We start from the raw sequence: 288358 nt of genomic DNA, 5'->3' as shown, positions 1-288358 counted from the left end.
AGCATTGACAGAGAAGCAGGGGAAAGGTTACACTGTCAGTTAGACTGTGGGGCCACCTGCAACCTTATGACATACAAAGACTATTGCAAAATTGTTAAAGAAGGAAAGCCAACATTACAGAAGAGTAATGTCAAATTAAAATGGTACAATGATACCTATATGATACCTATGGGCCAATGTAATCTAAATTGTACATATTAAGATAAAACATATACACTGCAATTCCAAGTTGTCCAAGGTAAACACAAACCACTTCTCTCAGCAGAAACATGTCAGAAAATGGGCCTCCTTATTCTGAATGTAGAACATAATGTATTATTACATGATGACCAGCAAACAACTACAACTTCACCCTTTTCTTATGAAATGATCACAACTGAATATAGAGACATTTTCAAAGGACTAGGGTGTCTACCTGGAGAGTATCACCGAGAAATAGATGAAGCAATACCTCCTGTTCAACACCAACCACGTAGTGTGCCGGCTCCACTTAAAGCAGACTTAAAGGCGAAAATAGAGAGATTAGAGACACTGGCAGTGATAAAAAAGGTCATAGAACCTACGACATGGATAAGTAGTATGGTTGCTGTTAAGAAACCAGGCAAGCTGCGAATATGCATTGATCCCAAAGACTTAAATAAAGCACTAAAACGCTCACATTATTCAATGCCCACTATAGAGGAAATCCTACCAAGTTTAACAAATGCAAAAGTATTTTCTGTCTTAGATGCTAAGGATGGCTTCTGGCAAGTAGTTATCTCACTACATTATCTCACTACATTCTGGACTCCCTTTGGGCGTTACCGATGGCTACGCATGCCTTTTGGGATTGCTACTGCACCAGAAGAATATCAACGTAGACAACATGAAGCAGTAGAAGACCTGCCCGGAGTGGAAGTTATTGCAGATGATATATTGGTGTATGGCTGTGGTGACACTACAGAGGAGGCCACAAAGGATCATGACAAGAATTTGATTGGACTCTTAGAGAGAGCACGAAAGCTGAACCTAAAATTCAATAAAAAGAAGCTGAGATTGAGGCTATCTTCGGTACCATACATGGGACATTTACTTACAGCAGAAGGCCTGCGTCCTGATCCAGAAAAAGTCAGAGCAATTTTAGAGGTACCAAAGCCTGACAATGTACAAGCAGTTCAGAGACTGCTAGGGTTTGTAAACTACCTTTCAAAATTCTTACCACATCTTTCGGATGTATGTGAACCACTACGCAGACTGACAGACAAAGACAGCTTGTGGGCCTGGCAATCCAGCCATAATGAAGCCCTCAAGCAAATTAAAGATATTGTTACTAAACATCCAGTTTTGAGATACTACAATGTCAATGAAGAAGTAACAGTCCAATGTGATGCCAGTGAAAAAGGTCTTGGAGCAACACTTTTGCAAGGAGGTCAGCCAGTGACATTTGCATCACGTACACTGTCTTCAACAGAACAAAGACATGCCCAGATTGAAAAGGAATGTCTTGCCATTGTATATGCATGCCAGAAGTTTAATCAGTACTTACATGGAAAAAATATTATTAACATTGAGACTGATCATAAGCCTCTAGAGAGCATTTTTAAAAAACCTCTCCTAGTAGCACCAAAACGTCTACAGCGCATGATGCTACAGTTGCAAAAATACAACCTTAATGTGGTTTACAAAAAAGGATCAGACATGTATATTGCAGACTTCTTATCAAGAGCAGCATTACCTCACAAAACAATGGACAAGGACACCCCAGATTATGAGATTTTCTTGATGCAATCAGAGGATGCCTTTTCTAAGGAACTGGAAGAGATAAACTTTGCAGAATATCTAAGTGTCTGATTTGCGCCTACAACAAATTCAGAAGTTCACAGAACAAGATGAAGTCTTGCAAGCATTAAAAACTACTGTTCTTACAGAATGGCCAGACCAGAAAGAAAAAATACAGATTTGTATCAGGGACTACTGGGGATTTAGAGATTAGATAAGCATACAAAATGGAATTCTGTATAAAGGACACAGAGTCATCATACCAAAAAACATGCGCCCAGAAATGATTGCGAGGACTCATTCTAGCCACTTAGGAATAGAAGCATGCCTTCGCAAGGCCAAGGATGTCATCTTTTGGCCACACATGGGCCCAGAGATTATAGAGGCAATAAAGAACTGTAACACTTGCAATGAGTATATGCGTAAACAAACAAAAGAACCTCTGATGACTCACAAATTGCCCACTCTACCCTGGAGCAAACTAGGCATGGACTTATTTTCCTTAACAGGACAAGATTACTTAATAATTGTTGATTATTATTCAGATTTCTGGGAAATTGATTTAGTTTCTGATACCACCTCTAAAACAATTATAGATTGTTGCAAAGCACATTTTAGCAGACATGGAATCCCTGATTCTGAAATTACAGATAACGGACCACAGTTTGTCAGCTCAGAGTTTGCACGATTTTGTAGAGAGTGGGAATTTGAACATCTTACATCATCCCCATATCACAGTCAGTCCAACGGTAAAGCTGAAGCTACTGTAAAAATAGCAAAAACACTCATAAAGAAAGCTAAACGAGATGACAAGGATATCTGGAAAGCGGTTCTTGACTGGAGAAATACCCCATCAGAAGGCACCAGCAGTAGTCCTGTACAACGGCTAATGTCAAGAAGGACCAGGACTTTACTTCCGACTGCTCAGAAACTGCTGTTTCCAAAGGTTACAAAAGGAGTGGTCGAGAACCTAACTGAAAGATGCAAAAAAGCAAAGGCATATTATGATAAAGGAGCCAAGGAACTTCCTGAACTAAGCATTGGTCAGCCAGTGCGAATACAACCATCACCGTCGTCAACAGATGAAATTTGGCGACAAGGTATTTGTTTGGAGAAAGTTGCTCCACGATCTTATAAAGTGGAAGCAAATGGACAGTTGTACAGAAGGAATAGGAAGTTTCTGAGGACTGCAGATGACAAATCTGACATTGAAATAAGTGAAGTGATTACACCAGGTACATCTCCAGATGAGACAACTCCCGGAGAAACAGGGATGGATGATCATATGCAACAATGTGAAGCTCCTGCCACACTAAGACGTACTAGAACTAGGGTTATTAGAACACCAACAAGATATAAGGATTTTGTATGCTAGATACATTATAAAAAACATTGTCACCTTTGCAGAGGCGGCTCTAGACTTTGTGAGGCCTTAGGCGAAACTCGAACATGAGGCCCCCACAAAGATTGTTGGGATGCTCGTGATCTCCTGTACGGCGCCCCGCCTCAATCCTCAAGAAATAAGCTGTGTCAACCACCGCACGGAGCGGTGGTGTGGTCAACACTCCCCCCTCCATGTATCTCTATGGAGGACTCGGAGATACACAAGTGTTGTTTCTGCGGCTCTCCCATAGATACATGGAGAGGGAGTGTTGACCACCGCTTTGGGCACAAGGAGATCCGGAGTACCATACAGGAGATCGTGGGGGATCCCAACGGCCAGACCCCCCTGATCAGACACTTGTCTTCTATCCTTTGGATAGGGGATTTATTTTCCTATCCCGGAGTACCCCTTTAATATGCAGTGACATCACAGTAAAGGGTTAATATGCACAGTGACAACACAGTACAGGGCTTATATTCACAGTGCATATTAACACTTTGCATTAACCCTGGCCCAGTTCTCTAAATCGACCCTCCCCCCACACACCGCATTGTGCTGTACTTGCTATACAGCAGCACATACCGGTCACATCCAGGGCCTCCAGGTGACGTCTCCTCCGGTGTAGATCTTCTCTGTCATCATCTTCTCCATTCGGTCCCGGACACTTCTCTCAGCCGCCTCGTCTCTGCAGAGTGTGACACACGGACATCTTAGCTTCCTCACATTTCTATCATCATCCCCCAACCTGGAGCCCCCACAGTGTTATCCTGCTGCTCGCTGTGCCCCCAAATACTATCCTGAAGAAATATTAGTGCCCCCCATAGTAATAGTACTCCTCATAGTCCCACCAATAGTAATTCCCTTCTAGAATGCTCTCATTAGTAATACTGTCCCCCACATTGCCCCATTAAGTAAATTGCCCCCCACACTGCCCACATTAAGTGATTTGCCCCCCACACAGCCCCCATTAAGTGATTTGCCCCCCACACAGCCCCCATTAAGTAATTTGTCACCCCACACTGCCCCCATTAAGTAATTTGTCCCCCCACACAGCCCCCATTAAGTAATTTGCCCCCCACACAGCCCCCATTAAGTAATTTGTCCCCCCACACAGCCCACATTAAGTAATTTGCCCCCCACACTGCCCCCATTAAGTTATTTGTCCCCCCACACTGCTCCCATTAAGTAATTTGTCCCCCCACACTGCCCCCATTAACCTCTTAAGGACACATGACGTACCGGTACGTCATGATGTCCTGGTACTTAAGGACACATGACGTACCGGTACGTCATGTGTTGTTCCGATCACTGCCGCCCAGCCGGCAGTGATCGGAACCCGGTGCCTGCTCAAATCATTGAGCAGGCACCTAGGCTAAATGCGCGGGGGGGTCCCGTGACCCCTCCATGTCGGCGTTCGCGGCAAACCGCAGGTCAATTCAGACCTGCGGTTTGCTGCGATTTCTGCAGTTCCTGGTCCGCGGGGATCAGAAACTTTATATGCCTAAAAAAAGTTTTATTCACCCCCCCCCTGCACCCCCGAATGATTTTTATGGTGGCGGGAGGTGCAGGGGGAAGGTTGCGGGCGGTGTGGGCGGTGCGGGAGGCGGGCGGTGCGGCAGGCGGGATCGCGATCCCCCGCCCGCCTCCCCTTGAAAATTCATTGGTGTTCAGTGGGTATACCAGGGTGCCAGCACATTGCTGGCACCCTGGTATAAACGGCTGACATCTGCGATGCGATGTCAGCCGTTTAACCCTTTCCATACAGCGGTCCGTACGGACCGCTGTATGGAAAAGGTTAACAGCGCAGGGAGCTCCCTCCCTCTCCCATCGGGGGGCTGCTGTGCCTTTGCAGCCCCCCGATGGAGAGGGAGAGAGCCCCCAGACAGCCCCCCGAGAGATCCCCTCCTTACCCTTCCCCGTCTGCGAAGTTCTGAGCAGACGGGGAAGGTTCCCATGGCAACAGGACGCCTCTCAGGCGTCCTGCTGTCCATGGTGCTGAACAGATCTGTGCTGAAAGGCATAGATCTGTTCAGTGTAAGTAAAATACAGTGCAGTACAATATATATTGTTCTGTACTGTATTATACAGACATCAGACCCACTGGATCTTCAAGAACCAAGTGGGTCTGGGTCAAAAAAAAGTGAATAAAAGTGAAAAAAAAGTAAAAATCAAAAAACACATTTATCACTGATAAAAAATGAAAAAAATAAAATTCCCTACACATGTTTGGTATCGCCGCGTCCGTAACGACCTGATCTATAAAACGGCCATGTTACTTTACCCGAACGGTGAACACCATAAAAATAAAAAATAGAAAACTATGATGAAATTGAAATTTTGCCCACCTTACTTCCCAAAAAAGGTAATAAAAGTGATCAAAAAAGTCACATGTACGCCAAAATTGTAACAATCAAACCGTCATCTCATCCCGCAAAAATCATACCCTACCCAAGATAATCGCCCAAAAACTGAAAATACTATGGCTCTTAGACTATGGAGACACTAAAACATAATTTTTTTTGTTTCAAAAATGAAATCATTGTGTAAAACTTACATAAATAAAAAAAAAGTATACATATTAGGTATCGCCGCGTCCGTATCGCCCGGCTCTATAAAAATATCACATGATCTAACCCCTCAGATGACCACCGTAAAAAAAATAAAAATAAAAACGGTGTAAAAAAAGCCATTTTTTGTCATCTTACATCACAAAAAGTGTAATAGCAAGCAATCAAAAAGTCATATGCACCCCAAAATAGATGCCAATCAAACCGTCATCTCATCCCGCAAAAAATGAGACCCTACTTAAGATAATCGCCCAAAAACTGAAAAAACTATGGCTCTTAGACTATGGAGACACTAAAACATTTTTTGGGTTTTAAAAATGAAATCATTGTGTAAAACTTACATAAATAAAAAAAATTGTATACATATTAGGTATCGCCGCGTCCGTGACAACCTGCTCTATAAAATTACCACATGATCTAACCTGTCAGATGAATGTTGTAAATAACAAAAAAAAAAACGGTGCCAAAAAAGCTATTTCTTGTTACCTTGCCGCACAAAAAGTGTAATATAGAGCAACCAAAAATCATATGTACCCTAAACTAGTACCAACAAAACTGCCACCCTATCCCGTAGTTTCTAAAATGGGGTCACTTTTTTGGAGTTTCTACTCTAGGGGTGCATCAGGGGGGCTTCAAATGGGACATGGTGTAAAAAAAAACAGTCCAGCAAAACCTGCCTTCCAAAAACCATATGGTGTTCCTTTCCTTCTGCGCCCTGCCGTGTGCCCGTACAGCGGTTTACGACCACATATGGGGTGTTTCTGTAAACTACAGAATTAGGGCCATAAATAATGAGTTTTGTTTGGCTGTTAACCCTTGCTTTGTAACTGGAAAAAAAATATTAAAATGGAAAATCTGCCAAAAAAGTGAAATTTTGAAATTGTATCTCTATTTTCCATTAAATCTTGTGCAACACCTAAAGGGTTAACAAAGTTTGTAAAATCAGTTTTGAATACCTTGAGGGGTGTAGTTTCTTAGATGGGGTCACTTTTATGGAGTTTATAATCTAGGGGTGCATCAGGGGGGCTTCAAATGGGACATGGTGCCAAAAAAACAGTCCAGCAAAATCAGCCCTCCAAAAACCAAACGGCGCACCTTTCACTCTACGCCCCGCTGTGTGCCCGTACAGTAGTTTACGGCCACATATTGGGTGTTTCTGTAAACAGCAGAGTCAGGGCAATAAAGATACAGTCTTGTTTGGCTGTTAACCCTTGCTTTGTTAGTGGAAAAAATGGGTTAAAATGGAAAATTAGGCAAAAAAATGAAATTCTCAAATTTCATCGCCATTTGCCAATAACTCTTGTGCAACACCTAAAGGGTTAACGACATATGTAAAATCAGTTTTGAATACCTTGAGGGGTGTAGTTTCTTAGATGGGGTCACTTTTAGGGAGTTTCTCCTCTAGGGGTGCATCAGGGGGCTTCAAATGGGACATGGTGTAAATAAACCAGTCCATAAAAATCAGCCTTCCAAAAACCATACGGCGCACCTTTCCCTCTACGCCACGCTGTGTGGCCGTACAGTAGTTTACGGCCACATATTGGGTGTTTCTGTAAACGGCAGAGTCAGGGCAATAAAGATACAGTCTTGTTTGGCTGTTAACCCTTGGTTTGTTAGTGGAAAAAATGGGTTAAAATGAAAAATTAGACAAAAAAATAAAATTCTCAAATTTCCTCCCCATTTGCCAATAACTCTTGTGCAACACCTAAAGGGTTAACAACGTATGCAAAATCAGTTTTGAATACCTTGAGGGGTGTAGTTTCTTAGATGGGGTCATTTTTGGGTGGTTTCTATAATGTAAGCCTCGCAAAGTGACTTGAGACCTGAACTGGTCCCTAAAAATTGAGTTTTTGTAAATTTCAGAAAAATTTCAAGATTTGCTTCTAAACTTCTAAGCCTTATAACATCCCCAAAAAATAAAATATCATTCCCAAAACAATTCAAACATGAAGTAGATATATGGGGAATGTAAAGTCATCACAATTTTTGGGGGTATTACTATGTATTACAGGAGTAGAGAAATTGAAACTTTGAAATTTGCAAATTTTTCCGAATTTTTGTTAAATTAGGTATTTTTTGGTGCAAAAAAAATTATTTTTTTGACTCCATTTTACCAGTGTCATGAAGTACAATATGTGACGAAAAAACAGTCTCAGAACGGCCTGGATAAGTCAAAGCGTTTTAAAGTTATCAGCACTTAAAGGGACTCTGGTCAGATTTTCAAAAAATGGCCTGGTCCTAAGGTGTAAAAAGGCTGTGTCCTTAAGGGGTTAAGTAATTTGTCCCCCCACACTGCCCCCATTAAGTAATTTGTCCCCCCACACTGCCCCCATTAAGTAATTTGTCCCCCCACACTGCCCCCATTAAGTAATTTGTCCCTCCACACTGCCTCACAAATTTGCCCACACACTGCTTCATATTATGAAATTTCCCCCCCCACCTTGTACTTGTCCGCTGATCTGCTAGGCTGCTGCGCGGGCATGAGTTCAACTTCAGTCACTTGACAGCGCAACCCCATCCTGTGGCGCGTAATCCTGCGAGACCTGTGACCTCCCGCCGGTCTCGCGAGATTACGCACGTAACACACCGCACGACTGGGTCGCCTTGTCAAGTGACTGAATTCATGACCGCGCAGCGCAGCAGCCTAGCATTAGCCATTAGTGGACAGACAAGTACAAGGGGCGTGGGGAATAGCATTCGGGGCCTGGAATGTTTTGACCTAAGGACGCTCCCACCCGACACTGCCGCAAGTACTTGTGGCGGTGTCGGGTGGGAGCCAGAGCGAGGCCCCCACCAGCGCGAGGCCTTAGGCGGTGGCCTAAGTGGCCTAATGGAAGAGCCGCCTCTGCACCTTTGGAATGTATTGTGGTATCCAATCATCTTATGTTATATATTACTTGATTTCACAAGAAAGGGAGGATGTTAGGAGTTATACATGTTAACATGTTTACTGCCACCTGTAGGCTATATAGATATGACAGTTGTTAACCTTTGTCATATTGTTTGTGTCTGAATAAAGTTAGTTGAATTACCTCACATCGCCTCAGGAAACAGTTTCCGCTCAGTCAAACCATAAGTTATATGACTATAGATCTTGAAACTGGCGCTGGTGTTAAGAATAACAAGAAGAGACTCCATCCTCCTGATCTATCTCTGATATAGGCCTCTTTCCCACGGGCGTGTGCGCCCCGTTGCCGTATTGCAGACCGCATTTGTGGATCCGCAATACACGGGTGCCCTTCCGTGGGCATTCCTCATCACGGATGCGGACCCATTCACTTCAATGGGTCCGCAAATCCGTAGATGCGGAATGGTGCGGAATGGAAGCACGGAACAGAACCCTATGAAAGCACTACGGAGTGCTTCCGTGGGGTTTCGTCCCGTACTTCCGTTCCGCAAAAAGATAGAACATGTCCTATCATTTTGCGGAACGGCCGGATCGCGGAACCATTCAAGTGAATGGGTCCGCGATCCGCTGCGGCTGCTTCACGGACTGTGCTTCTGCATTGCGGCCCGCATTATGCGGGCCGCAGCACGACCACGGGGCGCACACGCCCGTGGGAAAGAGGCCATAGTCTTTGTAGTTCTTATGTGACATATAGGCAGGTAAGGAATGGGAAATGAAATGCTGCAGTCAAGATTTTTTGTATATTTTTATTTTTTTTATTTTTAAGGGAAAAAGGGGAGGGAAGAAAAGGGGAAGGGAAGAGAATTTTTTATTTTTTGGGAAACATTTTTTTTTTTTTTTTTTTTTCATGGAAGGGGAGCAGGGAGAGAAAGTGAAGGCAGAAATGGGGAAGGGAAGTTTTTTTTTTAAAGTTTTTTTGTTTTTGGGGAAGGGTTAAAATTTTCATTTTTATTTTTTTTTCCCGGCAGGTGGCAGTACAGGATGGTGCTTGACGGTTCGCCTTCACACTGGCTCTTTTTCCAGAGGCTCTCTAGATTTCATTTTCCTCCAGAACATGCAGATGCTGAAAAAAGAAAATCTATCAGTTATTTGATATTTGCTACTTACATGTCAGCTCTGAGTGAAATGTGTGCACAGATCCTCCAATGTTTCTTCTTACATTAGCTGCTTATCAGTCCACTGACATTATAACATGTCTGGCCTTGTAATATGCGCCAAATTTATCATGTAGCGTTCAGTATTGTGATAAATCTGGAGCATCCAGTGACTGCCTGGACTAAGTGTAATGTGTAATATTTATCTAAAATACTACGCCTGTTCTACAGAGTATCTTATAGATGCTACCTACCATATGCCAGCGATCAGCATGATGGTGACGGAGCCGGCCACAGATATTGCTATGAGGGAAGCATTGTTGTTCTGTAGCTCCTCTAGAAGTGGCGGCTCAGGCGCTGTGATGTCAAGCACATCAGGAAGTGTAGGGCGAGGATGGTATTTTTTTGTCGCCTGTTCCGATTCGCTGATAACTAAATGAAGAAAACAATTACATTAATAGTTAATTCCATGAAGAGAACGATAAAGACATTGTAGTGTATCTTATACATGAAAGAACATGAAATATATGTCAGAATATCAGAATCGTCTGCATTATGGAGGCTCAGAAGCACTGTCAAAACCAAAAGTGGCTCCAAAATACAGAAATGGCTAAAATCTTTCCATTATAGGTTTTTTCCTTACAAATACTAATGTAAAATAGCCCCACATTATAGGTGACAATTCAGATTTTCAGAACTAGATCCTTTCTCACTAATTATCACCCACAAGTAGATATGAATCCCGCGTATCTAAGAAATACCGCTCAGCATAGTGCCAGTAATAATATGTCCTTACCTGCCACGTTATAGGTGATCTTACTCACTGGCACCTCAGAGTCCAGGATGGTGGTACACGTGTACCGTCCGGAGTCCCCCATCTGTACGCCCTTGATCACAAGATAGGGCTCCCGGGTGATTTTGGGATTGTGTTCACGAGGCTATAGAAAAAATATGGAGAATTATCAGAGCCTCAGATATCACAACTATTTATAATATAATATATGTAATTTACATAGTCATATCATTAGGACAAAAATTTAGAAAATTGCTGATGATAATTTGCTGACATGACAGAAAGTCTGATTTTAGACCATATTGAGCAGCCTGGTGATGATATTGGGTGAAAGGACTTTCTGCTAAGTGGTTTTTGAGTAATGAAAGGAATACGTTTGGGAAGCGCTGCCTTAACATTATAATCGTATAACTCAAACTGAACAATCTCCCAATTTTACCCTGCATTGTACTTACCAGGGTGAACACGTTGTTATAGGTGTCCTCCAGCCTTGCGTACCATTCAAAAGTACAGTCCAGAATTAGTTCTTCATATTCTGGGATTTTTATATTTATCTCTAGAAAAACAGGAAAATAAAAGAAGATATTATAGAAGTAATTGTGTAGATATTCTGTCCTACATTTAGGGGTTGTCTCAATAACACGTCTCCTTCTATAAGAACTAATAGGAAATACGGCCATCATAGAGGAGACTGATAGTAACTGGTTATATTCTGCTATCTCCTCACCTCCACAGTTTACAGTCTCTGCCAGGTGAGACTTGTGATCTTTACATGGAGAGCAGGACCGTCCAGTTTTCAGATCTGAGAAAAGAAGAAAGAAATGAAATGTGAGCCGAGCATTAAAGACACTTATAATATTAGAATAAATATGATAATCATGTGCTGGTATCTATCACCCCTCTGTCACCTGCACATGGACAGGATACTGTACAGGCTGCCACAAATCACCCTTCTAGCCTGCTTATGGACTGAATCATATTAATGTAAATATCCTCCTGCTTTGGGAAGTCTGGTGTATACCAGTGAATGGTATATTTAGTGTACGGTGAGGATTTGGGGTCCTATATATTTACTAATGTACTATATGAATGTAGATATAAGAATAGAAACTTCTACTTTACCGAAACATCTGTTGGAGGTGCACAGGCAGCTGCATCTCTCCAAGTAGTCTGTGAAAAGAGGAGACATCATATAATAGTCAGCGAGTCCTGTGTAAAGTGCCTATGTAGTGCTGCTCACCTCTGTATAATAGGCACAGTACCCACAGTTTACACACACTAGTGGGAAAGGTCCATTGGCATGCATTATATAGTGTAATTCTGGTTACTCTGGCCTATGATAAAAATCTTATACTGTACCTTGATTTTTTGGAGGGCCCCCGGCGCAGACAACCTTCTCCTCGGCGCAGGTCTGACAGTTGATGTAGGTTTGCACCATTAATCCTGGGGAAATGCACTTGTGTTATAACCGTCCAATCTTATAGATGATAAAAATAATAATGACAAGAAGCTGAATCTGGTATAAAATGTACTTACCACAGCTGTCTGCACCTGAGGAATGGAGAAGAAAGAAGACATTACTGACCGTTCTCATTGTCAGACTCAGAAACCTCTAATCTCTGGGTCTCCTTATTATTACATGATGTCAGTGCCTCTGTGTTCGTCACTTTGTTTTCTAGATTTCCATTGACAGAAATCTCTGAGCCGCCCCAGAACGGTCCCGGCCTCTATAGAACGCAGCAGCTCCTAGTGCAAACATTCCTGGCAGCCAATCAGGTGCTGGCTTTCATATGTCCAGTACAGGGTAGGAGATAACAGCAGTGATCTGATTGGTGGCTGTGGGGATCTCTAGTTTGGGTCTACATTACTATTACTACAAGAGGCCTGTGTGTGTAATACATTTATATGTCATATTATAGCAGGTGTTATATCTAGAAGAACTCACCTTGTTTATTTGGACACCTCCCTAAAAGTGAGAAATGAAGAAAAGCAGAATTACTAATAGAGAACAATAGAGAACAGAAATCCCCTGTATATGAGGGCTCTATCTATAACCCTGCAATAATACAAAAGAAAACTGCACGCATAGCAATTCCCAGTATAGAACATTTTATTACAATCGCTCCCTCCTGTCACTAGGCTGTAGGGAAAGGAAAACAAGTTGAAAATATCCTCTCTGACAACCTACCAGACACGTAGAAGATAAGTACAATGGTAGACAGAAGAAGATTCCACTTACGTTGGTTTGAGTCCTGGACGATAACCTTGAGCTTTTCTTTGAGTCGCTGGAAATGGAGTCCAATGATGTGAAGAAGCTGGATCTCTAAGAAATATAAAGAGGAGAAGAATGAGAGTCCGATCCCCTCATCTATCAGTCTGAGCCCCCAACACACTAATTCCTATTAATAAGAGAAGTAGAATTTCCACCTACGTATAAAATATTGTACTTACCCTTAAAATCTATATCCTGGATGACGTCCACAGATTTTTTATATTCAGACGCAATTTCGGATATAGCATATTTATCTGGAAGGAAAATAATGGTACAATAATTATCTATCTATCTATAGATTATATGAAATGGAGATAATAGTAATAATATAAGTACCCAGTATGCCGACTTCATCCTCAAGGTAGTTCAGGACTTTTTTCTCGGTGACTTTGGCAAACCGCTTGATGTTGACATAGGCTTCTATTGAGTCAATGTCATCGACTTGGCTTTTGATAAAGGTGTTGAATTCTTCCATAGCCATTTTCCCTCTGGAGTCGCATGGTATGCAACAGAGAGACTGTCCGATGAAGACAGATGTTACGAGCAGTAGAAGCCACATGGTCTGGATAGAACCAGACATCTTTAGTAAAATCGCTTCCTGTAGCAAATAATCACTAAGGACGCAAGAGAGCAGAACTTTGTCCCACTGAGAAGACAACAGCACTGCACAGGGTATAGCATCAGGCGCCGGTTAAGAGACAATGTCTTTATGACATCATCAGAATATGCAAATGAGGCTCTGAAACAAGCAATTGGATTGGTGGAAAATGGGATTATGACATCATATGCAAATAATTCTCTGGAACGTGAGATGTTTGAGGGAGTAAATAAGTATGTTCACTTAAAAAACATTTTTTTTAAGCCACAACTAATACATATCATGACATTCTTTACAGAATATACATATCAGGCATGGGTAACAGAACATGTACCACCCGTATATTCCACTGTATGATGTTATCGGAATTTGAAAATGAGGCTCTGAAACACAAAAGTTATTGGATTGGTGGAAAATGTAATTGTGTCATCATTATATGAAATATGCAAGTTATGTTCTGCTAGTGTTGGGCAATATACCGGTATCCCCAATATAATGCAGTATTAAAAAACGGCAATATGACGATATCATCGTTTCTTAAGTATCGTGGTATTTAATGACATCATAGGGGTGGCCGCTTCCATTATAGGTAGGTATGGAAGACCTATAATGAAAGCTGGTGGTTAAGGACTGACTCACGTGGTCTTCTCTTAATCTTGAGGCTGGCAAACGTCAGAACATAGCTGTCTGTGTCACATCGACATCACCTAGCATATGGGCGCCGCGGCTGACTTCACAGCAACTGCCAGTGCGGAGCTAGGCTGATGCTCTGCCTCACTCCTGTGTCCTGCTGCCAGGCTGCTGAGTGGGGCCATCATCTGTCAGTCAATGCCAGGGGCCTTCTAGCTGCTGCCCTCAGCTTCAGCCTGCCTCACTTGTCCACCCAGGCTCTCAGCTGCCCTGGACTGATGGTGGTACATGCTGCCCAAGTAATATACTGTATATTCAGGGGCGTAGCTAGAAATGACTGGGCCCCATAGCAAAAAAAAAATTATAGGCCCCATCCTGGATCTCCCACCCCCACATACCTCTCAGACCTCGCCGCCACATCCGCAGGTCCTCATGCACTTACGACGGTTACGTGTAGGACTGAGCACAGACAGTTGGTCACTGGCAACGCATTTGTGCCAGTGTAGGAAATGTATGACTCTAAATGTCTGTGTATTTAAGTAGGACTAGTCAGAACTGCCACCCAGACTGCGGGACCACTCCAGGGGTCAAGTTCTGAGAAAAAAGTGTGGGAACTCCCTCAAGATCCACTGCCACCACTCCCCCCTCAGAAAATTCAGTGCAACATAAAACATAAACAAAAACTGGAATTTGCACTATACTGTATGCCTGTTCAGACATAATTCGTCTCTTTCATATTATAAGCTCCCCTTATATATAATTTACTTACAGTTCTGAAGACTCAGGGGTGCTGACAGGCTTGGCCTCAGGGGTGCTGGCAGGCTTGGCCTCAGGGGTGCTGGCAGGCTTGGCCTCAGGGGTGCTGGCAGGCTTGGCCTCAGGGGTGCTGGCTGGTTTGGCCTGAGGGGTGCTGGCTGGCTTGGCCTGAGGGGTGCTGGCTGGCTTGGCCGGGCAGAAGGAGTGTGGGAGACTGTGAGGCCTTTTTTCTCCAAGCTGCTCCGGAAAAAAAATATTTTTCATTATACCTCAGGTCAGACCACCAATCAGACCCCCAATGTTAATCAGACCTCAGCTAACAGCCCCAATAAGATCCCCAATGCTAATAAGACTCCAATAAGACCTCAGATAACACCTCAGCTCAGACCCCAATATGAATGACCCCCAATCAGACCTCAGATAAGAGCCCCATGCCTTATAGCAGCCCCCAGTAGCCTTATAGCAGCCCCCAGTAGCCTCATAGCAGCCCCCAGTAGCCTCTCCATCAGCCCCCAGTGTCTGTCGCCACCCCCCAGTGCCTCTCGCCAGCCCCTAGTGCCTCTCCATTAGCCCCCAGTGCCTCTCACCAGCCCCCAGTGCCTCTCACCAGCCCCCAGTGCCTCTCAATCAGTCCCCAGTGCCTCTCAATCAGTCCCCAGTGCCTCTCAATCAGCTCCCAGTGCCTCTCAATCAGCTCCCAGTGCCTCTCACTAGCAGCCCCCAGTCAATGCCTCTCCATCAGCCTCCAGTGCCTCTAAATCAGCCCCTAGTGCACCCTCCCCGGTATTAAAATCATTGGTGGGCAGTGCACCCTCCCCGGTTTTAAAATCATTGGTTGGCAGTGCGCCCTCCCCCCCCCTCCCCTGTATTAAAATAATTGGTGGGCAGTGCGCCCCCTCCAGTATTATAATCACTGGTGGGCAGTGCCCACCAATGAATATAATACTGGGGGGGGCGCACTGCCCACCAATGATTTTATTACTGGGGGGAGGGCTTGCACTGCCCACCAATGATTATAATACTGGGGGGGGCGCACTGCCCACCAATGATTTTATTACCGGGGGGAGGCCGCACTGCCCACTAATGATTTTAATGCTGGGGGGGAGGGCTTCCACTGCCCACCAGTGCAAGCCCTCCCCCCCAGCATTAAAATCATTAGTGGGCAGTGCGGCCTCCCCCCGGTAATAAAATCATTGGTGGGCAGTGCGCCCCCCCCTAGTATTATAATCATTGGTGGGCAGTGCAAGCCCTCCCCCCAGTAATAAAATCATTGGTGGGCAGTGCGCCCCCCCAGTATTATATTCATTGGTGGGCAGTGCAAGCTCTCCCCTCCCAGTATTATAATCATTGTGGGCAGTGCGCCCTCCCCCAACCCCCCCCCCAACATTGGTGGCAGCAGCAGTTCCAATCGGAGTCCCAGCAGTGTAATGCTGGGGCTCCGATCGGTTACCATGGCAGCCAGGACGCTACTGAAGTCCTGGCTGCCATGGTCAGTTATTCAGCAGAATACTTACATGCGCGGTGGCCGCCGGGCGCTCCTTCTTCTTGTAACTTACAGGTCTGTGCGGCGCATTGCTTATGCTTATAGCAATGCGCCGCACAGACCTGTGATGAGTTACAAGAAGGAGGAGCGCCCGGCGGCGCCAGCGCATGTAAGTATGCTGCAGAGTAACTGGCCATGGCAGCCAGGATTTCAGTAGCGTCCTGGCTGCCATTACACTGCTGGGACTCCGATCGGAACTGCCGCTGCAACCAATGATGGGGGGGGGATCGGGGAGGGGGTAAGGCCGCATCCTCAGCAGGCAAACCGGGCCCAGTGGCGCTGCTATAGCGATGCTGCCCGCTGCCAAATCTATCTCTCCTGGAGGGGGCCCCATGGGCCCTTCTGACTTAGGGGCCCGGTCGCAATTGCGACCCCTATAGCTACGCCACTGTGTATATTATGTATATGTACTGCAATGTGATGTTCCAATATCTGCACTGTATACTCGTGCATCACATTACTAGTACATCACATAACATGTTACATGTTATATATTACACATATAAGGCCACTGCATTTGCAGATATTGATGAGCTATATTCATGATGGGTCATCAATATCAGATCGGTGGGGGTCTGAATCTGATTAGCTGATTCATGCAGCCACTGCTCCAGAAATTATACTGTGTACGGAGCACAGCACAGCTCTGTGTATGGTATAGCGGCCATGCATTTGCACTGAAGCTCAACTCCTATTTCAGGGAATGACAGCTGAATGTCATGGATGAGATTTGCAGATAGCTGGAACTTATAAATAAACCAGCGACTGGCTTGATCCCACACTAAGGAGCTATTAGGTGAGCCCTATAAAACCCTAACAGCTCTCCCTGACTGTTATGCACATACAAGGGTCTCGATGGTAGACGATTGCATGCCCACGTACCTAAGCCTGTGTGACACCTGAAAACCCTATAATAGTGAGGGAGTCAGGGTCATCTAGAATCAAGCCAGCAAGCAAAGACAATAAAGTAAAGGACTTATCTGAGCAAACAGCAGACGAAGCCTCCAGCAGTGAACACCTAATCCAGGAAGTAGTATAAACCGCAAAGTGAGGCAGTATGGGAGGGAATATAAAGGAAGACGATTATGTCTAAATAAGTGACACCTGGCAGAAGGAAAGGAGATGAGAAAGTGAAACCAAAACAAAGAACATCATACAAGAGGTAGAGAAGAACGTCTGCCAGACCTTCTCACAGAAGTGGCGGTGACAGTAACCCTTCCTCTACGGGTGGACTCCGGACACTCAGAGCACACCTTCTCAGGATGAGACCTATGGAAAGCCCTAATGAGACGAGTGGCCACTGTCCGCCACTGGGACCCACATCCTCTCCTCAGGACCATAACCCTCCCAATGAACGAGGTACTGGAGAGAACCGCGGATAATGCGAGAATCCACAATCCTAGAGACCTGAAATTCAAGATTAGCATCAACAATAATCGGAGGAGGAGGCAAAGAGGAGGGTACAGTGGGTTGGACATAAGGTTTTAATAGGGACTTGTGAAAAACATTATTCCCATTATTTTTATTCCCCTAAAGTAAGGAAAATAGGCTTCTACCTCACAGGGTTTTTTTGCCTTCCTCTGGATCAACTTGCAGGATGACAGGCCGAACTGGATGGACAAATGTCTTTTTTCGGTCTTTTGTACAGTCGTGGCCAAAAGTTTTGAGAATGACAAAAATATTAGTTTTCACAAAGTTTGCTGCTAAACTGCTTTTAGATCTTTGTTTCAGTTGTTTCGGTGATGTAGTGAAATATAATTACATGATTTTCCTAGTTTATGACGTAAAGTCATGATTTTATGAACGACACGGAGGCGAGTATTGCATTCTCAATCTTTACTGTAACCATAGCAGCAAAGAGAAAAAACACACAGAAATCATCCCACAAGGGTAACCCCTCCCATAGTCCAGTCCATAAATAGAACCTCCCACAGGCACTCTTCCTCTTTCTTTGTAGCGAAGAATCTTTAACTGTATCACCGGACCGGAAATAAAAACTCGCATCAACACGATCCAACAGGAAAACTCAACCAATCAGGATGGAACAGAAACTGGATCCGTCTGGAAAGTCATCCGAAACGAATACCACTGGAGGGCCTCGACCAGACCAGCCACCAGAAGGCCACATGGAAAAACACGGCCGAGTAAGGTCTCAACCTACAGGAAGATATATAAAGGCACATGGTAATCTGCTAGAATATCAATTCTTTTTTGAGTAAATAAATAAATAATGAATACTGAGAGAAAAATACAAGATAGTTCAATCTAAACATATAAATATATTGTAATGACAATAACTATAATTATAAATATAATAATGATATAACCATCAATGGAAGAACCACAGAAAACAAAAAGGGAGGGAACATTAAATTTTTATTAACAAGTAGTAAAAAATGGTAGCAAAGGGAGGGGCAATACTCGCCTCCGTGTCGTTCATAAAATCATGACTTTACGTCATAAACTAGGAAAATCATGTAATTTTATATCACGACCGGAGGCTCCTATTGCAAGTTCAAAGTGTGGAAATAACAGACTCGAAAGCATGTGGAGCCGGCCTAAAATAAAACTCCCGGAAGGTAGAGGATCTAGACCAGTCCGCCAATCTCATGATGTCCTCCAAGCGAGCGCCCGCTAATACCATAGAAGTAGCCGAAACTCCTCTGACCGAATGGGCGGAAAAAACGGACGTGTTCACTCCGGACAAGGAAAGGATCCATTTCACCCAGCGGGAAAGGGTGACACTCGTAACCGGAGGGAATGGTTTCCGAAAAGAAATGAACAGGTTAGGAGAAGAACTCCGACGGAGGAGAGAAGTACGAGATAAGTATTCCCTAAGACAACCTACCGGACAAAGGGCCGGAGAATTAGGAAATTCCGGATACCAAACCGACTTGATGTTCGTTTTCGTACGGCGGGAGATGTTGAAGGAAACGCCATCCGGGGAAAAAGAGAGAGCATTAAAGTCTAGAGCTCTAACATCCGAAACTCTCTTGCATGAAACAAGGCATAGCAGAGACACTAGTTTCGCCGAAAGCTGCCGTAGAGAGAGATCAGAATTGGAAGGCCACTGAGAAAAGAAATCTAGAACCAATCTGACGTCCCAAGAAGAAGAGAAACGAGGTTGTGGGGGACGAGAGAGACGAGAACCCTTGAGGAGACGACAAACTAGAGGGTGTTGTCCAACTGGAACACCCGCAAACCCTTGGTGTCGTGAGGAGATTGCCGACCGGAAAACATTCATAGTCCTGTAAGCCTTACCTTCATCAAATAGAGATGATAAAAACTGAAGAATCTCGGTCACAGGGGCCGAAACGGGATCCACACCCCGTCCAACGCACCAACGAGACCAGATGCCCCAAGCTGATCCATATGCCCGTCTAGTACCGGGAGCCCAGGCGTTATCCAGGAGAAACCTAGCCGTTCCCGATATTCCAGCGATTTCGTACTGCATCCCGAAACTCTGCAACCTAGGAGTCGGAGGGATCCGTCTAGCAGGAGAGGATGTTGTTGGTCTAGAGGGCCCAGGAGAAGAGTCCGGGAAAACGGGAGGAGACGAGGGTCCTCTATCAGGAGATCCAGGAGTTGGGGAAACCAGACCTGAGTCCGCCAAAATGGGACTATTAGGACCAATTCCGCTGACTGGCGGCGAATTTGAGATAGCACTCGAGGAATCAGCATGAAAGGAGGAAAGGCATATGAAAGGTGTTCTGACCAGTTCTGAAGGAGAGCGTCCACGGCTTCTGACAGAGGGTCCGGCCTCCAGCTGTAGAATCTGGGAAGGTGGGAATTCCAACGTGAAGCAAAGAGGTCCAGGGCAAAAGGACCCCAAAGGGAATCGATAGAGGCAAACACCGCCGGATCCAATCTCCAATCGCTGAAGTCCGAGGTGTACCGAGAACTCCAATCCGCGAAGGTATTGTGAAGACCCGGGATATATTCCGCGATCACCTTGAATCCATTGTCCAGGCAGTAGTTCCAGAACTCTTTCGCTAAATGAGTCAACATAGCCGAGTGAGTCCCCCCCATGGAGTTGACGTATCGGACCGCCGACACGTTGTCCATCCTGAGCTTGATGCATGCCGAAACCCTGCTGTTGGCGAAACTGCGGATGGCAAACGAACCCGCCAGGAGTTCCAGTGCATTTATGTGGAGATGGGATTCGACTGCTGACCACGGACCCCCAGTGGAGACTCCCTCGCAGTGGGCACCCCAGCCCAGAAGACTGGCATCCGCCTCTATGATGAGATCCGGTTGAGGACCTACAATGGCTCTGCCATTCCATGCATCGAGGTTGGAAATCCACCATGTCAGTTCGTCCCTCGTCTCCTGGTCCAGGATCACCAAATCTGCGTACGCCGCTCCCGTCTGAAGGTGAGCGATCTTCAGTCGTTGAAGAGCTCGATAATGCAATGGGGCAGGAAAAATTGCCTGGATGGAAGAGGATAAGAGGCCTATCACCCGAGCTAAATGACGTAAGGAAACTAGGCGGAGTTTCAGAGTATGGCGCAATTCTTTGCGGATGGATTTCACTTTGGTGCTTGGAAGACAAAGACTCTGAGTGGACGAGTCCACCACGAATCCCAAAAACTCTATGGACCTGGTGGGTTGAAGAAAGGATTTCTCCGTGTTGATAATAAACCCTAGATCCGTGAGAAGAGTAATTGACATCTGTAAGTGAGACAAGAGGATCTTGGGAGACTGCGCCAGGATCAGGATATCGTCTAAGTAAATTATTAAACGAATCCCCTGAAGACGGAGCCAAGCGACCACTGGTTTCATCAGCTTGGTGAAGCACCAAGGAGCTGACGAAAGGCCGAAGGGGAGGCAGGTGAACCGCCAGACCTGACCGTTCCACAGGAATTGAAGAAGATCCCTGGAAGGTGGAGCAATGGGAACCGTAAGGTACGCGTCCTTCAAATCCAACTTCACCATCCAGTCGTATGGAATCAGAAGGTCTCTGAGTAAGTGGATACCCTCCATCTTGAAATGGCGGTATCGTACAAAATGGTTGAGGCGTTTGAGGTTTATGACGGGTCGAAATTGACCCCCCTTTTTCTGTACTAAGAAAATGTCGCTGATGATTCCTCCTTCTGGAATCGGGGCGAGCTCTATGGCTCCTTTCGTATGGAGTGAATGAAGCTCCGTGTTCAAACAAAGGCGGGATTGCCTTGAAAGCACTCTCGGGTGCGGATAGGGGAGGAATAAAGGAGAGACCGTCAGTTCTATATGGAAACCTTGGACCGTGGAAAGGATCCAAGGGTCGGATGAGATGCGGGACCAAGCATCCAAAAAATGTAGGAGTCTGCCTCCTATGCAAAGGTTTGAAGAAGACATTAGATTCTGGCAACTTACCAAAAGGGCGTCTGGAACCAGCGAATCCTCTGAAGGACCGGGATCTTCCGGATGAACCTCTGGATGGAAAGAAAGAGGATTGAGGCCTCTGGTCCTGGAACACCTGTCGTTGGTTGAAGGAGCCTCGACCGCTGCCGCGGGTCTGGAAATGGGCACGGCCGGACAGACGGCCCCTGGAACTGCCGGCCCTGGAAGAGACTCTCCCCTGAAAGACCTTACGCATGGAGCTTTGGGCCTTATCTAATGCTGTGAACGCTCCTACAAATTTGCCTAGGTCTTTGATAAAAGTATCTCCGAATAGGAGCCCCTGCGCCTCCTTGCCCGACTCAGTGAGAGCCATGTTGGCCAATTTAGGTTCTATCTTAATGAGGATTGCTTTCCTCCGTTCCATGGAAAGTGAAGCATTCACATTTCCCACCATACAGATGGCGCGCTGAGCCCAGCCACGCAATTCATCTGGGTCAATAGAAGTGCCCTCAGATTTGGCGGATTCTGCCAATTCAAAAATTCTGGTTAAAGGACCTAGGCTATCCAGCAATTTGTCCTGGCAAGCACGAAGTGCTGAATCGAGACCTCTACGGGGATTAAATCCGGACTTGGCCAAAAATTTGATCATTTTCGGATCCACATTGGGGGTATCACAGACTTTGTTTGGGACCAAGGGACGCGGACACTCAGCTTTCAGTTTGCTGCGCGTCTCCTTAGACAGGGGTTTTCTAACCCTATCTTCTAAATATCTGGCCACATGTGGGGATGGTACCCACTCAGCGTACCGTGGATGATGTAAATTATCCGGGTCGAATAATGGTTCACCAGCAGGGTCTAACAGGGTAGTAGATGCTCCGAGGGTCTCAGGGGCCGTACTAGTTGACGGACGAGACCGAGGGATTTCAGGGATAAAATCCTGATCTTCCTCTAGGACCTCTTCTAGGTCTAGGTCAGAGGCACTGTGGCCATCACTATAAGCCTCCTCCTCGGACTCCACATCTGAGTCTGAACTGGGGACGGGCTGAGCCCGAGCCGACTTCCATGGGCGCGCTTTTTCTGCCTGGCGCGTGCAGGCTCGCTTGCGTGAACTAAGCACGCGGTCTTGTGATAGAACTAAGCTATCTGACACATTAATTCTGGAGGCATTAGTAGGAGGAATAGGAGCAGGGTTCTGAACCTTCAGTGCTTGGGCAATTGACTGTGATATGACAGTCGACATGGATCCCATAGCACTGTTAATGGCCTCAGTGATAGACTGCTGTAAATTTGCCTGGGGCAAAGCAGATGAGGCTGGGATAGGCACTAGAGAGGGGGTAGCTAAATCGGACTGTGCAGGAAGGGACATGGTGAGGAGTTAGTCACTCCTGTGAGAACTGTAACCTGAAGAGATGAAAGATGCAGCGGCGCTGAAGCAGACAGGGAGCTGGAGAGCAAGCTGAGGTAAGACTCCGCCCACTAGAAGCGCGGGACGGAGATAAACACGCCCCCAATCCGGCTCTAGAGAAGCGGGCTGGATGGGGACAGAGCGCAGGGAACTGTGAGGCTCCGCCCACCAGAAGCGCCGGAACACGCCCCCAATCCGGCTCAAGAATCAGCGCAGAGACCTGTGAGGATGAAATCTCGTCTCGCGAGATTACGGAAGTATCGCCGGAATGGAGCCGGTGTCAGGGAGAAAAACAGAGGTAAAAGAGAGGGGAAACGGCGCTGTAGTAACCCGCCGAGGCGGGTAAAGAAAGGAGGGCAGTAGCGGTGGCTAAACCGGAGCTAGAGGGAGAAAATAACTCAAAAAGGAAGGAATCTATACATATATATATACGTTATCCAGAAGAAATCCAGTACATGGAGGAGATAACAATTCTAATACAACTAGTAATGACTAATACCATAAGTCAGCAAATACAAGAAAATATATCGCAATTCAGTAAAAAATAATATGTCAGTCAAAGGTACACTTATCTTGCCATGGAAGCAGCAAAGAAAGAGGAAGAGTGCCTGTGGGAGGTTCTATTTATGGACTGGACTATGGGAGGGGTTACCCTTGTGGGATGATTTCTGTGTGTTTTTTCTCTTTGCTGCTATGGTTACAGTAAAGATTGAGAATGCAATAGGAGCCTCCGGTCGTGATATAAAATTACATGCACTTCATACGTTTCAAAGGCTTTTATCGACAATTACATGACATTTATGCAAAGAGTCAGTATTTGCAGTGTTGGCCCTTCTTTTCAGGACCTCTGAATTCAACTGGGCATGCTCTCAATCAACTTCTGGGCCAATTCCTGACTGATAGCAACCCATTCTTTCATAATCACTTCTTGGAGTTTGTCAGAATTAGTGGGTTTTTGTTTGTCCACCCGCCTCTTGAGGATTGACCACAAGTTCTCAATGGGATTAAGATCTGGGGAGTTTCCAGGCCATGGACCCAAATTGTCAACCTTTTGGTCCCCGAGCCACTTAGTTATCACTTTTGCATTATGGCACGGTGCTCCATCGTGCTGGAAAATGCATTGTTCTTCACCAAACTGTTGTTGGATTGTTGGAAGAAGTTGCTGTTGGAGGGTGTTTTGGTACCATTCTTTATTCATGGCTGTGTTTTTGGGCAAAATTGTGAGTGAGCCCACTCCCTTGGATGAAAAGCAACCCCACACATGAATGGTCTCAGGATGCTTTACTGTTGGCATGACACAGGACTGATGGTAGAGCTCACCTTTTCTTCTCCGGACAAGCCTTTTTCCAGATGCCCCAAACAATCGGAAAGAGGCTTCATCGGAGAATATGACTTTGCCCCAGTCCTCAGTAGTCCATTCACCATACTTTCTGCAGAAGATCAATCTGTCCCTGATGTTTTTTTTGGAGAGAAGTGGCTTCTTTGCTGTCTTTCTTGACACCAGGCCATCTTCCAAAAGTCTTCGCCTCACTGTGCGTGCAGATGCGCTCACACCTGCCTGCTGCCATTCCTGAGCAAGCTCTGCACTGGTGGCACTCCGATCCCGCAGCTGAATCCTCTTTAGGAGACGATCCTGGCGCTTGCTGGACTTTCTTGGACGCCCTGAAGCCTTCTTAACAAGAATTGAACCTTTTTCCTTGAAGTTCTTGATGATCCTATAAATTGTTGATTGAGGTGCAATCTTAGTAGCCACAATATCCTTGCCTGTGAAGCCATTTTTATGCAACGCAATGATGGCTGCACGCGTTTCTTTGCAGGTCACCATGGTTAACAATGGAAGAACAATGATTTCAAGCATCACCCTCCTTTTAACATGTCAAGTCTGCCAATTTTTAACCCAATCAGCCAGACCTAATGATCTCCAGCCTTATGCTCGTCAACATTCTGACCTGAGTTAACAAGACGATTACTGAAATGATCTCAGCAGGTCCTTTAATGACAGCAATGAAATGCAGTGGAAAGGTTTTTTTGGGATTAAGTTAATTTTCATGGCAAAGAAGGACTATGCAATTCATCTGATCACTCTTCATAACATTCTGGAGTATATGCAAATTGCTATTATAAAAACGTAAGCAGCAACTTTTCCAATTTCCAATATTTATGTAATTCTCAAAACTTTTGGCCACAACTGTACTATGTTACTATGTTACTAGAAAAGGCTTTAAGCGCATCTACCGACCACAAAGAAAAATCCACCCCCTTTTAAGGCTACTTTCACACTAGCGTTCGGGGCTCCGCTTGTGAGTTCCGTTTGAAGGCTCTCACAAGCGGCCCCGAACGGATCCGTCCAGCCCTAATGCATTCTGAGTGGATGCGGATCCGCTCAGAATGCATCAGTTTGGCACCGTTTGTCCTCCGCTCCGCTCAGCAGGCGGACCCCTGAACGCAGCTTGCAGCGTTCGGGTGTCCGCCTGGCCGTGCGGAGGCAAACGGATCCGTCCAGACTTACAATGTAAGTCAATGGGGACGGATCCGTTTGAAGTTGACACAATATGGCTCAATTTTCAAACGGATCCGTCCCCCATTGACTTTCAATGTAAAGTCAAAACGGATCCGTTTGCATTATCATGAACAAAAAAAATTTATTTTTTTTTTGTTCATGGTAATGCAAACGGATCCGTTCTGAACGGATCTAAGTGTTTGCATTATAGGTGCGGATCCGTCTGTGCAGATACCAGACGGATCCGCACTTAACGCAGGTGTGAAAGTAGTCATATCAGGGAGTGGCTTAACAACAGAGGAATAATTCAAAATGAACTTTCTGTAATAATTGGCAAAACCCAAAAACCGCATCAGCGCCTTCTGATTCTCAGGAAGCTCACAATCAAGCACAGCCCGGACCTTCTCAGGGTCCATCCGAAAACCAGAAGCGGAGAGAAGAAAACCAAGAAATTGAATCTCCGGAACTGCAAACACACATTTTTCCAGTTTAGCACACAATTTATTCTCCCGCAGAATCAGCAAGACCTGACATAGGTGGTCCCGATGAGTCTTGAAATCAGGAGAAAAAATCAAAATGTCATCTAGATACACCAGTACAAATTTCCCCATTAAATGATAAAAAATGCTGTTCACAAAATGTTGGAAGACGGCCGAAGCATTCATCAAACCAAAGGGCATAACCAAATTTTCGAAATGACCCTCAGGGGTATTGAAGGTTGTCTTCCATTCGTCCCCTTCCCTGACCCTGACTAGGTTGTATGCCCCTCTTAAATCCAACTTAGAAAAAACTTTAGCCCCAACAATCTGGTTAAACAGGTCCGGGATCAGAGGAAGCGGATATGGGTCATGAATTGTGATACGGTTCAGCTCCCTGAAATCCAGACAAGGTCTTAAAGAAGCATCTTTTTTCTTTAAAAAAACCAAAAACTGCTGTAACAGGTGACTTCGAGGGTCGGATGTGTCCCTTTCTCAGTCTTTCAGAGATATAAGTACGAATAGCAACTCTTTCAGGTTGGGAGAGATTGTATAAATGTGATTTTGGCAGCTTGGCGCCTGGGATGAGATTAATAGGGCAGTCGTACTCCCGGTGAGGGGGCAACTCCTGGATGCCACTCTCAGAAAACACATCCGAAAATTCAGAGAGAAAAATGTCACAGTAGAAACCTCTGAAAGAGATGCCGTGAGGCAATTCTCTCTGCAAAACTCACTCCAACCATTTATTTGCCTTTCTTGCCAATCAATGGTGGGATTATGTTTAGTGAGCCAGGGTAGCCCCAACACTAGAGGAGTAGGTAATCCGTTTAAGACGAAACATGACATATCCTCAACATGAGCGTCACCCACAGTCAAACGGATATTGTGAACTATGCCCTTTAACGATCTTTGGGAAAGTGGAGCGGTAGCAAAAACAGGTATATCCTTTTCCAAAGTGCATACCTGGAAACCATGCGTTGTTGCAAATTGATTATCAATGAGATTGACAGCTGCTCCACTATCTACAAAAATCTCACAAACAATGTTCTTGCTGTCTAGCGCCACCCTGGCAGGTAGGAGAAAACGGGAACTATAAGCAAACGGCAAACCTTCAATTTCCGCATCAACCTTGCCAATAGTAGCAAATGGTTTTTAGAGTTTTTTGTTTTGTTTTGTTTTTATTACCCTCAGAAAACTTCATGAATCTCCTAGAGGGGCAAACATTAGCTAAATGATTTATACCCCCACAACAGAAACAAACCCTCCTCTAAAAGCTGAATCCTCTACTATCAGAGGCAAGCAAACCCAGCTGCATGGCCTCCTCCTCAGAGGGGATTGAGACAGACTGAGACCCCTGCGCACTGAATGAGACAGCCCCACTGTCCTTGGGCTGAATATGACAGGAAAGAGTAGTCTCCTCTCTCTCTCTAAGACGCCTGTCAATACGAACAGCTAGAGACATGGCTGACTCTAAGGCCTCTTTTACACGGGCGTTGCGGGAAAATGTGCGGGTGCATTACGGGAACACCCGCGATTTTTCCGCATGAGTGCAAAATATTGTAATGCGTTTTGCACTCGCGTGAGAAAAATCGCGCATGTTTGGTACCCAAACCCGAACTTCTTCACAGAAGTTCTGGCTTGGGTTAGGTGTTCTGTAGATTGTATTATTTCCCCTTATAACACGGTTATAAGGGAAAATAATAGCATTCTGAATACAGAATGCATAGTAAAATAGCGCTGGAGGGGTTAAAAAAAATTTAAAAATAATTTAACTCACCTTAGTCCACTTGATCGCGATGCCCGGCATCTCCTTCTGTCTCCTTTGCTGAACAGGACTTGCGGTGACGTCACTCCGGTCATCACATGATCTATCACATGATCCATCACCATGGTAAAAGATCATGTGATGGATGGATCATGTGATGACCGGAGTGACGTCACCACAGGTCCTTGACCTGTAATGAATGCTCACCACAGGTCCTGTTCGGTAAAGGAGACAGAAGGAGATGTCGGGCATCGCGATCAAGTGGACTAAGGTGAGTTAAATTATTATTTATTTATTTTTAACCCCTCCAGCGCTATTTTTCTATGCATTCTGTATTCAGAATGCTATTATTTTCCCTTATAACCATGTTATAAGGGAAAATAATAATGATCGGGTCTCCATCCCGATCGTCTCCTAGCAATCGTGCGTGAAAATCGTACCGCATCCGCACTTGCTTGCGGATGCTTGCGATTTTCACGCAACCCCATTCACTTCTATGGGGCCCTGCGTTGCGTGAAAAACGCAGAATATAGAGCATGCTGCGATTTTCACGCAACGCACAAGTGATGCGTGAAAATCACTGCTCATGTGAACAGCCCCATAGAAATGAATGGGTCGGTATTCAGTGCGGGTGCAATGCGTTCAACTCATGAATCGCATCCGTGCGGAATACTCGCCCGTGTGAAAGGGGCCTAAGGATGCTGGTCTCTCATGAAAAGTGAATGCATATTTCAATCTTTCCGAAAGACCATGGCAAAATTGACTTCGGAGTGCAGCATCATTCCAACCAGTATTAGCTGCCCATCTCTCGAAATTCAGAACAATATATCTCTGCGGACTGTTTACCTTGGCATTAAAAACGCAGTTTAGATTCAGCCAGAGCAATACAATCCGGGTCATCATATATCTGCCACAGGGCTACAAAAAATTCATCTACCGATCGGAGGGGCCGTGCCCCCACCGGCAGCGAAATGGCCCAAGACTGAGCATTATCCCTGAGCAGTGAGATGATGATCCCCACCCTCTGCTCCTCATCACCAGAGGAATGGGGAAGTAGGCGAAAAATGGAGTTTGCAAGCCTCTCTATTGCAAACAAAATTCTCACTACCCCCGGAGAACGTATCCGGAAGCGAGATCTTAAGCTCGGAACAAACTCCATGAACGCCAGCAGAATCGGTCACCTGAAACTGAGACACAGTTTTACGGAGATCTGCTACCTCAGCCGAAAGACCTTGCATGCGGTCAATCAAGGCTGAAACCGGATCCATGCTTAAGACGGTTATGGCGGTTTATAATGTCATGGATGAGATGATTTGCAGATAGCTGGAACTTATAAATAAACGAGCGACTGGCTTGATCCCAAACTAAGGTAGACGATTGCATGCCCACGTACCTAAGCCTGTGTGACACCTGAAAACCCTATAATAGTGAGGGGACACGACCACCGACTCCCTGCACTTAATACGGAGGGAGTAAGGGTCACCTAGAATCAAGCCAACAAGCAAACACAATAAAGTAAAGGACTTATCTGAGCAAACAGCAGACGCAGCCTCCAGCAGTGAACACTTCATCCAGGAAGTAGTATAAACCGCAAAGTGAGGCAATATGGGAGGGAATATAAAGGAAGACGATTATGTCTAAATAAGTGACACCTGGCAGAAGGAAAGGAGATGAGAAAGTGAAACCAAAACAAAGAACATCATACAAGAGGTAGAGAAGAACGTCTGCCAGACCTTTTCACAGAAGTGGCGGTGACACTGGGCTGCAGTGCACTGGTGAGTGAAACTATATAGAGTACAGGACCTTCTGCGTCCAGCTCCACACCTTGTATAAATTCTGTTGTCATGGCTGGTCAAAACAGCTGATTGGTGAGGGTTTCAGGTGTCATACCCCTACTGATCTGATCCTAAAGATAGGTCATCAATATCTGTAACCCAGGCAACCACTTTAAATGTGTGTAAAATTGTATATTGTTCTGCACTGTGGTATTTGGTTCTGCTGGGGCAGTATATTGTGCTGAATTGTGGTATTGGGTTCTGCTGGGGCAGTATTCTGTGCTGCACTGTGGTATTTATTTCTGCTGGGGCAGTATATTGTGCTGCACTGTGGTATTTGGTTCTGCTGGGGCAGTATATTGTGCTGCACTGTGGTATTGGGTACTGCTGGGGCAGTATATTGTGCTGCACTGTGGTATTGGGTTCTGCTGAGGCAGTATATTGTGCTGCACTGTGGTATTGGGTTCTGCTGAGGCAGTATATTGTGCTGCACTGTGGTATTGGGTTCTGCTGAGGCAGTATATTGTGCATGTGAACATATGGTAACGGAATGCATGCGGAGTAACTTAGGGTTTATTTAGCGGACCCATTGAAATGAATGGTTCTGCATACGGTCTGCAAAAAACAAGGAACGGAAATGGAAAGACAATATGTTCATGTAGATCGTATATTAAATAACAGCATACAATGTCAATCAGCTGTTTCTAAGGCCACCAGGATATTGTCATGCATTAAACGAGGCATGGACTCGCGGGGCAGGGATGTAATATTACAACTGGAGAAAAGCAGCTGGCGGAAATCAGCAGCCACCCCAGCCTTCCGCTCACTGTCTTGAGCAGGAGGAATTTTGGGGTATACTACATGAGGCGGATCCAGTACAAGCAGCCAGGTCTGCCATCAGAAATTTTGGGGCCCCTTACACAGCTCAAGGCCTGGGCCCCCCTCCTACCCCGCCCCTTTAGAATCTTTCCTGACTCCGCCTCCCGGCCCCCCTTCACCCCCAATTTCATTATTTTTTTGCATTAGGATGCATTAGGGCCGTACGGATCCGTTCGGGGCCGCTTGTGAGAGCCTTCAAACGGAACTCACAAGCGGAGCCCCAAACGCGAATGTGAAAGTAGCCTTACTTACAAAAGAAGCTATTCAGTCGTCTGCTGTGCCGTCCTCCGCTTGCTTTTGAGGATTCTTTCCCCTCCTTTCTCTCTCTTCCTCAGTGCGCAGGCGCACTGTTATGGGGGATCTGTGGATGACAAACTGTTATGGGGGAATCTGTGGATGACGCACTGTTATGGGGGGAATCTGTGGATGACGCCCTGTTATGGGGGGAATCTGTGGATGACGCACTGTTATGGGGGGAATCTGTGGATGACGCACTGTTATGGGGGGAATCTGTGGATGACGCACTGTTATGGGGGGAATCTGTGGATGACGCACTGTCATGGGGGGATCTGTGGATGACGCACTGTCATGGGGGGATCTGTGGATGACGCACTGTCATGGGGGGATCTGTGGATGACGCACTGTCATGGGGGGGATCTGTGGATGACGCACTGTCATGGGGGGATCTGTGGATGACGCACTGTCATGGGGGGATCTGTGGATGACGCACTGTCATGGGGGGGATCTGTGGATGACGCACTGTCATGGGGGGGATCTGTGGATGACACACTGTTATGGGAGATCTGTGGATGACAAACTGTTATGGGAGAATCTGTGGATGACGCACTGTTATGGGGGGAATCTGTGAATGACGCCCTGTTATGGGGGGAATCTGTGGATGACGCACTGTTATGGGGGGAATCTGTGGATGACGCACTGTTATGGGGGGAATCTGTGGATGACGCACTGTTATGGGGGGAATCTGTGGATGACGCACTGTTATGGGGGGAATCTGTGGATGACGCACTGTCATGGGGGGATCTGTGGATGACGCACTGTCATGGGGGGGATCTGTGGATGACGCACTGTCATGGGGGGATCTGTGGATGACGCACTGTCATGGGGGGGATCTGTGGATGACGCACTGTCATGGGGGGGATCTGTGGATGACACACTGTTATGGGAGATCTGTGGATGACAAACTGTTATGGGGGGATCTGTGGATGACGCACTGTTATGGGGGGGATCTGTGGATGACGCACTGTTATGGGGGGGATCTGTGGATGACGCACTGTTATGGGGGGATCTGTGGATGACGCACTGTTATGGGGGGGATCTGTGGATGACGCACTGTTATGGGGGGATCTGTGGATGACGCACTGTTATGGGGGGATCTGTGGATGACGCACTGTTATGGGGGGGATCTGTGGATGACGCACTGTTATGGGGGGATCTGTGGATGACGCACTGTTATGGGGGGGATCTGTGGATGATGCACTGTTATGGGGGGGATCTGTGGATGACGCACTGTTATGGGGGGGATCTGTGGATGACGCACTGTTATGGGGGGGATCTGTGGATGACACACTTATGGGGGGATCTGTGGATGACACTCAACCACTCTCAAACTTGTTAAAAGGATCCCAAACACAATATGCACAATAATAACACCCCCTCCAACACTTAATTAACCCCTTCATGGCCTAAACTTTTTTTGTTTTTTCTAAGCAGCACACAGCTAAATGGGGCTGGGTGGGCTGGCAAGGGAGGGGTTAATAATAAGTGATGGATCATGGTCTGGAGGATCATCATGGCCCTGGATAATGTTGTCTTTGCTCGGGGGTAAAATGCAAGGCTGTTTTCTGGATTATCCCACAGGGCCATGATCCTTCATCACTTATTGCTATTAACCCCTCCCTTGCCAGCACCATTTAGCTGTGTGTTCTGACTGCAGCCGAACACACAGCTAAATGGGGCTGGCAAGGGAGGGGTTAATAACAATAAGTGATGGAGGATCGTGGCCCTGTGGGATAATCCAGAAAACAGCTTTGCATTTTACCCCAGAGCAAAGACAACATTATCCAGGGCCATGATGATCCTCCAGACCATGATCCATCACTTATTGTATTGTTATTAACACCTCCCTTGCCAGAAACAAGTCAAGTAATAACCTACCTAATTTAACCTAATGGACGTTATGGACCTAATGAATTATTAGGGGGGGGGGGGGGGAGTCCATCCAAGTCCAAGAAGATCATGTGTGTGATGGAGGAGAGGGTGAGGGCACTAGAACAGGCTTCCAGACCACCACAGTCTCAGGCCACAAATTACCTCCAGACAGTACTGCGTCTGCTGCCACTCTCTCTGCCACTGCCAGGCCAGCCCAGAACAGAAGTTCAAGTTCCCCGCGCTAATTTGAATGACGCCGGCGGCGTGAGGCAGCGACGACAGACAGGTACAGCCAGCCGCACGCACAGCATCTGAGGTCACGTGCCGCTGCGCAGCGGCTCCTTTTAAAGGGGAATGCAGCCGGGCCCGGAATACCGTCCCCACTCCCCAGGTTAGGCTAAGGTGTGTTGTACACTACTTACTGCGGCCGAATCAGCGGAGCGGCGGGGGGAAGGTCGGTCAACGCGGCCAGGAACAATCAATTGCCCCGGCCCCCTGCAGACAAAAAAATAAATAATTAAATTGGAACTGGCCGGGCCCCCTCGGGGTCCGGGCCCCTTACTGGGGTATCGGCTGTACCCCCCTGATGGCGGCCCTGCAAGCAGCCCAGCAGGATAACCGGCAGCAGCACAGGCAGACCGTTAGACTAAATGGCAAAGTGGTCACTGGTCTGAGAGACACCGGAGCCACTATGACCCTGCTCCAAAAGAACCTTGTTTCGGAACACCAACACACTGGAAATACTGTGGCAGTGAGGGTAGCAGGAGGCGCCGTGTTTCGTCTACCTGTTGCCCGGGTTCATTTGGATTGGGGAGTGGGCTCTGGACATGTGAATGTGGGGGTTATGAAAGACTTGCCTGCTGATGTCTTGCTCGGGAATGACCTGGCCCCTTTGGTTTCTGCTTATGCTCCAATGGGACCTGCTGATGTCAACCCAGTGACTACCCGGGCCCAGACCAGTGTTGCTGGAACCAGCCCACCTGCCGCTGAGACCCAGGTAAGACCCGATTCCCCAACTGATACCCTAGGACAGACCTTTGCTAGCTGGGATTCCCCAGAGGAGTTTGGGAGGGAAACTCAGGCAGATCCGACTCTCCAGAAGTATAGAGACAGAGCAGATACTGGAGAGGAAGGAGTTGATGGGGAGCGGTATGAATGGGTGGGGGACAGGTTATATAGGATCCCTATACCGTCCCAGAAAAGTGTTGCCCATCCGCCGAATCGACAGTTGGTGGTGCCCACAAAATACCGGCAGGAGATTCTGCAGATAGGGCATGATGTTCCATTAGCCGGACATCTAGGGTCCCGCCGCACAGCCTATAGGATCATGCAGAACTTATTTTGGCCAAATTTTAATCAGGCTGTGCGGATATATTGTAGTACGTGTGACACTTGTCAACGGGTAGGAAAGCGGGGGGACCACCCAAGAGCTAGGCTTATGTCTATGCCTATCATTGGGGAGCCCTTTGCCCGCATAGCCGTTGACATTGTGGGTCCACTGGCCAGGGCTAGTCCATCCGGTAAGAAGTATATTCTCACCGTGGTGGACTATGCCACTCGCCACTCGCTATCCAGAGGCAGTAGCGCTGTCTAATATAGAGGCAGAGACAGTTGCTGATGCCCTGGTTAGGATTTTTACTAGGGTCGGGTTCCCTAAGGAGATTCTCTCTGACCAGGTAACCCAATTTACCGCTGTGCTCACCCAGCAACTGTGGAGGGTGTGCAGCATTAAACCGATACTTATTTCCCCGTACCATCCACAGACTAACGGCCTCTGCGAGCGATTTAACGGCACCCTCAAACAGATGTTGAGGAGCGATTCCTGCCTCATCTGTTGTTTTCTTACAGAGAGGTGCCCCAGGAATCTACTGGGTTCTCCCCCTTTGAGTTGCTCTATGGGAGGAGGGTCCGCGGACCCCTAGATCTCATTAGAGGCCACTGGGAGGGGGAGACAGAGCAGGAAGGGACCCCCATAGTACCATATGTCCTGGAACTCCGGGACCGCATGGAGAAACTGTCCCTGATGGTAAGAGAGAACCTCCAGGTGGCCCAGGGGAGACAGAAGAGATGGTACGATTGGGGTGCCCGGCAGCGAGTCTTCCAGGTTGGGCAGAAAGTGCTAGTGCTCAAACCTGTGAAAGCGAACAAGATGCAAGCATCTTGGCAGGGCCCGTATAAGGTGTTAGCTCAGGTGTGTGATACTACCTACCTTATAGACAGCTGTTCAGATGAAAGGATCCAGCGATCCTTTCATGTGAACATGCTAAAGGAGTATCAGGAGAGACCGGAGGATGTCGCTGCAGTATGTGCCCCTGCTGCAGACGATACAGAGAGTTTACCCTTACCCGATTTGTTAGAGAGGGACTCCCAGACTGACCTTACTAGTCTTGTACAGCTAGGGGATAGATTAAGCCCCACAGAGAAGGGACAGGCAAGACAGCTTCTGTGGGAGAAGCAGGCGACGTTCTCCCAAGAGCCTGGCTACACTACCCTAGCTGTACATAAGGTAGAGACCCCTGGACAGAACCCCCTGCGACAGCCCTCTTACCGTATCCCTGAAGCAGTCCGAGAAGGAATGCGGAAGGAGATACAGGAGATGACCCAGCTTGGGGTCATCGAACACTCCGATAGCCCTTGGGCTTCGCCTGTAGTCCTGGTGCCTAAGAAAGATGGGACCACCCGGTTCTGTGTAGACCAGGGCTTGACAAATTTCCTTGGAATCTAGGAGCCAGCTAAAAAAGTTAGGAGCCAGGCGGAGCCGCGTCATAAAGCCCCCAGTAGGTGCCCCCATAGTGCTCCCCCCCCACTTTTCCATAGAGCCCCCCCAATAATGCTGTATACCATGTTACATATACCGCCGCTCCGTCCCCGGACCCTATTGACTATAATGGGGACAGGGGGTGGAGCTCCGGCGCAGCATGGCAGTTCGCGGTGAGAGGCCGCCGGACTAAAAAGTTGGACATGCAGTACTTTTACCATGCACTGCCGTGCTGCGCCAGAGCTCTGCCCCCATTATAGTCAATGGGGACAGAGCTGCGGTCCGGCGAAACAGCGGAAGGACGGATCTGACAGGGTGAACAGCCTGCCGGATCCATCCTGCCGCAAGTGTGAAAGTAGCCTTAGTTCTATAGCTACTGAATGAGACAGAAGAAGGGATGCCTTTAACATATAGATCTCCTTGAGAAGCCAATTTGATCCTAAAGGGTTAATTCACACTGTAATCTAAACTGTGTCCTGTCACTGTCTTATCACTGCTGCAAAAGCATTAGCACAGCCTCAGTGTAACCTGTTCTTTTAACTCAAAGAATCGAATGAGTCACTAACTAAGTCGGATCTTTAGATTCTTTTAACCTGTGACTCATTCGATTCTTTAGACTCCCTGTACTTGTGTCAGTGACTCAGAGCTGCTAGTGCTTGCCTTGCCTCAGCTCTGATTGGTTGGTGGGCGGGGAGGGGAGGGGCTGGCAGAAGCAGCTTCCACTCTAGGATCAGATTACACTCCTCCCGAGCCCCTCCCCTCCCTGCTGCCAGCGTCTCAGCTATTGTGTGCTGTGACGGAGCTGCTTCAAACTGTGCTGCCTCATGACAGAACGGCAGCTCCGCACCCATCGCCCGGGCACCTTTGAAAACGGGCTGACAAATACCCAAGCGCCAGGACTACATTCCTGGTCGCCATGGCGACCTGGTGCCTGGGATTTGTCGAGCCCTGGTGTAGACTATAGGCGGCTCAACGAGCGGACCACCACTGACGCCTACCCGATGCCCCGGGTAGACTAATTATTAGATCGTATTGCCAGGGGACGCTATCTGACCACCATAGACCTGTGTAAAGGCTATTGGCAGATTCCCCTGGCCGAGGATGCTATCCCCAAGTCGGCCTTCGTCACCCCATTTGGCTTGTACCAATTTAAGGTCATGCCATTTGGAATGAAGAATGCCCCGGCTACCTTTCAGCGTATGGTGGATAGACTTCTCGATGGATTCCAGGAATTTGCTTGTGCATACCTGGATGACATTGCGATCTACAGTGGGTCCTGGGAAGAACAACTTGTACATGTAGGGGTAGTTTTGGACAAAATTCGGGCTGCTGGCCTGACATTGAAGCCAGAGAAGTGCCATCTAGGCATGGCTGAAGTGCAATACCTGGGTCACAGAGTGGGGTGTGGGAGCCAGAGACCAGAGCCGGCTAAGATAGAGGCAGTAGCTAACTGGCCCACACCTATCACTAAGACCCAGGTGTTAGCCTTCCTAGGGACAGCAGGGTATTACAGACACTTTGTCCCAGACTACAGCACTATTGCTAAGCCGCTGACTGACCTGACCAAGAAAAATCTCCCTAAGCAGGCTTGTGAAGCTGCGTTTCAAGCACTCAAACAGGCTCTTGTAAATGCCCCTGTCCTGGCTGCCCCAGTCCCTAACAAACGTTTTCTCGTCCATACAGATGCTTCCATGTATGGACTGGGGGCTGTGCTGAGCCAGGTCGGGGAAGATGGAGGAGAGCACCCTGTCGCATATCTCAGTAGAAAGCTGTTACCCCGAGAAGTGAGTTATGCGGCAGTGGAGAAGGAATGCTTGGCCCTGGTCTGGGCATTGAAAAAGTTAAGCCCTTATTTGTTAAGCCCTTGTGACGGACCACAATCCCCTTGTCTGGCTTAACCGGGTCTCAGGAGACAATGGTAGACTGCTGCGGTGGAGTTTAGCTTTACAACCGTATAACTTCACCATCAGCTACCAACCCGGTAAGCAGAATGGGAATGCAGATAGATTGTCCCGGCAAACCGACGTTCTTGCTACCTCCTAGTCCGGTCATCCCCAAGTTGACCCGCTAAAGGGTCAAGCCGGGTCTGCAGGAGTGTCCCACAAGGGGGGAGACGTGTGACGGATCCATCTGTATAGACCTATATTGCTGGTTCGTCTGTTTGCGTTCATTTCGCTGGATTTCCTGTCCGTATGCGCCTGTTCGTGTGTTTCCCCAAATACCGATTGAAACTACCGAACGGACGGCCACCCAGGAGAGGAGTGTGCTGCTAATTAACCTAAATGGCCTCATTGTTCACAAAGGACTTGAACTAACTTGAACTCCTGGTCTAATTCGTGCCATTTTGGGATGTTAAATGTCTGTATTGAAAAGGGTTGTGACATTGTATGTTTAAATGGTGATTTCTGTTCTGTTGTCCCCACATGTGTATTGGTGATTTCCCTCAGTCTTGAGAGATAATTGGATTACTCCTCGGGTGTCTCCAGGGCAGAGAGGAGGAAACCATGATGCATTGTGGGGATGTATTGTCTCTGTAGTGCTGCATGTCTGTCTTGTGTCACAGTCTCCATTCTGGTCCCCTAGGGGCGTGTCCACCAGATGGGGACCTGCATAAATACGGGCGGGTAGCCCTCAATAAAATATATTCCTGTTTGACCTTCAAGACGGAGCTTGGTCTCGTTTGTGGAGGGATTTATTATTGGGACAGCGCTTTCGTTTATTGCTAGCTGTGGAAGGAGTTCGACTGAATTGCTGATCGGGAGTTGCCGCGTTCGTATGCTCCAATCGGGGAGTTTGACGATCGGCTGGATTAAAAACTGCATTTCTGGAGAAAGGGGATTATTCACTAAACGGCGGCTTCATCTACCTGGCGGTGAGTGTCATAACAGTAATGTAGTAGGGTGGAGTGTTAAGCGCGAATATTCAAATTACGAATTTTAATCACAAATATCATCACTTTGAGAATTTGCTAATATTTAGAAAATAGTGCTATACAGACATGTCCATAAATATTGGGAAATGGACACAATTCTAACATTTTTGACTCTATACACCACCACAATGGATTTGAAATGAAACGAACAAGATGTGCTTTAACTGCAGACTGTCAGCTTTAATTTGAGGTTATTTACATCCAAATCTTTCCAAAATTGGGTCACTTGTGGGGTATTTATACTGCCCTGGCATTTTAGGGGACCTAAAGCGTGAGAAGAAGTTTGAAATCCAAATGCGTAAAAAATGTCCTGTGAAATCCTAAATATGCTCTTTAGAATTTGGGCCCCTTTGCGCACCTAGGCTGCAAAAAAGTGTCACACATGTGGTATCGCCGTGAGAGAAATATCTCTGTAAAAGTCAACATTTCCCATTTTTTTATACAAAGTTGTCATTTTAGAGAGATATTTCTCTCACCCAGCATGGGTATATGTAAAAAGACACCCCAAAACACATTGCCCAACTTCTCCTGAGTACGGCGATACCACATGTGTGACACTTTTTTGCAGCCTAGGTGCGCAAAGGGGCCCAAATTCTAAAGAGCACCTTTTAGGAGGGCATTTTTAGACATTTGGATTCCAGACTTCTTCTCACGCTTTAGGGCCCCTAAAATGCCAGGGCAGTATAAATACCCCACATGTGACCCCATTTTGGAAAGAAGACACCCCAAGGTATTCCGTGAGGGGCATGGCGAGTTCATATAAGATTTTTTTTTTTGCCACAAGTTAGCGGAAATTTTTTTTTGTTTGTTTTTTCTCACAAAGTCTCCCTTTCCGCTAACTTGGGACAAAAAGTTCAATCTTTCATGGACTCAATATGCCCCTCGGCGAATACCTTGGGGTGTCTTCTTTCCAAAATGAGGTCATTTGTGGGGTGTTTGTACTGCCCTGGCATTTGGGGGTCTCCGCAATCATTACATGTATGGCCAGCATTAGGAGTTTCTGCTATTCTCCTTATATTGAGCATATGGGTAATGAGATTTTTTTTTTTTCGTTCAGCCTCTGGGCTGAAAGAAAAAATGAACGGCACAGATTTCTTCATTCGCATCGATCAATGTGTATGAAAAAATCTCTGCCAAAAAATGTGCAAAAAAAAAAAAAGGAGGGGAAAGGCGTCTGCCAGGACATAGGAGCTCCGCCCAACATCCAAACCCACTCAGCCCGTATGCCCTTGAAAACCCGATTTCTCCATTCACATCAATCGATGTGGATGAATAAATCATTGCCGGAATTTTTATTTTTTTTATAAAAAATGTTTGCCAAAGCATATGAACCCCGCCCCTCAGCTCATATGCCTCGGCAAACGTATCTTTTTTACTGCAGAGGAGAAATCTCGTCTTGCAGCGCCGCATACACCAACTTTTGTGTAATCTGACAGCAGCACAATGCTTCTGTCAGAATGCACATCAGTGCTGCAGCTGGTTCATCGGTTGGTCCACCTAGAAGGTAAAAAAACAAAACAAAAAAAAAGAAAACAGGCCGCAACGCAATAAATTTATTAACATTAACTTTATATAACATTTGAACAGAACATTAACTTTTATAAACTTTATTGAACTTTTGGAACAGAACATTAACTTTTTTGCTTACCGGTGATTTTTTTTTTTTTTTTTTTTTACCTTTATAGGACAAACCTCTCCTTCCCCATTGAACAATGTGCAAAGCGCCCAGAGATGTGGCGAAGTACATTATGCACTTTGTCCCAGGTGAAAGGAGAGGTTTGCAGCAGCTCTGTGTGAAAGGGCCCTAAGACTCCTGTGTGCCTGTCCTGTGTCACGCAATCCCTATGCTAATAGTGTACCTGTGTGTGGTACTTCCGGAAACACTCCCCTAAGCATAGGGCAGGGTGGTCAGGGCAGTCAGGACAGAAATAGCGGGTGTCACGCCTTATTCCACTCCTGCTACAGACACAACATTTTTTTCGGGGTGGCGGTTGGTTTGAGGTACCAGCAACGACATTGGGGAAATGTCGCTAGTGTAGACGGCTCACTACACTGGTGGTTGGGGCCACGGAACCTCCTGGATACAGGGGGTTCTCGATGATCTCTTCCTGAAATGTGAGGAAGGATCTTGTTCTCCTAGCCTTACTGTAGAGAACAAAACTATTGTATATAACCAATTGAATTAGGTATACAGACAACTTCTTATACCAGCGTCTGGTCCTGCGGGAAAGTAGATAAGGAGCCAATATCTGGTCATTGAAGTCCACCCCTCCCATGAGCGAATTATAGTCGTGGACACAGAGGTTGCTCGTTCAATTTGGATTGTCATGTCTGCGTGAATGGAGGAGAGCATGTAAACGTCACGCTTGTCTCTCCATTTCACCGCGAGCAGTTCTTCGTTACACGAGGCAGCCCTCTCCCCCTTGCAAGACGGGTGGTAACGAGCCGTTGCGGGAAGCCCCGGCGACTAGGTCGCGCGGTGCCACAGCAGCCAATCTGTTCTAAAAACAAATGCCTGAAGAGGGGCACACTTGTGTAGAAATTGTCCACATAAAGATGGTACCCCTTGCCAAATAAGGGTGACACCAAGTCCCAGACTGTCTTCCCACTGCTCCCCAGGTAGTCAGGGCAACCGACCGGCTCCAGGGTTTGATCTTTACCCTCATAGACTCGAAATTTGTGCGTATAGCCTGTGGCCCTTTCACAGAGCTTATACAATTTGACCCCATACCGGGCACACTTGCTTGGGATGTATTGTTTGAAGCCAAGGCGCCCGGTAAAATGCATCAGGGACTCGTCTATGCAGATATTTTGCTCAGGGGTATACAAATCTGCAAATTTGGTGTTAAAGTGGTCTATGAGAGGCCGAATTTTGTGGAGCCGGTCAAAAGCTGGGTGGCCTCTGGGACGAGAGGTGCTGTTGTCACTAAAGTGCAGGAAACGCAGGATGGTCTCAAATCGTGTCCTGGACATGGCAGCAGAGAACATGGGCATGTGATGAATTGGGTTCGTGGACCAATATGACCGCAATTCATGCTTTTTTGTCAGGCCCATGTTGAGGAGAAGGCCCAGAAAAGTTTTAAATTCGGAAACTTGGACGGGTTTCCACCGGAAAGATTGTGCATAAAAGTTTCCCGGGTTGGCGGCTATAAATTGAGTGGCATACCGATTTGTTTCTGCCACGACTAAGTCCAAGAGCTCTGCAGTCAAGAACAGCTCAAAAAACCCCAGTGCCGTTCCGATCTGAGCGGTCTCAACCTGAACTCCAGACTGGGCGGTGAAAGGGGGAACTACAGGTGCGGCTGAAGTTGGTGACTGCCAATCAGGGTTTGCCAGCACCTCAGGGACTCTACGGGCCTGTCTGTGCGGTGGAAGCGACGGGGGAACTAATGCACGTGCCACCGTACCAGCTTCAACTGCCCTTTTGGTGCTCGCCACTTCACCATGTTCTACGGCAGTGCTGGTACTAGGTCCAGGATGGGCTGCGCTGCTGGTGTATGCCTCACCACGTAATCCGACAGCGCCAGCCCCATTCTGCTGCCCTTGAAGCGGATCCTGCGCAACCTGTGGTCTAGCAACACTGGGCCGGGTACGCCTGGTGGTATCAGGGACCTCAACCTCATCGTCCGAACCTTGGGTCAGACTGCCACTGCTTTCTACAGGTTCGTATTCTGACCCGCTGGATTCGTCAGATGAGGGTTCCCATTCCTCATCCGACTGGGTCAGAATCCTGTAGGCCTCTTCAGAAGAATACCCCCTGTTTGACATTTGGTCAACTAAATTTAGGGGGTATTCCCTGAGACTACCCAAGAAAAAAAGCAAGCCTGTCTTACAAATGGGAGGCTAGCGTACAGTACAGTACAGGAAGTACAGAAAGCCGCTGCGATTGATAAAAAATATCAAAACAGATTTTTTTATCGCCGCAGCGCTTGTGAAGTGATTGTGCAGTGATAAAAAAATAAAATAAAAATTTTGTCACTGCAGCGGGGCGGGTGTGGGTGAACGCACGTGTGGACGACCGATCAGGCCTTATCGGGCAAACACTGCGTTTTGGGTGGAGGGCGAGCTAAGGTGACACTAATACTATTATAGATCTGACTGTGATCAGTTCTGATCACTTGCAGATACTATAAAAGTACCAATGCTGATTAGCGATACGCTAATCAGCGAATCAGTGACTGCGGTGCGGTGGGCTGGGCGCTAACCAACGCTAACTACCTACCAAAGGGGCCTAAACTAACCTAAAACCTAACAGTCAATACTGGTGAAAAAAAAAGTGACAGTTTACACTGATCACTTTTTTCCCTTTCACTAGTGATTGACAGGGGTGATTAAGGGGTTAATTGGGGTGATGGGGGGTGATCTGGGGCTAAATGTATAGTGTTTTGTGTACTTACAGTGATGTGTGCTCTCTGCTGGAACCAACCGCCGAAAAGGAACCAGCAGAGAGCACAGAAGCCATTTAACACATTATATTTATAAATATAATATGTTAACCACCTCAGCCCCCTTAGCTTAAACACCCTTAACCTCTTAAGGACATAAGGCGTACAGGTACGCCCTTGTGCCCTGGTACTTAAGGACACAGGGCGTACATGTACGCCCTGTGTATTTTCGATCACTGCCGTGCGGCTGGCAGTGATCGGAACCCGGTGCCTGCTCAAATCATTGAGCAGGCACCTAGGCTAAATGCGCGGGGGGGGGTCCCGTGACCCCCCCATGTCGGCGATCGCGGCAAACCGCAGGTCAATTCAGACCTGCGGTTTGCTGCGATTTTTGCATTTTCTGATCCCCGCGGTCCCTGACCGCGGGGATCAGAAACTTTATATGCCTAAAATAACGTTTTATTCACCCCCCCCCTGCACCCCCGAATGATTTTATGGTGGCGGGAGGTGCAGGGGGAGGGTTGCGGGTGGTGCGGGCGGTGCGGGAGGCGGGCGGTGCGGCAGGCGGGATCGCGATCCCCCGCCCGCCTCCCCTTGTATAATCGTTGGCTTCTAGTGGGTATACCAGGGTGCCAGCACATTGCTGGCACCCTGGTATAAACGGCTGACATCTGCGATGCGATGTCAGTCGTTTAACCCTTTCCATACAGCGGTCCGTACGGACCGCTGTATGGAAAAGGTTAACAGCGCAGGGAGCTCCCTCCCTCTCCCATCGGGGGGCTGCTGTGCCTTTGCAGCCCCCCGATGGGGAGGGAGAGAGCCCCCAGACAGCCCCCCGACAGATCCCCTCCTTACCCTTCCCCGTCTGCGCAGTTCTGACCAGTACTGAGCAGACGGGGAAGGTTCCCATGGCAACAGGACGCTGTCTCAGGCATCCTGCTGTCCATGGTGCTGAACAGATCTGTGCTAAAAGGCATAGATCTGTTCAGACAAAGTGTAAAATACAGTACAGTACAATATATATTGTACTGTACTGTATTATACAGACATCAGACCCACTGGATCTTCAAGAACCAAGTGGGTCTGGGTCAAAAAAAAGTGAATAAAAGTGAAAAAAAAGTAAAAATCAAAAAACACATTTATCACTGATTAAAAATGAAAAAAATAAAATTCCCTACACATGTTTGTTATCGCCGTGTCCGTAACGACCTGATCTTTAAAACGGTCATGTTACTTTACCCGAACGGTGAACGCAATAAAAATAAAAAACTATGATGAAATTGAAATTTTGCCCACCTTACTTCCCAAAAAAGGTAATAAAAGTGATCAAAAAAGTCGCATGTACGCCAAAATTGTAACAATCAAACCGTCATCTCATCCCGCAAAAATCATACCCTACCCAAGATAATCGCCCAAAAACTGAAAAAACTATGGCTCTTAGACTATGGAAACACTAAAACATGATTTTTTTTGTTTCAAAAATGAAAGCATTGTGTAAAATTTACATAAATAAAAAGAAAGTATACATATTAGGTATCGCCGCGTCCGTATCGACCGGCTCTATAAAAATATCACATGATCTAACCCCTCAGATGACCACCGTAAAAAAATAAAAATAAAAACGGTGTAAAAAAAGCCATTTTTTGTCATCTTACATCACAAAAAGTGTAATAGCAAGCAATCAAAAAGTCATATGCACCCCAAAATAGATGCCAATCAAACCGTCATCTCATCCCGCAAAAAATAAGACCCTGCTTAAGATAATCACCCGAAAACTGAAAAAACTATGGCTCTTAGACTATGGAGACACTAAAACTTTTTTTTGTTTTAAAAATGAAATCATTGTGTAAAACTTACATAAATAAAAAAAATTGTATACATATTAGAAATCGCCGCGTCCGTGACAACCTGCTCTATAAAATTACCACATGATCTAACCTGTCAGATGAATGTTGTAAATAACAAAAAAAAAACGGTGCCAAAAAAGCTATTTCTTGTTACCTTGCCGCACAAAAAGTGTAATATAGAGCAACCAAAAATCATATGTACCCTAAACTAGTACCAACAAAACTGCCAACCTATCCTGTAGTTACTAAAATGGGGTAACTTTTTTGGAGTTTCTACTCTAGGGGTGCATCAGGGAGGCTTCAAATGGGACATGGTGTAAAAAAAAAACAGTCCAGCAAAACCTGCCTTCTAAAAACCGTATGGCATTCCTTTCCTTCTGCGCCCTGCCGTGTGCCCGTACAGCTGTTTACGACCACATACGGGATGTTTCTGTAAACTACAGAATTAGGGCCATAAATAATGAGTTTTGTTTGGCTGTTAACCCTTGCTTTGTAACTGGAAAAAAAATATTAAAATTGAAAATCTGCCAAAAAAAGTGAAATTTTGAAATTGTATCTCTATTTTCCATTAAATCTTGTGCAACACCTAAAGGGTTAACGACGTATGTAAAATCAGTTTTGAATACCTTGAGGGGTGTAGTTTCTTAGGGAGTTTCTCCTCTAGGGGTGCATCAGGGGGGCTTCAAATGGGACATGGTGTAAATAAACCAGTCCATAAAAATCACCCTTCCAAAAACCAAACGGCGCACCTTTCACTCTACGCCCCGCTGTGTGGCCGTACAGTAGTTTACGGCCACATATTGGGTGTTTCTGTAAACGGCAGAGTCAGGGCAATAAAGATACAGTCTTGTTTGGCTGTTAACCCTTGCTTTGTTAGTGGAAAAAATGGGTTAAAATGAAAAATTTGACAAAAAAATTAAATTCTCAAATTTCCTCCCCATTTGCCAATAACTCTTGTGCAACACCTAAAGGGTAAACAACGTATGCAAAATCAGTTTTGAATACCTTGAGGGGTGTAGTTTCTTAGATGGGGTCATTTTTGGGTGGTTTCTATTATGTAAGCCTCGCAAAGTGACTTGAGACCTGAACTAGTCCCTAAAAATTGAGTTTTTGTAAATTTCTGAAAAATTTCAAGATTTGCTTATAAACTTCTAAGCCTTATAACATCCCCAAAAAATAAAATATCATTCCCAAAACAATTCAAACATGAAGTAGACATATGGGGAATGTAAAGTCATCACAATTTTTGGGGGTATTACTATGTATTACAAAAGTAGAGAAACTGAAACTTTGAAATTTGCAAATTTTTCAAAATTTTTGTTAAATTAGGTATTTTTTGGTGCAAAAAAAATAATTTTTTTGACTTCATTTTACCAGTGTCATGAAGTACAATATGTGACGAAAAAACTATCTCAGAACGGCCTGGATAAGTCAAAGCGTTTTAAAGTTATCAGCACTTAAAGGGACTCTGGTCAGATTTGCAAAAAATGGCCTGGTCCTAAGGTGTAAAAAGGCTGTGTCCTTAAGGGGTTAATGACCAGGCCACTTTTTACACTTCTGCACTACACTACTTTGACCGTTTATTGCTCGGTCATGCAACTTACCACCCAAATGAATTTTACCTCCTTTTCTTCTCACTAATAGAGCTTTCATTTGGTGGTATTTCATTGCTGCTGACATTTTTACTTTTTTTGTTATTATTCGAAATTTAACGATTTTTTTGCAAGAAAATGACATTTTTCACTTTCAGTTGTAAAATTTTGCAAAAAAAACGACATCCATATATAAATTTTTCTCTAAATTTATTGCTCTACATGTCTTTGATAAAAAAAAAATGTTTGGGTAAAAAAAAAAAATGGTTTGGGTAAAAGTTATAGCGTTTACAAACTATGGTACAAAAATGTGAATTTCCGCTTTTTGAAGCAGCTCTGACTTTCTGAGCACCTGTCATGTTTCCTGAGGTTCTACAATGGCCAGACAGTACAAACACCCCACAAATGACCCCATTTCGGAAAGTAGACACCCTAAGGTATTCGCTGATGGGCATAGTGAGTTCATAGAACTTTTTATTTTTTCTCACAAGTTAGCGGAAAATGATGGGTTTTTTTTGTTTGTTTTTTCTTACAAAGTCTCATATTCCACTAACTTGTGACAAAAAATAAAAACTTCCATGAACTCACTATGCCCATCACAAAATACCTTGGGGTGTTTTCTTTCCAAAATGGGGTCACTTGTGGGGTAGTTATACTGCCCTGGCATTTTAGGGGCCCAAATGTGTGCGAAGTAGTTTGAAATCAAATGGTGAAATCCGAAAGGTGCTCTTTGGAATGTGGGCCCCTTTGCCCACCTAGGCTGCAAAAAAGTGTCACACATCTGGTATTGCCGTACTCAGGAGTCTATATGGGGTGATCACCCCCCTGTCATTGATCACCCCCCTATAAGGCTCCATTCAGATGTCCGTATGTGTTTTGCGGATCCGATCCATGTATCCGTGGATCCGTAAAAAACATACGGACATCTGAATGCAGCCTTACAGGGGGGGGTGATCAATGACAGGGGGGTGATCAATGACAGGGGGGTGACCAGGGAGTCTATATGGGGTGATCACCCCCCTGTCATTGATCACCCCACTATAAGGCTCCATTCAGATGTCCGTATGTGTTTTGCGTATCCGATCCATGTATCCGTGGATCCGTAAAAAACATACGGACATCTGAATGCAGCCTTACAGGGGGGTGATCAATGACAGGGGGGTGATCAATGACAGGGGGGTGATCAGGGAGTCTATATGGGGTGATCACCCCCCTGTAAGGCTCCATTCAGACGTCCGTATGTGTTTTGCGGATCCGATCCATGTATCCGTGGATCCGTAAAAAACATACGGACGTCTGAATGGAGCCTGACAGGGGGGTGATCAATGACAAGGGGGTGATCAGGGAGTCTATATGGGGTGATCACCCCCGTCATTGATCACCCCCCTGTAAGGCTCCATTCAGACGTCCGTATGTGTTTTGCAGATCCGATCCATGTATCAGTTGATCCGTAAAAATCATACGGACGTCTGAATGGAGCCTTACAAGGGGGTGATCAATGACAGGGGGGTGATCAATGACAGGGGGGTGATCAGGGAGTCTATATGGGGTGATCAGGGGTGAATAAGGGGTGAATAAGGGGTTAATAAGTGACAGGGGGGGTGTATTGTAGTGGTGTTTGGTGCTACATATTACAGAGCTGCCTGTGTCCTCTGGTGGTTGATCCAAACAAAAGGGGACCACCAGAGGACCAGGTAGCAGGTATATTAAACGCTGTTATCAAAACAGCGTCTAATATAACTGTTAGGGGTTAAAAAAATCACATCTCCAGCCTGCCAGCGAACGATCGCCACTTGCAGGCTGGAGATCCACTCGCTTACCTTCCGATCCTGTGAACGCGCGCGCCTGTGTGCTCGTGTTCACAGGAAATCTCGCGTCTCGCGAGAGGACGCGTATATGCGTCCAGAAGGAATCAATCAACCACCTCCAGGACGCGTCGCTGCGTTCGGCGGTCCGGAGGTGGTTAAATGGCTTGTGATTCGATTTTTTGAAAATCACCAACCTGCCAGCGATGATCATTGGCTGGCAGGCTGGTGACAAACTCCTCCTTTAACTTTTGCCGGCCCGCACTGCGCATGCGCGGGCCGGCTATGCGCGTAATCTCGCGTCTCGCAAGATAAAGCATCGGCGCGTCCAGGAGGAATAACCCTGCAGCCGCCAGGACGTAATCCTGCGTACGGCGGTCCTGAGGAGGTTAAAAAGAAGGAACGCACCGGTGAGCTCAGCAACACCAAAAGACCCGGAAGACCACGGAAAACAACTGTGGTGGATGACCGAAGAATTCTTTCCCTGGTGAAGAAAACACCCTTCACAACAGTTGGCCAGATCAATAACACTCTCCAGGAGGCAGGTGTATGTGTGTCAAAGTCAACAATCTAGAGAAGACATCACTAGAGTGAATACAGAGGGTTCACCACAAGATGTAAACCATTGGTGAGCCTCAAAAACAGGAAGGCCAGATTAGAGTTTGCCAAACGACATCTAAAAAAGCCTTCACAGTTCTGGAACAACATCCTATGGACAGATGAGACCAAGATCAACTTGTACCAGAGTGATGGGAAGAGAAGAGTATGGAGAAGGAAAGGAACTGCTCATGATCCTAATCATACCACCTCATCAGTGAAGCATGGTGGTTGTAGTGTCATGGCGTGTGCATGTATGGCTGCCAATGGAACTGGTTCTCTTGTATTTATTGATGATGTGACTGCTGACAAAAGCAGCAGGATGAATTCTGAAGTGTTTCGGGCAATATTATCTGCTCATATTCAGCCAAATGCTTCAGAACTCTTTGGACGGCGCTTCACAGTGCAGATGGACAATGACCCAAAGCATACTGCAAAAGCAACCAAAGAGTTTTTTAAGGGAAAGAAGTGGAATGTTATGCAATGGCCAAGTCAATCACCTGACCTGAATCCGATTGAGCATGCATTTCACTTGCTAAAGACAAAACTGAAGGGAAAATGCCCCAAGAACAAGCAGGAACTGTCAAGACCGCTATCCCAGCAGCAGTCGTGTCGCACCAGATGGAGGGGAAGGGGGACCCTTATCTACGGATGGGAAGTAGAATGGCCACCCCTGACTAACCCTAAGCTGGCACCTGTCTGCCCTGATACCCTAGACGGGGTGTGAACCCGTGCGGCGAGCAGGATGCCTAAACCCTCAGTCACCCTAACAAGACTAGACTGGGGAAAGGCCGATGGGAGCACTAGTCACCATCACTCACGTCTAGGAGAACAACAGGGGAAGACAGCAACAAACAAACAATCTATACCAGAGATAGACTTATCCAGTCACGAGCAGAGAAGGCGATCCCAAACACGACAGTCCACGCCGGACAAGAGCTCCACAGCAATACCGTCAAACGATCTCCTTCAAAGGTCAGAATAGCACTGGAAGTAAGGACTATATCTGGCAATGACTGCAAGTGAAACTGAAACTAATATAGTAGCTGGGAGTGGCAGACAGGACTCACCTGAAAAGGATGCCTACAAACTCCCAGTCAGGACAAAAAGGTTCACAAGGCAAAACCCGGATGACATACCCTGAACCACGGAGCAAACTCTCAAGCTATCGCGAGTAGCAAGTCGCTGCGACCTTCTCCTCCCAGACCTGTCTGGATCAGTCACAGTCGTGACAGTACCCCCCTTTCTACGAGGGGCCCCCGGACCCTCAAGACCAGGCCTCTCCGGATGGGAGCTATGAAAAGCCTGAATGAGTCTGTCCGCTTTTATCTCTGATGCTGGAACCCACATTGTCTCTTCGGAACCATAACCTCTCCAGTGCACCAGGTACTGAAGAGAGCGGCGAACATATCGTGAATCAACAATCTTTTCTACCTGAAACTCAAGACTGCCATCAACAACCACCGGTGGAGGCGGTAGTGGCAATGGTTCAGGAGGTTCTACATATCTTTTAAGCAGAGATCTGTGGAAGACATTATGGATCCTTAGAGTCTGAGGTAGCTCCAGACGAAAAGCCACCGGGTTAATGATCTTAATTACCCTATAAGGACCAATAAATCTCGGACCTAATTTCCACGAGGGAACCTTCAACTTGATATTTCTGGTAGACAACCATACCAAGTCATTCACCCCAAGGTCCGGACCTTCAGAGCGCTTCCTATCAGCCACACGTTTGTATCTACCACCAATTCTCTTCAAACTTTCTTGCACACTCTGCCACACTGAAGAAAGTGAAGACGCAAATCGTTCCTCCTCGGGAATCCCAGACGGCCCCCCCTCACTAAACATACAAAACTGAGGATGGAAACCATACGCACCAAGAAATGGTGACTTATCGGTGGATTCTTGACGACGATTATTAATGGCAAACTCGGCTAACGGTAACTAAGATGACCATTCCTCCTGATTTTCGGAAAACAAAGCATCTCAAATATGTCTCTAGGTTTTGATTGGTACGTTCAGTCTGACCGTTGGACTGTGGATGTAAAGATGAAGAAAACGACAGATGAACCCCTAAACGAGAACAAAAAGCTTTCCAAAATTTAGAAACAAATTGGGTACCACGATCCGAAACAATATCGGAAGGGACCCCGTGAAGCTTCACGATGTGGTCAATAAAAACCTGAGCCAGTGTGTTAGCATTAGGCAATGCGGCAAGAGCAATAAAGTGCACCATTTTACTGAATCTGTCAACAACTACAAGAATAACAGTCTTCCCCGCTGATACTGGTAGATCCGTAATGAAATCCATTTATAGGTGCGTCCAAGGCCTGTTGGGGATGGCCAGAGGTAAAAGACGCCCTGCCGGACGAGTATGATCTACCTTAGAACGAGCACAGGTAGCACGTGCAGACACAAAATTCAACACCTCCTGGCGCCACTTAGGCCACCAGAACCGACGAGACACTAACTCAGAGGTTGCCCTACTACCTGGATGTCCTGCCAGTATGGAGTTATGGTGTTCTTTTAGTATCTCCAGGCGTAAATTTTCTGTCACAAACAGTTTACCCGAGGGGCAGGAGGCCGGGGCGTCCCCCTGAGCTTCCAACACCCTCCCCTCCAAACCTGAGTGTAATGCAGAGACCACCACCCCCTTTTGCAAAATGGGCTCTGGTACATCAACCTCACCCCCTCCAGGAAAACTTCGGGACAATGCATCCGCCTTAGTATTTTTTGCCCCCGGGCGATAGGTTATTACAAAATTAAACCTAGTAAAAAATAACGACCACCGAGCCTGTCTAGGGGTGAGACGTTTAGCAGACTCCAGATATAATAAGCTTTTGTGATCAGTAATCACCGTGACGGGATGAACCGCCCCCTCCTAAAAATGACGCCACTCCTCAAAGACCAACTTAATAGCCAAAAGTTCCCTGTTGCCAATATTATAGTTCCTTTCTGCAGTAGACAATTTCTTCGAAAAGAAAGCACACGGACGCCATTCACCAGGGTACGGGCCCTGAGATAGTACTGCTCCCACCCCCACCTCTGATGCGTCAACCTCTACAATAAAAGGAAGCAAGACATCTGGCTGTACGGGAATAGGGGCCGAGATGAATCTCTCCTTCAGAGATGTAAAGGCAGTTTTGGCTGCATGTGACCATTTGGAAAAATCGGATCCCTTTCGGGTCATGTCCGTCAGTGGTTTGACCACCAAGGAATAGTTCTTTATAAACTTTCTATAAAAATTGGCAAACCCCAAGAAGCGTTGCAATGCCTTCAGGTTCTCAGGCAGATCCCAGTCCATAATCGCCCGGACTTTCTCTGGATCCATGCGGAAACCTGAATCTGACAACACATACCCCAGAAATGGCAGTTCTTTTACGGCGAACACACATTTCTCTAATTTAGCAAACAATTTGTTGGCCCTTAATATCTGCAGCACTTGTCTCACATGGATCTTATGTGTATCCAGATCCGGGGAATAGACCAGGATGTCATCAAGATATATCACAACAAATCTCCCGATAAGGTGACTAAAAATATCGTTGACAAAATGTTGGAACACCGCAGGCGCATTAGTAAGACCAAATGGCATGACCAGATTTTCATAATGCCCTTCCGGAGTATTAAAAGCCGTTTTCCACTCATCCCCCTCTTTGATGCGAACCAGGTTATAGGCTCCTCTGAGATTGCTTTTGGAGAACCATTTAGCACCAGCAACCTGATTAAAGAGGTCGGGAATGAGAGGAAGAGGATAGGGATCTCGGATAGTTATCCGGTTTAATTCCTGGAAATCCAGGCAAGGACGCAGGCCCCCATCTTTCTTTTTAACGAAAAAGAACCCTGCAGCCACGGGTGAAGAAGAGGGTCTGATGTGTCCCTTAGCCAAACTCTCCGAAATATAATCTTGCATAGCCTTCCTCTCCGGGACGGAAAGATTGTATAACCGGGTTTTAGGTAGTTTTGCCCCAGGTAATAGATTAATCGGGCAATCATATGGACGATGAGGTGGTAACCCCTGACAACCCTTCTCAGAGAACACATCCATAAAATCTGACAGAAAGGCAGGTAAAGATGTTACAGAGAGTGTAGAGCACCTACTACTCAAGCAGTTGTCCTTACAATGTTCACTCCACTCCACAATCTCCCCGGCCTGCCAATCCACCACAGGATTGTGAGTCACCAGCCAGGGAAGCCCCAATACCATAGGAGCCGGAAGACCGTCCAGGACATAACAAGAGATATGCTCTTTATGGAGGTCCCCTACCTGCAGATGGATATTATGGATGATCTGAGTTAACTCTCTCTGAGTAAGAGGGGAGGAGTCGATGGCAAAAACAGGAATAGTTCTGCGTACCGGTTCCGGAGTAAAACCCAGAGCCTGAGCAAACCGTGAATCCACCAAGTTGACCCCCGCCCCACTGTCCAAAAAGACGGAACAGATCTCAGTCTTATTGCCCGCCTCAACGGTAGCGGACAACAAAAACTGAGACATGCGCCATGCGACATGGAGGAAACAAATACGCCCAGACTGTTATCCTCCGCACAATCTGGGGACTCTAGTTTTCCGGCGGCTCCTTTGTTTGTGGTCTCTTGGGTTCTGAGGGACAAACCTTTACAAAATGACCCCTCCCCCCACAACGAAAACAAACCTCTGACCTACGGCGGAACTTAGGAGGATTCCCCCGTCTAGTGGCGCCCCCTATTTGCATTGGTTCGACTGGATCATAGCAAACCGATCCCTGCCCTATAGAGGCCTCCGTAAAATTTACTAGTCTCTCCCTGAGTCGTCTGTCGATTCTTATGGACAGAGACATAGCAGCCTCAAGAGACCCAGGGACCTCGTATACCGCCAGCGCATCTTTTAATTTTTCAGATAACCCCTGGCAGAACTGACTCCTAAGGGCCGAGTCGTTCCATAATGTATCAGTAGCCCACCTACGGAATTCGGAACAATATAGTTCAGCAGACCGGTTCTCTTGCCGAAGTCTACGTAGCTTAGACTCAGCCAGTGAGACCCTGTCCGGGTCATCATATACGAGACCCAGGGCTTCAAAAAACTCCTCCACTGATCGTAAGGCCGGAGAGTCTGATGGTAGGGAGAAAGCCCAAGCCTGCGGATCTCCTTGAAGGAGAGAAATTACAATGCCCACCTGTTGTTCCTCACCGCCGGAGGATCTAGGGCGTAACCTGAAGAACAATTTGCAAGCTTCTCTGAAGGTTACAAATTGGTCTCTCCCTCCTGAGAACCTATCAGGTAAAGCCACTTTTGGCTCAGGAGTACCTTGGTTTCCCGTAGCAACGGTGGAACCCAAGGATTGCTGCTGCTGCAGCACTGTTGCTTTTAATCCTGCCACTTCAAGGGATAACCCCTGTAATTGTTTCGCCAAAACCGTAACAGGATCCATAGTGGAACAGAAAAATACCAAGCAAAACAGCAAGCAAAAAAAAAGAAATGTCACTTTTTTTTTTTTTTAAAGGCCAGATATACTTTCACGACCGCTATTCCAGCAGCAGTCATGTCGCACCAGACGGAGGGGAAGGGGGACCCTTATCTACGGATGGGAAGTAGAATGGCCACCCCTGACTAACCCTAACCTGGCACCTGTCTGCCCTGATACCCTAGACGGGGTGTGAACCCGTGCGGCGAGCAGGATGCCTAAACCCTCAGTCACCCTAACAAGACTAGACTGGGGAAAGGCCGATGGGAGCACTAGTCACCATCACTCACGTCTAGGAGAACAACAGGGGAAGACAGCAACAAACAAACAATCTATAGCAGAGATAGACTTATCCAGTCACGAGCAGAGAAGGCGATCCCAAACACGACAGTCCACGCCGGACAAGAGCTCCACAGCAATACCGTCAAACGATCTCCTTCAAAGGTCAGAATAGCACTGGAAGTAAGGACTATATCTGGCAATGACTGCAAGTGAAACTGAAACTAATATAGTAGCTGGGAGTGGCAGACAGGACTCACCTGAGAAGGATGCCTACAAACTCCCAGTCAGGACAAAAAGGTTCACAAGGCAAAACCCGGATGACATACCCTGAACCACGGAGCAAACTCACAAGCTATCGCGAGTAGCAAGTCGCTGCGACCTTCTCCTCCCAGACCTGTCTGGATCAGTCACAGTCGTGACAGGAACTGAAGACAGTTGCAGTAGAGGCCTGGCAGAGCATCACCAGAGATGAAACCCAGCGTCTGGTGATGTCTATGCGTTCCAGACTTCAGGCTGTAATTGACTGCAAATGATTTGCAACCAAGTATTAAAAAGTGAAAGTTTAATTTATGATTATTCTGTCCCATTACTTTTGGTCCCTTAACAAGTGGGAGGCACATATGCAAACTGTTGTAATTCCTGCACCGTTCACCTGATTTGGATGTAAATATCCTCAAATTAAAGCAGACAGTCTGCAGTTAAAGAGGACCTTTCACCTGTATAAACTATGTGAACTGAGTATGCTGCCATATAGAGCGGCGCCCGGGGATCTCACTGCACTTACTATTATCCCCGGGCGCCGCTCCGTTCTCCCGTTATGCCCTCCGGTACCTTTGCTCCTTAAGTTATAGTAGGCGGTGTCTTCCCTTGTCCTGTGGGCGTCTCCTTCTCCTAGGCTGCAGCGGTGGCCAAGCGCAGCGCACAGCTCACAGCCTGGGAGAAAAAAAACTCCCAGGCTGTGAGCTGTGCGCTGCGATTGGCCAGCGCTGTAGCCTAGGAGAAGGAGACGCCCACAGGACAAGGGAAGACCCGCCTACTATAACTTAAGAAGCAAAGGTACCGGAGCCTATAACGGGAGAACGGAGCGGCGCCCGGGGATAATAGTAAGTGCAGTGAGATCCCCGGGCGCCGCTCTATATGGCAGCATACTCAGTTCCCATAGTTTATACAGGTGAAAGGTCCTCTTTAAAGCACATCTTGTTCGTTTCATTTCAAATCCATTGTGGTGGTGTATAGAGCCAAAAATGATATAAATGTGTTGATGTCCCAATATTTATGGACCTGACTGTATATTAGTTTTTGAAATATTCATAATTTATTCCATCTGAACACATGATTCCTCCCTGCTTCTTGCTTATGAGCCAATGAGTCATTGGCCCCCAAGCAACTTAAGCAGGGAGGAATCATGACTTCAGATGGAAAAAAATGACGAATATTCAAAAAAACAAATATATAGCACTATTGCTATAAATTTGTTTTTTAGAATATTCGTCATTGAAGAATATTCTAAAAAAAACAATATAGCACTATAGAATATATATATATTAGTTTTTTTAGAATATTCGTCATTTTTTCCATCTGAAGTTATGATTCCTCCCTGCTTACGTTGCTTCTCAAGCAACTTAAGCAGGGAGGAATCATGACTGCAGATAAAAAAAATTACGAATATTCTAAAAAACGAATATACACTGCTCAAAAAAATAAAGGGAACACAAAAATAACACATCCTAGATCTGAATTAATTAAATATTCTTCTGAAATACTTTGTTCTTTACATAGTTGAATGTGCTGACAACAAAATCACACAAAAATAAAAAAATGGAAATCAAATTTTTCAACCCATGGAGGTCTGGATTTGGAGTCACCCTCAAAATTAAAGTGGAAAAACACACTACAGGCTGATCCAACTTTGATGTAATATCCTTAAAACAAGTCAAAATGAGGCTCAGTAGTGTGTGTGGCCTCCACGTGCCTGTATGACCTCCCTACAACGCCTGTGCATGCGCCTGATGAGGTGGGGGACGGTCTCCTGAGGGATCTCCTCCCAGACCTGGACTAAAGCATCTGCCAACTCCTGGACAGTCTGTGGTGCAACGTGACGTTGGTGGATAGAGCGAGACATGATGTCCCAGATGTGCTCAATTGGATTCAGGTCTCGGGAACGGGCGGGCCAGTCCATAGCATCAATACCTTCGTCTTGCAGGAACTGCTGACACACTCCAGCCACATGAGGTCTAGCATTCGCTTGCATTAGGAGGAACCCAGGGCCAACCGCACCAGCATATGGTCTCACAAGGGGTCTGAGGATCTCATCTCGGTACCTAATGGCAGTCAGGCTACCTCTGGCGAGCACATGGAGGGCTGTGCGGCCCTCAAAAGAAATGCCACCCCACACCATTACTGACCCAATGCCAAACCGGTCATGCTGGAGGATGTTGCAGGCAGCAGAACGTTCTCCACGGCGTCTCAAGACTCTGTCACGTCTGTCACATGTGCTCAGTGTGAACCTGCTTTCATCTGTGAAGAGCACAGGGCGCCAGTGGCGAATTTGCCAATATTGGTGTTCTCTGGAAAATGGCAAACGTCCTGCACGGTGTTGGGCTGTAAGCACAACCCCCACCTGTGGACGTCGGGCCCTCATATCACCCTCATGGAGTCTGTTTCTGACCGTTTGAGCAGACACATGCACATTTGTGGCCTGCTGGAGGTCATTTTGCAGGGCTCTGGCAGTGCTCCTCCTGTTCCTCCTTGTACAAAGGCGGAGGTAGCGGTCCTGCTGCTGGGTTGTTGCCCTCCTACGGCCTCCTCCACGTCTCCTGATGTACTGGCCTGTCTCCTGGTAGCGCTCCATGCTCTGGACACTATGCTGACAGACACAGCAAACCTTCTTGCCACAGCTCGCATTGATGTGCCATCCTGGATAAGCTGCACTACCTGAGCCACTTGTGTGGGTTGTAGACTCCGTCTCATGCTACCACTAGAGTAAAAGCACTGCCAGCATTCAAAAGTGACCAAAACATCAGCCAGGAAGCATAGGAACTGAGAAGTGATCTGAGGTCACCACCTGCAGAACCACTCCTTTATTGGGGGTGTCTTGCTAATTGCCTATAGTTTCCACCTGTTGTCTATCCCATTTGCACAACAGCATGTGAAATTGATTGTCACTCAGTGTTGCTTCCTAAGTGGACAGTTTGATTTCACAGAAGTGTGATTGACTTGGAGTTACATTGTGTTGTTTAAGTGTTCCCTTTATTTTTTTGAGCAGTGTATATATATATTCTATAGTGCTATATACTCGTTTTTGACCCACGCCTGTATTGATAGCGTAATATTCGCATATTCCGCGATCATTACCTTGCCGATTTTCGAGTAAAAATAAGAATGTAGAATATAACGAATATTCGAATTTGCGAATATTCGATGAATATTCTACAAAATATTCCACAAATATCACAAATTCGAATATGACCCCTGCCGCTCATCACTAGTAAGGTTTTCCAGCGGAGGAGCAGATTACCGGAGTTACTGTATTTGTCATAGTCGGATACCACTGCACACCGGCGAAATCCCGGCTTCAGAAATACTGGCTTTTGGTTGGACAAGTACCGCTGCACATTTCTCCAGCTGAAAGCTGGTATTTATGTTGGAAAGCCATCCCCGCTGGATCCCATTATAGTCAATGAGGATCCGGCGGTGTGCAGCAGTATGGTAACTCCAATAGTCTGCTCCTATGCTGGAACAGACTACCGGATTACCTTCAGTGCAGGTATGAACCTACCCTAATAGGTATGGACACCTTTAGCCAACAACTCCAATACTTCTGCAGAGCTTGGGAGGATGAGATACGTAACACTTTCTCCTCAGAAGATAGAGGCGTGTATGCTCTCACGCAAACACAATATGCTTCAAGAGAAAAAAATATTTTGCCAGAGGACCAATATCTGGTAAACTAGTAGGGCATTAATCTGTCTGGTGTAAGATGCTTGAAATATCCAGCAAACATTGCAAGTATTCCATGATCGTTCTAGCCCAAAATTACGGTACTCCCTTACACTTTTACATAGCTTCATAGCCCCTACCATAAACTGAAATACACAGCCATAATGGTTAGTTACTAGGCTAGTTGGTTCCTAAGGATAGGCAACCAGTAGTAAACTCCTGGAAAATCTACCTATCTTTCAAGTCACCTATGCCCTAACCCTTGTGATCAGCTTTTGTTGCTGGAAGAATTGCTCAGGGCAGGGACGTAGCTATAGGGGGTGCAGAGGTAGCAGTCGCTACCGGGCCCAGGAGCCTGAGGGGGTCCAAAGACCCTTGTGTCACATAAGAAGACACCAGTATTATAGAAAGTCCTCCTTGATCGTCACATCTCTGGCTGGAGGGAAGGGGTTAGGTTGAGAATTTAGCTAGGGGGTGTGCCGTTTCAATTTTTGCCTCAGGCAGCATGAAGGCTATGTGCTCCCCTGCCCCTGGCCACAGAGCACTGAGGGAAGGGGGGCCCAAGCTGAACTCTTGCACCAGGGCCCATGAGCCTTTAGCTACGCCTCTGGCTCAGGGTGTGCTTATTGAAGTTGAGCCAGGTCCTCTGGAAGTAGAGTTTAGAGGGGTTGTAAGAGATTTTAAAAAATTGGGTCTACATTTCCCTAATATTATCCATGGGCTGTGTCTGGAACGCCCAAATCATGGAATTACAAATTGCAGGATGACATCAGCTTGAATCACTGTGACAGTGTCCTTTACACACTTCTGCCATCTAGTGACTAAATATCAAACTACATGACGTTGCAGTTAAATGGGTTATCATCCCACAAGAAGAATTGCTATGCAATGAATGGGGCAATTCAAATGAAGTATTATTGCAATATTCCTAAAATACTAATATTGTTAGTTTTTGTAGGTACACCACATTTTCCTCTCTGGTAGCGCCCCCTTCTACTGCATTCAGTGGTGGACCAGACATGCTCAGTCACTCGTCCCTGCTCTCTTCCTCTGGTGATCCGATAGTGAATGGGTTCAGACACCTGGGCACAGACCAAGCAGCAAGAGCGCTTATGTGATGGATTTCACACTGAATGGCACTGGGCAGCTGCAATGATTGGGAATACCTGCAGGCTGAAGGAGACAGAGCAAATATTTTAACAGATAACCTTTAAAGCAGGTACAAGCAGCCATGGGGAAGGAAAAGGGAACTTCTTTTTAAATATTCTTGCATCGAGTGCAATTCCTATCATTTGCTGTGTCTATTGAACTACTACTCCCCCTGTGCTTAGCCAAAAAGTTTCAGATCAGTGAGTTATAGAGGATATCATTATGTGTTTTTGAATATGGTACATGGACACAAACTGAATGGATGTACATATGGATAACTCGCAAAAACAAAAGGTCACGATTTATCAAAACTGGTGTAAAGGAAAACTAGCCTAGTTGCCCACAGCAACCAATCAGATTCCACCTTTCATTTTTTATAGCTCCTTTGGAAAAATGAAAGGTGGAATCTAATTGGTTGCTATGAGCAACTAAGCCAGTTTCCTTTACACCAGTTTTGACAAATCTCCCCCTTTACTCAGAACAGGGTAGATGGAGTTTCCTACCGGGCTAAAGGACCTTCCTGATGTCATACGCCCATGTGACAAGTGGGGGAGGACAAGAAAAATGGAGTAGGACAGCACCACTTACTTCAAAGCAATTCACTACTGGCGGCGGTGCTCGTGGCGTCAGGTCCCGGCCTCAGGGACCCCCCAAAAACGTAGACAGGCTTTAGAAAAGTCACAGCACTCTCGAACTTCAATCCAAAAATTAGTGTTTAATTACACCGAAAAATCCAGCAACGTTTCGACATCCAAGTCTTTCTCAAGCTATACATCAATACAAATGAATCAGGGGGTTGTACTCCAGAAAGGTCAAGATCTCCCCCTAGGAGGATTATGGATTATGCTAAGGGTAATGTCTATAAACGAACACAGTTTGATGGCAGGAAACCCAAACCACAGAAAAATCGCAGAATACAGAGACCGAGGGGACGACCTTTGGATCTTACAGATACAGATTCCTCCACAGAACGGGGGGATGAGATTGATTTTTTAGGATTAGGAATATCAAGAGAACCAGGAGAACAAGGAGGGGAGGACGCAAACACCATAACAACAGAAAAATAATCCATGAATGCCCGTTTGACACGGTCAACCAAGCCACCTGTGGGAATCAAAACTCCTGGATTACAACAGGGGAAGAAAGGTGTACAGAAAAAGACACTATGAATGGGACTACACTTGTGGTAAATATTTCCTCTTATGATCTTTCTGATGTAGAACTAATGGTACTGAATAAGGGACTTTCTTTTTGTCCAACGTCAGCGGTTGATTGGTTTCAAAATGAGGTTGATCTGTTACATTTTTTCAGACGCATTAAGTTAAGGGTCTTTTTTGATAGTCAGAAACCTAGGGATGGATTACCTCCAGAGGTTTCTGAAGACATTGAGCACAGCATCTTGACTCTGACTGACCTGGGTTTGTATCTCAGGAGTGATTTGCAACCTCCTGTGTACAACAAGGCAATTGACACATTTGTGTCTTTGGTTAGGTCGGATATCACCAAAATGAGACAGCATGCATATCATGGGGTGAGTTCCAACCTAACCAATGAAGAAAGAACTGCATTGACCTCCCTTTGCCGACGCAAAGAACTCAAGATCAAAGCGGCCGACAAGGAAGGGGCAATAGTAGTGATGAATACTACCAAATATGTCGACCGAGAAAGGAAAACAGCTACAAGATGCACAAGTCTATAGACAGGTTGATGGCGATCCAAAATTTGATGTGATGAGAAAAATCAAAATTTTGGTTGACAATGCTTATGCTAACAATATCATTGATGCGAAGCTCCATACTTACCTTATACAAAAACATCCAGTCACGCCTATTTTATATATTCTGCCAAAGATCCACAAAGACCTGTATAACCCACCCGGACGTCCCATAGTGTCAGGAATAGACTCTGTTTTCGCCCCTGCGGCAGTTTTCATTGACAAACTGTTGAGGACTTCTGCCACAGAGGCTAAATCGTATGTAAGGGACACACGACTGATTTTCTTAAAAAACTCCAACAGATTACATTTAATGCAAATGATAGGTTGGTGTCTTTTAGTACATTCCTTCTTGCAGAGGCCTGACAAGTCACGCATCTCCAAGAAGGGCTGTTATCCCTGCTTAAATTGTTGCAATTGCAACAACCTGCTGAAGGGCGAAACTTTTTTTCATCCCCATACTGGAAAGAAGTATGAGATTGGGGGCTTCTACACATGTTCCTCCGACTACATAATTTACACACTGCAGTGCCCGTGTGGTCTCATCTATGTGGGTGAGACCATGCAGGCCTGCAAGCTGAGGATCAACCAGCACAGGTATTCCATTTGGAAACTGTTTACAAAGATGCAGAGTCAGTCGGGGGGACGTGGAGGGTGAACTCCCAGTTCCAGAGCACTTTTATAGGTGCAGACATAATGTTGCGCAGTTGAGGTTCAGGGTCATTGACGGCATTCCCCCACTACAGAGAGGGGGGGGACCAGGAACGACTACTGAAACGATTAGAACTCAGATGGATCTTCAAACTGGACACTATTGAACCAAAGGGTCTTAATCGGGAGTGCAAGGTGGGCTCCCTTTTCTAAATCGCCACATGGGGTGGGGTATTGGGGTGTTTTTATATAGATTAAGTTGTAGTACCCGATGAAATATCGTGATAGTTACTTATTTTCTTCTTTTTTATCACTCATAGATTTGGCTACCATTTGACATTCTAGTGGAGAATCAAATACAGCCCTCAACATCTGCGACTCGGGAGCCGGCGAGGGGGATCATTTTTCCATACTAATTGTATGTTGGGTTTTGATTCCCTGTGCTGGATATATGTTCTAGGCTTGGGTTATATTAAAAGTGGGCATTTTTGGCCAATTTTTTACCCTCTCTCCCTGAGGAGCTGCACAACCCATACGGATCTAGATTGAGGGGTGTTGACACGGGGGGTTATTCACATAGAGTGTGACTGATCCTTTATCCTAGTCACTCATAGGACAAAATGGGGATAAGCAGGGTAGGGGTCCTCTACTACTGTAGTTGGGCTCAGACCAGGCAAGGGCTGGCATCTGTCACCTCCTTTTGACCGGGGTTGGTGGTGGCTGTGGCCCCAGTATTCCCAGTCTCATTATATTGTAAGGGTCGTTCCCTCGGCACATCCCGTTGAAACCATTGGGGATTGTGCGGCAGGATGCCCACTGACTTTGGATATAGGATTCAGTCCACCCCAAATGCCATTTTTCAGTTTATAACTGTTGAAAATCCCTCTGAAATTCTTCCATCTGTGTATTTGGTGCAGCTCCTGCAGTGTAGAAAAGGGTCTTGTAATCATCGGCGGTGTGTTACACCTTTTAGCCAGGCCATAAACCAGCTGGGGACATAACCATTGTTTTAAGCAGTATTATATTCTATATGGATTTCTGCAATGGACAGGTTCCTGCGTCGCTGGTCATAGGTAAACATTTGTTATATGGCTGTATGTACATATATTCTATACCTACATTGTGCGTGTAGGGAGTGGCCTCTAGATATTTGGTTTAGTTTCCAGCTTGGAGCTCATCGCTAGCTCAATAGGTCTGTGCATAGCATAGTATTGTGGATGCAGGACCTGTGGTTGCCAGGATACTAGCTGGACGCCCAATCACATGACGTGTCATGTGGTGGAGGGCGCCATGCTAGTTCCTGAACTCCCGATCATGTGACCGCAAGGCCGGACGCGTGACCTACGGGATTCTCGTCCGATCAACTCGCGCATGCGCAGGGACATGCGGAAGACGCCGCTCAACACACGTTCAATGCTGGATGAGATCTCTACTTCAACACATGCAATGCTTTGTGTTAATGGAAACACACAGTTGTTTTATTGCTGTATTAATTGAATATAGTCATTGTATTTAACGATTGGGTGATTTTATAGGGGGGACTTGACCTTTCTGGAGTACAACCCCCTGATTCATTTGTATTGATGTATACCTTTATATATGTGTTGGGATTCACTTGTAAACCTTATGTAGCTTGAGAAAGACTTGTATGTCGAAACGTTGCTGGATTTTTTGGGTGTAATTAAACACTAATTTTTGGATTGAAGTTCGAGAGTGCTGTGACTTTTCTAAAGTAGGGGAGGAGCCGTAGGAGCAGAGAGCTGTGCACCTGTACAGAGAAGAGCAAGGCTGGAATGTGGGGAGGCTTAGCAATTTGCCATTTTTTCATTGCTTCTCTTACCCTCAAAAAATTTTATAAAATGTGATCAAAAAGTCATGCATACTCCAAATTGGTATCAATTAAAAGTACAGATTGTTCCGCGAAAAATTAGCCCCTAAACAGCTCAGTAGACATAAGTATAAAAAAGTTATGGGGGTCAGAATATGATATATATAAAAAAAAAAATCTCAAAGTTAACTTTTTTTTTTTACACTATTTAGACATAAAAAATCGATACATATGGGGTATCGTAATCGTACTGACCCAGAGAATGAAGGGTATGGGTCACTTTTGCCGTAAAAAACTCGTAAAACGGTGGAGGGATTGTGTTTTTTTTTTCCAATTTCACCCCATTTGGAATTTGTTTACCGCTTCCCACAACATTTTATGCATAGTTAATGGTGGCATTAGAAAGTACAACTTTTACCGCAAAAAATAAGCCCTCATACAGCTATGTGACCGGAAAAAATAAAAAAGTTATGGCTCACGGAAAATAGGGAAGAAAAATGAAAACGCAAAAACGAAAAAAACCTCCGTTATCCAAAGGTTAAACCCCAGTCCATGTCCCCTCAGTACTGGGAATCAGTGGGAGTCATATTAGAAGGTAACAAAAGGTTGGATAACTAAAGGTGGAATTCCCTTTTGATGTCCCCTAAAGGTGGCCACACATTAGATAGAAGTTGGTTGACGATCTCACCATCGCATAAGTGTCTGTCCATATGTATGTGTCTGTTCCTGTGTGTCCCTATGTGTGTGTCTGTCCCTGTGTGTGTGTGTGTGTGTGTCCCTGTGTGTGTCCCCCTATGTGTCTATCTTTCCTTGTGTGTGTGTCCCTGTATGTGTATCTGTCTCTGTGTGTATTTGACCGTCCCTTTGTGTGTGTGTGTGTGTGTCTGTCACTGTGAGTGTCTGTCTCTGTGTGTCCCTGTGTGTGTGTGTCCCTTTGTGTATGTGTGTCCCTGTGCATATGTGTGTGCCTGTGTGTATTTGACCGTCCCTGTGTGTGTGTCTGTCCATGTGTGTGTGTCTGTCCCTGTGTGTGTGTCTGTCCCTGTGTGTATTTGACCATCCCAGGGTGTGTATCCCTATATGTGTGTGTGTGTGTCCCTGTATACAGTCAGGTCCATAAATATTGGGACACTGACACAATTCTAACATTTTTGGCTCTATACACCACCACAATGGTTTTGAAATAAAACAAACAAGATGTGCTTTAACTGCAGACTGTCAGCTTTAATTTGAGGGTATTTACATCCAAATCAGGTGAACGGTGTAGGAATTAGAACAGTTTGCATATGAGAGTGACAAGGGAGGGGGGGAATGAGAGTGACAAGGGAGGGGGGGAATGAGGGTGACAAGGGAGGGGGGGGGATGAAAGTGACAAGGGAGGGGGGAATGAAAGTGACAAGGGAGGGGGGAATGAAAGTGACAAGGGAGGGGGGGGGGGTGAGAGTGACAAGGGAGGGGGGGAGAAGAGAGTGACAAGGGAGGGGGGAGAAGAGAGTGACAAGGGAGGGGGGGAGAAGAGAGTGACAAGGGAGGGGGGGAGAAGAGAGTGACAAGGGAGGGGGGGAGAAGAGAGTGACAAGGGAGCGAGGGGGGGGGGGGAGAAGAGAGTGACGAGGGGGGGGGAAGAGAGTGATGAGGGAGGGGGGAAGAAGAGAGGGACAAGGGAGGGAGGGGGGGATTGACCTCCATCACAATGCACCCTTGCACACATACACAGACACACACACTGCATCCCTTACAGACACAGAAACACACAATGCAGCCCTTACACATACAAACACAGATTCACACAACGCATTCCGTACACACAATACATACCTTATACACAAACACAAACTTCTTTCTATCCCTTACAAGAAAACACACTGCAATCCACTACACACACACACACTGCATCATCTACACACACTGCTATCCCTATACACTACATTCCATAAGCGCACACATTAGATTCTCTACAGCAGCACATAACACATCCCCTACCCACTTCACCCACTGTGAACAAACTCATGGGTGGAACATGTAGGTGGACTTATGGGTGGGGCTTATGGGCATACTCACCGTCAGACTCTGGGGCCCAGACCTTTAGCTGTGTAAAGGGCCCCAAAAAATGGAGCTGCTTTCCCTTCTCCCAGAACATTGATTTTTGTGACCACAGTTTTGTTCTACACAAGAGCAGTGGAGCCAGACTGCAGCTAGGGCCCATCCTCATCCTCATCTGGGTGTAAGGAGGCAATCTAGTATATTATTCGTGGCACTAATCTCTAATTTACCTCACATTAAAGAGACACTATAGTCCCCAGAACCACTGCAGCTTAATGTTCTGGATCCAGTGGACCATCACGCCAACGACACCCTGGATGGGGTAGGACCAGATTTTATTAGGACTGGGTGAGTGTAGTCATGCATTGGGCTTAGGGCTCTTTAACACGAGCGGATGCCATGCGGGTAAACAAGAAAAGGGCGTTGTGCTGGACTGCTGGTATAATTACACAATGCTATGGGGCTGGTATGTAATTTTTTTCCGGGGCTGGTTTTCATACCCAGTCCGGCCCTGGTGGAGGCGGAGCTCTGACAACTTGGATGGAAGGCTGGGTAGCTCAAGATCTCTACGTTTACCCCCCCCCTGACCCCTCCTTCGAGCACGCAGAGCAGGGGGTGGAGCGAAGAAGGAAGGGAAGGCCACTGAGCAGCCAGCCACCAGCAATTTCCTGCCTCCCAGTGCCTTCTGGGACAGAAGTGGGCTCCTGGATTGGAGTGCAGCTGCTTTCTTCTTCCCCAGGGCGACATTGGTGTTTGTCTCCAGTCCCCAGAGTCCCCAGAGCCAGACTGCAGCCAGAGACCAGATCATCTTATTGTCCTTGTGGTAAGTAGACAATACAATATGTTTATTATTTGTTTAGTTATTAATACTACATTGGAAACTAATTTACCTCACATTAAAAGGTATAGTCCACAGTTTAATGTAGTGGTACTGGTGTCTATAGCCTGTTCCTGCAGAGAAAAGACACTGTGCAGTACTGGTGGTAAAGGAGCACTATAGTGCCAGGAAAAGAAACTCATTTCCCTGGCACTATATAGTTGTTAGGAGTGGGGCACCCTTGTGTCCCCCTCCCACTGGGCTAAAGGGGTTAAAACCCCTTCAGCCACTTACCTTTCTCCAGCGCCGGCACTGGGAACTCTTCTCCCCGATCCTCCTCTCAGCTGCGAATGCGCAAGCACACGCATTCAAAACTATGTTCCGCGTCTTCCCACTGGAATTTTCACAGTGAGAATCGGGGAAGCACCTCTAGCGGCTGTCAGGGAGACAGCTACAAGAAGCTTGATTAACCCTAAGGGAAACATAGCTGTTCTTTTAATTTAAATGCTGAAAAAAGGGGTGGAACATATGTGATGTCATGATATGGGCAGTTCATCTGATGGGGATGGGGGGGGAAGCAGCAATTTTTATCTTGCCTAGGGCGGCAAAAATCCTTGCACAGGCCCTGCAAAGAGCTGTCACTATCAGTGAAGCAAGCCATCATTAGGCTGAAAAAACACAACAAACCCATCATAGAGATAGCAAAAACATTAGGCCTGGCCAAAACAACTGTTTGGAACATTCTTATAAAGAAGGAACGCACCAGTGAGCTCAGCAACACTAAAAGACCCGGAAGACCACGGAAAAAAACTGTGGTGGATGACCGAAGAATTCTTTCCCTGGTGAAGAAAACACCCTTCACAACAGTTGGCCAGATCAAGAACACTCTCCAGGAGGTAGGTGCATGTGTGTCAAAGTCAACAATCAAGAGAAGACTTCACCAGAGTGAATACAGAGGGTTCACCACAAGATGTAAACCATTGGTGAGCCTCAAAAACAGGAAGGCCAGATTAGAGTTTGCCAAACGACATCTAAAAAAGCCTTCACAGTTCTGGAACAACATCCTATGGACAGATGAGACCAAGATCCACTTGTATCAGAGTGATGGGAAGAGAAGAGTATGGAGAAGGAAAGGAACTGCTCATGATCCTAAGAATACCCCCTCATCAGTGAAGCATGGTGGTGGTAGTGTCATGGTGTGGGCATGTATGGCTGCCAATGGAACTGGTTCTCTTGTATTTATTGATGATGTGACTGCTGACAAAAGCAGCAGGATGAATTCTGAAGTGTTTCGGGCAATATTATCTGCTCATATTCAGCCAAATGCTTCAGAACTCATTGGACGGCGCTTCACAGTGCAGATGGACAATGACCCAAAGCATACTGCAAAAGCAACCAAAGAGTTTTTTAAGGGAAAGAAGTGGAACGTTATCCAATGGCCAAGTCAATCACCGGACCTGAATCCGATTGAGCATGCATTTCACTTGCTGAAGACAAAACTGAAGGGAAAATGCCCCAAGAACAAGCAGGAACTGAAGACAGTTGCAGTAGAGGCCTGGCAGAGCATCACCAGGGATGAAACCCAGCGTCTGGTGATGTCTATGCGTTCCAGACTCCAGGCTGTAATTGACTGCAAACGATTTGCAACCAAGTATTAAAAAGTGAAAGTTTGATTTATGATTATTATTCTGTCCCATTACTTTTGGTCCCTTAACAAGTGAGAGGCACATTTGCAAACTGTTGTAATTCCTGCACCGTTCACCTGATTTGGATGTAAATACCCTCAAATTAAAGCTGACAGTCTGCAGTTAAAGCACGTCTTGTTCATTTCATTTCAAATCCATTGGTGTATAGAGCCAAAAATGTTAGAATTGTGTCGATGTCCCAATATTTATGGACTTGACTGTATGCGTCTCTCCATGTGTGTGTGTCACCATCACCATGCCCACAGTGTTTCTATGCCTTGACGCAGCTGCATCAGGACATTCTGGGCGGGGCAAGATGAAGATGGAAGAGGAGGCAGCGCCGCCAGCATGGAGTCCGTGGGAGAGGCACACTAAGGAGGCAGCTACCAAGAAAAAATGTGGGGGATTCAGTCAGCACAACCCTGTATGCAGGTGCACATCGCAAACGCAAAAACACAAATGCAATAGCACTCTGCAACCAGCACTCTGCCCTGCCTCTATGCTGGATGAGGCATTGGTGTACATTTTGGCCAAAGCGTAATAAGCCACTCACCACGTCAAGGTCGCCTCTATGAGTGGTCCCTAACACTAGTTCCTACCTGTTTATGGGCCATGACAGCCACACAAAGTCCAGGGAGCGCAGGTACAGCATGCACGCCAAGCACACTCTGCTTTTAACCCCGTCCGGTGCCGTGACAACTTTCATCGGATCCAGGGATGCAAGTACCAACATGCATGCTGAGCCCACTATATACCTCTCCTGGAGCCAAATGGCTACTGGTAGGCTCAGTTTTATACTGACTTTAAAACCACATTATCAGCACTAGTATCATCTGTGGTTTTACATAGGACTGCAGGTAACACTACCACATTATCAGCACTAGTGTTATCTGTGTTTTTTTACATAGGACTTCAGGTAACACTACCACATTATTAGCACTAGTGTTATCTGTGGTTTTACATAGGACTGCAGGTAAGGCTCCATTCACACGTCCGCCATTCTGTTCCGCATTTTGCGGAACGGAATTGCGGACCCATTCATTTCTATGGGGCCGCACTATGTGCTGCCCTTATCCGGAATTGCAGACCTGCACTTCCGGGTCCGCAATTCCGTTTCCGAAAAAAATAGGACAAAATGCAGAACGCACATTGCCGGTGTCCGTGTTTTGCGGATCCGCAAAACACTTACGGACGTGTGAATTAACCCTAACATTACTACATTTTCTGTACTCAGATAGCCATCACTGTGTTATCGGTGTTGTTACATAGGACTGCAGGTGAAATCTACTATATTATCTGTACTCAGAGAGTTATCATTGTGTAAGGGGGCCCACGGAGACTTTATCGCCCAAGGGCCCACATGAACCTGGAGCCGGCCCTGAATTTAGAGATAAGGCTACTTTCACACTAGTGTTTTTTGCGGATCCATCATGGATCTGCAAAAACGCTTCCGTTACAATAATACAACCGCATGCATCGGTCATGAATGGATCCGGCTGTATTATGTCTTATATAGCCATGACGGATTCGTCATGAACACCATTGAAAGTCAATGGGGGACGGATCCGTTTTCTATTGTATCAGAGAAAATGGATCCGTCCCCATTGACTTACATTGGGTGTCAGGACGGATCCGTCTTGCTCCGCACCACATAGCAAACAGAAAAACGTTGCTTGCAGTGTTATTCTGTCTGAGATGGGGATGCAACCATACGGAACGGAATACATTTTGGAGCACTCCTTTTCGTTCAGTTAAGTTTTGTCCTCATTGACAATGAATTGGGACAAAACGGAAGCATTTTACGCCCACCAATAGCGGAATGACTAGATGACTAGCACAAAGTGAAAGTACCAGTCACACAGTTAGAAAAAACAATTAACTCTTTGTGACAGAATGGCTCAATTTTTTTAATAAAGGCCAATTGAAAATATGATTTTAGCCAAAAATGAGTAAAATGCAATCCTAAACAAAAATTGCCTCAGAAGGTGTACATAGCCTTTACGAGGCATAAATGTCCCATCTGGAAATTTATGGAATATCAATAGGATATGCCATATATATGTCCAATAGGTGCGGGTCACACCTCTGAGGTCCACTCAACAAGACCCCATTGTGCACCTGGAATGGGGAGGTGTCCACACATGTGCAGCTCTCACCATTCAATAGGACTTACAAAGGTAGCTAAGCATGGCCACTTCTCCATTCCTGGGGAATATGCTATAAGTGTCCAAATGGGACAACCGCTTTAAGGGGGTTTCAGAAGGTTTACAGTCAATTTTTCAAACTTTCATGTGAAGATGGATTGTCACCATCATTCTATTTACTGTATCCATCTGTATAGGTAAGGCTACTTTCACACTATTGTATTTTGCGGATCCGTCACGGATCTGCAAAAACGCTTCAGTTACAATAATACAACCGCATGCTTCCGTCATGAACGGATCCGGTTGTATTATGTCTTCTATAGCCACAACGGATCCGTCTTGAACACCATTGAAAGTCAATGGGGGACGGATCAGTTTTCTATTGTGCCAGATTGTGTCAGAGCAAACAAATCTGTCCTGGCACACAATAGAACATAGAATGTGTCGGCAGATAAGAACCATTTGGCCCATCTAGTCTGCCCAATATACCGTATATGCCGGCGTATAAGACGACTTTCTAACACTAGAAATTATTTTCAAAAGTCGGGGGTAGTCTTATACGCCGGGTATACTCAGATCCGATGGTATATTCTAACCCCCAGGCGTTCCCATGGTGACGGGGACGCTTGCCTAGGGGTTAGAATATACAGGGCCCCGCCACTCAGAGGAGTATACATTTATTAACTGTAATCCGTAACTTTAACTTTAAATGAGCGCTCATCTCTTTACTAGGGTACCTTACTCTCAGCTCCGGTAACAGGCAGTGCGGGCGGAGCTCACTCTCTGACGTCACGCGCGTGCGCCGCCTAGTGGAATGAGCAGGCACGTGACGTCAGAGAGTGAGCGCCGCCCTCACTGCTCGTTACCGAAGCTGAGAGTAAGGTACCCTAGAAAAGAGATGAGCGCTGATTAAGGTTAAAGTTACAGATTACAGTTAATAAATGTATACTCCTCTGAGTGTCGGGGAGGGGGATCTGTGGATAGCACTGTTATGGCGAGGGGGATCTGTGGATGGCACTGTCATGGGGAGGGGGATCTGTGGATGGCACTGTCATGGGGAGGAGGATCTGTGGATGGCACTGTCATGGGGAGGGGGATCTGTGGATGGCACTGTTATAGGGGGGGAGATCTGTGGATGGCACTGTTATAGGGGGGGAGATCTGTGGATGGCACTGTTATAGGGGGGGAGATCTGTGGATGGCACTGTTATGGGGAGGGGGAATCTGTGGATGACACTGTTATAGGGAGGGGGATCTGTGGATGACACTGTCATGGGGTGGATCTGTGGATGACACATATAGCATAAGATGCTATATAGTGTCATCCATATATCCCCCCATAGCAGTGTCATCCACAGATCCCCCTCCCTATAACAGTGTCATCCACAGATCCCCCTCCTCATAACAGTGTCATCCACAGATTCCCCTCCTCATAACAGTGCCATCCACCGATCCCAGTCAGTTCCCTGGACTAAAGAAGATAGTCTTGAAGACAGGGATGGCTGGGCATTGAGGGGTAGTCTTATACGGCGAGTATAGCCCAAACCCTATATTTTAAATGGAAAAGTTGGGGGTCGTCTTATACGCCCGGTCGTCTTATACGCCCAGTCGTCTTATACGCCGGCATATACGGTACTGAATACTATGAATAGCCCCTGGCCCTATCTTATATGAAGGATGGCCTTATGCCTATCCCATGCATGCTTAAACTCCTTCACTGTATTTGCAGCTACCACTTCTGCAGGAAGGCTATTCCATGCATCCACTACTCTCTCAGTAAAGTAATACTTCCTGATATTACTTTTAAACCTTTGCCCCTCTAATTTAAAACTATGTCCTCTTGTAGCAGTTTTTCTTCTTTTAAATATTCTCTCCTCTTTTACCTTGTTGATTCCCTTTATGTATTTAAAAGTTTCTATCATATCCCCTCTGTCTAGTCTTTCTTCCAAGCCATTGTCTCATCTTTCTTCCAATGTAAGTCTATGGGGACGGATCCGTTTTCTCTGACACAATCTGGCTCCGCTTCGTCAGGCGGATAGCAAAACGCTGCAGGCAGCATTTGGTGTCCGCCTCCAGAGCGGAATGGAGACTGAACTGATGCATTCTGAGCGGATCCTTTTACATTCAGAAAGCATTAGGGCAAAACTGATCCGTATTGGACCGCTTGTGAGAGCCCTCAACGGATCTCAGAAACGGAAAGCCAAAACGCTAATGTGAAAGTAGCCTAAGTGCCGCGGACCACACTTTACAGTAAGAAATGTATGCCAACATACACTGTCCCCCAGATCTTACCAAAGCTACACTCTTTTGGTGTATGCTGTGTGGATGGGGCCCTGTGGATACATTTGGCATCTGCACCAGGAGCTTACACAGTCCTATGTACACTAAATGATATGCAGGTTCCAGCAGGCTTTAGCATTAAAACTGGCAGGCAAACTCCACTCTGCTATATCTGTTTCTCTCTCTGACTCTGCTGTACGGACAGGCTGGCTGTATAACTCAGCTTCTTCTGTATGATGCACTTCTCTTTGTAGTCTGACTCTAGGTTATGCCAGGGAACTTTCCTCCTAGCTCCTGAGGCTTCAAGCTTTGGCCTCCATGGCCAGCAGAGCTTAAGGTGCTCTGGCTGGCGTGGGCACGTCCAGCAGAGAAGTGCCCCTGCACACCCTTCCCCTAGCTGGGGGTAAGCTAGATTGGAACTAACTGGTCCCCACCGTTCCTGCAGGAAGTAGGTCTCGCCCACTTCTCTCGAGAGGGGGGTTAGAATGGAATGGAGAGTTCCATTCTACCTAAGTACAGCTCTGCCATGTTTGCTGCCACCTGCTGGTGAACCAGGCGCATTACATGAACAGTTACATAACATTAGAAATGCACAGTGTGGAGGACCTGGAATAAATGCATAAGATGACATGAGGTTAGACCAATAAAGACAGTGGCAGGGTGCAGGAGTCGTAACTCCATTCTGTGATCATTGGGGGGGGGGGGGGGGGCTGACCACAGGGAAAGGTCTAGGGTGGCCACTGGCTTCACCCCAGAAAGCCGGACCTCACCGGCCACGCCCACCTCTGTGAAGCCACGACCCACCTCCATGAAGCCACGCCCACAATGCCGGCCGGGAAAAGAAACGGGGGGAGGAGAGGAAAGAACTTTCTGAATGGAAGGTGAGCTGGGGGCAGCCGGGTGCTTCTCTTTCTCTCAGTCAGCCGCAGGGAGCCATGTCTGTGGCTCTAGTGACCGACTGGCAGTGAGAGAAGCCTCAGTCAGTGGCTGCAGCTCACGCTCAGACAGCGCAGTGCTGCAAGGGTGGACATCCCTGTGTCCGCTCAGGCCCTGCGCCAGACAGAGGACAGGGAGCCAGAAAACCGGACGTCTGGCCACCTTAGGTCCAACCTGTGGACAGGGGATAACTTCTTGTAATACCCCTTTAAAAGGTACATAAAACATGACACCAGGACAAAGAGCTCCTGAGAATAAATAAAAATGGAGCAACAAAGTTAACCATAGCAACCAATCAGATTGCAACTTGCATTGTTCCCACTGAAGCTTATAGACGGTAAGCCGTGATCTGATTGGCTGGCTCCTGTAGACACCCTCCTCCACTAAATCTCAGTACTAACTCGACCGACCTGTAAGCTTTTATATATGCAAAGCTCGCTAGGGCCAGCGTCGCGCATCACGTGACCAGGCCGACGCGCCGCAGCCTATGAGGTCCCAGCTCTGCCCCACGTGACGTCCCTTGGAGCCCTGTCAGGAAGTTCTTCCTGCAACCGCTAGCGCTGCACTGCGCATGCCCCGGCCACCATTTTGCCGTGTAGTGTTGTGTCGGGGGCTCGTTCTCCGGGGCGGGGGAGGCTGTGGAATCAGGGCCCGGAGGTTACTGCGGGAAGGCAGGAGCACTCGAGTAATTCATTCCGGCATCACATCCATTGAACCGGCAGATCAGCGCGAGGACAGCGTGTGAGCAGACATGGCCAATATCGCCGCGCAGAGGATCAAGAGGGAGTTCAAAGAAGTGCTAAAAAGCGAGGAGGTGAGAGGGCTGCCGGCTGTCCTGTCATCCTGGCCGGCCACATCCGGTCATGTGTGCGGGGCCTGAGCCCCCAGAGCCGGGGCAATGAGGCACCAGCTGCATGGTTATCATAGCCCCATCCCTATGCCCAGCCTGTGTGGAGCCTGCCTCACACCCCATTAGGAAAAACATTGGCACCTGCCCTTCAGTGTCCCCATGTTAGAAAAATGTCAAAGTGTCGCGCCATCCGACGGGTGCCGTCAAAGTGTCGCGCCATCCGACGGGTGCCGTCAAAGTGTCGCGCCATCCGACGGGTGCCGTCAAAGTGTCGCGCCATCCGACGGGTGCCGTCAAAGTGTCGCGCCATCCGACGGGTGCCGTCAAAGTGTCGCGCCATCCGACGGGTGCCGTCAAAGTGTCGCGCCATCCGACGGGTGCCGTCAAAGTGTCGCGCCATCCGACGGGTGCCGTCAAAGTGTCGCGCCATCCGACGGGTGCCGTCAAAGTGTCGCGCCATCCGACGGGTGCCGTCAAAGTGTCGCGCCATCCGACGGGTGCCGTCAAAGTGTCGCGCCATCCGACGGGTGCCGTCAAAGTGTCGCGCCATCCGACGGGTGCCGTCAAAGTGTCGCGCCATCCGACGGGTGCCGTCAAAGTGTCGCGCCATCCGACGGGTGCCGTCAAAGTGTCGCGCCATCCGACGGGTGCCGTCAAAGTGTCGCGCCATCCGACGGGTGCCGTCAGCGTGTCGCACCTCCATTCACTTCCACTGGGGACGACAGGTGAACTAGCGCATGCACAGGCTGTACCCAGTGGAAGCTAATGGAGTCCTCTGACGGACAGGATCCTCTATCATAAATTATTCATATCCGCCTACTGGATATTGGGGACAGTGGTTTAAATGGCTTCTGTCACCCCACTAAACTCATATATTTTTTTGGGGTACTTATAATCCTTATCCTGCGATATAGCTATACATTATTTTATTAATCATTTTCGTTCTGTAGATATGCCAAAAAATGTACTTTTATAATATGCTAATTACCTGTCTACCAGCAAGTAGGGCGTCTACTTGCTGGTAGCAGCCGCAGAAAACCGCCCCCTCCTCCTGTTGATTGACAGGGCCAGCTGCGATCTCCTCCTCCGGCCAGCTCTGTCAGCACTCCTCAGCACTCCCTCAGTGCGCCTGCACCGATGACGTCTTCTCTTTCGGTGACGTCATTGTATAGAGGTGAGGACATGGGTTGCTAGATGCCACTAGCACATCCGCAATACCCAGTCCCCATAGCTCTGTGTGCTTTTATTGTGTAAATAAAAAAAAGATTTGATACATATGCAAATTAACCTGAGATGAGTCCTGTCTCTGACTCATCTCAGGTTAATTTGCATATGTATCAAATCGGGTTTTTTTACACAATAAAAGCACACAGAGCTATGGGGACTGGGTATTGCAGATGTGCTAGAGGCCATCTAGCAACCCGTGTGGGTGTACAGTGCTGCCGCAGATGGGTGTGGGCGTACAGTGCCCTTACAGTTGTAGCTAGTGATTACAGAATGTGGATTGAGCAGATCCTGGAGTGATCAGACGTGGTCGCGGTGACGTCTTCTCACATTGTAATTTCCCTGTCTCTTCTGTCCGCCCCAGACTGGCATGACGGCTCCTTCCAGCTGTGACATGTTGCTGCTGACTCTGCTGACCAGGCGTTTTTACCAACTTGCTATTACACCACATTTCTCCCGTGGCAGGCACAGATTACCCACAATGCCCCTTCTTCCACAAGCCCTCCCATGGTTACCCCCTGGGGGGGGGGGGTTCTTTTTTTATTTCTGATGCGTAGCTTTTGCATACACATACATTAATGTGTATTTCTGCCGCGGAGTACCCAATTCTGGCCCCATTCACTTGTGTGGCGTGGTACTGCAGATCTACGGAGTGCTGCTGTCCTTGGTGATACAAGTTAGCTCTACAGCCCCTTCTTTCCCGGGCTTGGTCCCAGAGGTTGGAGTCGGACCCCCACCAATCATAAAGTGAGGGCATATCCCTAGGCCATCACTTTGTAAGATGGGAATACCCATTGTGCCTCCTCAGTGACAGATCTGCCTGTTCATCCAGTACACTTCAGTCCTCTGCATAGCCGAGCAGTGTTTGTCATTCAGCTTTCCCACACTACTGAATAACATGATTGTGGCTGTGCCCGGGATCATTCACCTAGAAGTAAGACGCTGCTGAAAGAACTGTATAACATGGAGGAGGCTTTAAAGAGGACCTGTCACCGCTCCTGACAGGCCTGTTTTAATAGCTCCATGCATTCCCCATGTAATAACAATTCTGGAGCATCTATTCTTATGTCTGCATGTTGTGCCATTCCTTTATTATTTCTACTAGACGTTCAGAATGAATTGCTAGCAGTCTGCAGTAAGGGTACAGAGGGGTGAAAACAAGTTGGGGGGGTGTCCCTGCACAGACTGAAAACGACAGCACTGATTGGATAGAGTCAGACTGTGCAGGTACACCCCCCCAATTGGTTTCCTCCCCTCTGTACCCTTACTGCAGACTGCTATCAATTCATTCATAACTTCTAGCTGGAATAATAGAGGAATGGCACAACATAGAGCCATAAGAATAGATGATCCAGGATTGTTATTGCATGGAGCTATGAAACAGACATGTCAGGAGCGGTGACAGGTCCTCTTTAAGGGGTGTGTGCGACTCTGAAATAATTAATGGTTTTATGTATTTACTGTAAATGCAGTAAAATTCCTTCAGTCCCATTATCAGATGATCTGTTATCAGAGGTAGACACGGGCAGGGACTTTCCAGAAGACACAGCGCAGTGTCTGCTCCCATTACTTCTCTCCGCTCACACATTATATTGCAGTTCTGTGCTGGATCATAAAGGATACCCAGAACCCAAGCCCACCACAGCCCCCTCCCTAAAATGATTCCTAATATACTCAAAACCATCCCTTGAATAAAATTCCACAGACCACCCCCCCCCCCCCCCCAAAACTCAGCACTTTCCGAAATTCCCGTTTTCATCACCACCTACCTCACTGTAACAGGATGCGATAGTGAAGTGACAGATTGCAGTCCTTGTCATCCCTTCTGTAGTGAGTCCGCAGAGTCCGTGCTCTATACAGCAGCGTATCCCCGGACTCCGAGCATGGGGCCTTTCCCTGGGGGTACAAAAAGTCACAATTCGGCCAAAGGGCATTTTGCGCCAAAATTCTCTGACCTTTTAGTTTTTCTACTGCTCTTGACACCTTTTAAGAAAGTGGGCATGGGTGGCTCGATACATTTACTAGAGGGTGGCCCACCAAAAAAGTAGCCTGTCTCCAAATTAAACTGCCTAATAGTAAATCTGACTTAGATGCCCATAGCAACCAATCAGAGCTCAGCTTTCATTTTTTCAGAGCCCTGTAGGAACTGAAAGGTGAGCTCTGATTGGTTGCTGTGGGCATCTAAGACAGATTTACTATTAGCCAGTTTGATTTGGGGATATTGGAGGTGGGCTACTTTTTTTGTAGAATTTATGCCAGGAAACTGGTGTAAATTATAACTGGCATCTACTCTGGTCTTAGCCGGGGTAGATATCCGTTTCTGGCACACAGACAGCAGAAGACGTACCAGTGCCTCCTAATAAATGGGTAGGATCTTCTTCCAGCAGGGTGTGAAACGCCAGTCTTTAGTAAATGACCCCCGATTGTCTCCAGCTATCCATGCATTATATTAGTTTGGGGGGTTGCTCATGATAGCGTACCCTTAGAGTAAGCCAGAAAGATTTCATTGGTGGTGATCTAACCCCAGGGGGTCCTGAGGTCAGCAGAATAAGGCCCCATGCACACTACCGTATGTATTTTGCGGTGCTCAAATTGCAGATCCACAAAATACGGAAAGCGGCATGTTTGCTGACCCATTGACGTCAATGTGTCCATGGTCTGCACCTTGCAGCCAAGTATAGGACTTATTCTATCCTTTTACGGAACGGACACACGGATCATCTGTGTGCTTTTCCCATCTGTATCCGTTCTGCAAAAAGATAGAATATATTCGCAAAATTCGGACCAGTGACCCATTGAAGTCAATGGGTCTGCAAAAAAATAAAATGACGGCACACAGATCGCAGTCATATTTTGCGGATCCACAATTTGCATGCCACAAGAAACGGATACGGTCGTGTGCATGAGGCCTAAAGCAGCATGTCAAGATCTGTGTCCAGTGACATAAGGCGCAGCCACACCTACAGGATATACATTGAAGGGGCTATGGCCCTCCATTCTGATGAGCCCCGCCCATTTAAAGGGGTTTTCTCATCTCAGACAATGGGGGCATATCGCTAGGATATGCCCCCATTGTCTTATAGGTGCGGGTCCCACCGCTGGGACCCGCACCTATATCGAGAACGGACCCCCAAAAGTGAAGGAGAGCTCACTGTGCATGCGCAGCCGCCCTCCATTCATTTCTATGGGGCCGTCGAAAATAATTGCTGTCTGCCCCATAAAAAATGAATGGACACATGGGCCACGCATGCGCGGCACGCTCCCATTCATTTCTATGGGATAGGCGGGGATTAGCGCTTGGTGGTGGACGGACCCTGGGAAATCTGGGGTCCTCCAGCCACAGCGCTCCCCGCTCCGTTCTCGATATAAGGTGCGGGTCCCACCGCTGGGACCCGCACTATCAGACAATGGGGGCATATCCTAGCGATATGCCCCCATTGTCTAAGATGGGAATGTCCCTTTAAAGGGATTTCACTGTACGTTGTGTGTCTTGTACTGGTGCTGAGTTATAGGCTATATACTATAGGGTTATTATTAGAAACAGTCAGCAAGCTTGTCCAGGCACCACTTCTAGGTTGAGCTCCTTTAATGCAAACAGACATTTAACTTTTCCTACATCAGCTCGGCAGGGAATGCTGGGAGATGATGGCTCTGATGGCACGTGCTGTGGAAGAGGCGTGTTGGCGGTAACAGAATGACGGCGCACACGCTGGTGTCACATTCTTCACCATTGTCTTACGTTACTAACTGCGCCCATTTCTGTCGGCAGCAGAAAGTTGTCAGAAAGCGACGACGTTCACATTCTATTTCCGGATTGGCGCCCTCGCCTGCTCTTTCCAGTGTTGCTTCTGTGTGTAGCAGGTGATAATCAGTAAAAAAGAGCATTGTTAGGGCTCATGTACACGACCGTATGTATTTTGCGGTCCGCAAAAAATAAACAAGTGACATCCGTGTTAGGCTACTTTCACACTTGCGGCAGAGGATTCAGGCAGCCAGTTCCGTCGCCGGAACTGCCTGCCAGATCTGGCAATCCGGATGGCATTTTTCAGACGGATCTGTCTGACAAATGTATTGAAATACAGGATCCATCTCTCCGGTGTCATTTGGGAAAAACTGATCCGGTATTTTTTTTTTTTTCACAGACTTAAAAGTCTGCGCATGCGCAGACTGGAAGAACGGATCCATCAATGCAGCAATTTTAATGCCGGATCCGGCACTAATACATTTTAAGGGGAATTAATGCCGGATCCAGCATTCCGGCAAGTGTTCAGGATTTTTGGCCGGAGAGAAAACTGCAGCATGCTGCGGTATTTTCTACGGCCGAAAAACGTAAAAGGAACTGATGCATCCTGAACAGATTGCTCTCCATTCAGAATACATCAGGATAAAACTGATTAGCTTTTTTTTTACGGTATAGAGCCCCTGTGACGGAACTCTATACCGGAGAAGAAAAAACGCTAGTGTGAAAGTACCCTTACATTTTTTTTTTTTCTTTTTTTAAAAGATCCATTGTAACAATGCTTGTCCCCAAAACGGACAAGAATAGGACATGCTTTTATTTTTTTGCGGAACTGACTTGTGGACATACAGATACGGAATGCACCGTCATTTCCGTTTTTTTTTTGTTGCAAATCCATTGAAATGAATGGTTTAGCCAGGTAAATGTAAAGGGACCGTTCATGCATTCTACAGTGTGGCCTGACACGCAGTGATAATCATACCTACCTGAGCCCCGCTGCTGGGTTCCGGATCTATCACTACCCCACCGGTTCTGCAGGTCCATGGTCTCACTGCGTCGGGTCTTCTGGCTGCAGCAGTGATGTGTCACCCATGCGTCAGGTCACATCATGGATGCGTGGGTGACACATGACCACTGCGGCCAGTCATTGGCTGTAACGGTCACGTAACCTTTGTCACAGGGAGACCCGGGACCTGCAGAGCCGGCCAGACAGTGATGGATTACACGCTGTGGGGCCCCAGGGGGTGAACAACCTCTTTTACACGGCGCCATGTGGCACACAGACAGGAAGTCTCCGAAAACTTGTGTGGCCAGGAACATAAGAGCTGTGGTTTTACTACACGCGGCTTGCGTTGCGGACTATGATGGCAAAGTCGCCTGTTACCAGAAATCCAACACTGGTGGATTTTCTGCAATTGCGGCATGTCACATGTTGGCGTGTAGCCCCTGCCTTTCCAAATATTCATTTATTTGCCGATGCATTTTTTGGCATGGTTATGCCTTCTTTTCCATGTCAATATCACAAAATCCTTTTAATAACCGCAAATACAAAGAACTTGTGTATATGCAGAATTGCCAGCCTTCAGGTGACGTCACTGCTCTCCTCTGGTAGTTTTACAACAGCTGGAGAGCCGCGGTTTGCCCATCCCTGCTCGAAGGCACATTTGCCATAAGGAGTTCCATCCTCCTGCCACTTCCAAGCCAGACCTCTGCTCAGGAGAGAAGGAAAGCTTTCCAACAGCAAGTTTTTGAAACTTTTCTTTTAATATTTCATGCAGTTTCACTCTGCATAGTGCCCCTCCTGTCAACTGCCCCAAATGCAGAACCGGTTGAAGGCCGTGCTGCGGCTTGATGAAAACGCAAGGATTCCCGCGCCGCAGATTTGTTCCAAAAAAGATTTTTGTTCTGCAGCACCTACATGGATTTTTGCAGGTCCCATTCAGATGATAGGCACCATAGAACACCCAGATTGGGATTATCGTGACATCACAGTAGAAATCAGGCGAGCACCAGTGTAACATCATCACCGGAGAAAATAGGCCTGCACTGGAATTACCCCGCACCGTCCATTGTGTAGGGTGTTGCTGGTAACTACAGCACTGCTTCCTTTGAAGTTAATGAGAACAGCGCCATCCACTGCCCAGCGGACAGAGGGGTGTATTCCTGGCACCGGAGTTGGACCATATTGATGTCCTAGGGGACTGCAAAACACTTCTGGTCGCGTGAAGGTAACGCTAAGCTCATAGTTTAGCTTTTATATGACCGGAGGATGAAATAGGTGCAATATTTGGGGTGCAGCACTAGTTTGAGGTTTGACTTCCTGATTCTGTGTGTAGAAGGTTGAAGAACTGCAAGTGACGGCAAAATGGCATGAAGGCGTCTGGGTGTGACGTGATGGGCGCCATTTTCACAGTGATTGAAAATGTATGTGTATGTTGGTATAATAGGTTTATTTTGTATATTTTATCATTCATTTTGTGTATGCTAAAAGTGTGCAAATTGTCCTGGGAGCAAAAGGGTTAAATCACCTTTTTCTTTCGTCTGCTTTGTCTACGGAAGACCCCTGCATCGGGGGTGCCGTTACAAAGCAGTGGCTTCTTGTGAAAGGGCAGCAACTGAGTCAGCAGGAACCTTTCCAGAAACGCTGACCTATTCGCACTATGCCTTGTACCAGAGGTAGTGATCGCTGACCACGGCAGTGTTGTAGGATATTATAGTTAGAAACGTGTGGTAGTAGTAATATCATACATGGTATTGCTTGTCTGAAGAAGACCAAGAAGGTCCATGGTTCTCCTTTATCCAAGTCAGCCATAGCCATGTATCATCGTGCAACAGAATCAGCTTGTCCCCTATCTGATCAGTGGGGTCTGACCGCTCGACCATTCCCTCTACCCAGAAGGAATGGAGCAGCAGGTCCGGCACTGTACCGCCTGCAGCGGAGGCCCCAGCACTTGGACCCCCACTAATCAGATGCTTAGGCCGCATTCACATCTCCGTCAAGATGTTGCGGCTGCCTGACCTGGCACAAATGTCGCTGGACCAAAACCGCTATGTTATTTAATAAAAACTCAGGCACCCTCAGTCAGTGGTCTAAAATATGTGATGCCCCTTTTCTCTCCTGCTTCTTCCAGCGCTGAACTCTTGTCCTCCCAAACACTGATGTCATCTTCCTGGCTGCAGCGGTGACGCTCTGTGCACACAGGTAACTGTACAGCCAATCGCTGGCCTCCACAGTATATGGAACATCTCTTCTGTGGCCAGCGATTGGCTGCAGTGGTGACCTGTGCGCACAGGAATAACAGCCAGCAGCATGGAGGACCATAGCGCAGGGGAGAAAAGGGGTTAATGTCTTAGACCACTGAACGGGGCTGTCTGAGTTCTCTTTTTACTTGAACATCCCTTCTGTGAATGAATGTGTATGTAATCGCAGCAGTTACAAGGGGCGGTCATTTCTCCTGACATGTCTCTGTGAACAGTAAGGATGGCACACTAGTATCTGGTGTCGCAAGGATTAAAAATATCAATCATTTATTAGTACACCAAATTACATAAAAAGGAAAAATTCTTAAAAATTCGATCCCATAATAAATAATACTAGTATAGACTCCTACGTGGGTGATAGTATTGTGAAGAATAGCGTAACTAGAACCACAGTGTTGGTAAGGTAACTTTCACACTTGCGTTCAGAGCGGATCTGTCTGCTGTCTGCACAGACGGATCCGCTCATATAATGCAGACGTTTGGATCCGTTCAGATGGATCTGTCTGCATTATAGTTTAGAAAAAATTCTAAGTGTGAAAATAGCTTCAGACGGATCCGTCCAGACTTTACATTGAAAGTCAATGGGGGACGGATCCGTTTGAAGATTGAGCCATATTGTGTCAACTTCAAACGGATCCGTCCCCATTGACTTACATTGTAAGTCTGGACGGATCCGTTTGCCTCCGCACGGCCAGGCGGACACCCGAACGCTGCAAGCAGCGTTCGGGTGTCCGCTTGCTGAGCGGAGGCTGAACGCCGCCAGACTGATGCATTCTGAGCGGATCCGCGTCCACTCAAAATGCATTGGGGCTGGACGGATGCGTTCGGGGCCGCTTGTGAGACCCTTCAAACGGAGCTCACAAGCGGTGAAAGTAGCCTAATACTAATAGACGCTAATGGTACTGGTGTGAACAGCAATCTCTGCACCTCTTGTATGAATTTAGAAAGGTGTCCGTGAACATAGCGATAAACATAGCCGTCTCTGGATGGCGGCAGTTCACAATAGTAATAATGATTCGATGGGTGGAACACAAATCAATCAATTCTCTAAAATTGGTCCGGACCAAGAGAGCGTAAAGAAAGAAGTATATTTCTAATAAAAGTGCAGGTGCAAAAAATAGAGAAGTAGTCCCCCTACGATAGCCAGCCCGCCATATATGATGAACGGAGACTGAAAGTTATATGTATGCAGCATATGCACTATCAGCCGAACAGCGATCTGAGATATTCAAAAAGTACTACTCCCCCACCTATTGCTTAATCAACTAGAGGGAAAGCTGAACCCTGAACAATCCACCACGTGGGACACCGTGGGCAGCGGGACTCGCGATTAAGCCACACCGCCAACAGGACAGCGGGACTCACAATCAAGTCGGACCGCTAACAGGAGAAAGAACATCACGGAGGGGAGTAAGCATCTACAGATCAGCGAGTGGTAATGTATGAAACATAGTATTACTACATGTTTCAACACTGAATGTCATCACTTTGAGCAATGTGTGCCAATACTGGATGTCAGACTGTGATTATATAACACGGTTTATATACTAAAGGAGGATCGAACACAGGATAAAGCCGACAGCTCGCTGAGCAATATTAATTTCCAAGAACTCCTTCATAACTGACTAGGATATCTATCTACATATATGAACTTAAATATTTATTAATTAATTTAACTTGTATACAGCGACTGCGCTTTACATTTTTTCAACTTTTCTATTTTTTGCACCTGCACTTTTATTAGAAATATACTTCTTTCTTTACGCTCTCTTGGTCCGGACCAATTTTAGAGAATTGATTGATTTGTGTTCCACCCATCGAATCATTATTGCTATTGTGAACTGCCGCCATCCAGAGACGGCTATGTTTATCGCTATGTTCACTGACACCTTTCTGAATTCATACAAGAGGTGCAGAGATTGCTGTTCACACCAGTACCATTAGCGTCTATTAGTATTACCAACACTGTGGTTCTAGTTACGCTATTCTTCACAATACTATTATCCACGTAGGAGTCTATTCTAGTATTATTTATTGTGGGATAGAATTTACTTTACTAATAAATGATTGATATTTTTAATCCTTGCGACACCAGATACTAGTGTGCCATCCATCTTTTCTATTTTTACTGTTCATACATAATATATTGGCGACGGGTACGCCTAGGATTGAGCACCTATATCCTACGGTCTGATTTACTATGTCTCTATTTTTGTAAACCCTTGTAGTCTCTATAAAATAACAGTTCTGGAGCATCTTTTGTCCGTGTTGTGCTGTGTCTCTGTTGCTCCTCCTGGCAGCCTCCTGCCCCTCATACACATGAGCCCAGAGCATTATTTCCGCCTATCAGAATTGTGAAGGCTCCCAGAGGGATTTAAAAAAATAATTTAAAGGGTCACTGAGATTTCAGAAAACTTTTGATCGGTGGGGGTCCGTGTGCTGAGACCCCCTCTGATCACTAGAAGGAGGAGAGAGAAGCATTCGCATAGCATGTGGTCTCTCCTTTCTGCTGGAGACGGAAACGAGACGGACTCTAGCAATCAGTGAGGGTCTCGGCACTTACACCCCCACAGATCAAAACTTTTGATATGTCTCTAAAGCCCCATTGACACTTGGGACTCTTGCACACGACCGCTGAATGTTTTGCGGTCCGCAAATTGCAGATCTGCAGACCACGGTTACAGGCCGTATGCATTCCACATTTTGCGTATCGGAATATCTGGCCCCTAATAGAACGGCACTATCCTTGTCCATAATGTGGACAATAATAGGACATGTTCTATTTTTATGCGGAATGGCCATGCGAACATTTCATGAAGTAATTATTGTGGGGTTTTTTTGGCGGCCCTATTGAAATGAATGATTCCACATACCAGCTGCCAAAAAAAACCAGAACAGACACGTAAAAGAAAAAAAAAAGGTGGTGTTCATGAGCCCTTACAGTGGAATCCAGACGTTTTCTGGAGTTTACCCGGAGGAGATGTGTGTGTGAACGCAAGCATCCACAATATCTGTCCCGGACTTTACCCAGACTTTTTCTCGTCAGAGCTCTAGTACTAAATCCGGGTTTTGTCCAAGTGAGCGCATGTGTGAAAACAAAAGTGTTCCACAAAATCACAGTGGCCGTGCCTAAAGATTTTGCCCCTTGCCTAGAGACCTGGAACATTTAGTGAGAAGGCACCCGACATGGAACATCTCCGGGGCAATAGCTACATGTGTGAAAGGCCAACTCCGGATAATCTGGAAATATTCGGGCGTGTAGGTGTGAAAACGGCATGTCAAACGTTTTCTGAAAAATCAGCCACCCCTAAATAAAGTTAAATGAAACTAATATAATAAAAATGTAAAAAAAAAAAGCTGACAGCTACAGCGACAGAAAAATCAAAATGTCTCCTGGAATACAGCGATGCAAAAACAAAGAATTTTCTTTAAGAACAAATTGATAAATAGTCGTAGTAAACGTGAAAAATACATATTTGGTATTGTCATCATTGTGCAGCATAGAATAGAGGTCACATGGTATTTATGCTGTATGGTATAAAACTTTAAAAATGCAAAAAAAAATAATAACAAGTCTGTTAGATTTCCCTTTTTTTTTTTTTTTCACTCCCACCCAGTAATAGTAAGTTAATACAAGTTTATCCAGAAGAGGACTCTCCTCCTGGACTTCTATCCACAGAGAAGATACCCGTTAGTTACCTGTCAGGACATCTCCAAAGCTTCCAAGTGTGATTATTTATATTTTATGTGCGACTATCACTCTCATCATGCGTTCGGATGGTACACAGATTTAAAGTCCGGTTCACCTGTCTTGTCTCGTGCCCCCAGATCTATAGTGTGTAATATTTCTGAAGTATCAGAATTTCCAATCTGGCTGTGTACAGAGGCCTCCTACAATCCTCCAGAGCTGTCTTCTTACAGGAACAGCTATTTTAGGCTTGTAGCCCAAGAATCCCGTGAACTCTGGCTCATCGCCTTTGTTCTGTAATGATACATATCCCTTAGGCCTGTGCTGCGCTGCGCTGACCTGCACAGCCTCGTCCAGCGTCTGGATCAGTCATCTTCTTGAATCAGGTGTTTTACATGCCACAGTCTTCAGTAGATGAACCATTAGATTTCTATATCTGCCTCTTTCACGTGCGGGTATCGAGGTCCATCCGTATTGTGGCTCAGGCTACTTTCACACCTGCGTTAGGTGCGGATCCGTCTGGTATCTGCTGACGGATCTGCACCTATAATGCAAACTCTTTTATCCATTTAGAACGGATCCGTTTGCATTAGTCTTAAAGGGAACCTGTCACCGGGATTTTGTGTATAGAGCTGAGGACATGGGTTGCTAGATGGCCGCTAGCACATCCGCAATACCCAGTCCCCATAGCTCTGTGTGCTTTTATTGTGTATAAAAACCGATTTGATACATATGAAAATTAACCTGAGATGAGTCAGAGCTTGAAAATATGACTCTTCTCTGGTCACACAAGTAAGATAGGACTCTTTTATGTTAATTTGCATATGTATCAAATTGTTTTTTTTTTACACAATAAAAGCACACAGAGCTATGGGGACTGGATATTGCGGATGTGCTAGCGGCGATCTAGCAACCCATGTCCTCGGCTCTATACCTAAAATCCCGGTGACAGGTTCCCTTTAAAAAAAAAAAGTCTAAGTCAAAACGGATCCGTCCTGACTTACATTGAAAGTCAATGGGGGACGGATCCGTTTTCAACTGCACCATATTGTGTCAGTGAAAACGGATCCGTCCCCATTGACTTACATTGTAAGTCAGGACGGATCCGTTTGGCTCTGCAAGCTGCGTTTTGGTGTCCGCATCCAGAGCGGAATGGAGGCGGAACGGAGCCAAACTGATGCATTTTTAACGGATCTGTTTTGAACTCTTTGTGAGATCCCTGAAACGGATCTCACAAACTGAATTCAAAACGCCAGTGTGAAAGTCGCCTCAGGGATACACACACGGATTCCGGATGATATACCATCCAGATTCTCATCAGTATTGCTTCAGTAATTCATCCGGATTTACATGTCTGTTCCTTCCATTTCTGCATTTTTGATGAAGCCAAAACGCACAAAGCTAGGGGCATGCTGCGGATTTCAAATACTGATGGAAATGGTACGCCCATGTGAATAACTCTATTCATTAACCTCCAGCGGATTCCTGTACATAAAATACGCGCCATATACAGACTGCGAATACGCTTGTGTGAAGGAGGCCATTGGTGGAATTTATCAAGCAACTTTGTGATGATACTCTGCTTTTGCCACTTTTAAAAAGTGAGTGTGGTTGACTAGGTGAATGCCAGATTTATCAAATGAGACTATTTAAAGGGGTTGTGCCCCTAATAACCTTTCCCCCTTTCCACAGGATAAGGGATTTTTGGAGCACTATACTTGGCCATCCCCTAGAAGTGAGTGGAGCGGTGGGTACACGGACCCCTGTTCTTGTGGTTGACCCCCAGTGATCACTTATCCTGTGAATAGGGAATACGTGGTACAAGAGGACCTGTCTCCTCTCCTCACTTGCCTGTTTTAATAACTACTTGCATGCCCCATGTAATAAACCATTCTGGAGCACCTTTTCTTTCACACGTCAGTAAATCCAGACGTGTGCTGTCCGTGGCCTCAATGGTCCTCTCACGTACCCACCGACATTAATGTGTGTATTTACACATCAGTGGTTTTCAATGGAACATGGTTTGGTGGTGATACCACGGAAGCATGCCCTATTATATTCCGTGATTAAGGATCCTTTACACATATCATTGTCTATGAAAACCACTGCTCTGGAAATCCATTTTAAGCCTAGCAGTGTCCGTGGAATATGGATGACACGTGGACCCAATGCAGATCCTTTACCAGCAGCCTGGGAGTTCCCATTTGGAGGTGTATCAGTCTGACTCTGGCAGCAATGATTGGATTGTGTCAGACTGTGCAGGGACACACACCCCAACTGGTAATGATCCCAGACGGACCTTTGTTGCAGACTGCTACCAGTTCTTTCATCCATTTCTTCAGGAATAATACTGAAATGGCACAACATAGTCATAGGAATAGATGCTCCAGAATTATTATTACATGGGCAATGCAGGTGGTTGATATAATGGACATCATGAGGGTGGACGGGTCCTCTTTAAAGGGAATATCTTAACTTTAGTTTTATTGAAATCTTGCAAAAAATGTTGCCGTCTCGCTGCAGTAGGGGTTGAGACAAACCTGGAGTAACATCTTCATACAAAAGTGTTAAGCTCAAAGTTGCTTCCAACTTATCAAACAATGTGCGACGTTTCATACATTTGGCGAAAATTAGGGCAAAACGGACTTCAGAACTTCCCCTCACGATGATTTCATCCTATTATGTTTTAAGATGGATTAGTATTAAATTGATCCCCCAAATGAGCTCTGCGGTAGGTAAACCCTACAAGCTTTCCGCCGGCTAAAAAAAAATCTGCTCCTCTTTGGTCATTTTGCATCTGTAGAAAGTGGCCTGTACTCCCCAACATCCGTATTTAGGCCTCCTGCACACGAACGTGTGCGCCCCGTGGCCGTGCTGCGGGCCGCAATGCACGAACGCCCACCGTGGGGCAGCCGCAGCGGATCGCAGACCCATTCACTTTAATGGGTCCGCGATCTGGCTGTTCCGCAAAAAGATAGGACATGTTCTAGTGCTTCCGTTCCGCACCATTCCACATCTCCGGATTTGCGGACCCGTTGACGTGAATGGGTCCGCATCTGTGATGCGGAATGCACACTGAACGGTGCCTGTGTATTGCGGATCCGCAAATGCGGTCCGCAATACGGCCACGGAGCACACACGTGTGCAATAAGCCTTAGGGAGGGGAGTGAATTCCAGTGTTTGAGCAGTAGATGCTTTGTTTTAGCCATTTTATGTATACCGTCATAAAACTTTTTATTTTTTAATACTATTTTTGCCTTTTTACTGTGTGTTTTTATGTCGATTGAAGTGATTTTTGTCAAGAAATGTATTTCTACCAAGGATAGCTTTAAAGGGCTTTGTCCAACCCTTTACAAGTGATGCTTATCCTCAGTTTAGGTCAAGTGATAGCTAACCTCCGGCACTCCAGCTGTGGTAAAACTACAACTCCCAAGATGCTGGTAGTCGTAGTTTTACCACAGCTGGAGTGCCGGAGGTTAGCCATCACTATCTGACAACCCTCACCCGACCGATCAGCTGTTCTGCAGAGGACGGACCTGGTACTGCTCATCTGTATGAATAATAGTCCACAATGGGTGGAGTAGTGTAAGTCAGTACTGATCAGTAGGCATGTGGGATGTCCTCTGCTGATCAGATAGTGATGGCCTGTCTTGAGGTTGAATAACCCCTTTAAGAACCTTTTACACAGATGATTATTACAGTGTAATAAGTGTGCAGTGGCCAAGAATATCCATTTATATATTGACTTTGTCAGGATAAGTCCTTGTTTTTATACGTATTATTTTTCTCTTTTAAAGACTAGCAAAAACCAAATCAAAGTAGACCTAGTAGATGAGAACTTCTCGGAGCTGCGAGGCGAAATTGCTGGCCCCCCAGACACACCGTATGAAGGTAAGTCCATCTACCTAGTTGTACTCACTGATCTGTGTTCATGTAGTGCAGGCACGCTCAACCTACAGCCCTCCAGCTGTTGGAAAACTACAACTCCCAGCATGCGCCAATAGCTGTAGGCTGACCAGGCATGCTGGGAGTTGTAGTTTTGCAACAACTGGAGGGCCGCAGGTTGGGCATCCCTGATGTGTAGGGCATTGGTGAGAGGAGCCAGGGTTTCTAGCTGGAGGATAAACCCATTTGACGTACTGTGTGAGTATCATGATCTCTTGCCAAGGCCAGGTTCACGCAGTTGTCTTTTTCCTTATTTTGTTAAAAAAAAAAAATTAAAATAAACTCTCCTCATGTGAACTTGACCTTAAAGCGGTTTTCCAGCCCTGCCCAATACATTAATTGAAAACGAATAAATTCTTGGTATGGCCACACGTAGGGCATCTGCAGCAGATCTTTCTAAATAACCACCTGACATTCCATGATTTTAGCAGAACGTTTGCTGCCGACATGGCAGTTTTTTTCCGCTGCTTTCAGTTTTTGCATTGCAGTCCTGTTTTCTCCGCAGCGAGTGATTGAGATTTCTGAAATCGTATCCTCTTTACTTGCACTGTAAGTGCTTTGGATTTTCCACATGAAATGTCACTGCTGCGGATCCACAGCATTTATTCCACGTGTGGGTGTACTTAAACAACGTGGAAAAACTTGTCATGGCCTTACATGTATCCTCTCCCGATTGCCCATCTGTGTTTTTTATTTCATTGATGATACATCTTTTCGACATGGCATGTCAACTTAAAGAGGACCTTTCACCTGAAAATGCAAGTTAAACTAAAGATATACCCTTACTTGCCGCCCCCCGGTGGTGTCTATTCAGTTGTTCATTTTGCACTCAGTGCCCCCGTTTGTCAGCGGTGCCCCCCGCAATATTTCCCGCCTTCTATGCTAATGAGCCATTCGGCTCAACTGGGCGGGCCTGCAAAAGTTCCCCTGGGCGTCTTTCTTCTCCCTGGCATGGAGCGCATCCAATCAGCGCGCTCCGCTCTTAGCCAGGGAGAAGAAGCTCCCTGGAGCGATTTCATCCATCCTGAGCCGCGAGAATCTCGCGAGAACTGAAGCTTCTTCTCCCTGGCTAAGAGCGGAGCGCGCTGATTGGATGCGCTCCATACCAGGGAAGAAAGACACGCCCGGGAGAACTCTTGCAGGCCCGCCCAGTTGAGCCGAATTGCTCATTAGCATAGAAGGCGGGAAATATTGCGGGGGGCACCGCGGACAAACGGGGGCACTGAGTGCAAAATGAACAACTGAAAAAGCACCACCGGGGGCCGGCAAGTAAGGGTATATCTTTAGTTTAACTTGCATTTTCAGGTGAAAGGTCCTCTTTAAGTGGCTAGAGGTTAAATGAAACTTTTATTTTTTTTAAACTTTTTTCCTTTAACATTTTTTTTTGTCAACGTTGCACAAGATACTGTAGGCCATAAATGTATGGCCGCTGGTGGTCCAACCGCTGATACTCCTACTGATTGCTAAAATTGGGTTTCCTGTGTGTTGCGCATCTGTGAGCATCGGTCCATTCGCTTCTATGAGCCTGCCCTCTGCCCATTAGAGGTGACTAGAGCAGTGGTCAGATTTGTGCATCACTGCTTTCTCCATACACAGGGGACTCGGTGACCTCCATACTTATGATCAGTGGGAGTCCAAGCTATTTGGCCTCCAGCAGTTGTTCATGTTTCACCATAATCTATTGATTTCATTTTTCATGGGCCTGGAAAACCTCTTTTAAGGGGCTGTCATGAGCGGGGACTGTTTATGTGCTATATTAGAACATAGAAAAGGGTTGTCATGATGAGACAGCACCTCTAAGGTTACTTTCACACTCGCGTTTGTTGCGGATCCGTCTTGTATCTGCACAGACGGACCCGCACCAATAATGCATATGCTTGTATCGTTCAGAACGGATCCGTTTGCATTATTCATTCAAAAAAAGAGTCAAGTCAAAACGGATCCGTCTTGACTTACATTGAAAGTCAATGGGGGGACGGATCCGTTTTCAATTGCACCATATTGTGGCAGTGAAAAACGGATCCGTCCCCGTTGACTTACATTGGAAGACGAGACAGATCTGTTTGGCTAAGCATTGTCAGACGGTCACCAAAATGCTGCAAGCTGCATTTTAGGGACCGTCTAAAAAAAAAACGCAACGGAGACCAAACACAGCCAAACTGATGCATTCTGAACGGATCCTTATCCATTCAGAATGCATTGGGGCTGAACTGATCTGTTTTGGGCCGCTTGTGAGAGCCCTGAAACGGATCCCGCAAGCGGACCCAGAAACGCCAGTGTGAAAGTAGCCTAAGACAGTGGACTTTTATTTAATTTTTTGGCATTCACATATATAGGCCTTGCTCACATTAAGGCCTCTTTCTGATGAGCGTGTCCTTTGTGGAAATCACGCTGTGTGTGTGAGCGTGATTCACCGTTATGGATTCTGCTCGTTTCACAGGAGTGCACTGCGTTATAATGATTTATAATGCTGTGTGTCTGCATCTACTGAATTGCACTGGCAAAATGCTGTCAGTATAATTCTGTAGATACAGGTCATGCAGAGACACACAGCATTATAAATCATCATAACGCCGTGCGCTCCTGTGAAACGAGCAGTGTCCATAACTGAGAATCACGGCCACACACGGAGTGTGATTTCCGCACAGGACACGCACGTTTGAAACAGGCCTTGTGCACAAGACTGTTTGCATCTGATCTGCATTTTTTTGGTGGATCGCACACCGATCCATTCATTTTTAGGACAGCACATGGAAATCGTCCGCATCCATAGGGCCTTTCCTCAAATGATACAGTCCTGATCAAAGGTTTAAGACCACTTGAAAAATGGCAAAAAATCCTATTTAGCATGGCTGGATCTTAACAAGGTTCCAAGCAGAGCTTCAACATGCAACAAGAAGAAATGGGAGTGAGACAAAACATTTTTTGAGCATTCAATTTAATGAAAACAACAAATAAACTGAAACAGGCTGCTTTTCAGCTGATCAAAAGTTTAGGACCACACCTCCAAAAAAAAAAAACTAACCCCCCCCCCCCCAAAAAAAAAACAGAAATCCAACTTCCAAACATGAACTCAGTAATGAGTAGCTCCGCCGTTATTGTTTATCACTTCAAAAATTAGTTTCGGCATGCTTGATGCAAGCGTTTCCATGAGGTGAGTGGGAACATTTCTCCAAGTGGTGAAGACGGCCGCACGAAGGCCATCTACTGTCTGGAACTGTTGTCCATTTTTGTAAACTTCCCTTGCCATCCATCCCCAAAGGTTCTCAATTGGATTTAGATCAGGGGAACACACAGGATGGGCCAAAAGAGTGATGTTATTCTCCTGGAAAAAGTCCCTTGTCCTGCGGGCATTGTGTACTGTAGCGTTGTCCTGTTGAAAAACCCAGTGGTTACCACACAGACGAGGGCCCTCAGTCATGAAGAATGCTCTCTGCAACATCTGGACATAGCCAGCGGCCGTTTGACGCCCCTGCACTTCCTGAAGCTCCATTGTTCCACTGAAGGAAAAAGCACCCCAGACCATTATGGCGCCCCCTCCACTGTGGCGCGTAGAAAACATCTCAGGTGGGATCTGCTTGTCATGCCAGTAACGTTGGAAACCATCAGGACTATCAAGGTTAAATTTTTTCTCAGATGCCGTCTGATGGTTATGGGGCTGCAGTCAGCACCAGTAAGGGCCTTAATTTGGGTCGAGGATCGTCCAGTGTCTTGACGGACAGCCAATTGGATCCTCCGGCTCAGTGCTGATGAAATTATTTTGGGTCTTCCACTTGACTTTTTTGTTCCATAACCCTCAGGATCATTTAAGAAATTCCAAATGACTGTCTTACTGCGTCCCACCTCAGCAGCGATGGCGCGCTGTGAGAGACCCTGCTTATGCAGTTCAACAACCCGACAATGTTCAAAAAGGGAGAGTTTTCTTGCCTTTGCCATCACAACGTGTGACTACCTGACAGAAAATGACAATGAATCCACATCTTTGCACAGATTTGGCCTTTTAAAGGCATGTGGTCCTAAAATTTTGATCAGCTGAAAAACAGCCTGTTTCAGTTTAATCGTTATTTAAAATTAATTGAATGCTCAAAAAATGTTTTGTCTCACTCCCATTTCTTCTTGTTGCATGTTGAAGCTCTGCTTGGAACCTTGTTAAGATCCAGCCATGCTAAATATGATTTTTTGCCATTTTTCAAGTGGTCTTAAACTTTTGATCAGGACTGTAGAACATGACCTTAGTTTTGCAGACAATAATAGGCAGTTCTATTAGGAAAGTGTAGCATGCACATGGCCGGTATCCGTGTTTTGTGGATACATGGTTTGAAGACCACAGAATGCCTTCAGTGGTGTGCATGAGGCCTAAACTGAACGTTGACTTGCCTACAAACCTTGCATTTGGATTGCAAGAGCCTCCTCCATAGTGAAATCTGTGAGCCTGTCGTCCAGTGCTTCTGACTCGGCAGAGCTGGGGTTGTGATAGTCATGTATCCATATTCATTGAAATCAGAGCCGGTGTCATCACAGGAAGATTGAATGGCGCTTAATCTTGTATAAGGTGTGTGGCTCGTATGACCACTGGTGTAAGTAAAGCAGGGATAAGATGACGAGCGCTGGGGGCAGCCGTGTCTTGTGCGGGGTCGCCGTGTTATTTGTGATCATTCTGCTCCTGTACGGTCAGTGGACAAATGGCCGTTCTCTCCTCATTACCTTTATTAGAGTAAAGCTAGTTTTGGCTGCAGAAAGTAGTTGTCATTCCCGCATGTGTTCCCATTGAGAGGCAGATCTCCCTGGTTCGCCATTACAGGCCTGTGTTATTTCCAGGATAAGTGAATAAAGGCGCTATGAGAATATCCCTATGACAGTAACTATGGAAGTTTATTGGGAGTTTTCCTTCAGCTTGAAAGTGATTTTTAACACCAATCTCGTATTCCCTATCCTGAGTGAGAAATGTTTGACTGCTGGGGGCCACGTCAGTCACTAGAAAGGAGGTGTCTTTAAAAAAAAAAAAAAAAAAAAAATGCTTCACTGTGAAGTGTCCTCTGCATTGAGCTCCTTCACAGACCCCCCTCGGAGTCTCTGAATGACAGCTGTAGCATCCAATCATGAGACCCCTACAGCTGTTACTCAGAGCAGGAAGCACAGTGATCACCTGCCCTGCACACTTGGGGGAGCAGAATAAAAGTTCATATTCTCACTACTCTTGTTATTAAAAGCTCCACAAAAGATATGTTTGTAATGTTCTCAGCAGTTTAGCATGGCAAAAACTGCTGCCAGATTCCATGTTAAGAAATTGTCTTAAGAATTTAAAATGATTATTGTAACCAGACATCATATAGTACACTACAATCGCTTTCTAACATATCTAGAACCAGCCCTGTACCTCACATGGATCCAGAGATCTCCACATTCATTGCTCTGCTAGATTTACATCAAGCCGAGAGCTCAAGTTGAGTGTCCTTTCTGCTGTAGCTCAGCGGGGCGTGTCCTTTTTGCTGGAATTTTCTCCCTTTTTTCAAAGCTAAGACAATAACCTGCCAGAAGGTATGGTCCACAAAAATGGGGCCTAAGCAAACAAGTATTTACAGATTGCCACCATTAAAACATAGCCTTTATTCTAGTTAAATTAAAATAACCCCCAGATACGTAAAGAAAAAATAGTAACAAAAATATCAAAAAATATTAATAGATAGTGAAAATAAGGGGAGTAGTTTTGCGTAGGTGTAGACTGGTTATATTCTGGGACTCTGTCCTTAAGTCTCACCCTATACTCAATACCCTACCTACAAAACAGAATGTCCGTCCTGATAGGGGCGATCCCGTATCAGGAGCCTCCTATAGACCCCTAGGATAGTTCTGATAGAGGGATAGAGCCAACTAATATAAGTTGGCAAATAGGCTACCATAAATACCAAAAATAATAAACAAAAATCAAGTATTAAGCCTCCAAAAATACAACGTCCACCAAAGATAGCATATCAACTCCTTACGGGGTCCATTCACACGCAAAACACGGACACCGCCAACGTGCGTTCCGCATTTTGAGGACCGCACATCGCCGGCACTCTCGTAGAAAATGCCTTTTCTTGTCCGGAGCACATTCCGCCCCATTGAAAATGAATGGGTCTGCACCTGTTCCTCAAAATTGCGGAACGGATGCGGACCCATTTTGCGGACGTGTGAATGGACCCTTGGTTAAAATACATCACAAGTATTACCAAGTGGTGTCTTGCAAAGTCATCAAATAGTCTTTAGATTGTTTAGAATAATGATGACCCAGGCCTAATGCGTTTCGCCCATTCAATCGCAGGGATCATCAGGGGACATCTTTTTGTTATTTGATAGGAGAGTATAAACAAATTATCTCTCTAATTCAAATAGTAATCATTAGGGCTGAAAGACTACAGATAAGACTAACCGCTAAAAGGATTGTATTTAAAGGAGGCAAAAACCGGATAATGCCAACTCTCAGTATAAATAACTAAGATGTCCGATACATCCCCACCTTATGTATATCAGATATGAGATTCATGTATAGGCAGAAAGCTTTTATCCATATTTATCTTTCTATTCTTATGTGCCCAATATCGGGTTGGGTTAGTAAATACACAGATGACTCGGTCCTTTTATACTTGAATAACCCCACGATCAAGGTTTATTTGTTTTTATTATATATTTTTTCTACCATCAATGTTGCATTTCATAGGAATATTCCTCTTTTTGTAGGACCATTTTGGCATTGGCAATGCCTATTCATCTCCTTTTTTCCCTTTCCCCTCCCTCTACTGTTTATTAATTAATTTATCTGTATAGGCCAAATTGGCATATCCTATGGTTATCCCTCCCCTTTTTCCTTTACTATATGGGCAGGATCCCTCAGCCGACATAGTTCTCATATGATCGGGGCCCCAGCTCACGTGACCAGTATATCGGTCGGGTGATTAGCAGCTGTCACGTGACACGCCCTTCTTTGAGCGGGTGCTATAAATGGAGCGTCCCGCTCACTTACAGGCGCGAGATATCACCGTGGACGCCAGGTCTACCTGGAGGACCCCCTGCTTTTGAGGAGGCGGCCACTGCTAACTATCTTCAGGATTTTGAGCCTATCATTCCTAACCATTCTGATATTGGGCACGCAAGTATAAAAGGACAGAGTCATCTGTGTATTTACTAACCCAGCATGTGATATTGGGCACAAGAATATAAAGATAAATATGGATAAAAGCTTTCTGCCTATACATGAATCTCATATTTGATATACATAAGGAGGGGGATGTATCGGACATCTTAGTTATTTATACTGAGAGTTGGCATTATCCGGTTTTTGCCTCCTTTAAATACAATCCTTTTAGCGGTTAGTCTTATCTGTAGTCTTTCAGCCCTAATGATTACTATTTGAATTAGAGAGATAATTTGTTTATACTCTCCTATCAAATAACAAAAAGATGTCCCCTGATGATCCCTGCGATTGAATGGGCGAAACGCATTAGGCCTGGGTCATCATTATTCTAAACAATCTAAAGACTATTTGATGACTTTGCAAGACACCACTTGGTGATACTTGTGATGTACACCTACCCAAAAGTACTCCCCTTCTTTTCACTATCTATTATTATTATTATTTTTTTTTTTATATTTTTGTTACTATATTTATTTTTTCTTTATGTATCTGGGGGTTATTCTAATTTCAATTTAACTAGAATAAAGGCTATGTTTAAATGGTGGCAATCTGTGAATTAATTTTAATTTAACTAGAATAAATGCAATTTTCTCCCTGTCACAGCTCAGGAGGCAGCTGAAGAATGAAACTGAGCATGTGCGGCCTTCTCAGTAAACAGGACAAAGAAATAAGAAAAAAAAAACTAACGGCAGATGGCGCTTTACAGATACGTTTTCTTGAATAACTCAGTGGCTGTACAAAATTTTTAAATTACGTGCAACAAAAGTATTCAGGTGCTGGTTTGAAAACGGTACGATATATTTTCGTGGGACAACCCCTTTAATAAATGAACCTGGCAGCAGGAAATATTATAAAATGTCACACCTGACTCACCTGTTGAATTCCCCACACTCCAGTGGTGTCTGGTGGTCCTCGTTTTCCTGCAGTGATGACATGCCGTACATTCACATGCCCGCTGAGTGATGTGGCAGCATAAGGATGCTGAGACCAGCGCCATGCTTCTAGAAATGTACTGCTTGTGATTAACTGCTCCGGCTGTATCTTGTTAAAGGGGTATTCCCATCACAGACAATGGGGGCATATCGCTAGGTTATGCCCCCATTGTCTGATAGGTGCGAGTCCCACCTCTGGGACCCACACCTACAAGGAGAACGGAGTGGGGAGAGTTGTGGCTGGAGGACCCCCCCAAACGCTGCTCCCCTACAGGTGAATGGGAGCGCACCGCGCACATGCTGCCCCTGCTCCCATTAATATCTATGGAGCAGACGGAAATGGCTGAGCCAGTGCTCTGCTATTTTCGGCGGCCCCATAGAAATGAATAGAGGGCAGCTTCGCCCTCCGTTCATTTCCCCATTGTCTCATAGGTGCGGGTCCCACCTCTGGGACCCACACCTACAATGAGAACTGAGAGGGGAAATGAACAGAGGGTGCACTGCGCATGCGCAGCCGCCCTCCATTCATTTCTATGGGGCCGCCGAAAATAGCCTCCATTGTATGTGATGGGAAAACCCCTTTAATGTCTTATGAAGGATTTCATTCTCAAGCTACTAAAATTGCAACTAATTGGCAGCTAAAGTCCTCCCTGAAATGAGAGGTAATATCTAAAATACCTACCCAGAATCTTCAAAGGGTTCACTGTACTAATGACAGCATTTTCCACAGCTTTAGACTACTGCTACATGGTGACTTATGGGTATGTGATATAAGATTGCAATGTCACACAACGTGGCGGTCAGCAGATTTCCAAGCCTGCTGGATAAACGTGTGACCACATTCACATAGGAGGTGTGACTGGTAGTGTGACATTTGCAACCTTAAAGGGTTGTCTCACTTCAGCAAATGGCATTTATCATGTAGAGAAAGTTAATACAAGGCACTTACTAATTGTCCATATTGCATGGCTGGATTCATTTTTCCACCACATTATACACTGCTCGTTTCCATGGTTACGACCACCCTGCAATCCATCAGTGGTGGTCGTGCTTGCACACTATAGGAAAAAGCACCAGCTTATGTCAGCTCCTATGGTCCCAGCCACCAGAAAGGCTGGTGCTTTTTCCTAGAGTGTGCAAGCATGACCACCACTGATGGATTGCAGGGTGGTCGTAACCATGGAAACGAGCAGTGTATAATGTGATGGAAAAATGAATCCAGCCAGCAAAGGAGGCAATATGGACAATAACAATACATTAGGAAGTGGTTTGTTTCAACTTTCTCTACATCATAAAAGCCACTTGCTGAAGTGAGACAGCCCTTTTTAGGATTAGGGTTACATGGTGACATTTGTCTCACGAAATATTTTTTGTAATGATAGTAATTGGTATCACACTGCACCATGCTGCGACATGACAGTCAGGCAAAAATACATCCAAATAGTTGTGCAATGCGTTGCAGTGTAGGTGTACCCTAGCCTAAAGGTTATGAACACCTTCAGGGCAATTTCTTTATGGTTGAATTAAAATAATTTTTTCGAATGGTCTTTATTAAAAATGTTCATCGCTTCAAGATACAGAGATTAAAAAAAAAAAATCAGTCTGTTTGCAGAGTATCACTTCAGTCCTGTCATCTGAAGCTCATATGAAGCCTTATCTCTAATCTGCTGACCTTATAAGACTATGGGGTTTAAATGAGTGTTTGAGGTCAAGAGATCAAAGATCCCTCACTTAGTAACCCTTTTTAATCATTTTCTAGCTGGCAACGCAGTACCTGCCCCAATGTCTCACTCTTATCTCACGATGATTCCGAAACCTGGGAAAGACCCCCACGAGTGCCAAAATTACAGGCCCATTGCCCTGCTTAACTCAGACCTTAAAGGGATTCTGTCACCAAGTTTTGGGCTATAGAGCTGCGGACATGCACGGCTAGATCGCCGCTAGCATGTCCGCAATATACCTATCCCATAAAGCTGTGTGCTTTTATTTTGCTTAAAAAATGATTTTATATATATATATATATATATATGTAAATTAGTCTTGTATGTGTCCAAGGGGCTGTACGAACCTTCCTGGTGCCCAGCCGTGCCCGCCTGTGAAGGAGCCCAGCACCGCCTATGTCCTCCAAATCTCCTCCTTTCATCAACGATAGATTGCCGTAATCTCGCGCATGCGCAGTTCTTTCCCTGAGGCTGATGCCAGCACAGGGAAGGAACACTATACCGGCACTGCGCATGCAAAATAAAAGCACACAGCTTTATGGAAAAGGTATATTGCGGACATGGTAGCGGCGATCTAGCCGTGCATGTCCGCAGCTCTATAGCCCAAAACTTGGTGACAGAATCCCTTTAAGATTTACACCAAGGCCCTGGCCTCCCGACTAAAGGTTTTTCTCCCCTCCCTGATTCACAAAGACCAGGTGGGATTTGTCCCAGGCCGTCAGGGGGCCGATAACACACGAAGAAGCATTGACTTGATAGATGTCATATCTCACTTGGGTGAGGAGGCGCTATTTCTTAGTTTAGACGCAGAAAAGGCGTTTGACCGTTTTGGTTGGCCCTTCCTTTTTGCTACCGTGCAGGCTTATGGCCTTTCTGGTCCCTTCGTTGGGGCCATTCGTAGCCTATACTCCTCCCCCACAGCGACAATCAAACTACCTCATGCTCCATCTCGACCCATACGCATTGCTATCTCCTCTATTATTTGCCATGTGTGTCGAACCCCTGGCGGCCAAAGTCAGGGCATGTCCAGACATAAGAGGTGTTATGATGAGGGACAAGGAGTTTAAGCTATTGCTATATGCAGACGACATCCTTCTTACCCTTACCAAACTTTATATTTCCCTACCAAACCTCCACTCTATCCTGCAGGAATTTGGTCGGCTCTCGGGGTATAGGGTCAACACTCATAAAACTGAGGCCCTCCCTCTTAATATTTCTCAGGCGGCCCTGAGCTCTCTTAGGGTTAACTTCCCTTTCCACTGGAAGATGGATTCCCTGCGATATTTGGGTGTTGAACTTACGCCCCGATATGGGGACCTTTTATAAAGCCAACTTCCCACGCATATATGCAGAAATCAGGGTCTCCTGGACAAGTGGCACGCTCTCCCACTCTCTCTCTCATGGGATGTATTGCCGCGACTAAAATGACGATCTTGCCCAAGCTTCTGTATCTTTTGGAGACCTTACCAATTGTAGTTCCCCTCAAGGATCTGAGATCCATTCAATCTCACCTCCTTAGATTCATATGGGCGGGAGACGTGATAGAATCCCAAGGTCAGTCCTTCTATCCAGTAAGCGCCAGGGTGGACTGGGGGTACCAGATCTGTCCAAATATTACTGGGCGGCCAAACTACGTTGGGTCACGGCTTGGGCTTCCTTGCACCCGTACTTTGTCTGGATGCAGATAGAAAGACTCCTACACATCCTAACTCTATGCTATGGTCCGGTTCTCACAAGACCCTACCAGTTAAGGACCTCTTAGGGCCCATGGCTTGCACTAGACTCATATGGCAACTGTGTGGTGGTAGGTTCCCTCTGGTTTCTAGCCAATCCGCTATGACCTCCTTTTTGTATCACCCTATGCTCCCTACTAGTCTTACCATGTCCACGACGAGATCATGGTTTCAGCAGGGAGTGTTTCGGTTTGCAGATATTGTGGACCCCTTCACTAGGAATCTGTTGCCGTTTTCTACCCTCCAGACCAAATATGATCTCCCCTCCTCCTCCAATTACTTTTATATCCAGATCAGTCACTTTGCACAGTCCATTTTTTTTTTCAGGGGTCTCCCTCCCTTTGAACGCCTTTGCAGGGAAGGGGTACACGCGAAGGGTCTAATTTCTGAGATCTACTCCATATTGCTGACTCCCTTCCCTGATGGGTCCAAAGGCATTCCTACATGGTACAGTGGGAAGAGTACTTAGGGAAGGCCTTACCGGACGCACTCTGGCACCTTATATGGAGAAGGGTAGCGAAATCCTCTTTAAAGTATATGGGCAGCTTAACACTGATATAGCAACATACACGATGGGCTACTTTGGAAACAGTGAAATTCTTGCTCTTAGGCTGCGTTCACACGTCCGTGAATGTGTCCGCATCCATTCCGCAAATTGCGGAACAGGTGCGGACCCATTCATCCTCTATGGGGCAGGAATGGATGCGGACAGCACACAGTGTGCTGTCCGCATCCGCATTTCTGGAGCGCGCCCCCCATCTTCCGGTCCGCGGCTCCGGAAAAAAATAGAACATGTCCTATTCTTGTCCGCAATTGTGGACAAGAATAGGCAGTTCTATGGGGGTGCCGGCCGGGTGTATTGCGGATCCGCAATACACTACGGACGTGTGAATGGACCCTTAGGCTGCGTTCACACGGCAGATTTTGTCTCTGCAAAATCTACTGGGTACTCCGCAGCAGAAACTTTTTGGATGTTGCTACACCACGAACGGACACCCGCCTTGGCTTCCGGCAGCGTTTATCCGGACCCCGTGTGACCGCTGACAAAATTTTGGTGCAGACTCCACGCCAAAGGTTAGACCTGCTATAATTGGACATTTATAGCATGTCCTCTGGGCTGCCCCCTTCATACTGCTCCCTGACTGTTTGACTCTTAAACTTGCTTTTTAAAATTCCCTTTTGACACCCTGCAGGTTGTGGGCACGGAAATGCTGCTGTAGTACCCTGATATCTCCCGTCTTATGATGGCATCCACCTCCTAAGGAACGTACATTCAGTGTAATAGTAAATGCATTCAGAGCGAGCAGCTTGCTGAGAAGTAGTATCGTACATGTCCTGTGGCCGCATTTCCCTCATTCTGGCACTTTCAGGACGCTGGAAACATCAGATATCTGTCAATGGCTTTACATCTAGAAATGTGATTGTCATTTAGTTCATTTCATACAAATATTGTGTAATCTGCGTATAGTAAAAGGTTATACAACTTCCTGATATACACTGTATTATGATTACTCAACTTTCTAAGATCTGAACATTCCTGTTTGCAAGCAATAAAACAAATACAGACATATTGCTTCTCACAGCTGGGTGTTTGCTGCAGTCTCAGACTCCAGGCTGACACATTGTAGACTATCAGCAGAGGAGATAATTAGTTTTTTTGCTCAGACGTTTGTTTAGGCCGAGTTTCCACACTCAGGTTTTTTTATGCAGTTTTTTAAGTCAAAACCAGGAACACAAAGGCAAACTGAGTCTCTCTGTTTTTGGATGGCTAATAATAAGTAAAAAAAGAAAAGAATAAAAATAAATGTAAATTATCCACTTGACCATTTTACATAACTAAACTACAAAAAAATCAATTAAACATCATTGACATCGCAGCGTACCAAAGTGGCCATACTATTAAAGGGGATCTCCGGAATACCAAGCACATCCGCTATGCAATGAGGAGGCTAGTCAGACCTCCAACAGCTATATTGACGAGCTATTCAGAGGTTAGGTCATCAATATGAAAATCCCAGCAAACCATTTAAAAATATATCTAATACAGTGAACACCGTAACGGACAAAAAATTCTGAATGGCTGAATCGCCTTTTTTTTTTTTTTTTTTTTTGGCTCTTCACCTCCCAAAAAAGGAATAAAATGTGGTCTCAAAATAGTATCAGTGAAACCTCTATCTTATCCTGCAAAGAGAGTCCTCCCACAGCTCTGTACATGGAAATATAAAACCGTTATGGGCGTGCGAATATGGAGATGCAAAAACCTTTAAAAAAAAAAGAGAAACTGTATAATTTTGGTATTGCTAAAATAGTATTGGCATTTTTACCACCCAGTGACCGCTGTACATACAAATCCCATAAAATAATGGCTGAATTTCCTTTTTCTCCAGTTCCACCCCATTAATAATTTTTTCCAGCTTCTCGATCCATTGTACGGAATAGTAAATGGTGCCATTAGAAAGTGCAACTTAACCTGCACAAAACAAGCCCTCATACAGCCAAATGAACAGGTAAGTAAAAAAAAAAAAAAAAAAGTTGGAAACCTGGGACAATAAAACAAAACAAAAATAAATAAAAAATAGTTTACGGTGCCTGATATCACTTTTTTTTTTTTTTTTATCAAGACGCAGAAGGAGTCTTGAATGGTGCTAGACCGCGAGCCGCTCCACCACATTCAAATTAAATCACCGCATCACAACGCATATTGAAAAAGCAGAATCCGCCATGTGAATAAGGCCTTAGGCTACATGCCCACGAATTTTTTTGGTGGATAGGATGTGGACCCATTCATTTCAATGTAGCCCCTACGTTCCGTAGCCCCGCAAAAAAAAAAAATAGAACATGTCCTGATCTTGTCCGTTTTAGGCATTGTTACAATGGATCCGCAAAAAAATAAAAATAAAATGAAGACATAAGGATGTCATCTGTTTATTTTTTATTTATTTTTTTTTTATTTTTTTTTGCGAATCCATTCCTTCACAAAAAAATTAATAGTTGTATGTAACTCAAAATGGTGGCAGTAAAATACACAGAAAATCCCACAAAAAACAAGCGCCAAACAGAGTTCTTAAAATTGGCGAGGGCCTGATAAAATATATAACAAAGTTGTAAAACTTTTTTTTATTTTTAAGGAAACAGACCAGACTTTTGCTATGTTTGTGATGTTGTATGGTAGTTATATATCCGCATTTCTTTTCTTACAGGTGGGCGGTATCAATTAGAAATAAAAATCCCAGAAACATACCCTTTTAATCCACCAAAGGTAAGAAGAATTGTTCACTACCCCCTCCCCCCCTGTTATTTTCTTTTTCTTTGTTTATAGTAAAATTTCAGGTTAATGAGGATATTAAACCCTTTACAAGTGATGGCCTATGCCAGGGATCAGCAACCGTCGGCACTCCAGCCTTGTAACTCCTGCAAAAGTGAAAGGGAGTTGTAGTTTCAGATCAGCTGGAGGTTGCTTAGGATAGGCCATCACTATCACTCCATGCTGGTTACTGCAGCGCTGCTCCCATTCACTTCACCAGAGCTACAGCAGAACAGCTATTCAGAGGGGACGCGCCCTGAGGACCGGTCCAGCTTCACGACCGAGCATCAAAATGAGATGAAGTAACCTTGTTCTCACATATATAAAGTTCATCAAACATAACTGGGCAGTAGAAAGATTTATTAAACACTTGGTATTACCTAAAGTTTGGTATCTCTGATGCAAACAGACATAGTCGCATATAACGACCCTGTATAAGGCTGCCCTCTCATGGCCACGCGTGGTCTGTGTGATGGCCACATGTCCCAGACCAACCACGGCTCAAGTGAGCTGCGGTGGGTCGAGAAAATGCGGCTATGTGAAAGCAGCCTTATACAACTGGAAAGTAAGTATTACACTTGTGCCCTAAAGCACCATCAGCGGCGCCCAATAAAGCAGTTTAGTGCTCTGTACTCCAAGATTTGGCGCATGTCATCCCTACACGTATATATATCACTAGTAAGTACATGATTACAGGGTCAGACTACAGAGAGTGTGTTGTCTGTTACCATGGAGACACAGTCTGCATAAAAGCTGTAGAAACAGATTGCTTCATTTATTCATTTTCGAAAGTGGGCCATGAAGGTGAACATAGCCTGCAAAGGGTATTGTCTTCTCAGATATGCATGCCGTATCTACACCGCTCACACCATCCTGCTGGCTAATGCATTACTGGATTCAAGAGGTGTCCAAGCTCGCTGTGCTACCGCCAGGACAGCTCCTTAGGGGTTATCTGAGTCCCTGTGTCATGCTCCACCTTCAGGCCTCGCACCAGACACAACACACTTGAATCCATTTTATACGACTTCAGCGTGCCCACCAATAAACAGTGTGCGCTGAGCGTGACATAATGTGAAGGAATGTATACGAGTCTCCAGCCTAATGGTGAGAGGGGTGTCGGGCTGTAAGATCATCCATAGCATGAATATGAAGGAATTCCTAGTATAACCTGTATGGGTGTGAAAAACGAATGATGATCTTTTTGCATCCTGTGCCCTTCTGTTCAGGGTCCATTCACACGTCCGCAAAATGGGTCTTCATCCGTTCCGCAATTTTGCGGAACAGGTGCAGACCCATTCAATTTCAATGGGGCCGGAATGTGCTGTCCGCATCCGCGTTTCCGTTCTGCAAAAAAATAGAACATGTCCTATTCTTGTCCGCAATTGCAGACAAGAAAAGGAATTTTCTATTAGAGTGCTGGTGTCCGTGTTTTGCAGATCTGCAGAACACATACGGACCTGTGAATGGACCCTTAATGGCAGCCTGGTATGGAGCCCAGCCACTCCATCTTTGCTCGGAGGAGTAGGGGGGGTTGTTCCCCTCATGAATACTGCAGACTCGTGCTTTATGACTCTGTTGTATTCTCTCCTCATTTTGCCTTCATCCTGTAAGGCAGGGATATGATGTAGCGGTACAGTCTTGTCTTTGTGACCAGTGGAGCGTTCTGTAGCAGTCCCATTCCGTCTCGCCTGTTTACCGGTTTTGGCATCCTAGGTTGTGTGATAACCTGGAGTCCATGTGCCATGTAGATGTGGAGTTCTTCAAGGCTTCAGAAAAGATTTCAAAAATAGTTTTCAGAAGTAAATTAGACGCTAAGGGTGGATGTCCCCTGCACCCTCACATCTTCTCTGTGCTCGTGTTCAGAACCTGTGTTTTTTGGAAAGTTCTCATGTTTGTGGGGGAAAATGGTTGCAGATGGTTTCTATGTATGGCGAGACATGAGGAGGTTACTGTAGACACTTGGACAGTATCCAGTCACTGCCCTGTTGTACTAATGCTGCTTCTCTCTGTTTTAGGTGCGGTTTATTACTAAAATTTGGCATCCAAATATTAGTTCGGTTACAGGAGCCATATGTTTGGATATATTGAAGGATCAATGGTAAGACTTTTGTTCACATTTTATTGCCTATATTGTCAAAATTGAGATCGTGTGCAGTTCTTCTGAACAAAATGTCCATCATCAGAGGATTGTACGATGGTCTAAGTTTGGTTCCGCACAGCCAAAGGGGGTCTGGGTCTTTTTTATGTATTACGTTTATCTGAACCTGGCCTAAAACTGGTTATATCAAAGTCTCGTCTTGAATTAGGGCCTTTAAAAATGGATACACTGTCAGTTTTTCTGCCCTCACAGTATAAATAATGCCCCCCCTAGAAATCAAATGGCACCCATAGTGCCCTCCAGTATTGTTAATGCCCCCATCATGATTAATGTCTCCATTAGTGCTCCCAGTATAGCGGGATTTACACGGGCCAACTGAGCAACCGATTGTCAGGAAGGAAGCATTCGTTCCCGACAGTCGGCTGCTCGTTCGGTGAAGGAGATCGCTGTATTTACATGCCGAAATCGCCTCCACAGTATGAGGATGAGGGATGGCTATTGCAATCCCTAATCCTCATACAGAATCATTGTTTCTCGCTGTTTAGCATCACTCTGCCCAGGAACGATGATCAGTGGTGCCTGCATGCATCCTTCTAATCAGCTTGTGTGAAGGGGCTGCAGTTTTTCACAGTATAGCAAACACAGCAACATATATTGTATAATGACTGTGCTTAACCCATTCAGGACCCGGCCATTTTTTTACAATTTGACATTTCACTTTATGTGGTGATAACTTTAAAACGCTTTTACTTATCCAGGCCATTCTGAGATTGTTTTCTCGTCACATATTGTACTTCATGGCAGTGGTAAATTTGAGTCAAAATATTAAATTTTTATTTATAAAAAAAACATACCACATTTACCAACAATTTGGAAAAATTTGCAATTTTCAAAATTTCATTTTCTCTGCTTTTAAAACGGATAGTGATACCTCCTAAAATACCGTATTTCTTTGCTTTATAAGACGCACTTTTTTTTTTACCCCGAAAGTGGGGGGGGAAATGGCAGTGCGTCTTATAAAGCAAATGCTGCCATTTTAATTCTGCTGACACTGATACTTTGCCGGCCGCTATGCTACACAGCGCGGCCTGCGATGTATCAGCGGGGGAGGGCAACTGATGTTGCGTTCGCGGTGGGGCCCGATGCAGTCACTGTACTCTATTACACCAGGCCCCGCGCACAGCAGTCTTCATATGTAAAGTGTAGTCCTTTAATCCTTAACCAGTGGGTTAGCTTTGTTAAAGTAGCACAATCCTCTGTAGTAGTACTCCCTATCAAACTACCGTAGCAGGCCGGCCGGCAGCGTAACGTCACTCACTCCCTCACGCGCCTGCTTCATTAATAAAGTGACAGGGCGCAGAAGGAAAGGAATGCCGTATGGTTTTTGGAGGGCAGATTTCACTGGGATAGTTTTAAGTTGCCATGTCACATTTGAAGACCCCCTGATGCACCCCTAGAGTAGAAATTTCAAAAAAGTTACCCCATTTTGGAAACTACGGTATAAGGTGGCAGTTTTGTAGGTACTATTTTAGGGTACATAACATTTTTGGTTGCTCTATATTACACTTTTTGTGAGGCAAAGTGACAATAAATAGCTGTTTCGGAACTGTTTTTGTTTTTTACAATGTTCATCTGACAGGTTAGATCATGTGCTATTTTATAGAGCAGGTTGTTACGGATGCAACAATACCAAATATTTTTTGTTGTTTGTTTCAGCTTTACATAATAAAGCTTTTTTGAAAAAAAAACTTTTTTTTAGTGTCTCCATATTCTGAGCCATAGGTTTTTTGTTTTTTTTTGGGGGGGGGGGGGGGGGGCGATTTTCTTAGGTAGGATCTCATTTTTTGCAGGATGAAATGACGGTTTGATTGGTACTATTATGGGGAGCGTATGACTTTTTGATCTCTTGGTATTATTTACTTTTTATGATGTAAGGTGACAAAAATGTTTTTAGTTTTTTTTTTCTTACGGTGTTCTCCTGAGGGGTTAGGTCATGTGAAATTTTAATAGACCTGGTTGTTACGGACACGGCAATACTTAATATGTCTACTATAATATGTTAATTAGCCTCTAGGTGCCCCTGCTCCTACAGGCTCCGTTCTCCCACCTCTGGCCACGCCCTGCTACACTAGATTGACAGGGCTAGGCAGTGTTGGTCTCCTACTGCCGGCCTTGTCTGCCTTGTAAATCTCGCGCCTGCGCCGTCCCGTTCGGTATTCGGCGCAGTGAGTGAAGGGCGCTCGCCGGCTTCCTCACTGCGTCGATTTCCCGGCAGGGCCGGCAGTTGGAGGTGAAGGCTGCCTGGCTCTGTCAATCTGGTGTAGCAGGGCGTGGCCAGAGGTGGGAGAATGGAGTATCTAGGAGCAGGGGCAACGCCCCCCTGCACCTAGAGGCTAATTAGCATATTATAAAAGTTATATTTCTGGAGTAACGGGGGCATAGATAAAAGTAGGAATAGGCTAGTTAGGTTCAGCTGACATTATCACATCACTAATATCAGCTAGTTTATTAGGGTTCATTCTGGTGACAGAAACCCTTTAAATGTTAATTTATTTTCATTGGTGGAGCAGTGGCCCCGGCCCCTCCCCTCCTCTGCCCCGTCTACTTATTGGTGGCAGTGGCACAGGGGGAGAGACTGCTTACTCCTCCCCTGTGCTGCTGAGGAAACATGGAGTGCGCTGAGAGGGAACATGCAGTAGCGCAGCCTAGTATCGGTAAAAGACAAATCCCAGTATTGAATTGATACCAGTACAAAAGTATCGATTGGGTATTGATAATTCGATACCTGGTACAACCCTATGAGCGGCACAGCGACCATGTGACTGATGGGCTTGTCATTAAAAGCCTAGAAGGAGGCCGCAGTGCTTGCCTCCTTTAAAGGAAACGTGTCACCAAAATTGTTCTATGTGCCAGTTAAAAACCAGATAGTAACAATTATCCTTTTTTCCTAATCTCTCTTCATTTTCTGAGTGCAGATTTATTTATTCTGTTTCCTGAACATGATTATGGGGACGGCCGTCTTGCCTGAGCTGTTCTTAACAGTATTTAGGAAGCATTAAGAAAAGTTCTTTACGGCAGCCCCATGGGCCATAGACACAATGGTCAGGAGGGGACCTCACTGACTTCTATGGGAGAGTTTTCTAGGCATGCTGTGTGACTTGTACAGAGGTCATTGTACAAGGACAGAATAGATGAGCTCTGACAATCAGCTATTGTGAATGGTGGATCCTGTCTTATCTATACACAGAGGTGATATCATTACAGGCAGGATTAGAATGACAGATAAGCGGATAAGTGCAGTACAGTGATCTGTACAGACCAAGAAATTGCGCCTATTATTAGACATAGTGGCCAGTGCAAAAAAACTGCAGGAATTAGTTTTTTGATTAAAAATAGATATTGGCATGGAAAATTAAAAATAACCCTCAAAAATTATTTAAAAATATGTTAAACATAAAAATGTGATTTAAGCAATGGGTCATTTTCTGATGACACATTCCCTTTAAGGCAAACAATCTGTTAAATTAGTAGATTTGTAAGCGTGTTTCTTTTGTGATCTTATTCCTGTCCTCCTCTATCCCCACAGGGCAGCGGCTATGACATTAAGAACAGTGTTGTTATCATTGCAAGCTTTGTTGGCTGCAGCAGAACCAGATGACCCACAGGACGCGGTGGTGGCTAATCAGGTAAGGCTGAGGGTTATTAGCTGGGCCTGAGAGCAGCATCAGGGCATCTAATATTGAAGAGGGTATAATCCCTTTATTTGACATGGATAGTCCATAGGTTGGGCTGAAGAATTACATGATAAGAATAGACAAAGATAGGCCAGTATAGTAGCTGCACTTACTAAGAGGTCCTGGTCTTAAAGGGGTTATCGAGGAAATGATAATGAAGACCTATCCTCAGGATCATTATCACATCGGTGTGGGTCCGAGTCCTGGTACCCTGCAGCTGCAACTAGGCCATGTGGTGGTGTACGGACACATCACATGGCCTAGGAAGAGGCTGCGGCACTGACTGAGAACCATCCTCTCCTAACAGCCGATCGGCGGGGGTCCTGGGGGTCAGACCCCCGCAGATCTAATATTTATGACTTCTCCTGAGGATAGGTCATCAATATTATTTCCAGGACAACCCCTTTTAAGTTTAGAAGCCTAAACTGTGACATTCACTTGGACAGATATGGATCGCACGTGGACCCATTCATTTCTGTGGGGCCACAAAAAATGTGCACAGCACACAGATAATATCTGTCTGCCTCCTTGTGCCCGTTATAGAACATGTCCTATTCTTGTCCGTTTTGTGGACAAAAATAAACATTTTTACAATTGGCCCCCAAAAAATGCGGGATGCACACAGACTGCATCCATATTTTGCAGATCTGCGATTTACAGCCTGCAAAATGCATACGATTGTGTGAATGTAACCTTACTCATGTCTATCGTTTCTTCTCCTTGCTGCCTCAAATTGCTTTATTTTTTCCTTTCTTTCTTTTCTAGTACAAGCAAAATCCAGAAATGTTTAAACAGACAGCTCGGCTGTGGGCACATGTATATGCAGGCGCACCAGTCACTAGTCCAGAATACACACGGAAAATAGAAAATCTTTGCGCTATGGGCTTTGATAGAGTAAGTATTGCCTGGTTCAGTAGCTTCCTGTATACCCCATCTGAGGGGCCATTGGTGGAAAATATAATACAGTGTACACGGAAAATGTTAACCTCTGCCTTAAAAATGTACAAGGTAGATGGTTACAGTCAGGTTGCCAGATTCCCTCCCCTTTTCTGAATGCAAAAAACATTTTTTGGCATGTCTTTTGGCTGTATCTCTCTATGAGGCTGGAAGGAGCCTGTTTGAGTGACTTGGGATGTGTGTTTGAAGGACTCGGCATTGACTTCAGTGGGCATTGGCCTGGCAATAACTGATCGTGGAACCATTACGGGGACGTTTTCCAAGACTTAAATACTGATGACCTATCCTCGGGATAGGTCATCAGTATCTGATAGGTGGAGGTCTGACACCCGGGACCCTGCCAATCCGCTGTCAGCGCTGCGGCCTTCTCCCTGCTCACCAAGCACAGCGCCGTACATTGTTTAGCAGCTGTCCTTGGTATCACGCTCAGCCCCATTCACTTCGATGGGGCTGAGCTGCTCCTAGGCCATATGACAAAAGAACGTGATGTCACTGGCCTAGGAAAAGCAGTGAGAAGGCCTTGGTGCTACTGTGGGCACCGCTGCCGTCTCCAACAGCTGATTGCAGGGGTCCCATGTGTTGGACCCCCACCAATCAGATAAGGTAACCTATCCTACTAAATGACCTATTAAAGTCTCGAAAAACTCTTTCTCGCACTTAGTGCGCGCATAGTATTTTGTAAGGTTGGTGTGAATCTCATCTCTTTCTTTGCTTCCCTCTTACAGAACGCAGTAATAGCTGCTTTGTCATCAAAGGCATGGGATGTAGAGACTGCAACAGAACTTCTGCTGAGTAACTGAGAGAAATCATCTGGCCCCCGCTCGCCCCTTCCCAAGAGCTCGACATCTGTTATTTTTAAGATTCTGCATAAAAAAGGAAAAAAAAACACACACAAAAAAAAACGCACTCCTGCGTGACAATGCTGTTTAGGCCATACTGGAGACTGATGGGGGTGGGAACTGCTCTGTAAATAAAGCTAATTAAACCCGTAAATTAAATGACAACCAAACAGAGGGGAGGGGTAGGAGTATCATTTTTTTTCTTAACTATTGTGAAAAAAAAATATCTTTGAGCTGAACCAATGGAAAAAATGCATTTGCTTTACCATGTGACCAAGAGCAGCACGATGCCCTGGATATTTTTTATTTTTTTTCCCCCCTGTTTAATCTCTTGTACCAGAGGGGACATGCCAGCAGGCTCATTTTTTGGGGTTCTAGGCCATCATTTTGCCAGTCACTGTCTACCGTACTGCTAGTACCAGCCATCCTTTGTGTCTGTGGACTTGCATGCATGCACAACATTGGGTTACATTAATTCGTCCAGACTCTCCATTTGTAATATATTTGGTACTTGTTTTTGCCTTTTTTTTTTTTTTTTTCCCCCTCCCCCAGGGTACTGGAGACATGACAAAATAAGGTTTCCATAAAGCAGGCATAGACACGTTGTGGTGTACCAGGCGTTACTTGGGCGAGAGAGAGATGCTTACGTCTGTTACGCACTCTATACTATTGGGGTTGTTTTAGTTTCCACACAATGATATATTTTGGAAAAAACGAAGAAAAAGATAAAGGAAGGAGCCAATCAATGAGGGAGCAAATGAGAATTTTGCAGCCACATTGCTGGGACCTTTCAAGCCAGTGTAAGCCACATGTTTTTTTTATTTTTTTTTTTTTTTTTCAGGCAATGTCTACCTTTGCAACCAGTTTTATTCTGGTTTTCCATCTAAAAATAAAATAAAAATTAAGAACTTTGCAAATAGTCTTGATTAAAAAAAATTTACCACTTTGTGTCTACAGCTTCCATGCAGACCTGGGTGTCTCCGCGATTAGTCTGATCCGGCCGACGTACTCCATTCCATCCGCCCCCTGTCTAATACATACCTTTTCTTAGGTTAGTAAGAAGTAGTTACAAGTGGATGGGACTATTACTAATCAGATTTACATGGCTCTGCATGGAAGCTGTAGATGAATTGACCCAACTGATTTATGAAAATCTATGAGTAGCTTCAGCGTGACCTGATCCTTGGAGCTCTTCAGTACATGCTGGAGATTGCTGAAATTCATGAGCGCCCGGCACTCTCTGTTGCCAATTGACCTTTTTTCCGCCTTTAGCAATCGGTGGGGGTAGCTGGTGTAGTGGTTTAATTTTTCTCAAATCCCAGACAACCCCTTTAACTGCATGGTGTGGTTAGTGCCTAGTAACAACGGATGCAATTGAGAGTAGTACAAGAAAAGCATGCTGTGGGTCATAGGAGGTAAAGCTCTGGATGCTATAGGCCAGTGAGGGTGAAGCTTTTAGAGGCCGAGCGCCCAAACTGCAACTCAAAACCCACTTATTTATCGCAAAGTGCCAACACAGCAACTTAACCTGAATATTACAGTCCAGTAAAGTGTATCTTCCATGTACTTTATCATTTAGCTATTAAAGCCTGCCTACATTCAGTGCACTGCCTGTGCTGTTCATAGTGCGTCCTGCGCTGATGAATGGCAGGAAACGTCTAAGGCCTATTGGTACACCATAGACTTTTTCCAGAGATGGCTGAATGCCGCCACCACTGCTATAGGCAATATTACTTCGCCCTGCATTAGTTCAGTGATCTCTAGTATGGTGAAACCATTCACTTGTTTACATCCAGATCAAACACTAATCTCAGAACTTTCCATGAAGCCTGTACCATAAGCCCATGTTCTGCATATAAACTGTTCATAGGTTGCAGATCAACCTATTGGAGAAAAAAAAAAAAAAAAAAGGCCTGAAATATATCTAATTTCTATATATCTATATATAATTTCTATTCCCTTAAAATTAGGACCATGAAATTATTCAAACTGTGGTTTTCATTTGACTTCATGAATTAGTATTTCTTAAGGTGGCCACGATACAAGGCTTGTATATTTAAAAAAAAAATTTTTGGCGTTGTCAGCAGGAACAGGCACTAAAACGTGAATTCTTTTTTCAGTGAAAAATGGCTTGTCATGTTGGCAGTATTAAACATTTGCATCGTCTCTGCTGGAGTTTCAGAACTACCTGAAAAATATCCAAGTGTTTTTGACCAGTGGATCCGATTTTCCTTTGAGCAGAATTATAGCATTATAAACCAAACAATCATAAAATATTTTGCTATATGCTATAAATGTATATATTATAGACTATAAATGTCTATAATGGTTACATCTATAGGCAGCTTCTGATTCTGTTTGCTGGAGGTTGACATTCCTCAATAAGTGCTGAATAGTAACCACTCAGCATACATTACATGAAACACTAGGATGTTTTATACCTGATTGTGTACACCAGTGTTTTGTTTTTTTTCTTCTTCCCAAAATTGTGCTACACTTAAATAGGATTGAGCTGCCTATGCATAGGGGGTGGGTGGGGGATCCCTTTCCTTATCTAATTGCGGACAACCCCTTTAAGAAATTAGGCTTACAACTTTGAAGTCTCTACTGCCTGGATCCCAGCAGTGGGAAGAGGATAGCTATTCTCAAATGTCTTCTATGTCCTCCTCCGAAGAATCCAGAAGAGAGCACAGGCCTTCATTAAAGTCCAAATGCAGATTTCACTAGCACTTAATGAATTTGCTAATTTTCCAGCCCTTTCCATTCACTGGTTTGAATGAAATTCCCAAATTCCTGCCCTGTAATAGTGATTTGAAACGGTCATTAAGCCACCTTGTCACCTTGAGAATGCCTATGACGTGTTTACAGTGGATGATTTGCTTTCTCATCTTTTGGCCTTTCTAGAACATGTCACTAAGTGCTCCAAAAAGTTTATTAACAAGTGATAAAAAACGGAAATCATTGTACCGGATGTATATTTTTCTTTTCTGCACATTTTCTAGGTCTGTGCCATTTTCAGTAGCCCGAATGTTTAAGCTATGGAAATCTTGTTATTTGCATACCTGTGGTACATTCCACATCGTCTGACAAAGGTTTGGTATGTTTGGAATAGTTCAACAAATAAAAGCTAAAAATAAAAATAAAAATCAGGAAAAAAAGACTTTTAAACCTTAGCTTGTCTGTCTTTCATTGAACCTTTTGGACCAAGCAGGCCATACAGATTAGATGTACACTATGGTGGCTGTACCTGCCGAGTCTTGTCGGATGTCGGGCTTCATCCTATGTGTGTGATGCATCGTTTTGAATCCATTTTACGTGCATGATGTGCACTTGTTAGTACATCGTAATGGTCTTGTTCCTATTAAGGATTTTTTTTTTATTGGTCTTAGCTCCTGGTTGCACCCACAGCTCCTCTCCTTTTAGTGTCTGGTTGCGGCCCCACCACTTTGGCAGTGCAGACATAATCATGTCTAGCTCTGAATTCTCGCAGCAGCACATTTGGCGCACGGGCTGTACATGGATGGAGATCGCCAGATGCTCCAGCCGTGGGATAAATTGTTCCATGAGCATTGGAAGTTCTCCCGAGCGAAGACAAAAGTTGATTTTGGTCTAGCCAATAAAGGGGCTCTCTGCTTTTCTGACAGATGTGATTTAGGGCTCGTGCACATGGCTGTTGTTTTGGTCCACATCCGTTCCACATTTTGTGGACCCATTCATCTCAATGGGGCTGCAAAAGATGGGTGTGCTGTCTGCATCTCTGTTCCGCTGCCCCACAAAAATAAAAAAAAATAGAACATCCTATTCTTGTCTATTTTAGAGAAGTTAAAAAGTGGTGGCTTGTACTGGGCTGGGATCGCAAGCAAACCACTTACGGCATGTGCATAGGCCCTTACTAAATACCCATCAAATAATATAGTTTGTTTTTTTCTTATTAGAATTCTGCATTTTGTCATTTCTGTTGTTCTTCCTTCAAATGTATGAATCAATTTGGGGTTTGGAGCCCCCTTACCAAGATGGCGTAGCCCTACAAAGTCTGATTGTCAGCACAGAATGGCAGGGTCACACCCAGTTGTCAGTCTATACTTTATCAGAGGAATAACGTGGAAACAGAAAAACCCAAAATTTGGACCCAGACCTGGTTTTGGCTTATAAAAGATTTTATATATATATATATATATATATATATATATATATATATTATTGTTATATATAAATTTTGTTAAAACAAGGTGAGCTCATAAAGTGGTCACATTATTGTTATTTTTTGTGAAAATATTGGCATGTTCAGCAGCTACAATGAGGAAAAGAAGTATTTGATACACTGGTAATTTTGCAAGTTTTCCCACCTACAAAGCATGGAGAAGTCTGTAATTTGTATCGTAGGTACACTTCAACTGTGAGAGACAAAATCTAAAAAAAAGAAGAAAATCACATTGTATGATATTTAAATAATTAATTAGCATTTTATTGTATGAAATAAGTATTTGATCACCTCCCAACCAGCTAAAATTCTGGCTTTCAGAGACCTGTTAGTTTTTCTTTAAGAAGCCCTCTTACTCTGCACTAATTACCTGTATTAATTACCCCTGTTTGAACTCTGTACGTCCACACACTCCATCAATCACACTCCAACCTCTCCACCATGGCCAAGACCAAAGAGCTGTCTAAGGACACCATGGACAAGATTGTAGACCTGCACAAGGCTGGGATGGGCTACAGGAAAATAGGCAAGCAGCTTGGTGAGAAGGCAAAAACTGTTGGCGCAATTATTAGAAAATTGAAGAAACACAAGATGATTGTCAATCTTACTTGGTCTGGGGCTCCATGCAAGATCTCTCCTCGTGGGGTAAGGATGATTCTGAGAAAGGTCAGAAATCAGCCCAGAACTACACTGGAGGACCTGGTCAATGACCTGAAGAAAGCTGGGACCAAAGTCTCAAAGATTACCATTATTAACACTATGCTGTCATGCATTAAAATCCTGCAGGGTGGCACGCAAGGTTCCCCTGCTCAAGCCAGCACATGTCCAGGCTTGTTTGAAGTTCACCGATGACCATCTGGATGATCCAGAGGAGAAGGTCATGTGGTCAGATGAGACCAAAATAGAGACCCAACCGTGGAGCATGGGGTGGAAACATCATATTTTGGGGGAACTTTTCTGCAAAGGGGACAGGACAACTGCACTGTTTTGAAAGGAGGACGGATGGGGCCATGTATCGTGAGATTCCTTCCCTCAGTAAGACCATTGAAGATGGGTCGTGGCTGGGTCTTCCAGCATGACAATGACCCGAAACACACAGCCATAGCAACTAAGGAGTGGCTCCGTAAGAAGCATTTCAAGGTCCTGGAGTGGCCTAGCCAGTCTCCAGACCTGAACCCAATCGAAAATCTTTGGAGGGAGCTGAAACTCAATGTAGCCCAGTGACAGCCCTGAAACGTGAAAGATCTGGAGAAGATCTGTATGGAGGAGTGGGCCAAACTTGGTCAAGAACTACAGGAAACGTCTGACCTCTGTAATTGCAAACAAAGGCTTCTGTACCAAATATTACGTTTTGTTTTTCTATTGTATCAAATACAAATGCAAGAAAATGCTAATTAATTATTTAAAAATCATACAATGTGATTTTCTGGATTTTTTTTTATTCCGTCTCTCACAGTTGAAGTGTACCTACGAAAAAATCACAGACCTCCATTGTTTGTAGATGGGAAAACTTGCAAAATCACCAGTGTATCAAATACTTATTTCTCGCCCATTCCATTTTTCTTCTCCTGTTTGTTTTTTTTCTCAACAGAGGATGGAGGGTCGCATGGTGCGTCCCTGGTCTCTCAGTGGAGCGAGCGTCGGGGTCGAATGGACGTCCCCGGCTACCTCCTTTTTCCCCCCAGAAGATAAGTGGAACCAGGCTCGACCTGCAGCTCCGGTGGCCTACCAGATCCAGGGTCACCTACTCCTGCCCTCTATCCAGATCAATGCCACTCCTTGTGCCAAATGACTGAAGAGGTGTACCCTGCTGGTCCGGAACAGAGGGTGAAGACTGCAGGACGCAGATAAGTACTAATGGCTCGCCTGGGCCCTGGAAATTGTGACTTCCGGTTACAAGATAGAATTAGTTTCCAGGCCTCCGGAACGCTTCTTTCTTTCTCGGGTTCCGGGGGGTCCGACCCGAGCCTCGGCCCTTTTACAAGCGGTCTCTTCCCTTCTGGATTGGGGAGTAGTTGCCCCAGTTCCTCTGGAGGAACAGGGCACAGGGTTATACTCAAATCTCTTTGTAGTACCGAAGAAGGAGGGATCAGTGCGTCCGGTCCTAGACCTGAAGCTATTAAACAAGTCCCTGCGGGTGCGGAGGTTCCGGATGGAATCCCTCCGCTCCGTTATTGCTTCTCTTCTTCCAGGGGAGTTCCTAGCGTCGATGGACATCCGGGATGCCTATCTGCACGTCCCTATCGAGGATTTCTCCACAGATTTCTGCGCTTCGCCATTGGCGGCCGTCATTATCAGTTCGTCGCCCTTCCCTTTGGGCTGGCGACAGCCCCGCGGGTATTTACAAAGATCTTGGCGCCGCTCATGGCGCTTCTCCATACCAGGGGCATATCTCTGTTGCCCTACCTGGACGACATACTGATAAAGGCTCCCTCTCATCCCCAGGCCAAAGACAGCGTCAGGATCACTGTTCAGACTCTGCAACAGTTCGGCTGACTGATCAACTTCCCGAAATCTTCTCTCCAACCTTCCCAGAGGGTGACCTTCCTGGGGATGATTATGGACACCACTGCAGCCCGGGTATTCCTTCCGGATTACAAGTTCTCTCGGATTTGGGAGTCGGTGTCTCGCCTTCTGCATTCCCTGTGTCTCTCCATCCGGGAGTGCATGCGGGTACTGGGGCTTATGGTGGCCTCCTTCGAGGCAGTCCCCTTTTCCCAGTTTCACACTCGGCCTCTGCAGCAGGCGGTCCTGTCCTTCTGGGACAGAACATCGCGGGGTCTGGACTCTCGGATCCGCCTACCTCCTCGGGTTCGCATGGAACTCCCGTGGTGGCTGTCCCCTCAGAATCTGACTTCGGGGAGATCCTTCCTCCCAATCTCCTGGACAGTTGTCACCACCGACGCCAGTCTCCTGGGTTGGGGTGGCGTTCTCCGGGCTCGGACGGTTCAGGGGGTGTGGTCAGAGGTGGACGCCCGCCTTCCGATCAACATACTGGAGCTCAGAGCAATCTTCCTCTCTCTGTCTCATTGGACCCCTCTCCCAGCGGGTCTCCCGGTAAGGGTCCAGTCGGACAATGCCACAGCCATGGCCTACATCAATCATCAGGGCGGGACCCGCAGCCGGATTGTGATGCAGAAGGTGAAAAGGATTCTCCAGTGGGCGGAGGCTCACGTTCCAATATTGTCTGCAGTGTACATCCCAGGGGTCGAAAACTGGACGGCAGACTTTCTCAGCCGCAACAGGGTGGATCCGGGAGAGTGGTCTCTGCATCCGGACGTATTCGAGGACGTCTGTCGCCGTTGGGGCCGCCCGGACGTGGACTTGATGGCGTCCAGGCTCAACAACAAGGTTCCCACTTTCCTGGCCCGAGCTCGGGGTACGGAGTGGACGCTCTGGTGTCTCTGTGGCAAGACTTTGCACTCCTCTGTCTTCCCACCACTGCCTCTACTCCCAAAGGTTCTTTGAAGGGTCGCGGCAGAAGTAATTGCGACCATCCTCATCGCCACCGATTGGCCTCGCCGCGCCTGGTTCTCGGAGGTCACTCGTATGCTGGCAGACATTCCGTGGCCTCTTCCTCTCAGGGAGGACCTGCTGTCTCAAGGACCGCTCTTCCACCAGAATTTACAGCCACTTTGTTTAACGGCATGGCTGTTGAGACCACCATCTTGAAGAAGAGGGGCTTCTCGGACTCTGTCGTGAAGACCATAATCGAAGCCAGGAAACCAGCTTCCTCCCGGATATACTATCGTACCTGGAAGGCCTTTCTTGCCTTTTGTGAAAAGATAGGCGTTTTTCCCCTTCGTTTCTTCTGGTGGTCCTCTCCTTTCTCCAGTCGGGCCTTGAGATGGGCATGTCCCTGAGCTCTCTGAAGGGTCAGGTCTCCGCTCTGGCCATTTTCTTTCAGCGGTCTCTGGCTCTGCTCGGTCCGGTGAGGACCTTCCTACAGGGGGTGGCGCATTCGGTCCCTCCGTATGTCCCTCCCCTGCCCCCCTGGGATCTGAACCTGGTTCTGTCTTCCCTCCAGACGGCTCCATTTGAGCCCCTGAGGGAAATTTCCCTGAGGCTTCTCTTTTTGGTCGCCATCACCTCCATTAGGAGGGTATCGGAGCTAGCCGCCCTTTCCTCTAAGGAGCCCTTTTTGGTCTTCCACAAGGATAAGGTGGTACTCCACCCAGTCCCTTCTTTTTTGCCCGAGGTGGTCTCCGCCTTCCACCTTAATGAGGACATAGTCCTGCCATCCTTTTGCCCCGCCCCGGCGAACCCCAAGGAGCGCGCTCTCCATTCTCTAGATGTTGTCTGTGCTTTGCGGGTGTACCTGTCGGTTACTGCCCCATTTCGCCGCTCGGACTCCCTTTTTGTGGTTCCCGAGTGGCTTCGTAAGGGTCTGGCGGCCTCCAAGGTCACTGTGGCTCGGTGGATTCGGTCGGCTATTGCCATGGCCTATCGTTCCCAGGGTAAGGCCCCTTTCACATGAGCGAGTCCCACGCATTGGACTCGCAGCATGTGTCCGGGAGAGCTCCCGTCTTGAACTCCCAGCACGGCCAGGGTCGCATAGCATTATATTGATTTATAATGCTATGTAACCCTTATAGTTCTGGAATGTATTGGATAACACATTCCAGACCTCCTATGGGTTACATAGCATCATAAATCAATATAAAGCTGTGAGATCCCGGCAGTGCTGGGAGTTCAGGACAGGAGCTGTCTTACACTCACTTTGCGAGTCCGGAGCGTGACACACTCTCGGCTGAAAGGGGCCTAATACTTTGCAGCAGCATCTATCCTGATGGGTGTCCTTTAGACCTTGTTCACACGGTGCAGTTTTGGTGGCAGAAACCGCTGAAGTTATTCACTTTCAATGTCACAGACCTGTTTATCCTTTGGCTAGGTCATCAGCAAGGGTCTGACTCCTGGGACCCTTGCTGATCAGCTGTTTGAGAAGGCAGTGGCGCTAGCAGTAGCGCCATGGCCTTCTTGCTGCAGACCAGTGATGTCACGACTATACTATAGTTCACGTGGCCTGGATGCACCTTAGCCCCATTGAAGTAAATGCCACTATTAATGGCTCTCAGCTAGGTTGAGGACCACACAGGGAGGGGTATACAGTCTGTGGACTCTTGGAGTCCCTTGAGTGGTCTTTGTCCTTAAACCTTAAAGCTATAGAATATGCTGTCTCTTGTGCACCCGCAAATGCAGAGGGAATTGTAGGGCCGGATAACGTGACATCAGTGCTCTATATCAGGGATGGCCAATCTGCAGCTCTCCAGCTGTTGAAAAACTACAACTCCCAGCATGCCCACACCTAGGCAACAGCTGGAGAGACGCAGGTTGGCCATCCCTGCTCTGTATCAACAAGCAGGGTAGCATTAGATCAGAAGCTTTTCTCAAGGAAGTGGGAAGGGTCATGACATAGACAGAACTGAACTAAAGTAGATCCCCAGTGTCCGGGAAATACCATAGATTTATCTCATGGCGACCAGGTTTAGTGCTAAGATGGAAACATGCCTTTTCCTTAGGCCTCAAAAAATGGATCCGCAAAAAATACGGATGACGTTCATGTGCATTACGTTTTTTGCGGAACGGAACAGCTGGCCCCTGATAGAACAGTACTATCCTTGTCGCGGACAATAATAGGACAGGTTCTATCTTTGAACGGAAATGGAAGGCATACCGAGTACCTTCAGGTTTTTTTGCGGATCCATTGAAATGAATGGTTCCAAATACGGAGCGCAAAAAACGGAACGGAAACGGAAAAAAAAAAAGCTTGTGTGCAAGAGGCCTTAATCAGAAAAGCAATCTATTAGCAGCGGATTCTCTGTCCATTCCTTACAGGTTCAGACTGGCCTACATTTTCCCTCTGGTTTCCGTGATATCTAGGGTACTGATAAAAATCAGACAAGACCTGGCTACAGTGACAGCCATCATACTGTTCTGGCCAAAGTTGTCATGGTTTTTCCCAATTTATTAAAATTAATTGAAAGCGTCACTGAGACTGTCCCCAGTTCAGATTATGTGTGTCTAGGGCCCTCAACTGTACCAAAACCTGAAAAGGTTCAATCTGTCGGACTGAAGGTCGACTAGCCCCTATTACTATCTAGAGGCCTCCCTGATGCAGTCATGAAGACCTTGTCACACTGTGGGTCTCAATCCAACAGGAAGTGATACTTTCCCAATTTATTCAAATGAGTTAGGGGTGTAACTGGAGACTTCTCCAGCGCAGATCGTCTATGTCTACAGTATTCAACTTTTCCTAGACCCGAGGAGATTCAATCAGATAGCCTCTATGTCAACATAGGGATTTCACAGACATAAAACCAGGCACCCCCTGCTCTGAAGAAGGGAGGGTGCCTGGTTCATAGGAAAAGGTCAGAAATTTATGAAAACACTACCAAAATGGTTTGGGAACAGCATGGGGAGGATGTCTGGATGCATCTTGGACTCCCAGGTCGCTGCTGGGAATGATGTTGTCCGAGTAGTACGCCACTTTTACAGACTAACAATAATACGCACAAAACCGAAGATAAAATCGATTTTCGAGGAAAACTAGTTAGGAAACATTCTTTCCTGTATATTTACTTGTATATAAAGTGCAAGTGCTGCCAAAAATTACAAGGAAGAGGCACTCCGATACAACCTGTATATCACATAAAGGAGGGCCTCATACACATTGTGGTACAATTGTTCAGGTAGTGGGACTCCTACACTCATAAAGCCTATGCACTAAGTGAAAGGGCTGCCAAAAATTACAAGGAACCGGCACTACAATACACCCTTTGTTACACACAAAGGAGGGCATCATACTCAGCCTTGAAAAATTATGATTGATGGCCTGCTGGTAAACCGTCAAAAACATTTGGAGCAAGGGCGTGCTGATCTGTCCATCTAAAACATTTAGGGGCAAGGGCCTGCTGCTGCTTTGGTGACTCTAGATAACCTGGGTCCGATCGCACGTCTCCGTGACGGTGATGATCCATTCGGATGTCTGTCCTATCAACTTTCGATGTTATTTTCAGCGCAAACCATGGTGACCATGGGTAACGGGGAATTATGGTTCGATTCTGGAGAGGGAGGCAGCATGCATGCAACTTACCTATTAGGTATAATAGGTAAGCTGACCCTATAAAAGATTTTAGGTGTGGGCCTGCTGGTGAGCTGACCCTATAAAAAAAATATGCAAGGGCCTGCTGGTGAGCTGACACTGTAAAACATTGTATGTGAGGGCCTGCAGGTGAGCTGACCCTCTAAAAGGTTGTAGGTGAGGGCCTGCAGGTGAGCTGACCCTCTAAAAGGTTGTAGGTGAGGGCCTGCAGGTGAGCTGACCCTCTAAAACATTATATGCGAGGACCTTCAAGTGAGCTAACTCCGTAAAAGATTGTATCTGAAAGCCTGCTGGTGAGCTGACCCTCTAAAAAATTATATGTGAGGGCCTGCTGGTGAGCTGACCCTGTAAAACATTATATGCGAGGGCCTGCAGCTGAGCTGACCCTCTAAAAAATATATGCGAGGGCCTGCTAGTGATCTGACCCTGTAAAAGATTTTATGTGTGGGTCTGCAGGTGAGCTGACCCTCTAAAAAATTATATACGAGGGCCTGCAGCTGAGCTGACACTAAAACATTATATGCGAAGGGCATAAATGTGAGGGCATTATATGTGATGAATAAGCATGTTGATATGATGGAAGAGGAGAAGGAGGATGAGTAAAGGAAGATTCAACCATATACCCTTGTTTGTGGTGGAAGGGGTTCATGGGAATACAGTGTATTCAGTACATTATAAGCAACACATTTGCAGGGCTTCTGTCACTGCACTAAACTCATTTATTAATTTTTTGTCTCCTTAAAATCCTTATGCTGCGATTTCTCAATATATAGGGCTATTACTCAGTTTGGTTTAGTAGTTATATAAAAAAACTGACTTTTCTAATATGCAAATTACCTCTCTAGCAGCAGGTAGGACGGCTACCTGCTCCTAGCAGCCGCATCCTCCATTCATAATGACGCCCCCTCCTCATGTTGATTGACAGGACCAGCCAATGCGCTCGTCCTCTGACTGGCCCTGTCTGCGTTTTAAATCTCGCGCTGGTCTTCAGTTGGCGCAGGCGCACTGAGTGGAGAACGCTCGCTCGGCCGCTCCATCCTCAGTGCGCCTGCGCCGATGACGTAACATGTACACCAGGCGCAGGCGCACTGAGGATGGAGCGGCCGAGCGAGCGTCCTCCACTCAGTGCGCCTGCCAACTGAAGACCGGCGCGAGATTTTAAACGCAGACAGGAAATGGGCACACATGCGGCGCACCTTCACCAGTTGCTCAGGCAAATTGGGGTAGGTTTTGAGAAACTGCTGAACCACTAAGTTTAAGACGTGGGCTAGGCATGGAATGTGTGTGAGCTAGCCGCCACCAAGTTACGGCCATTATCAGACACAACCATGCTGGTTCTAGGTTGAGTGGCGAGAACCACAGCTCAGTCTGGTCTCTTATCCCCTGCCACAGCTCTGCGGCGGTGTGCTGTTTGTCCCCTAAGCATATCAGCTTCAGCACGGCCTGTTGCCGCTTCCCCACTGCTTCAAGCTACCGACTGATGACTGACTGGTGCTGCACGCGGATAATTCGGAGGTGGAAGTGGGGGTTGGAGCCACTAACGTAGTAGCTGGCAGAAACCCTGATCAACGTAGGGCCCGCAATCCTTGCACTCGCTCCCGGCCTCCACAACATTCACCCAATGTGCCGTCAGGGAAATGTATGGTCCCTGGCCGAATGCACTTGTCCATGTGTCCGTGGTTAAGTGGACCTTCCCAGTAACTGCATTGGTCAGGGTACGTGTGATGTTACGGGACACATGTTGGTGTAAGGCGGGCACGGCATACCTTGAAAAATAGTGGTGGCCGGGGACTGAATAACGCGGGACAGCAGCCATCAGGCTGCGGAAGGCCTCAGTGTCCACAGGCCTAAATGTCAACATTTCCAGGGTCGGTAATTTGGAAAGCTGCGCATTTAGTGCTATGGCCTGTGGGTGGGTGGCTGGGTATTTGAGCTTGTGTTCAAATGCCTGGGGTAAGGACATTTGCACGCTGTGCTGAGACACGGAGTGGATGTGGTTGCTTGCGAAGGTCCAGGTGCAGGGCAGGAGGAACACAGGGGAAGAGGAGGCCGTTCTGTGACCTGCATACACAGATTGTGGACCCAGGCGTTCGGCCCACCCATTACAGTGCTTTGATGCCATGTGGAGGATCATGCTGGTGGTGGTGAGGTTGCTAGTGTTCACACCCCTGCTCATTTTTGTATGGCACAGGTTGCAGATTACAATTCTTTTGTCGTCCGCACTTTCCTCAAAAAAGCGCCAGACTGCGGAACACCTACCGCTTGGCAAAGGAGATTTCCGCAAGGGTGTGCTCTGGGGAACAGTTGCGGGTCTGTTTGGTGTAGCCCGCCTTCTCCCTTTTGCCACCCCACTGCCTCTTCCAGTTGTTGCAGTGCAGCAAATCCTTCCCCCTCTGTACTGCTGTCCTCGCTCGGCTTTCCACCTTCCCAGGTTGAGTCAGTGATTTCATCGTCCACCACCTCCTCTTCCACTTCCTTACTCTGCTCATCCTCCTTACTTGACCTAACCACTAAGTCAGTGATTGACAACTGTGTCTCATCCTCTTCATCAACCTCTTGAGACAGTAATTACCGTTGAGTTATTGGCAACTGTGTCTCATCATCATCCACCTCATTAAACAGTAATTGCCATTCCCCACCATCATCTTCTTGTGATTGTGGATGCTCAACAGTTTGGGAATCAGGGCACAAGATCTGTCCCACTTCAAGCGGCTTTGGCGAGAGGGCCAAATCAAGGAATGGCGCTGAAAAGCGCTCCTCGGAATATCTGAGTGTGGGATCACTTGTTTGCCCAGACTCTCCGTGGTGGGCGGAAGGAGGATCAGGGTGAGGATTGTGTGGACCAGACTTGGCTACGGAGACTGGACTCGGTGGAAGACAGGGTGGTGCTAAACAGACTGGAAGCATTATCTGCTGCAATCCAACCGACCACCTGGTCGCACTGGTCTGACTTCAAGAGTGGTGTCCTGCAAACTGGGTCATGAAGCTAGGTATCATGGATGATAATTTTCCTTGTGCTCTGGCAACAGGAAAGGTTTCGCCAATGTTATACAGGAGAGATACCACCGGTAATGTCACTGTCTGCAGCGTCTACGCAAAAAAGTACACTATGTCACAGATAATTTTTTTAAACCAACACGTTACACTCTAGATGTGGCCCTGGTAAGGTCACTGTCAGAAGCAGACACGGTCTATTAAAGTACACTGTATGTCACAGATACATTTTTGAAGCGCACAAGTTACACTGCAGATGTGGCAATGTCACTGTCAGAAGCGGACACCATCTATTGAAAGTGTACACTGGATGTCAGATATTTTTTGGATGTGTACACATTATACAGGAGATGTGGTGCAGCTAATGTCACTGTCCGCAGCGGACACAGTCTACGGAAAAAGTACACTATGTCACAGATACATTTTTTCAGCGCACACGTTACACTGCAGATGTGGCACTGGTTGTCTAGATGTGTAGTGGATGGGGAGACATGGATCCTGAAGTCAAAAGTTCAAAACATTGTTACCCTTTTGATCAATAGTGTAAGTCTCAAATTTATGATGGTATGGAAAGGAGCCATTGGGCTTTGGGACATCTAAATAGTGGAATAAAATCCTCTCTCTTTCTTCTACTGGGATGGATCTCTTTTGCCAAGGCAGATAGTGCTGCAGAGTTTGTGCGCAAGTCTGTAATTTTGAATCTCTCTGGTGGAGGGGGCACTAGTCAAAAACCTTCCTTTATGCTTACTCAGAAGTTTGAAGACATTTCTTCCCAAGCCTGCAGAAACAGGGAAAGGTTAGATCTGCCTAGACTTTTTTCCCAGTATCCATCCGGTATTAAACTTTTGCTTTTCTTGTCACTATTGTCTTTACAGTTCTTAGGCTACTTTCACACTAGCGTTTTTACTGGATCCAGCATGGCTCAGCAAAAACGCTTCCGTTTATATTATCTTTAACATAGCCAAGACGTTTCCGTCATGAACACCATTGAAAGTCAATGGGGGATGGATCCGTTTTCTATTGTCAGAGAAAACGGATCCTTCCCCATTGACTTGCATTGTGAGTCATGACGGATCTGTCTTGCTCTGCATCCCACGACAAAGAAAACTGCAACATGCTGCGGTTTGCTCTCCGATATGGGAACGCAACGCATTTTGGAGCATTCCGTTCAGTTACGTTTTGTCCCCATTGACAACGAATGGTGACAAAACTGAAGCGTTTTTCTCCGGTATTGAGACCCAATGACGAAACTCAATACCGTAAAATAGAAATGCTAGTGTGAAAGTAGCCTTATTCCTCCTGAAGAACCTATTCTCCTCTTTCTTATTTTAATGAAAGGGCATCTTCTGTTTACAGAAATTTGAGATTGAGAACCCATTCTTCTTGTTACAGGACCTATCTGACAGCTAGTCTAAAGCTGGCCCATAGAGGAATTCTCCCTGGCAAAGGATAGAACAAAGATTTGCTTTAGAACGTATATGTCCTGATCAAACCTTTAATCATAAGGCTATTTGGCAGAATTCAACAAGGCAGCCGACCTACCTGTTTAACCACCTCCGGACCGCCTAACGCAGGATCGCGTTCCGGAGGTGGCAGCGCTGCGCACAGTCACGCATATACGCGTCATCTCGCGAGACGCGAGATTTCCTGTGAACGCGCGCACACAGGCGCGCGCGCTCACAGGAACGGAAGGTAAGAGAGTTGATCTCCAGCCTGCCAGCGGCGATCGTTCGCTGGCAGGCTGGAGATGTGTTTTTTTTAACCCCTAACAGGTATATTAGACGCTGTTTTGATAACAGCGTCTAATATACCTGCTACCTGGTCCTCTGGTGGTCCCCTTTGTTTGGATCGACCACCAGAGGACACAGGTAGCTCAGTAAAGTAGCACCAAGCACCACTACACTACACTACACCCCCCCCCCCATCACTTATTAACCCCTTATTAGCCCCTGATCACCCCTAATCACCCCTGATCACCCCATATAGACTCCCTGATCACCCCCCTGTCATTGATTACCCCCCTGTCATTGATCAACCCCCTGTAAAGCTCCATTCAGACGTCCGCATGATTTTTACGGATCCACTGATAGATGGATCGGATCCGCAAAACGCATCCGGACGTCTGAATGAAGCCTTACAGGGGCGTGATCAATGACTGTGGTGATCACCCCATATAGACTCCCTGATCACCCCCCTGTCATTGATTACCCCCCTGTCATTGATTACCCCCCTGTAAAGCTCCATTCAGATGTCCGCATGATTTTTACGGATGCACTGATACATGGATCGGATCCGCAAAACGCATCCGGTCGTCTGAATGAAGCCTTACAGGGGCATGATCAATGACTGTGGTGATCACCCCCCTGTCATTGATTACCCCCCTGTAAAGCTCCATTCAGATGTCCGCATGATTTTTACGGATGCACTGATAGATGGATCGGATCCGCAAAACGCATCCGGACGTCTGAATGAAGCCTTACAGGGGCATGATCAATGACTGTGGTGATCACCCCATATAGACTCCCTGATCACCCCCCTGTCATTGATTACCCCCCTGTCATTGATTACCCCCCTGTAAAGCTCCATTCAGATGTCCGCATGATTTTTACGGATGCACTGATAGATGGATCGGATCCGCAAAACGCATCCGGACGTCTGAATGAAGCCTTACAGGGGCATGATCAATGACTGTGGTGATCACCCCATATAGACTCCCTGATCACCCCCCTGTAAAGCTCCATTCAGATGTCCGCATGATTTTTACGGATGCACTGATACATGGATCGGATCCGCAAAACGCATCCGGTCGTCTGAATGAAGCCTTACAGGGGCATGATCAATGACTGTGGTGATCACCCCCCCTGTCATTGATTACCCCCCTGTAAAGCTCCATTCAGATGTCCGCATGATTTTTACGGATGCACTGATAGATGGATCCGATCCGCAAAACGCATCCGGACGTCTGAATGAAGCCTTACAGGGGCATGATCAATGACTGTGGTGATCACCCCATATAGACTCCCTGATCACCCCCCTGTCATTGATCACCCCCCTGTCATTGATTACCCCCCTGTAAAGCTCCATTCAGATGTCCGCATGATTTTTACGGATGCACTGATAGATGGATCCGATCCGCAAAACGCATCCGGACGTCTGAATGAAGCCTTACAGGGGCATGATCAATGACTGTGGTGATCACCCCATATAGACTCCCTGATCACCCCCCTGTCATTGATCACCCCCCTGTCATTGATTACCCCCCTGTAAAGCTCCATTCAGATGTCCGCATGATTTTTACGGATGCACTGATAGATGGATCGGATCCGCAAAACGCATCCGGACGTCTGAATGAAGCCTTACACGGGCGTGATCAATGACTGTGGTTATCACCCCATATAGACTCCCTGATCACCCCCCTGTCATTGATCACCCCCCTGTCATTGATCACCCCCCTGTCATTTATCACCCCCCTGTCATTTAGCACCCCTCTGTAAGGCTCCATTCAGATATTTTTTTGGCCCAAGTTAGCAGAATTTTTTTTTTTTTTTCTTACAAAGTCTCATATTCCACTAACTTGTGTCAAAAAATAAAATCTCACATGAACTCACCATACCCCTCACGGAATCCAAATGCGTAAAATTTTTTAGACATTTATATTCCAGACTTCTTCTCACGCTTTAGGGCCCCTAGAATGCCAGGGCAGTATAAATACCCCACATGTGACCCCATTTCGGAAAGAAGACACCCCCAGGTATTCCGTGAGGGGCATATTGAGTCCATGAAAGATTGAAATTTTTGTCCCAAGTTAGCGGAACGGGAGACTTTGTGAGAAAAAAATTAAAAATATCAATTTCCGCTAACTTGTGCCAAAAAAAAAAAATTTCTATGAACTCGCCATGCCCCTCATTGAATACCTTGGGGTGTCTTCTTTCCAAAATGGGGTCACATGTGGGGTATTTATACTGCCCTGGCATTCTAGGGGCCCCAAAGCGTGAGAAGAAGTCTGGTATCCAAATGTCTAAAAATGCCCTCCTAAAAGGAATTTGGGCACCTTTGCGCATCTAGGCTGCAAAAAAGTGTCACACATCTGGTATCGCCGTACTCAGGAGAAGTTGGGGAATGTGTTTTGGGGTGTCATTTTACATATACCCATGCTGGGTGAGAGAAATATCTTGGTCAAATGCCAACTTTGTATAAAAAAATGGGAAAAGTTGTCTTTTGCCAAGATATTTCTCTCACCCAGCATGGGTATATGTAAAATGACACCCCAAAACACATTCCCCAACTTCTCCTGAATACGGCGATACCACATGTGTGACACTTTTTTGCAGCCTAGGTGGGCAAAGGGGCCCATATTCCAAAGAGCACCTTTAGGATTTCACAGGTCATTTACCTACTTACCACACATTAGGGCCCCTGGAAAATGCCAGGGCAGTATAACTACCCCACAAGTGACCCCATTTTGGAAAGAAGACACCCCAAGGTATTCTGTGAGGGGCATGGCGAGTTCCTAGAATTTTTTATTTTTTGTCACAAGTTAGTGGAAAATGCTTATTTTTTTTTTTTTTTTTTTTTTCATACAAAGTCTCATATTCCACTAACTTGTGACAAAAAATAAAAACTTCCATGAACTCACTTTGCCCATCAGCGAATACCTTGGGGTCTCTTCTTTCCAAAATGGGGTCACTTGTGGGGTAGTTATACTGCCCTGGCATTCTAGGGGCCCAAATGTGTGGTAAGGAGTTTGAAATCAAATTCTGTAAAAAATGACCTGTGAAATCCGAAAGGTGCTCTTTTGAATATGGGCCCCTTTGCCCACCTCGGCTGCAAAAAAGTGTCACACATCTGGTATCTCCGTAATCGGGAGAAGTTGGGGAATGTGTTCTGGGGTGTCATTTTACATATACCCATGCTGGGTGAGAGAAATATCTTGGCAAAAGACAACTTTTCCCATTTTTTTTATACAAAGTTGGCATTTGACCAAGATATTTATCTCACCCAGCATGGGTATATGTAAAAAGACACCCCAAAACACATTCCTCAACTTCTCCTGAATACAGAGATACCAGATGTGTGACACTTTTTTGCAGCCTAGGTGGGCAAAGGGGCCCACATTCCAAAGAGCACCTTTCGGATTTCACAGGTCATTTACCTACTTACCACACATTTGGGCCCCTAGAATGCCAGGGCAGTATAACTACCACACAAGTGACCCCATTTTGGAAAGAAGAGACCCCAAGGTATTCGCTGATGGGCATAGTGAGTTCATGGAAGTTTTTATTTTTTGTCACAAGTTTGTGGAATATGAGACTTTGTATGAAAAAAAAAAAAAAAAAAAAAAATCATCATTTTCCACTAACTTGTGACAAAAAATAAAAAATTCTAGGAACTCGCCATGCCCCTCACGGAATACCTTGGGGTGTCTTCTTTCCAAAATGGGGTCACTTGTGGGGTAGTTATACTGCCCTGGTATTCTAGGGGCCCAAATGTGTGGTAAGGAGTTTGAAATCAAATTCAGGAAAAAATGAGGAGTGAAATCCGAAAGGTGCTCTTTGGAATATGGGCCCCTTTGCCCACCTAGGCTGCAAAAAAGTGTCACACATCTGGTATCCCCGTACTCAGGAGAAGTTGAGGAATGTGTTTTGGGGTGTCTTTTTACATATACCCATGCTGGGTGAGATAAATATCTTGGTCAAATGACAACTTTGTATAAAAAAATGGGAAAAGTTGTCTTTTGCCAAGATATTTCTCTCACCCAGCATGGGTATATATAAAATGACACCCCAAAACACATTCCCCACCTTCTCCTGAGTACGGAGATACCAGATGTGTGACACTTTTTTGCAGCCTAGGTGGGCAAAGGGGCCCATATTCCAAAGAGCACCTTTCGGATTTCACAGGTCATTTTTTCCTGAATTTGATTTCAAACTCCTTACCACACATTTGGGCCCCTAGAATGCCAGGGCAGTATAACTACCCCACAAGTGACCCCATTTTGGAAAGAAGAGACCCCAAGGTATTCGCTGATGGGCATAGTGAGTTCATAGAAGTTTTTATTTTTTGTCACAAGTTAGTGGAATATGAGACTTTGTAAGGAAAAAAAAAAAAAAAAAAAAATCATCATTTTCCGCTAACTTGTGACAAAAAATAAAAAGTTCTATGAACTCACTATGCCCATCAGCGAATACCTTAGGGTGTGTACTTTCAGAAATGGGGTCATTTGTGGGGTGTTTGTACTGTCTGGGCATTGTAGAACCTCAGGAAACATGACAGGTGCTCAGAAAGTCAGAGCTGCTTCAAAAAGCGGAAATTCACATTTTTGTACCATAGTTTGTAAACGCTATAACTTTTACCCAAACCATTTTTTTTTTACCCAAACATTTTTTTTTTATCAAAGACATGTAGAACTATAAATTTAGAGCAAAATTTCTATATGGATGTCGTTTTTTTTTGCAAAATTTTACAACTGAAAGTGAAAAATGTCATTTTTTTGCAAAAAAATCGTTAAATTTCGATTAATAACAAAAAAAGTAAAAATGTCAGCAGCAATGAAATACCACCAAATGAAAGCTCTATTAGTGAGAAGAAAAGGAGGTAAAATTCATTTGGGTGGTAAGTTGCATGACCGAGCAATAAACGGTGAAAGTAGTGTAGGTCAGAAGTGTAAAAAGTGGCCTGGTCTTTCAGGGTGTTTAAGCACTGGGGGCTGAGGTGGTTAAAGCTCTCCATAGGTGTTTCCTGTCCTGGAGCTGGTCTCCCTCAGGGTGCAGTCATTGGCTTTAAAGGAAAAACTCCTATTACTCTACACACAACCGATAAAAAAAAAAAAAAAAAAAAAAAAAAAAACACCTTAGAACTCTTTAAACCCCAGTCTGTATGAGATTTTAAAAAATCCAGAGCCAAACTTAAGAAGAGAGCAGACTTTATTAAATAGCTGTATGTACACTTTGGAGGGAAAAGAGAAATGGCTATTTTCCCTGCAAGAACCTGGATTTATTAAGTGTGTATGATGGGCACAAAACCTTAAAGGAGAGAATATTAAGCGACAGATACAAAGTTTAACAGTGTAACTAGTGTTCACTAAGGAGCGGTTCAAAATATTAATATGAGTTGTTAGGAAGACAATTAAGAAGTTGGTTGAAAACTGGGCACACAGGAGAGATGAAGCTGCACAGAGCCAAGTATACATGGCACTATCTACATTTAAAGTCCATTTACATTTCTTACTTTCTGCATGGTCCAATGTAGAATATTAACATTTCCCAGAACACGTTTCATGTTGAAAAACCCCAAATCCTGTAGACTCCAGTGAATCTGCAACACTAGACAGGAGAGCATGACTACAAGACAGACAGGTTAAAACAGCGTCGTAAAGAGTCAGGACACAAGGGGGAAAAGAAGATGCAACAAACTTTGAGGAACTTTTTTTGGTTGCGCTTTTTGTGCTCTTTGAATTCACCGAAAAGGGCAAAGTAAATTGAATAAGAGCAAAAGGTGGGAATTACCTTGAATACATTCCCTCAAAAACACCAGGAACATTGCTTGAAAACATTTCATGAGATAAGGCACAAGAAAAAGGAAAAGCAACCCACAAAAACAATGCACCAACCTATTCAAGAAGTGAGCCACATCAATCAGGACGACTAGCATGGTTGCAGGCCCCTAACTGTTCTGCAAGCATTCAGTCAACACAGCATGAAGGATATTCAACTGGAATCCTTTGAAACCAATATGGTTTGCTAGTCTGTTCAGCATCATATCTTCATGGACACTACTCAGGGGCGCATAAGAGTGCATATAAATGCAGTTTTATCATTAACACAGATGAGTGGAAGGTGTGGCTGAGGACAGGACAGTGTGAAAATAGCTTTTATCCATTCTGAAATGCAAGATCCATTATTTCACAAGTTTTTTTTTTTCCTTGTACATTCTGATCGAGATTTGAGATATTATTTTTTTTTAAACCCTATATCGATTCAAAATGCTGTGTGCATTAAAAGCATATATAATTTCATTTTTCAGATACATAGATCCAAATACCTCCCATAGACATTTAAATGGAAAAATTCTGGTTCCCTGCAGCCACTAGAGGGAGCTCACGCACACTGGTTTATTATAAAAGGTGTATAAACAGTATACAATGGTCTATGTAACAGATTTGGATTGCTACCTCATGAAAAATGAGCGCTCAAGACTATAAAGATTTATTTTTATTTTTTTATTAATTCTAAAGAATAATCGGCTCCGAATGAAACATTGATTTCGTGGTGAACCCAGTTTCATTGCACTGGGAATCATTACCACCTTAAAAAGTGGGCACTGAATATTTAAAAAAATGTAAATCAGTCAATTTCTGAAAAACAAACCTAACCTAGGTTGTATATGGTCAGCTCACAACTCCACGGCAGGACAATCCCAGGCACACAGATAGACCCAGAGTCCAGCCTTGCAACCGGGAAACAATTTAAGACCAGTTCTACCAAAATGTGTAACCCTTTATACAGTGCATTCTGCAAATAGACTATTGAACACACACAAAATTAAATGGAATGCATTTATGGGACTCGTATGTGGGGCTGGGCTTCTTTCAATTAAAGGGGTTGTCTCACTTTAGCAAATGTCCTTCATGTAGAGAAAGTGAATACAAGGCAGTTACTAATGTGTTGTGATTGTCCATATTGCTTCCTTTGCTGGTTTGATTCAATTTTCCATCACATTATCCACTGCTCGTTTCCAGAGATTACACCACCCTGCAATCCAGCATCAGTGGTCATATGTTCATAATATAGAAAAAGAGCTGGCCTATGCACACTCCTGCGGCCAGCTTGTGCTTTCCCTATAGTGTGCAAGCATGACCACCAGTGCCGAATTGCAGGGTGGTCGTAATTGCCGGATATGAGCAGTGTATAGGCAATACGGACAATCACAATACATTAGTAAGGGCCTCGTATCAAATTTCTCTACATGATAAATACCATTAGTTTGAGTGAGACAACCCCTTTAAACAGAATGGTAAGGTCAGGTTCTATCATGTATGATGTACAATCAGGACAAGATCAGCCATAATTTGCTTCTAGCAATGGCTGTCAAAACCAAAGAAATTCATGTCTGCAATGTACAAAGAGGTGTCCACATATGAATGTTTCCATAGGCCCTCCGATCAGTAGACACGTAAAAAAAAAGTAATGGGGATGGGGGTTTATGGACTTAAAGGTGTTTCCTAACTTTGCGAACGTAAAAGGGTTTGCCAAGATTTTCATTCTGATCAGTGGGGGTCCGACACCCGGGATCCTCGCAGATCAGTTGTTTGAGAAGGCACCAGTACTCCTGTAAGCACCGCGGCCTTCTCCGTGCTCACCAAGCTCAGCGCCGTACATTGTCTAGTGGCTGTGCTTGTTTTCATACTCATCCCCATTCACTTCTATGGGGCTGTGCTGCACCTAGGTCATGTGACCGATGAACATGTCATCACTTGGCTAGGGAAAGCAGAGAGAAGGCTGCAACGCTACTGTGAGCGCCGCTGCCGTCTGGGGATGCAGGGTGTCTGACCCCACCGATCAGATACTGATGACCTACCCTGAAGATTAGGAGCAGGACAAGCTGTGTACAAGGTTTGCAGCCTATGAATCTAAACAAGGTTTAGAAAATTGTAGAAATGCATAACCTTCATGTACATAAAAACCCATGTATGTCAGTAATCACAGCGAATCGCACTACAGTCAGCCTCCCCACCATGAAAATAGATAACATAGGGAATTGATTAGGATAAATGAGTGCAAAATGATAAGAAAAAGCTTGCCCCATCAGGAAACCGCATCACTCTTGACAACTGGGGGTGTCTGGCATTGTTACTAGGCCTTATTCCAGTGAATATTGCCGAGCTGTAATGCATGACACCGCCACTGGACAGGAGTGGCATGGTTTCTAGAAATAACATACACCCCCTTTACAAAGGGAACCTGTCAGCAGCTTTTGGTGCATCAGACTGCATGGGACAGTAGGACTGTTCAACAGCATACCAACCATGCGCCTGTTAACACCTTCCCAACATATATGGTGTACGTCGGGTCCTTAAAGGGGTTCTCTGGGAATTAAGAAAATTAAAATATTTAAATATTACTTTATATTCCCAAAGATCTTTCATTAGTTATAATGGCTTGTTTTGTCTGGGGAGCAATCATCAGGGGAAACAAAATGGCCACCATCCCAATAGTACACACAAAACTTGTCCACACAGGAGGACAAGTTACTTCACAGCACTGAGGTAAAGAGCTGCCTAATCCTCCTCTCTACCCTACTGGTCAGGGATTACGATCCATAATACATCTGATAAGAGCTTTAGCCGTATATCTGGGGAACTTAAAGGGGTTGTCTGAGTTCAGAGCTGAACCCGGACATACCCTTATTTTCACCCCGGCAGCATCCCTGAGCCTAGCATCGGAGCATCTCATGCTCCAATGCACTCCCGTGCCCTGCGCTAAATCGCGCAGGGCACGGGCTCTTTTGTTTTCAATAACACACTGCTGGGCGGTAACTTCCGCCCTGCAGTGTGTTCGGTGACGTCACCGGCTCTGAGGGGTGGGCTTTAGCTCTGCCCTAGCCGTTTTACTGGCTAGGGCCGAGCTAAATCCCGCCCATAAGTGCCGTTGACGTCACCGGGGTTCCTGTCAGCCCCATGGAGAGCCCCGGTATGTCACCAAAACTCCTAAAAATGCCTTTGCCCTGCGCAATTTAGCGCAGGGCAAAGGAGAGCATCGGAGCATAAACTGCTCCGATGCTCATGTCAGGGGGGCTGCCTGGGTGAAAATGGAGGGATGTCCGGGTTCAGCTCTGAACCCGGATAACCCCTTTAATACAGAGAGGTAGGACAGGCTGTGGTAATGGAGACTGTAAACAAGTGCTACTGCTCATTAGCCACACCTCACCCTCCTCTCATGTCTCATCTCTATTCCCACAGAGATTCATCTGTATTCAGGATCATAATCCCTGACAAGTAGAGAGGAGGATGAGGCAGCTCTTTACCTCAGTGTTGTGAAATAACTTGTCCTCCTGTGTGATTAGGACAGTTTTTGTGTGTATTAGGCCCCATTCACACGTCCGCAATTTCGTTCTGCATTTTGCGGAACGGAATTGCGGACTCATTCATTTCTATGGCCGCACTTCCGGGTCCGCATTTCCATTCCCGAAAAAAATAGAACATGTCCTATTCTATTAGTGCGGTCGATGTGCGGTCCGCAAAATGTGGAACGCACATTGACGGTGTCCGTGTTTTGCGGATCTGCAAAACACGCTACGGACGTGTGAATGGACCCTTAATAGGATGTCGGCCATTTTATTTCTCCTAATGATTGCTCCCTAGACAAAAAAGCCATTATAACTAATGAAACGTATTTGGGAATATATTTATCATAAAGTAACATTTAGGTATTGTAATTTATTTCATTCCCGGAGAACCCCTTTAAAGATTGTGTCCACTCATGGTGAACAGCGACCGTGACATCTGAGCAGTGAAATCTTGGGAGCACGGCTCTCCCGCACCTAGATCGAGGGAGCAAATTGGAGGGTCAGCATATCACGCTGTGGTTCACCTGATTAAAATGCATTAATTTTTTTATTTCATTTGAGGCTCCGTTCAAGTTCTGATACTTTTTCTTAATATGAAAATTAGGCCTTTGGTGCAATGAGTGTGTCATCATTGCTCGTGTTGTACCCAGGCTCCATTGCTTTCTGTGGCCAGCCCCTTCATCGCTGCTTTGTCTCTGCCTGGCTCTGCCAAAGTAGCGAGGGAGGGGAGGGCCAGAGAAAGGAGTGGGGTTGGGTGCAACAAGAGCAATGGTGATGCCCTCATTGCACCAAAGGTCTAATTTGCATATTAAGAAACAAAAAGTATAACTCTAGAACGGAGCCTCTGATCAACAAACAAAAAACGGTGTTTTAAATCAGATGAACCACAGTTTAATAGGGACAGTCATTGGTGACATATTCCCTTTAAGTACTAAAACACAAGAAAAACTATTAAAATGTGATCACTGTAATTGTGGGAATTAACCCAGGGAATTAAGTGAACAGGTCAGTTTTACAGCATAGGGAACTCCATAAAACAAAACCTATAAAACTGCGATACTGTTTCTCCATTTCCACCCAAATTGGAATTTTTTCCAGATTCCTATTACATTGTATGCAATAATAAAAGTTAGGAAGTGGAACTTGTCCAGCGCACACACAAAAAAAGAAGCCTTGCCGTCATATAAAGTAGCACACACTAGAGCAAGGATCAGCAACCGGCGGCACTCCAGGGGTTCTGAAACTACAACTCCCAGAATGCTCCATTCACTTCTATAGGAATTATAACAGCTGAGCATTTTTGCATGCTGGGAGTTGTAGATTTTATTTGAGATGTTTTAGCTCAGACCTACAAACATTGGGGGAGATTTAGCAAGACAGGCTTAGTTGCCCATAGCAACCAGATTCCACCTTTCATTTTTCAGAGCTCCTTTGAAAAATGTAAGCTGAAATCTGATTGGTTGTCATGGGCAACTAAACCAGTTTTGATAAATCTCTCTCCGTGTGTGAGATCAGATGAAACATTTCTTGTGAAGACCCTTCAGACGATTAGTTTTTCACATGATGGCAGGGGCACCTCAGTTTGGGGATCTGTCCTAATGCAGGGAGAATTGCTCACTCGAAGTAGTGAAATGCAGACACTTTATTAGGGGCATGGTAAGAATGCTGAGAGACAGCGCCATGAAGTCTGATACCCAAAAAGGTGATGGCAGCCTTCCCTTTAAAACTATAATGGTTGGCAGTGGCACTATTTTTAGGTTCCGGTGCTCTGTTATGGGGTAATGTCCCAAAATTATAGAAAACAAATCACAGCACTCAGGTATAGAATGCAAGTTAATCAAATATTTATTTCATCCCTAGTGTTTTCACTGCAAGTGGATTAAATAAATATTTGATTAACGTGCATTCTATACCCGAGTGCCGTGATTTTTGTTCCCTGCAGAGCAAACATCACTAATATAGACACTAGATTGAATTATCCTCTATTATTAAAAAGCTTAGATCTTTGTAATGAATGAATGAATGAAAATGGAAAGTAAACAAAAAAACAAACAAAAAAAAACAATGGACACAATGCGACACCTAAAAGCGTTTATTGTATGCAACAAAACTTAAATATGATCATGTGTACATACAAGGTGCACGGGCAGCATTAGGGCAACACTTACGTGTCCACTAATCCTTTGACAAAATGCAGAGTGCACACTTATCTAAAATAAAAAAATATTCTGCCACAAACAAGAAACATGGACTTTAGAACCGCAAAACACCTTAAAAAAAAAAAAAACAAAAAAAAAAACAGCCAGCATTTCCGTTTCCGGTATACAGCTGCCTAACGCAACCATTTTCTTAAAAACAAACAAGAAAAAAAAACAAAAAAGAGGAATTTTGAAAAATGTTTTATATTGTTATTAAAAATCTGGCAACCAACATTATAAAATCAAGTGCCGGACTGTGTTGCTTATGCAATACAGTATTCCAACATGAGCATTTTATCAAAATGGCGTTTTACGAGAAGTGATATATGGTATTTAAAAGAAAAAAATATATATGTACATTTACCTAAATTTTAATCCAGAACAAAGGGGGTGAAAGAATGGCATTAATGAAATGTCTGCAAAAAAAATAATAATTAAAAATTAAATGGTGACTCCCTCTCCTATTTAGTGCAGAGAGATAAGTGGGACATGATATCGTCTCATGGGGTTGGTCAGGGGTGAGGGGCTGTACATCTCATTCTATTTAAAAAGTAGACTTGTAGCACATTTATTTTTACATAAAACAGTTTTTCTAATTCATTAATTCCACACATTCCTTCCGGCTGTGCCTTCCCTCTATGTACACCAGCAGAAAACAGTACAATCTGTTTTCACAACGAGTCCTATGTGCAGGGTCAAGATTCATGAGGCTGGAGAGTCACATCAGCACCTTCTGGCTTTGTCTTGTACAGCAGGATACAGCAGACACGGCGTCAAGGAGACCCAACAACCACCATAGTGAGATTTCAATGGATGGAAACAAAAAAAAAAAAAGTTTTCAAAATTCATTGGGCTTGCTGAAGACTACATTTCAGTTTTTTTTTTTTTTTTGTATTTGTTAAAAGTAGAAAGCAGTTCATGTTTGAAGCAAGTTTATCTTCTGAATAAAAAACGGAATTCAGTCTTGAAGTGTGGAGCATGCCTGGTTACGGACAGTCACTTCTGCCTTTTGTTCAGGATCTTTCTTTTTACCTGTGCAGAAAAACAAACAAACCTAAAAGTCACAAAAATGAGGCATAAACGCAAACCGGACATTTGACATACCTGTCTAGGATTAGAAAAACATGACCGCTTTCTTCCAAAAACAGCACCACACCTCTCCACAGGTTGTGTATGGTATTGCAGCTCTGCTCCACTAATTCCAACGGAACTGTGCTGCAAAACAAGACAACCCCGTGGCGCCGTTTTTTGTTTTGTTTGTTTTTTTAAGAAATCCGCCATGTTTTTCTAATCCTGGACAAACACTTTAAAAAATACATTAGGCAACCAAAGAGATATGAACGCAACAGAATTGCAACGGATTTACGTGTGGAAAAACGCAGCATAATATAGTAGGAAACCAACCAAAAACCACTACGTAACACAATATCATGTGTGGGCACATAACTACAAAACCGAATCATCAAGACCACACATGCAGTACAAAAACATCATTATATCACATCAAAAGACATACATAGAATAAATAATGTAAATAATAAAATAATCCATAAGGTGCTGAGCAGATGACACCCCACCGGGCTCTGTCCACACAAAAATCGTACCAGTAGGTGGGATGTAATAAAGAGATAAGTCTGACCCCATGGCGGTCATCTGAACGAACACCATATAATACTACATTTTCCGGCAGAAAATAAATTGATCCCCACGGGTCATGGTCTCCGTTTGCCTCTCATGAGATGCGGGATACATTTAAAGAACAGGTTAATAAAGCATAACAATTGTCAATGACAGGCGTTATAAGAGGTGACAATTTCTATGCTTCTACTCTGTCCTCTATGAAGCTGCACCTGGAGGAAACCTCTCTCTTCTGCCTCCTGGCTGCTCTCACATGCACTAAATAGCTCTGCTTCACTAGCTGGATATCCTGGACTGGAGTCTATCTCCCACAGGGTATCTCCTTCACTGCCCAGACATAGGCTGCGGGAAGAAGCGACAGATTACCACATTGAACAAGTACGTTTCTCTGGAATAACTTACATCATACTTTCTTAAAAAAATATATTTTTTTTTTTACATGGCTAATACTCAGTAAAACACAATCCAGGAAACATAGGGCGGTCTTATTTATATTTCTCATCTGCCTCCATTAGGTTGACATGAATGCTGCAATACCATACGTTCTGTATTAGGAGACATTCATTCATAACCCACTTCTTAATAGTACCCACAGGGCGATGGCGCCAGCTTAGGAGCTGGGCATGTACCATCACTGGCAGGTGCCCTCTGCATTATACCGCAGGCATCCTGCTCTCACTACAGGGATCGGAGATAACTGGGCAGTTTAACCCCTCAGATGACACGGTCAATAGCGACAGCAGCATCTAGTGGGGAGAGGACTCAGTATGAGCTGAATGCAATCACGAGGTGAAGAGTACTCAGTATGGTAGATGGGGGCCTTCTAAAGTACCGCAGGCCTGCCATGTCCTGGCTGACCAGAATGACTATGCACTGTAATACAGGAGTATTACAGTGCACACTACAAGTAATCAAAAGATCACAGGTTCAAGTACTAAAGGAACTAATATAATAAAAGACCTAAACATAAGGGGAGACCGTCACCTTTTAACCAGCAGAGCTGATCTGGATTTCCTAAGAGGCAGTGGCATTGTCGCTTGCTCTAGTCATACAGAGCACAATGTAGGCAGGAAAATACAATACAAGCTGCTTCTGTCTTCTCCTCTGGGTCCTGGGCCGTCTCCGGCAGCCATGCACCCTACCCAGTTCTGCTAGATTGCAGGAGCGTTAGTGCAGTGATGCCAAAGGATTCACTGCAGACCAGAGGACAGCTTTGCTTGCTGTCAAAGGATGGTCGTTAAGGGAGATACACAATGCTGAAGTTGCTTCTGATTTCACAGGAGCCATGATGGATTCATTTTGTAACAGGTGTCATTTACTTATAGTGTAGGGACCAACAGGTTTCAATCCTTTCACTGGATAGAAAAGTGCAGATTCTACACTATTCTAGCCATCATAGAGCAACAGAAACCTCATGGAAAGGAGTGTGAACAGAGCCTTAAATCCACAAAATGCTAATTCAGCTAGTTATGTATCACATAGTTGTTATATAACCTCCATTAGTCTCGACTTAACTACAAGCATCAATGGCTGTGCAGTACATAAAAAAAAAAAAAAATATTCAGCTTTCCCCATTACTTTTTAAATAGGGGTGACTCCAACTCCACAGATGCTTCCATTTTCTTAAGAGGCGTCCTGCATCGTAGTCGTTCTTACTTTTAGATTAAGACTGGTGTATGAAATGCCAGTCTTAATGGATCTCATAATTATATATATATGGGAAAGGACGCTAAAACAAAATAACAAAATCTTTATTATAATGTCTAAGTAAAATATAGGGGTGTCTACCCAGACTGCAACAAGCAGCTACTTGACCCGTCACTGATTTATGGGACCACCGTCATACTAACCACACTGATAAAGGTGGAACTGCACTGAAGCTCCCTCTCCAGGCTGGAGGGGGTATAGCGGCCAGGGGAGGAGCTAACAGCTTTATCTAGTGTCAGCGCCTCCTAGAGGACATAGCTATACCACGGTTCCTGTGTCCCCCAATGAATATGGGCGAGAAAAGCAACATTTTCAATCTCATAAAACCACATTTACATGCAGTCATTTAAATAAATAAAAAAGTCATACAAAAAAAATTATATAAATATATATTTGTATGTTACCTTTGTAAATCCATTTGTCTTTGTGCTGTTTTTTTGGCTGTAAGATCTTGCTGTTTTGGTACCTTTGCATTACCTGCCTCCATCCCAGGGGCACTTGCTTGACTGGCTGCTGCCCTCTTACGTCCTCGTCCAGACGGCTTGCTTGAGTCATCATTTTTTGCTGCACTGCCCTGAGACTCTGACTTTGGTGGCCGTCCTCTTCTAGGCTTGGGTGGTGCTGTGGGAACTACATCATCTGCCTTTTTGTCCTCAGTCTCTTTATGGATATTTTCTGTCCCTGGTGAAGCTGCGGGTCTTTTTTTCCCTCTTTCTGTACCAATATTTGGCGTAGCTATCGGATCAGAAATCACCTCCTGAGAAAAAAAATAAATACACATGTAAAACAAGATAAATCAGAAGACATAAGATGTGACAAAAAAACTGACAAAAAAAAAAAAAAACTGTTTTGAATTAAAGGCATTTCCAGGATTTAAATAGTGATAACCTATACTCAGCATAGGTTACCTATATCTGATTAGTGGGGTTCCAACTGCTGGAACCACCTGCGATCACCTGCTTAAGCACTGCGGCCTCTTCATCGAACTGTAATGTCATGTCCATTGGGCACATGGCCTTTGTGCAATTCAATCCCATTCATGTGAATATGACTGAATTGCAGTGCCAAACAAAGCCCCTATATAATGTACAGCAGCTGAGCTTGAAATGCTGTGAATAGGACTCTGTGCTTGCTTGCCCCTTTCAAAAAGCGGAGTAGCGGGGGTGCTGGAAGTCAGACCCCCATCAATGTAATAATGATAATCTCTGAAGACAGGTCATCAATATTTAATTTCTGGAAAGCCCCTTTAAATATAACAAAACAAGTAGTGAGGTTACTGTACCTTGCTCTTGACCACGTCACATTTGACTGGCGTGGCGGAGATCATTCTAACTGGATGCTCCTCATTTTCACTTACACCAATTTCAGATACTTCTAAACTCTGATCCCTAAAAAGAAATGATTTATTATTTACAAAATTGCAAGAATAAATACAATCTGCTTTCTTATATGCAAAAGAATAATTACATGCAAAACCCTCAGGAGCAGAAAACCCCCTGTGGTCCTAAAATCTTCCCCATAAAACTAATAAAAAACAAAAACACACTTGCCTGTCCGCTGTCCTGCTGCTGCCCTGTTCCTGAAGGACCAGGAAGGGTCTTGGGCCAAATCACAGGCCTCAATGGTCACATCTGCTTGAATGATATGTTATCCTGGGACAGCGGGACTGCTGACAGACAAGTGTGGCTTTGTGTTTGATGGGGCACAGGTTAGGACCATAGGGTTTGTTAGCTCACAGGCCACATAACCTTTTTAAAACCTCTTTCAACACGTCTCTAACTTGGAAGCACCTATTGGGTGTGCCAATTAGCTTAGTAAATCTCCCCCTTAGTGAACACATATTTAAGTTTTAGTTATTCAAAAAAAGAGAAAGTGGTCTTTGTTTTACCTTTGCCGCAAAAGAACATTAGGGTCTGATTCGGAAATGATAATTGTATTGATTACAGCATCAGTACCAGAACTCCTTTGATAAGGCCGCCTGCCAGTGGCAGAGAGAGGCTTGTTCAGTGCACCAAGGACAGTTGTCGGTTTTGGCTACCGGAAAGAAAAAAACAAAAAACAAGTGAAAACCATGAAATGTATGAAGAACAAACTTTATGGCTTTGAGTGCATTATAAACGCAATCCAAGTATATTAGTGGTCCTCTGAAAAACCAGCAGCAGAAAATGTTATAGGCTCATGCACACAAACGTATATTTTTTTCTGCATCAGATCTGCATTTTTGTGCAGGACAGTTGCGGACCCAGTCATTGACACTGTGTTGTCCGCATCACTGTCCCGCAAAGAGATAGAACATATCCCATTCTTGTTCGTTTTACAGACAAGAATAGGACAGTTCTATAGAGGACAGGGCATTCCATTTAGCAAAATACCGAATTGCACGCGGCCAGTATCCGTGTTTTGCGGACCACAAATCAGGCTACGGTCATGTGCAAGAGCCCTAACTCCGTAATCATTACTGCACGCAGTCTTGAAAACACTTAAAAAGGGAACAACTCCTGCATTCTTATTTCCTGCAACTTTTTATTTTACTCACTTCTATAGCGCCGACGTATTCTGCAGCACTTAACGACATTATCATTTGCTGTCTCCAATAGAGCTCACAATCTAAGTTCCGTATCAGTATGTCTTTGGAGTGTGGGAGGAAACCAGAGAACCCGGAGGAAACCCAGGCAAACACAGGGAGAAGATACAAACTCCATGCAGATGTTGTCCTTGGTCGGATTCAAACCTAGGAGGACCCCAACGCTGCAGGGCACCAGAGCTAACCACAGCCACCCATAATCATGTAATTTTTTAATGATATTTTAGGGTTCATACAATTTACAGGCTGTTTAAACTATTACCTTTCCCGTTAATAGAAGTATCCTTGTCTCTTCACTTATGTAGCTCTTGTCATTGCAGAAGTCCTGCAAGATACAGAATCATTTGTTATTCTCTCCCAAATACAATCGAGCTAAAGCAACAGAAAAATAAGGAATTCATTTCAGCAAGCAAAAAGTACAAAAAAGGGAAAACGTGCAATAGGTTTTTTATCTTTAATATGTATTGAAATAATTAACCTCTTAAGGACAGGGCAATACTTTTGATGTCATACTGAAAATCGTGTAGCTGCCCGTCAAGTGCTCTGTTCCTGTAACAGAGTGCACAATCTCATTATCATTACAGGGTGGACGCCTCGAAGGGATTGTGTAGGATTGTAAAACTTTGCTGACACACATGATCGCAGTTTTTGTGGGGTATTGCAGATTAGCCTCATTAACTGAATTTTAGGGCAGAGTGCCAACGGATAATGCTACTCTGAATGTCAAGAACATCTGTAACGTTCATATAGTATTGTTATGCCTTTTCATAAGGATACAGTGATGTCTGCTTATTCTAGTCAAGATGGACGTTAATTGCCTTTAAGAAAGTTCGTCCTGAACCATAGTTACAATTTTACTATGTGTCTGGAGTAGGCCAATGGAAAGGTCACAGAAAGCTTACTCTATATAAGGTTCAGACTATGTATGGAGAGCATTGTTCGTTAAAAGTCATTGCCACAGATGTAGGTTTATCTAAAGGGAGTAATTTTACCTCATTGCAAGGATATGAAGGAGGTAACGCCGTTTCAGGAGAAACATCTGATGTGTGTGTTTATTCATATAATCGAAAGTATAACGTATGTATACATAAAGTGGATTTATTTAGTCCTAGCATAAACCAATTAAGAATTCATATATATTGACACATTATAACAAGGTATATATCACACACACTTTATGCCGTGTGTGTCTCACTAAGCGAATATGTATTAGGATATATGGAAAACGTTTAATTTGATTTTCTGCTAATGGAATTTACTCAGAGGAGCTAATGTTATTCTAACCATAATGAATCAGTCGTTTGGACAGTTAGACTATACTAACCCACGTGCGAGTGTAAGGCCCATTAAGAGTCTGGGGAAAATCATGATGGCCCCACTAAGTCTGGGAAAGATTACTTCAGAGTGTCAAAGAAGTATCCCTCCTCATTGATTTAGGTTGCAAAGGTTAAAAGGTATAATATGTAACAAAGTCACATCGTATAAATTAATTCTTGAAAAGTCTAATGTTAATATGTTACACAACAGTGCCATCTGGAGACAAATGGATATCATGACACCAATCACAATAGTGCATTCTGGGTAAATATGATCTCATAGGATCCTTACCATATGAGCACACCCATCCAACATGATTGGAAAATCCTAATCTTGAAGGGGTGTGATCATTAGATAAGGATGGGGATAATTACCACGTACCGGGATATATCACAAAAAGAAAGGAAGAAAAAGAAAGGGGAAAAAGAAAGGAAAAAACAACAACAACAGACTTCACGAGACAGAGAACACATAGGATCCCCACTACATTACAAGGAAAGAAAACCCTGGATTAGTCCCCGACTACCAGAGAATCCAATCCCTGAGAGCTGGTTATCCTCCGCAACTCTGCTCATCCTTTGATCTAGTAACGTATATTTCTGTACGTGTAGTATTCATAAATCACTTTGCTTGGTATATAGTTAAGATCCCCATTTTGTGTGGATTCATAGTGTTAAGTGGCCACAGCAATATTATAATTGGTAGTGAAAATGCATATCACTAAATAATACATATGATACTATCAGAGAAAGAATCTCAGACTGAAATTTTATATTCCATAGCCATACCAAGTTAAGGAATTTATAAGTTATATCATACTACCATATACTGAAATTGTTCATAGGTGACAGAGCAAAGGGTTAACATCTCTAAAGTTTCTGTATTGAGTTTGGGTCTGTACAGATGGCTGCAGACGTGGTATATTCTCGTATTTTCATGATAGCTTGTTAGTGGGTGTTGGTAAAGTAGTGGTGTGTTAGCACCACCGTGTGGCATATTTTGGGTATTATTTTGCAGCTTCATTGTTTGTCTTTGCAATTGTATTGATGTTATATTCTTGGTTTGTATTGTGTATAATAAATTACATATAAATTTTTGCATAGACCATTGTCCCTTTGTTTCACTGCTTGCATCAAATTAAGATACTCGATAAAAGAACTTAGAGGCGATTATGTCCGCCTGAAGGATCATATAATAGTTATATTCTTCTTTGATCCTCTCTTTTATATGAAGATTCTTTTTATATGAAGATATACGACAGTATACATATAGGTCAAGCAATTTATAATAAAAGAATAACAGGGCTGAGGATTACCATGTCAGGCTGCGTAAAAAATCGACTTGGTAACATAGGTTCCTTGGGTGCTTCGGCAAGGGTGATCGCAATTTTGCTGTTTATAACACAAAGAGCCACATCGCAGACCGTATACAATTTCTAAAAACAAAGATTATTATTTCATAGTACAACAGAATATGTCAGGCTAAAAAAAAATATTTTACTTTATAATAAAAAGCAGCACCTCTATCACATTACTATGACCACTTTCTACTTTAAAAGTTGGCAGCGCCTAGCTCGTGTGTGGTGAGCTGGCCTGGTGGGGACAGAAGGTGTGTGGTGAGCTGTCTGCACACATCTCATTTCTGTCATGGGTAAAAGGGGTGATTTATCAAAGTTGTAAAAAGGGATGATTATTAACTTTCAGGCCAAGGGTAACTGTTCACCTGCTGCTGTGGTGAAAGTCTATCGTGGGTGGACAAATTGTGAATAAGTGACGTGGAAACTGCAGAGCACCAAGTACCACGGATGTGAGAGGACGTTGGCTACAAAGGTATACTGACATACTACAGTGGAGCAACGCACTGCCAAAATGGGGGGCTACCAGACGTGTGTCTAAAACAGTTGAGTGAACCCTACTGTGTATGGGGCGCTGAAGCAGAGTTATGGTCACTGCACCTCTGCTAAAAAAGTTGAATCAGCAGAAACAGCTTCCATTTTCACAGTAATATCAGAATTGAACCTCGACTGATTGGCAAAGGGATGCCTTCTCCAATGAGTCAGAGAAAGATCACCCTGCAACCATTGCTGGAAGAAAACAAGCTGCTGGTGGCAGTGTTATGGTTTGGAGAATGTTTTCCTGGCATTCTCTGGGCCACTTATCCATGTGGAAAGCACTCAACAGATTCGTGTTCGAATCCATCCTTGAAGATCATGTACAACCACAGATGCCTCTAGTCTTCCCTGTGGTGGATGGGATCTTCCAGCAGGACAATGGCTATAAATACCTTGGCTAGAAATGTCCACCATTGGTTGGAAAAGCATGAGCAAAACTTCCAAGTACTACCTTGGCCTCCTAATACCCCACCCTGATAGTTGTGTTGGCTCTATGGATCCTTCCCTGTGCACCCTCCATCAGCTGTGGGGTGCACTGCAGTCACCATGGCTCCAGATACCTGGGACACCCTACCAGGACCTTACTGAGCCCAGCCCGTGTAGCTGCTGTCCGTGCTGCACACAGCAGTCACTCCGATACTGTTAGCCTGGATATTAGCTGGTGGTCAGAATAATGTGACAGGGCATATTCATTAAAGAACAAAGCAAAAATTGTAAGAGAAGGGGAGGGAGTAAAAGAAATTTTGCTTACAGATCATAGTTCTTAATATGGCCATTATATGGTGAGTATTTGATCTGTAATAAAAAACCAGGAGTGGACCCTGCAGAGAAAAAGTATAATGGAAAGATTTTTAACTCTTCGGTCACTCCTGGTTTTGCCGTACAAAGAGAGGAAAAACACTGATCAAATGCCGACCATACAAAAACTGGGCAGATAAGAAACCGAAGACAGAGACCACACTGTTTGCAATGAGCAAGATCGCTAACATTATACCTGTGCTACCTCTACAAACATCCCCATTTATTAAAGGTGTTTTGATGCCCCAAGTCACAGTACACATCATTTATAAAATTGGTGATTTTTTTTCCGTCTCAGTGGTGAGAAAAGTAGGTACAGTTTTAGGATGAGCGGGCAAGGACACCTTCCTGATCCAAGGCTCCATTGCAGGAGATCACATTTTCGCTAATATGTAAAATGAGCTGCTTGGTGCAACAAGGGAGTCACAATTGTCTTGTCATTGCACCAAAGCTCAGCTCCTAACCCAAGGATAGGTTATCAATATCTAGACCATGAAACCCCTTTAATGTCTTAATAAATCTCCTTTACTGTGCTATCCTTATACAGTGCCTTATACATGTGATTGTTATTGTGCACTGAGCCTGATAAGTGATAAACAAAATCCCTGCAATTCTGTACTAAAATCAGTGACATATGGATGTACAACAGGATCCCAGAGATTTCTACAGCTGAAACTATTTGGAGCTTGCATAGAGTTGCAATATGGCTTTTTGCATGCGTCATAATGCAGTTTTGACTCACTTCATTTGCTTTAGGATCATCAGGAGATTGGGCATCCCGAGTCTGTTTGATGCTCTCACACATTTTCTGCATGAATAAATGACTGTTGTTTTCATTCTTTGCCATTAAAACTTCAAGCATGAACCAAAGGCACCTTGGGAAAGACAGTTTTTAATAAAAAGGTTACAACAAGTAGTAATTTTTTCCAGATACTCACAAGTAAACTAAAAGCTGTGAATGCTTCTTGAAAACTTACTCTTTGATATCACGGAGTTGCTCAACATCCTGAGGTTTAGTAAAATCTGGATCATGAGCCAGAAGATGAATCATGTATGGTACAACATATTCAGGCAGTAACGACAAAAGCTTTTCTGTGGAAATACAAACCACCACACGGTCATGATAGGGGTTCCAGAAAGCTTGTGAAATACAAGTCTATAAATTTTAAAGGGAACCTGTCACCTCCCAAAACCATCCCAAGCCGCCAGCAGTACCTGCGTGTAGCCAGCAGCATGTTTCTGATGATTCCTTTCTTCCTGAAGGCAGATGCAGCAAAAGCTCTGAAAACGTTGTTTTATCCCCTGCCCGGCACGCTTCTCCACACATGCTTGAAGTCACGGAGGCAGTAGCCTCCTTGCTTCAAGTCACGGTAACCACACTCCCTGCCCTTTGCTGTGACTGACAGCGCTTATGCACAAGAGTTCGGCTGCCTTTGCCGAACAGCCGGCTGTCAGTCATAGCGAAGAGGCAGGGAAGGGAGCGTGGTTACCGTGACTTAAAGCAAGGAGGCCACTGCCTCCGTGACTTCAAGCATGTGTGGAGAAGCGTGCCGGGCAGGTGATAAAACAAAGTTTTCAGTACTTTTGCTGCATCTGCTATCAGAAAGAAAGGCATCATCAGAAACACGCTGCTGGCTACACGCAGGTACTGCTGCCGGCTTGGGATGGTTTTGGGAGGTGACAGGTTCTCTTTAAGTATATGTTACAGTAAAAGATCTGTAGGCTGCTTTCTTACATAAACTCACCAGTTGCCATTGGGTTTTGCTTTATGTATTCCCTCCGTATACTTATGTTTTTGAGCAAGCATTGCCTGGCATGTGCTCTTCTTTCTTTCACTGGATCCTTGGCACAAAGTGCAAAGATAGCCATATACTCAAGTGGAAGCAGAAGTTTAACCAGCGCCTTGTGCAGCTTCTGTGCAAATATCTGTCGAACTTGGTAGCATTCATCCTGTAAGATAAACACAAATTATCATCATCTACTGGCAATTCACTACATTCCAGCAGCACCTCCATGTTACCTAGAAGAGAGACAGGTGGACAGAAGAATGGTCTTTATATAATAGAAAAGTAGTTTTTGCATGACAATCCTCTAGCCCAGTAATAAAGTATTGAGGCACTCAGGTTGAGATTTTTGCAATTCAAGTGAGGTTTATTTCATAATCTCTGCATCATCCATTTGCCCATGGTATATATAAGCGTCAACAACAAAATATTTCTGACCAGACGTTTCGGTAGTCCAGGGACCTTACATCCTTATTCACACCTACAATGACACTACTGTCATGCACAGCCTCCCCTCTATATGCCATCCTTCTATGTCACCACCCTAATACACCCGCCCTCCTCCACTTACTGCCCTCTGCTGCCCAATCAAACATCCTATTACAAATATGGACTAGATCGAAATATATATGGGAATAATGACATCCTTTGACACAGACAGGCATGTTCCACTTCCGGTATGCACACATTACCATGTGATATCATTTGGAATGCATACTTGCGCTCCATTTGCCCCCCTCCCATCCGGTCACATGACCAATACCTGCGCTCCATACAGTGCCCACTAGCACTTCCGCCTTATGGAACGCAATCGTGCGTTCCACATACCGCGTCACTTCTGGTCAGATGACCGGAATTGCGATCCCTCAGACAATTTAAACCGCGGCATAACATGGGTCACGTCTGCATCCAGCGCCCCAGAATACCGCTACCCACTACTCAGGTAGAGAATTTACCTTAACCTTTCATTTTTCTTCCACAGAAACTTATTTATTATGCCAGTCTGTTCGACCATGGGAACTTCCTGCAGGTCCTCACCCCTCTAGGTCTCCATATATACACAGGATCTCAAGTATAGGAATAATGCGTGGGGGTCACTGAGCTTATCGAATGTATTATGATGTATGCTGATATATTCAGTATGATATGTACTATGATTACATGTATCAATATGCTGTGATATATGCAAACGATATACGCTATACCGCCTGAGTCCTCATACATATGCAAACGATATATGTGTTGTATGCGAATGCAATATATGGTCATATATAATATACCCGCTCATATGGACTAACGCCATAAGCAGCCCTCGATCCGGCATAGACCAGTAGTACTCGGCAGCACACACATGGGTGGACTGCAGTATATAGTATTTAATCATGTTCAAAACCAAACCCTGCTATAACAATATAATCATGTGCATTATGTCCTCTGTACGTTTTGCCCCTAGGCATGCATATACTCCCACCACTATTGATACATATATCAAGATCTATTCCATCATAACCAGTATGTCGCTTAACCATTATTAATTTCGTAAACCGTATGTCACGGACCCGCCGTATTTTCACTCATTTGCACCTATATGTATTTGGATATATTTTCTTTTTACTACTGGACACCATTTTTTGTTTTTGTTGCTATGATTATATCAAATCTGGCTTGTACATTATTTATTTAATATTTATTAATTTTGTTATGATTATGATATGCCATCTCTGCCATCCGAACATGTATCCGATATTATTCCAGATAACATGACCACTGATGAAGGTCCACCGTGACCGAAACGTCTGGTCAGAAATATTTTGTTGTTGACGCTTATATATACCATGGGCAAATGGATGATGCAGAGATTATGAAATAAACCTCACTTGAATTGCAAAAATCTCAACCTGAGCGCCTCAATACTTTATTACTTTGATAAACGGCATAACAAGCCCTTGATTGGCACCGGTGACACCCTTGAACAGAGTGCGGTTCCTCACTTTACTACAAATCCTCTAGCCCAGGCATCCCAACTGCGGCACTCCAGCAAAACTACAACTCCCAGCATGCCCGAACAGCCTACAGCAGGGCATTGTGGAAGTTGTAGTTCTACAACAGCTGGTGAGCCGCAGTTTGAGGATGCCTGCTCTAGCCACGGTATAGTTCATCACCTAATTCTATGCTTGTGTGAAGAGTAGATGTTTTGCAGCTCTATATGTTATATGTTAAGACAGGGCTGCACATAATTGTGTTGGGACCACCAGTGATTAATTAGGTGGCAGAAGTGCTTTGATGAGTGCGGTGGCCTTTTAATTCCACTCTGCATCTTAAATTATGCTTCATTAGGATGGACATTAAAAGGGGTTGTGCAGGCAATATATATTGATGACCTATCCTCACGACAGATCATAAATATCTGATTGGTGGAGGGTTCGGCACCCAGCACCCCCGCTTATCAGCTGTTTGAAGAGGTGGCGGTCCATGCGAACACCAATTCCTCTTCATTACACTGCCAGTTGTCTGAGGCTCAGTACTTGCTCCTTTAACTTGCAGTGAGAACTTGTAATTACACTGTGCTTCAGATGCAGATGCAAGGGAAACAGCGCACAGTGTAAGGGCTGATGCACACAAACGTATTTTGTTTCCGTGTCAATTCTATTTATTTATTTGCAGATCGTATGCAGAACCAGTCAATTCAATGGGTCTGCAAAGAAAGTAAAATAAAAGAAGAAAACCAAACAAAGTTACTCCTTGTGCATTCCGTTTCCGTATGTCCGTTCTGCAAACAAATAGAAAATGTCCTATTATTGTCCACATTACGGACAAGGATAGTACTTTTCTATTAGGGACCAGCTGTTCTGTAAAATACATATAGTCGTGTGCATGAGCATTATGCAGAGGAAGCAGCGCTCGCATCCTGCCTACCCATATGAAAAAGGGTTCCCAGTCTTTTAGAATCCCTTTTACGGACTGTGAAAGACATACATATAAGTTGTTAAGGGGTTAACAAATAAATACTTACATTAATAACCAATGCACATAACTGGAACTGCTCCGGTGTGATGATTTCATGGTAACAAGGCTCCTGTGCTAACTTCATAATGGCACCACCTGCTGCCAGCCTCAGACGTGACATATCGGATTTACTGAAATAATGAAAGTTAAATTCAATGCTTGATCAAAAAGCAGCAGAAACTGACGTCAGCCCTGGTAGGTCTCTGAATACTACTGATGCTAAAAATCTCACCTTATTTTTTTGTGTTCTGTCAGGTCTCCTTCACTGACCAACATAGCCGAGAGCAATCGCAAAGTAGAGTTTGCAGATTTTGACTGATTGTTTTTCATACCCAGCAACCAACGCACTAGTAACTTTATTGCTTGCACCTGAAAAGTAAAAGTAAACTGAAAACCGCTGTGCATCTCATACCTCCCCTGCCGGGGCTATCAGGTACCGAATTCTAAAAGCTTGTATTATAGGGAGCGGCAGAGGAGAAATCCATGCAGCTGCTTACAGAAAAAAACTCACATCTGGTGATCTGAGAGTCAATTTGGGTGTATAGGACTAATAGAGCTTAACCATGGTCCTCCTGGTTGTGACCGAACGAGTTTCTTATCAGAGCACTAGTTCAGCTTGCCGGCTCAACAAAGTCCACATGAAAGGAAATGCACCTCTAAAGTTAAAATGAGGTTTTTATTCCAAATTCATTGACATGATCACAACAAGTGGGTTCCACTATGCTTACGCATTTTAAGACATGAAATTCTTAAAGCATGCTTGTGATCGTTCTAATGAATTTGGAACAAATAGCGTTTCATAGGTAAAGTAGGGCAATCAATCTTCAGATGGATAAAGGTTTTGCTCATCTAGGAGTCATTTAAAAGAGGACTTCGACTCATCTTTACTGATAATTTGACGCTCCCTACATGTTGAAATGTGGGTGGGTGGTGGGTGTCAATGTTTGGTGGGACTTCCAATAGCCCCAAGAGCTGGGCTGTCTCAGCTCAGAAATATACTTATAAAACCATCTGTACAAAGTCAGCCAAATGCATCCATGACAGGCAATAATTCAGCCCATTTATACTGTGATAGAAGCAAGTAGTGCTAGAGAATGCTCGGCCTGAGAGTTTAGCTACTACTAATGCAATACACAAGAAAACTGCATATCATCTAAAGATCATAAAGTATGCCAAACAAAACTTGTTATAAATCCATATAAAAAGACATCAGGTGAGGACACCATTAAAAGGGTCATACACATCAGCAGACACTAAGATAATGAATAAGTTGCAGTGTCTGAAGAAAATCAGAATACATTGAATGGATATAGGTGTATACTGCAGCAGCAGATCCCACTTAGAACATAACGAAGCATAAAACTATAAAATACTGTTATCACCTTCCACAAGAAGAAATTAAATCATGACTAAATGCACAAAAAGGTCTATAAAAAAAATAAAAAATAAACTGTGCGTCACCACTATAACATATGCAGACTTACTTTAGCGAGGACTTCTGGTGAAACTTCTTCATCAGGGGACCAGAGCTTGCCATTCTTATCACCGCTGGTCTTTTAATAGAGAAGTAATTTACATTTTTATTTTAAATTGCCAAAGACATCAAAAATACAAAAGGGAGTGTTTTGAGAAGTCTTACCCGGTCATTCATTAGCAGATCTTTCACAATGAAGTTTGCCACAACTGATTTCATAGGTGAAGCAAACTGATCAGGCGCCAACATGGAAATGTGACCCAAAGATACAAGAGGCGTTACTAACTGTTCAGGCACATCCGCATTGAGACTTCGGCTGAGGGGCTATGACAGGAACAAAGTATAAGTTTAGCAAAGTATCTGAAAACATGAGAACAGTATATGTATAGCTGGTAAGGACATTAGAGGTTTATAGTGAATGTGACTTTCCATAAAGCAAAATGCTGATTATAATATACCATCCTGACTGAGTGCTCTTCATTTATCCATTCAAATAAAAATAAAAACAGCTAGAAATAATCTATTTTAGCAGATAAAGTGCGTCTCTGTGTCTATACAGAAATTAAATGACCACTATCCCTAATATAGAAAAAGCAACCAGTCATTCAAAACAAGTACGCTACAATTTCTAAGTCTGCTGGCTAGTTTGCTAGAGCAGCCAATTCACTGGGGTTGCCCCAGTATAGGCAGCTTAAAGGGGTCTTCCGCTTTTACTATATTGATGATCTATCTTCAGGATATGTCAAAATATCAGATTGGTGGGGACTCGACTCTAGGAATCCCCAGCCAATCAGCTGTATAAAGAGAATGCAGGCAGTCGTACAAGTGTTTTCTTCTGTTGTCAACATTGCAGCGGCGATCAGTGTAATAACCGCTCCTCTGTCCCATTCACTTTTATGGGACGGCTCCCTCCTATTCACTTGAAGCAGAAGCCATCCAAATGAAGTGAAATGAATGGGATGGAGGAGCTGTAATTACACTATTCATCGCTGCAATGTCGACAGCAAGCAGGTAAACAGTGAAGAGAACACAGCATTCGTACTAGCGCTGCGTACTCTTCACACAGCTGATCGGTGGGGGTGCCAACAGTCCGGCCCCTGCTGATCTGAGGATAGGTCATCAATAAAGGAAAGGCGGAGAACCCCTTTAAGGCCAATTTCAGATGAACGTGTCCACTGCAGGAAACACGCTCCATTATGGACACTGATCCTGTGACATGAGAATTATAATGATTTACGTTATAATGCCCCTACCTAACCTCAGATCTACTGCATTATTATGACATAATGGAGTCTCTCTTTCTATATATCTATATATAGAGGAAAATTCAAGGCAGCACTCCTAGTAAAGCTGTTTGGGTGCCAGCGGTGACAACACCTTACCAAGGTGTGCAATATATGATAAAGAATGACACCGCAGCTCGTCCGTTTAGTGAAAAAAGTAGGACCCTTTATTCACCTGTGCGACGTTTCAGTCCGCTTGCTGGGACCATTTTCAAGCAAAATGCTTGAAAATGGTCCCAGTAAGTTTTGAATGCTGGCGGTGCTTTCACTGGTGGTAGCATGAGACGGAGTCTACAACCCACACAAGTGGCTCAGGTAGTGCAGCTTATCCAGGATGGCACATCAATGCGAGTCTGTCAGCGCAGTGTCCAGAGCATGGAGGCACTACCAGGAGACGTGGAGGAGGCCGTAGGAGGGCAACAACCCAGCAGCAGGACCGCTACCTCCGCCTTTGTGCAAGGAGGAACAGGAGGAGCACTGCCAGAGCCCTGCAAAATGACCTCCAGCAGGCCACAAATGTGCATGTGTCTGCTCAAACGGTCAGAAACAGACTCCATAAGGGTGATATGAGGGCCCGACGTCCACAGGTGGGGGTTGTGTTTACAGCCCAACACCGTGCAGGACGTTTGGCATTTGCCAGAGAACACCAAGATTGGCAAATTCGCCACTGGCGCCCTGTGCTCTTCACAGATGAAAGCAGGTTCACACTGAGCACATGTGACAGACGTGACAGAGTCTGGAGACGCCGTGGAGAACGTTCTGCTGCCTGAAATCCTCCAGCATGACCGGTTTGGCATTGGGTCAGTAATGGTGTGGGGTGGCATTTCTTTGGAGGGCCGCACAGCCCTCCATGTGCTCGCCAGAGGTAGCCTGACTGCCATTAGGTACCGAGATGAGATCCTCAGACCCCTTGTGAGACCATATGCTGGTGCGGTTGGCCCTGGGTTCCTCCTAATGCAAGACAATGCTAGACCTCATGTGGCTGGAGTGTGTCAGCAGTTCCTGCAAGACAAAGGCATTGATGCTATGGACTGGCCCACCTGTTCCCCAGACCTGAATCCAATTGAGCACATCTGGGACATCATGTCTCGCTCTATCCACCAACGTCACGTTGCACCACAGACTGTCCAGGAGTTGGCAGATGCTTTAGTCCAGGTCTGGGAGGAGATCCCTCAGGACACCGTCCGCCACCTCATCAGGAGCATGCACAGGCATTGTAGGGAGGTCATACAGGCACGTGGAGGCCACACACACTACTGAGCCTCATTTTGACTTGTTTTAAGGACATTACATCAAAGTTGGATCAGCCTGTAGTGTGTTTTTCCACTTTAATTATTTTTATTTTATATATATTTTTTTTGTGTGATTTTGTTGTCAGCACATTCAACTATGTAAAGAAGAAAGTATTTCAGAAGAATATTTAATTAATTCAGATCTAGGATGTGTTATTTTTGTGTTCCCTTTATTTTTTGAGTATATATATATATATATATATATATATATATATATATATATATATATATATATATACACACACATACATACACTTTAGGCCTTATGTACATGACTCAGCATTAATTTCAATGGGACCACCAATGAGGAGGCAGCACACCTTGTGCTGACCATATGGTCCTGTGCATGAACCTTTAAGCAGTCATGGTGTGGGCTACTTTCACACCTGCGTTAGGTGCGGAGCAGTCTGGTATCTGCACAGACGGATCCGCACCTATAATGCAAACGATTGTATCCGTTCAGAACGGATCCGTTTGCATTACCATGATAATGTTCATGATAATGCAAACGGATCCGTTTTGACTTACTTTGAAAGTCAATGGGAGGCGGATCCATTTTCAGCTGCACCATATTGTGTCAGTGAAAACGGATCCATCCCCATTGACTTACATTGTAAGTCAGGACGGATCCGTTTGGCTACGCATCGTCAGGCGGACATCAAAACGCTGCAAGCAGCGTTTTGGTGTCCGCCTCCAGAGCGGAATGGAGGCTGAACGGAGTCAAACTGATGCATTCTGAACCGGTCCTTATCCATTCAGAATGCATTGGGGCTAAAATGATCCGTTTTGGACCGCTTGTGAGAGCCCTGAAACGGATCTCACAAGCGGACGCAGAAACGCCAGGTTGAAAGTAGCCTAAACCCAAAGTAAACTGCAGCATGGTCCAAAATCTGGAAAACTGAACACTGCAGTTGCGTCTTCACACATACAACAAGCAAGCATCAAGGTCTTTTTTTTCTATTATAATTTGCTTATTAAATGATATAAATGCATGTTTCCAAGCAAATCTGTTATTATCATGAAGCTGGAAGTCTCCTAATATGCAGATGTTTGTATTTGTTCCATAACATTTTCAGCATGTTTCCATGCAAAAATGATCTCCTACTTGCACCGCACCCCCCAACTTCAGGGTTAGGCTAAATGCACATGGTCAGGATTGTGTGCGGAAAATCAGCACAGTAGGTCATGTACATTGTACTCTATGAGAATTTGAAATTCTCATGTACACAATGTGGATTTTGACCTGCGGTGTGGGTTTAAAAATGACCGGATTTTCTCCATTCACTTCAATAGGGAGAGTGAAATTCGAATGTGGAAAATCTGCACCAATTGATGCGGATTGTCCGCACGGATTTCCCTGTGAACACCTGTGGACTTCAGTGCGGATTCTCCACACATAAATCCTAAATGTGTGCATTGACCCCAAGAGGCAGGACTTTTGTATCTTCTACCTCCACTGCACTGGGGGCAACCCCCTCCTGGATACACACCCTATTGTTTTCGATCAGTCTACTAAAGCAAGATCCCATGTGTGGCTGCTTCAACATATTCCATCCCATCCTACCCAGTTTGCGTTGCAAGTACAGAAATGATGCGACTGCTAGGGCAGACAGGAAGTCAGGACAGCCCTACATATGATGTAAGTAATGACTGTCCAACACAATGGTGGGGAGTTGGTGCCTGAGGTCCTTTCAGGAGAGAGGGGGTTGTGTCGTCATGGCACAGGAAGAAGCCTCACAACTTCTGGTGTCAAGTAGGCTCAGTCTGTAATGGCAGAACGGCGGATCCTGACTGATAGCATTCTATGAGTAAGCTTTTTAAATATACAGAAGAGTATTTTTAGCTCCCTGGATAATCACTTTAAGAAAAAAGGGGGGGGGGGGAGCCTATTCTTTCACAGATTTACTTTTGCAAACTATTTACAACAGAAAAAAAATCTATTACCTCAAAGATCTGAGCCAGTTGCACTTCTTTATTAGAGAATATAGCATGGATGCAGTGTACAGCCTGCTTTGCTTGATGAGGCGTACCCCTCTTGGCCTTCTGATGCAAAATTGGAATAAGCGCCCTATTAAATTACAGATTTATCAAGCGTATTAAAACACGATTAAAAAAATAATAAAAAACAAGTAGACTGACAAATAAGACCATTTTGGATATGTTCACTTTTACTTTATACTACCACATAAATACTTGACTATTGGTAAACTCTACACTGCATGTTGCCATAGGCCTATTGTGCAAAATCAACTTTTGTGGTTTTTACATACTAAACCAGGGATCAGCAACCTTCAGCATGCCAGCTGCTGTGAAACTACAACTCCCAGCATGTGCAAATATTTGGCTGTTCTTGTAACTCCCATAGAATTGAAAGGAGGATTCTGGGAGTTGTAGTTTAAAGTAGGGGTGCACCGAAATGAAAATTCTGGTCCGAAACCGAAACCGAAAATTCAGGATGCCCTTGACCGAAACCGAAACGGCCTTTTTGCCCAAATACTTTTAAAATACTTTTTTTTTAATGATTTTATTAATAATTCTTTTTCATGAATGAAATTCATCTGTGGGTGGCGCTGTTATGGAGAGGGGGATCTGTGGGTGGCTCTGTTATGGAGAGGGGGATCTGTGGGTGGCGCTGTTATGGAGAGGGGGATCTGTGGGTGGCGCTGTTATGGAGAGGGGGATCTGTGGGTGGCGCTGTTATGGAGAGGGGGATCTGTGGGTGGCGCTGTTATGGAGAGGGGGATCTGTGGGTGGCGCTGTTATGGAGAGGGGGATCTGTGGGTGGCGCTGTTATGGAGAGGGGGATCTGTGGGTGGCGCTGTTATGGAGAGGGGGATCTGTGGGTGGCGCTGTTATGGAGAGAGGGATCTGTGGGTGGCGCTGTTATGGAGAGGGGGATCTGTGGGTGGCTCTGTTATGGAGAGGGGGATCTGTGGGTGGCGCTGTTATGGAGAGGGGGATCTGTGGGTGGCGCTGTTATGGAGAGGGGGATCTGTGGGTGGCGCTGTTATGGAGAGGGGGATCTGTGGGTGGCGCTGTTATGGAGAGGGGGATCTGTGGGTGGCGCTGTTATGGAGAGGGGGATCTGTGGGTGGCGCTGTTATGGAGAGGGGGATCTGTGGGTGGCGCTGTTATGGAGAGGGGGATCTGTGGGTGGCGCTGTTATGGAGAGGGGGATCTGTGGGTGGCGCTGTTATGGAGAGGGGGATCTGTGGGTGGCGCTGTTATGGAGAGGGGGATCTGTGGGTGGCGCTGTTATGGAGAGGGGGATCTGTGGGTGGCGCTGTTATGGAGAGAGGGATCTGTGGGTGGCGCTGTTATGGAGAGGGGGATCTGTGGGTGGCTCTGTTATGGAGAGGGGGATCTGTGGGTGGCGCTGTTATGGAGAGGGGGATCTGTGGGTGGCGCTGTTATGGAGAGGGGGATCTGTGGGTGGCGCTGTTATGGAGAGGGGGATCTGTGGGTGGCGCTGTTATGGAGAGGGGGATCTGTGGGTGGCGCTGTTATGGAGAGGGGGATCTGTGGGTGGCGCTGTTATGGAGAGGGGGATCTGTGGGTGGCGCTGTTATGGAGAGGGGGATCTGTGGGTGGCGCTGTTATGGAGAGGGGGATCTGTGGGTGGCGCTGTTATGGAGAGGGGGATCTGTGGGTGGCGCTGTTATGGAGAGGGGGATCTGTGGGTGGCGCTGTTATGGAGAGGGGGATCTGTGGGTGGCGCTGTTATGGAGAGGGGGATCTGTGCACTGTTATGGAAAGGGGATATGTGCACTGTTATGGGCATAACAGTGCACAGATCCCTTTCCCCATAACAGTGCACAGATCCCCTTTCCCCATAGCAGTGCACAGATCCCCCCTCCCCATAGCAGTGCACAGGTCCCCCCTCCCCATAGCAGTGCCATAGACCGATCCCCCTACCCATAACAGCCCCGGCCCTGCTGCTCACAGCATCACTCACTGCATCTTTATTTTACCTTACAATCGTGACGCTCCAGTAACAACTCTGCAGGCAGAGCGGAGGGCGGCGTAACGTCACTTACTCACGTGACGCACCTGCTCCGCCCACTTTATGAATGAAGGAGGCGGAGCAGGCGCGTCACGTGAGTAAGTGACGTTACGCCGCCCTCCGCTCTGCCTGCAGAGTTGTTAGTTACTGGAGCCTCACGATCGTAAGGTAAAATAAAGATGCAGTGACAAAGTAAACCGCCTACCCGGCGCCCGCCCGCAGATGGTGGGTGACAAATCCCACACCCCATATTTTCGGCCGATATGTAACAATATCGGCCGAAGTGGATTAGGTGCATTTTCGGCCGATATTTTCGGCTGCCGGAATTTCGGTGCACCCCTAGTTTAAAGAACAACTGGAGTGCCGGGGTTGCTGATATCTGTACTAAACAGAACACGAAATAGAAAGACATTAATAAAAATAATACTAAATAAAATATATTTCCTATGCCGATTTGATTGCTTGAAGTCACAAAGCTCAAGGTCTATTACGAAGATGTAGGGTTTGAGACATTGGCGTCTCATTGTATGGTAGAAAATGTTACCTTGCCAAACCAGAAATCTAATAATCCTACGTAATCTAGTCAGCAAGTAATCTAACATCTCTTACTCTAAATTCAAAGACAGCAGCACGTTCCCCGAATGTATGTATATTCAGCTGGCTTGCAACAATGCACTTGGGAACTCTATTTAAGTTCGTTAAAAAATTCGCTCTCAAAGGCCCTACACACATCTAACTTTGGGTATCCATTAGGAGTATTTCCCAATGTTTACCTCATGCAGAGGTCTCCGACACATGTCAATGTTGAGGCATACATTAGCCGCTAAAATGACTCTGCACAGGAAAGCGTATTAAGACTACATTTATTTTTTCACTTTAAAGAAAAATAAAAAAAAAAGGTACGCAGACAAATCTTGACCCACACCAGACTGCAAACAGACACGTCGGATGAAAAGGGCTGCTAGACAAGTATATACAGTAATAAATCATATGGACTGATCACAAAATACTTACGATCTTATTTGTGCCAAATCTGTTTCTATTCTATGCCCTGTGTTACGAAATATCTGGATAGCTGCCTCTGCTACTTTGTCATCATCCATACGAAGGCACTGGAGGAAAGACTCGTATGTCTCTGCTGAGTGGAATGCGGTTGGATGGGTAAAGGACAGTACCTAGAAGTAAAAGAATGAACAGGTTTTATTTTACAGTAAGAAAATAAATATGTACCTGCAAAAATAATGAAATATGAACGCACAGAAAGAAAGAAACCAAAACACTAGCTCTTACTAAGCTTAACACCAGCTGCTATTGCACCACCAGAAATGGGAAAGAACTCCGTACAAGTTAGGCTGCGTTCACACGGGCGAGATTTCCGCGCGGGTGCAATGCGGTAGGTGAACGCATTGCACCCGCACTGAATCTGGACCCATTCATTTCAATGGGGCTGTTCAGATGAGCGATGATTTTCACGCATCACTTATGCGTTGCGTGAAAATCGCAGCATGCTCTATATTCTGCGTTTTTCACGCAACGCAGGCCCCATAGAAGTGAATGGGGTTGCGTGAAAATCGCATGCATCCGCAAGCAAGTGCGGGCGCCGTGCGATTTTCACGCACGGTTGCTAGGTGACTGTCTATACACTGTATTATTTTCCCTTATAACATGGTTATAAGGGAAAATAATAGCATTCTGAAAACAGAATGCTTAGTAGGTGATCAATTGAGGGTTAAAAATAATAAAAAAATTAACTCACCTTGTCCTCTTGTTCGCGTACTTCTCCCGGTCTTTAGTTCTTTAAAAAGATGAACTATGGGCTAAAGGACCTTTGGTGACGTCAGATCACATGCTCCAATCACATGTGATCTGACGTCACCAAAGGTCCTTTAGCCCATAGTTCATCTTTTGAGAAGTAAAGAAGAGACCGGGACTTACGCGAACAAACGGAGAAGGTGAGTTAATTTTTTTTATTTTTTTTAACCCTCAACTGGTCACCTACTAAGCATTCTGTTTTCAGAATGCTATTATTTTCCCTTATAACCATGTTATAAGGGAAAATAATAACATCTACACAACACCGAACCCAAACCTGAACTTCAGTGAAGAAGTTCGGGTCTGGGTACCACAGTCGTTTTTTTATCACGCGCGTGCAAAACACATTGCACACGCACGATAAAAACTGAACATCGGAACGCAATCGCAGTCAAAACTGACTGCAATTGCATTCCTACTCGCGCGGGTTTGCCGCAACACACCGGGACGCATCCGGAACTAATCCGGACACGCTCGTGTGAACGCAGCCTTACAACCCACAAAAGAAAAAAAAAATTAATACATTTTATCAATGCCCATCCATGCAGCCACAACTATCTAACCAACAAACGGCAGGTTAAAGTGCAAGTCATGTTTTCATCAAAAAATAAATTTTAGAATAACGTTACTGCTGCAGCAGCATTACGCATAAAGCAATCTTTATTTTCTTCACATACCACTGTTTTCTTTGAGCTTTTCCCTTAGTTACGTCTATTTTAACCCCTACAATGAGGATCTTCCCAAGATGGCTCCTCTGCCAGTTCTCGAGACCAATACTGTCTTCCGTCACTTCATACACAATTGCTGTAGCCAGCAGATTCCTGCCAGCCAATCAGATTGGACTACTGAGAGATGCCTCCTCACTCTGAAGCCTAATACAATCATGCAGTGTGAAGGACCGCCCCTCTGTCTTCTGTTTATACTAAAGGGAAGACAGACAAGCCATAGCAATGGTCTTTTAAGGGAGCAGTGGAAAGGGATAGGGATCGACCGATATTGATTTTTTAGGGCCGATACCGATAATTTGTCAACTTTCAGGCCGATAGCTGATAATTTATACCGATATTCTGGGTATTTTTATTTTTGAGGAAAAAAATTTTTCCTACACAAATCTGCTGAAAATTAATGTTTATTGTTAACGTGTATTATTATTTAATTTTTTTTGTAAATCTTTTTCATTTATACTTAATATTTTTGTGGGGTTTTTTTTTTACTAACTTTTAGCCCCCTTAGGGACTAGAACCCTTGTCCTATTCACCCTGCGCCACCAATGAAGATACCTCTCTTTCACATACAGGAGGCGGGAGCTGGCTGCAGAGTCACATAGCCGGCTCCCGACCTCTATGAGCGGTAGCTGCGATCCGCGGCACCTAAGGGGTTAACTACCGCGGATCGCAGCTATCGCTCATAGAGGCCGGGAGCCGGCTATGTGACTCTGCAGCCAGCTCCCGCCTCCTGTATGTGAATTAATGAAAGACTCATCTTCATTGGTGGCGCAGCGGCCACAGCCCCTCCCCTCCTCTTGTCTCCTCTCCTGCCATTGGCGGCAGCAGCATCAGAGGGGAGGAGACACGGCTTCCTTCTCCCCTGTGCTGCGGAAGGAACACAGGACGCGCTGTCAGCAGAGCGTTCTGTGTTCCCAATACGTTATCGGAATATCGGCAAAATAGATGCCGATAACGTTCAAAATCCTCAATATCGGCCGATAATATCGGTAAAACCGATAATCGGTCGATCCCTAGAAAGGGACATTAATTATAATCTATTATAAAGGTAATTTCAGACCTTGTGACACCAGTACCTCGATGTTTCGTCAATTATGTGTTTGTTTATACTGTTTCCATGACTGACAATCCGATGTCACGCTATGTGACATCAGATCTGGCGGGCTATTTAAATCTCCGCCATTCCTGTACTTTCACTTGCTTGAAAATGACTCGTGCGAGTCGAAACACGTCAATTCTTCTGATGTGGCAATAAATACACAAGAATTGCATTTAATCCACGAGTGCCGGTCCTTTTCTTCCTAACATCTGCAAGTGGGACACAGACCCTGGACACGTGCACCGCACCCCTGATAGCGGAGTGCAGACTGTGTTATAGTAAAACTTGTGACAATAATTAACAGACTTAACTCAGGTATACATGCCTAGCTCTAATAAACCAACAAATAAAATAAAAAATACATGACGGTTACACTTTAAAGGAGCAGCCCCCGTAGTGTCCAAAATGTCTGACCCTTCTACTGGAGTGAAGATTTACCTTTAGAAGTTCCAATCCTGCTCTAATTGCAGAATCAGGACTCACACCTTCCTCTTCGTCATCTGTAGTACCCTCAATGGATTTGTTCATCAGCTTTACTAATGCACTGGAATATATAATTCACAGCATAAAAAAATACTTGAATTGCAAAGAAATATGATTGATGAGTCGTAGATAAAGTATACATTTATTTTTACTGCGCTGACATATTACACAGCACTTTACAGACATTTTCATTGCTTGCTGTATACAAAAGGATTCCACAATCTGAAACTGGAGTACCCAGAGGAAACCCATGCAAACACAGGAAGAACATACAAACTATGTTCAGATTTGAACCTAGGACCCCAGCACTGCAAAGCACCAGTGCTAACCATTGAGCCATTATACAGTTTTTTTTTTTTTATTATGTGAGGTATCAACAAGCAGTAAAGTAAAGCAATTTATGCTATAGAATTCTGCCTTTAAGGGGTATTCCCATCTGGGACATTGATGGCAAATTGCTAGGACATGCCATCCATATTAGATAGGAGAAGGACCTAGAGGTGGGAACTGCACCTATCTCCAGTAAGGGGTCTCCAAAGTGAAGGAGAGCACACCAAACATGTGAGCCAGCGCTTGGCTATTTTTTGAACTCCTATAGCAGTGAATGGAGATGACCACTCATGGTAGCATATCCTAGCGATATGCCATCAATGCCAGCTTTGCTAGCCTATGGCTAATTTCTCTCACAACCTGTTCGTTCCCCAAGATGGTTTTCCCTCTGCTAGTTCAAGAAAATCTATTACATTTTTGAGGCCTCGCTTTCAAGCCCATTATTGTACAGAGACCAGCTCAAATATATGCCAATAGCGTAAAAAACACTATGGTATAAATTTATGATGAGAAGTACACCACTTTTTGGCATACTTTTGTTGCAGATTCGGTCACAAAGGAGATTTGCGGCCAAATGTCACCCCGCTCATGACACTCTTCTAAAGTGGTGTGAAAAGGGGGCATGACGAGGGAAGGGAAGTGGGCCGGCACGTCTCATTTATCATTTTATATGCCTGTTTTTTTGGCATAGAAAATGACAAATTTACGCCAGCTCCCTTGCTGGCGTAGATTTAAGCAAGTTGCAAGGCCAGCACCTAAGTTATGTAGAGGCTAGTGCCTATACATAACTAAGGCACATCAAGTGCCAGCGCAAGATTATCAAGACCAGCGTCTAAAATGCCGGTCTTAATAAATAACCCCACAATTGTCTAATAGTCTCAAAGGTCAACTCTTAATGAAAGGAGGTTGCCAGGGACTTTAAAAAAAAAAATTCACCTTAGTGGAAAATCTTTTAAAACCCGAAATAAAGTTAAGCCCTATGTCTAGGCATGCAGTGATAACATGGCATTGGCTCAGGAGCAGAGCCTTCTGCATACACAGTGGGTGCCAGCTTGTGTTACACAAATGATATCAGTCTGCAGTGGCCAGGAACTGAGATGATAGGATTTTTTTTGTGCGGAAAATCCATTTGTCGCTGAGTTTATTGAGGGAATAGGAGACCATGAGTACAGCTGTTGCCAATAGGAGACGACACTAAGTTGAAAAAAAGTGTTAGCTCTTACTTTCTGCTATACCACCTGTTGGCAGTTTGTACCAAAGTAATAGGAGCAGCCATGAGAAGTCAGAGAAGACCGTTACAAATAGCCAAAAGTAGAGATGGGTCAAAGCCAAGAAGATGTAGGACCCATCAAGAAGCAACAACGATCAACTGGGTGAGAGCTCTGTCCCCCAAAGAACTCGGAGAAAAGGATTGTACAGGCAAATACAAAAATAAATCCTATTTTCTTGCTTGTATTATTGAGGGACACAGAAGACTATTGGGCGCCTCCAAGCAGTACATTGTGGAGGGAAGAAGACAGGAACACAAACACTGAAAAGCAACAAAGGAAACTCCTGAAGGACAGCCATAGCAGAGCAGAAATGTCATGGCATCTCAACAAGGGCAAGACTGAGCACTGTTCTACTGAGCTAAGGTCTCAAAAGACCACATAAAAGAACAAAAACAGACCACCAGGAAAAAAAAAAGAAGGGTGAACCTTCAGGAAAGAAGAGGAGTATCCACCAAATGAGTAGGAGAGAATGGACCTAGTGTGGGACTGAAGTACTCTGGAGGAAACTGATATGTGTGGATGGCCACCATAGAGGTACTGGTAATAGTCCCTGTCTCTGACACCCTGGAAGGAATGGGAAGATGACGACACAGGTGAGCTGATAGGACCGGTGCCATAAAAACAAGGGAGCTAGAAAGAAAAGAGAGATCCATGAAGTCTGACCAGATGGCCTGCGAAGGGGCAAAAACAAAGAGGGACGTCTCTGTGGAGTATAGGATGGGAGGATACTAGGGGTGCACCGAAATGAAAATTCAGGATGCCCTTGACCGAAAACCGAAACTGCCTTTTTGCCCAAATACTTTTAAAATACTTTTTTTTTTTAATGATTTTATTAATAATTCTTTTTCATGAATTTAATAAATCATATTATATAACATGGTGCTTCCTCATACACAAGTGATTGTACAAAACAACAGTGCAAGAAACAGTTGTAAAACCAACCTCAAACTGTAAACAGACGTAGCCTCAGGTCAAGAACAAATTTTTGCTGGGCTACACAATTTTTTTTAAATGTAAATAAAATAACTACACACAACTTGGACTGCTTTCTTTTTAAGTAAAAGTGGCAGGTTTCTTTTCAAAAACAAAAGTTGCTCAGCTTTCTCGCATGTTATGGGGGGGATCTGTGGATGACGGACACTGTTATAGGGGGATCTGTGGATGACGGACACTGTTATGGGGGGGAATCTGTGGATGACGGACACTGTTATGGGGGGATCTGTGGATGACGGACACTGTTATGGGGGGGGATCTGTGGATGACGGACACTGTTATGGGGGGGATCTGTGGATGACGGACACTGTTATGGGGGGGATCTGCGGATGACGGACACTGTTATGGGGGGGATCTGCGGATGACGGACACTACTATGGGGGGGATCTGCGGATGACGGACACTGTTATGGGGGGGGATCTGCGGATGACGGACACTGTGATGGGGGGGATCTGCGGATGACGGACACTGTTATGGGGGGGATCTGCGGATGACGGACACTGTTATGGGGGGGATCTGTGGATGACGGACACTGTTATGGGGGGATCTGTGGATGACGGACACTGTTATGGGGGGGGATCTGTGGATGACGGACACTGTTACGGGGGGGGATCTGTGGATGACGGACACTGTTACAGGGGGGATCTGTGGATGACGGACACTGTTACAGGGGGGATCTGTGGATGACGGACACTGTTACAGGGGGGATCTGTGGCTGGCACTGTTACAGGAGGGGATCTGCGGATGGCACTGTTATGGGCTCGGGGGGATCTGTGGGTGGCACTGTTATATATGTGCCATCCACAGACCCCCCAGCCCATAACAGTGCCATCCACAGACGCCCCCCCAGCCCATAACAGTGACATCCACAGACCCCCCCCAGCCCATAACAGTGACATCCACAGACCCCCCCAGCCCATAACTGTGCCATCCACAGACCCCCCCAGCCCATAACTGTGCCATCCACAGATCGCCCCCGCCGCCGCCAGTATACAAATATAAGATGTTATATTCATTTATTGGTTATTAAACATGCCCCCTCAGTCCTATTACTACCTTACATCCTAATCGCTTCTGTAGAATTCAGGCAGCCCAAGCCGGGAGGCCGGCGCGTCTCTCACTGATGTCACTTGCCTGCGCCGCCGGCTTCATTCAGGCACATGACAAGAGTTACGCTGCCGCCCGCCTGGCCTGCCTGAATTCTACAGATGCGATTAGGATGTAAGGTAGTAATAGGACTGAGGGGGCATGTTTAATAACCAATAAATGAATATGACATCTTATATTAGTATACCAGAGCGGCGGGGCGGGGCTATCATATTTTCTGCCGATATGTACCAATATCGGCCGAAATGGATTAGGCCCATTTTCGGCCGCCGGAATTTCGGTGCACCCCTATAGGATACAGACCAGAACAAACCTGGTAACGGAAAATCCATAAAGTCAAAAGCTGGAGAAATGGCACAACTGTGGGAAAACCCATTTCCCAAAGAGATTAGAGTAATGTCTCCATAGGCAGAAAAACACTAGCAATCTCCTCAGGAGAGGCAACTGGAAAAGGGGGCACTCTAGAGCAAAAGATGGCAATGTAGAAGCCTAGGCTGAAAACACAAGGTACACCTCCAGCAAACTGTCTCAATGCAAAAAACTGGTGCCGGGGTACTAAAAAGGGATGGTTCCCTTGGATCCTGCATGAGATGTAACCAAACCCTGCCAATAAACATGTCAAGTTTATCAATCCAGCAACAAGACCTAAATATATCAAGAAAGGAAACTGAACACCTAAAAAGTTTGGTAAAAGGAGGAATGTACTGGGCAAACGACAAGAACCACTCCTGGACTGTCTCATCAGATATTCCATGAAAAAAGATGAGAAAAAAACAAACTACTGAAATTCTTGCATAAGTGTACAACGTAACAGCTCCCTTGTGACGAGACTCCGAGAACATGGGAAAAATTATTGGGGTCAGGTTGGAGAGATTAATACAAATTCAACATACTCACTCCATCTTCTAACACATTTTTTCAGCTTAGTGTCATCTTTTCGTAGCAGCAGCTATACCCATGGACTTCTGTGTCCACCAAGATACAAACAAGATCATTTAACAACCGAGATGCCAAGGGCAATAGTGCATTTGCATGGGGACACAGAGGGAAGGGGTCCTCTTTGTCCACCAATCAGATTCCACCTTTCAAAGGAGCCGTCATAAATGAAAGGTGGAATCTGGTTACTATGGGCAACTAAGCCAGTTCTACTTTACACCAGTGTGATAAATGACCCCCATTAGTGTGTGCTGAATATGTAAAACTCTTGGGCAACTCCATTAACAGTTTTGTTAAATTGGTAGGTGGTACAACAGGACAACCTTATCTGTCAGCATTACTGAGCCAATATTCTGTTTCATTAAAACTTGATGCACACAACTGATTTTTTTGTCCATGTCATCTAAAATAAAACCCTGAAATGACTGTCCATTCCGCAAAATAAATAGAATGCATTACGGATAAAAATAGGGTTGTTCTCTTAGGGGTCGGCAATTCTGTTCCGCAAAATGACGGCATCAGTTTTTTTGCGGATCTGCTAAACAACAACAGTTGTGTATGTGATCCGTTAAACAAGTTCTACATACCTGATTGCTTCTGAATCTATATGTACAGGAGCTATTCTTTCCAACAAGAACTTCACCATTTCCAAGAATGGATTTGTTGGTTGCTTAGGGTTAGCAAGTTTTCTGGCAATTTCTCTCTATAAAAAATAAGCAGAGTAAAAGAAATAAGTTCAATAGTCACAGAAGTGGAATTGTACAAAAAGTTACCAATAAAAATAAATACACGAGAGATCATTTGTGTCTAGTGCTCCTGTGCAACAGATTCTCAAAGGAATTCTGACCCTTCACGTCTACCCACAGCAGATGTGACCTAGTGGTTCACTTTGGGAGCAGCACTGCAGTAACCAGTTGCATCCAGTACACAGAATGGACAGAGCTGTAGATCCTGTGCTAAAGTTAGGGTACTTTCACACTAGCGTTGTTCGGATCCGGCAGTCAGTTCCTGCAACAGAACTGCCTGCCGGATCCGGCAAACCGTATGCAAACGGAAATATGTTTTTTTCCAGATCTGTTAGACGGATCCAGTGACATACCGGATCAGTCTCATCCAGAATAATGGATCTGGTATTTAAATTATTTCGAAGATCAAAAGCAAAAATAGCTCCTCATAAGTCCCTGGAGCAGACTGGAAAAATGGATCCGGCAACACAGCAATTTCTGGAACACTTGGTATTAATACATCTCTATGGAAATGCGGTAGTGTTCCGGGATTCTGGCCAGAAAAATTACCGCAGCAAGCTACAAGGGACGGAACGGAAGACATCCTGATGCATACTGAACGGATTGCGTTCCATTCAGAATGCATTAGGACAAAACTAATGCGTTTTCCCCCCCCCCCGGTATTGAGACCCTTTACCGGATTTGAATACTGGAAAAGAATAACGCTAGTGTGAAAGTACCCTTAGTCGTTCAGGATGTCGGAAGAGTGCCATTCAGATGTTGGTGGATCAATTCTTATGTGCCAGGATTGTCATTTTTACATATAAAAAAAAAAAAATATAAACTTATACTTACCTCCTCCAGGATGCGATGCAGGCCTCTTCCGGCCTGTGTCCCTCGCTGGCTCAGGCGGCGCGATGACGTCATCGAGCTGCCTGCACCGGCCTCTGATAGGCTGCCGGCCTAGTGCTGGCAGCCTATCAGAGGAACAGGGAGGGGACACACCTCTCCCTGCCCTATTACAGACATTTGTATTGCCGTCCTGAGAACAGCGATACAGATGAGATGACTTTGGAGATGAGTGAGCGCTTACACAATGGAATCGCAGCGCTCATCTCCTGCTGTGCCCTGCCGGCGCCCCCCTTCTGACAGCGCCCCAAGGAACGGCCCTGCAGTAACTAAAGGGGGGCGGGGGGAGTCGGCAGAAAATAGGTGGCGGAACGCCGTTCCGCCCGAAAAAAAAGGCATGCAGATATATATATATATATATATATATATATATATATATACACACACACATACATACACACACACACTTTAATGTGCCCATAAACACTTATTTAAGCCCTATTCTTAGCAATTTTATAGAAATTGAGCTATAATTTCTGAGCACTCAGGAAATCAGATATAAGTTTCACACAAGCTGTCCTCAGATGGGACAGTGTACACAGAGAGCCTCAATGCTGTAATGGAATAAGTGGAAATAAAGCAGCAACAAGTCTCACTCACCACACAAACATCCGCTTGTTTACATGAGCAGGTTGGGCTTATGAGCAACTCAAGCTGACACCGAAGCTTCTCATCATCACCCAAAACTTGATTGAACTTTTTCACAAAATCTTGTGCTTTTCCAGGGTCAGGTAAATTTTCTATAAACACAAAGAAATACAAATGACTTGGTAACCTGCATTACTGGATAACTTACGTCTTCCCTTGCTAGTGCACTCCCATTCATAGCACAATCACACACAGAACATAGGTCCTGTAAATAACCAGCAAAACCAGAATCCAAGTTTCATGTCATTTCATATTACATTGGGGTACAATAAGAGTATTGGCTCAGGTAGGAATTACTCACTTGCTATGGTCATTAATTTTCCTAACATGGCTGAATTGTTTGCCTCAGACTGTGAAAAGAGAAATAACACATGCATTAGGGACAAAATAATTTCAAATGTGGTTAAAACATACACTGGTCACAAAAAGCACACAAAAGGTTCCCAGATAAAAACAATAAAATCCTGAAGATATGTACTACAAGCAAGGTCGTTTAGAAAGAAATCTACAGTAAACTTACTGCTGGCTGCTTGTGTAGATCTAATAATTCCCGAACATGATTTCTTAGCATATTTTGACATTTCCACATTTCATTCAGTGCCCTGTGTATTAAGCAAACCAACAATGTAAGGAACAGAAACACAGATATCAGATAATAGTTATAAGCTGGAGGAATACCTCGAGTTACAACTCTTTGCACTATACGGTCAAAGATCTACCAATCAACTTGTGTTTAAATTTATGCCGTGCTCACTGAGGGCAGCATAAAGTAGTTATGGACACACCGATATTAATCTGTTACTCTTCTGCTGACATTAGGGGGCTGTGCAGGAAGGGAAGACGTCTTATTTGTGAGGTCCCACTCTACTAGCTTTCTCTTAGGGAAAGGCTGCAGTGACAAGCCACCATAAAGTTGACAACAGATGCAATTTAAAACCAACGCATTACCACTTTAGGTGTTACAGTGCTTTAATATGTTGCCATGACATACCAAAAGTATATTTCAATGGTTTTGAATATGGAAGGGGGGTCTGAGTGCTGAGACCCACACAGATCCCTAAATATAAAAAAAGTAGGGAAGCGCTCACTCTTCTGGCTGCAGGAGATGGAATAGAGACGGGCCCACTGACTTTAAGAAGTCAGTACTTCCTACACTGATGAGAGTGAGCACTCTGTCGGCGCTTCTCTCTACTCGTTTTAGCGATTGGAGTCCGTCTCGGCACTTTTTTTTTTTCCTAAGTGCAGTGACACTTTAAATTTAACAAACTGAGAACTAGGACTGCAAATAGCTACGTAAGAAATGAGCTGCAATGTTGTGCAAAAATATAGTAGCCTTGTCTAATGTGTGCATAAATACATCTGCTATGTGGCATTATGAGCCAAGGAATTCATTGATCTGAAATAGTCCATGTATAGAGACATAGAAGTCACTTTCTAGGAGACGTTTAACCGCCTGTGCCGCTTTTCCTGACTAGAAACTGGTAAAGCTGGACGAGGTTCTGGTACAACCACCTCTGCCTAACAGCATACGGTACTTACTTCACAGCATTTGGATCCAGACTAGCGTACAGGTAATAGAGACATTTCATTCTTTCTTCTGTTTCAAGATTGTGTGGTACAATAAACTGGGCAAATATCTTTTCTACAAGTAACCTGGCAGAAAGAAAGGGTCACACATCAGACTAGTATACTCGTACAATGTCTGGACTAATAACCTGCATCATATGGAAGAATAGAATATCCAAAAGCACAAGTCTATTAAGAACAGCTCTTCTAACAACTATATAATAGTGTTATATGGCACAACCGCAAACTGTGCAAAGAAAGTAAAAAAAAAAAAAAAAAAAACACCTACTTGTCATCAATGCTGTTTTGGTAATATATGTGCAGAAGTTTATCCTTTATCCAGCTCACTTTCTCAGAAGCTTCCTTCCCAGCTTCAGCATGCAGGCAATACTTTTTGTACAGCTGAGCAAGGCCCATCATTGCTTCTTTCCTGACTCGCCACTGTGCGATTAGAAGGAGCAATGCAGGTGTTATTTTATAAATTACGACCAGATAAGATTATTACACTGATCGCTCAGGACTGAAATAGTGTCCTGGTATGCGGCACATATGTATATTTAGTATTGTGCACAGTACGCTAGGTCTTACCCTCTTGTCCAGTGTTCTCTCACGTACAAAGCCAAGCAGCTGATCATTTACTAGACAGAGATCCTTCTTCCCAGCTGTGATGATTGTCACAATAACGTCATGGCGAATTGCTTCCTCAGGATCGTGTGACCTCACCTTCAGAAACTCTGTCAATGCAGATAACATGAGCAGTCATAATTTTACATATTTCCACAATATCTACGTTATGAACCTTAAAAGGGGTATTCCACGATGTTGATATTGATGGCGTATTTTCAAAATATGCCATCGATATCTGATCAGCTGTTTTCTTGTAGCTCCAGTGCCGAAACTACACAGCTCTGCCCATCGGGTAGTAGATTGAACTGTTAACTACAGCGCAACTTCCACTGAAGTTAACGGGAGTGCGTCGTACTCCTGCCAAACAATGGCCTATCCTGAGAAAAAAACATCAATATTAAATTCCTGGACAGTCCCTTTAATACAGGACATTCATATAACTGCTGTTAAAGGCCATGCCACTCGCGGTTGTAAATAAGTTCAGAATGTAAAATCAAATTTTCAACACTTTGTTCTGTCTTCAATTCCAGGAAGTATCTTAAATAAGGGGTACCACCATAACTGACATTTAAGACATAAAGGTCCCCAACTATGGGACTAAGCCTTTTCCTAGAATGGACACCTCCCCTGCCTCTAGGGACCCCATGCTGCCTGAATTAGTCAGAACTACAAAAACAGCTGTTAGGGATAGCTATGTAGTCCCCGGTCACCACATACAAGATTAGGTTGCATGAAGGCCTTTTCCTGAGATGAGATTAACCTTATAAACAGCAATTCAAAAGTATAATTTTATAACAGGACAGACATATGGATATAATAGAAGGTGGGTCCCCACTATGAGCCAAAGCAGAGAGCCACAAACAAGCAGCGGCTCTTGCCCTTCCCCTTTACGATAGACCATCAGTAGAACATAGGGGTCAGATGCTTGGCACCTCCTCCAGTCAGCTTGGTGCTACAGTGGGCACCATGCCCCCTTTATCAGTTACTCTGTACTTTTAGTAGTGGCTGTGCCTGTTATTAAAATTCATTACAGCTTTGGCTCATGCAAGAGAATAGGGTGCAATATCAGGCAATTTCACAAATACAGGTAAAGAACTGTGCCTGGTAAACAATGAGGGGGACGTGGTACTCTTCAAAGAGCTGACTGGCAGGGTTGCAGAGCCTGACTACGCCCGATCTAATACATTTGGCCAAGCCTAAGAAAAGGCCATCAATTTTGAAGAAGTCTCCAATAACCCCTTTAACATTTTAGTATAGTGAAGTATAGCAGTGACCTACCTGTGAGATCTCTAGCCAGGTCAGGATGGTTCATTAAACAGTGACTAGCAAATTTGACACTTTCCAGTCTGACAGGAACATGAATATCATTAAACCTATTATATATATATAAAAAAAAAAAGTTTTTACCAGAAATATCATTGAATATTGATCTAAACATAATTCCAAAAGTCATACAAGCAACCAAGTTTCTAGAAAATCATTTTCTGCTGTAGTCATAAAAACTCAATGAGGACAAAGTCTCTGAGATTAAAACGTAACCTCTACAGGAAAATGGCATTTTTGTACTTTCAAATCCCTCTCTCGTTCAATTTATTGGGGGACAAATATGCCCAGAGATCACTAGCTTTACCTTCTTCACAGATAATAGATTCACTTGTACTGAAAGCAGTAGTAGAGAGGAAACCAGAACCACCACTATGTCCGAGACCAGGAAGGAAAATAGAACAGTCTGAGTACAGGAAAATTGGGGAGAGGAATATGTGCCCCCCACCCCCCTTTTCCCCCAATAAACTGAGTGAGAAAGGGGATTTTATAATAAGTACAACATTTTCTTGTTACTGTCATTGGCGGACAGCACCATGGGACGTACAAAAACAGCCATGAAAATGATTCATCACAGCTACTAGAACCGTATGACCCATGCAGGTATCGGTGTAGGCCAAAAAAGGGATCTGGTTTGTTGGATACATTATTTGGTGATGGTACAACTATCCTGCATGGTGACGGAGATAATATGGTTGTCTGGAGTACACTAAAACCAGGAAGGTGTTGGACATGGCATTTGGTGATGGATCACTTACTCTACTTGATGAAGGGGGTAATATGGTGCTGGCTAAAACAATGAAGGTTTGCCGAATTCGGCATTTGGTGAAGATAAGTTACCACCCTTAATCAGGCGGAGTAATCATAAAAGTGTTGGGGCACACCATAACTGTACATACAAAATAGGCACGGCAGTGGGAAAACCAGCTAGCTGGGACCTGCAACCAAAACATATGTCGGCAAACCGGCTTACCTTTGTAGATGAGACATTACTCATATGACTGGAGGAGAGCCACCTGATGAGAATACACTAAAGGGGAGACCAACTACTTGAAGAGGTGGAGATGTCCCTCAGTGGAAGAGTGTCCTTAAAGGGGTTTTTCGAGAGTTTTGGGCCTAAGGCCTCATGCACACAACCGTTGTTTGCTTCCGCGTCCGTTCCGCCGATTTTAGCGTTTCAGGTGCGGACCCATTCATTTCTATGGAGCAGTTGAAAATGCGGATAGTGCACGGTTTGCCATCCACGTCCGTGATCCGTGGTTCCAGTCCATCAAAAAAATATAACCTGTCCTATTGTTGTCTGCGGAAAACGGTTCGCAGACCCATTCAAGTCAATGGGACCGCTAAAAAAAACGTGGAGGCACACAAGATTGTCATCCGCGTCAGTTTTATTCCTATCATTTGCATGGCAAACCTGTCAGACTTTTTTTTTACCTTCCTTTAGGTCTGGTGGTCCTCCAAAAATTAAGGAAGACACACAAACAAAAACGGAAACGGATCACGGAACAGAACACAACAACGGTCGTGTGCATGAGGCCTTATTCACAGTCAGTGTCAGTGATTTTGAGCCAAAACCAGGTGCGGCTCTAAACACAGAACAGGTGCAGATCTTTCCCTTATACAGTCCTGATCAAAAGTTTAAGACCACTTGAAAAATGGCAAAAAATCATATTTAGCATGGCTGGATCTTAACAAGGTTCCAAGTAGAGCTTCAACATGCAACAAGAAGAAATGGGAGTGAGACAAAACCATTTTTTGAGCATTCAATTTAATGAAAACAACGAATAAACTGAAACAGGCTGTTTTTCAGCTGATCAAAATTTTAGGACCACATGCCTTTAAAAGGCCAAATCTGTGCAGAGATGTGGATTCATTGTCATTTTCTGTCAGGTAGTCACACGTTGTGAGGGCTAAGGCAAAAAAACTCTCCCTTTTTGAACGTGGTCGGGTTGTTGAACTGCATAAGCAGGGTCTCTCACAGCGCGCCATCGCTGCTGAGGTGGGACGCAGTAAGACAGTCATTTGGAATTTCTTAAATGATCCTGAGGGTTATGGAGCAAAAAAGTCAAGTGGAAGACCCAAAAAATTTCATCAGCACTGAGTCGGAGGATCCAATTGGCTGTCCGTCAAGACACTGGACGATCCTTGACCCAAATTAAGCCCCTTACTGGTGCTGACTGCAGCCCCATAACCAGACGGCATCGGAGACTGAAGGGCTTCAAAAACAAAAAAACGTCTTCAAAGACCTCGTCTCCTTGAACGCCACAGAACTGCTCGTTTGGACTTTGCAAGAGCGCACCAAACATGGGACATTCAAAAGGTGGAAGAAAGTTTTATTCTCTGATGAGAAAAAAATTTAACCTTGATAGTCCTGATGGTTTCCAACGTTACTGGCATGACAAGCAGATCCCACCTGAGATGTTTTCTACGCTCCACAGTGGAGGGGGCGCCATAATGGTCTGGGGTGCTTTTTCCTTCAGTGGAACAATGGAGCTTCAGGAAGTGCAGGGGCGTCAAACGGCCGCTGGCTATGTCCAGCTGTTGCAGAGAGCATTCCTCATGACTGAGGGCCCTCGTCTGTGTGGTAACAACTGGGTTTTTCAACAGGACAACGCTACAGTACACAATGCCCGCAGGACAAGGGACTTCTTCCAGGAGAATAACATCACTCTTTTGGCCCATCCTGCGTGTTCCCCTGATCTAAATCCAATTGAGAACCTTTGGGGATGGATGGCAAGGGAAGTTTACAAAAATGGACAACAGTTCCAGACAGTAGATGGCCTTCGTGCGACCGTCTTCACCACTTGGAGAAATGTTCCCACTCACCTCATGGAAACGCTTGCATCAAGCATGCCGAAACAAATTTTTGAAGTGATAAACAATAACGGCGGAGATACTCATTACTGAGTTCATGTTTGGAAGTTGGATTTTTTTTGGAGGTGTGGTCCTAAACTTTTGATCAGCTGAAAAACAGCCTGTTTCAGTTTATTCGTTGTTTTCATTAAATAGAATGCTCAAAAAATGTTTTGTCTCACTCCCATTTCTTCTTGTTGCATGTTGAAGCTCTACTTGGAACCTTGTTAAGATCCAGCCATGCTAAATATGATTTTTTTGCCATTTTTCAAGTGGTCTTAAAATTTTTATCAGGACTGTAGCTTATCTCTGTGGAGGCTCCAATCCTGATTTTGGTTCACAATCACTGATGTGAATAAGGCCTAATACTGATGACCTACTTCAGAATTAGGGCCCATTCAGAAGACCGCAAAACACGGATACCGGCCATGTGCATTCCACAATTTGCAGACCGCACATGGCCACAGCCATAATAGAAAATCCCTATTCTTGGCCGCATCTTTTGAGGGCCCATAGATATGAATGGATCTGCAGACCTTCCACAAAATTGCAAAACGGGTGCGGATCCGTTCATACGGCCGTGTGAATGACCCCCTTAGAGTCAGAAGTGTCTCCAGACCAGACAGAAAGAAACCTGAGGTATATCTGTCAGTGGTAGTTGTCCTAGGAAGGATCCAGGACCCTGGGGATGTGCGGGACCTATGAGGGGAGACGTTATGCCGCCAATGGGACCTGCTCCTGTATATTGAGTGGGACATGAAAGCAAACGACTCCCTGTGAGGGGGGTGAAGCTGCTAATTGTGGGCATGCAAGTGCTCCATAGACTATATCATAGTTAAGAAAGGGTGCCTGGCCAGGAGGAAAAAAGGGACCCTCAGTAGATGTGTCCCACCAGGTAGTGTTGTGGCTGCTGCATGGGAAATCATTGAAGATGGAAATACACCCTCTGAGGAGAAGGCATCTCCCCCACAGCAAAAGCCTAAGCTGGACCAGGATTGGACAGAGAAAGACAGCCATCCCTATGTCCTGGAAAAAAGCCCCGGAAGGAGAATGAAGGGGATCCATCAAGAAAGAGAAGGTGAACATACAATCCGGCATTTTCGGGCACTGCAGAGTTAACCCTTCGGTAAACTTGCACACGAGTGGAATCACTGGCATTCCACTGTGGATGCAGTAAGAGACAGGGTGACCGGCGAGGTACTGAAGTACGCACCCACAGGGTGCGCTACTAAAGTGGTGGTCCAAGATGAAGACCCCCACAGAGTGTAAAGAGAAAAAAATAAATAAAAATGCAAAACCTGCAGAAAAAAGCAGGTCACGTCTGCCTCTAATGGGCACTAGACTAAAACGGATCTAGTGTCTGTGGAGAGGGTATAGCTCACCTCAGAGACAATTTTTTTATATTTTTATTTCTAGTGTCAGCTGGGCATATCCCCACAGGGCTGTGTACCCCAATGACATTACCTAGAAAGTACATTTCACAGACTGAAAGGAACAATGACAGATCCACTGCAGCATGAAAGCTGTGCAAATTGGAAAGAAGTCAACATTTCAAAGGTCTCGTGTTGGGCAATGAGAAAATCTGCAAATGCCATATGTAGTAGCTAGGCTTCCAAACTCAAGAATTACTAAATGAAACACTAGACCTTCTCATTAGACGCTTCACTACATCAATGTTTCATACATTTTTACTTAATCAAGGGAACTAATGCCCATCAAGTTAAAAGGCTATGTACTCCTTTGGGATATTTTTTTAAGTTATTGAATTATACTAAATTTTGGGCTAAAAATTATATATTTTTAATTGGTCTTTATTAAATATATGGCGTCCTTTTTTCTGTACAGAGCGGACATGCTCTACTAGTACCCTTTGAACTGTCTTTTCCATCAGACCAGGAGCTGACAGACTCCTCATCTCTGCTTTTATAAAACACTCATTATTGCTCAGTTCTTATCTTACTGATAAGAATGTGGCTTAAAAATAAGTGTTTATGACCACTTAGTTTAGAGATGAGGGTTATTAGATGACTGGCACAAAGGTAAAGTACCAGTCACAGTTAGAAAAAACCTTTGTGACAGAACAGCTCAATATTTTTAATAAAGGCCAATTGAAAAAATGATTTTCAGCCAAAAATGAGTAACATGTAATCAAACAAAAATTCCCACCGATGTGTACATAGCCTTTAACTCACAAAAATAACCCAGTGAAGCCAAAAGTCACCCAAAAGTATAGTGTAAGTCCTGAAGGGCTTCATGGTGGTCTCAGCCCACAGACCTTGTATGATTATATATTAAGATGTTTTAAGGGTTCATATACCCCTTTCATATCGCTGTACATCATGATAATATTGGAAAGTGACAAATGCTCACCGTCCAAGAAAGCACTGCCATAGAGGCCTGTTCTGATTTGCCAAGTCTGAATCTTTAGAACCAAATAGCTTTGCTAGAAGTCGTACAACAGCCAGTCGTTCCTCTCCATCGTTACTCTGGGAACAAAAAGTACAAAGAATGTAAGAGTTAACATACTAAGTAAGGATTAATACACACTGCTTATTTAATCCCATCCCAGGGCAGCAGATTTTCGTTTTATTCATTTTCAGCTTTTCCTCTTTGACTTGTTTTCTGCAGGACAAGTTGTATTTTTTTAATGCATTGAAAAACATTGGAAAATATTTTTTGTGGGGAAGGGGGGGGGGGGGGGGATTGAAAAAATAAAATATAAAAAAGCCAATTCCGCCATTAAAAGGTTTTTCCATGACTTAATTACAGCCGTTTGAGAAGGCAACAGTGCTCACAGTGAATGTGTGGCCTTCCCTCTGCTCACCAAGCAGTGCCATCCATTTTATAGCGACTATGCTTGGTATCGCAGCTCAGCCCCATTCACTTCAGGATGAACGTGACGTCACATGGCCTAGACCAGGGATGGCCAAGCTGAGGCTCTTCAGCTCTTGCAAAACTACAACTCCCAGCATGCCCAGCTGTAGACTAATAGCTGTAGGCAGTGTGGGCATGCTGGGAGTTGTAGTTTTACAACAGCTGGAGAGCCGCAGGTTGGCCATCCCTGGCCTAGACTAAGCTGAAAGAAGGCCATGGGGCTACTGCGAGCACCAGTGCCTTCTCAAACAGGTGATCGGTGGGGGTCCTGGGTGTAGGTATAGGTCATAAGTAGTTAAGTCTTGGAAAATCTCGAAATCTGCAGATCAGTAATATCAACTTTACAGCATTTTTATGCTTTACTGCTTTAAAAAAAAAAAAAAAAATTTGCTTTTTTTACAGTCAAGTCACATTATGACGACGATTTCCTACTTTTGACGTCGGCAGACTGTAGCTCATGAAGGAAGTCACGTGTTGTAAGCTGGCCTGGTGGGTACAGGCTATCTGCTCACACATCTCAATGCTACCATGGGTAAAAGGGCCGATTTATCGATTGCAAAAAGGGATGCTTATTGGCTTTCAGGCCAAGGGTGGCAAAATTTCTGAAACTGAGGTGTATAACCTCAGCTCACTGTGCATGTCGGGAGCGAGGAGGAAACGGTGTGTAATATTCAGGCGGGAGATTTTAGATGTTGACGTCAGTAAGTTATTGGGCTGTCATTCACAGCGAGGTGAGCAGGCCTGCGGCTGTGACTCCGCTACATGCCACGGTGACTCCAGGTCCCGAGCGGAGTTCAGGTCAGGCCTAATAAGTTTCATTTCTGGGAAATGTCTTTATGGACACTTAATAAACAGATTTAAAACCCTAACGTGCCGAGCAGCAACACCCTATTTGCTTCATATGCAAAAGGCGATAACAGATGTAATGCTATGGTTCCTGTGGTGACAGTGTAAGGGAATCGAACAATTGCCGAAAAGATTGCCTTGCAGATTACACTGAATGCTGGGGGGTCTAAGCAGCGTGGCAGCCTGCGATATGGCTTTAGGGGCTGCATGTAACAAAATGTTAGGAGCTTTCAGGTACAGTCCTCTAGCTAGCAGAGTACCTAAGAGGTCACCAGTGACGTCAGTAAGCACATTCATCTGAAGAGTTTAAACACCCCAGTAGAATAAGGACTAACAAGCAGATTACTAAGACTAAAATATCTATTAAGCTATAATAAGAAATCAGCACACAAGTCCGAGTTTCCATACGACTTACTCTAAGTAATTAACTTGCTGTCTACACAAAGATTTAGTATCAGTGTTTTGGGCATCTAGAATGTGGGTGGTGGACAGGCATTTTTAGGTAAATACTAAGAAATTCATTAGGAGGCTTCCAGCGTCGTTGCTTACCTTTAACTTAAATTCAAGCTGTGGCATTACGGAAACCAACAAATTTGGATCGATTGCAAATAGTTCTTGAATGAGATCAAATACATGCTCCGACAAGTCACTGACAGATGATTTTCCTAACACCAAGACCTGGTTAAAAAACTATTCGGTACAGAAAGATAGGTGAGAAAATAAAATTAAAATATAAAAATAGTTCTGTGCAGAATGACGGCAGCAAAACTCCCATAAATGCAGATGTGGAGCTAGAGACTGCTAATGAATACAGCTACACGTATGTAGAAAATACCCATTAGGCCTCTTTCACACGGGCGTGTGCACCCCATTGCCGTATTGCGGACTGCATTTGCGGATCCACAATACACGGGTGCACTATTGAGTGCTTTCGTCCCGTACTTCCGTTCCGCAAAAAGATAGAACATGTCCTATCTTTTTGCGGAACGGCCGGATTACGGACCCATTTAAGTGAATGGGTCCGCGATCCGCTATGGCTGCCCCACGGACTGTGCTCGCGCATTTTGCAGGCCGCAGCATGACCACAGGGCACACACGCCCGTGTGAAAGAGGCCTTATACATACAAAACTAAATAAGCATACAGTATGTGTGGGAGACTACTAGACCAACCACCCAGAAACTCGCCACTCCTTACACAGTGTGTATGTATCTAGGTAACAATTTTGAGTTTCGGGTGCAAATTGCGCACGTCTTGGGTATGAATCCAGATGACAGGATTCTGCACGTGTTAGGTGCATTCACATCACAGTTTTGTTTTCAGTCTTCTGATCCGTCAGAAAAACAAGTCGCAAACAGTTTTTTTTTTTTAAATGGTAGAAAAAGTCCTTCTCGTGGGACTTTTTATCCTGTCTAAAATAACAGATCTCTGACAGAACAAACTGATTGATCCGTTTTTTCATTTTTCTGCTCTTCAGACGGACCAGAAGAACGGAACGCTAAACCGCCATGTGAACGCCCCCTTAAGCCCTTGCAGACGAGCATATGTCACCCTGCGAGTCCGCAGCGCAGCTCCCGGCCTGACCTCTCAGCACCAACGGGGTCACATAGCATTATATAGATTTATGATGCTCTGTAACCCTTACAGTTCTTGAATGTATTAGATGACACTAACAGCATTATGTCAGTGTTATCCAATACATTCCAGAACTGTAAGGGTTACATAGCATCAAATCTATATAATGCTATGTGACCCCGTTGGTGCTGGGAGGTCAGGCCGGGCAACTGCTGCGGACTCGCAGCGCGACACACACTCGTCTGCAAGGGGCCTTAGGGGTAACACAGGGGGCCTTGTGGATCATTCCAGTCACCTGAAGACTAATAGAGTTTAATAGATGCAACCAAAATGTAAACCTAAAATATACTCATTTCAAATCAACGCTTAAAATATATACTCACGTTTGCAATACATGGCTCAATAGTTTGAACTGTTCTCTTTAAAAGTACTTTGGCAAGATCAAATGCTTGCTTGTTTAAATTCTGGTAGAAAAAGAAGAGGTAAAAAAAAATCCTTACGAGAGAAGAAAATACAAGACCAAGTGCAACATGTTAGGAGCACAGCTCAACGCTGAGCACTACCAGTTGGGATAGAGGGAAACACCCAAAATAACTGAAATATTGCATCACATTGAGTAAGGTAAAAGGGCTGCTGGTTGTGTAGAATTTCTTCTACATAAGACATACAGAGGTTTGTAGGACCACTGACATAAGGCTGCTGCTGGGTGAATATATGTGCTACAACTACCCTATAAACAGTCATACAAGTTTAATATGGAAAGGGAGATGGGCGCATGTCAAGCACCTTTATCACAGTTTTCGTGGAAGATGCATGTATGTAGGTAACTCACACACAGAGTGTTTTATGCAAGAGGAGTATGAGTATTTCCTTTACATTTCCCAATTGTTTTGGATTCAAGAATTGGACCAAAACCAGGATGTAGAGCAGGGGTGAGCAACCTTAGGCACTCCAGATGTGGTAAAACTACAACTCCCAGCATGCTCCATTCACTTCTATGGGAGTCTTGAAAACAGCTAAGCAAGTGTGCATGCTGGGAGTCGTAGTTTCACCACAGCTGGAGTGCCAAAGGTTGCTGATCCCCGATATAGAGCAAGCACCATCTCCCAGAATCACTGTCAGTGTTTGATTTAGCATCCAGCAGAAATCTGAGCACATCGCAGAAATAATTCATTGTAAGATGACAGAACTCAAAATTGCTATAGGAAAAGTGAGGGCTTCAGGCACAAAAATAAAAAAAATCCTTGGTAACTTCGGTTACCAAGTGTAAGATTTTGGAAGACAAATGATTTTTTTTTTGGTCACCAAAATAAAAATAACGTATAGAAGAAAGGCATCATTTACACCAGACAGAAAATAACAGCACAGCGCTGTACACTGACCTGAAGGATGTGTACAGCTCCCTCTAGTGGCTGCTGCAGGAAGCCATGGTTTGAATCTATGTCTATGAAGCATTATAGTTATCTGGAACTGGGTGACTAATCAAATTTATTTGATTAAATCGCCATTTCAGTAAATATCTATTTTACTTAATCTGTTAAATAGATACAGACAGGGCTTATATTGAGCTGCATGAACACATGAAGTTAAACTAGACCGTAAAGTCACTTGGATAGTCTTTTTGCACATACTTACCACATTAAAGTCACAGCCCCTTGTCCAAGGAAGTGTCTAAACGGGTTAATAAATGTGGTGGATGTAAACATTTTTTTATCTTTTTCAAAAAAACTATGAGCAAATCATAAATTATAGATGGCTTCCTGGGATATCAAGATACACGCAAGGATATGGCAGGTTCACAGTTTTCCTAGTTATCTAAACGCTGCGGTATCTGAGGCTTTACCTCTGAACAACCCCTTTCATACCAAGAGAGATTAAAGAAATGATTTTGACAGTGAGACAATTCTTCCATCTTGATAATTTATGGCCTATTTGCTAGGCTATGCCATTAACCCTTAGGATACCGGAGTTGTTTTGTTTTCATTTTTCTTCCCTATCTTCCTTGAGCCATTACTTTGTTTATTTTTCCGTTCACAACTGTATGAGGGCTTTTTTTTTGCGGGACAAGTGGTACTTTCTAATGCCACCATTAATTATGGCTTACAATGTAGAGGGAAGCAGAAAAACAAATTCCAAACGGGATGGAATTGAAAACGCAATTATACGGATTTTGTTCGCACGGCGTTCCATTTGCGGCGAAAATAACCCAAGCCCTTCTTTCTCTGGGTCAGTACGATTACAACGATACCCCATAAGTCTATTTTATTTTTTTGTCTAAATAGTGTAAAAATAAATGTAAACTTTAAAAAAAAAAAAAAAAAAAAAGGGTTTTTTTTACATCACCATATTTTGACCCCCATAACCTTTTTACAGTTATATCTTCTGAGCTAATTTTTTGAGGGACAATCTGTAGTTTTTATTGATACCATTTTGGAGTGTGTGTGACTTTCTGATCAAATTTTATAATTTTTTTTTGGGTAAGAAGCAATGAAAAAAATGGCAAACTGGCAATTTTAACCACTTATCTCTGTTACGCCATTCCCCGTATTGGATTTTTTTTTTTTTTTATATACCAATGATGTTTATATTTTTTTGTTATTTAGGTATTTTCACTTTAATCTTTTTTTTTATATCTTTATTAATTTTCCAACTTGATGACATCATATACATATCATAATTATTTAAAGTCCCATTTATAGAAATCTCCCACCCGCCCCGCCCCCCCCCCCCTTAAAGAGAAAACAATTTAAATAAAAAATCTATACAATATAATTTATACCCAGATTTTTTTCTCCCCAAATTCTTAATTGATCCTTGCTCAAGTAATATATCTTTTCATAGTTAATTACCATACCCAACAGGCCCAAGCTTTTACAGCTGGCGGTTTATCGGAGTCCCACTCCCTAGCAATTATGATCCAATCTATTAAGAAAACACGAAGCATACACTTGCGATTTACACCTATTTTGGGACATTTATCAATTTGCTATTATTTGAAAGACCTGGTTCCAATACCTCTGAATTATAGGACAATTCAATATTAAGTGTAAAAAAAAAAAAAAAAAGAGCGATCCCTAGTACTTTTGTAAGCCTGAACTAATTGATGATAATGAAACCTATCCTCCCTCACTTTAATATCTTTAAACGTCTTAGGCTACTACTTTCACACTAGTGTTTTTTGCGGATCCGTCATGGATCTGCAAAAAAGCTTCCGTTACAATAATACAACCGCATGCATCCATCATGAACGGATCCGGTTGTATTATGTCTTCTACAGCCACGACGGATCCGTCTTTACCACCATTGAAAGTCAACGGAGGACGGATCAGTTTTCTATTGCGTCAGAGAAAACAGATCCGTCCCCATTGACTTACATTGTGTGCCAGAACGGATCAGTTTGGCTCAGTTTCGTCAGACGGACAGCAAAACGCTGCAGGAATGGAGACGGAACGGAGGCAAACTGATACATTCTGAGCGGATCCTTTTCCATTCAGAATGCATTAGGGCAAAACTGATCCGTTTTGGACCGCTTGTGAGAGCCCTGAACGAATCTCACAAACAGAAAGCCAAAACGCTAGTGTGAAAGTAGACTTAAACGTACGATGCAACACAGTGGTAATACAACCAAATCCAGAGTTTGCATTAATATCTTTCACTATGCAAAAATACACACCACAATGACTTATTGACCAACATACTTAACTGACCTTATGGGCAGGGATGAGATTTATAAGGATGGAATCCAACAATTCCTGTGTCACCCCATCACCTTCCATAGTAATGGAGCTCATCAAATCCAGCATGTGCATCTGTACCTTCTGGTTGTGGCTGTTACTGTATTAAAAAAAATACACAAAAAAACAAATCAAATATAAAAATAATTAGAATAATTTATGAAACTATACTTGAAGCGCTGGTATTTCCAGCACTCCCATAGAATTTAACAAAGAAAAGCATGCTTGACCGCCATGCCATTCCTACAAGGGAACAGAGGACCACTTGACGTTCTCACGAACAGTAGAGGGGGGGGGGGGGGGGGCCTGTATGGACTTGGTTAATAGATATACAGCTGCTGCTGTTTCTACATAGGGGGAATGAATCTCTTTAGTCATACATTTACTAAAATTTGATGAAACTGAGCAGCTCACACCGAAAAGCACACGCGCTGAACGTGAAAGGATGCATAACCATAAGGCTTCATGTACACAACTGTGAGGCCTCAAAAAAATGCTACCGTCTGGTTCCATATTTCTTACTTGCATCAGTAGAAAGGACTATTCTCTTCCGCAATGAGGACAAGTGTAAGAAGTTCTATAATTTGCAGAATTGCCATGCATATCTGCAAAAAAATATGGACGAGTGCATGGCCCCACAGAAATGAATGGGCCAAATAAATGCTTACGCAAGGATTAAAAATACACCTGTGTGCATGAGGCCTATGAACGTTGCTAAACCAATAAAAGTGAAGATAAACCCATGTTAACCATTTTATTGACATGACTTAATGTGGAGTAATAATGTGGGCTCAAATCTTTTCCAACCACTAGGTGGCAACCTCAGTCATGTGTGACACCGCAAAAGCAGGAACACAGGCAGTAATGATGGGCCTATAGGAAGGCCCCAGAACATGCATTATTCCATGGCCCTGAACAGATTATGCTGATAAGATATTTACTGGGAACTGCTCTTCTTGACCGAAATATCAAGGTGTCAAAGAACTGAAGTGGTGGAAACGTCAAACAGATTCTAACTTACTTTATAACAGAGAAGAGGGTCTTAAAAAGCTGAATAAAAATTTCATTGCAGTCTTCCAACTCAAAGCAAATGTTGTAAGATTTGACCCACGCTAAGTTCTGAAAATGAGAAATGGAAAGCACATTAGAAACACGACCGTGTCAATGATGAGAGCTGCGCCTCTCCTGACGTCTGCTTTAACAACCAATTGTATTCCCATTGTTATAATTCTGGAGCATCTATTCTTATGACTCTATAATGTACCATTCCTTATACAAGTGTGCAGAGAAGGTCCAGAGTGGTGTACCAGTTGGGGGGGGGGGGGGGTCCATGCACACTGACAGCAGTAATTGGATAATGTTAGGCTACCTTCACATTTGCGGCACAGCTCTCCGACAAGATGTTCCAGCATAGAATGCCAGGAATTGGCTGGACGAAAAACGTTGTGTGAAGCGTTTTTTGTCCAGCCGAATCCTGGCATACTTGTTGTGCGACATTGATGTTGCACAACAATTTTTATAATGATAGTCTATGGTGTCGCACTGCGCCATGCTGCAACTGACACGACAGTCATAGAAAAATCCATCTTGGATGGATTTTCTGCGACCGTCGCGTCACAATGCGACACCATAAAAAAAATTGTTGCGCGACATGTTGTCATGTAGCCCTAGCCTTAAAGGGGCAGGGAATAGTGGAGGTCACAGATAAGGGGACGGTCCCCTATGAAGGTCAGTGTTAAGGGGCGGGGTGCTGTGAAACTCACTGGTAAAGGGGCGGGGTGCTGTGAAACTCACTGGTAAAGGGGCGGGGTGCTGTGAAACTCACTGGTAAAGGGGCAGGGTGCTGTGAAACTCACTGGTAAAGGGGCAGGGTGCTGTGAAACTCACTGGTAAAGGGGCAGGGTGCTGTGAAACTCACTGGTAAAGGGGCAGGGTGCTGTGAAACTCACTGGTAAAGGGGCGGGGTGCTGTGAAACTCACTGGTAAAGGGGCGGGGTGCTGTGAAGGTCAAGGTTAAGGGGATGGGCTGCTGTGGAGATCCCATTTTAAGGAGACAGGGTACTGTGGGGGGGCTCTGGAGTTAAGCTGCCCCTTTAATAGTGACCCCTACCCAGTTATCGTTGGCCTCCACAGCGCCCTACCCTTTAAGGCTAGGGCTACAAGACGACATGGGTCGCACCAATGTCGAGCAACAATTTTCTATAATGATAGGCTATGGTGCCAAGATGGATTTTTCTGCGACTGTCGCAGTCACAGCATGTCGCAGTGCAACACCATGGACTATCATTAGAAAAATTGTCGCGCAACATCGGTGTGACTTTAATGTAGCAGTGTAGTTGTGCCCTATGTGTCGTGAGACTTATTGTCGTCGTGTAGCCCTAGCCTAAAGCTGACCTACAGCAGTGAAGAAAAATGGCTAGGTTGTTATGGAAACCTGGAGTAAAACTGTGTATATGTGGAGACTAAGGGCCTGCGAGCTTCTATTGGCTGATAAGGGACATGTGACCGTGTGTATGGCAGTTGGGATATAAAGAGAAAGACTTGCAGGCTTGTATTGGCTACTGCAGGTCATTTTTGGGAAATATCTCAGGAACGGTACATCCTAGAGAGCTGAGACCCGGTCTAAAACCTTCCCGGACGCCTGGTGTACCTGTATGAAGATCAGTCCGGTCGTTTGGTTGCGCATAAAGAACAGATGGACAGACAAACGTATTTTTAGATAGTTAGGTCCATATATATTTGGACAGAGAAAATTTTTCTAATCTTTGTTCTGTACATTACCACAATGGATTTTGAACAAAACAATTCAGATGCAATTGAAGTTCAGACTTTCAGCTTTAATTCAGTGGGTTGAACAAAATGATTGGCAATGACGGCCTGAAGTCTTGAACTCATGGACATCACCAGACGCTGTGTTTCCTCCTGTTTAATGCTCTGCTCGACCTTTACTGCAGCGGTTTTCAGTTGCTGTTTGTCGGATTTTCTGTCTGATGTTTAGTCTTTAACAAGTGAAAAGCTCTATTGGGTTCAGATCCGGAGACTGACTCGGCCATTCAAGAATACCCCACTTCTTTGCTTTAATAAACTCCTCTGTTGCTTTGGCTTTATGTTTTGGGTCATTGTCCATCTGTATTATGAAACGCAGAGCAATCAGTTTGGCTGGATCTGAGCACACAGTATGTCTCTGAAAACCTCAGAATTCATCCGGCTGCTTCTGTCCTGTGTCACATCATCAATAAACACTAGGGACCCAGTGCCACTGGCAGCCATGCATGCCCGAGCCATCACATTGCCTCCGCCATGTTTTACAGATGATGTGGTATGCTTTGGATCATGAGCTGTACCGTGTCTTCACCATACTTTTTTCTTTCCATCATTCTGGTAGAGGTTGATCTTGGTTTCATCTGTCCAAAGAATGTTCTTCCAGAAGTGTGCTGGTTTTTTAAGGCTACTTTCACACTGGTGTTTTGGCTTTCCGTTTGTGAGATCCGTTCAGGGCTCTCACAATCGGTCCAAAATGGATCAGTTTTGCCTTAATGCATTCTGAATGGAAAAGGATCCGCTCAGAATCTATCAGTTTGCCTTCGTTCCGTCTCCATTCCACTTTGGAGACGGACATCTAAACTCTGCTTGCAGTGTTTTGGTGTCAGTCTGATGAAACCGAGCCAAACGGATCAGTCCTGGCACACAATGTAAGTCAATGGGGACGGATCCGTTTTCTATGACACAATCTGGCACAATAGAAAACAGATCCGTCCTCTGACTTTCAATGGTGTTCAAGACGGATCAGTCTTGGCTATGTTAAAGATAATACAAACGGATCCGTTCTGAACGGATGCACACGGTTGTATTATCTGAACGGATACATCCATGACGGATCCACACAAACCGCAAGTGTAAAAGTAGCCTAAGATGTTTTTTTAGCATAGTCCAATCCATCCTTCATATTCTTGAGGCTTATGAGTGGCTTGCACCATGCAGTGAACGGTGGTAGATTTGGATATTGATACGCCTATATCCTGGAGAGTGTTGTTCACTTGGTTGGCTGTTGTGAAGGGGTTTCTCTTCTTTGAGTCAGTTGTCCAATTACTTTTGCTCCCTTTGAAAACAAGGTGCCAAAAGTAAAGGAACTGACACTCCTAAACCCTTCATCCAATTTTAATGTGGATACCCTCAAATGACAGCTATAAGTCTGGCCTTTAGGCCTATGTCCATTATATAACTATAACTTGATTATGTTTTAGTAAACAGATAAAAACTAAATTTGTGTCAGTGTCCAAATATATATGGACCTAACTGTATATACTAGCAGAAGGACCCGGCTTCGCACGGGTATATTTCATCTAATGTTTGTGTCGTTAAAAGATATCACCATAACAGTGACCTGACCACTACAGCACCACGCCCCTTTAACAGTGAACTCCACAGCCCCTCGCCCCTTAACACTGACCACCCTCCACACACAGTGCCCCGCCACTTTAAAATGGGACCTCCACAGCAGCCCATCCCCTAACTTTGATCTTCACAGCAGCCCGTCCCTTTAACCGTGAGTTTCACAGCACCCCACTCCCTTGACAGTGACCTCCTCAGTGGCCTGTACCTTTAACAGTGACCACCACAGCGCCCTGCCCCTTTAATGCTAGAGCTACATGACGATGTGTTGCACAACATTTTGTCTCAACTTTTATAATGATAGGCTACGGTGTCGTAAATGCCACATGCTGCAATACAACAGTCGCAAAAAAATAAAATAAAAAAATCGATCCAAGATGGATGCATGTAGCAGTGTAGTTGTGCCCTATATGTCTTGTGCGACTTATTGTCATCGTGTAGCCCTAGCCTAAAGAGGACCTACAGCAGTGAAGAAAATAGGCTGGGTTGTTATGGAAACCTGGAGTAAATCTGTATGTATGTGGAGACTAAGGGCCTGCAAGCTTCTATTGGCTGATAAGGGTCATGTGACCGTGTGTATGGCAGTTGGGATATGAAGAGAAAGACTTGCAGGCTTGTATTGGCTAATGCAGGTCATTTTTGGGGAATATCTCGGTCTAATACCTTCCCAGACACCTGATGTACCTGTGTGCCAAATTTGGTGAAGATCAGTCCAGTCGTGCATAAAGAACAGAAAATATATATATATATATATAGCGCATGCTTGAGAAAGGCTCGCAAGAGCTGAAACGTCGCAAACTTTGCCATAACATGGGTGAATAAACTGCTTTGATTTTTTTCATCACATATTGGAGTGCAGTCCTGCTTTCTATTCGATTATACTATTGGGGATTGCCGTTGCCCCCCTTTTGGACATTGCACCAACTTGCCAGGTTGGTGCTCCCGTTGGACTTTCTTTTATATATATATATATATATATATATATATATATATATATATATATATATATATATATATATATATATTTATTTATTTGGGATCGACCGATATTGATTTTTTTAGGGCCGATACCGATAATTTGTGAACTTTCAGGCCGATAGCCGATAATTTATACCGATATTCTGGGAATTTTCATTTTTGGGAAAAAAAATAAAAAATTCCTACACAAATCTACTGAAAAATTAATATGTTTATTGTTAATGTGTCTTTTTTTTTATAAATCTTTCTTTTTCATTTACACTTAATATTTTTGTGTTTTTTTCTTTTTTTTTTTACTAACTTTTAGCCCCCTTAGGGACTAGAACCCTTGTCCTATTCACCCTGATAGATCTCTTTGTGCACACAGCAGCAGGGAGCTGAACATGGCAGCCAGTGCTTCAGTACCGTCCTGGCTGCCATGGTAACCGATCGGAGCCCCAGGATTACACAGCTGGGGCTCCGATCGGAGGAGGAGGGGATCCTGTGGCCACTGCCACCAATGATTAATACTGGGGGGGGGGGGGGGGGCTTGGGTGGGGGGCGCACTGCGCCACCAACGTTTTTAATACTGGGATGGGGGTAAGGGGAAGCACTGCGCCACCAATGAAGAGAAATCTCTAATTCATATATAGAAGGCGGGAGCTGGCTGCAGAAACACATAGCCGGCTCCCGACCTCTATGAGCGGTGGCTGCGATCCGTGGCACCTAAGGGGTTAACTACCGCAGATCGCAGCTACCGCTCATAGAGGTCGGGAGCCGGCTATGTGATTCTGCAGCCAGCTCCCGCCTCCTATATATGAATTAATTGTAAGCCCTCACGGGCAGGGCCCTCTCTCCTTCTGTACCAGTTTGTAACTTGTCCTGTTTATGATTAGTGCAATTGTCTGTATTATGTATGTGCACCCCTTATCATATGTACAGCGCTATGGAATGAATGGCGCTTTAATAATAAATAATAATAATTAATAAAAGACTTAGGCTACTTTCACACCTGCGTTAGGTGCGGATCCGTCTGGTATCTGCACAGACGGATCCGCACCTATAATGCAAACGCTTAGATCCGTTCAGAACAGATCAGTTTGCATTACCATGAAAAAAAAAAAAAAAAAAAATTTTTTTTTTTTTGTTCATGATAATGCAAACTGATCCGTTTTGACTTTACATTGAAAGTCAATGGGGGACGGATCCGTTTGAAAATTGAGCCATACTGTGTCATCTTCAAACGGATCCGTCCCCATTGACTTACATTGTAAGTCTGGACGGATCCGTTTGCCTCCGCACGGCCAGGCGGACACCCGAAAGCTGCGTTCAGGGGTCCGCCTGCTGAGCGGAGCGGAGGACAAACGGTGCCAAACTGATGCATTCTGAGCGGATCCGCCTCCACTCAGAATGCATTAGGGCTGGACGGATCCGTTCGGGGCCGCTTGTGAGAGCCTTCAAACGGAACTCACAAGCGGAGCCCCGAACGCTAGTGTGAAAGTAGCCTTATCTTCATTTTGTCCTCTCGCCTCTAATTGGCGACAGCACAGGGGGAGGAGACACTGCTTCTTTCTCCCCTGTGCTGCTGAGGGAACACGGAGAGCACTGACAGCAGCGCGTTCTGTGTTCCCAATACGTTATCGGTATATCGGCAAAATAGATGCCAATACCGATAACTGTCAAAATCCTGAATATCGGCCAATAATATCGGTAAAACCCTCGATCCCTAATATATATATATATATATATATATATATATATATATATCTCGGAGTCACACAAACAATTGACATGCTGAGGATTTTTAAAATCCGCACAGCAGGCCAATTTCCAAATATAGGAAATTTCACCCAATTTGCTTGTACTGTATTATGATGCAGTTTTTCAGCATGAAAACCTGTGTAGAAAAACCACGCGCCATCTGTACCATGTGCAGCTATCCTTACACCTCCAACACACATCAGTTCTGAAAGTTTACTGCCAAGATAGAGGAGACCTTAACTGCTGAAGAACAGACCTCTCTCCATCAGCAGAAAGGAGCCAGTCTTCATGGGTAGCAATCACAGAGGCATAATGGCAGCATATGGCATGTCTTCATGATGTGCAGTGCACACGTAAACAAAAAAAAAAAATATTATATTAACCAAGTTGCAGATAAAAACGCTCCTAACTAGCAGCTGCCTGGTATCTCCTTTTTTTCCCCCATAAGAAATTCCCTCTAAAATGCAAATGTCTAGATTGGGCATAAGGAGGACAACAAGGCTAGATCAAACCCTGCTGTCTTAGTGACAAAAGCTTTAGCAGAGGATGTTGTAGATGGAAAAACACTACAGCTGTCAAAGAACATGCGTGCTGTAGGCACAGATCAGAGCAGGAAACTGCAGACACCGACCAGCAGAGGGCGCAGTGAGCGCAGTAAAAGGGGATAATAGGTGGCAATGGCTGCAAGGCCTCTGTGTACAAGATAAAGGCAATATAGGCCTACTCTAAGTACAGTACAATGGCTGCACTGTAACAAAACATGGGCATGATACTGGCACCTTAAAGCGCCTGTGCGACCACTACAGGGAGGGATCCCAAAATGTCCCAATTGTACATCTTTAACTGTTCAGGCTAAGGACCCATCATGAGATGTAGTTAGTAACTGGGTAGGCGCTACTATGTGATCACTGCTATAAGATTAGCACCATAGTACTGAAGAACAACAAGGGCATAATAGCAAAGTATTCAGCAGCACAAAAAATAAAAATAAAATAAAAATAAATAAAATCAGACCATGTTGTATATTCAGCGTTTTTCATTTCTATGGATCCCTGGCTTCATAGAAGTGAACGGGCCTTCAGTGAAAAACAGATTGCATCTGGATGCAAAGCGTTTTTTCACTGCGGGTAGCTAGGAGATGTAGATTGTTATTCCTCCGGTTTGTTTTCCACGCACATGAAAAGCGCATCAAAAACTAAAACACTGAACGCAATCGCAGACAAAACTGACTGAACTTGCACACAAAACCATCAGTTTTTCCTGAAAAGATCCTGACACAATACGCAACGCTCGTGTGAAGGAGGTTTCCATCAGGAGAGCTTTTTGGTGTAATCACCAGCATCTGCTTTTACCGTTTTATTTTTTATTATTATAGCAAAATTTTACACAGGCATTTTTTTTAATTAGAGAGATACCCAATGTAGGGGAAAAAACACTATTCCCAGAGCATGCTGCATTTTCAAATAAAGCCACAAATGCAGTGCAAAAAAAAAAAAAAAAAAAAGAAGCTGTAAACATGAGTGAGTTTCGTAACTTATTAAAGACTTTAAGTGTATTTTCCTGACTACATAGAGAGATGACCTATCCTAAGAAGGGCTTATGCACACAAGCATTTTTCGTCCACATCTGATATGCAATTTTTGGGGGTCAGATGCAGACTCATTCACTTAAATGGGGCAGCAAAAGATGCGGACAACACACCGAGTGCTGTCTGCATCCATTTGTCCATTCCATGGCCCCACAAAAATATAGAGAATGTGTCCTATTCTTGTCCACATTACAGACAAGGATAGGACTGTTCTATTATAGCCCAGACGTTCCGCTCTGCAAAATGCTGAACGCACACAGCCGGTATCCATGTTTTGCGGGTCGACAATTTGCGGTCGTGTGAATGAGCTCTGAGTCATATCAGCTCGGTGAGGGTCAGACTCCTGTCTGAAAAGGCTGTGGTGTTAGCACCGTGTCCTCTCCGATACTTTGTGGCGGTGCAGTGTAATTACAACCATTTGTCTAATTCACAAGAATGGAGGAGGAAGCTGTAATCACACTGCACCACTACTACACTCCGGATGGCAAGCAGGTATACACGGATGAGGATGCAGCCTCTTCAAGCAGCTGATCGGCACTGGTGACAGGAGTCTGACTACCGCCAAGCTGATACTGATACCTGTAGACTGGACAACCCCTTTAAAAAGTGGGAAAAAAGCAAAAATAGTGTGAAACCAGCCTTATGGTGTTTTACTAATGCACTGGTGGTTTTGTGTTTAGGATTCTGTGTTTAGGTATAGTGCAGTAATGACCAAATGTAAAAATTTGTCTGTAAACCTTTAGGGTGGCCTCACACGAGGCGGATTACGTGTGGTTTTTCAACCCATATTTTCATTCAAAAAACAGCAGCATAAAACAGTACCAACAAAGTGTATGCGATCAGACAAATCTCATGCACACTAGGGCTGAAACGATTCATCGACTTTATCGATAATATTCTAGAACTGGATTCGTTGTCAACGAATCCAGTTATCAAATAATCGCCAATTCGTTGCTATGCGGGCGGTTTACTTTATATCAGCGCATCTTTATTTTACCTTACAATGAACCTCCAGTAACAGGCAGAGCGGGCGGCGGCGTAACGTCACTTACTCACGTGACGCGCCTGCTCCGCCTGAGTCATTCATAAAGTGGGCGGAGCAGGCGCGTCACGTGAGTGAGTGACGTTACGCTGCCGCCCACTCTGCCTGTTACCGGAGCTTCATTGTATTTGATTTTGTAAGGTATTAAAGATCAATTCATAGCGCTGATTTAAAGGTTAAAGTAAAAGTTACTGCAGGGTAACTGTTAAGGAATACTCTTTAGATATTGCTGTGAGCGGCGGGGCCGGTGTATTTGGACACGGGAGACACTGTTATGGGGGAGATCTGAGGATGACACATATAGCATAATATGCTATACAGTGTCATCCACAGATCCCCTCCATAACAGCGCGTCATCCACAGATCCCCCATAAAAGTTAAACTTGCAAGATCATACTTGTCTATCTCAAGTACATCCACACCATCGGAACGCCTCTTCTCTGCTACAGGCAACATAGCGTGTAAGAAGAGAGCTAGCCTCAGCCCCTAACCATGTGGACATGTTGTCTTTTTTACATTGTAGTGGAAAATTTTTATAATTATGTAACTCCTAAATTTGTTTTACTATGGCCTTCGAACATAATTTTTCATGTAAAATCATATAAACCCCTTTGTCATTTTGGTGTTTTTTCCCAATTAATAGAAGAAATTATCGACAACTAATTGATTATTCAAATAATCGTTAGCTGCAGTCCTAATGCACACTGCTTTTTTCTTAGGTGCGGAAATTGACCTGCCGTGCAGATTTTAAAAACTGCAGCATGTCAATTGTTGTTGCATTTTCCTTGTGCCGATTTCGCCCTTTTAGATCTGTGGAAAATCCACATCACCCACACATTAAACCACGATGAACAGTGAGGGTTTATGTGCATTTTTGTGTGGCTTTGGTGCACATTGTAGATTTTCTGCACACCCATAAAGCTGGAAATAAATAAATACTTTAGACTTTGAGAAAAACAAAGACACCCCTGCAGCCGATGCTATTCTGTTCCTTCTAAAACCAGTACGCAGATCACGGGATGCTTGTATAGAAGAAGCACATGGTATAAAAGTGCTACACGTACAGGCCACCTTGGGGTTTCTAGTTTATACTTTTGGCATCTATCCCAGTAATCAGGACACAAGTACATACCTCAAGTAGGTAAAAGTATCTGTTGAACTGTGGGCTTTTAGTGTCTTCTAGACCTTTCAATTGCCTTGTTATAAACAAGAATATATCCTGAAGAAAGAAAACACAAGAACGCACTAAATAAAGACTAATGAGATCCAACTTACAGGGAAGCATACATTGGACGGCTATAGCAAAATGCAAAAAACATAACGCAACATTAAAATAAGTCAATAAAAAATAAATAAAAGGGGTCTCAGTTATAAGTCCTCCGTATACATGTACTCATTGCTCCCCACCCACCCTTTTCAGTGACTGCAATTCTGTTCCACATTATGCGGAACGGAATTGTGGACCCATTCATTTCTATGGGGCCGCACTATGTGCTGCCCGGATCCGGAAATGCGGATTGCGGACAAGAAACTGTATATTCTATTATAGTGCCGGCGATATGTGGCCCGCAAAATGCGGAACGCACAGTGCCGGTGTCCGTGTTTTGTGGAACCGCAAAACACATACGGACGTGTGAATGGACCCTAAGGCTGCGTTCACACTTCAGTTATTTCCATCAGTTATTGTGAGCCAAACCAGGTGCGGGTCAAAAAACACAGAATAGGAGCAGATCTTTCCATTATAACTTCTCTCCGAGTCGGCTTCACTACTGGTTTTAGATCACAATAACTGACCAAATAAGTGGGAACTAAGCCGAAGGCCTCATTCAGACGGCCCTATGTTTTGCAGTTGGCCCCGTGTGCGTTACGCATTTAGGGGAATGCACACTGCCAGTCCTATGATAGAAATGTCTATTCTTGTTAGCAATTGCAGACAAGAATAGGACCTGCTCTATCTTTTTAACTGGGCTTCGGAACGGAAGCACGGTTGCAGACAGCATACGCTGTTCTGTTCGCATCTTCTGCGGGCCCATGGTAATGAACGGGTCGGGTCCACATCTGATCCGCAAACTTGCAGACACTAACATATGGCTGTCAGAATAAGCCCTAAAGCACGTCAATTTATTTTCCACTAATCTTGGTAAACGTGTTGCAGTTGAACAATAATGGCTAACTGGAGCCCCATGGCACATGTGCCCTTTTAGTGCTCTACGTACTGCCCTAGGATCTGCTCCTCCCTCTGTACAGTGTGTGCTATAAATATATGATCTGCAGAACTCAGGTTCCCAGTCCTCAAAAACCTCAACGAGCCAGTAGCTTTATAAGACATTACCTTTAATTTGTCATGTGAGGTGTACGGTGCTTCTGGTGCATATATCCTGAAGATGTCAGCCAAACAGCAGGCCACGAGCAGGCGGACATCTTTATTTGGATTCCTGAGGAAGAACTCAGACGAGAGGTGCAAGGCTAAAGGCATATATTGCTGTTTTTCATCTTCTGAATCCTGGTCCATATCCATAAACGTTTTAACCACCATCTAAGCAAAAAAAAGAAAATTAGGTATATCATCTGCAGTGATAATCACAGAAACCAGATATGCGAATCACCATGCCTAAACTAAGAACATACCCTGAATGGTCACTATCGAGACACCCATCTAGTGGTGTGCTGGGCCTTCAGAACCATAGCAGATCAATGTGGCATTGACTCTACTAGGCTCTGAAATTGTTCTGCAGGAGTACTGGTCCATGTGGATAGGATAGCTACACACAGGTGCTGTAAATTACATGGAGGTACTGACATGGCCTGACCAGCCCGTTCTACTCCATCCCAGAGAAGCTCTATATAAGCATAGAAAACTCATTGTCATGTTCCTGGAAGCAATGGATGACTACAAGACGCCTATGGTACGGTGCACGGTCCTCCTGCCACAGGATAAACAGATGTCATGAAGGGGAGAACTTGGTCATCCACATGCTCAGGTAAGCCCTACTGTCCAAATGACCGTCCACAGGTTTCAGACCTACCAGGGTGTGCCACCCATTACCACCCCATACCATTACTCCACCAGCTTAAAAGCAGATGTCACTAATAAAGTGGTCATTTAGTATATACATCCATATCACAACCTGCATTCTTATCTAGGTATGATCCTGATGGCAGCCTGTATTATACACTCACCATTCTGCAGGCTACACTCCATAAATCATCCGCCATTGTCTGCTGCCTATATGTGGTGAGAAGGGTCGGGAATTACCCATTTACCATGGCTAGCCACCAGAGCCATCACCTGTCTTCGAAAACAACTCAATGTGTTACTGGTTAAAAGCAAAGTCTCCTACAGACTACATATGGCGCCGGACACAATCATTACCAAACCAGAATGTGAATGACATGAACGCTCATCAGGCCTAACAGGATGCCCCTCAGCATAACACTGAGAAGTACTACACTGCACAAGTACTACAGCAATCAAGCTCATGGAAGTTAAGGTCCTCAAATGGGACTAAAATGAAATGGAAAAAAATAAATAAAATTGCAACAAATACCCGCTCCATTCAAATGCTTGTAATTACACTACGCCGCTGCTACACATGAGATGACGCATAGTGTAAAGACCAGGAAGCGGCTTCCATGGAGTCGGACCCCTACCGATCTGATATTGATAACCTATCGTGAGGATAGGTCATCAATAGTAAAAGCCCGGACAATCCCTTTAATACTGCATTGAATGATAAACTGGATACTCTGCACACAGTACTCACAGACAGTATAGAAACGCATATTGAAAGGTACGTGTATAACCCTGCAGACACCGTACAGAATAAGGCTACTTTCACACTAGCGTTCGGAGCGGATCCGTCTGATGTTTCATCAGACGGATCCGCTCCGATAATGCAGACGTTCGCATCCGTTCAGAACGGATGCGTCTGCATTAAAACTTAGAAAATTTTCTAAGTGTGAAAGTTGTCTGAGCGGATCCGTTCAGACTTTACATTGTAAGTCAATGGGGAACGGATCCGCTTGAAGATTGAGCCATATGGTGTCATCTTCAAGCGGATCCGCCCCCATTGACTTACATTGTAAGTCTGGACGGATCCGCTCGCCTCCGCACGGCCAGGCGGACACCCGAACGCTGCAAGCAGCGTTCAGGTGTCCGCTCACTGAGCGGAGCGGAGGCTGAACGCTGGCAGGCGGATGCATTCTCAGTGGATCCGCCTCCACTGAGAATGCATTGGGGCCAGACGGATGCGTTCGGGGCCGCTCGTGAGCCCCTTCAAACGGAGCGCACGAGCGGACACCCGAACGCTAGTGTGAAAGTAGCCTTACCTACCTCTGCACTCGTGGCCACATACATTTAGGCCCCTTTCACATGAGCGAGTTTTCCACACAGGAGCGTTGCGTGAAGTGAACGCACAGCACCCGCACTGAATCCTGACCCATTCATTTCAATGGGTCTGTGTACATTAGCATTTTTTTTTTTTCATGCATCAGTTCTGCGTTGCGTGAGAATCGCAGCAGGTTCTATATTCTGCGTTTTTCACACAGCCCTCACCCCATAGAAGTGAACGGGGCTTCAGTGAAAAACGCATTGCATCCGGAAGCAAGTGAACTGGCTTGCAAAATGGTGCGAGTTTCACTGAGCGCACCCCGAGCCAATCCATATCATTCGTGTGAAAGAGGCCTAAATCTATGTCGGGCGAACCTGCAGATTCTGACTGATCATCTAGTGCCCTCTCAAGGCTTCCCCGATGGCTGAAGTCAGAGGACATACGAGTCAGGGAAGCCTTCAGCTGACAGTTCTCATTTCTGCCTCAGTGCATGGAAGGACATACAGGGAAACAAGGAGCCACATCCTGTAGTCCACAAAGAGGAGACTGGCCCCGTGTCTACAAAAAACTGGGGACAGACTGGGAATCACAGGACACAACTGGGAGGGTTCAAAATGTACAGATGCATCATGCAACAGTGCCGGGAAGACGCTTATCCACATATAGCGGTTTTAAGGAGCACTGAAACTGATTTTTGGTGCACTTGTGGTTTTATAGATGAAATGCTTTAACCACCTCAGCCCCCAGTGCTTAAACACCCTGAAAGACCAGGCCACTTTTTACACTTCTGACCTACACTACTTTCACCGTTTATTGCTCGGTCATGCAACTTACCACCCAAATGAATTTTACCTCCTTTTCTTCTCACTAATAGAGCTTTCATTTGGTGGTATTTCATTGCTGCTGACATTTTTACTTTTTTTGTTATTAATCGAAATTTAACGATTTTTTTGCAAAAAAATGACATTTTTCACTTTCAGTTGTAAAATTTTGCAAAAAAAACGACATCCATATAGAAATTTTGCTCTAAATTTATAGTTCTACATGTCTTTGATAAAAAAAAAATGTTTGGGTAAAAAAAAAATGGTTTGGGTAAAAGTTATAGCGTTTACAAACTATGGTACAAAAATGTGAATTTCCGCTTTTTGAAGCAGCTCTGACTTTCTGAGCACCTGTCATGTTTCCTGAGGTTCTACAATGGCCAGACAGTACAAACACCCCACAAATGACCCCATTTCGGAAAGTACACACCCTAAGGTATTCGGTGATGGGCATAGTGAGTTCATAGAACTTTTTATTTTTTGTCACAAGTTAGCGGAAAATTATGATTTATTTTTTTTTTTCTTACAAAGTCTCATATTCCACTAACTTGTGACAAAAAATAAAAAGTTCTATGAACTCACTATGCCCATCAGCGAATACCTTGGGGTCTCTTCTTTCCAAAATGGGGTCACTTGTGGGGTAGTTATACTGCCCTGGCATTCTAGGGGCCCAAATGTGTGGTAAGGAGTTTGAAATCAAATTCTGTAAAAAATGACCTGTGAAATCCGAAAGGTGCTCTTTGGAATGTGGGCCCCTTTGCCCACCTAGGCTGCAAAAAAGTGTCACACATCTGGTATCCCCGTACTCAGGAGAAGTTGAGGAATGTGTTTTGGGGTGTCTTTTTACATATACCCATGCTGGGTGAGAGAAATATCTTGGCAAAAGACAACTTTTCCCATTTTTTTTATACAAAGTTGTCATTTGACCAAGATATTTATCTCACCCAGCATGGGTATATGTAAAAAGACACCCCAAAACACATTCCTCAACTTCTCCTGAGTACGGGGATACCAGATGTGTGACACTTTTTTGCAGCCTAGGTGGGCAAAGGGGCCCATATTCCAAAGAGCACCTTTCGGATTTCACTCCTCATTTTTTCCTGAATTTGATTTCAAACTCCTTACCACACATTTGGGCCCCTAGAATACCAGGGCAGTATAACTACCCCACAAGTGACCCCATTTTGGAAAGAAGACACCCCAAGGTATTCCGTGAGGGGCATGGCGAGTTCCTAGAATTTTTTATTTTTTGTCACAAGTTAGTGGAAAATGATGATTTTTTTTTTTTTTTTTTCATACAAAGTCTCATATTCCACAAACTTGTGACAAAAAATAAAAACTTCCATGAACTCACTATGCCCATCAGCGAATACCTTGGGGTCTCTTCTTTCCAAAATGGGGTCACTTGTGGGGTAGTTATACTGCCCTGGCATTCTAGGGGCCCAAATGTGTGGTAAGTAGGTAAATGACCTGTGAAATCCGAAAGGTGCTCTTTGGAATGTGGGCCCCTTTGCCCACCTAGGCTGCAAAAAAGTGTCACACATCTGGTATCTCTGTATTCAGGAGAAGTTGAGGAATGTGTTTTGGGGTGTCATTTTACATATACCCATGCTGGGTGAGATAAATATCTTGGTCAAATGCCAACTTTGTATAAAAAAAATGGGAAAAGTTGTCTTTTGCCAAGATATTTCTCTCACCCAGCATGGGTATATGTAAAATGACACCCCAAAACACATTCCCCAACTTCTCCCGATTACGGAGATACCAGATGTGTGACACTTTTTGCAGCCTAGGTGGGCAAAGGGGCCCATATTCAAAAGAGCACCTTTCGGATTTCACAGGTCATTTTTTACAGAATTTGATTTCAAACTCCTTACCACACATTTGGGCCCCTAGAATGCCAGGGCAGTATAACTACCCCACAAGTGACCCCATTTTGGAAAGAAGAGACCCCAAGGTATTCGCTGATGGGCATAGTGAGTTCATGGAACTTTTTATTTTTTGTCACAAGTTAGTGGAATATGAGACTTTGTATGAAAAAAAAATAAAATAAAAAAATAAGCATTTTCCACTAACTTGTGACAAAAAATTAAAAATTCTAGGAACTCGCCATGCCCCTCACGGAATACCTTGGGGTGTCTTCTTTCCAAAATGGGGTCACTTGTGGGGTAGTTATACTGCCCTGGCATTTTCCAGGGGCCCTAATGTGTGGTAAGTAGGTAAATGACCTGTGAAATCCTAAAGGTGCTCTTTGGAATATGGGCCCCTTTGCCCACCTAGGCTGCAAAAAAGTGTCACACATGTGGTATCTCCGTATTCAGGAGAAGTTGGGGAATGTGTTTTGGGGTGTCATTTTACATATACCCATGCTGGGTGAGAGAAATATCTTGGCAAAAGACAACTTTTCCCATTTTTTTATACAAAGTTGGCATTTGACCAAGATATTTCTCTCACCCAGCATGGGTATATGTAAAATGACACCCCAAAACACATTCCCCAACTTCTCCTGAGTACGGCGATACCAGATGTGTGACACTTTTTTGCAGCCTAGATGCGCAAAGGTGCCCAAATTCCTTTTAGGAGGGCATTTTTAGACATTTGGATACCAGACTTCTTCTCACGCTTTGGGGCCCCTAGAATGCCAGGGCAGTATAAATACCCCACATGTGACCCCATTTTGGAAAGAAGACACCCCAAGGTATTCAATGAGGGGCATGGCGAGTTCATAGAAATTTTTTTTTTTTGGCACAAGTTAGCGGAAATTGATATTTTTAATTTTTTTCTCACAAAGTCTCCCGTTCCGCTAACTTGGGACAAAAATTTCAATCTTTCATGGACTCAATATGGCCCTCACGGAATACCTGGGGGTGTCTTCTTTCCGAAATGGGGTCACATGTGGGGTATTTATACTGCCCTGGCATTCTAGGGGCCCTAAAGCGTGAGAAGAAGTCTGGAATATAAATGTCTAAAAAATTTTACGCATTTGGATTCCGTGAGGGGTATGGTGAGTTCATGTGAGATTTTATTTTTTGACACAAGTTAGTGGAATATGAGACTTTGTAAGGAAAAAAAAAAAAAATTCCGCTAACTTGGGCCAAAAAAAATATCTGAATGGAGCCTTACAGAGGGTGATCAATGACAGGGGGGGTGATCAATGACAGGGGGGTGATCAATGACAGGGGGGTGATCAATGACAGAGGGGTGATCAATGACAGAGGGGTGATCAATGACAGAGGGGTGATCAATGACAGGGGGGTTGATCAATGACAGGGGGGTGATCAGGGAGTCTATATGGGGTGATCACCACAGTCATTGATCACGCCCCTGTAAGGCTTCATTCAGACGTCCGGATGCGTTTTGCGGATCCGATCCATCTATCAGTGGATCCGTAAAAATCATGCGGACGTCTGAATGGAGCTTTACAGGGGGGTAATCAATGACAGGGGGGTAATCAATGACAGGGGGTGATCAGGGAGTCTATATGGGGTGATCACCACAGTCATTGATCATGCCCCTGTAAGGCTTCATTCAGACGTCCGGATGCGTTTTGCGGATCGGATCCATCTATCAGTGCATCCGTAAAAATCATGCGGACATCTGACTGGAGCTTTACAGGGGGGTGATCAGGGAGTCTATATGGGGTGATCACCACAGTCATTGATCATGCCCCTGTAAGGCTTCATTCAGACGTCCGGATGCGTTTTGCGGATCGGATCCATCTATCAGTGCATCCGTAAAAATCATGCGGACATCTGACTGGAGCTTTACAGGGGGGTGATCAGGGAGTCTATATGGGGTGATCACCACAGTCATTGATCATGCCCCTGTAAGGCTTCATTCAGACGTCCGGATGCGTTTTGCGGATCGGATCCATCTATCAGTGCATCCGTAAAAATCATGCGGACATCTGAATGGAGCTTTACAGGGGGGTAATCAATGACAGGGGGGTGATCAATGACAGGGGGGTGATCAGGGAGTCTATATGGGGTGATCAGGGGCTAATAAGGGGTTAATAAGTGACGGGGGGGGGGGGGGTGTAGTGTAGTGTAGTGGTGCTTGGTGGGACTTTACTGAGCTACCTGTGTCCTCTGGTGGTCGATCCAAACAAATGGGACCACCAGAGGACCAGGTAGCAGGTATATTAGACGCTGTTATCAAAACAGCGTCTAATATACCTGTTAGGGGTTAAAAAAAACGCATCTCCAGCCTGCCAGCGAACGATCGCCGCTGGCAGGCTGGAGATCAACTCTCTTACCTTCCGTTCCTGTGAGCGCGCGCGCGCCTGTGTGCGCGCATTCACAGGAAATCTCGGCCATCGCGAGATGACGCATATATGCGTGACTCTGCGCAGGGCTGCCACCTCCGGAACGCGATCCTGCGTTAGGCGGTCCGGAGGTGGTTAAACAATAGTTTCATCTGTAAAAACCATGGTAATGTCATTTTTTTCCAATGTGGTTTTAACGGCAGAATTACGTGTAAATCTACCCTTACACGGCTCAATTACTGATGAGGTATTCTATAGCCAAATGGGAAAAATGGGCACTTAATAAATGCTGAATGATTTATACTCTACTTGTACCACCCAGGAAGGGGCCTCGTAACATAGGGCTCTGCAGAAATGACAAATCTGCTCCAATGAACTTGAATTTGTAGAGTTAAAGCTACATGGAAGCAGTGTGTGTGGGCACACGAGGTGGATGTGTGCTGCTGGTGGGTACCTGGTGTATGATAGCATGGGAGCGCTGCATTTCTCTGGATTCGGCTGTAACCCTGGGACCATTCACTTGCATCGTGATCAAAAACCAGTTTCAGCAGTGAAGTCACTGGCAGCTTTACCCCATTCAGAGGCGATAATCTGCAAGCAGACACCTGCTGTGGTTTTTGGCGGCGCCTGGAGAACAGCATGGAAATAATCCACGGTCGCATGAACAGCAGCGCAGACTCTTATTCCGCCCCGTGTGAATGAGGCCATCCTTTATTCTCAGCAGTCAGTATATTCTTTTCAGGATTATCCATGTCTCATGCACACGACTATCACAGATGATGTGCTGAATACGGATGTGGTCCGTGTGCCGACTGCAATTTTTTTTTTTGCAGGCTCATTGACTTCAATAGGTTCATGGTCCGCATTTTGCAAACATGTGCTCTCTCTTTGCGCAACAGCCATACGGATGCAGAAAGCACACAGATGATCCATGCAATTTCCGCATATACCACAAAAGGATAGAATATGTCCTATACTTGGTCGCAAAATGCAGACCATGGACAAACTAAAGTATACATAGGGCCACAAAGAATGCAGATGCAACATATACAGTACTCCAGGGCTTGACAAATTTCCTTGGAATCTAGGAGCCAGCTAAAAAAGTTAGGAGCCGTTTTTTTTGTTTTTAACCTTATAAAGCCTTATTTTCAGCGGCAAAAATAACACCTCTTAAATTAACATATAAAGAAGTCTAGAACCAAACAACATGGGCATTGTGTAGAATCCCTGCGCTGTGACGTCACATTGTGTAGAATCCCTGCGCTGTGACGTCACTGTGTGTAGAATCCCTGCGCTGTGACGTCACTGTGTGTAGAATCCCTGCGCTGTGACGTCACTGTGTAGAATCCCTGCGCTGTGACGTCACTGTGTGTAGAATCCCTGCGCTGTGACGTCACTGTGTGTAGAATCCCTGCGCTGTGACGTCACTGTGTGTAGAATCCCTGCGCTGTGACGTCACTGTGTGTAGAATCCCTGCGCTGTGACGTCACTGTGTGTAGAATCCCTGCGCTGTGACGTCACTGTGTGTAGAATCCCTGCGCTGTGACGTCACTGTGTGTAGAATCCCTGCGCTGTGACGTCACTGTGTGTAGAATCCCTGCGCTGTGACGTCACTGTGTGTAGAATCCCTGCGCTGTGACGTCACTGTGTGTAGAATCCCTGCGCTGTGACGTCACTGTGTGTAGAATCCCTGGGCTGTGACGTCACTGTGTGTAGAATCCCTGGGCTGTGACGTCACTGTGTGTAGAATCCCTGGGCTGTGACGTCACTGTGTGTAGAATCCCTGGGCTGTGACGTCACTGTGTGTAGAATCCCTGCGCTGTGACGTCACTGTGTGTAGAATCCCTGCGCTGTGACGTCACTGTGTGTAGAATCCCTGGGCTGTGACGTCACTGTGTGTAGAATCCCTGGGCTGTGACGTCACTGTGTGTAGAATCCCTGGGCTGTGACGTCACTGTGTGTAGAATCCCTGCGCTGTGACGTCACTGTGTGTAGAATCCCTGCGCTGTGACGTCACTGTGTGTAGAATCCCTGCGCTGTGACGTCACTGTGTGTAGAATCCCTGCGCTGTGACGTCACTGTGTGTAGAATCCCTGCGCTGTGACGTCACTGTGTGTAGAATCCCTGCGCTGTGACGTCACTGTGTGTAGAATCCCTGCGCTGTGACGTCACTGTGTGTAGAATCCCTGCGCTGTGACGTCACTGTGTGTAGAATCCCTGCGCTGTGACGTCACTGTGTGTAGAATCCCTGCGCTGTGACGTCACTGTGTGTAGAATCCCTGCGCTGTGACGTCACTGTGTGTAGAATCCCTGCGCTGTGACGTCACTGTGTGTAGAATCCCTGCGCTGTGACGTCACTGTGTGTAGAATCCCTGCGCTGTGACGTCACTGTGTGTAGAATCCCTGCGCTGTGACGTCACTGTGTGTAGAATCCCTGCGCTGTGACGTCACTGTGTGTAGAATCCCTGCGCTGTGACGTCACTGTGTGTAGAATCCCTGCGCTGTGACGTCACTGTGTGTAGAATCCCTGCGCTGTGACGTCACTGTGTGTAGAATCCCTGCGCTGTGACGTCACTGTGTGTAGAATCCCTGCGCTGTGACGTCACTGTGTGTAGAATCCCTGCGCTGTGACGTCACTGTGTGTAGAATCCCTGCGCTGTGACGTCACTGTGTGTAGAATCCCTGCGCTGTGACGTCACTGTGTGTAGAATCCCTGCGCTGTGACGTCACTGTGTGTAGAATCCCTGCGCTGTGACGTCACTGTGTGTAGAATCCCTGCGCTGTGACGTCACTGTGTGTAGAATCCCTGCGCTGTGACGTCACTGTGTGTAGAATCCCTGCGCTGTGACGTCACTGTGTGTAGAATCCCTGCGCTGTGACGTCACTGTGTGTAGAATCCCTGCGCTGTGACGTCACTGTGTGTAGAATCCCTGCGCTGTGACGTCACTGTGTGTAGAATCCCTGCGCTGTGACGTCACTGTGTGTAGAATCCCTGCGCTGTGACGTCACTGTGTGTAGAATCCCTGCGCTGTGACGTCACTGTGTGTATAATCCCTGCGCTGCAGCTGACAGAACTGAGATCCCTTCCCCAGGATGTTTGGTCCGGGCTCCTTCATCTCATAGAACTGCAGCTATGAAATCCACAGCGTATTGCAGCAAATACCAGCAAAATGGATAAGATTTTACCAAAAATCCTCACACTTCATAAAATCCACACAGAAATGAACCTACTGTGCACATTTCAAATCCGCACCGTGGTAATATATGTATTCACCATGTGTAACTGATCGTGGCTGTATTCCACAGCAAATCCACACGCTACATGTAGAGTTTGATATAAATCCACAACAGGTAATCCTCTGTGGAAAATATTTCCATTGGAATTACCCTAGGAATACTGCGGGGCCTTCCAGCTCTCTCATGGATTGTCACCCAGCTTTCCTGGTCTCCTAGTCCTGAGGAGAACATCTCACTACGGGAACATATAGAGAAGTTATCAGAGGATTTAGCCATTCAGGAGTCTTATGGCAGCTCCTAGAAGACCTGTGTGGTATACAGCCTGTCACCCAGCTTTCCTGAGGAGAATATATCGCAGTACGGGAACATATAGAGAAGTCATCAGATGACTTGGCCATTCAGTAGTCTTAGTTCTCATAGGAGCTGCAACCCGGCTTTCCAAGACTCCTGAATGGGTAAATCATATGATAACGTATCTAAATGTTCCTATACTGAGATATATTCTCTTCAGGAGACCAGGAAAGCTGGGTGACAGACAGCCTGTATACCACACAGCTCTCCTAGGAGCTGCCACTCGGCTTTGTGTGGTATACAGGCTGTCACCCAGCTTTTCTAGAAAGGACTAAGAAATGGCCGAATGGTAACTGCAGGGATGGAGCACGGTGCAGGAATGGCCACCAGTTGTGGCTAGCAGGAGCCCCGGCCTAATGACGGGGCATGCAGCTCCCCGCTGGGTTCATGGCCGTGCTCGAGGCCAACTTGGCTGTAGCAGGCAGACATTACAAACTTTGAGCCTGGCGGATAAGTGCAGAGCGCATGATTTACCGCCGCAGAGGCGGCCGTGCAGGGACCTGGCAGCACTTTGTGTCCTGGGATGCTGCGCTGCCCGATCATGTCCCCTGCTGTATACAGGAGGAATGATGATGGGCTGATTGTCTTCCCTCCACTTGTCAGCGAGTGCAGAGCCGCTACCTGTGCTCCCGCTCTGCCTCCCCTGCACTAACTCCTCTTCCCCCGCCGAGCCTCTCTCACCGGAACACGGGCTCTGATGTCTGCCGGACAGTTATCACATAAGTATTGGCCGGGCTCAGGGAAAGGCTTCGCCATTTTTAACTGCCCTGGAGATGACGCACAGCGACATCAGCACGCTGCGACCGATAGACGGCGAGAGAGAGTGGCCAAACCACGATGGAGCCGAAAGCTGAGGGGTCCGGGCAGTGAGGCAGTCCGAGCCTGGGCGCAAGTGATTTAAAATAAATAAAAATAAAGGTTTCATTTTGCTCGCGGTCCTAACCGTCCAGTGGCTGCGCCCGGCTGCTGGTGTGCTGGGCCTATTTTCAAGCAGGGGCAAATACCCAGGCGCCAGGACAAAATTCCTAGTCGCCATGGCGACCTGGGATTTGTCGAGCCCTGCAGTACTTGTATTTTGAGGATCTGCAATTTGCGGAGTGCAAAATACACGGTTGTGTGCCTGAGGCCTTAGAGGGATTAAAGAGGTTCCAGCAAAAAGTAAAGTAAAACGGTAAAATAAGTCCACACCAACATCTAAGCAACGGCAATGGGTGAACAGGTGTTGTCTTGAGGGCAGATACAGCGTAGTCCAAAAGGACGGAAATCTCACAGAAAGCAAAACTCAGACATGACCTGTAGCCCAGTACAAGCGTCAGACGCTCAGCGTTCAGGCCATTTTACTCCCTGGAAAAAGACTCAGACTCATGGGTATTTTTACGCATGGTACACATGAAGCACCTCACAGACATCCCTCTCATCAGGAGCGACTACATTGTGGTTACAGGACCTGTGGTGATGTCACAGTCATGTGATCAGCCATGTTAGGGGAACACAGGCTCCCTGTAGGACTGTGCTGGTGGAGAATGCAGAGGTACTTTATGTATAGAAGGTGTGTATAAAGCCTCATGCACACGACCGTTGTGTGTTTTGGAACGGCACGGACAGCCATTGATATAACAGCCTATTCTTGTCCGCAAAACGGACAAGAATAGGACAGGTTATATTTTTTTTGCGGACCACGGAACGGAGCAATGGATGCGGACAGCACACGAAGTGCTGTCCGCATCTTTTGCGGCCCCATTGAAGTGAATAGGCCCGCATCCAAGCCGCAAAAACTGCGGCTCGGATGCGGACCAAACCAACGGTCCTGTGCATGAGGCCTAAAACAGAGCTGTGTCAGTGCAACCAGTCTATTGTACAGTTTTGTGTGTGTAATGTGCACATAGTAGTTTTATCTGTGTAATGGACATGTAGCAGACCTGTGTATGTGGTGGGCGCAGGGCAGGCCAGCTGTGGTCTTATGTTTAGTGTATGATGTTGGATAAATGTAAGATTGTCTACATTTTTTTCTGCATGGCAGACTAGCAATGGTTTCCCTGCAGAAATATCAGCCTCATAACGTTATGTGGGCCTATGCATTATATATGTGAATTACCGCACAATTTGCACTCCTCTTCAGCTAAAAATACTCCTCAAAATTGTTAAGAGGAGTATTTTTACTCTTCTGGAAAAAATGTAGTGCGACCTCTGATTCCAATGACACGTACACATGTCATTTACCCAGCTCCTCACGTGGGTATTGTATCGGTTTACAATGTTGATTATGTCCAAATTACCAATGAGGAGTGTAAAATAAATGAAAGTAGTGGTAATTGAGGTCCACATGTTCAAGAAGAGCTATGCAAGAAGTCATTACGTAGACCAGCAATTCCCCTGTAATAAAGGAGGTCTGGTCTCCCCTCCTCCACGGCAGAGCTCGATTACAGGCAGGGTGACACTGCTTCTGCAGCCAGAGGAAACCAGCACCATGGGGAAATGTGCAAATAACTGGACTGTGAAATGGATGAATAGTACAGGCCTCCACAACCTCCTGGATACACAGCACCAGGCCGGATCCATGACATGCAGCTGCCGTCACGTAGAGAAGACGCCTCGGAGGTCACAGGCCACCCTTCTGCAAAAAAAAGGTTCATCTAATGGGTTTTTGTAGAAAAAAAGATCCGAAATACACAAGCAAGCCCACATGACTGGCCGAGGAGAAACAGGCCGCTCTACTGAGCCCCACTGAAATGTAATTTAAATGGGCAGAACAGGCACAAACACCTGACACTGGTAGGTCTCATTCATCAAAACCACAGGAGCAGCACCTGGCACCCCCCGCAGGGGCTGGAATATACACTGCGCTCCAGGCTACGAAAGACGAGATCAGAGCTACCTATGGGGCCAGGGCTGCGTGAAAATCGCAGAATATAGAACATGCTGCGTTTTTCACACAATGCAGAACAGATGCGTGAAAAAAAAAAAACCCGCTCATATACACAGACCCATTGAAATGAATGGGTCAGGATTCAGTCACGTCACGCATTGCACACGCGCGGAAAACTCGCTTGTGTGAAAGGGGCCTTTAAATGACCATGCAAAACATATTTTGTCACAGGTGCCATTTTGTGTCGCATTACGCACCAAGGCGTGTAGAGGGAGCGGTGGTGGTGTGCCACCTATCGGCCCCAACAAATTTACCAACATTTACATGTGGAAACAAGCTTAGGCTACCTTCACACCTGCGTTTGGTGCGGATCAGTCTTGTACAGTCATAGAGGGCAGGTTCTAGGAGGCGGTCCTATCAGTGATTGACAGCTATCTGTGTATACACAGACATAGAGGGCAGGCTGTCGGTCACTGATAGGACCGCCTCCTGGACTTCAATCAGTGACTGACAGCCTGCCCTCTATGACTGTGTATACAGAGAGCTGTCAATCACTGATAGGACCGCCTCCTGGACTTCACAGCCCAGAATGAGCAGAAATTTAAATGTACAAGTTTTCCTGAATCTTTTCCCTCCTGCTCTAGAACACACTGCCAGCAGCAAAGACACCATGCTCAACGTGATAGACCAAGTGGGAGCTTATTAAAGGGAACCTAAGTGTATGTGGAAGGATGAGCTTTTGACATTTGTTAAGTGATGCGGCTGCTTTGGCGCTTTGCCTGTGCGCTGGTAGGGCACAGTGCCAAGGGGGCTTAGTCTGACAGCAGGGGTGCAGTGTTTCAGCAGCGGTGGTCACAACAATATTAGAGTAGGTACCCACTGGAAAGAGGCAACCTTGACATGGTGAGTGGGCTTATGCATTTTGATCAAAACATATACAAATGGTGTCATATACAGTTTAGATTATGGGGAGGTATACATATGTATTATGTTAATCATGCTGAGAAACAATAGATCGAGAATATAGATTTGTGATCCAAGGGGGTCATTTACAAAGTTTTATGCCAATCTTTGTTCCCACCCCTCCCCCCACGCTGCCTCTGGCAGTCTGTGCGCCTGCAGTGAAGACTACTTAGGCCTCGTCCAAATTTCTGTTTTTTCACTGACATGTGCTGTCCGCATTTTCCTCAGACAGCACACGTACCCATTGATTTAAATGTGTCTGTTCACATTTCACGGAAACATGCACTACTTTCATCCGTGATGGGGACCAAGCATACCCATTAAAGTCTATAGGTCCGTGAAAACCACTGACAACACAGATGACATCCGTGGCGCGTCCATTTTTCACTGAAGACTGATAGTAGATTTGTTTGGAAATTAAATTTGAGCTGAGCAACTTCCGTGAATTACGGAGGATAAAGAAAGACACATGGACCAACAACGGATCCTTCATGTATGTAACACGTACCCCTTCTTTTTTTTTACAGACGTGTCACTGACAAAGCCTGAAGAATTCTAACACCCAGTGGACACACACGGGCATGACTCATCTCTCTTGTGCCAGAAAAGTTGCTTTAAAAAGTTCCGAACTGTGTGCCCTTTTTTACGCTGCCCTCGTCGCTTTTCCAAAAACGGGCATGGCAAGTGCGGGAAAGGGTTCAACAGCCGAGGCAAATTTATTGTCATGTACACAAGTCTTCTGGCGCAAATGAAGCCAGGAGTCTACGGCAGATCAGAGCCATTGTAGATTTCCGTTTAAAGGGGTTATCCAAGACTATAAAATGCCCCCCCCCCCCCTCCAGCATACAGTCCCATGTAAATAACCTCTCCCCACCTGTCAACTTCAACATATAGTCCTATGTAACTAACATCTCTTCCCTCCTGTCAGCCCCTCCAACATACAGTCCCATGTAAATAACCTCTCCCCACCTGTCAACTTCAACATTTAGTCCCATGTAACTAACATCTCTTCCCTCCCGTCAGCCCCTCCAACATACAGTCCCATGTAAATAATCACAGCCCCCCTCCAGCATAGGGTTAATAAGACCCTGGGAGGGGTCTGGAGTGAATGCACAGGAAGCTGTAATAGTCAAGTGATAAAGTCCAGTCCAATATGGCGGATCTCCTCTGTACTTTACCACTTGGCTATAATATCCTGCCTGCATTCACTACATGCCGCACCCCGTACATCAAACTGGGTGTCCGGGCTGTAGAATCCACTTCAGCTCCCCTGCCACCATGTTCTCCGGTGTCCTCGAGCAGAGCGCACCGCTCCCCCCTACGCTCTGGTTACAGCAATGGCCCGGGAGCTATTACTCCCGCCAGCTGCCCCCTGCTGCAGGACACGAGGTGGTTCTGGCAGTCCACCCAAACCACCCACAGGGAAAAGCGTAACACACATTGATACTCCCGTTATGGCAGTCACTGTATGGGTAAAGTACTTTGGGGGAAATTCATAATTCCTATTACACCTCTTGTGTAGAAAAGTCACAAATCCACAAGACAAAGCATTTTTGACTGCCGGACCATTCAGCACACCGCTCTGAAGTTAGGAGGAATAGTCCTGCAGCGGCACCTGATGGGGTAAGCAGTAGACTTCTGTGGGGTCTGTAGTGGGTTTTAGCTGGGGTCCCAGCTCTGAGCTCCCCGCTGACCTCTAATGATAGCCCTGCTTCTCCTCACTGCTGAGTGCGATACTGAAGACGGTCTCAGAGGTCACAGTAACACCTGTACAGGCTCCATTACGTCTGCGGAGTACTAATAAGTCTCAAGCTTTCCCTGCGCAACGTCACCGGCGAGGGTAGCACAGAAATACTTGCTGGCCCCCAAAGCGTCTTATTAAGGCTACTTTCACACTACCGTTCAGAGCGGGTCCGTCTGATGTCTGCCCAGACGGATCCGCTCATATAATGCAGACGTTTGTATCCGTTCAGAACGGATCCGTCTGCATTATATTGTAGAAAAGTGTGAAAGTAGCTTCAGACGGATCCGTCCAGACTTTACATTGAAAGCCAATGGGGACGGATCCGTTTGAAAATTGAGCCATACTGTGTCATCTTCAAACGGATCCGTCCCCATTGACTTACATTGTAAGTCTGGACGGATCCGCTTGCCTCCGCACGGCCAGGCGGACACCCGAACGCTGCAAGCAGCGTTCAGGTGTCCGCCTGCTGAGCGGAGGCTGAACGCTGCCAGACTGATGCATTCTGAGCGGATCCGCATCCACTCAGAATGCATTGGGGCAGTACGGATGCGTTCGGGGCCGCTTGTGAGCCCCTTCAAACGGAGCTCACAAGCGGACACCCGAACGCAGGTGTGAAAGTAGCCTAAAAAGCTCCATACTCACAGAAATCCGCGAGTAGAGAGCTTTGTTATGATGGAGGAAGGCTGCTGATTGGTCACTTGCAGCGTGATACTATTTGATGCCACACCTTTCTGACGCCATTGTGGAGGGGGGGCCTCATATGTGTGAGAGAGTTGAAGTTGCGGGGCTGGGTAAGCAGCCTCTCTCGTAGTGTTCAGCAGCGCTTTAAATGTGGCAAAGTACAGGTGCGGACGGCCAGCCGGGCAGGCACTTGTGAGGGCCCTTCTGGCTGTTATACGCCAGCATGTTTAGCAAGAAAGCGGTGGCACAGACCCAGCACAGGCAGGAGAAGTGTCTGGGAAAGTGATCGGGTAACGCTCGATTATGGCGGCACTGGGTATGGCTCCGTTATGGCGGCACTGCCAGCGCTCCAGATGGCGACCAAAATGCCAATGCGCCTTAAAATTTGCAGATGGCGTCAAGACTTTTTAGCCTTGTCGCCATTTGCGACAGGGCTGCCGCGCTGTTGCTGAATATTGCGGCGGGGCATGGGAGCCAATAATTCCTTGCCTCACCGCAGGTGTTCGCTCAGCAGCACAAGGGGAGAAGGAAGTAGTTCCCTGTTCCTTCCTTTCCTGTCCTTGGTCTATGGTTAAGTGTTCCCCTCTCCTGTTGTGTATTTGTCTTACTAGGGTTAGACCCCTATAGCCTTCTCTGTCCCACTTGAACAATATACTCCTCTTACTCATATATTGGCACATGTTCTTAATGCCCTTCCGTATGGGAAATTACACCTTACTGCCTCCTACCTTTGGAGACTGCTCTATGCTGTACATGGCATTGTATGACATTGTAATATGTTGTCTTTTTATGTATTTCATCTACTTATTTGAAAAACTCAATAAAAACCTTGAATAAGAAAAATATTAAGTATCAATGCTTAAGAGGTTGCTATTCATGCAGCAAAACCATTGCTAGTCTACTCCATAACTGTATTCCATGCAAAAGTAAAATTGGCTACTTTTGCATGGAATACAGTTATGGAGTAGACTAGCAATGGTTTTCCTGCATGAATAGCAACCTCTTAACATTATGCAGGCCTACGTAATATATGTTAATTACTACAACTTTCATACTCCTCAAAAATGTTAAGAGGAGTATTTTTACTCCTGGAAAAAAATAAAATAAAATGTAGTGCAACCTCTGATCTCAACAGAAAGTCTCTGGGACAGTCTTCACTACGGCACTCAGCAGTGAGGAGAGGCAGCGCTCGGCTGAGCAAATCAGACTGCTCGTTCTAGAGATCAGTGGGGGTCTCAACGCTGGGACCCTCGATGATCAACACTTTAGATATGTGCCTATGACATATCAAGTGTCAAAAAAGTGTAGTTACTTTTTAAATGTTGGACCGGGGGCCTGGTGTCTGTCTCTAGAGCAGAATGGAGACTGAACGGAGGCAAACTGATCCGTTTTGGACCGCTTGTGAGAGCCCTGAACGGATCTCTCAAACAGAAAGCAAAAACGCCAGTGTGAAAGTAGCCCAAGTTCTTGAGCATGAGGCCTCATGCTGCCAGCTAAACAACCTGGTGGGTAGCCAATCGGGAGCCTGACGGCCCATATCCAGCTCTACATATGACAATTCACATAATGAGGTTTCTTGCATAACATTTTTGTCACCCCTGCATTTGTTTTGTGACCTTTTCCCCCCACTGAACGCTACATACATACATATATATATATATATTTTTTTTTACCCATGCTCAGGGTTTTCTACGGGAGTTCTGAGCACAGGTTTGTTTAGCATATCCACCTGACAAAACTGCACAATTTTGCTCTAAAACACACCATGTTACTGCGCTGTAAAATAATTGGAGTATTACTAAAGCGTGCGGCCAGCCTGGAGTGAATGCACAGCAGACTATAGTAGCCAAGTGATGACGTCCAGTATAGTGGATCTTACCTGTACTTATCAATTGGCTATAATATCCTGCTGTGCTTTCACTCCAGTCTCCTCCACGGGGAGACGTTCTATACTGTATGGGCTCAGCCACGGGGAGACGTTCTATACTGTATGGGCTCAGCCACGGGGAGACGTTCTATACTGTATGGGCTCAGCCACGGGGAGACGTTCTATACTGTATGGGCTCAGCCACGGGGAGACGTTCTATACTGTATGGGCTCAGCCACGGGGAGACGTTCTATACTGTATGGGCTCAGCCACGGGGAGACGTTCTATACTGTATGGGCTCAGCCACGGGGAGACGTTCTATACTGTATGGGCTCAGCCACGGGGAGACGTTCTATACTGTATGGGCTCAGCCACGGGGAGACGTTCTATACTGTATGGGCTCAGCCACGGGGAGACGTTCTATACTGTATGGGCTCAGCCACGGGGAGACGTTCTATACTGTATGGGCTCAGCCACGGGGAGACGTTCTATACTGTATGGGCTCAGCCACGGGGAGACGTTCTATACTGTATGGGCTCAGCCACGGGGAGACGTTCTATACTGTATGGGCTCAGCCACGGGGAGACGTTCTATACTGTATGGGCTCAGCCACGGGGAGACGTTCTATACTGTATGGGCTCAGCCACGGGGAGACGTTCTATACTGTATGGGCTCAGCCACGGGGAGACGTTCTATACTGTATGGGCTCAGCCACGGGGAGACGTTCTATACTGTATGGGCTCAGCCACGGGGAGACGTTCTATACTGTATGGGCTCAGCCACGGGGAGACGTTCTATACTGTATGGGCTCAGCCACGGGGAGACGTTCTATACTGTATGGGCTCAGCCACGGGGAGACGTTCTATACTGTATGGGCTCAGCCACGGGGAGACGTTCTATACTGTATGGGCTCAGCCACGGGGAGACGTTCTATACTGTATGGGCTCAGCCACGGGGAGACGTTCTATACTGTATGGGCTCAGCCACGGGGAGACGTTCTATACTGTATGGGCTCAGCCACGGGGAGACGTTCTATACTGTATGGGCTCAGCCACGGGGAGACGTTCTATACTGTATGGGCTCAGCCACGGGGAGACGTTCTATACTGTATGGGCTCAGCCACGGGGAGACGTTCTATACTGTATGGGCTCAGCCACGGGGAGACGTTCTATACTGTATGGGCTCAGCCACGGGGAGACGTTCTATACTGTATGGGCTCAGCCACGGGGAGACGTTCTATACTGTATGGGCTCAGCCACGGGGAGACGTTCTATACTGTATGGGCTCAGCCACGGGGAGACGTTCTATACTGTATGGGCTCAGCCACGGGGAGACGTTCTATACTGCATGGGCTCAGCCACGGGGAGACGTTCTATACTGCATGGGCTCAGCCACGGGGAGACGTTCTATACTGCATGGGCTCAGCCACGGGGAGACGTTCTATACTGCATGGGCTCAGCCACAAGGAGACGTTCTATACTGTATGGGCTCAGCCACAAGGAGACGTTCTATACTGTATGGGCTCAGCCACAAGGAGACGTTCTATACTGTATGGGCTCAGCCACAAGGAGACGTTCTATACTGTATGGGCTCAGCCACAAGGAGACGTTCTATACTGCATGGGCTCAGCCACGGGGAGACGTTCTATACTGCATGGGCTCAGCCACGGGGAGACGTTCTATACTGCATGGGCTCAGCCACGGGGAGACGTTCTATACTGTATGGGCTCAGCCACAAGGAGACGTTCTATACTGTATGGGCTCAGCCACAAGGAGACGTTCTATACTGTATGGGCTCAGCCACAAGGAGACGTTCTATACTGTATGGGCTCAGCCACAAGGAGACGTTCTATACTGTATGGGCTCAGCCACAAGGAGACGTTCTATACTGTATGGGCTCAGCCACAAGGAGACGTTCTATACTGTATGGGCTCAGCCACAAGGAGACGTTCTATACTGTATGGGGGCAGCCACAAGGAGACGTTCTATACTGTATGGGGGCAGCCACAAGGAGACGTTCTATACTGTATGGGGGCAGCCACAAGGAGACGTTCTATACTGTATGGGGGCAGCCACAAGGTGACATTATACTGACATATGTTGGCCACCAATAAAACAATGTCTTGTGCCCACCATACAGTAATGTCTTCTTGTTGGTCACGTCATGTATGGGGGAGTGCGGAGGGACTCATGATGACTCCTTACCTAATGCCTGCTATTTCAAGGTGCAGTAGTGCAGTGCAGCTTGCAGGAAGGAGTAGGCCAGAGTCAGACAGGGCCGCAGTAGAAGACATACATGGTCACCATTATAGGCAGACATTACACCTTTATTCACTCGGGTCAGGGCGGCTGTAATATATATTAGGGTCTCTCTCTCTCGCCACTCGCAGGTGAAGTTGTGAACTCTGTGGGGGTCGGACTTGGAGTAACTTGAGAGGCTTTCCTGCCACTCGCTCTTGTCCTGTGCTGCTCGGTGACCTCGCTCATCATCCGATTCCGATGTCAGATGTTGGTGAGCGGAGACTTCATTATGGGAGCAAGGAGGAGCCGGGGGGCAGTAGTTGTACTGGTGGTATGCAAACATTCAGGGGTGGGCAGCCACGGACGCAGATTTTGAAGCGGTCAGCGCACATGACTGCTTCTATGAAGTCACAAAATACAGCGGTTTTTAGGAAACCGCGATATTGCCATATAGACGTTTACTAATACCGCGGTATATCCCCAAGACCGGTATATCTCCCAACCCTACATGGGACTGTATGTTGGAGAAGCTGATGGAAGGGGGTGGATATTTACATGGGACTGTATGTTGGAGAAACTGACGAGATGGCACGTTCACACCACTGCTATTTATTTCTGCTGCTCTGCTCCGTTAGATGAGCAGAACAAAAATAGGAATAATGCACACGAATGTGTGCTGGCCGACCGTAGGGCCACCATATTCGGACGCAAAGCCCATTCACTTGAATTGGGTCCTTTTTTTTGTTTTGTTTGTTTTTGTGCGGAGACACGTACAGAAAACCCACAGAGTTCCGTGCCTCCGTTCCGCACTGCCCAGACCCATTCACTTGATGCAGTGCACAAATGGCCAGTGCCCGTATATACCCAATGTGTGCGGGCGCAATAGGGGCTCCGGCCGACAACGGTCATGTGCATGAGCCCATAACAGAAGTGCTGGATTGGGCACATAACTGACAGTAACAGAGCCAAGCAGACTCCATTACTATGATGGAGCCCATTCATGATCCTTTTTACCAGACAAAAATTTCTGCATACAAGGCTTTTTTATCCGGACAGAATCTGCGACAAAGGTCCCGAACCCAGCCTCCACCACAGATGTGAAAAAGGATCAGTCACGGATCTGCACAAACGCTTCCGTTCAGATAATACAACCGCATGCATCTGTTCAGAACGGATCTGTTTGTATTATCTGTAACATAGCCAAGACGGATCCGTCATGAAAACCATTGAAAGTCAATAGGGGACGGATCCGTTTTCTATTGTGCCATAGTGTGTCAGTGAAAACGGATCCGTCCCCATAGACTTACATTGTGTGTCAGGACGGATCCGTATGCCTACGCATCGTCAGGAGGACACCAAAACGCTGCTTGCAGAGTTTTGATGTCCGCCTCCAGAGCGGAATGGAGGCGGAACGGAGGCGGAACGGAGGCAAACTGATGCATTCTGAGCGGATCCTTATCCATTCAGAATGCATTAGGGCAAAACTGATCCGTTTTGGACCGCTTGTGAGAGCCCTCAACGGATCTCACAAACTGAACCCAAAACGCCAGTGTGAAAGTCCTTAACATTAAGTAGGCCTTGTCTAATCTCATACTTTGCTGGTACTGTATTACGCTCTGGTTTTTTGCACGAGTTTCTGTGCTTAAAAAGAGATAGTAATGAGCAATGCGTGCAGGCGGCCTTAATGTGCTGCATGACAGATCATTTCACCTGATGAACAAGCATTTTGCTCGTTCGTTGGGTTATCGGAAGCACATTTAAACGAGCAGATTATCAGGAACGAGTGTTCACATTCACAGCAATGCGATACCCGATAATCTGAGGTGGAAATGCGCCATTTGTCTTTGTGATCACTCAGAATTCACTGACTTCCATTCAAGAAGGAATACTGCAATGTTGGTGTGGCACCATGTTTAAAGGGATTCTGTCATCAGAAATGAGCCCTATAAGCTAAACATATGGCGATGTCCCTTGTAAAACACTGAATCCTAAAGTGAGTTTATCAAATGCCCCTGTGGCTCTATTTTCATAAAAAAGCGGTTTATATCACCTGTCAATCACTTAAAAATGTGTCCAAGGGGACGTCTCATGGTGAAAGGTGCCCGGCTGCACCCATGTCGTTTAGGTGCTCAGCGCCGCCTTCTGAGCTGAAATTGCCGCCCTCCCTTTCATACGATCCGCCTACCTCAGGTCATCACTGCCTCTCTAACCACCGCTCGCTTCATCCAGATCCCGCGCGTGCGCACTAGGTATATCCTGATGCGCCCATGCAGACTACTGGCAGCGGCCTCATATAGCGAAGTGCACATGCGCCGGCCGGCGCACTTCGCTCGAACCTCCACTGACTGCCCTATTACAGCCCATCCCAGCCATCCAACCTCCTACAGCCTGGTTCAAAGCTCGCGGGATCTGGATGAAGCAAGCGGTGGTTAGAGAGGCAGTGATGACGTGAGGTAGGCGGATCGCATGAAAGGGAGGGCGGCGATTTCAGCTTAGAAGGCGGCGCTGGGCACCTAAACGACATGGCTGCAGCCGGGCACCTTTCACCAGGAGACGTCCCCTTGGACACATTTTAAAGGGATTGACAGGTGATATAAACCTCTTCAGTGTTTTACAAGGGACATCGCCATATGTTTAGCTTATAGGGCTCATTTCTGATAACAGAATCCCTTTAACCACCTCCGGACCGCCTAACGCAGATTCGCGTTCCGGAGGTGGCAGCGCTGCGCACAATCACGCATATACGCGTCAACTCGCGAGACGCGAGATTTCCTGTGAACGCGCACACACAGGCGCGCGCGCTCACAGGAACGGAAGGTAAGAGAGTGGATCTCCAGCCTGCCAGCGGCGATCGTTCGCTGGCAGGCTGGAGATGTGTTTTTTTTAACCCCTAACAGGTATATTAGACGCTGTTTTGATAACAGCGTCTAATATACCTGCTACCTGGTCCTCTGGTGGTCCCCTTTGTTTGGATCGACCACCAGAGGACACAGGTAGCTCAGTAATATGTTGCACCAAGCACCACTACACTACACCCCCTCCCCTGTCACTTATTAACCCCTTATTCACCCCTGATCACCCCATATAGACTCCCTGATCACCCCATATAGACTCCCTGATCACCCCATATAGACTCCCTGATCACCCCATATAGACTCCCTGATCACCCCATATAGACTCCCTGATCACCCCATATAGACTCCCTGATCACCCCATATAGACTCCCTGATCACCCCATATAGACTCCCTGATCACCCCCCTGTCATTGATCAACCCCCTGTAAAGCTCCATTCAGATGTCCGCATGATTTTTACGGATCCACTGATAGATGGATCGGATCCGCAAAACACATACGGACATCTGAATGGAGCCTTACAGGGGGGTGATCAATGACAGGGGGGTGATCACCCCATATAGACTCTCTGATCACCCCCCCTGTCATTGATCACCCCCCTGTCATTGATCACCCCCCTGTCATTGATCACCCCCCTGTCATTGATCACCCCTCTGTAAGGCTCCATTCAGACATTTTTTTGGCCCAAGTTAGCGGAATTATTTTTTTTTTTTCTTACAAAGTCTCATATTCCACTAACTTGTGTCAAAAAATAAAATCTCACATGAACTCACCATACCCCTCACGGAATCCAAATGCGTAAAATTTTTTAGACATTTATATTCCAGACTTCTTCTCACGCTTTAGGGCCCCTAGAATGCCAGGGCAGTATAAAAACCCCACATGTGACCCCATTTCGGAAAGAAGACACCCCCAGGTATTCCGTGAGGGGCATATTGAGTCCATGAAAGATTGAAATTTTTGTCCCAAGTTAGCGGAAAGGGAGACTTTGTGAGAAAAAAAAAAAAAATATATCAATTTCCGCTAACTTGTGCCAAAAAAAAAAAAAATTCTATGAACTCGCCATGCCCCTCATTGAATACCTTGGGGTGTCTTCTTTCCAAAATGGGGTCACATGTGGGGTATTTATACTGCCCTGGCATTCTAGGGGCCCCAAAGCGTGAGAAGAAGTCTGGTATCCAAATGTCTAAAAATGCCCTCCTAAAAGGAATTTGGGCACCTTTGCCCACCTAGGCTGCAAAAAAGTGTCACACATGTGGTATCTCCGTACTCAGGAGAAGTTGGGTAATGTGTTTTGGGGTGTCATTTTACATATACCCATGCTGGGTGAGAGAAATATCTTGGTCAAATGCCAACTTTGTATAAAAAAATGGGAAACGTTGTCTTTTGCCAAGATATTTCTCTCACCCAGCATGGGTATATGAAAATGACACCCCAAAACACATTCCCCAACTTCTCCTGAATACGGCGATACCAGATGTGTGACACTTTTTTGCAGCCTAGGTGGGCAAAGGGGCCCATATTCCAAAGAGCACCTTTCGGATTTCACTGGTCATTTTTTACAGAATTTGATTTCAAACTCCTTACCACACATTTGGGCCCCTAGAATGCCAGGGCAGTATAACTACCCCAAAAGTGACCCCATTTTGGAAAGAAGACACCCCAAGGTATTCCGTGAGGGGCATGGCGAGTTCCTAGAATTTTTTGTCACAAGTTAGTGGAAAAATGATGATTTTTTTTTTTTTTCTTACAAAGTCTCATATTCCACTAACTTGTGACAAAAAATAAAAACTTCCATGAACTCACTATGCCCATCAGCGAATACCTTGGGGTGTCTTCTTTCCAAAATGGGGTCACTTGTGGGGTAGTTATACTGCCCTGGCATTCTAGGGGCCCAAATGTGTGGTAAGGAGTTTGAAATCAAATTCTGTAAAAAATGACCAGTGAAATCCGAAAGGTGCTCTTTGGAATATGGGCCCCTTTGCCCACCTAGGCTGCAAAAAAGTGTCACACATCTGGTATCTCCGTATTCAGGAGAAGTTGGGGAATGTGTTTTGGGGTGTCATTTTACATATACCCATGCTGGGTGAGATAAATATCTTGGCAAAAGACAACTTTTACCATTTTTTTTATACAAAGTTGTCTTTTGCCAAGATATTTCTCTCACCCAGCATGGGTATATGTAAAATGACACCCCAAAACACATTCCCCAACTTCTCCTGAATACGGAGATACCACATGTGTGACACTTTTTTGCAGCCTAGGTGGGCAAAGGGGCCCATATTCCAAAGAGCACCTTTCGGATTTCACCAGCCATTTTTTACAGAATTTGATTTCAAACTCCTTACCACACATTTGGGCCCCTAGAATGCCAGGGCAGTATAACTACCCCACAAATGACCCCATTTTGGAAAGAAGACATCCAAAGGTATTCGCTGATGGGCATAGTGAGTTCATGGAAGTTTTTATTTTTTGTCACAAGTAAGTGGAATATGAGACTTTGTAAGAAAAAAAAAAAAAAAAAAATCATCATTTTCCGCTAACTTGTGACAAAAAATAAAAAGTTCTATGAACTCACTATGCCCATCAGCGAATACCTTAGGGTGTCTACTTTCCAAAATGGGGTCATTTGTGGGGTGTTTGTACTGTCTGGCCATTGTAGAACCTCAGGAAACATGACAGGTGCTCAGAAAGTCAGAGCTGCTTCAAAAAGCGGAAATTCACATTTTTGTACCATAGTTTGTAAACGCTATAACTTTTACCCAAACCATTTTTTTTTTACCCAAACATTTTTTTTTATCAAAGACATGTAGAACAATAAATTTAGAGCAAAATTTATATATGGATCTCGTTTTTTTTGCAAAATTTTACAACTGAAAGTGAAAAATGTCATTTTTTTGCAAAAAAATCGTTAATTTTCGATTAATAACAAAAAAAGTAAAAATGTCAGCAGCAATGAAATACCACCAAACGAAAGCTCTATTAGTGAGAAGAAAAGGAGGTAAAATTCATTTGGGTGGTAAGTTGCATGACCGAGCAATAAACGGTGAAAGTAGTGTAGGTCAGAAGTGTAAAAAGTGGCCTGGTCTTTCAGGGTGTTTAAGCCCTGGGGGCTGAGGTGGATAAGGGGGCCACACATTTCTAAAGACTGACTCTAAAAGCACTGCTTCAACTACAACCCATATTATGACCATGATGACTCAGATCATGCATAGACCATCAACACCAATGTAAATTACAGCAACAGGCATCTTGTAAAACATATGGCCACAGTCATAGCCTTCACATTGCATTAAACACTGCAAAATCAGCATACAGAGATTTAATGCGTGCCCTACCAGTCAGAGCCGTACTCTGACATCCATATCAATCAATAAGCCCTATGGGGGTGAGCACTTTTACAATGCACTTGTTAAAAAAAAAAAAGAAAATAAGCAGCCGGCAGGAGACTAGTAAATGTTTTTTCTCAGCGGCTCCACAGACAACCACTTCATCTCGAGGACGCACCCAGAGGCACCTGTGAAGAGACGCTGCCCATTATCAGGTCATCCTGCAGCAAAGTCCCACATGAAGCCACAATCCACGTCGTACACAACGTTCACTGCCTCAGGAGCAAATGCACCAGACGGAAGTAATGCGAGTCCTCAGCGGCTGCAGCAAGGTCTGTCCGCTCCACCAACCTGTTATATCGCTAAGGAGGAGACCTAACGTGCCACAAGATACAGCCTGTGTGCACGCCGACGGTGGTTAACCACTTCCCATCTGGGCCATTTGCCCCCTTCCTGACCAGGCCTAATTTTGCAAATCTGACCTATCTCACTTTATGTGGTAATAACTTTGGAACGCCTTTACTTATCCAAGTCATTCAGAGATTGTTTTCTCGTGACACATTGTACTTCATGATAGTCATACATTTGAGTCAATATATTTCACCTTTATTTATGAAACAAATCCCAAATTTACCCAAAAATTTGAAAAATTAGCAATTTTCTAAATTTCAATTTCTCTGCTTTTAAAACAGAAAGTGATACCTCAAAATATTTATTACTTAACATTCCCCATATGTCTACTTTATGTTGGCATCATTTTGGAAATGTAATTTTATTTTTTTAGGACGTTAGAAGGCTTAGAAGCAATTCTTCAAAATTTAAGAAAATTGCCAAAACCCACTTTTTAAGGACCAGTTCAGGTCTGAAGTCACTTTGTGGGGCTTACATAGTGGATACCCCCATAAATGACCCCATTGTAGAAACTAAACCCCTCAAGTTACTTAAAACCGATTTTACAAACTTTGTTAACCCTTTAAGCGTTCTACAAGAATTAAAAGAAAATGGAGATCAAATTTTTAAATTTCACTTTTTTGGCAGATTTTCCATTTTAATCCAATTTTTTCTTTAACACGTCTATGGTTAACTGCCAAACAAAACTCAATATTTATTACCCAGATTCTGCGGTTTACAGAAACACCCCACATGTGGTCGTAAACTGCTGTATGGGCACACGGCAGGGCGCAGAAGAAAAGGAACTCCACATGGTTTTTAGATGCCATGTCCCATTTGAAGCCCCCTGATGCACCCTTACAGTAGAAACTCCCAAGAAGTGACCCCATTTTGGAAACTAGGGGATAAGGTGCCAGTTTTATTGGTACTATTTTTGGGTACATATGATTTTTTGATCATTCATTATAACACTTATGGGGCAAGGTGACCAAAAAATTGGTTGTTTCAGCACAGTTTTTATTAATTTATTTTTACAGCGTTCACCTGAGGGGTTCGGTCAAGTGACATTTTTATAGTGCAGATTATTACGGACGTGGCGATACCTAACATGTATACTTTTTCTTATTTATTTAAGTTTTACACATCAGCATTTTTGAAACAAAAAAATTTATGGTTTTAATGTGTCCATGTTCTGAGAGCTATAGTTTTTTATTCTTTGAGAGATTTTCTTATGTAGGGGCTAATTTTTTTTCGGGTTGAGGTGACTTTTATTGGTACCATTTTGTGGGACATACGCCTTTTTGGACAGTAATTTTATTTTTTATGGTGTTTATCGGACTGAGTCGATTATGTGATATATTTATAGAGAGGACCGTCACGGACGCGGCAATACCAAATGTCTGTTTTATTATATTTTTTATATATTTTTTTTTTTTTCCCCCACTGTTGATTTCTCCTGTAACTGGGGCTGACATAGTAGCCCCAGTTACAGGAGAAATGCACCCCCCAGAGAGGCTGTACAGCGCAATACAGCGCTGTACAGCCTCAGAGCAGGGCTGATCGAGGTCTCTGAAAGACCTCACACAGCTCCTGCACTTTCCGGTCCTGGCGATCACATGACCGCCGGGCCGGGACAGGAAGCGCATAGCGCTGTGTATGCAGCGATCCAGAAGGCAGGGACACCTGGGCACTGTCACTGACTTCTCCCTGGGTTGCCCTGCTGTCACTGACAGCGGGCAACCCGATCAGCAGCTGCACGATTAGCGTGCAGCTGCAGTTTCTGAATGGACATTCGGGAACGTCCATTCAGAAATAGAGAACCACCTCACGGACGTTTATAGTCTATGGACGGACGGAAAGTGGTTAATCTACAGCTGAGCATAGACCAACATACACTTTATAGGATGAGCAGTGAGGTGTTTTTTATGATCAGATCATCCAACAAGCAGGATGTCCATGTATCTCCAACTAGCACACCGCCCCCTTAAGGCTCCATTCAGACGTCCGTAGTGCATTGCAGATCCGCAATACACCTGGCCGGCACCCCCATAGAAATGCCTATTCTTGTCTGCAATTGCGGACAAGAATATGACGTTCTATTTTTTCCGGAGCCGCGCTCCGGAAATGCGGATAGCACATAGTGTGCTCTCCACATCCATTCCGTCCTTATAGAGAATAATTGGGTCCGCACCCGTTCTGCAATTTGCGGAACGGATGCAGGCACATTATACAGACGCGTGAATAGAGCCACTGAATATCTGTATTGCAACACATGCAATTGGTGTTAATGAGGTCAAAGACTACAAAAGAAAAAGGCGGCTACAAAGTCTTAAAAAGTAGATTGGGTGCAACTCTGAAAAACACACCCTGTTCTGGTACCACAGCCGAGACCACAGGGAAGCTGTGACAATATTATTTAGGTAAATCTCACAGCAACTTTATAACAGACGCCCCTGAACACAGAGTAACCGGACATCTAAGAACAATGAGACATCAATCTCAGGACTGAAGGACAGTAGGGATGAGACATCCGATAATGTGAGTCTGCTTTGAAAATTCAATACAAAAATTGCAGGTCACCTGCTGTGAGTCACCGATGAGGACCCAAACTCTGGGACCCCCACCAGAGGCCACAGCACTGGGATAATGCTACATAACCCTCACTGCTCCTCTGTGCAGTAGTGACCCAGACACGGGCTGTGTAGGAAACTACATTGTGGTCCCATTCAAGTGTATGAGGCGAGCTGCTGCACAACTGCTGGTTGGGATCGTCCCAGGAATACTCCGAATGCGACAATTCGCCACCCCATCCTGCAGGTGGAGGTCAGACTCCCACCCATCATATAGTAAATGGCAGATACTAGCCATTGATTTATAAAAATACAAACTATTTAAAGGGCTGACAGCAGCAAGAATTCTTGTAGGTGGCTTCTAAAAAGGAGGACACAACCACAAAACAGGTAGATGAAGGCAGACTCCAACTTTTCCAACCAATGGAACAGAGCTCACATCAGACAGGAGAGACTGCCAGGTCACCAAGAACATACAGACTATCGGTGCAACGGTAGAAAAGTCTGTACACATCACGTCAGTCACCTGCATATCACTGATCGGCAATCACCGATGCAGCCTAGCAATTTGTAGCAATCCATATGCAGATCCAGTGACATGAACGCACCATGTACATGCCAATTCACACGACTGTGCTCGGTCTGGGAAACATGCTCCATGCGTCGGCTGCGTCTCCGGGACTGACCGCGTCTCCACAGACTCGACATGAATATATACGTGTTTCTGCCCAATTGTGGGTCTAATGTACTTTAAAGGGGTTCTCTGAGCTTTTAATATTGATGACCTATCCTCAGTACAGGTCATCAATATGAGACCGGCAGGGGTCCGATATGAGACCGGCAGGGGTCCGACACCCCCGCCAATCAACTGTATGAAGGGCAGGCGCGCACACTGTTTGTGCAGTCTCCCTTCTTTCTTCCTGCTCACCTTAGGCTACTTTAACACTGGCGTTTTTGCCCGATCCGGCAGGGATCAGCAAAAACACTTTCCGTTACTGATCATATAACCATCTGCATCCGTTATGAACGGATCCGGTTGTATTATCTTTAACATAGACAAGACGGCTCGTCATGAACACCACTGAAAGTCAGTGGAGGACGGATCCGTTTTCTATTGTATCAGATTGTGTTCGAGAAAACGGATCCGTCCCCATTGACTTGCATTGTGGGTAATGACGAATCCGTCTTGCTCCAGATCTCATGACGGAAAGAAAACCGCAGCATGCTGCTGTTTGCTCTCCGGTATGAGAACACAACGGAATGCATTTTGGAGCATTTCGTTACGTTTTGTCCCCATTGACAATGAACGGGGACAAAGCGGAAGCGTTTTTTTTTCCGGTACTGAGATCCTATGATGGATCTCAGTAACGGAAAATATAAACACAAGTGTGAAAGTAGCTATAGACATAGCACCAGTGAGTAGGAATAGAAAAGGGAGATGGCACGTGCACCCTTCATACAGCTGATCAGTGGGGTGCCGCGTCCTCAGCATAGGTCATCAATATTAAAAGCCCGGAGACCCCCTCCAATCAGGTCAGGACATCACCTGCCTCTTACAACACACTATGCTGCAGTCAGCGTGGTCTGTCCAGGAGGTGAGGCCGACACATGGGCATAGTCGTGTGAATCAGCCCTTCCAGAAGTTAGTGGGTCGGAGGACAGGGCCCGACTCCTTAATTTGCAAATTACATCACAACATGTTAAATCCCCTTACAATTAAGAGGGTCTTTACATGTTTAGGTCGACCAACTAAGGAGCCCTGTCCAAACATCTGGAGATGGGGGTAAGGTTTACTAGGCCCCGGGCACCACAACCTCCTCAGCAGCACTCACCTTGAGACGTTTGACCACCTCATCGTTGGTGATCTTATCTGAGATCTCCTTCACCCCCGGGGGGTAGATGATTTTGCCATCGGAGGGCTTCTGCTGGGTAGGGAACTCCATTATACCTGACTCTTCTCCTCGCACGGTCCTCTAGCGGCCTCTATCGGTCAGAAAACAAAACGTCACCTACATGTACCGAGCACGAAACAAAACCAGCCCGATAAAAGCCCCAGTCAGCCCGTGCCCGCTGCTAACACATCACCGGCGGGCGAGGGGGCCCTGGGGGGCCCTGCTGGGACGGGCGCAGCCCCGGGGTGAGATCGGAGGGGAGCGCTAGTTACTTTCACGCGGTAACGATTGAATGGAAGGCCGGAAAGTAATCGGCAGAGGTTTCCCGCACTCTGCCGGACAGGACGAGGCCTGGATGCGGCCTCACACTTTACACGGGACTCTCCTGTCAGCAGCGGACACGTCGTACAGGCAGCAGGCTCCGCTCCCCGGTCTTACCTCCAGAGGAGGGCGAGCTCCCCCCGCATGTATCCGGCGCCCGGTGTGTCGGGGCGGCTCTCTGAGAGGAGGAGTGTGGAGGGGGAAGGCCTCTCAGCGTGCACCTCGCGGCCTGTCTCGCGCACACTGGATCACTGGGCACCAATCAGCGGGCGGACACGTGACCCCCGCACCGGGGGCTCCTGGGCGGGAATGCCGGCCTCGGTCAGGGCGCACACAAGCTCGGGCTCGCCGCCGCCACACTCCCTCATACACGCTGCTGCTACTGCCGACACCTGGGCTCTCGCGGGCGCACAGCGACCTCTAGCGGTTGGCGCCAAAACCCCGGGGACGAACTGGGAAACCGAGCGAGCGCTGTGACCTGTGACCTCCCCCAGCAGTGCTGACCTCTGACCTTCAGTAGTGACCCTGGGCTCAGCGCAGAGCTGTCACCGGGGACTCACAATCTATAAGCAACAGGTGGAACTACAACGCCCAGCAGCCCACTTCTACAATATATATGCAATAACCCTGTGATGGCTAACCTCCAGCCGTGGTAAAACTACGACTACCAAGATGCACACTTGCTTGGCTGTACTTAGAACTCCATAGAAATGAAGGGAGCATGCTGGGAGTCGTAGTTTTACCACAGCTGGAGTGCCATTTTGAAGCCTCAAGCTGAGAGGAATTTTTTTATTCTTTTTAACACCCCAAGTATTCTTCCCAGAGACCCTAGTTCTGTCTGTACTGGGTCTCGTGCACACGGCCATATTTTTCATCCGTGTTTGAGCCGCGTTTTTTGCCGATTGCACACAGACCCATCCATTTTTTAAAAGACTGCACACGGACGACATCTGTATGTCTGGTCCACAAATTATAGAACATGTCCTGTTCTTGTGGATCGCACATGAAAGTATCACAATACGGACACAGTCGCATGCATGAGCCATAAGGCTGAGTCTCTGTTACCTGGAAAATTTGGGCGGCCATTGGTCGCTGGATGCTTAAAGGGGTATTCCTATCACAGACAATGGGGGCATATGCCACCGCTGGGACCCGCACCTATATCGAGAACAGAGCGGGGAGCGCTGTGGCTGGAGGACCCCAGATTTCCCGGGGTCCGTCCACCACCAAGCGCTAATCCCCGCCTCTCCCATAGAAGTGAATCGGAGCGCGCACGCGCGGCCCAGGCTTCCATTCATTTCTATGGGGCAGATGGTAATAGCCGAGCCAGCGCTCGACTATTTTCGGCGGCCCCATAGAAATGAATGGAGTGCGCAGTGCGCCATCCTTCACTTTCGGGGCTCCGTTCTCGATATAGGTGTGGGACCCGCACCTATAAGACAATGGGGGCATATCCTAGCGATATGCCCCCATTGTCTGAGATGAGAAACCCCTTTAAGCCTCATAGAAACCCCGCATTAGCATGTTAGATAAAGTTTCTCGGAAAACGTCTGCAGTTTTTTACCCAAAGCCACATGTAAATTCAAAGGGACGGGAAAATATAGGAAGGAATTCTGCTTCTTCCTGCTGGATCCACTTCTGGTTTTCAATAAAATAACAGCTTTAAAAAAAATAAAAAAAAACGAGGATGAAACGAGAGGATCCGCCCCCTCTGTGGTCACGACTCACGCTCCTCACATGCTGTGTGCAGCAGGGTACCCCGCTGCGTGGCTCCTTTGGGTGGCTGTAGAACCATGCATGCTGCTGCTCCATTCTAAGGCCTCCTGCACACGACCGTGTCCATATTGCCGTCTGCACACCACGGATCAGCAAAATCGGGACCCCTTCTTTTTGCAATCCACATCTTTCTCACTCCCATTACTAGAAATTACTATTCTTGTTCTGTAATTTTTGGAACGGATGCGGACAGCGCACCGACGACATCCTTGTGCTGTCCTTTTTTTTTTTTTGCTGACCCATAGAAATAAATGGGTCAATGTGTAATCCGCAAAAAATGTGGAACAGATACAAAAATGGTCGTGTGCATGAGACCTAAGTCTATTTTCCAGCACAGGATTAAAAAACGCACCCACTGCATATCTGGCTCTATTGTTATGTGATACAACATTGATCCTGACCCCCAAGCAAGACCACCCAAACCAAAGATCATGAAACAAGTGCACAAAACTCTTACATTGGGTGTTTAATGGAGAAAATGTATTTCAAATCAGATTATTGTATTCTCTTTTAGTGCCTCAAATTTATTATCAGACCAATCACTATGAAAAAGACACTGAAAATGGCAGATCCCCGACTCCCTAAGAGTCCCCTCCCCAGCACTCAGGAGAGGAAAACCCCTATGGAGGAAACCTTTAGGGAACCATGGATGGAGGATCACCCTTCCCTTGGGCTTAGAAGGTCAATGTCTACATGAAACGGCATATTTTAGCAGAATGTGTACATTTACAATCAGACATTCACTATAGATAGTAATGACATCATAGTCATACAGGTTAAAGAGTTAAATAAGCCGATTAGTAAGCAGTTCTACATTATTCAAGAAGGAAAGGGTAAAGCAGGCCTCTAATGGGGATAGCCAAATGCAACCACTCCAGCGCTGGATGTGAGGGAGATCTGACCGCAGCATCTGTCACCCCATTGATTGCTAGGGTTAACTTGATGATCTGGCTGGCTAGGTAAATAGGACTGATCTGTCTGGCTAGGTGGATAGAGCTGATCTGGCTGTCTTGGCGGATAGGGCTGATCTGGCTGTCTTGGTGGATAGGGCTGATCTGGCTGTCTTGGTGGATGGGGCTGATCTGGCTGGCTACGCGGATAGGTCTCATCTGACTGGCTAGGCCTTAATAATGTGGCTGGCTAGGCGATAGGGCTGATGTGGCTGGCTAGACGCATAGGGCTTATTTGGCTGGCTAGGCGGGTGTCCCCCTTTCTTCCCTCCCTGATGGTGAAGCTCCAGGTCTCTAGACACATCGAGCATGGTGTTGCTTATGGCCGTGTGTCCTTCTGTTATGGAATCTTCTTCTGTGGGGTTTTTATGACATCAGCACAGTTGCCATTGTTACTCCAGGTGTTTATTACAGATGCATGCCTCACTCACTTTACCTATGAAGTCATCCACAGTGGTCTTGAGTATTAACCCTTTAAGCTAGGGCTACACTGCAACTTTTTGTAGCGTGACTGATTTTAACTTGAATGCAATCTTGTCGACTGCAGCAGTCATTCAATAGTTAAAATCAATTAGTTGCGCTATAAGAAGTCGCAGTGTAGTCCAAGCCTTAATGACTGGCATTGTGCCTCTCTACAGAAGCCTCCACCGTGTACTTGTCCTTTATCATAATGGTTTTTATAAGATGTCCTAAGAAAAGGAAGTCGGTGAGTGTATTTACAGACTTCAGGTGTAATCTGTACAGTAATGCCCTCGGCCTTATTAAATGCATACATGAATAATATGAAAATGGCATTGCCATCTTGGCCAATCAAATATGCTGAGCGGGCTCTTGTACCATATGTTCTGGTGCAAAGTGGGTACAAGTGAGTCAGAAATGCGCTGGGGCAGTAGGTGCGGTAACTAACAGTAAACTTTACTGAGTAAAAAAGTGGGACAACACAGTGGTCCAATCCGCAGTAGTGCTCCAGGCACTTATGGATGGGCAGCATCACTCTAGTGTCTGAGAGTGAGAGAAGCAGCAGCAGCCAGGCCGTGTGCAGCAAGTAGAAGTCAGGAGAAAAAGGGGACCCCCAATATGAGATGAGGGACTGTTATTGTTGAGGATTCACATATGTAATAGTGCCTGATACTATGGGGGATTTACTGTGAGGAGATTCTCTATGGGGGCAGATACTTTGGGGGGGATTCACAGTATTAGAAGCTAATACTGTGGAGGGTTTCACTTTGAGAGGGGCAGATATTCTGGGGGATACCTTGAGAGAGGGGCAGATACTTGGGGGGCTTTACTGTATGGGCGCAGATACCGTAGGAGGATTTACTATATGGGGGCTGATACTGTGGGGGATTTACTGTATGAGGAGCAGGCAGAGTGGTCAGGTGGCACATGGGGGGAAAATTGAAGGTGCATTGGGGACAGAGTGGTGGCCAGTGGCGGATTACAATAGGGACATTCGGGTCGGCAGCCCCGGGCCCAGCACCGATGGGCCCAATGCTGACCCGAACGCCCACATACTGCGGCGGGGCACGGGAGACCATAGCTCCCTGTCCCTTCGCCGATCACCGCCATAGGCTTCAGGCCTTGTAGGCCTGAGGCCTATGCGGTAGTGAAATCCCGGCACAGGCGTGCGTGATGACGTCATCGCGCACCTGTGCCGGGACGCAGCACTGTGACGCGCCTGACTCATCCCGTCTTCCTCTGCGAGCAAGCGCCTGGCCCTGGACATAGGTGAGTATTTATCTTTTCATTTTTTGTTCATTTTTTATTTTTTTATTTCATGTGCCTACTTTGGGGGGGGGGGGGGGGGGGGGGGGACACAGGAGGACATATTAGGGAAGATAAATTGAGTACATGGGGGGGGGATGTGGGGGCTGTATGGGGGCAAATTATTAAGGGAGGGAATACTATGTGGGGGCAAATTGCTGTGTGGGGGCAAATTATTATGGGAGGGAATACTATGTGGGGACAAATTACTATGTGGGGGCAAATTATTATGAGAGGGACTACTATGTGGGGGCAAATTACTAGTTGGGGCAGTGTGGGGGCAAATTATTATGGGAGGGACTACTATGTGGGGGCAAATTATTATGAGAGGGACTACTATGTGGGGGCAAATTACTAGATGGGGCAGTGTGGGGGCAAATTGCTGTGTGGGGGAAAATTATGGGAGGGACTACTATGTGGGGGCAAATTTCTATATGGGGCAGTGTGGGGGAAACTATTGTGTGGGGGTAATTGCTATGTGGGGACAGTGTGGGGTAATTTCTATGTGGGGACAGTGTGGGGGTAATTGCTGTGTGGGGGCAAATTACTATGTGGGGCAGTGTGGGGGCAAATTACTATGTGGGGGCAGTGTGGGGAAAACGATTGTGTGGGGACAGTGTGGGGAAATTGCTATGTGGGGGCAGTGTGGTGGCAAATTACTGTGTGGGGGCAAATTACTATGTGGGGGCAGTGTGGGGGCAAATTACTATGTGGGGGCAGTGTGGGGAAAACGATTGTGTGGGGACAGTGTGGGGAAATTGCTATGTGGAGGCAGTGTGGTGGCAAATTACTGTGTGGGGGCAAATTACTATGTGGGGGCAGTGTGGGGGCAAATTACTATGTAGGGGCAGTGTGGGGAAAATTACTGTGTGGGGGCAAACTACTATATGGGGCAGTTTGGGGGAAATTACTATAGGGGGATTACTATGTGGGGGCAGTGTGGTGGAAATTACTATATGGGGGTGTTGCTATTGGGGAGGCACTGTAGGGGCAATTCTATGATTTCTGGGGACACTATACAGGGATTATTACCTGGAGCACAGTATAGGGTGTTATTATTACTGGGGGTCTCTAGGGGACATTATAGCTGCTGTGGACACTATAGGAACATTTGGGGTCATTTATCAAACTGGTGTAAAGTAGAACTGGCTTAGTTGCCCATAGCAGCCAATCAGATTCCACCTTTCATATTTGACAGCTCTTTTGGAAATCCAGTTCTACTTTACACCAGTTTGATAAATTACCCCAATTATGTCTATTAGGGTCACTATTTTTTCAGCAGTATAGTTCCTTGGGCATTGGGGAGCACAACGGGCACAGTATTAGGGGTGGCAGCAGGATGACACTGTGGGGAAAAATTTAGAAATCTAACGTGTCTGTGTTACAAACTGTAGAGACGAGATGCGGCTGAAAGAATTTGCCATCGTTGTCTGGGTCAAATGGAGGAGAAGAAAGAGAAGGTCTACACGACAGGAGATGTCACTGGATGTAAGAGGTATGTGGTGCTGTATTCTCCTCCATGTCTTTTTTATTATAATTATATGTTTTTTAAATTTGGCGACCAAATTTTTCAGTTTAGGACCCAATTTGGGGTATTTTTTTTTTTTAGTCTGAAGATGTCATATGGCCTAAGAAGAGACTGTGGCGCCCATGAAGCACCGCAGCCTCTTCATACAAAAAAAACAAAAAAACTAAACTAAAATGGAGGGGGGGGGGGGCCAAGTTGGGTAGACAGCCCCGGGCCTATCATGCACTTAATCCGCCCCTGGTGGTGGCCTGTTGAAAATGAGAGAAATTGTCTTCAGGTGGATAGTGTCCAGGCAGAACTTCAGATCTGTGTGACCCTCACAGAAGGATGTAGAGAGATGGACCACAAATTCCAAGCCAATAGGGAACTCTTGGAGGCAGAGAGGAAAGGAGATAATATCACAAGTAGATGTCAAGTTTGGTGATTAAAACAGTCATTTGTTATAGATTTCTAGTGTAATTTGTCTGACAGCATTATATAGACTTGGGTTTCCATTCTGTCCTTGTCGTGTCATGCCCCATTTTCCTGGGTATGATGATATCCTCCTTTTGAAGTTATGCAAGTGGTTCCCCTACTACTGTGCCTCAACCTAATTCACTTAGGCCTCCTTCACAACAGCATTATTGATTTCTGTTACTCCGTTACAGAAGCACAACTACAAAAATAACACAAGTGCCGAATTTGGCGCATAACTGAGAGGAACAGAGCCAAACAGACCCCACTGACTATAATGGTGGAGAAAACACCCCTGCATGCATTTTCATGACACAATCTGTGACGGAAGCCCAGAGCTGAGCCCCTGATGCAGATGTGAACAGGCCCTTAAAAGGGTTATTTAGGTAAATCTAATAATGACCTATCCTCAGGTAAGGAAAGTTTTGTATCAAGGACAGCACCAACGTCCCACCTTCTGGAAGCGTCACGGTCACCAGCGGTTAGACTCCTTCCTGCTGAAAGTAATAGGAATAAAACGAGATTATGACCTGCGTCTTCCTTGTGCAAGTTTTTTATTCCCGATCAACACAGCAAACAGGCAACGTTTCGGCCTAACACAAGACTTTCTCAAGCCATAATAAACATCACACAGTGTGAACTTATATACCTCCTCCACAAGGGGTTGTGCCAATTATCACCAATAAAATACTTGTATATAGGTTATAACAAACTAAAACCAATCATCTGTGTCTATATAAATGAACATTTTATCCTCCCCATACATGGAGCCCCTTCTTACATCTTCTCCCAGGTGTCATCCATATACATGTGAGTTGCAGCATGGCCGCCGCATGTCTCCTCAGCGTGATCAGCAATCCACTGCGCATGTCCTTGTCCTACATGTCGTACGTTTTATTCACTGGACTGCGCATGTCACGTCGCGTCTCTCTTCACGCAACTTTATTGATAGGGACAACAGGATACATTAACCTCCATTCTTATTCTCCACCACCATATACACTCTTCTCTTTATAGGTGTCAAATACCGACACCCTACAATAAATCACAGCACCACTAAATCCCGTCCATAACATGGTTCCCAATTTGTGTGCTTTTTCCATATAAAAAAGGGGGAGATCGTAGACAACCAGTTTTGTCTCCATTATATCATGTCTCCATCCCACTATTCTTCGCTGTGGAGACATGCGCCCAGCATCGCCAGTCCTCAACTCACTGTAATCAAAAAACAAAAGAGAGGATAAGATAAACAGTTAGTGAATATTCCCGGTATATCACCTACAGTGGTTAAAACCCTTCTATCACTCAATATAGAGAAATATAGAACAACCCCCATAAAACTACATATACTAAGGACAGGAGCACATAGGGCCCTAAAGGTGACTTACATTAAACTCTATATTCAGCCCCTTCGGTTGTAATGTTTCTAAAGTATATATCCATCTCAGCTCTTTTTTTCGCAGAAGGCCCTCTCTGTCTCCACCTCTTCGAAGTGGAGGCACAGAGTCAATAATCCTGAACCTCAACTGGTTAATAGAATATCCCTTTTCTTTAAAATATTTTGGAATTGGTAGCTCCATCATCTCCTTTCTGATCGTACTTTTATGTTTGTTGATTCTCTCTCTAGCCTCCATAGCTGTCTCTCCTATATAGACCAGACTACAAGGACATTGTATCATATACACCACATAGTCTGATCTACATGTGTATCTTTCTTTAATCCTGTAAATCTCTCCATTATACGGATGGGCAAATTTATCACCTTTCAACATGTTCCCACAATTACAGCATCCCAAACATGGAAAATTTCCTTTTTTAGGCGTCATAAGGAATGTCTGTCCACCCTTCCTCAGAGGCCCAATATCTGGTTTAATTAGTCTTTCAAATTTCTATTCCGTCTATAAGCTTCTCTTTAAACTCCTTGACCCCCGGACAACCTTTTTCCAACACAACCCAATCCTGTCTCAGGATTTGCGCTAATTTGGGGCTTAAAGGGACTCTGTCACCACTTTCTAACCGCCCCTTTTAAAAGTATTGTTCTCTCCATGGCGCCCTTGTGATTACAAAGGTGTTGTTATAACATAAATTCGCCGTCTCGTTTTGATAAAAATACCTTTTATCTAACCTGTCAATCTTGTGGATAAGGTGCCCAGGGCGTTTCTGAAGGTCTGAAGCTGCCGCCCGCCGCCGCCGCCGTTGGTGCCCAGCTCCTCCCCTGATCCTTTCAGCGCCGCCTGAATGTAAAGAAATCCGCCTCCGGCTCTCGCTGTGCGCACGCGCGGGATCTTTGAAAACGAGGAGGGGGCCCTGAGCGAGAGCCGGAGGCGGATTTCTTTACATTCAGGCGGCGCTGAAAGGATCAGGGGAGGAGCTGGGCACCAACGGCGGCGGCGGCGGGCGGCAGCTTCAGACCTTCAGAAACGCCCTGGGCACCTTATCCACAAGATTGACAGGTTAGATAAAAGGTATTTTTATCAAAACGAGACGGCGAATTTATGTTATAACAACACCTTTGTAATCACAAGGGCGCCATGGAGAGAACAATAGTTTTAAAAGGGGGGGTTAGAAAGTGGTGACAGAGTCCCTTTAATCCACCAAATGTGGAAACGAAAGGTATGCGCATCCCCTTATCTTTCTTTTTCTTTTCCTTATCTCTACCTTCCTTCTCCAGGCCATCTGGATATCCACATCTCCTCTATTCTAATTTGCAATTTCTCTTCATCTGCTACAATACGTCTAACCCTCAGAAGTTGACTCCAAGGTAAAGAGTCTTACATATGTTTTGGGTGGTTACTCCAATAGTATAACATATTGTTTCTGTCAGTTGGCTTCATAAAAATATCTGTCTTGATCACATCTCCTTCCACATATACACGTACAGTACAGACCAAAAGTTTGGACACACCTTCTCATTCAAAGAGTTTTCTTTATTTTCATGACTATGAAAATTGTAGATTCACAATGAAGGCATCAAAACTATGAATTAACACATGTGGAATTATATACATAACAAACAAGTGTGAAACAACTGAAAATATGTCATATTCTAGGTTCTTCAAAGTAGCCACCTTTTGCTTTGATTACTGCTTTGCACACTCTTGGCATTCTCTTGATGAGCTTCAAGAGGTAGTCCCCTGAAATGGTTTTCACTTCACAGGTGTGCCCTGTCAGGTTTAATAAGTGGGATTTCTTGCCTTATAAATGAGGTTGGGACCATCAGTTGCGTTGAGGAGAAGTCAGGTGAATACACTGCTGATAGTCCTACTGAATAGACTGTTAGAATTTGTATTATGGGAAGAAAAAAGCAGCTAAGTAAAGAAAAAAGAGTGGCCATCATTACTTTAAGAAATGAAGGTCAGTCAGTCAGCCAAAAAATTGGGAAAACTTTGAAAGTAAGGGCTATTTGACCATGAAGGAGAGTGATGGGGTGCTGCGCCAGATGACCTGGCCTCCACAGTCACCAGACCTGAACCCAATCGAGACGGTTTGGGGTGAGCTGGACCGCAGAGTGAAGGCAAAAGGGCCAACAAGTGCTAAGCATCTCTGGGAACTCCTTCAAGACTGTTGGAAGACCATTTCAGGTGACTACCTCTTGAAGCTCATCAAGAGAATGCCAAGAGTGTGCAAAGCAGTAATCAAAGCAAAAGGTGGCTACTTTGAAGAACCTACAATATGACATATTTTCAGTTGTTTCACACTTGTTTGTTATGTATATAATTCCACATGTGTTAATTCATAGTTTTGATGCCTTCATAGTCATGAAAATCAAGAAAACTCTTTGAATGAGAAGGTGTGTCCAAACTTTTGGTCTGTACTGTACATCCAGAAATTGAATTGACTGTTGTGACTTAGTCATGGTAAAGGACAAACCGTCCACACAATGATTTAAATAATCATAAAACTCAATCAGACTATGCTCATCAGTTGACTATGCCACCAACTTTACCACCATCAGTCCAGGGCAGCTGAGGGCCTGGGTGGACAAGTGAGGCAGGCTGAAGGTGAGGGCAGCAGCTAGAAGGCCCCTGGCATTGACTGACAGATGATGGCCCCACTCAGCAGCCTGGCAGCAGGACACAGGAGTGAGGCAGAGCATCAGCCTAGCTCCGCACTGGCAGTTGCTGTGAAGTCAGCCGCGGCGCCCATATGCTAGGTGATGTCGCTGTGACACAGACAGCTACGTTCTGACGTTTGCCAGCCTCAAGATTAAGAGAAGACCACGTGAGTCAGTCCTTAACCACCAGCTTTCATTATAGGTCTTCCATACCTACCTATAATGGAAGCGGCCACACCTATGATGTCATTAACCACCTCCGGACCGCCTAACGCAGGATCGCGTTCCGGAGGTGGCAGCCCTGCGCAGAGTCACGCATATATGCGTCATCTCGCGATGGCCGAGATGTCCTGTGAACGCGCGCACGCTCACAGGAACGGAAGGTAAGAGAGTTGATCTCCAGCCTGCCAGCGGCGATCGTTCGCTGGCAGGCTGGAGATGTGTTTTTTTTAACCCCTTAGGCTCCATTCACACGTCCGCATTTTCGTTCCGCTTTTTGCGGAACGGAATTGCGGACCCATTCATTTCTATGGGACCTGGAATTGCGGATCCGCACTTCCGGGTCCGCATTTCCGTTCCCGAAAAATATAGAACATGTCCTATTCTTGTCTGCATTTGCGGACAAGAATAGGCATTTTCTATTAAGTGCTGGCGATGTGCGGACCGCAAAATGCGGAATGCACATCGCCGATGTCTGTTTTTTGCGGATCCACACACACGGACGTGTGAATGCAGCCTAACAGGTATATTAGACGCTGTTTTGATAACAGCGTCTAATATACCTGCTACCTGGTCCTCTGGTGGTCCCATTTGTTTGGATCGACCACCAGAGGACACAGGTAGCTCAGTAAAGTCCCACCAAGCACCACTACACTACACTACACCCCCCCCCCCCCCGTCACTTATTAGCCCCTGATCACCCCATATAGACTCCCTGATCACCCCCCTGTCATTGATTACCCCCCTGTCATTGATCAACCCCCTGTAAAGCTCCATTCAGACGTCCGCATGATTTTTACGGATCTACTGATAGATGGATCGGATCCGCAAAACGCATCCGGACGTCTGAATGAAGCCTTACAGGGGCGTGATCAATGACTGTGGTGATCACCCCATATAGACTCCTGATCACCCCCCTGTCATTGATTACCCCCCTGTCATTGATTACCCCCCTGTAAAGCTCCATTCAGATGTCCGCATGATTTTTACGGATGCACTGATAGATGGATCGGATCCGCAAAACGCATCCGGACGTCTGAATGAAGCCTTACAGGGGCATGATCAATGACTGTGGTGATCACCCCATATAGACTCCCTGATCACCCCCCTGTCATTGATTACCCCCCTGTAAAGCTCCATTCAGATGTCCGCATGATTTTTACGGATGCACTGATAGATGGATCCGATCCGCAAAACGCATCCGGACGTCTGAATGAAGCCTTACAGGGGCATGATCAATGACTGTGGTGATCACCCCATATAGACTCCCTGATCACCCCCCTGTAAAGCTCCATTCAGATGTCCGCATGATTTTTACGGATGCACTGATAGATGGATCCGATCCGCAAAACGCATCCGGACGTCTGAATGAAGCCTTACAGGGGCATGATCAATGACTGTGGTGATAACCCCATATAGACTCCCTGGTCACCCCCCTGTAAAGCTCCATTCAGATGTCCGCATGATTTTTACGGATGCACTGATAGATGGATCCGATCCGCAAAACGCATCCGGACGTCTGAATGAAGCCTTACAGGGGCATGATCAATGACTGTGGTGATCACCCCCCTGTCATTGATTACCCCCCTGTAAAGCTCCATTCAGATGTCCGCATGATTTTTACGGATGCACTGATAGATGGATCGGATCCGCAAAACGCATCCGGACGTCTGAATGAAGCCTTACAGGGGCATGATCAATGACTGTGGTGATCACCCCATATAGACTCCCTGATCACCCCCCTGTAAAGCTCCATTCAGATGTCCGCATGATTTTTACGGATGCACTGATAGATGGATCCGATCCGCAAAACGCATCCGGACGTCTGAATGAAGCCTTACAGGGGCATGATCAATGACTGTGGTGATCACCCCATATAGACTCCCTGGTCACCCCCCTGTAAAGCTCCATTCAGATGTCCGCATGATTTTTACGGATGCACTGATAGATGGATCGGATCCGCAAAACGCATCCGGACGTCTGAATGAAGCCTTACAGGGGCATGATCAATGACTGTGGTGATCACCCCCCCTGTCATTGATTACCCCCCTGTAAAGCTCCATTCAGATGTCCGCATGATTTTACGGATGCACTGATAGATGGATCGGATCCGCAAAACGCATCCGGACGTCTGAATGAAGCCTTACAGGGGCATGAGCAATGACTGTGGTGATCACCCCATATAGACTCCCTGATCACCCCCCTGTAAAGCTCCATTCAGATGTCCGCATGATTTTTACGGATGCACTGATAGATGGATCCGATCCGCAAAACGCATCCGGACGTCTGAATGAAGCCTTACAGGGGCATGATCAATGACTGTGGTGATCACCCCCCTGTCATTGATTACCCCCCTGTCATTGATTACCCCCCTGTAAAGCTCCATTCAGATGTCCGCATGATTTTTACGGATGCACTGATAGATGGATCCGATCCGCAAAACGCATCCGGACGTCTGAATGAAGCCTTATAGGGCATGATCAATGACTGTGGTGATCACCCCATATAGACTCCCTGATCACCCCCCTGTAAAGCTCCATTCAGATGTCCGCATGATTTTTACGGATGCACTGATAGATGGATCCGATCCGCAAAACGCATCCGGACGTCTGAATGAAGCCTTACAGGGGCATGATCAATGACTGTGGTGATCACCCCATATAGACTCCCTGATCACCCCCCTGTCATTGATCACCCCCCTGTCATTGATCACCCTCTGTAAGGCTCCATTCAGACATTTTTTTGGCCCAAGTTAGCGGAATTTTTTTTTTTTTTTCTTACAAAGTCTCATATTCCACTAACTTGTGTCAAAAAATAAAATCTCACATGAACTCACCATACCCCTCACGGAATCCAAATGCGTAAAATTTTTTAGACATTTATATTCCAGACTTCTTCTCACGCTTTAGGGCCCCTAGAATGCCAGGGCAGTATAAATACCCCACATGTGACCCCATTTCGGAAAGAAGACAACCCCAGGTATTCCGTGAGGGGCATATTGAGTCCATGAAAGATTGAAATTTTTGTCCCAAGTTAGCGGAACGGGAGACTTTGTGAGAAAAAAATTAAAAATATCAATTTCCCGCTAACTTGTGCCAAAAATTTTTTTTTCTATGAACTCGCCATGCCCCTCATTGAATACCTTGGGGTGTCTTATTTCCAAAATGGGGTCACATGTGGGGTATTTATACTGCCCTGGCATTCTAGGGGCCCGAAAGCGTGAGAAGAAGTCTGGTATCCAAATGTCTAAAAATGCCCTCCTAAAAGGAATTTGGGCACCTTTGCGCATCTAGGCTGCAAAAAAGTGTCACACATCTGGTATCGCCGTACTCAGGAGAAGTTGGGGAATGTGTTTTGGGGTGTCATTTTACATATACCCATGCTGGGTGAGAGAAATATCTTGGTCAAATGCCAACTTTGTATAAAAAAAATGGGAAAAGTTGTCTTTGCCAAGATATTTCTCTCACCCAGCAAGGGTATATGTAAAATGACACCCCAAAACACATTCCCCAACTTCTCCTGAATACGGCGATACCACATGTGTGACACTTTTTTGCAGCCTAGGTGGGCAAAGGGGGCCCATATTCCAAAGAGCACCTTTAGGATTTCACAGGTCATTTACCTACTTACCACACATTAGGGCCCCTGGAAAATGCCAGGGCAGTATAACTACCCCACAAGTGACCCCATTTTGGAAAGAAGACACCCAAGGTATTCCGTGAGGGGCATGGCGAGTTCCTAGAATTTTTTATTTTTTGTCACAAGTTAGTGGAAAATGATGATTTTTTCTTTTTTTTTTTCATACAAAGTCTCATATTCCACTAACTTGTGACAAAAAATAAAAACTTCCATGAACTCACTATGCCCATCAGCGAATACCTTGGGGTCTCTTCTTTCCAAAATGGGGTCACTTGTGGGGGTAGTTATACTGCCCTGGCATTCTAGGGGCCCAAATGTGTGGTAAGGAGTTTGAAATCAAATTCTGTAAAAAATGACCTGTGAAATCCGAAAGGTGCTCTTTTGAATATGGGCCCCTTTGCCCACCTAGGCTGCAAAAAAAGTGTCACACATCTGGTATCGCCGTACTCAGGAGAAGTTGGGGAATGTGTTTTGGGGTGTCATTTTACATATACCCATGCTGGGTGAGAGAAATATCTTGGCAAAAGACAACTTTTCCCATTTTTTTATACAAAGTTGGCATTTGACCAAGATATTTATCTCACCCAGCATGGGTATATGTAAAATGACACCCCAAAACACATTCCCCACCTTCTCCTGAGTACGGCAATACCAGATGTGTGACACTTTTTTGCAGCCTAGGTGGGCAAAGGGGCCCATATTCCAAAGAGCACCTTTCGGATTTCACAGGTCATTTTTACAGAATTTGATTTCAAACTCCTTACCACACATTTGGGCCCCTAGAATGCCAGGGCAGTATAACTACCCCACAAGTGACCCCATTTTGGAAAGAAGAGACCCCAAGGTATTTCGTGATGGGCATAGTGAGTTCATAGAAGTTTTTATTTTTTGTCACAAGTTAGTGGAATATGAGACTTTGTAAGAAAAAAAAAAAAAATCATCATTTTCCGCTAACTTGTGACAAAAAATAAAAAGTTCTATTAACTCACTATGCCCATCAGCGAATACCTCAGGTGTGTACTTTCCGAAATGGGGTCATTTGTGGGTGTTTGTACTGTCTGGCCATTGTAGAACCTCAGGAAACATGACAGGTGCTCAGAAAGTCAGAGCTGCTTCAAAAAGCGGAAATTCACATTTTTGGTACCATAGTTTGTTAAACGCTATAACTTTTACCCAACCATTTTTTTTTTACCCAAACATTTTTTTTTTATCAAAGACATGTAGAACTATAAATTTAGAGCAAAAATTCTATATGGATCTCGTTTTTTTTTGCAAAATTTTACAACTGAAAGTGAAAAATGTCATTTTTTTGCAAAAAAATCGTTAAATTTCGATTAATAACAAAAAAAGTAAAAATGTCAGCAGCAATGAAATACCACCAAATGAAAGCTCTATTAGTGAGAAGAAAATGAGGTAAAATTCATTTGGGTGGTAAGTTGCATGACCGAGCAATAAACGGTGAAAGTAGTGTAGTCAAATGTAAAAAGTGGCCTGGACTTTAGGGTGTTTAAGCACTGGGGGCTGAAGTGGTAAATAACACGATACTTAAGAAACGATGATATCGTAATATTGCCGTTTATTTAATACTGCATTATATTGTGGATACCGGTATATTGCCCAACACTAGCAGAACTTAACTTGTATATTTCATATAATGATGACACAATTACATTTTCCACCAATCCAATAACTTTTGTGTTTCAGAGCCTCATTTCAAATTCCGATAACATCATACAGTGGAATATACGGGTGGTACATGTTCTGTTACCCATGCCTGATATTATATTCTGTAAAGAATGTCATGATATGTATTAGTTGGTGCTTAAAAAAAATGTTTTTTAAGTGAACATACTTATTTACTCCTCAAACATCTCACGTTCCAGAGAATTATTTGCATATGATGTCATAATCCCATTTCCACCAATCCAATTGCTTGATTCAGAGCCTCATTTGCATATTCTGATGATGTCATAAAGACATTGTCTCTTAACCGGCGCCTGATGCTATAACCTGTTGCAGTGCTGTTGTCTTCTCAGTGGACATAGTTCTGCTCTCTTGCGTCCTTAGTGATTATTTGCTACAGGAAGGATTTTACTAAAGATGTCTGGTTCTATCCAGACCATGTGGCTTCTACTGCTCGTAACATCTGTCTTCATCGGACAGTCTCTCTGTTTGCATACCATGCGACTCCAGAGGGAAAATGGCTATGAAGAATTCAACACCTTTATCAAAAGCCAAGTCGATGACATTGACTCAATAGAAGCCTATGTCAACATCAAGCGGTTTGCCAAAGTCACCGAGAAAAAAGTCCTGAACTACCTTGAGGATGAAGTCGGCATACTGGGTACTTATATTATTACTATTATCTCCATTTCATATAATCTATAGATAGATAGATAATTATTGTACCATTATTATCCTTCCAGATAAATATGCTATATCAGAAATTGCGTCTGAATATAAAAAATCTTTGGACGTCATCCAGATATAGATTTATAAGGGTAGAGTTACAATATTTTAATACGTAGGTGGAAATTCTACTTCTCTAATAGTAGGAATTAGTTTGTTGGGGGCTCAGACTGATAGATGAGGGGATCGGACTCTCATAGCTTCTCCTCTTATATATCTTAGAGAACCAGCATTCTTCACATCATTGGACACCATTTCCAGCGACTCAAAGAAATGCTCAAGTTATCGTCCAGGACTCAAACGTCACCGTAAGTGGAATCTTGCTTCTGTTACCATTGTACTTATCGTTCTATATGTCTGTAGGGTGTCAGAGAGGATGTGTTCAACCTTGTTTTCCTTTCCCTACAGCCTAGTGACAGGAGGGAGCGATTGTAATAAAATGTTCTATACTGGGAATTGGCTATGCGTGCAGTTTTCTTTTGTATTAGTTGCGGGTTAAGATAGAGCCCTCATATACAGGGGATTTCTGTTCTCTATTGTTCTCTATTAGTAATTCTGCTTCTTCAATATCTCACTTTTAGGGAGGTGTCCAAATAGACAAGGTGAGTTCTTCTAGATATAACACCTGCTATAATAATGACGATATAGATGTATTTACACACACAGGCCTCTTGTAGTAATAGTATGTAGACCCAAACTAGAGATCCCCACAGCCACCAATCAGATCACTGCTGTTATACTCCTACCCTGTACTGGACATATGAAAGCCAGCACCATGATTGGCTGCCAGGAATGTTTGCACTAGGAGCTGCTGCGCCCTATAGAGGCCCGGACCGTTCTGGGGCGGCTTAGAGATTTCTGTCAATGGAAATCTAGAAAACAAAGTGACGAACACAGAGGCACTGACATCATGTAATAATAAGGAGACCCAGAGATTAGAGGTTTCTGAGTCTGACAATGAGAACGGTCAGTAATGTCTTCTTTCTTCTCCATTCCTCAGGTGCAGACAGCTGTGGTAAGTACATTTTATACCAGATTCAGCTTCTTGTCATTATTATTATTATCTATAAGATTGGAAGGTTATAACACAAGTGCATTTCCCCAGGATTAATGGTGCAAACCTACATCAACTGTCAGACCTGCGCCGAGGAGAAGGTTGTCTGCGCCGGGGGCCCTCCAAAAAATCAAGGTACAGTATAAGATTTTTATCATAGGCCAGAGTAACTAGAATTACACTATATAATGCATGCCAATGGACCTTTCCCCACTAGTGTGTGTAAACTGTGGGTACTGTGCCTATTATACAGAGGTGAGCAGCACTACATAGGCACTTTACACAGCACTCGCTGACTATTATATGATGTCTCCTCTTTTCACAGACTACTTGGAGAGATGCAGCTGCCTGTGCACCTCCAACAGATGTTTCGGTAAAGTAGAAGTTTCTATTCTTATATCTACATTTATATAGTACATTAGTAAATATATAGGACCCAAAATCCTCACCGTACACTAAATATACCATTCACTGGTATACACCAGACTTCCCAAAGCAGGAGGATATTTACATTAATATGATTCAGTCCATAAGCAGGCTAGAAGGGTGATTTGTGGCAGCCTGTACAGTATCCTGTCCATGTGCAGGTGACAGAGGGGTGATAGATACCAGCACATGATTATCATATTTATTCTAATATTATAAGTGTCTTTAATGCTCGGCTCACATTTCATTTCTTTCTTCTTTTCTCAGATCTGAAAACTGGACGGTCCTGCTCTCCATGTAAAGATCACAAGTCTCACCTGGCAGAGACTGTAAACTGTGGAGGTGAGGAGATAGCAGAATATAACCAGTTACTATCAGTCTCCTCTATGATGGCCGTATTTCCGATTAGTTCTTATAGAAGGAGACGTGTTATTGAGACAACCCCTAAATGTAGGACAGAATATCTACACAATTACTTCTATAATATCTTCTTTTATTTTTCCTGTTTTTCTAGAGATAAATATAAAAATCCAGAATATGAAGAACTAATCTGGACTGTACTTTTGAATGGTACGCAAGGCTGGAGGACACCTATAACAACGTGTTCACCCTGGTAAGTACAATGCAGGGTAAAATTGGGAGATTGTTCAGTTTGAGTTATACGATTATAATGTTAAGGCAGCGCTTCCCAAACGTATTCCTTTCATTACTCAAAAACCACTTAGCAGAAAGTCCTTTCACCCAATATCATCACCAGGCTGCTCAATATGGTCTAAAATCAGACTTTCTGTCATGTCAGCAAATTATCATCAGCAATTTTCTAAATTTTTGTCCTAATGATATGACTATGTAAATTACATATATTATATTATAAAAGTTGTGATATCTGAGGCTCTGATAATTCTCCATATTTTTTCTATAGCCTCGTGAACACAATCCCAAAATCACCCGGGAGCCCTATCTTGTGATCAAGGGCGTACAGATGGGGACTCCGGACGGTACACGTGTACCACCATCCTGGACTCTGAGGTGCCAGTGAGTAAGATCACCTATAACGTGGCAGGTAAGGACATATTATTACTGGCACTATGCTGAGTGGTATTTCTCAGATACGCGGGATTCATATCTACTTGTGGGTGATAATTAGTGAGAAAGGATCTAGTTCTGAAAATCTGAATTGTCACCTATAATGTGGGGCTATTTTACATTAGTATTTGTAAGGAAAAAACCTATAATGGAAAGATTTTAGCCATTTCTGTATTTTGGAGCCACTTTTGGTTTTGACAGTGCTTCTGAGCCTCCATGATGCAGACGATTCTGATATTCTGACATATATTTCATGTTCTTTCATGTATAAGATACACTACAATGTCATTATCGTTCTCTTCATGGAATTAACTATTAATGTAATTGTTTTCTTCATTTAGTTATCAGCGAATCGGAACAGGCGACAAAAAAATACCATCCTCGCCCTACACTTCCTGATGTGCTTGACATCACAGCGCCTGAGCCGCCACTTCTAGAGGAGCTACAGAACAACAATGCTTCCCTCATAGCAATATCTGTGGCCGGCTCCGTCACCATCATGCTGATCGCTGGCATATGGTAGGTAGCATCTATAAGATACTCTGTGGAACAGGCGTAGTATTTTAGATAAATATTACACATTACACTTAGTCCAGGCAGTCACTGGATGCTCCAGATTTATCACAATACTGAACGCTTCATGATAAATTTGGCGCATATTACAAGGCCAGACATGTTATAATGTCAGTGGACTGATAAGTAGCTAATGTAAGAAGAAACATTGGAGGATCTGTGCACACATTTCACTCAGAGCTGACATGTAAGTAGCAAATATCAAATAACTGATAGATTTTCTTTTTTCAGCATCTGCATGTTCTGGAGGAAAATGAAATCTAGAGAGCCTCTGGAAAAAGAGCCAGTGTGAAGGCGAACCGTCAAGCACCATCCTGTACTGCCACCTGCCAGGAAAAAAAAAATAAAATGAAAATTTTAACCCTTCCCCAAAAACAAAAAAACTTTAAAAAAAAACTTCCCTTCCCCATTTCTGCCTTCACTTTCTCTCCCTACTCCCCCTCCATGAAAAAATAAAAATAAAAAATGTTTCCCAAAAAATAAAAAAATAAAAAATTCTCTTCCCTTCCCCTTTTCTTCCCTCCCCTTTTTCCCTTAAAAATAAAAAAAAAAAAATATACAAAAAATCTTGACTGCAGCATTTCATTTCCCATTCCTTACCTGCCTATATGTCACATAAGAACTACAAAGACTATGGCCTCTTTCCCACGGGCGTGTGCGCCCCGTGGTCGTGCTGTGGCCCGCATACTGCGGGCCGCAATGCAGGAGCACAGTCCGTGGGCAGCAGTAGCGGATCGCAGACCCATTCACTTGAATGGTTCCGCGATCCGGCCGTTCCGCAAAATGATAGGACATGTTCTATCTTTTTGCGGAACGGAAGTACGGGACGAAACCCCACGGAAGCACTCCGTAGTGCTTTCATAGGGTTCTGTTCCGTGCTTCCATTCCGCACCATTCCGCATCTACGGATTTTCGGACCCATTGAAGTGAAGGGCACCCGTGTATTGCGGATCCACAAATGCGGTCTGCAATACGGCAACGGGGCGCACACGCCCGTGGGAAAGAGGCCTATATCAGAGATAGATCAGGAGGATGGAGTCTCTTCTTGTTATTCTTAACACCAGCGCCAGTTTCAAGATCTATAGTCATATAACTTATGGTTTGACTGAGCGGAAACTGTTTCCTGAGGCGATGTGAGGTAATTCAACTAACTTTATTCAGACACAAACAATATGACAAAGGTTAACAACTGTCATATCTATATAGCCTACAGGTGGCAGTAAACATGTTAACATGTATAACTCCTAACATCCTCCCTTTCTTGTGAAATCAAGTAATATATAACATAAGATGATTGGATACCACAATACATTCCAAAGGTGACAATGTTTTTTATAATGTATCTAGCATACAAAATCCTTATATCTTGTTGGTGTTCTAATAACCCTAGTTCTAGTACGTCTTAGTGTGGCAGGAGCTTCACATTGTTGCATATGATCATCCATCCCTGTTTCTTCGGGAGTTGTCTCATCTGGAGATGTACCTGGTGTAATCACTTCACTTATTTCAATGTCAGATTTGTCATCTGCAGTCCTCAGAAACTTCCTATTCCTTCTGTACAACTGTCCATTTGCTTCCACTTTATAAGATCGTGGAGCAACTTTCTCCAAACAAATACCTTGTCGCCAAATTTCATCTGTTGACGACGGTGATGGTTGTATTCGCACTGGCTGACCAATGCTTAGTTCAGGAAGTTCCTTGGCTCCTTTATCATAATATGCCTTTGCTTTTTTGCATCTTTCAGTTAGGTTCTCGACCACTCCTTTTGTAACCTTTGGAAACAGCAGTTTCTGAGCAGTCGGAAGTAAAGTCCTGGTCCTTCTTGACATTAGCCGTTGTACAGGACTACTGCTGGTGCCTTCTGATGGGGTATTTCTCCAGTCAAGAACGGCTTTCCAGATATCCTTGTCATCTCGTTTAGCTTTCTTTATGAGTGTTTTTGCTATTTTTACAGTAGCTTCAGCTTTACCGTTGGACTGACTGTGATATGGGGATGATGTAAGATGTTCAAATTCCCACTCTCTACAAAATCGTGCAAACTCTGAGCTGACAAACTGTGGTCCGTTATCTGTAATTACAGAATCAGGGATTCCATGTCTGCTAAAATGTGCTTTGCAACAATCTATAATTGTTTTAGAGGTGGTATCAGAAATTAAATCAATTTCCCAGAAATCTGAATAATAATCAACAATTATTAAGTAATCTTGTCCTGTTAAGGAAAATAAGTCCATGCCTAGTTTGCTCCAGGGTAGAGTGGGCAATTTGTGAGTCATCAGAGGTTCTTTTGTTTGTTTACGCATATACTCATTGCAAGTGTTACAGTTCTTTATTGCCTCTATAATCTCTGGGCCCATGTGTGGCCAAAAGATGACATCCTTCGCCTTGCGAAGGCATGCTTCTATTCCTAAGTGGCTAGAATGAGTCCTCGCAATGATTTCTGGGCGCATGTTTTTTGGTATGATGACTCTGTGTCCTTTATACAGAATTCCATTTTGTATGCTTATCTAATCTCTAAAGCCCCAGTAGTCCCTGATACAAATCGGTATTTTTTCTTTCTGGTCTGGCCATCCTGTAAGAACAGTAGTTTTTAATGCTTGCAAGACTTCATCTTGTTCTGTGAACTTCTGAATTAGTTGTAGGCGCAAATCAGACACTCTTAGATATTCTGCAAAGTTTATCTCTTCCAGTTCCTTAGAAAAGGCATCCTCTGATTGCATCAAGAAAATCTCATAATCTGGGGTGTCCTTGTCCATTGTTTTGTGAGGTAATGCTGCTCTTGATAAGAAGTCTGCAATATACATTTCTGATCCTTTTTTGTAAACCACATTAAGGTTGTATTTTTGCAACTGTAGCATCATGCGCTGTAGACGTTTTGGTGCTACTAGGAGAGGTTTTTAAAAAATGCTCTCTAGAGGCTTATGATCAGTCTCAATGTTAATAATATTTTTTCCATGTAAGTACTGATTAAACTTCTGGCATGCATATACAATGGCAAGACATTCCTTTTCAATCTGGGCATATCTTTGTTCTGTTGAAGACAGTGTACGTGATGCAAATGTCACTGGCTGACCTCCTTGCAAAAGTGTTGCTCCAAGACCTTTTTCACTGGCATCACATTGGACTGTTACTTCTTCATTGACATTGTAGTATCTCAAAACTGGATGTTTAGTAACAATATCTTTAATTTGCTTGAGGGCTTCATCATGGCTGGATTGCCAGGCCCACAAGCTGTCTTTGTCTGTCAGTCTGCGTAGTGGTTCACATACATCCGAAAGATGTGGTAAGAATTTTGAAAGGTAGTTTACAAACCCTAGCAGTCTCTGAACTGCTTGTACATTGTCAGGCTTTGGTACCTCTAAAATTGCTCTGACTTTTTCTGGATCAGGACGCAGGCCTTCTGCTGTGAGTAAATGTCCCATGTATGGTACCGAAGATAGCCTCAATCTCAGCTTCTTTTTATTGAATTTTAGGTTCAGCTTTCGTGCTCTCTCTAAGATAGACCCGTACACATACTGATGCTCGAACCGCCCCATAAAAATATTGGCATAAGTTGGGGCCACGTTCAACCTCATCGCCGTGCCCCTCCTTTGCCAATAGAGGTCGTTCCCAAAGAGGAAATAATTCCTCTCAAGGACAACCTCAAGCAGTCTGAGGATCAGCCGTGCACAGGGTGGAGCACATCCCGAGTCGGCCAGCGCCACATCAACGGCATCCAAACCTTCACTGTGTCTTATAGATGTATATAATGATGCTACATCAAATAGGAATCAGAAAGGAGATGATGGAGCTACCAATTCCGAAACATTTTAAAGAAAAGGGACATTCTATTAACCAGTTGAGGTTCAGGATTATTGACTCTGTGCCTCCATTTTGAAGAGGTCGAGACAGAGAGGGCCTTCTGCGGAAAAAAGAGCTGAGATGGATATATACTTTAGAAACATTACAACCGAAGGGGCTGAATATAGAGTTTAATGTAAGTCACATTTAGGGCCCTAGTATATGTAGTTTTATGGGGGTTGTTTTATATTTCTCTATTTTAAGTAATAGAAGGATTTTAACCACTGTAGGTGATATACTGGGAATATTCACTAATTGTTTATCTTACCCTCTCTTTTGTTTTTTGATTACAGTGAGTTGAGGACTGGCGATGCTGGGCACATGTCTCCACAGCGAAGAATAGTGGGATGGAGACATGATATAATGGAGACAATAGTTGTTGTCTACGATCTCCCCCTTTTTTATATGGAAAAAGCACACAAATTGGGAGCCATGTTATGGACTGTTGTGCATTTTCATACGTATACAATATTATCTAATGACATTATAACCAAAATGAATGCTCATCTCATTGCCTTTAAGAATACAATCAGCCTGAATCAAAGTTCTATTATGTGGCTGAGGAAGCTAAGATGAGTTCATGGCAAGTTCAGTTTATATAAAAATAATTGTGAACATAAACAGACATTGTATTTAAAAGTTATTGCTAAGGATATGGCTTTATCTATGGGGAGTATACAAACTTCCTAAGACATGTCTGTCTGGAGGGAACAAGGTTGTTTCATGAATAAGCCATGACATGATAAGGGTTCATATCCTTGAGGCACACCTGCTGCATGAGGTTCAATTTATATATTCATAATTATATCATATATATATCTCTGTATGGTATATTTAGTTTACAACATATGTTAATCAATAATTCATATAATGTGTTATCTATGTGTAACAATGTATCGATTTATATAGATATTATACCATGTATTTATCATTTAGAAGGTATTGAAGGTACAGAAACATTGAAGTAAGTTTATGTTAATTGGATTTCTGAGAAGAATAAATGTTTTTTCAAAACAATAGTTATTCATGGATGTAGATAAGTGAAATGTACAAATTCCGATGCCAAGCATCAAAGCCGTTATATAAAATTTTCATCAAGTCAACCTATATTTCAAAAAGATAGGAGAAGACAGCCAACTCCAACAAGTCCAGGATATAGGTAATTAAAAGTGTCAAGAAAAGACCTTCCTCAATGATTTATATTAAGAAGGTCAATGAGGTCATGTGAACGTATTATTAGATATTTAATTTTAATGCTTAAAAGTTGTGATGTTCATCTGCAGTACCGCAGTGCCATCTGGAGGCAGATGGACAATATTATATTATTTCATTATTTGTTCTATGCCATATTAGGAGTTAATATGACATCATGGTGTTATTAGCATGCAAATACACCCACCTTACCTGATTGGGAATCCCTAATCTAAAGGGGATGATTCTTGGATAAGGGGGGGAATAATTACTCGTCTGCGGGAGATCCATATAGATCCATATTAAGCCATTGTCACGGCTGAGGATGGGGAAAACCCTCAGCCGTGCGATGCTCAGAAATGTCCGGTCGCTACTCGGCCAGGGCAACAGCATTAGGGAGCAGGTCACCTCCTATTGCGTCCCTAGCACTGACCCTGTCTCCTGTCCGCATGAGCCGACCCTGATGGTGGGAGGACTCATACACTGGAACCTAATAGTCCCTGGAAGCCCTCAGGACAGCCCTGAACTAGGAGGAGGGTAAGACTACCTATTCCTCCTAGGCACGGAGGAACAGGAGTCTCACTGGCCAAGCAGCAGGGAGAAGGGGAACAAGAACAGCCTATGAATATGACAGGTGAACCTAACTGTTCCACACTAACCTGCCACAGCCTTGCTGACTGGAACCTGTGCTCAGGAACGCTGTCCACACAAACATAGACAAACAGCACACACATAAGCACACAGAGGAACCAGGACATTCATAGCTGCAATAACAACCAAAAGCATAGGACATAAACTAAACATCAGGGATAAGGATTCTATGACCGGAAGGGTGGCCCTTACTGGAAGGATGGTAACCAGCAGGAGGATGTCTCCAGCAGCATGGCTGAAGCACCCTCTGACTACTGCCTTCCACTGACTTTATAGGGCCAAGTAGCCACACCCACAGTCAGACACACCCAGTGCACACACACACTAGGAAGGAGGTTAACCCTTCCAACACCAGGGAAGGGAAAACACCACTTAAAGGGGACGTGCACACAATAACATAAAACCAAGTGCACACATACACACATCACACGAAACCGCATGTACAACATAGCAAGCTGCAATGACAGAGCTCAGACTGCTATGCTGCCACATACATACTGTTGCCAGCGGCAACCACAGGTGAGGCAAATACCACAGCCCTCACCTGTGATTGACAACCAAACTAAACCGCTGACAACCGCATGCGGTTCAGGAGTCACGGTCATAGCCATGGCCGTGACAGCCATAGATCCATCCATCAATTCATTCAATCAAAAAGAAAACTTTACCAGAAGAAACTTGGATTATTTTTTGGATTACTAGGAAAGTTCTTCAGAACTGGTCCCATCTGAACTCTGTCTACCTTTGACCCGGTAACGTATATTTTTGTTTGCTACTCGTGATATTAATAAGCTATTTCTCTCGGTATATAGCCAAGAGTTCCCATACTGTGGGAATATATAATGTTAGGCGCCTCCATAATGCTGATTATTCTCTTAGCAAAGATGCATATTGTTAATGGAAGATCTGACATTATTTGAAAAGAGGACTAAATCCTTTGAAAGTTATTTTCCATAGTCTGATTGCCGAGCTGAATATTTTATCATAATTATATCATATATTTTTGATTGGTCATAGGAAAACAGAGTCAAGGGATAACAGTTATTTTCCTGTATAATCCGTGTATTATTGTTATAGCCTGTTTGATAAACAGAAGATCCTAAGTTTCTCTTGGTATATGAGTCTGTTTGTTAAAAGTATGACACTGGTTGTCATAAATCACTAAATCAGGATCAGATTCCTACCATGGGCATTTGATGATAGGTACCGTCATTATTTTATTTCCTTTAGGGATAGAGGAATTCAAAAGTGGCAGGATGTTTTGCATGAAATTAAACTAGAATTCGGACCTTACCGAACCGTTACTGCTGCAAAACGTGAGATATATAAGCTTACATGTAGGCCCAATCAAAGTCCCTGTGAATTCCTCTCTGTTCTTAAAAATTCCTATAGGTTAGCATATAGGTCCCCAAATTGGGAATCTGAAGAGTTTAAGCAGCTGTTCTATGATGCAATGCCAACCCAAATCAAACTTTTCCTAGCTAGAGATCTTGATATTGAAGCTCCCCTGGACAGGTTGGTGATGGCTGCCACCACTGCATAATATCAGTGAGTGCCATGTTACAGGTGAGAGGAGGTTCAAAAAGTCCCCAGAGCAAAATGTAGCTGAAGCTAAGGTAAACCCTAGCTTGGGATTTGAAAAGCAGCCACGTAAATACCCTCAATCTACAGGACCTGTCCAACAAACCCAGTGACAACAGGTAGGACCCAAACAGATAAAACCTCAATGGGTCAGAGGGAGATAATTCTGGTGCTGAAAGGTCTAACTACCGTCCATATTACAATAGGGGTCCCCAGGGATATAGGCCCTTTAACAATAGGGGTTCCCAGGTATACAGGAACTGGAACAACAGGCCCAGTCAACAAAGGGAAGATAGGCAGGAACCCTCAAATTCACCTAGGAGTAGGTCACCCACCAATAACCAGACCGCCCCACAAAATCAAAATGTACGCAAACCAAACAGGTTTGATCAACTGGCTGAACAAATGACCCAGCTGTATGACATTGTAAGTAAGTTGTCCCAGGGGTCCCAAGGAAAACAGCCTGAACCTTTTTTAGGGGCAACTCCAGGTCCCAGCTCTGCCCCATAAAGCAAATAGGGCAGGGTCAGAGCCCAGGCCAACCCAAGGTTATTAAGATGGTTGAGGAAGAATCTAAATTGATTTCTAATCATATTTTGCCTTGCAGTGCTCCTGACCCTAAAGTTGGGGCCAGGGAGGAGGTGTCTAATATGTTAGCTATTTTGCAGACTAATCTTGTTGATCCATACAATCCTGTGTCTTCTCCAACAAGTGATCCTATCGTATCAGCGTCAGGCTGTGGACCGTCTATAAACTGTGACGTAGCGCAGCTTTCCCCAAAGGTGGGGGCTGTTACTCCTGCTCCCTGCAGCATGAATGTGAAGGATTCAACAGAGGTCGCGACGCTGCAGAGAGGTCATGCTCTCAGAAAACAGGAAAAGAACACTCACCCTAATTTCCTATGTGATTTGTTTCAGGTCAAAGGCCGATATTTCGTGGACTCTTATCTTCAAGATGAGCATGTCGGGCTGATCAGGGGTTTAATTGATACAGGTTCACAGGCAACTATCTTATCACATAGTTATTTCCAACAGGTTCTGGATTTAACAGCAAAGAGACCGAGATTGAAATCGTTCGATGGCTCTCTGATAATTTTAGGTGGAGACACTTTGCAGGTAAAAGGTACATACATCATGGTTGACATTCAAAATTGGCAAGAAGACAATAAAACACCCCACATTGATTGTGGACCTTCCATATGATCGGCTGATCATAGGAATTGACCTGAAAAGTTGAGTTCCATAATAGACTTCATTAATGAAGCAGTTTGGACTCAGGTAAAGGCATCCATTGCCTAGATTATTCTTGCAATGCACAAACCCAACATAGTTGTCATGTGGTTCAAGAGAGGCCTAACTCGTTGAAGTTCATTTTAGGAACAGTCAAACGCCGGATGTCACGATCCTGAAAAATGGTAAGCCCGAGGAAGCTGTCAACGGTGCCGCTCATATCATTACCATCCAGAAGGACAGAATCAAGAAGATAACCCTGGATGAGGATGTATTGACTATTTCCCTTGAAGGGGGAAGTCACAAAGTCGCAGACCTGGCCAAGTATACTCAATCCATGCTACGGATTGAAAAGGTCAATGACAATTTATTGATTCCCATACAGGTGAACAGTATAGCCCGGGGGAAATATGCCAAGTTGGATCTGAAATCCAAAGCCAGCTACATAAGCTTAGGACTCTTAAAACAGGTCACCAATCCTAAAATGATAAAAATTTCCTCTCCACAGGAACAATGGGTTCATGATCTGGATGGAGATTCCCAGAGTCATAATGTGGTTGCAAAATGTCTTTTGTCTATCTCCATAGGAAGTAAGACTACAGAACACGTTTTTATCGTGTTGAATGAACCACGGCATTAGATGTATATGGGTAATGACCTTTTGCACCGATTTGCCATGCAGATTGATCTGGTAAATAATACCCTCTGGTCCAGATTACCGGGAGACCCAGAGGGATTCCAGGATGTTAAGCAAGCCTTGAGATGGGGACAACAGATGCCCTATGCCGTGAGTATCATGGTTGCTGAGGAGGTTAAAATCCCTGAAGGATGTAAACCATTTCTTCTTCCCATTCAAGTGAAGAAGGGACAAACTCTGAAGAATGCAGATGCTTTGATCTGGTTGTCCAACCGGATGCAGCAACTCGGTATACAGGTAAAACCCACTCCTATAATTAACATCCATCAGGATCCATTGCACATGATAATCCATAACATGGCTCCCCATAGCATATCCCTGCAGACAAACACAGTAATTGGTCTAGCTATGGATTCGAAATACTATACTTTTGGATTCCAGAATGATGTAATTGGACTTATTCCTGATGAATACCTAATAGAAGAACAGGTAGTGGAACAATGTTTTTCCTCAACACCTGAGGGGTTATTCAATATCCACTCTATTTATCCTTTCAGTTCTGAAGAAGGTACATTAAAAGTGTCCTGTCTGACCCAGGAAGAAGTACAACAGCGACTTAAAAAGATCAAAATAGACAAATCGCCAGGACCAGATGGCATACACCCCCGTATCCTAAGGGAATTAAGTAATGGCATAGCCAGACCCTTATTTCTGATATTTGCAGACTCTATACTGACAGGGAATGTCCCACAGGATTGGCGCATGGCAAATGTGGTGCCAATATTCAAAAAGGGTCCAAAAACAGAGCCTGGAAACTATAGGCCGGTAAGTTTAACATCTGTTGTGGGTAAACTGTTTGAAGGTTTTCTGAGAAATGCTATCTTAGAGCATCTTAACGGAAATAAGCAAATAACGCCATATCAGCATGGCTTCGTGAGGGATCGGTCATGTCAAACTAATTTAATCAGTTTCTATGAGGAGGTAAGTTCTAGACTTGACAGCGGCAAATCAATGGATGTCGTATATCTGGACTTCTCCAAAGCATTTGACACTGTACCACATAAAAGGTTAGTATATAAAATGAGAATGCTTGGACTGGGAGAAAACGTCTGTAAGTGGGTAAGTAACTCTCAATGATAGAAAACAGAGGGTGGTTATTAACGTACATACTCAGATTGGGTCACTGTCACTAGTGAGTACCTCAGGGGTCAGTATTGGGCCCTATTCTCTTCAATATATTTATTAATGATCTGTAGAAGGCTTGCATAGTAAAATATCAATTTTCGCAGATGACACTAAACTGTGTAAAGTAATTAACACTAAAGAGGACAGTATACTACTACAGAGGGATCTGGATAGATTGAGGCTTGGGCAGATAAGTGGCAGATGAGGTTTAACACTGACAAATGTAAAGTTATGCACATGGGAAGAAATAATGCAAGTCACCCGTACATACTAAATGGTAAAACACTCGGTAACACTGACATGGAAAAGGATCTAGGAATTTTAATAAACAGCAAACTAAGCTGCAAAAAACAGTGTCAGGCAGCTGCTGCCAAGGCCAATAAGATAATGGGTTGCATCAAAAGGGGCATAGATGCCCGTGATGAGAACATATCCTACTACTTTACAAATCATTAGTCAGACCACACATGGAGTACTGTGTACAGTTCTGGGCTCCTGTAAACAAGGCAGACATAGCAGAGCTGGAGAGGGTCCAGAGGAGGGCAACTAAAGTAATAACTGGAATGGGGCAACTACAGTACCCTGAAAGATTATCAAAATAAGGGTTATTCACGTTAGAAAAAAGACGACTGAGGGGAGATCTAATTACTATGTATAAATATATCAGGGGTCAGTACAGAGATCTATCCCATCATTTATTTATCCCCAGGACTGTGACTGTGACGAGGGGACATCCTCTGCGTTTGGAGGAAAGAAGGTTTGTACACAAACATAGAAAAGGATTCTTTACGGTAAGAGCAGTGAGACTATGGAACTCTCTGCCTGAGGAGGTGGTGATGGTGAGTACAATAAAGGAATTCAAGAGGGGTCTGGATGTGTTTCTGGAGCGTAATAATATTACAGGCTATAGCTACTAGAGAGGGGTCGTTGATCCAGGGAGATATTCTGATTGCCTGATTGGAGTCGGGAAGGAATTTTTTATTCCCCTAAAGTGAGGAAAATTGGCTTCTACCTCACAGTTTTTTTTTTTGCCTTCCTCTGGATCAACTTGCAGGATAACAGGCCGAACTGGATGGACAAATGTCTTTTTTCGGCCTTATGTACTATGTTACTATGTTACATGCCACATCGAAGAGTCTTCATTGGTTTTCAACCAGGAGATTGATGAAAAGGAGTACGAGTCATGCCAACAAGGAAAGAATAAGGTACGCTACACCCAAAATGATTTAACCAGTGAGCTTGAAGAAACTTACGAGTTAAGTCAGCCTGAAATCTTTCCAGAATTTCAGGAACGGGTAGAAGAGCAAATATCTATAGCTAACGCGTGCTCCAATGAGTCAGAGCGTCAACAGCTAAAGGAGCTCTTCACAGAATTCCAGGACATGTTTGCCAAGGATTCTTATGATTGTGGGGAAACAGACCTGCATGTCGCAAGAATCCAGACAGATCCTGTCTTTGTCAAACAATACCGACTTCCGCTGGCGGCTTACGAGTCCCTATCGGAAATCGTCAAAAACCTGGAGAGGAGGGGCATCATCCGTCCGATACATAGCTCGTTCAACCATCCTATACTTGGAGTCCTCAAACCCAACAGTCAGTTTCGTCTCTGCTTGGACCTAAGACAATTAAACAAACGTGTTTACATGTCCGGATGGCCCGTGCCATACATTGACCAGTATTTGGCGCAAATTCAAGGATCCAAAATTTTCACTGCCCTTGACTGTGCACAAGGATATTGGACGATTAAAGTGGACGAAAGGGATCAGTACAAACTGGCCTTCACATTTGGAAAGACACAAAATGCATGGACCCGACTGCCCTTCGGGTACATAAATGCGGGCCATGAATTTGCTGTGTTCATGCATAAGGCAATGCCTAATGCCACTGAACGAGGTACCTTATCCTATGTGGATAACATTCTAATCAAAAGCACGACTTTTGAGGAACACATTGTAGAACTGAGGCATGTACTAACCCAACTGAGAAAAGCTGGTGTGAAACTTTCTTTGCAGAAGGCTCAATGGTGTCGTGCCAAGGTTAATTTCTTAGGTCATGAAATCACTGCTGATGGAATCAACCCACAGAAGAAGAAGGTGGAAGCAGTGATCAACACCAAGTCACCTACAAATCTCAAGGAGTTGAGATCCTTCTTGGGCATGATGAACTGTTCCCGTAAGTTTATAGATAATTATGCCGAAATTACAAAACCTCTTTTACAGTTGCTGAAGAAAGGAGTGAAATGGGAATGGAGTGAGTATCATGAGCAAGCTGTGAATGAACTCAAGGCCAAGCTTGTCCAGGCCCCATGCCTTGCATATCCAAAGGGTGGAAAACCTTTCTTTTGGAAACAGGTTTCACTGACAAAAGCATGAGTGCAGTCCTTTTCCAGAAAAAAGGAAAACCTGAACAAGATCATCGCCTATGCCAGCAAATCCTTATCACCGGTAGAGGTAAAATTCAATAGTTGTGAGAAAGCATTACTGTCAACAGTGTGGGCTTTGCAATATTTCAGGAGCTTTATTCAAGGTGAAAAGATCATTGTGGAAACTGCACATCAACCACTGCAATATTTGCAAAGTGACAGGATCAAGGATGGAAATCTGTCAAACAGCAGGATAACCGCCTGGACGATGTCCTTAATGGGATGGCCATTGGAGATCGGGTATAAACAAAATAATAAGAACCCAGTTGCTCAAGGATTAGCTGAACTGCATGAATGTTCCGATGCAGGACAGGGAGATAAGTCACCAGAAAGTGATTTCTTGGAGGAACAATCATCATCCCCATATAAATCTTTTGAAGAGGAGTACTGCAAATCATTACCATATGTATATGTAGACGGCTGTTCTTTCTATACGGATGTAGGAAATGAGCGTACACTGGTTGCAGGTGTCGGAATTGCATGGAATAATATATTCCCGGACATATCCGTCGGATACAAAATTGGCCCCAAAAGTAGCCAAGTCGCAGAACTCACTGCTGTGTACAAAGCCGTACAAATGGCTATCAAATATGATATTAAAGGGTTTTCCATAATCACAGATTCTGATTATATTCGTAATAGCTTTGTGAAGTATTTCCCCGGATGGAAAAGATCCAACATGATGAGAAGTAATAACAAGCCAGTCAAGCATGGTAAGATGTTTTGTAAAATCGATGAAATGGTTATTACCCACAGTCTTACCATTTACTGGAAGAAGGTAAAGGGTCATTCAAAGTATCCAGGTATGGACAAGGAAGGAAATGACCTAGCAAACTCCCTCGCTAAACAAGCAGCCATCAATGGAGAAGTGTTGGATGTGGATGATCTCATGGGAACTGTCTAAGTGGATGCAACAAGAAGTCAGGCCCAAAAGGGAACTGAAGCCAATGTGTTGCAATGGAGCCAAGATTCCCCTAGTGAGGATCTCATCATGAGCCAAAAGGGGGATCCAATTATTGGTACTTTTTATAAACACATTGAAGGTCCACAGAATTGTCCCATAAATACGGAAGATTGCGATGGCAAAGAGGAGTTACGGATTTTGATGAAGGGTAAGTCCCAATTCTCATTACAGGATGGATTGTTGATTAGGACCTCGAAGAATGGTATCACGCAATGGGTAGTGCCCGCAACATACCGAGGTTTGATGCTACAACACGCCCATGATGCCCCGACAGCTGGTCACCGAGGTGAGAAGTTGATGTACGAGTTGTTACGGGACTATGCTTTTTGGCCACATATGTTGCAAGATGTTCGCACATATTGTCAAGGATGTCTAATCTGCCCTCAATTCCAGCCACAGACACCCACTCATCGAGCGCCGCTGATGAAAAGGGGGATGTCCATGCCATGGTCAGACATCCAAATTAACTTTATCGGACCAGTAACAACCTCATCAAAAGGCAACAGATACATGCTAACCGTGACTTGCTTGTTCACAAAATGGGTGGAATGTTTGCCTTGTAAAACATGCAGTTCAAGCGTATATGCATCTCTTCTCATTAACCACATATTTTCCAGGTTTGGTCTTCCCCAACGCATCGAATCCGATCGCGGAAGTCATTTCAGCAGTGAGGTGATGACAAAGATGTGGGAGATACTGGGGGTAAAAAGGAAGCTACATATAGCTTATCGGCCTGTAACGGTCACGTACACACACACACAGGGGGGAGGATAGTGACCACTGCGCTCCACCCTCACCCCTGGCCCTGCCTACTTGCCTCACGAGTCCTGATGACAGGGGACAACTGGACGGCAGTCCCTAACTTAGGATACGTGCGGGAAGGACAGACAAGACAAATAACGGATAGTGAACGGACCGGGTTAAAAACAAGAGGACAATGCAGTACAGAGGGATAAGCTAAGAATGGTCAGGAGAAGCCAGGGTCATAAATACCATGAGAGTCGAGAAGTACCAAAGGAGTCCGCAAAGAATAGTCAGGTGGAAGCCGAGGTCAAAATACCAGGATGGATGCGCAGTACAGGAGGAGCAGGCAAAGGATGTCTTTATAGTGGGGAGTGAGGGTCATGTGATGTGGCCAGCGTCACATGACCGACAGACCGACCAGTCGAGCACCGAGTGATCAGCTCGGCGCTCAAGGCAGACCTAGGAGCAGGGAGCCTGCCAGCTAGCAAAGCCGCCCTGGGAACGAGGTCAAACACAGATCCTCGCTCCCGAAGCTAAGCAGCAGGTCTGCAGCTGATGGGAGACCGAGTGTGCCTTCGGCACCTCGTTACACGGCCAGCCTCTAGTGGTGAAGTGGAACGCTACAACCAATCCATTGTGAACATTCTAAAAAAGTTTGTCAATGAATCCGTAAGGACTGGGATGTTAAATTGCCTTTGGTTCTTATGGCCATCAGAGCCACCCCAAGCGCAGCAACCAAACTTTCTCCCTTCGAAAATGATCACATGCAGGAGGATGGTGTTACCCCAACATTTGCTATACCGAGACGAGACCACAATTTAATAAATGCTACAACATCTCATCAATATGTGGAAAATCTACGCAAGGACCTTCAGCATGCTTTTGCATTCCCCCAGAAGAATATAGAGAAAGCCGCGATAAGTGCTAAGACATACTACGATCTGAAGACTACACAGAAGGAGTACCAAATTTCCGAGCAGGTGTATCTTTATAACTTCGCTCGGGATCAAGTGAATGAGAGAAAGTTCTTACCTTCCTGGAAAGGACCTTATGTCATCACTGACAAGTTGTCACCTGTGGTCTACAAGATAAAAATCCCTAAGGGGGATGAATTTGTAGAAAAATGGGTGCACATTAACCAGTTACGTGTTTGTCATCCTAGCTCACAACTTTGCGAGATAGAAGGAGTTGGATGAAGAGAGGTGAAGAGATTTTACGGTTCCAGCTAAAGACGGAAACCAGGATTGGTATTGTATGAACAAACATGTGTACTAACCATCCTCATGTGTGTTTCCTTCGTAACTAAACATCTCCTAACTTACCTCTAACAACTGAGAACTTGCTCTGTTCAAGAAAAGAACCTATGCCAATCAAAGATACATGATAGCATTAACTCTTTTCTTGCAGGATAAAAAGTGAAAGATGTATGTACTCATATGTATCATACAATTTTATAGGTACAAGATTCCGACTAAGATGATCGCCATCGTTTATGTCATCCCTAATCTTGGGGAAGGAGTTCCACGCCGAGCCGATTGCTGTGCCAGGTCCTTCATCAGGGATCATGCTGCAGGACACCGCAGGATTCATACTGACCAACAAGAGGATTCTATCCCAAAAGATCTACATCAGCCTGGATCCACGCGTTTTTGTTGAAAGACAATTCAACGTGTCTGAGATCAAGTCGCCGGAAATCCAAGCCTGGGACCAGACGCACATCGGATATTCCCAAGAACGGATTACACAAATCCTGGAGCAAGCGAGAAAGACCTTGACCAGAGAGCAGTTTTCTACAAACCAAAGACCAAAGCGATTCATTTCTGCAATCGTAGCCGCTATAATCTTTAGAGTAGTAGGCACTGTCATTGCCACAGGTGTAACAGTTGCCAATTCCATCTCTATCAAAACATTGGAACTTTAAATTAGTTCATTGAAAAGGAACCTAAGAAACATTCATGCAGAGATGGAGAATCAAAACAAACATTTATTGAACTTATATACTGTTTTGCAGGATCCTGGGATGGTTGAATTTATTGACCATCCAAGTGGTGCGTTGGATAAGATTCTTCAAAAAGACTTTGGCCAAGTTATGGTACAAGCAAGGTTCACGCACCCAATACTTAGAGGATTCCATATGAAGAGCCCTTTTAGACATTCCAAATACATTCACACGTTATGGAACATTTTGGAATGAAGGGGGATTTGTTGTGCATTTTCATACGTATACAATATTATCTAATGACATTATAACCAAAATGAATGCTCATCTCATTGCCTTTAAGAATAAAATCAGCCTGAGAGGCTTCCGGCGCTGATATGAGGAGACGCGTGTAGCGGAGCTCCGCCACCTTCCCTAACAGCCTTACCCTCCGATTACCGCCTACGGGCTCAAGTAACCACACAAAGTGTGGCAAGTGTTGGCAGACAGCGCTGTGTGCATGGAGAGGTACCTGCTACGTAGCGGGAAGAAACCGGAGGACGGAGAAGAGTCGCGGCCGGAGCGGCTACATACAGAGCCCAAGATGGCGGCCGAGATTGAGACCACACCGCGGGTAGTTGAATTGAACCAGCCCCTTATATCCTCACAAGAGGACTTGTTCCAGTCTACCCCGCTACCAGCTGCAGATCTCAAAAGGCTGGCATTAGAGGTCGCGGCCCACCTGGCACCCGATCTCAAATCTACGCTGGCAGCGACGATACAAGATTCCCTTACAGAGCTGCAGGAAGCCTACAACTAGCAGGGATATCGCATAGACGAACTTGAGCAGAGGACGTCATGCGTGGAAGAAGACATGCAGGGCACACAGTCGCGAATAAAAGTGCTGATGCAGACGGTGAACGAGCTAAAGGATAAGGTCGATGACCTTGAGAACCGCTCACGGCGCAGTAACCTCAGGTTAGTGGGTCTCCCTGAGGACATACCGGGCACAGAGCTTAAACACATTTGTGAGTCAGAACTCCCCAGAGCGCTGGGACTGTCGATTCCCTGCAAAGTGGAAAGAGCGCATAGGCTGGGGTCCCTGCAGAGCCCTCCAGAGGGATCTAAGGAGGTGGCTAACCGTTCACAGAGAGGCAGACAGGTCATAATGAAGTACCTCGATTTCTCTGATAAAGAGGACATTATACGCGCTTTTAGGGCGCGAAAAGAGCCTCTAACCTATAGGGGGCAGAAGATCATGCTTTTCAACGATTACTCGGCAGTGATCACAAAGAAAAGGAGAGGTTTCAGCGAAATATGCACTTCACTGTTTCAGAGGAAAATCCGTTTTCAACTACTGTATCCGGCAGTGTTAAAAGTGAAGTGTGCAGATGGAGTCTTCAGGAACTTTAATAACGCCTCAGATGCTGCAGCTTTTTTTGCTCAAGGCCCATATCTCACCGAACCTGAGGATCCGGTGGAAAAAGGAAGAAGAGGGTCACAGAGTCCACAATCAGGCTCTCAAGGGACTTCCAGAGACAAGCCGCAACAGAGAGATGAGACCCTTCACTTTTCGTCTGGCAATCAGCGGAAGCAGCGAAAATGAGAGGTGCCATGCCTCATGTATCTGCGCCTTCATAAAGGGGGATGTAAGAAATAAGTGAGGGGAATGAAGGATCGGGTGGTTTTCAATCCTCCATTGTAAGCTATTCAGGGGAAATTGTGTGGGTTGAAAAGATGGTACCAGAAAAAAGTGGAGCCCAGGATGTAATGTTTGGGTCACTGGCCTGTACAGGCTATTCGGGGATGTTTGTTTCTGTTTTTTCCTCATGTTTTAGTTATGTTAATGTTGTCCTGCCAATCTCCTTGTCTCATACAATCGACAGCGGGGGGGAAAACCTTCTAAAAATGTGGGGTAATGATTAAGATTGTAACGTGGAACGTCAAGGGCCTGCGCTCCCCGCAGAAACGCATAATGGTGCTACGCCATCTCAAGCGCTTGAAGGCAGATATTGCGGTTCTGCAGGAAACGCATCTCCTGGAGGCGGATTTTATGAGAATGTCAAGGCTCTGGGTGGGCAAGGTATATGGTTCTCCGGCTATACAGGGCAAGGCGGGTGTGATCACACTGGTACACAAGAACTTACTACATAGGGTCCAGGGTTACACTGCTGATGATGAGGGCAGGGTGTTGATTCTGACATTGAAAGATGGGAGCAGGAATCTCAACATATATAATGTTTATGCACCCAATGTACAGCAAGGTCGTTTTTTTGCCTCCCTGAGAGATAAGATACTGGCAGATCAGGTGGGCAATATATTGGTGGGAGGGGATTTTAATGCCACAATGGTGGAAAGCGAGGATTGTAAGCAGTCAGGGGCGATGAGCAATAGGGCTCATGGGAGAGGTGGGGTTTTGTCTTCCCTTACAGAGGACATTGCTATGGTGGATACCTGATGGATGTCACATCCGGATGAGAGGGACTTTACCCACTTCTCCCATGCGCAAAACTCCTGGTCCCGTATAGACTACTGGTTGGCTAAACCAGAACTCTTATCCAGAGTTAGCGAGGTAGTTATTGAAAACCTGGTGATCTCAGATCATTCGCCAGTGGTTCTGTCTTTGGCGGATATGGAACCGAGAGGGACAGAATACATCTGGAAATTCCCGTCTTTCCTTGCTGAGGATGAGACCTTTGTAGAACTACTACGGGGTTGGTGGCTGGAATACAGCACTACTAATCAGGAGCATGAATCTGACCCTCTTCTTTTCTGGGAAGCAGGCAAATCAGTTATACGGGGCAGACTGATAGCATACATAACAGGTCTCAAGAAAGCTACGAAGGCACAATTTATTAAGTGTAGTCAGGCGGTCCAAGGTTGTTATAGGATTTTTGTGCAATCTCCTTCTTCAGAGAACAAGGAAAAGTAGAGTGCAGCAAGGGAGGAGTTCGAGATTTGGGCAAAGAGAAAGGAAAGCTTTCACACAGCTAGATGGGAACTGGAGCTGCACAAGTTCGGTAACAAGGCAGGCAAACTCCTGGCAAATCTGGCTAAAGGGTGTAGACAAACAATCCCTATCACCCATCTACGTGACTCAGCAGGGATAGTTAGGTCCCAACCCCCCGACATCCTGAAAATCTTTAGGAGTTACTATTCTGACCTATATAGCAGGCCTCCTGACAATGTAGGCTTGGGCCCTACTATCTTGGAAGGCTTAAATCTCCCAGTGATAGCACAGGAGGAACTAGATCAGCTTAATAGGCCCATCACGGAAGTGGAAATCTTGAAAACGATAGCACAGTTACCAGGGAATAAGGCACCGGGTCCGGATGGATACTCGGGTGACTTCTATAAAGCCCTTAAAGCACAAATATCACCGATACTATCTAAACTGGGAAATGTCCTCTTGCAGGGGGGGAGGTTATCTGCTCAAATGAATATGGCACACATACGTATGCTCCCTAAGGAGGGTAAACCAGCAGAGGACCCCGCGTTGTGCAGACCTATATCCCTCATTAATCAGGATGTTAAAATCCTCTCAAAACTTATGGCAAATAGATTAGCATGCATCCTCCCGAGCCTGATCAGCCCATCACAGGTTGGTTTCATTAGAAACCGGTCAGCAGTCACCAACATTCGTCGAGTCCTGGCGGTCTTGGATGAGGTGGGTCGGGGGAGGGGAGGGGTTTCGGCGCCCTCCATAGTCACTCTTGACGCTGAAAAAGCTTTTGATAAAGTACATTGGGAGTGGCTATGGAGGGTGTTGGATAAATTTGGGGTGAGAGGCTCTTTTAGGGAATACCTTACTCAGCTTTACACAACTCCTATGGCCAGGATAGGCATGCAAGGCTTTCTTTCTGACCCTTTTAGCTTACATAGGGGAACAAGGCAGGGCTGTCCTTTATCCCCTTTGTTGTTCGACCTGGCTGTAGAGCCTCTGGTTCGTCTTCTAAACTCGGGCGGGATTTTCGAGGGTATTAAAATAGGGAACTCTGAACTGAAAGCTATTTTTTTCGCAGATGACATACTCTTATTTATGGGTAACCCTGTGTCAGATCTACAGGCAGTACTGAGCAGCATTGCAAAATTTGGTCAGTTCTCAGGATTCACGATAAATACAGCCAAGTGTGCTCTTCTACAGCTGGGGAGAGGGGAAACTATATTGAAGCCTGGGAGTACTTTAGAAGGGATACCGGTGGCTAAAGGTCACATTACATATTTAGGTATCAAGATAGGTCCTAGGGCAGAATCATTATATGGTCTGAATTATACCCCCTTATTAAGTAAGGTGACTAGTGAGTTGCGTAGATGGCAGAACCTGCCCCTGCCCCTACTAGGCAGAATCCATTTAGTCAAAATGATCAGCTTCTCCAGACTCCTTTATCCTCTCCAGACATTACCCTTGCTGATTAAGCATGTGGACGTCAGTAGACTCCATGGTGAGGTGACACGCTTCATCTGGAAGGGAAAGAGCCCACGTATAGGTCTGAGGAAGCTGATGGCCCTTAAACTGAAAGGGAAAATGAACATGCCAGATGTCAGGATGTATAACCAGGCATGTCTTCTTAGACACATTATTGACTGGCTGCGCCACACAAGTTTCCATTCTGATTATTCTTTGGAGAGGGAACTTTGCGCACCTTGGGATCCCTGCACCCTGTTACACACGGCCTTGAGAGCCCTACCCATGCATCTGCGGAATTCGATTATCTTCCGCCACACATGGGCAGCGTGGAGAATTATTAGGAAGAATTTACGACTGTGTCAGAGAGTCTCGAAATTTTTACCTCTGTGGGGGCATCCGGAATTTGAACAGGGAAGGAGGAATGCTCTGTTTAAGGAATGGAAGCAGAAAGGAATACTGACGGCCCAGCAGTTGTTACACAAGACTGAGAATAGATGGTTATCATGTCAGGAGGTTAGGGATGTTTTTCACCTGAGTCCTTTTCAAACTATTCAATACTCCCAGGTAAATAAATTCTTAACTGATAGGCTGAGGGATGTCTCTAAAGAAATTGCGACGAATGACTTTGATAAGATAGTAATGAAGGATACAGGCCCGCAATCCATTTCTCTATTATACTCCCAATTAAGGGTGATTTTGGGGGATGGCCTGCCACACCTAGCTTTTCGCCCATTGGCTCGTATATTAGAGGACAACGAGGCAGGAGAGAAGATTCTGAAGGGATGGTGGGCCATGAGGAATTCAGTCATAAATGAAGTTTGGAGGGACACACATTTCAGGATAATGCATAATGCTATTTATGCTTTTAACCTCCCGACAGGTCCCAACAGGTCGGACAGGATCACCAGTTGCCCAAAGTGTAAGGTCATGCACACTGATCTATTTCATGGTCTTTGGTCCTGCCCCCACATACAGGATCTATGGAATCAGGTGGCCCAAATATCTAAGGATAGTTGGAATTTGACAGTCCCGTTGAGCCCTATGACCTTTCTCTTTCATTATTGGGAGGAGCTAAAGGATGGGGTCCTTCTGGAGCGGAGACTGCCGACCCTCTTCCATGCACTCTGTATGGTAACTAAGAGGAGCATTTTACAACATTGGCTCCGGCCTTCGGTCCCCTCAAGGGGTGACATTTTAGCATGCCTTAGAGAACTGCTGAATCTGGAGCGAGGGGATGTTATGAAACATAAGGAAGGGAAGGGAGGCAGGTTCCTAAAGAGGTGGAGAGGCTTTCTGACACAGTTTTTCTCTGACTCTGATATTGAACACATCATGAGACCCTTCACTTTAACAAAATGGTATCTGGAGGAACAGTTGAAGGGGTCGCTAGGCCGCTTGGCACAATAACAGGTTTCCTACAACCACCCACAACGTTACTAATATGTTGATATCATTATTCTAGATGTCTGTCGAAAGGTATGGCGAATGTTCTGGAAGGACGATAGTTAGTTCCGAATAGGGGCAGGGGGGGGGAGGGCAATTGAGTTTTCTCAGATTTGGGGAGGGGGGGGGGGGTTAATTTGAAGGGTTATGAAAATAATTAAAATAAAGGACAACTTGTTTTGAGTCTCTACTGTATACATAGACATCAATGTCTGTTTTCTGAAAATATTTTGTAACAAACATACAATGCTTTTGAATTGTACTTTATGTATGTCCTTTCTTTTGAAAAAAAATAAAAAATTTCTTTAAAAAAATAATAAATCAGCCTGAATCAAAGTTCTATTATGTGGCTGAGGAAGCCAAGATGAGTTCATGGCAAGTTTAGTTTATATAAAAATAATTGTGAACATAAACAGACATTGTATTTAAAAGTTATTGCTAAGGATATGGCTTCATCTATTGGGAGTATACAAACTTCCTAAGACATGTCTGTCTGGAGGGAACAAGGTTGTTTCATGGATAAGCCATGACATGATAAGGGTTCATATCCTTGAGGCACACCTGCTGCATGAGGTTCAATTTATATATTCATAATTATATTATATATATATATATATATATATATATATAAAGAAGGAAAAAATCCAAGGCAGCACACAAGTAATCCGTGAAAAAAAAGGGTGTTTATTGACCCATGTGGACAGCAACGTTTCAGCTCTCTCAATGGTGCCTTTGTCAAGCCATAGTGGTCAGTGCAACATCAGGTGCTTATAAAGCATACAAATTTACAACAATCTCATTACATGATTATACATCAATTATATAAAAACCTGTAAAATATTCCAGTGAGCATGACATCGTAAAGTGACATTGTGCACAGTGCATTCAAAACACTGTATTATATATAGAACAGTGTCATAAATAATATTTGAAAAACAACCACCTACATAATTGTGATACATACATATCATAAGGCAATAATCAGTGCCAGGTGTCCCTAGTTGTGTTCATGACTAAACAGTAAAGATCTATAACATATTTACTTCTGGATGTCCCATGTGCAGCGGAAGGTCGCAGGACCCGTTCGGCGTCCGGAACTCGGCACTGCGCATGCGCGAGATGAGCTTCCTCCCGCGAGATGTTCTGGGTGTGCGGAGATCGGCGGCCCACATCCAAGATGGCCACAGAGCAACACAGGCGAACTGGGCATGCTCATTCCCCACACTGGGCGGGTAGTCAAGCGGCATACATAGCGATCATGTGAGGAGTCACATGATATCATCACTGGGCAACGGACCTGTCAAACTTAGTTTAAAGAGCTACAGCAACGTAGCATAGGGGGGTACAGCGGACCAATCCAAATCTGTGGCACACACCACTTCTCCATGTTGCCGTCTCGTCCCCAAACGTTATACACACTCAGGTCCATCTGCCCTCTCCATTCACACTTCAGCTCTCCAAGTATGCGGCCTCCATATGAATTGCAATCAGAGGCAGCAAAATAAGGGGGGTCTAGTGAACACAGGTGTACCCATCAGTTAACACCTTGTCACAGCATCCCCAATAGGAGAACCAAGCTGATGCAGTCACACAATACATAAGTTCACCATCCCAACCGTACGTGTAAAATGGAAATTCGCTGCCTCAGAGCGCCTGCATCACCAAGCACCACCCACAGGTGCGGGTCCCCGACGTCCGCCACTCCACAACCCAGCGATCAAAAAGCTCGTGTAGATGTTGAAACGCCGTTCCAGTCCTGCCGTCCTCCAGTGCCCAAACATGCCATCCATTGTAAAATAAAGTGTCACTTTAATCTACAAAGAAGTGATGAATATAAAAAATATAGTGATGAATATAAAAAATATAAAAACAATATTAGTTATTAGCTTAAACTATAGCAATTGCACTTGTATATGACCTTACACAAGAGAGACGAGGTCAAATTACCCAGAACCCCACAGAAAAGACAAAACATGGGGTACTACATATCACTCGGACAACCCACATCAACAAACATACATGTGGGGAAACAGACATACAACATAACCAGAGACATCAAACCACCCTAAAATCAACGTTGAGCCCTGCTGGTTTAAGAGTCTTCAACTCGTAAATCCAGTAGAGCTCCCTTCTTTTCAGACGTGTCGTCCTATCCCCACCCCGTCTGGGTAAGGGCACTTGTTCTAGAATCCTAAATTTTAAGTCCCGTTCTTGATGGCCTACATCTGTAAAATGCTTGGGAACAGGTAAGTCCAGCCTCTTCTTCCTTATGGTATATCTATGTTGATTCAACCTTGTTTTGACATCCCAGGTTGTTTCCCCGACATACCAAAGTCCACAAGGACAGGTTAGCAGGTACACAACATAGGATGAATCACATGTAAGGTATTGTTTAATACAAACTGTTTTCCCCGTAGCTGGATTGACAAAGGAGTCACCCTTAATCATATAGGGGCAATTGACACAACTACAGCACGGATAACAGCCCCTTCGTGTGGAACCGAAATACGTGCTGCAGTCAACCTTCCTAGATCCAACATCTGTTCTAACCAATTTGTCACCTAGGTTTCGGCTTCTCCGAAAGGAACATAGTGGCGGTATCTTGAATTCGTCTATATGGTCAAAGCCACTGGCCAAAATCGGCCAGTGCTTTCTGACAATAGTGGATAACCGAGAGCTACTAGAACAATAGTCTGTAACTAGCGGTATCCTGGGTGTGGAAATCTTAGATTTAACTGGGTCACCATCCTTCATCCTCACTTCAGTTTTGGTAATACTTTCCCTAACAAGCTTTTTAGGATAACCTCTAGATCGAAATTTTTTAGCCATTTCGGCTAGCCTTTGGTCCCTAATTGGACCTGGCTCAACTATCCTGGCCACTCGTAACATCTGACTGTATGGGAGGGACTTAATCATTGGCCGCGGGTGGTGGCTCTCGTATCTGACAAGCGTGTTTTTGTCCGTAGATTTCACAAAGAGGTCGGTAGACAGGGTATCTCCCTGAATACTCACCTCAGTGTCAAGAAATTGTATTCTCTCATGTGAGTGAATCAAGGTAAATTTGACGCTGGGGTCAATCCCATTCAGGAATGAGTGGAAAGCCATGAGGTCCTCTGCGGCGCCCACCCATATCAAAAAAACATCATCTATGTAACGCCACCACCCCAGCACATGGCTGAAGTGGCGGCATCCATAGACGTATGAGTCTTCCAAATGTGTCATATATATATTTGCATAGGTGGGCGCCACATTGGACCCCATCGCTGTCCCCCTCAACTGTACATAATAATCATCCTGAAATAAGAAATAATTTCTAAAAAGAATAAATCTCAATAATCCCAATAAGAATAACCTGCATTCCTCAGTGTAGGTCGTCTGCATAAGACATAGTTCCACTGCATGGAGCCCCAATTCATGCTCGATTGACGTGTATAAACTACACACGTCAAAGGACGCAAGAATGGCGCCATCAGGGATTCTCAGATCCTTGATCTTCACCAGAAAATCACTGGTATCCCTTATATAGGATCTGGCGGACACAGCAAACGGCCGCAAGATCCTATCAAGGAAAATAGCTGGATTACAAAACAAGGAGCCCCTGCCGGACACAATGGGTCGGCCCGGGGGGGCACGCAAATCCTTGTGTATCTTCGGAAGCGTATATAATATTGGGGTCATTGGTTTTTCACATAACAGATAATTACACAATTTCTCATCTATGATGCCACCCGATTTGGCCTGTAATAACATATCCCTGAGTTCCCTCAGTAGATTAAACTTAGGATCATTGGAGACCCGCTGATACACATTACTGTCCGCCAACTGTGATAGGATTTCTTGCACGTAGAGATCCGTGTCCATTACCACAACCCCACCACCCTTGTCCGCAGACTTGATGGTGAGGCTGCATACTTGGAGAGCTGAAGTGTGAATGGAGAGGGCAGATGGACCTGAGTGTGTATAACGTTTGGGGACGAGACGGCAACATGGAGAAGTGGTGTGTGCCACAGATTTGGATTGGTCCGCTGTACCCCCCTATGCTACGTTGCTGTAGCTCTTTAAACTAAGTTTGACAGGTCCGTTGCCCAGTGATGATATCATGTGACTCCTCACATGATCGCTATGTATGCCGCTTGACTACCCGCCCAGTGTGGGGAATGAGCATGCCCAGTTCGCCTGTGTTGCTCTGTGGCCATCTTGGATGTGGGCCGCCGATCTCCGCACACCCAGAACATCTCGCGGGAGGAAGCTCATCTCGCGCATGCGCAGTGCCGAGTTCCGGACGCCGAACGGGTCCTGCGACCTTCCGCTGCACATGGGACATCCAGAAGTAAATATGTTATAGATCTTTACTGTTTAGTCATGAACACAACTAGGGACACCTGGCACTGATTATTGCCTTATGATATGTATGTATCACAATTATGTAGGTGGTTGTTTTTCAAATATTATTTATGACACTGTTCTATATATAATACAGTGTTTTGAATGCACTGTGCACAATGTCACTTTACGATGTCATGCTCACTGGAATATTTTACAGGTTTTTATATAATTGATGTATAATCATGTAATGAGATTGTTGTAAATTTGTATGCTTTATAAGCACCTGATGTTGCACTGACCACTATGGCTTGACAAAGGCTCCATTGAGAGAGCTGAAACGTTGCTGTCCACATGGGTCAATAAACACCCTTTTTTTTCACGGATTACTTGTGTGCTGCCTTGGATTTTTTCCTTCTTTATATCTCATTTGGACCAGGTCCGTGGCCCTTTTCAAGGTATTGCACCTGCTCATACATTGTGTGCTGCTCTTCTATTTTTTACTTTATATATATATATATATATATGTATGGTATATTTAGTTTACAACATATGTTAATCAATAATTCATATAATGTGTTATCTATGTGTAACAATGTATCGATTTATATAGATATTATACCATGTATTTATCATTTAGAATGTATTGTAGAAGGTACAGAAACATTGAAGTAAGTTTATGTTAATTGGATTTCTGAGAAGAGTAAATGTTATTTCAAAACAATAGTTATTCATGGATGTAGATAAGTGAAATGTACAAATTCCGATGCCAAGCATCAAAGCCGTTATATAAAATTTTCATCAAGTCAACCTATATTTCAAAAAGATAGGAGAAGACAGCCAACTCAAACAAGTCCAGGATATAGGTAATTAAAACTGTCAAGAAAAGACCTTCCTCAATGGTTTATATTAAGAAGGTCAACGAGGTCATGTGAACGTATTATTAGATATTTAATTTTAATGCCTAAAAGTTGTGATGTTCATCTACAGTACCGCAGTGCCATCTGGAGGCAGATGGACAATATTATATTATTTCATTATTTGTTCTATGCCATATTAGGAGTTCATATGACATCATGGTGTTATTAGCATGCGAATACACCCACCTTACCTGAGTGGGAATCCCTAATCTAAAGGGGATGATTCTTAGATAAGGGGGGGAATAATTACTTGTGTGCGGGAGATCCATATAGATCCATAGATCCATATTAAGCCATAGATCCATCCATTCATCCAATCAAAAAGAAAACTTTAACAGAAGAAACTTGGATTATTTTTTGGATTACTAGGAAAGTTCTTCAGAACTGGTCCCATCTGAACTCTGTCTACCTTTGACCCGGTAACGTATATTTTTGTTTACTACTCGTGATATTAACCACTTGCCATCTGGGCCATTTGCCCCTATCCTGACCAGGCCTAATTTTGCAAAACTGACATATCTCACTTTATATGGTAATAACTTTGGAACGCTTTTACTTATCCAAGTCATTCAGAGATTGTTTTCTCGTGACACATTGTACTTCATGATAGTCATAAATTTGAGTCAATATATTTTACCTTTATTTATGAAAAAATCCCAAATTTACCAAAAATTTAGAAAAATTAGCAATTTTCTAAATTTCAATTTCTCTGCTTTTAAAACAGAAAGTGATACCTCATAAAATATTTATTACTTAACATTCCCCATATGTCTACTTTATGTTGGCATCATTTTGGAAATGTCATTTTATTTTTTTAGGACGTTAGAAGGCTTAGAAGTTTAGAAGCAATTCTTCAAATTTTTAAGAAAATTCCCAAAACCCACTTTTTAAAGGACCAGTTCAGGTCTGAAGTCACTTTGTGGGGCCTACATAGTGGATACCCCCATAAATGACCCCATTGTAGAAACTACACCCCTCAAGTTACTTAAAACCGATTTTACAAACTTTGTTAACCCTTTAGGCCTTCCACAAGAATTAAAGGAAAATGGAGATCAAATTTTAAATTTCACTCTTTTGGCAGATTTTCCATTTTAACCACTACAGGACCGCCGTACGCAGGATTGCGTCTTTGCGGCGGCCCTGTTATTCCTCCTGGACGCGCCGGTGCGTCCTCTCTCGAGACGCGAGATTTCGGGCAAAGCCGGCCCGCGCATGCGCATCGCAGGCCGGCAAAAGTTAAAGGACAATTTCGTCATCAGCCTGCCAGCCAATGATCGTCGCTGGCAGGCTGATGATTTTAAAAAAATCGAATCAGAAGCCATCTAACACATTATATTTATAAATATAATGTGTTAAATGGCTTCTCTGCTCCTCTGCTGGTCCTTTTCGTCGGTTGGTTCCAGCAGAGGAGCAGACATCACAGTGAGTACACCCAACACTACACTTAGCCCCCAGATCACCCTCCATCACTCCAATTAACCCCTTGATCACCCCTTGATCGCCCCTGTCAATCACCTAGTGAAAGGGAAAAAAGTGATCAGTGTAAACTGTCACTTTTTTTTTTTCACTGGTATTGACTGATAGTTTTAGGATAATGTAGTAATAGAATAATGAGCGAGCACTCATACACTTGGCAACCAGATTGACATATGCAGAAAATATTTATTAAATCCCCATAAAATACAAGTAATAAAATTTATAAGAACAATGTAGCAATAATATACAACATTACAGTCACATATATTGTGGTAGATATGATCGACACTATATTCATATGACTCAATAGTGTCGATAAATTCAATAATATATATCACACCAAAAAACTTCAAGTATATGCTGTTATTTGGGAAAGAGGGGGTATTATCTTCTAGCGCTCTATCCCAATTTGGGAAACTGAATGTCACTGAAAATGTTGTAGGTGTATTCACTGGGAGCGCAATATGTTCATAAAGTGTCCACAGGAATCCTGATAATATGAAAAGTCTCTTATAGCATATCCTTTTAAGCTCGATATGAGCTTTGGATTGAAGAAAACTTTAAATCAATGTTTGGCTTACCGTCTAGCGTCTGCTGTCTCCCTATTGCTTCAATGGAGCTTTAAATATTTGCCGGCTTATTCAGTCGCTCCATACAGCAAGTTGGTTTAGATTTCGCGGGAGTTCCAAAGATCGCAGGAGTTGCCACTCTGTTCCGCAATTTCCTTTGGTGCAGCTTTCGACGATAAGAATAGTTAATCCTTTACTGTAGAGATTTTCTTCTGTATGGCCATACAGTATTATCGGAGGCTTTTCAATGCAGGTACATCACTTGTTCCACCTTACGCGTTACGGGTAGATTCACTCTCCCTTCCTCAGTGGTCAAGTGTCTGCCTGCTCTGCCTCCATTTTTATCCATTCCTTTAATTGCTTCCCAAATCTTGGACACCTGTTGTTCATGCTACTCCCAGTTTGCCAGGTTAGGTAGTTTTAGGATAGTATAGGCCCCTTGGTTAGGTAGTTAGCGATCGTTTAGGGTCCAGCCCACCGCACCGCAGTCACTGATTCGCTGATTAGCGTATCGCTAATCAGCATTTGTACTGTTATAGTATCTGTAAGTGATCAGAACTGATCACAGTCAGATCTATAATAGTATTAGTGTCACCTTAGTTCGCCCTCCACCCAAAACACAGTGTTTGCCCGATCAGGCCTGATCGGTCGCCCACACGTGCGTTCACCCAGGCCCGCCCCGCCGCAGTGACAAAATTATTATTTATTTTTTTATCACTGCACAATCACTTTACAAGCACTGCGGCGATAAAAAAAAAATCAGTTTTGATATTTTTTATCAATCGCAGCGGCCTCCGGTACTTCGCTAGCCTCCCATTTGTAAGACAGGCTTGCTTTTTTTCTTGGGTAGTCTCAGGGAATACCCCCTAAATTTAGTTGACCAAATGGCAAACAAGGGGTATTCTTCTGAAGAGGCCTACAGGCTTCTGACCCAGTCGGATGAGGAATGGGAACCCTCATCTGACGAATCCAGCGGGTCAGAATATGAACCTGTAGAAAGCAGTGGCAGTCTGACCCAAAGTTCGGACGAGGAGGTTGAGGTCCCTGATACCACCAGGCGTACGCGGCCCCGTGTTGCTAGACCACAGGTTGCGCAGGATCCGCTTCAAGGGCAGCAGAGTTGGGCTGGCGCTGTCGGATTACGTGGTGAGGCATACACCAGCAGCGCAGCCCATCCTGGACCTAGTACCAGCACTGCCGTACAACATGGTGAAGTGGCGAGCACCAGAAGGGCAGTTGAAGTTGGTACGGTGGCACGTGCATTAGTTCCCCCGTCGCAGCCACCGCACAGACAGGCCCGTAGAGCCCCTAGAGTCCCTGAGGTGCTGGCAAACCCTGATTGGCAGCCCCCAACTTCAGCCGCACCAATAGTTCCCCCTTTCACCGCCCAGTCTGGAGTTCGGGTTGAGACAGCTCAGATCTGTTCGGCACTGTTTTTTTTTTAGCTGTTCTTGACTGCGGAGCTCTTGGACTTAGTTGTCGCAGAAACAAACCGATATGCCACTGAATTTATAGCCGCCAACCCGGGAAGCTTTTATGCCCAGTCTTTCCGGTGGAAACCCGTCCAAGTTTCCGAATTTAAAATTTTTCTGGGCCTTCTCCTCAACATGGACTTAACCAAAAAGCATGAATTGCGGTCATATTGGTCCACGAACCCAATTCATCACATGCCTATGTTCTCTGCTGCCATGTTAAGGACACAATTTGAGACCATCCTGCGTTTCCTGCACTTTAGCGACAACAGCACCTCTCGTCCCAGAGGCCACCCAGCTTTTGACCGGCTCCACAAAATTCGGCCCCTCATAGACCACTTCAACACCAAATTTGCAGATTTGTATAGCCCTGAGCAAAACATCTGCGTAGACGAGTCCCTTATACATTTTACCGGGCACCTTGGCTTCAAACAATACATCCCAAACAAGCACGCCCGGTATGGGGTCAAATTGTATAAGCTCTGTGAAAGGGCCACAGGCTATACCCACAAATTTCGTATCTATGAGGGTAAAGATCAAACCCTGGAGCCGGTCGGTTGCCCTGACTACCTGGGGAGCAGTGGGAAGACAGTCTGGGACTTGGTGTCACCCTTATTTGGCAAGGGGTACCATCTTTATGTGGACAATTTCTACACAAGTGTGCCCTTCTTCAGGCATTTGTTCCTAGAACAGATTGGCTGCTGTGGCACCGCGCGACCTAGTTGCCGGGGCTTCCCCCAACGGCTCGTTACCACCCGTCTTGCAAGGGGGGAGAGGGCTGCCTTGTGTAACCAAGAACTGCTCGCGGTGAAATGGAGAGACAAGTGTGACGTTTACATCCTCTCCTCCATTCACGCAGACACGACAATCCAAATTGAACGAGCAACCAATGTCATTGAAAAGCCCCTCTGTGTCCACGACTATAATTTGCTCATGGGAGGGGTGGACTTCAATGACCAGATGTTGGCTCCTTATCTACTTTCCCGCAGGACCAGACGCTGGTATAAGAAGGTGTCTGTATATTTAATTCAATTGGCTGTATATAATAGTTTTGTTCTCTACAGTAAGGTTGGGAGAACAGGATCCTTCCTCAAATTTCAGGAAGAGATCATCGAGAACCTCCTGTAACCAGGAGGTTCCGTGGCCACATCCACCAGTGTAGTGAGCCGTCTACAGTATGTTCCGTTCAAATGTTATTATAAAGTTAATAAATTTATTGCGTTGCGGCCTGGTTTTTTTTTTTTTTTACCTTCTAGCCAGTGTAGTGAGCCGTCTACACGAGCGACATTTCCCCAGTGTCGTTGCTGGTACCTCAAACCGACCGCCACCCCGAAAAAAATGTTGTGTCTGTAGCAGGAGTGGAATAAGGCGTGACACCCGCTATTTCTGTCCTGACTGCCCTGACCACCCTGCCCTATGCTTTGGGGAGTGTTTCCGGAAGTACCACACACAGGTACACTTAGCATAGGGATTGCGTTTCACAGGACAGGCACACAGGGCTATTTGGGCCCTTTCACTCACAGCTGCTGCAAACCTCTCCTTTCACCCGGGTCAAAGTGCATAATGTACTTCGCCACATCTTTGGGCGATTTGCGCTTTGCACATTGTCCCATGGGGAAGGAGAGGTTTGTCCTATAAAGGTAAAAAAAAAAAATCATCGGTAAGCAAAAAAGTTAACGTTCTGTTCAAAAAGTTAAATAAAGTTTATATGTTCCGTTCAAATGTTATTATAAAGTTAATAAATTTATTGCGTTGCGGCCTGTTTTTTTTTTTTTTTTAACCTTCTAGGGGGACTAACCGATCAACCAGCTGCAGCACTGATGTGCATTCTGACAGAAGCATTGCGCTGCTGTCAGATTACACAAAAGTCGGTGTATGCGGCGCTGCAAGACGAGATTTCTCCTCTGCAGTAAAAGATACGTTTGCCGAGGCTTATGAGCTGAGGGGGAGGTGGTGTTCATATACTTTGGCAAACACTTTGTATATAAAAAAAAATAAAAAATCCCGGCAATGGTTTATTCATCCACATCGATTGATATGAATGGAGAAATCGGGTTTGCCAGGGCATATGGGCTAAGTGGGTTTGGATGTTGGCGGAGCTCCTATGTCCTGGCAGACGCCTTTCCCCTTTTCGCCGTACTCAGGAGAAGTTGAGCAATGTGTTTTGGGGTGTCTTTTTACATATACCCATGCTGGGTGAGAGAAATATCTCGGCCAAAGACAACTTTTCCCATTTTTTTATACAAAGTTGGCATTTGACCGAGATATTTATCTCACCCAACATGGGTATATGTAAAATGACACCCCAAAACACATTGCCCAACTTCTCCTGAGTACGGCGATACCACATGTGTGACACTTTTTTGCAGCCTAGGTGGGCAAAGGGGCCCACATTCCAAAGAGCACCTTTAGGCCACTTTCACACGGGCGAGTATTCCGCGCGGATGCGATGCGTGAGGTGAACGCATTGCACCCGCACTGAATACCGACCCATTCATTTCTATGGGGCTGTTCAGATGAGCGGTGATTTTCACGCATCACTTATGCGTTGCGTGAAAATCGCAGCATGCTCTATATTCTGCGTTTTTCACGCAACGCAGGCCCCATAGAAGTGAATGGGGTCGCGTGAAAATCGCAAGCATCCGCAAGCAAGTGCGGATGCGGTGCGATTTTCACGCATGGTTGCTAGGTGACAGTCTATTCACTGTATTATTTTCCCTTATAACATGGTTATAAGGGAAAATAATAGCATTCTGAATACAGAATGCTTAGTAGGTGATCAATTGAGGGTTAAAAAAATAAATAAAAATTAACTCACCTTCTTCTCTTGTTCGCGTAGTTCCCGGTCTCTTCTTTACTTCTTAAAAGATGAAAATACCGGCTAGGACCTGTGGTGACGTCAGATCACATGCTCCAATCACATGGTCCATCACCACGGTCACATGGTACATCACCAATCACATGGTACATCACCACGGTGATGTACCATGTGATTGGAGCATGTGATCTGTCACCAAAGGTCCTTTAGCCCACAGCTCATCATTAAAGAAGTAAAGAAGAGACCGGGAACTACGCGAACAAGAGGAGAAGGTGAGTTCATTTTTTTATTTTTTTTTAACCCTCAATTAATTACCTACTAAGCATTCTGTATTCAGAATGCTATTATTTTCCCTTATAACCATGTTATAAGGGAAAATAATAACATCTACAGAACACCGATCCCAAGCCCGAACTTCTGTGAAGAAGTTCGGGTTTGGGTACCAAACATGCGTGATTTTTCTCACGCGAGTGCAAAACGCATTACAATGTTTTGCACTCGCGCGGAAAAATCGCGCTTGTTCCCGCAATGCACCCGCACATTTTCCCGCAACGCCCGTGTGAAAGAGGCCTTAGGATTTCACAGGGCATTTTTTACACATTTTGATTTCAAACTACTTCTCACGCATTAGGGCCCCTAAAATGCCAGGGCAGTATAACTACCCCACAAGTGACCCCATTTTGGAAAGAAGACCCCCCAAGGTATTCTGTGAGGGGCATGGCGAGTTCCTTTTTTTTTAATTTTTTGTCACAAGTTAGCGGAAAATGATGATTTTATTTTTTTATTTTTT

At 45.0% G+C, this 288358-nt stretch overlaps 2 protein-coding genes across 4 annotated transcripts; one reads left to right on the top strand and one right to left on the bottom strand.

Annotated features, from left to right (window-relative positions):
* Positions 1–73979: 73979 nt before the first annotated feature.
* Positions 73980–114510, top strand: UBE2K (ubiquitin conjugating enzyme E2 K). The gene is made up of 7 exons (XM_040418960.1): positions 73980–74232; positions 89978–90071; positions 104886–104944; positions 107005–107087; positions 110674–110773; positions 111587–111715; positions 112504–114510. Exons 1-7 carry the CDS (start codon positions 74170–74172, stop codon positions 112576–112578), a joined length of 603 nt encoding a protein of 200 aa, XP_040274894.1. The 5' UTR covers positions 73980–74169; the 3' UTR covers positions 112579–114510.
* Positions 114511–140055: 25545 nt separating this feature from the next.
* Positions 140056–234257, bottom strand: PDS5A (PDS5 cohesin associated factor A). Of its 3 annotated transcripts, none has more exons than XM_040418957.1 (34): positions 233967–234257; positions 233469–233619; positions 201461–201664; positions 200261–200347; positions 190410–190507; positions 189362–189488; positions 187290–187325; positions 186038–186118; positions 184630–184770; positions 182731–182846; positions 177463–177557; positions 176146–176291; positions 175847–175998; positions 175531–175644; positions 174512–174593; positions 174293–174341; positions 173944–174083; positions 172297–172412; positions 167028–167133; positions 163968–164128; positions 160895–161018; positions 156541–156699; positions 156386–156454; positions 155134–155270; positions 154909–155032; positions 151857–152061; positions 151089–151203; positions 150854–150986; positions 148738–148857; positions 146368–146430; positions 145410–145555; positions 144804–144909; positions 143926–144278; positions 140056–141208 (listed from the first exon to the last, which is right to left on the bottom strand). In XM_040418957.1, exons 2-34 carry the CDS (start codon positions 233577–233579, stop codon positions 141205–141207), a joined length of 4020 nt encoding a protein of 1339 aa, XP_040274891.1. In that variant the 5' UTR covers positions 233580–233619; positions 233967–234257; the 3' UTR covers positions 140056–141204. The 3 variants fall into 3 exon arrangements, with proteins under 3 accessions (XP_040274891.1, XP_040274893.1, XP_040274892.1); XM_040418959.1 differs by lacking the exon at positions 187290–187325 and adding an exon at positions 142027–142167 and having other exon boundaries at positions 143928–144278; XM_040418958.1 differs by lacking the exons at positions 140056–141208; positions 187290–187325; positions 233967–234257 and having other exon boundaries at positions 143922–144278; positions 233469–233579.
* Positions 234258–288358: the final 54101 nt, after the last annotated feature.

This window comes from Bufo bufo, chromosome 2 (assembly GCF_905171765.1).
Source record: "Bufo bufo chromosome 2, aBufBuf1.1, whole genome shotgun sequence".
Classification (NCBI taxonomy): domain Eukaryota; kingdom Metazoa; phylum Chordata; class Amphibia; order Anura; family Bufonidae; genus Bufo; species Bufo bufo.
The sequence above is the reverse complement of the archived record's forward strand: the minus strand, read 5'-3'. Positions and strand labels throughout refer to the sequence as shown.

Coding starts and splice junctions, on each gene's coding strand:
- UBE2K (XM_040418960.1), top strand. CDS start 74,170: ATGGCCAATATCGCCGCGCAGAGGATCAAGAGGGAGTTCAAAGAAGTG. Junction 104,945..107,004: donor ACCCTTTTAATCCACCAAAG/GTAAGAAGAATT, acceptor TCTCTGTTTTAG/GTGCGGTTTATTACTAAAAT. Junction 107,088..110,673: donor GATATATTGAAGGATCAATG/GTAAGACTTTTG, acceptor CTATCCCCACAG/GGCAGCGGCTATGACATTAA.
- PDS5A (XM_040418959.1), bottom strand. CDS start 233,579: ATGGAGTTCCCTACCCAGCAGAAGCCCTCCGATGGCAAAATCATCTAC. Junction 200,348..201,460: donor CCTCACATGACAAATTAAAG/GTAATGTCTTAT, acceptor TTCTTTCTTCAG/GATATATTCTTGTTTATAAC. Junction 175,645..175,846: donor CAAAACAGCATTGATGACAA/GTAGGTGTTTTT, acceptor TCTTTCTGCCAG/GTTACTTGTAGAAAAGATAT.